The 286754-nt window shown below is 40.9% G+C and overlaps 16 protein-coding genes across 37 annotated transcripts; 8 read left to right on the top strand and 8 right to left on the bottom strand.

The window, feature by feature from the left end:
• Positions 1–104410: 104410 nt before the first annotated feature.
• Positions 104411–111762, bottom strand: cdca8 (cell division cycle associated 8). The gene is made up of 11 exons (XM_061664983.1): positions 111679–111762; positions 111309–111398; positions 111031–111159; positions 110604–110644; positions 110448–110514; positions 109515–109582; positions 109350–109432; positions 107005–107100; positions 106755–106884; positions 105369–105455; positions 104411–104639 (listed from the first exon to the last, which is right to left on the bottom strand). Exons 2-11 carry the CDS (start codon positions 111394–111396, stop codon positions 104604–104606), a joined length of 825 nt encoding a protein of 274 aa, XP_061520967.1. The 5' UTR covers positions 111397–111398; positions 111679–111762; the 3' UTR covers positions 104411–104603.
• Positions 111763–111912: 150 nt separating this feature from the next.
• Positions 111913–117056, top strand: airim (AFG2 interacting ribosome maturation factor). 2 transcript variants are annotated; one of them, XM_061664984.1, is made up of 5 exons: positions 111913–112336; positions 113537–113669; positions 113758–113897; positions 113974–114092; positions 114391–117056. In XM_061664984.1, exons 1-5 carry the CDS (start codon positions 112068–112070, stop codon positions 114429–114431), a joined length of 702 nt encoding a protein of 233 aa, XP_061520968.1. In that variant the 5' UTR covers positions 111913–112067; the 3' UTR covers positions 114432–117056. The 2 variants fall into 2 exon arrangements, with proteins under 2 accessions (XP_061520968.1, XP_061520969.1); XM_061664985.1 differs by lacking the exon at positions 113537–113669 and having other exon boundaries at positions 113718–113897.
• Positions 114997–115686, bottom strand: cldn35 (claudin 35). Its single transcript, XM_061664987.1, has one exon. It carries the CDS (start codon positions 115684–115686, stop codon positions 114997–114999), a length of 690 nt encoding a protein of 229 aa, XP_061520971.1.
• Positions 117057–118574: 1518 nt separating the features above from the next.
• Positions 118575–142399, bottom strand: ago4 (argonaute RISC component 4). 4 transcript variants are annotated; one of them, XM_061664251.1, is made up of 19 exons: positions 142210–142399; positions 135853–136027; positions 135590–135710; positions 133776–133957; positions 133367–133503; positions 132584–132718; positions 132197–132284; positions 131916–132063; positions 131687–131806; positions 130791–130952; positions 125420–125568; positions 125067–125251; positions 124769–124928; positions 123805–123976; positions 123415–123558; positions 122179–122313; positions 121966–122067; positions 121373–121572; positions 118575–121268 (listed from the first exon to the last, which is right to left on the bottom strand). In XM_061664251.1, the coding sequence occupies exons 1-19, from the start codon at positions 142226–142228 to the stop codon at positions 121160–121162; spliced, it is 2643 nt and encodes an 880-aa protein (XP_061520235.1). In that variant the 5' UTR covers positions 142229–142399; the 3' UTR covers positions 118575–121159. The 4 variants fall into 4 exon arrangements, with proteins under 4 accessions (XP_061520235.1, XP_061520237.1, XP_061520234.1 ...); XM_061664253.1 differs by having other exon boundaries at positions 125420–125553; XM_061664250.1 differs by lacking the exon at positions 142210–142399 and having other exon boundaries at positions 135590–135946.
• A 1962-nt stretch (positions 142400–144361) lies between these two features.
• Positions 144362–155675, top strand: LOC133395649 (claspin). Of its 3 annotated transcripts, none has more exons than XM_061664737.1 (24): positions 144362–144580; positions 145191–145308; positions 145563–145939; positions 146148–146291; positions 146385–146441; positions 146522–146594; positions 146675–146777; positions 146922–147493; positions 147601–147789; positions 148557–148711; positions 148785–148969; positions 149572–149621; positions 149716–149912; positions 150447–150993; positions 151116–151164; positions 151304–151367; positions 151463–151596; positions 151748–151909; positions 152722–152843; positions 152953–153083; positions 153444–153564; positions 153982–154052; positions 154450–154611; positions 155355–155675. In XM_061664737.1, the coding sequence occupies exons 1-24, from the start codon at positions 144548–144550 to the stop codon at positions 155478–155480; spliced, it is 3942 nt and encodes a 1313-aa protein (XP_061520721.1). In that variant the 5' UTR covers positions 144362–144547; the 3' UTR covers positions 155481–155675. The 3 variants fall into 3 exon arrangements, with proteins under 3 accessions (XP_061520721.1, XP_061520720.1, XP_061520719.1); XM_061664736.1 differs by having other exon boundaries at positions 149713–149912; positions 151307–151367; XM_061664735.1 differs by having other exon boundaries at positions 149713–149912.
• A 7335-nt stretch (positions 155676–163010) lies between these two features.
• LOC133395689 (UPF0500 protein C1orf216 homolog) lies at positions 163011–167700 on the top strand. 2 transcript variants are annotated; one of them, XM_061664813.1, is made up of 2 exons: positions 163011–163167; positions 164933–167700. In XM_061664813.1, exon 2 carries the CDS (start codon positions 164955–164957, stop codon positions 165966–165968), a length of 1014 nt encoding a protein of 337 aa, XP_061520797.1. In that variant the 5' UTR covers positions 163011–163167; positions 164933–164954; the 3' UTR covers positions 165969–167700. The 2 variants fall into 2 exon arrangements, with proteins under 2 accessions (XP_061520797.1, XP_061520796.1); XM_061664812.1 differs by lacking the exon at positions 163011–163167 and adding an exon at positions 163201–163316.
• Positions 167701–180445: 12745 nt separating this feature from the next.
• Positions 180446–182722, bottom strand: cdca5 (cell division cycle associated 5). The gene is made up of 2 exons (XM_061664554.1): positions 182091–182722; positions 180446–181128 (listed from the first exon to the last, which is right to left on the bottom strand). Exons 1-2 carry the CDS (start codon positions 182571–182573, stop codon positions 180874–180876), a joined length of 738 nt encoding a protein of 245 aa, XP_061520538.1. The 5' UTR covers positions 182574–182722; the 3' UTR covers positions 180446–180873.
• Positions 182723–182738: 16 nt separating this feature from the next.
• psmb2 (proteasome 20S subunit beta 2) lies at positions 182739–194353 on the top strand. The gene is made up of 6 exons (XM_061664555.1): positions 182739–182953; positions 183856–183978; positions 184059–184129; positions 193678–193840; positions 193954–194003; positions 194154–194353. The coding sequence occupies exons 1-6, from the start codon at positions 182863–182865 to the stop codon at positions 194250–194252; spliced, it is 597 nt and encodes a 198-aa protein (XP_061520539.1). The 5' UTR covers positions 182739–182862; the 3' UTR covers positions 194253–194353.
• A 3454-nt stretch (positions 194354–197807) lies between these two features.
• On the bottom strand, positions 197808–210405 carry tfap2e (transcription factor AP-2 epsilon). 2 transcript variants are annotated; one of them, XM_061665342.1, is made up of 7 exons: positions 210269–210405; positions 208318–208761; positions 205937–205991; positions 202786–203017; positions 200429–200547; positions 199867–200005; positions 197808–198871 (listed from the first exon to the last, which is right to left on the bottom strand). In XM_061665342.1, the coding sequence occupies exons 1-7, from the start codon at positions 210305–210307 to the stop codon at positions 198610–198612; spliced, it is 1290 nt and encodes a 429-aa protein (XP_061521326.1). In that variant the 5' UTR covers positions 210308–210405; the 3' UTR covers positions 197808–198609. The 2 variants fall into 2 exon arrangements, with proteins under 2 accessions (XP_061521326.1, XP_061521327.1); XM_061665343.1 differs by lacking the exon at positions 210269–210405 and adding an exon at positions 209597–209903 and having other exon boundaries at positions 197809–198871.
• A 1080-nt stretch (positions 210406–211485) lies between these two features.
• On the bottom strand, positions 211486–219074 carry ncdn (neurochondrin). 2 transcript variants are annotated; one of them, XM_061665487.1, is made up of 8 exons: positions 219035–219074; positions 218635–218851; positions 216774–217782; positions 215691–215860; positions 215322–215560; positions 215025–215240; positions 214598–214740; positions 211486–212101 (listed from the first exon to the last, which is right to left on the bottom strand). In XM_061665487.1, the coding sequence occupies exons 2-8, from the start codon at positions 218839–218841 to the stop codon at positions 211680–211682; spliced, it is 2406 nt and encodes an 801-aa protein (XP_061521471.1). In that variant the 5' UTR covers positions 218842–218851; positions 219035–219074; the 3' UTR covers positions 211486–211679. The 2 variants fall into 2 exon arrangements, with proteins under 2 accessions (XP_061521471.1, XP_061521470.1); XM_061665486.1 differs by having other exon boundaries at positions 218959–219071.
• A 132-nt stretch (positions 219075–219206) lies between these two features.
• kiaa0319l (KIAA0319-like ortholog) lies at positions 219207–238341 on the top strand. 4 transcript variants are annotated; one of them, XM_061665031.1, is made up of 25 exons: positions 219207–219304; positions 220819–221043; positions 221979–222162; positions 222382–222485; positions 224287–224555; positions 224890–224964; positions 226109–226331; positions 227643–227741; positions 227978–228075; positions 228441–228528; positions 228850–228942; positions 229049–229181; positions 229817–229922; positions 230198–230320; positions 230489–230612; positions 230722–230854; positions 231052–231200; positions 231377–231528; positions 232072–232210; positions 232467–232626; positions 232899–233041; positions 233225–233347; positions 233502–233592; positions 236160–236251; positions 236351–238341. In XM_061665031.1, exons 4-25 carry the CDS (start codon positions 222392–222394, stop codon positions 236545–236547), a joined length of 2904 nt encoding a protein of 967 aa, XP_061521015.1. In that variant the 5' UTR covers positions 219207–219304; positions 220819–221043; positions 221979–222162; positions 222382–222391; the 3' UTR covers positions 236548–238341. The 4 variants fall into 4 exon arrangements, with proteins under 4 accessions (XP_061521015.1, XP_061521014.1, XP_061521011.1 ...); XM_061665030.1 differs by lacking the exon at positions 219207–219304 and adding an exon at positions 219619–219741; XM_061665027.1 differs by lacking the exon at positions 219207–219304 and adding an exon at positions 219619–219876.
• A 2369-nt stretch (positions 238342–240710) lies between these two features.
• Positions 240711–252262, top strand: LOC133396006 (adenylyl cyclase-associated protein 1-like). Of its 3 annotated transcripts, XM_061665393.1 has the most exons (14): positions 240728–240821; positions 242077–242130; positions 245740–245844; positions 246983–247083; positions 247287–247364; positions 247575–247718; positions 247790–247875; positions 248377–248482; positions 248606–248798; positions 249556–249731; positions 249840–249963; positions 250734–250816; positions 250928–251071; positions 251186–252262. In XM_061665393.1, exons 3-14 carry the CDS (start codon positions 245742–245744, stop codon positions 251267–251269), a joined length of 1422 nt encoding a protein of 473 aa, XP_061521377.1. In that variant the 5' UTR covers positions 240728–240821; positions 242077–242130; positions 245740–245741; the 3' UTR covers positions 251270–252262. The 3 variants fall into 3 exon arrangements, with proteins under 3 accessions (XP_061521376.1, XP_061521375.1, XP_061521377.1); XM_061665392.1 differs by lacking the exon at positions 242077–242130 and having other exon boundaries at positions 240711–240817; XM_061665391.1 differs by lacking the exon at positions 242077–242130 and having other exon boundaries at positions 240713–240821.
• Position 252263: 1 nt separating this feature from the next.
• Positions 252264–256015, bottom strand: ppt1 (palmitoyl-protein thioesterase 1 (ceroid-lipofuscinosis, neuronal 1, infantile)). Its single transcript, XM_061665395.1, has 10 exons — positions 255496–256015; positions 254916–255038; positions 254446–254555; positions 253691–253818; positions 253539–253609; positions 253376–253478; positions 253204–253294; positions 253017–253115; positions 252859–252930; positions 252264–252785 (listed from the first exon to the last, which is right to left on the bottom strand). The coding sequence occupies exons 2-10, from the start codon at positions 255028–255030 to the stop codon at positions 252663–252665; spliced, it is 912 nt and encodes a 303-aa protein (XP_061521379.1). The 5' UTR covers positions 255031–255038; positions 255496–256015; the 3' UTR covers positions 252264–252662.
• Positions 255550–260357, top strand: LOC133396007 (ras-related GTP-binding protein C-like). Its single transcript, XM_061665394.1, has 7 exons — positions 255550–256064; positions 257082–257285; positions 257356–257555; positions 258715–258829; positions 258929–259071; positions 259141–259289; positions 259767–260357. Exons 1-7 carry the CDS (start codon positions 255885–255887, stop codon positions 259913–259915), a joined length of 1140 nt encoding a protein of 379 aa, XP_061521378.1. The 5' UTR covers positions 255550–255884; the 3' UTR covers positions 259916–260357.
• A 1333-nt stretch (positions 260358–261690) lies between these two features.
• LOC133396009 (four and a half LIM domains protein 3-like) lies at positions 261691–275819 on the top strand. Of its 2 annotated transcripts, XM_061665397.1 has the most exons (7): positions 261691–261822; positions 265121–265193; positions 269007–269179; positions 270712–270886; positions 272743–272912; positions 274110–274296; positions 274569–275819. In XM_061665397.1, exons 3-7 carry the CDS (start codon positions 269024–269026, stop codon positions 274718–274720), a joined length of 840 nt encoding a protein of 279 aa, XP_061521381.1. In that variant the 5' UTR covers positions 261691–261822; positions 265121–265193; positions 269007–269023; the 3' UTR covers positions 274721–275819. The 2 variants fall into 2 exon arrangements, with proteins under 2 accessions (XP_061521381.1, XP_061521380.1); XM_061665396.1 differs by lacking the exon at positions 265121–265193.
• Positions 275820–280651: 4832 nt separating this feature from the next.
• On the bottom strand, positions 280652–284365 carry meaf6 (MYST/Esa1-associated factor 6). Of its 7 annotated transcripts, none has more exons than XR_009767250.1 (8): positions 284268–284365; positions 283443–283558; positions 283252–283339; positions 283122–283167; positions 282859–283051; positions 281546–282244; positions 281084–281117; positions 280652–280989 (listed from the first exon to the last, which is right to left on the bottom strand). XR_009767250.1 is itself a non-coding variant. In XM_061664569.1 (8 exons), exons 1-8 carry the CDS (start codon positions 284355–284357, stop codon positions 280975–280977), a joined length of 612 nt encoding a protein of 203 aa, XP_061520553.1. In that variant the 5' UTR covers positions 284358–284365; the 3' UTR covers positions 280652–280974. The 7 variants fall into 7 exon arrangements, 2 of the variants coding, with proteins under 2 accessions (XP_061520553.1, XP_061520554.1); XR_009767251.1 differs by having other exon boundaries at positions 281652–282244; XM_061664569.1 differs by having other exon boundaries at positions 281546–281575.
• Between the last annotated feature and the right edge of the window lie 2389 nt (positions 284366–286754).

The raw sequence follows: 286754 nt of genomic DNA, 5'->3' as shown, positions 1-286754 counted from the left end.
TAACGTTATTCCTGTAAAATTATATATTTTGTTTAATATATTTTGACTTTACTCTCAAAAACTACTAATGTGCCATGTAATATATAACAACTTCTTTGTTTAACTTTTTTGGGTCTTGTCATGAAACTGATTTGTTCTCGTAATATTTCAACTTTAATCCTTTAAACATTGGGGTGTTGTTTTTTCCCATATCACAATTTTGTTGTATAGTTTGTTTTTTTTCCTCCATAATATTATGACTTTATTTTTTGTGTAATTTGAAATTATTTACGTAAAATTTTGACTATACTTTGAAAATTATGTATTTTACCTTGTAATATTACAACCTCTGTCACGTTTTTTTTTAGAACTATTTAGGCCTACTGCGCTCCTGTATTTAACGTCGGTCATTATAGTGGTACTTGGAGAGCCAATAATTTTTTGGGGTGGTACTTGGTGTAAAAAAAGTAAAAAGTTGGAGAACCACTGTTCTACATCAGAAGACTATGCAATTAGGTTGTTGGTAATTGTGAATATGATCAAATGATTACCATAGCTATATGTACAGTATAAAAAGTAATGGTAATTCAATTAAAAGATAAGGTAACAACAGGCAGACAAACTGGATACAGTACTTCCTTTTGATGGCCGATAAAAGACCAGCATACAACTATTAATTATGTTTTAATATAAACAACCAACAAATTCCAAATGAAAATGTCATTCAAGCTCACCTAATACATTTATTTTGTCTGCTTAACAGATAATGAATTTGTTGAGACTAAAACACATGGCAAATTAAAAGTTTAAAATAATTTGATTAATATCACAATATTGTCCACATATAGATCTCTGTTTAGTCTTATTTCAGACAGTGTTTGTTTAGTCTCGAATTGATGAGTATCCTCAAATATTCCATTACCCTTTACTTTGAGCCATAGGTTTTGCTATGGGAATTGTCTACAGACACATGAAGGTGTACTTGCCCGCTCTCGTTCACGTGGTGTGATTAGGCATTTCCCTTTGTTCCCATACATTCATATATCACACGGATAAGGACTTGGATAGAGCAGGAAACCAAGTATGCACACGCACTTGCGTGCCAAAAGGTGTACTTGTGTGAGAGTAGACCACTATGCCAGGCCACTGACTTCTAACTCTGGGGTCGTTTGCTGGTAATTAGTTTTGTTCTAATGGCAACCTGGCAAGGTCAAGAGATTCCTGTAAGCTCTCCTCTCTCAGTTCACCTCCTGCTCGACTCCTACTGCTAATCACTCTGACCCATCTCTCTCCTCACTGCTTCCCTTCACTCCCAACAACATTACTCCCTCAAGAAATCAACTGGCCTCACTTCTTATTTGGCCCAACCAGCCTTTCGTTCATGTTAAGCCCCTTGTAATGAATACACTACTTCTCGAGCTTTATCATTGTTTTTTTTCTTTGCCTCATTTCTCTAGTTTCCTCATCAAAACACGATACACAATACCTCCCACGCGTAATTGACACTATTTTTTTAGTACTTTATCTCATCACCTCCCACATTTGTCTTATACTGTACTTCTCTGCATAGCTCAATCCAACTGGGGAGACAAAACAAATTGTTTTTTAGAACATACTTTATGTTCTCTACACTGACCACCACAATATTTACAGTCAGTATATTTAATGGTTGATATCAAAGATACAAGATATAGATCACCTCTTTAATGCAAAAGTAAAGGTATTTTTTCAGATTTCAGCCAGTAACACCAACTTTCCTCTGAGTAGTTATTTGCATATTTCCCCATATACGTCAACTTTGGTGACCAAGTCCTAAATTTACAGTTTTGTTTTCTATTTTTTTTCCCTTTACATTGTAGAGCTGTTTCAAGAAAAAAAAAATTCAGAAGAGAGGAATTTAAAACAGGCTATATCAGTATTTTATTTTTTTTTAAAGGGAAAAAAATAAAAAAAAACTAACCCATTTATTTGATTACTTTTGAATATTCAGTGTGCCCTGCGATTGGCTGGCAACCAGTTCAGGGTGTACCCCGCCTCCTTCCCGATGATAGCTGGGATAGGCTCCAGCACGCCCGCGACCCTAGTGAGGAGAAGCGGCTCACAAAATGGATGGATGGATGAATATTCAGTGATTGCCAAAATAGTGTAAATATAGACGTTTTTCTTTTTGGCATAACGAGCTTCCCATCTGTCGACAATGCTCCACTCATATTGTAAAATTAATAAAAGTTAAAGTCATACATACATCGAACCATCTGTACACAGTGTATGCTGGTCCATAGTGATCTGTACGCAAGAGTGCTACATCTGATCTGTACACAAGAGTGCTACATTAGGTGTTTATGGAAAAAAAGCATTATAGTCACACCACTCTTTGTTGTAAATAATACAAGAGCGAAATTTGTGCTTGAAGAGAAACATTTTCCACCACTCCAGGAAACCATGAATAAAAAGCTAACATACTGTAAAGTTGCAAAATCAATCAAAGGAGTTCCTAAAGTTTCACTGCTGCAAAAGGGGCATTAAACAACATAATTAGTCAGCCCTAACAATGTGACCATGTTGCTACAGAAATGACTAATCAACAGGGTCTAAGCACCGATTGTCCTTAGCTGGTGAGTCCTCCTTTGGACCAGAAAAATAGGTCAAAAACTGAGTGATCACACAGCCTGTCCTCAAAGAACAGACTTCCACAGGAGTGCACTGTACAAATCCATTTGGGAGTTATTTCAAGGTGGCTAATTTTTGCCCGCCTCACCCGTGACTTCGTACCTGAGGGTTCGGCCTTGCACAAAATCCATTTTAATCCCTGCTTCCCATTCTTGACCCTTCCGTGACCCCTGACAGTTGTTGACCCTCTCTATTGCTTACACCGCCAGTATCTTCCCAGCCCTTGGCGCCCTTTTTAAAAATCCTGCAAGCAGGACACTGTGGCTTATGTGCACACACCTCATATTATGTTGCAGCGATAACAAAGAAGCAGCTCTACTATTTTCGACCATATGATGACGTAACCACACACCTCTGCAGATTGATTGATGCAGATTAATGGATATATATATATATATATATATATATATATATATTGTACTGGTACAGTTGTTGTTTAAAACGCAATTATATATTGAATACAAATCAACTCATTGTGTCACAATCTCAAGCATTTTTTTTGTGCTGTGTTTCTTCTATTTTTGGTCATCCTACCCTCCTGTGTCAGCCAATTACCGTATTTTCACGACCATAAGGCGCACTTAAAAGTCTTAAATTTTCTCCAAAATGGACGGGGCGCCTTATAATGCAGCACTCCTTATGTGTGCACAATGTTCCAACCTCTATGAATGTTGTTGTGTGATGAGCACTCCACTTGACTGAGGGCAATAACGCTTGCAGAAGAAATGAAAATTGAACATTTTCAAGGAATTGTCAAGGTTTTATGAAACGGCGCCATTTATCTATCTGGGCAAGGACTACCGTGGCGCAGCAACTTCCGGCGGATTACAAGGAAAAGCTGTCCATCTTCCGCTCCTTCTGCAATAAAAAGATTGCCAACCACATCACCAACATGGACCTGGTGCCGCTCACTTTCACTCACTTTCGACATCCCAGTGAACCACACTGTAGATAAGAAGGGGACCACCATGGTAGCGATACGCACAACGGGGCACGAGAAGTCGGCTTTTACTGTTGTGCTTGGTTGCCATGGTAATGGACAGAAACTGGTTATTGGTTATTTTTAAGAGGACAGACGGCGAACACATCTTTACTAAGACTAGGAGGCAACACCTAGCGAGTTACCCCATCATATGTGAATTGATTGTGGATGCTTGGGCTAAGGTATTTGCTTTGACTGTTGTCCGAGGTTTCGCGAAAGCCGGCATCATTGCTGAACAGCCCCCCTGCAACGAGACTGACTGCGACAATGACGAGAGGGAACTCGGCGTGTTTGTCGGAGAACTTGCCCAGCTGTTCATTACGAATACAGAAGGTGAGGACTTTGATGGATTTGTGGATGAGGATTGATCAAACAATAACGTGAGTACATTATTAAATACTTCAATAAAGTACAACTGAACTCAGTTTTGCTCCCGCTGCCTTTTAAAACATTGTTTTAGCGTGCATGCATGCTACCGTATGTTTTAAGATAGCGTATGTTTTACCATGCCTGCGCCCAATAATACGGTGTGCCTTATATATGTGTTAAATACAGAAATAGACCCCGTAACTGAGACTGCGCCTTGTAATGCGGTGCGCCCTATGGTCGTGAAAATACGCCAGCTCCTTCCCTCCTTTTGTGTCTTACCCAGCTGTCTCTTGCCATGTCATTATCGGAGTGTGTGTAGACTACTTGTTTTCATGTCAGATGTGTGGTACAGTAGGTTTCTTGTGCGCCAAGGTTTTTGTGTCTTTTCTTAATATGTCTTGTTCTACACCAGCTTTGCCTCCAGTGCTTTCCTTTGGGACTTTTGTTAATAACATATTTTTGTTTTGTTATTTGTATTCACTCCTGGCTGCTTCGATCTTCAGTTGGTCCACCTGCTGCCATTCCATTATTCTCTAACCATCTGACCTGTTGTGATGTGGAATATGTATTTTTTAATGGTACAACAGTGTTTACTGGTTAGCACATCTGTCTCACAGTTCTAAAGTTTAGGTTTGAATCCCGGACCCGCTGTGGCCTCTACATGTTCTCATCATGCTTGTATGGGTTTTAACTAGGTAGTCCAGTTCCACCCACATTCCAAAAAATATGCATGTTAGATTAGTTGAAGATTGGATTCATAGGTGTAAATGTGAGCGTGAATGGTTGTTTGCTACTAAATGTGCCTTGCAATTGGCTGGTGAAGAGTTTACCATTCCTGACCATTCCATAAAGTCAGCTTGGATGTGGTCCAGCTCACCCATGACCTTAATGAGGACAAGTAGTATAGTAATTGGATGGGGGACAAAAGCGAAAAGTGATTGACCACTAGCATTCTTTCCTTTGGGGAAAAAAGCCTTTCGCAGCATTTTCTTTTCGTGACAAACTCTTCTCTGGTTCTGATAAAAATGTCACATTGTAACAGATGCCATTCTTTCAGCATACAGCCACACCCATCGCTGCCACCCCTATCTACCGAAGGGATATACAGTAGATGTACAGCGTATGTAGTGTAGATCAGTCCTTTTCCAACTGGCATGCACGGACGGGTTTGGTCGAAAGCAGGGGTGTCAAACTCATTTTCATTACGGGCCACATTGTAGTTATGATTTCTCTTTGAGGGCTCTGTATGACTGTACAAACCATATACAGTAAATGTATTGCATATTATACTACATATCATCGCTGTTGGGCGGAATCTTTGCATTTCCAAAATGACTACTTTACAGGAAATCTAATTAGTTGCTATTCATATACCATTGCACAGTAACATTAATACACCACCAGCACAAAATCATGTTCAATAGCTAATTTAATATGTTAAAAAAAATTATAACAGTTAAAACGGTTTCGATTAAAATGGTAGAACACGTTGCCAGCACACAGCCAGTGCCAGCCATCTGCATCAAAGTCATGCGAAAAAATTAAAAAAGGCTTTAATACTTCACAAAATCAAACGACAGTACAACGTCATCTTCCCAAACTCTTTTTTGAAGATCTTGGAGCACAAGTGATGCAATAAATAAAACGATGAGCTGACTAACCCATGTTTAAGTGAACATTAATCTGCATGCAAACTTACCTCCATGTCTCACAGGTTTCCTTCTGCAACAAAGTATTACATCAATCGACTTTAAGACAACAGACCTACTCAAAATGTATTTAACCCACTTTCACTCAATGTCTAAAAAAAACCTCCAGACTTTCAATCTTATGGCAACAATTATGCCGCAGAGTGAGGGAAGACCTGGAGTTTTATAACTTTTGAGAGTTTAAGGGCGTTAAAAGTAGACTTTACACCAATTTGATAGTGCTGATTGGTATCGGCCGATATTTAGTATTTTATGCTGATTGGCTGAACGGCTTTAATGTCATAATTCGCCGATCTGATCAATAACGTCATTGATCGGCTTCGCAAAAGACATTAACTCTGTGTCGCCGCGTGCACAGTATATTTGAATCCAAAAGCTAGTTTATTTTTAGGCTTGTCGCATGTCTTTTGACGTAGTACTGTAAATATCTGACGGCCAATGAAGTTATTAAAAAAAAGAAAAGAAAAAAAAACACCAAAAAAAAACCACCAAAAAAAACCGTCAAAAAAATACCAATAAAATGTTATGTAGCCTAGCAAGCTAGTGGTAACACGAACGGTTGGACGTAAACATGCCGGCGTTCTGTCGAATCATGCTCTAAAGTTTCGGTTTGGGTGAAGTAATTTCATTACAGTAAGTTAGCACCCATTATTTATATCTTTTATGGTTTCCGCCCAACAGCGACGATATGCATTGTTATTACTTATATTGTTCACAACAAAATTAAAATCAGAAGTCATGGAAAATAGTGGCAAGCACATATTTAAGTATACAGTACAACTGTTGTTCAATGAATGGCAAGAAGGGATTTGGTGGGGGAAAAGATACTTGTAATATCTTCTTAAAAGTGATAAAGAAAAATTACAATTTTGGTCCAGATTTTCTACCAAAATGGGAAAAAAAATCTATTTAGAAAAAAACAAGTTGATCCACTTTATTGGCTCTAGTTGGCCACATAAATGAGGTGACCGGCTTGATCTAGCCCCCAGGCCTGAGTTTGACACCTGTGCTCTTCAACAGATGTTGATGGATAATTTACATAGTTACTACATTTTGCAAGTTTCAGGTCTTATAGCTTTAAACAAAAAAAACAAAAACTTTCAGTAATTATATATTGACGAACAACGTCATGCAGGACAATAGATCATTACAAATGACATTGAGAAAGAGCCAGTGTGTGAATAAATGAGACTCTGGTGTCTGGCACACCTGGTTCACTGAGCAGCTCATTTTGAGCCCAGGATTAGGCCTAATTACCGCCATAATTAGGGAGTCGCTGAGAGCCACGCCACGCCCCGCCGCTATCGCCAACGGCGCACAGCTTCGCCAGCTCGGGCGGCGGGGTAGGGAGATCAAACGAGATCTAATTGATGGCAGCTTAACATCATAAAAGCTGATGGCGGGAAGGCTGGTGCTCAGCTGAGTCACAGCACCGCACAAGAGAGGTGAAGAAAAGTCATTCATATTTAAGAGAAATTATAAAAGGCAAAACAAGAATGAATGAATGAATGCATGCTACTCATGGAAAGGGAAATTTTGTGTTTGTGTAATGGCGACAAATGCATAGTTGCAGACATGAACAATGTATCCCACTGGGCATTTTCCAATTGGTTCTGATACACTATACAGTATGTACCAAAAAAGGTTGATTACCAAAACAATGACATCATGACTAACTCTGTTACAATTACATACAACTTGAATGTGATCCAAATGTAAATGTGATGGCATCTGTGGTAGAAGAAACAGTAGCTCGACTCAACTCAACTTAACTCAATTTTATTTAGAGAGAACAATTGCAACAAAGTGCTGTACATAAATACAGCTCAAACATAAGACAATTTAATATGACATCATTTTGAATTCAAACCAAATCAGTTTAAAGTTTAAACAGTAAAATAAATAAAATAATATAAATAACTAAGACAGCAATGGCAAAATCTCAAGATGTGTTAAAAGCCAAGGAATAAAAATGGGTTTTGAGGCAGGTTTTAAAAATGGATAGAGAGGGTGCTTGTGTGATGGGCACTGTGAGGTTGTTCCATAGTTTCAGACCAGCAATAGAAAAGTTTCCAAGAAAGAAAAGACTTTGGGAGACGTCCAAGAGCAGCTGGTCATCTGACCTGAGGCACCGGGCATAGAGATGGAGCAGCTCAGCAAGATAAGGCAGGCCAAGACAATTTAGAACTTTGAAGCCAAAAAGCATAAATGAACTTTAGGTGCACAGGCAGCCAGTGGAGGGAAGCCAGAACAGGAGTTACAGTATGGGCTCCCTCTTACGTGTTTCAGTTAAGAGATGCGCAGGACCATTCTAGACTAACTGGAGACGTTTGAGGAAGGACTGGCTGACTCCAAAGTAAAGTGCATTACAGTAATCCAGCCAAGATTGACGACTATGAATCCAATGTTTCCTCTGGGTGCATAGATCTTGTACAGCAGTGGTGGGCAAAGCATGGCCCGTGAGTCATGTGCAGGTCTCTCCGTTCTTAAATCGGGCCCACCGAGCATTTACTGTACATTATCAAGAATTTTGTAAAATGTGTTGCATTAATTTAGCATTTTTTTCCGTAAACTTTTAAATTAAAATGTATTTATCTTTTATCTTTACTAAAAGCCTCTGTAAAGAGTTCCCAGAAGTGTTCCTCAGCCCAAGTGGGGATATCCTTTACACATTGATATCGGTTTTTGATGCAGTGGGATCGAAGGTCAAAGGCATTCAATGTTGGTTTTCGACCTTGCCACTTACATGCAGTGATTTCTCCAGATTCTCTGAACCTTTTGATGATATTATGGACCGCAGATGATGAAATCCCTAAATTCCTTACAATTGTACGTTGAGGAACATTGTCCTTAAACTGTGCGACTATTTTCTCACGCACTTGTTCAGAAAGAGGTGACCCTCGCCCCACCTTTGCTTGTGAATGACTGAGCAATTCAGGTAAACTATTTTTATACCCAACATGGCACCCACCTGTTCCCAATGAGCCTGTTCACCTGTGGGATGTTCCAAACAGGTGTTTGATGAGCATTCCTCAACTTTCTCAGTCTTTTTTGCCACCTGTCCCAGCTTTTTTGGAACGTGTTGCAACCAGAAAATTCTAAGTTAATGATTATTTACTAAAAACAATAAAGTTTATCAGTTTGAACATTAAATATCTTGTCTTTGTAGTGTATTCAATTAAATATAGGTTGAACATGATTTGCACATTGTTGTATTCTGTTTTTATTTATGTTTAACACAACGTCCCAACTTCATTGGAATTGGGGTTGTATATACTTGTGTACTGTATACCAAGTACTGTATCAATCCAGCCATCCATTTTCTGTTCCGCTTATCCTCACTGTGGTCGCGGGCGTGCTGGAGCCCATCCCAGCTCAAAATTATTCTCTAGCATTTTAGACAAAAGTGAAAACATCAATGACCTCTATTGGGTATTCAAGGTTTGGCCACTGACATAAGTTTAGGTCAAATCAACATTACAACATGACAGAAATAATGGGTGCTAACATACTGAAATAAAATTACTTTATTGCAATTAAATTACCTTAATAAATACTGTTAATGACATGCTTACTTTCTCACTGTCCCGGCTATATGGACGGGTGTTGTCCAGAGTCTCCGTACGTTTGGCTTTTCCTTTTTTTTTTTTCCGACGCTGCGTTGCTTGAACGCGGCATGCACCTCCTTGTGTACATTCTTCAGGTGCCCGATCAAATTTGTGTTGAAGCATTTAGATGACGTTCCCCACAACGTGCTTCAGTTGTGCACAGACTGCAAAATAGTCCCACACTGATGACGTGTTTTTCACCGACAAGATTGAAAAAAACTTTATTGGGCGTCAGATAGTTACAATACTGCGCCACAAGACATGTGACAAGGCTAAAAATAAATGGATTCATATGCAAAGGCAACGTGGAGTTAAATGTCTTGTGCGGATCTGATCGATGACGTCATTGATTGGATAATTATGACACGAAAGCCGATCAGCCGATCAGCATAAAATGCTAATTATCGGCCGATACCAATAACACCGATCAGATCGGTGTAAAGTCTAATAAGCCATAAATATACTACAGTATTGTGACATAACAATAACAATGTTGTTTTTCTAGGATATATTTAGAGCCTGAATGGATTTATACTGCCCAATCCCACTGTACACCTGCTAAATTACAATATCTGTACAAGATATATAGTGAATGCAGATTCATTTTAATTAAATTTTTATTTTGTTTGTCATTGGACTTCCGAATGGAGTTTTTGAGTAAATCCATAATGTTATTAAGTAATTGATTAGGAGGTCTAAGGAATCAATGTGTGATCTTCCAAGCAATCAATGGGTGCTCATGTAAAATCAATTCATTTGTTCAAGTTCACAGACACATTTACATCACTTATCATCCATCCATCCATTTTCTGAGCCACTTCTCCTCACTAGGGTTGCGCAATTATATGAATTATGTGCACTAACCACAAGATTGTCTTTGAGCCTTTAAATTACACACCAAACATTTTACACAATATTTATGCAGCATTTGACACTAATGGCTATGACGGTCTCAACCTGTGATTTACTGTAGATGGGTTCACATGGTTAAAATTGATTTGTAATATAATTAAACAATTTGAGATACTGCAGAAAAATGCTTTATTGAAGATTCATTGAAATTATTTTTAGTGTCTAAAGTACTGTACTGTATATACTCCATTTTATATTGTTTGGGGTACATTTGGAATAATTTACTGTATAGTGGGAGCCAGTTAATCAGATGAGGACCTCATATACCAAAATGAAAAAAGTCTGGCAAAGAAGGGTATGGTGATATGCCACTTCAATAGATCCCAAAAGTATCAAATAATACTCACCGCACGTTTAATCCATGGCCATGGTTGAGATGCTCTGGATTGGCGCATATGACAGTGTGTTCAAGTTCCTGTTCCTGCCAATATCCAGCAATTTCGCATAGCTATTCAGCCAAACCATTATTTTTAAACCTTTTTTAATTCAAATTCAAGTTAAGGCATTAGTACTTTATTTTATTTAACTTCTTCCGTGATTTTATGTTTTTGCTTCCATGTTAAATAATGAGATGTGTGAGGCACATTTGTGTGTTGAATTACCATCGCAATATTCCTTTTTCATTCATCAAAGTTCATGCTGTTGACGGTTTAATTTATTTTTCCACTTTCATGACTACAGATAAATGTTAAGATCTTACATTTAGGTTTTGTGACGACGGCAGTTTGACACTGGAATAGAATATTTCTATTTCCCACAAGGAAAGTTGTTTCATTATATGAAGAACTTTGAGTGTTGACCAGGATCCCAGAATGGAATGTTCCACTGTATATTGATCTGTGATTTATCTCTTCCACATAAAAATGTCATGGCCAAATTGTACATTCTTAACACAAAGAAAGAAATGAGCACCAAAAATATATTCAATATATTACCCAGTGGCCCTCTACAGGATTTCAACAGTCAATGAAGACTTTTGTTTACATCCCTTTTCATACATATTTCGACCGAGGGGTGAAAGGTTGCTGTAATTACAGTATGAAAACAGTAACTACCAAATCTTCGTGAAATATCATACACACGATAACACACACACACGCAAACACAAATGAGCAACCTTTAGGTCAAGGAAGTGGGCTTCCACAGACCACAAAGAATGACACTGAGGTTAAGGACACACAGAGCAGAGGGGAGGTCTATCTGTTTTGGTTCTCCAAGTAATTCTCTTCTTTTCCCTCCCACTTCCATCCTAAGCACCTGACCCTTTCTCCATCATTCCTCCCCTCCCTCTTGACCCCCTCTCACAGGCAAGGAATAAATGAGGAGGGGGGAAAGAGCCAGACATTAAAAAAAAAAAAAAACACACACACACCAGACAAGACTGCATATAAACAGGCTGGAGTGAGAAACCAGGGTTCGGTGAGTGGATGTAAAAGGCTCAGGGGGAGGACCAGGAGGAGTCAGGGAGAGTCAAGGTGGGAGTGAGATGGAAATCGTTGATCCTTCTCTCTCTCACTTGTCTCTTTTTGTTCAGGTGCGTCAGGAATAGATGGATGTAAAAAGTGCTGATTCGAGGCCTCATCAACAGATGACTATTATTTTGATGATATGTTGTGTTATTAATCTTAACCCCCGCTATATCACAGTTTATCTTGCCACGGGGTCTCTTTTTAGAGTTCATAATTGATCATCCGGCACACATTAAGGGGACAACTCATAGTTTGTAGTTTGGTTTTGAAATCTAGCTTTTGTGACACCAGTCCTGGAACATTTCTGACACACCTTGTGTGCCTGCCTGTGAGTAATGTTGAATGCCCTATTGTTTGTCTACGTGTGTTAAAGTAGCAGTTATTTGAATGTTTGAAGTAAACATTGATGCTAATTTCCATTAGCCCTATGGAATTTGACATTCCATATTAGCATTACGCTAAGGACTTTCGTTATTAAACAGTATGGTTTGGTTGAACATTTTAACAGGCACGAAGGAATCCTTTTAGAAAATTCTTAACATTTCTGCAGCAAACTATCTGTCCATTAAATAATTAGATTTTATTGTAGTTACATATTCTAGGATACACTTTTTGTCATTACTTGCACACTTCTGATGCCTTATCGTGAGGCATGCACCATCCAATTTGACCACACCTTTAAGTTAGCAATAGTTGCGCTAAAAAGTATGCTAGAGATGATTCTGGGTTGTCATGACAATGACAAATAGGATACAAATCGCTGTAGGGATAAAACGTTTTTAAAGCTGTGATTTTAGGATATGTAGTACATATGGTACTGTACTTATGCATTTTGGAAAGTTTTGGGGTTTACCCGATTTTGGAAAAGTTGTTTTTTACTTTTCTGAGCGATTCAGGCTTTGATCTACACGCAAATTGCAATTTTTGGGGTTAGGGTTATAGATGTTAATCACTTTAAGTGTCCACTGTTATGACCTATAAAGCACAACATGTTTGCAAACTCTTCTATATCTCGTTTCACAAGCTGATATTAATTTGTGTAAGTAGACATGACAGTTCTGGTTTTCAATAAATACAGGAGGACTTTTAGTACGTGTTTCTGAGAATATATCTTCACTATAACATGACTGAGGAACAAGAAGTCTAGCAATGCACAATAAACGTTACTTTTTTCAGCCTTCGGATTGGCAAACGCATTTTATGTACTGTATACATGGAATATCCTGTGCTGAACACTTGCATTAAAATGTCATCATTAAAAGGTAAATATATTACTGTAAAACAAAAAATGACCTAGCTTAGATATTTCCTCATTATTATTTTGTGTTGGTTTGCCCTTCATTTTGAAATAACACTGTTCTGTTGCCAGAGGAGAACATTGCAGGTGCCTGCCAAAACCAAGGAGACCTATTGCTTCAATGAGAGGTTCAAAGTAACACTAGAGAGCCGAAATCTGGCAGCTCAGTTGCATCACGGCTAAGGTTTCATCAGCATGGTTTAGATTCACTCAAATATTTTGATAGCAGAAAAACAACAAGAATCAAAATTGGTCAGTTAACCTGCCATTCTGCATGAACCACTAATAAATTGCATGTAGTTTTACAGATTGTTTACCTATTCGTGTTAGGGAGGAAAATCAAATCACGTCAAGCCTTTGTCTACATTTTATACCATTATAATCATGGTTTTGGTGAAACATTCAGACCGTATACAAGACGAGTACATCGTCACGCCTAAACAAATTAAGTGTGTTTGCGAGGAACGTTTGACAGTAGAACAGTCACCGATCACTACTTCTACGGGAGGAGGAGCCAACACTTGGCAGGTTTCTGCATCATAGCTCAAAATTCTTGCACAAAGTAAATCCATATCCCAAGCAACATGCCCTGTCTTCCAAAAACACTGCTTCGGGCTATTTGGGGCTTCTTGCACAAAAGGCCTAAACAGCTGGCGAGACAACTGTCAGCCATCCCAAAAAGGCCGCTCTATAATTCCCTTTCATTTTCTGATGGCGGTCTTTGAGCGGAAGATGATGTTGGAAGAAACAGGTGTCACATGCATAAGCAACAGAATTTAAGCTGATAAACACAGCTCCCCTCTGTGATCTAGCAGTGTTCTACTCACCTTGCACCACTTGTGTCAAGGCAAGATATTCCTACCCTTTTTTCCTAAATCAATGTCCATCTCCATATCAGTTCCCCTCTCGCCATCACCTTCTCCCTCACAAGGTGTAGAAAAATCAATGCTGAAAAAGAGATGAAATTGGAATCGAGCGGGGAACCCTCTCATTATGAACATCCCAGAGGAGAATGTGAAGGGTAAAATTAATTTTGTTGCGATAGAGGAGGGTGTGCTCAGAATCGATGCACAAATACAGCTCATTTCAAAAACATGATTAATTAATAAACTAATTGGTTTGTCTTAAACTTGGTGAGTGTGTGCTGGCTGTGATGTGGTGTAAAATTGATCCGAAGTACTTTATTTTCGAAGATACTGTTGCGATGAAAAAGGCATTGAGACACACCTTTAACTGACAATGAAAGGCTATCTTAACTACCGCAGGCAATATTCTATGAAAAGATGTCTGGTGTCTCTTGCAACTGATTTCACATAATACCAGGGCCATTAAGCTCTTCCATTAAGACAAGCCAAGTCATCGTTGCAAGGTCTATGTTTGTGTAATAATTGAAATTAGATTGCATTCAAATAAATGTTCACAGCAGAGACATAATTGAGGATGTTTCTCGTAATGCCTCGGAATGTACCTGATAGACAGACAGGTAACCAATGGGGATATCTGTAAAGTGTTTGGCTGAAAGTAGTCCAATGCATCTTGGCATAAATATAGTCTACTGTAGAATTCTACTGAACAATCTGTACAACCGTGCTAGAAATCAGTTGACAAAAGAAATTAACATCGCAAAGAGAAATCAGGCAGAAAAGATGTAAAAACAGTTTACTGACAACGACTAAGTCAGTCTGGGGAGAATTAAAATCGCTAACCAACTGCAAGCGACCACCCCCCAAGCGGAGAACAATAAAGGACTAGCTGACGACTTGAACACCTTCTACTGCAGATTTGAAATGGACACTTTCACACCCCACACCGCACCACCGACCACCATCGCACCTCTGACCTTGACCATTAATGAACAGGATGTGAGACGCAACTTCAAACTGCAAAAGCCAGACCTTGTGTCCCCATCCTGGCTCAAAATCTACGCGCACCAGCACACTCCAGTCTTCACACAGATCTTCAATAGCTCTCTGGAACTGTGTGAAGTACCATTCTGTTTCAAACGTTCCACCATCATCCCAGTCCCCAAGAAACCTGCAATCTCAGGTCTGAATGACTACAGGCCTGACGCCCTGACATCCGTGGTCATGAAATCTTTTGAACGCAACATGCTGGACCACCTCAAGAGCGTCTCAGGATCCTTGCTGGACCCCTGTAGTTTGCCTACTGAGCAAACAGGTCTGTGGATGATGCAGTCAACATGGGAATGCATTTAATCCTAGAACACCTCAACGGCACAGGGACTTACGCAAGGATCCTGTCCGTGGACATCAGCTCTGCGTTCAACATCATCACCCCGAACTCCTCTCATAATCAGAATCATCTTTATTTGCAAAGTATGCCAAAAACACAAGGAATTTGTCTCCGGTAGTTGGTGCCGCTCTAGTACGACAACAGTCAACTGACAGAGAATATTTTTGAGACATAAAGACATAAAAGAAACACAGTGTCTGAGCAATAAAAGGTTACCAGTAATGTGGTAATGCCGGTACAAGTTTCTTTGTGTGTGTGTGCAAAAAGATGAGTGTGGGTGCAAAAATATGCCGTCCTCTATCAGTTTGAAATGACTAATAGAACAGTCCGGTGCAATAACCATTGTGCAAAGGGCGCAGAGACTTCAAGAAATTGATGCAGTTTAAAGTGACTAGTAATCTGTGACAATGTCAATTGTGCAAATGGTGCAGATGCTACTCAGGCACATGAGTGGCCAGTATTGGTCAACAACAGATATGCTAATAGTGCAGAGTGGCGAGACTACTGAGTGCATGAGTTATGTATAATTGGCCCGACAGAGATGTGACCAAAATCTCAAGACAAAATTGGCAGTATGTTGCAATGGAATTGTAAGTTAACCGTTTAATACGTTAATGGCAAGAAGGAAGAAGCTGTTGGAATGTCTGGTTGTTTTAGTTTGTATTGTTTGGTAGTGCCTACCTGAGGGTGGAGTTGGTAAGGAGCTGGAAGAGGTGGTGACCAGGATTTGAAGGGTCCAAGAGGATTTTGCATGTTCTTGTCTTAGTTCTGGCAAGTCCTCAACGGTGCCTGCCACAGGAGCTGTTGAGGCAGTTCTCCACAGCAGTCATCAAATCAGTCCTGTGTGCATCCATCATAGTTTTGGTTTGGTGCTGCCACAAAAAAAGACAAACTCCAACTGTAACGGACAATCATGAGTGCTGAAAAAAAATTGTCGGTACCCCCCTACCAACCTTTGAGGACTTGCACGCTGCCAGAACTAAGACGAGCATGCAAAATCCCCTTGGAACCTCCACATCCTGGTCACCACCTCTTCCAGCTCCTTCCCTCAGGTAGTTGCTATCGATCAATGCAACCTAAAACAAGCAGACATTCCAACAGCTTCTTCCCTCTTGCCATTAAATTGCTAGAGGCTAAGTGACTCTCCGTAGTGTGTTTTGATGTTTTTATGTCTCAAAATGACTGTCAATTGTCGTACAAGAGCGGCTCCAACTACCGGAGACAAATTCCTTGTGTGTTTTTTGACATACAAATAAAGACGATTCTGATTGTTTAATTTGGAATCTGATTTCTTAATTCGGTAACAAAAATTATTCGAGTAATCAATATAATTTTCAATAATAGTGCTGGCAGTGGCCGGCACGGTGAATGACTGATTAGCACATCTGCCTCACAGTTCTGAGGACCGGGGTTCAAATCCCGGCCCCGCCTGTGTGGAGTTTGCACGTTCTCACCGTGCCTGCGTGTGTTTTCTCCGGGTACTCCGGTTTCCTCCAACATCCCAAAAACATGCATGGTAGGTTGAGTGAAGACTCTAAATTGCCCATAGGTGTGATTGTGAGTGTGAATGGTTGTTTGTTAATATGTGCTCTGCGATTGGCTGGCAACCAGTTCAGGGTGTACCACGCCTCTTGCCCGAAGATAGTTGGGATAGGCTCCAGCATGCCCGCGAACCTAGTGAGGATAAGCGGTACAAGAAAATGGATGGATGGAGTAGTGGCAGTAATGAGTGTGATTTAGATGTAATGAAGGTATGTGTATATAAGCTTTTTAACAACAGTAACCATCAATGAGCTTAGCATGAACTTATAAATGCATAGTTGTAGTCAACGACGGACAACTATCTACAGTAAACCAAACTCAACATTGAAAGATAGTGGACGGCTTCATAGCCTTTGGTGTGGAATTCCACCTTGCAATATGAAGCCTCTTAACATTCACTGATAGCAGGTGTCAGAATAGCAGAACCCTTTGCCTGTTTTGAATTATTGACTAACCATTGTAATTCAGTGGTTAAGCTACCGCTTAATACTGGCCCTCTGGCCAGGTATCTACCCAGGTCGAGTGAAGTTGCTGCACTGGGCCACGGTATTGTCTTTGATTGACTTATGGATTATTTATACCTTAATACCTGCAGCCAACCCTCACAACTGTCAGAATCCTACCTGTCAGTGTCACTGCCAGCTGGAGAGAGCTTCGTCTGACTTGACTTTTTGATACCTTTTCATAACGAGCCTCTTTCTCTCTCTGCATGGATGAGGGTGATGGTGCAGACAGAGGAGGAATAAGTACAATGGATAATATAATGATTAAAGTGGATAAGGAGAAAGAAACAGGGACAGCACCGACTGCAGAAAATAATCATAGTACATGTGTGACAGCAGGTGAAAGGGGAGATTGAGATGTGGCACAGAAAAGCAGAATGATGCGGGAGTGCGAAAAAGCCCAAAGATGGACTGATGAAGACTTGAAAGAGACAGGAAAGGATTTATATTCACCGCTCATTTTGCGCTCCGTTTGACTTTTGGAAGGGAAGCAGATGTGCTGTGGTGCACACGACAGTCTCTATAGTCGCAGAGTGATTCACAGGCTTGCAGATGAATATGGAACAAGCCAAGTCTGCGACATTAGCAGGCTCATTTCCCACAGAGAGACAGACATTCAGTCAATCCGTCACTTCTCCACCATACGAAGAGACAGAGTGTGGTGGGGGATCGGGGGTAGAGTTGAGAGTGACACCCTGAGAGGGACCCGAAGAGGAAGGGGGGACTGAAATGACAAATGAAATGAAGGTGGCTGAAAGACAGTGAGGACGGCAAGACAAGAAGTATGCAATGTCATTGGTGGACTTGTTCGCTGGTGCTGTTAAAGCTGGGTTAAATAACAGATACTGGACTTCATATGAGTCTCGTCAAGTGGTCACTGTCCTATACAAATCAAATTTGATCTTTCATACTTATGACTGACACCTCACGTAGTTCTATAAAGCTTTCCTTCTGCAAATAAACAATTAGTTCTACAAGCTACAAACCGGCAAGAACAAAACAGATGGTCAGCACTAAGTTTTAAAACTACAACCCCAATTCCAATGAAGTTGGGACATTGTGTTAAATATAAATAAAAACAGAATAAAATGATTTGCAAATCATGTTCAACCTATATTTAATTGAATACACTACAAAGACAAGATATTTATTGTTCAAACTGTTAAACTTTATTGTTTTTAGCAAATAGTCATTAACTTGGAATTGTATGGCTGCCACACATTCCAAAAAAGCTGGGACAGGGGGCAAAAAAGACAGAAAGTTGATGAATGCTCATCAAACACCTGTTTGGGACATCCCACAGGTGAACAGGCTAATTGGGAACAGGTGGGTGCCATGATTGGGTATAAAAGGAGCTTCCCTGAATTGCTCAGTCTTTCACAAGCAAAGAAGGGGCGAGGTTCACCTCTTTGTGAACAAGTGCGTGAGGAAATAGTCAAACAGTTTAAGGACAATGTTCCTCAACGTACAATTGCAAGGAATTTAGGGATTTCATTATCTACGGTCCATAATATCATCAAAAGCTTCAGAGAATCTGGAGAAATCACTGCATCTCAGCGGCAAAGCTGAAAACCAACATTGAATGCCCGTGACCTTCGATCCCTCAGCCGGCACTGCATCAACAACTGACATCAATGTGTAAAGGATATCACCACATGGGCTCAGGAACACTTCAGAAAACCAATGTCAGTAAATACAGTTCGGCGCTACATCCGAAAGTGCAACTTGAAACTCTACTATTCAAAGCACACGCCATTTATCAACAACACCCAGAAACGCCGCCGGCTTCTCTGGGCCCGAGCTCATCTAAGATGGACTGATGCAAAGTGGAAACGTGTTCTGTGGTCCGACGAATCCACATTTCGAATTGTTTTTGGAAATTGTGGACGTTGTGTCTTCTGGGCCAAAGCGGAAAAGAACCATCCAGACCGTTATGGACGCAAAGTTCAAAAGCCAGCATCTGTGATGGTATGGGGCTGTATTACTGCCAATGGCATGGGTAACTTGCATATCTGTGAAGGCACCATTAAAGCTGAAATGTACATACAGGTTTTGGAGAAACATATGCTGCCATCCAAGCAACGTCTTTTTCATGGACGCCCCTTCTTATTTCAGCAAGACAATGCCAAACCACATTCTGCTTGTGTTACAACAGCATGGCTTCGTAGTAAAAGAGTGCGGGTACTAGACTGGCTTCCCTGCAGTCCAGACCTGTCTCCCATTGAAAATGTGTGGCGCTTTATTAAGCGTAAAATACGACAATGGAGACCCTGGACTGTTGAACAGCTGAAGCTGTACATCAAGCAACAATGTGAAAGAATTCCGCCTACAAAACTTCAACGATTAGTGTCCTCAGTTCCCAAACGTTTCTTGAATGTTGTTAAAAGAAAATGTGAAGTAACACAGTGGTAAACATAACCCTGTCCCAGCTTTTTTGGAACCTGTTGCAGCCATAAAATTCTAAGTTAATGATTATTTGCTAAAAACAATAAAGTTGATCAGTTTGAACAATAAATATCTTGTCTTTGTAGTTTATTCAATTAAATACATGTTGAACATAATTTGCAAATCATAGTATTCTGTTTTTATATATTTTTAACACAACATCCCAACTTCATTGGAATTGGGGTTGTATACAACAAAGTATAACGTCGAGACAGCGGTTGTAATTCTTTTCTACTGATTGCATAAAAAAAACAAAAAAAAACATAGCAGGTAGACATGATTCAAAGTCAGTCATTCATGAGGCTGACTGTGGCTGAAAAGGATTCATGAAAAATAAAATACGAGGGACAGTCAAAACGTAATGAGCCCAATTAAATTTAACTGACTGATTATTTAAATTTTATTATTTATTTTTATTCACAGTTAAAATATTTATTTTAAGCTTTATTTATTGTATTTTTTTTTTTTTAAGTTTTGTTTTAGCCTGTCCTCTTCCAGTCAGCCATTTTCGAAATATCATCATTATTGGATGCCTATCAGAAGCAATGAGCTGTGACTGAATTCCTTGCTTCGGAAGGGAAACCACCACTAAGCATTTTCAAAAGGTTGTAAAATGCGTATGGTGAAGCTGCAATAGCTTACAGCACAGTCAAAAATGGGTGTCCAGGATCAAAGACGAAGAATAACAGCCTGCTTTGAGTGACTTCCGTGACAAGCAAAAGTGCAGTAGCCCATCTACAGCTTGTTCTTCGCTTTTGATCCTGGACACCCACTTTTTCACTGTGCTGTATGTAGCCTATTGCAGCTTCCTTATAACATTTTGCATCCTTCTGAAAGGTTTAGTGGTGGTACCTTTTCCAAAGCCAGAAATTAATTCACAGCTCTCTGCCTCTGACGTGCATCCAACAATAGCGTCAGTTCCAAAATGGCTGACAGGAAGAGGACGGGATTAATCAAAACATTTTAAATAAACCTTCGAACATGTATTTATACTACAAACCGTGAAAATATCTGGAAAAAAATAATTAGCATAATTAAATTGGTCTCATTACTTTTTGACTGCCCCTCGTAAAATACATTGTGGCCGACCCGGTGGAACGTGGCAAGCACATCTGCCCCACAATCAAGAGGTTCGAATCTCAGCTCTGGCCACCAAAAGTCACCAGGGAAAGGATCACCTGTAAGACTGAACAGGTTAAACGGAAGAAAATGGATGATGGGAAATTCAATAGTATCATTGTACTGATAGATCAAGTATTATCATGAACTCCCTTCTCCTGACGCCTTCGCCCGTCATTGCTCGTCACTGACGCTTGATATGGGCTCACTGTTAGCGGCCTGTTGCCTTCTCAGGTAGTAGTTGGCTCCTGCATTGGTTGGAGCCCCCATTATGAAACACTTTTGCATTTCACAAAACAAATTAACAAAATTCAAAACAATTTAACATTTCATGTAAATTTGAAAACTGTTTGAAAGCACACCTCACATTGTACATGAATGTGAGTATCAGTCACTACACCCGCTAGTTAACACTGTCTGCGCCTTCTATGACAACGTGAGCATCCACACAACAGCAAAGCCAAACATGCTGCACACTACCTCCCTCTTATCACCTTTTCAAAGGTTTTCACGCAGTAATAATGTAACATTGTAACATTTAAGCCAACATAGTAAATCCAAACCGGGAGCAGTATGCATTTGATAAACAGCGAAGGCATGGTCCGAAGCCAAAGAAGCCGAGCTAATGAAGTACTTTACGGCCTCTGCAACTTGACTGTTATTCTTTATGACAGTGTTTACAGCTCAAAAGTCATCAATAGGTTGCACTGTTTATGACATTCTCTCTCTTACAGACAGTATTTCACAAACTTCTAAGCCACAGTGCAGTCCTGCAAGAGAAAATCACCTGTGGAGACACAAAGGACTAAAATGGTATGTTAAAATGCTGTGCATCTCTTGACCCAGCTTATGTATGGGCTGATAACTGTTAATTCACCAAGGAAACAGTTTTTTCTTTGTTTGTTTGTTTTTCAAATAAACCTAGTCTGATATTTTAGTGTAGCACAAACTAATGCAACATAAATGGTCCTGTCTGGTCCATTGATATAGCAGCTCAAAGTGGGTGAGCTGGGTATTGACATTTTTTTTATTACAAGTCAATGAACGACCTAAATAAATTTTACAAGCATGGCCTGTTTAGAATGGCAAGTGCAGTCATCAGAATAAAGGCTTTGGCTTGCCAAGAGATGCAAACAACTGGTGAATCCCTTATGTTGCAGTCACATGGCTGCGAATTGAAAAGCAACCAAAAAAATAATAATTTTATAAAAGCCTTTCACCAGAGGCCAGCATATAACTTTCAATCATGTGATGCAACCATCAAAACATAGTACACATGATGCCGGCGTAGTGAGTGCAGATTTTGCAAACTTTGGGTCTGTTATCTACACAGTCTTTCCACTTATTTTCGTAGCAGCAACATCCAAATAAAACTAACCACACATCAAACTTAAAGTGAGCGGTTAATGATTCCTTAACGTGTAATTTTTAACTCCCAATATTTGCCAGTATCATGGACATTGTGAGTTGAGCATATTGCGTGCGTACTTTGTTGATCGACCATTTTTCAGTACTCTTTACTGTACAGCACTCAATTTTAAATGAATCGGATTATTAACTCTGTACAGCATACTCAGCAGTAATGGTCTCACCATATGGCAGCGCTGCACAGCCAAGTAAACGAATATGTCACAACCCCAAACATGTCACAGCTCTTCACCTCCTTGCACTTGTCTCTGTAGCTTACAGTTTGTTGCCCTGCAAATTATAAGAGACACACCAATCACACAGTATAATAACAGACATCAGATCTTGCCTCACCATATGGCATTGACACGAAGCTGAGGGAGGCTATGCTATAATGCCAACTCTGATATGCTGGACAGCTAACATAAGCAGAACATTTGTTTTTGTGTAAACGGGAGACGGTGGTGGCCAACAGTGTGGGCAGGCTTTGTTTCAAATGAAAAGAAAAATGGTAATTAGATAAGGAGGGCTACACTTCAACGTGGCATTGACTTGCACAGTGAATTTAAAATCCTTGATGCCCACACACTGCTTAATGAGACCTGGCTCAAAATTTCTTTTTATCTCACATTCACTACTCAGGGAAATTGAATGGACTGCAGATGGACAAACAAACAAACCAAACAAGCAAAACATAGCCTCACAAATGAAGGTAAATATCAAGCAACAATGCAAGCCACAAGCAGATCTATTGAGGGCTATGCGAGGCATGGGTTGGACTCAGCTAGCAGACATGTCAAGTAGAACAGTCTACAACTCCATCTGTAATACCGCTCGACACATACAAGTGTCTTCTTATTCACTGCAGGACTGCAGCACGCACTACCATGTGGAGGCTGCTAAACACTCAAAAAAAAGCAGTTCATGTGAGAGACTGGAAGAAAGATGCTGAAAGAGAAATACAGTACAGAAATTATTTAAGAGTAAGAAACTGAATGGGAACAATAGGGAGATGTAAGTGAGAGGATGAGGAAGAAAGGAGACACACAAAGGTTCAGCTCTCTTGCTCAGTTCTGCCTTAATGTGGATGTTTATCGGAACTGACAGTCCAAAACCTTCATTTCAGCATATATTAACCAATGAAAAAATCCAGAAAAAACAATGGTTATCATTCAAGAGGGAAAAGAATAAGGTTTTCAACGTATATGTAGTCAGTATACTGTATGTAGTGCATTTCCCTTTAGATTATCTAAATATTTTGGCAATTCTACACCACAGCTATAGACAAGTTAAAGAATAAATATCTTCTCAGTGGTACCGTGATACTCCAAATCTAGCCTGTAATGGACTGAATCTAGATCCAGATTTGCTTACTGCCAATTTAATTGAAAAATAATTACAATTATCGCAATAATGGTACTGGCAAAAAGAACACCAACAAAATAGTTTGCCTGGTGAATCTTTCTGAATTATAATTCTCTCTACTTAATTCCAGGGACATCTTGTGCATTTTATGGTTTTATCTCTATTTTGTGTAAGATATTGCATTACAATTGAGTAAGCATATGATTGAATAATTTGTTGCACAATGTAACAGCACCCTTCAGCTATTCATTCAAGAATCAGATTTGGATCCAAAATTTGTTCTAAATTGAGTCACCATGCCAAAAATGTGTCACACATCAAAGTTTGCCTAGATTCCCACCTTAAATGCGCTTTAGAAACAAACTCATCCTGTTAAAAAAAAAAAACGTGTACATTTGAGTTGTAAACTGGAATGGTTGTATGAACGCATGCAATCACTGCCAAATAACCACACTGAGTAAATGCAAAATGTCAAAATGTTAACACTTATGCCCTCCCCTTTGTATTATCATGTCATGTGTATTTGTTTGTGATGATCATATACTGAGCCTTCAGGCGTTGTCCAAACCGCATTTGTGGCTTGCTCAGAAACAATTTATATGGTAAATTCTGGTCAGAATCCCAAGGAGAAGTGCCTGAAACCATTCAACAAACAGAGATCTTCACTGGGGCTTCCAATCACAGCGGGCGTAATGTAAGACATGCTCACATTTAGATACACCTGCACTATTTGAAAAGGGTTATCAAATTGGTATTTAAAATGTTACTTTCACAAATATAATGGTCTGAGCTGAAATTAGTTATTTCTTATTGACATTTGTATTTGTTTTTTTAACTTTCATTTTACTCTTGCATTAGTTTACTTCATCAAGGTATACATAATATTGTGGCTGGCGAGTATATGTGTATTTGGCAGCGCTGGGCGGAATTGCTTGCGGTACCAAAGAAAATATATACAGAATAAATGTCCATCCATGTTCTATACTGCGTGTCCTCATTGGGGTTGCAGGTGAGCTGGAGGCTATCACAGCTGACTTTGGGTGAAATGAGGGGTATGACCTCTACTGGAAACCAGTCAATAAAATAAAAATCAATGTCAACTAAATGTGGGCAAATGACCACAAGAACTTCTGATATCTCATTTCATAATCCATACACTGAATTGGCTCTGAATTGTAACAGTAAGAACCAGAATATTGTAAAAGTCAACGTTTGTACCTTGAAGGCACACATCCACATAAAAGGTTGCTACTTTAAAAGGTGGGACTAAAAGAATAAAAGTATTTGACTCTCTTCCTGCTCAAATCTCATCTCAGTGGCTCCCATTAGGATCACCCCCTGCTCCTTAAAGAGGAAGTTGATGTGCCGTTAGCATAGCCTCCCATTCAAAACCAATTTTATAACTCTGCATGCTGCAGCACCTGCTGATCTGGTCAACCTCCCAACACTATGACCATTTCCTCCATGGGATCACCTAAATAAATATTTCACTTTGCTCTCACAGCCGTGCCATTACAATAGTGACACTTTACGGGTAAAAAGAAATAGATCCCACATGGCCATAATCTTTCAAGCCTGCAAAATGAGTGAGCGAATAGCTATGACATCAAATCTTAATAAGTGTCAATCCATCACAATATGTTTGAAACTTGACAAAGGAAAAAAAAAAAAAAAAAAAAAAACTAACAAACTATATTCAATTGATTATATAAATAGAATAGAACCAAGTGTAGTTTATTGTAATCCCCTGAATATTTAAGTATAGATATTCAACATTAGTATCAATACTTTAACACAACCTATGACAACAGCACATTTCACAACGCAGTGTAATAGCTAAAATGAGATGAACATATGTTGGCTTGTGTGTACCCTCGCCTCAGCTTCGTAAAAGGTTCTACATAGTACCAAATGGTTCTTTTGGGTACTTATGCAGCACCCATAAATAGTAACTTCGGTGCTAAATAATACCCAAAAGCAATTCCCCTATTTATACAAGCCAAAGAACCACCTTTAGGTACTATGTACAACCTTTATTTTATTTTTTTATTGTAGGCTCCAGTTCACCCAAAACTCGATGAGGAGAAGCAGTATAGAAAATGGATGGATGGTTTATAATTATTTTTCCATACAGTTACAAATGATTTATTAATATATACTGTACATTTTCACAGGATGTTGCATACAATCAAGACGAATGCCTATAAAAATACTACAGGATGTGTAACTGTATTTGGCTGGCAGGTGAAAACATTCCGGAAGACATTTCGTTTATATGCGATGCAAACTCTCACGTACACGTCATATTTTCATTGTTTTGTATCTTTCCATCCTTCATCCAAACTGCTCGACAGTTTAACATTGCTTGAATAAGACAACAATGGGGAGACAGGGCACCTGTGACAAGAAAATGAAGGGAAGTGGTAGAGGTAGGAATAATATGAGAGGGGAGTGAGAGGGGGAGGGAGGGAGAGAGAGAGAGAGAGAGAGAGAGAGAGAGAGAGAGTGAGAGAGAGAGAGAGAGAGAGAGAGAGAGAGAGAGAGAGAGAGAGAGAGAGAGAGAGAAATGACGGGGTTGCTGTGATCGGAAAGAGAGATGTTGATGAGAGTCCTGACAGCACTCGTCTCCATCGAGTTGCACCGTCCCGACAGCTGGACAGACTGCTTATGCAGCAATACCCTTCTGCGTCTACCGCTTTCTCCTCGATATACACACATACACACACAGTCTGCTCATTGTGGGCCCACACCTCATCCTCCTCTTTTCTATTCCCAACTTGTCTCCAGTTTGCCTTGTCTCGCTACCATGCCTCCCCCACTCCTGTGTCCCCATCCTCTCGGCGCTGTTGTTCTATTTTTTTCTTCACTCAGTCTCACCTTCAAGCATTTCAGATCCCCCCCCCCTTCTTGCTGAGATAACTGGGCACCCTCATTCCCTCACCGGCACCTCCCTTAACATGACCAACCCTACCACAACTACCCTCAAATCTCCCTCCCCTCACCATTTGTTTTAGTCTTTTTTTCATGTGCTCTGAAGGACCCACTGGACTATGATGGAAAGACAGTGGAAAACTGATTCACATACACGCTATGAATAAATTATATCATATGTTTTTTTGTTTTTTTTTTAAGATAGGATGAGATTGGATTATTTACTGTGACACACTTTGTAGTCAATTAATCAAGCAATCCAGTATTAGTTCACCCTGATGTTTGGATTTAAAACATCTTGGTCAATTATACGCAAAATCTATATTCCAAGCTCGTGGAAACAATTTAGGGAAGACCCAATTCAACACAATAAGATACGTAACGGCAGAGTTGGTGTAGAAGAACTTCCAATTCAATCCAATCCAGTTTATTTATATAGCACAATTTAAAGCAACACAAGGTTCCCAAAGTGCTGTACAATACAATGAAAACACAGTAAAAAATACAAAATAAGGATACAAAAATATATAAACTACATAAAATGAACTAGGTAAAATCAACAAAAATAAAATGCACTGCAAACACAACACATATATATCACATTGGACATGCTAAAAAGATGGGTTTTAAGCAAGGGTTTAAAATGAGACAAAGAGGAGGTTTTTGTCTGATGTGGAGTGGCAAAACATTCGACAGTTTTGTAACTGCAACAGCAAACGCTCGTTCACCTCTCAGTTTAAGCCTGGCTCTGGGCTCTGTCAGGAGCAGCTGGTCAGCTGACCTGAGAGAGCGGCTGGGAATCTAGGGGTGCAGCAGCTCAGAGAGGTACGATGTGGCAAGGCCATTCAAGACTTTAAAAGCAAAAAAAGAATTTTAAAATGAATCCTAAAACAAACAGGCAGCCAGTGGAGTGAAGCTAAAATAGGTGATATATGCTCATACTTTCTTGTGCCAGTTAAAAGACGAGCTGCAGCATTTTGAACCAGTTGCAGACGAGCAATGGAGGACCCATTAACCCCCACATACCCCCACAGCATCACACAACATGACGACATTAAAAAAAAATCAGCCCACGGGCCACAAGTTCCCCACCCTTGGTACAGTGTAGTTGATCAGTGTTTTTTTTTTTTGTTTTTTTTTTGCATTGCAATAATCCAGCCGAGTGGTCACAAAGGCATGGATTACTTTTTCAAAGTGCCGTTTCTGAAGGACCGGTTAGATTTTTGGTAGCTGCTTTAACTGGAAATAAAACTAGATTTAACCACGCCTTTAATTTGGGTGTAATGCAACGGACAAAAGAGCAACCAGATTGCTTGTGCGGCTCAGTGGTGAAGGTAACACCGTGTTGAGGTGCCTCCTTTGTTTTGTGCACTCAAACTTGTAAACAATGTCATTTGCACAGCTACAGAACATCCAGTCTAGTGTTAAACGGTGTCGCAGTGGATGAAAATTACTCGTTTAATGTTGCTTTTGTAACATCCACGGACGACATTGAGCTCAAAGTTTTTGCCACAAGGAAGAGACACCATTACACTTGTCCTTCAAATTACTGCTTTCACAGCACATGAATTCAATTTATGCTTCTCTTAAGCTTGACCTTGCCGGTTGTGTTAGACGTGTCTGAAAACTGATCAGCATCCTCTCAGGGGGAACTATTGTCAGAGGAACTATTGCCATTCAGAGGGTAAAATCCAAATCCAGTCAAGTTGCCTTTGGGCTGCTTCGTTCCTGAGAATGTCACTTCTGTAAGGGCAATCTGCATTTATTTCCCTGGTTGCCTTTATAGCAAGAAATACTCTACAGTTATAGTACTGGAAAAGGTACATGGTTTCACATCATTTCCTAATCTGAACTGATACTGTACTGTATGTTGCAGGCCTGAATGGAGGAACTGATATGTATTTATTAATAATTATTACATTATTGTATATATTTGTTTAAATAGCACTGCACTCATTTAAAATTGAGGTTTTTTTATTTATACCATACCAACTTTCCTGTAATATGGGGTGGCAGGATTTATTCAGGATTGAACTGTTAAGATTTTGCATTTCATATTCTTGATATTGTCCTTGGAATTTACAACAGTTTATCGTGATTCTGATCCTGATCCGGTGGTTTTGTACACTCAGCTAAAACTGCCGCCTTGAGATTCTAACATATTCCTCTTCCTGGGACCCTGTCAGATCTCGGGCTAGGAGATGACCTTGGGTTCATCATTGCAGAAGTGCTGACCAAGTATGGATGCTACAATAGCTTTTACTGGTGACTGGAGTACTGCTTCTCTGTGGTCCAACAACAGTATGTCGTCCTTCAGAAGTCTTGAGACTGCATTACAAACGACCAAAAGCAGAATGTGTTCTGACAATGTTGTGGTCATGGGTTGGGGGTGAAAATAATGCTATATTGGAGCCACACAGTTGTTTGAATAAACAGATGGATTTTTTTGTTTGTTTGTTTATTTAATTCATTGTGGTGATGATGATGACGATGATGATGGTTTGAACCCAAACTTCCTAAAATTGTGTTCAAACTATCATGTCATCAACCCGTAGTTCTGCTAATAAGTCCGCTACCGTTTTTTCGGGTCTGGTCACGGGAGCAGTTGTAATGTTAATTTTTGTTGACAGCACTGGGCGATATTTCCAAACATGGTGGCCCCCTGAGATGGATGAGAATTGATTAATTAATCTGTTTAATTCTTATTCTACGCACGCAATATTAACACAGATTACAGTGGATCCCCGCATACTCGCGGTTCACCTATCTGCAGATTTTATTTCTACCACTTCCCTTAATTATTTTTATTTTCTTGGATGGGGGGTTTCAATGCATTTTTAATGAGGGTCAATTATCTGCTGATTTTCGCGATTCACGGTCCAACCAGGTCCCTATCCCCGCAAATAGCGGGGGTCTACAGTACTGCATTTAGACTAATGGGGGCAGATACAGTACAATGTATTCTTGAGAGAAAAAAAGATTTTAGTTCCCTTTTAATTCAGCATACAGTACTTTATTTTCCCTGCAATTGACTGTTGATACTTCCAGGGTGTTCCCAGCCTATTACCCACTGTGCTCGAAACTCTGCTCGAAACCCACAACCCTATTGAGCACAAGCCATATACAAAATGGATGGGTATTTGCATGCCAGGGAAGTGGTATCAAGTACTGAATTGCTCGTGATAAAAACACAGATGGTCTTCATGTGAATTGTTCCAGTCACGCTAATCTTTATGGCCGTGTCATTGTCTTCTGCTATAGTTTGCAGTTTGCTGTACATGAGGCTATGCTGACATAAGTATGGGATGCATTATATTTTCACTGTGCATTGTCCAACTCTATTATGTAAATAGTTTACTCTTCTATTGGACACGTGTCTACGTGTGTGTGTGTGTGCGTGTGTGCGGGTGGCTGCAGGCCAGGTCGACATACACAACCCTTATTTACATTTCCTCTTGTCATTTTGGATTGTCATTAATCTACCTGCCAAATGTGTTGTCTCCGTGTTGCTGTGCGTGCGTTTTTGTACGAGTGTAACGGTTGAGTGCAAATGTAGCTTGCACACAAGGACATTTAGAGCGATTAAGGAAGACAAAGGACATCAACTGTGCCTCAAAGTATTGATGGCTCCCAGGAGAGACATACATGCCATATGCCATGCTTCCGTGCCTGCCTAACCACTTCTATGGATGATAAACAAATATTTTCTTCTCGTTCACATCTTGCGTGATTTGACGTGATGGATGTGTTAGGTAGGTTGAATTACTGGCACACACAAAAATCCAGCCATTGGTAAGAGTGCAGTTCTCTTTGTCTGATATTTGTCCCTCCTTTTATTTCACGTGTTTCCCTTCACTGCAGTGAAGACATCCACACATTTGTGGCATTTTTATATTTAGGTTTTTTTTTTTTTTTTTAATGAAGGTCGCTTCGGATAACACAATCTCACCCAGGGGACTGCTTGTTTGGGAATAATTATCTCTTCCAGATGGCAGAGAGAAGGAAAAAGAACAAGGAGGAGGAAAGAAAAAATGTTTGATATATAAATGTAGGTCTAGATTAATCTACACTTCAAAGTAGTGAAAGTACTCCATGTGTACGAAGGTTTGGGAGACCTGGCAATTACAATGGATATAGTTGATCTGGATTAATTTTTCATTCAGCCATTATGGACTGTGCCTAGTGCACTGGGAAACAGTCACACACAAGGTCTCGGTAAGAATTGGGAACAAGAAATGTCTGAAATGTCACAGCAAAATGAAAAGTTATGTCTTGTTGTGTAAGATGTCTCGTTAAACCCCTGATTGATGTATTTTGTATTGGTTGGTTGGTTGGTTGGTTCATTCATTCATTCAGACTGAGGTCCCAAAACTTTATTCTCTGACAGGTGAAGGTCAGAAACGGCAAACATAGCATACAACTTCGACATTCTTAATCCAAATTCTGGCATCTAATATTCATTATTTTGCACACTGCACTTCCACACACACATAAAACGGCAGTTAGAGTTTTATTGAAGCAGAGCATGATTAAATGAAACTATCAGAACACACAATGGAACAAACAGGACATAGGATTTTGGATTAAATCCAGTTGTGCATGTTTTTGCATGCTGGACGAGCAGTTGAATAGATTTTACTGTTGTGGAGCAGCTCTGTGTGTATATTCTATTTAACCCAGCTGACTGCAGTGTGTGTAAGAGCATGCTACATTGGTTTATCTATTGAGGCTGACCAAATACAAACCAAACCAAAGCAAACTGCATCAATCCCCTGCTGCTCATGTTGCTCCCCAATGTGCTCAAATGACGCACTCAAATGTAAATGACTGCTGATGCACACTGATGCAATGAAATGCCAATACTCTGACTGATCCAAACATTGCCTCTTGACATTTTATTTCCTTCTATCCCCCTCACACACACACACACACACACACACACACACACACACACACACACACACACACACCACCATGCCCAACCCAATTTTTCCCTCTTTAATTTAAGAACGCTGACAAAGCCAATAAAGAGGAATGGATCAAAGCTACGGATTCATCTTGAGGAAAGACGACTTGAAACCTAGAGCAGAGAAGAGGTCAGAGGAGAAAGAGGAAAAAAAATGAAGATGTAGGAAGCACGGTGGAAGGAGAAAGACTAGAGGAAGAGGAAACGATTGTAACAGATATTAAACCAGTTAGCGTTAACTGTCCAGAAGTGTCTGCTTCATTGTCCTATGCTCTCTGGTCAGACACAGCTCAAACAATACAACCCTGTGGACACCTGGGTTCATTGTCAAACAGAGGAAGAAAAAGGGACCAAGGATTTATTACCCCTGACATCATAAACTGCCATATTAAACAAGTATTGTACTCTCAACTGTGAACTGTCTTTTTTTTTTAACTGCCAGTTGCCCACAGTGAAAGGCAATAATGTAATAATTGAAGTAGTTGTTAAGGTAGTGTTTGCAATAATCGGTCATAAGCTAAATTGGAAATAAAGTCACCAGAGTTGGAGGCATAGTGATGGCTAGACGCTATCCATCCATCCATTTTCTGTACCGCCTCTCCTCAGTAGGGTCGCGGGCATGCTGGAGCCTATCCCAGCTACATTCGGGCATAGCTAGAAGCTATTGTTTGGTATAATTTGTGTCTTTTTTTTTTAGCCCAAATTTTAATCACAGATGATTTTGAAACACATGAAACACTGCGATGTAGTTTAGAAGGTTGTTAAATACTTTCCACGAGAGAAACCGAGCCACAAGCAAACAAACCTGCAAAACATAATACTCGCAGCCATAAATGCTATTGAACAAGGTTGTAGCAGAAATCAAACCATGAGTAAGTAATCCTTAAAATACTTATTTTCCTTTCCATGAAAGCCTGGATCTCCAATTTTATTTAATTTTGAGATGATTCTGATTTTCATCTGTGCGGCACGGTGGATGACTGGTTAGAGCGTCTGCCTCACAGTTCTGAGGACCTGTCCGTCTCTACATGTGCCCTGCAACTGACTGGCGACCAGTTCACGGTGTAGTCCGCCTTTCGCCCGAAGTCAGCTGGGATACGCTCCAGCACCCCGCAACCCTAACCAGGATAAGCGGTGTTGAACATGGATGGATGGATAGATGGGAAGAGAAATGGAGTCAGGGTTATTTTAAAAGAAGAGTTGGCTAAGAATGTCTTGGAGGTGAAAAGAGTATCAGATCGAGTGATGAGGCTGAAACTTAAAATTGAGGGTGTTATGTATAATGTGATTAGTGGCTATGCCCCAGCGGTAGGATGTGACCTAGAGGTGAAAGAGAAATTCTGGAAGGAGCTAGACGAAGTAGTTCTGAGCATCCCAGACAGTGAGAGCGTCGTGATTGGCGCAGATTGTAATGGACATGTTGGTGAAGGAAACAGGGGTGATGAAGAAGTGATGGGTAAGTACGGCATCCAGGAAAGGAACTTGGAGGGACAGATGGTGGTAGACTTTGCAAAAAGGATGGAAATGGCTGTAGTGAACACTTTTTTCCAGAAGAGGCACGAACATAGGGTGACCGACAAGAGCGGAGGTAGAAGCACGCAGGTGGATTACATCTTGTGCAGATGATGTAATCTGAAGGAGGTTACTGACTGTAAGGTAGTGGTAGGGGAGAGGAGGAAGGTATCAGGTGACAGAAGAGTCTCTGCTAGGATGAAGGGCAAAGTTTATAAAACAGTGTTAAGGCCAGCCATGATGTACGGATTGGAGACAGTGGCGCTGAAGAGACAACAGGAAGCAGAGCTTGAGGTGGCGGAAATGAAGATGTTGAGGTTCGCTCTCAGAGTGATCATGTTGGACAAATTAGAAATTAGCTCATCAGAAGGAAAGCTAAGGTTCGATGCTTTGGAGACAAAGTTAGAGAGAGCAGACTTCGATGGTTTTACACGTCCAGAGGAGAGTCAGTATATTGGTAGAAGGATGATGAGGATGGAGCTGCCAGGCAAGAGAGCTAAAGGAAGACCAAAGAGAAGGTTGATGGATGTCGTGAGGGAAGACATGAGGGCAGTTGGTATTCGAGAGGAGGATGCAGGAGATAGGCTTACATGGAAAAGGAGGATGCACTGTGGCGACCCCTAAAGGGACAAGCCGAAAGGAAAAGAAGAAGGGTAAGGATAAACGGTATTGAAAATGGATGGACATTAATGCAGCCTGTTTTAGTTGTCCATGTGGTAAATTATTAAATGTAATACATTGAAATGTTGTGATACCTGTATATGTCTTCTTCAACAGATATCCCCAGTATTTGCTTCTCTGTAAATTCACATTTTTCATTTGAACTGTGGAAAAAAAGGCAGTATACAAAGCAAAGCACATAGAGCTGAATTCAACAATCCACGCTCTGCCACTGGTGAACAGCCCAATGCAGGTGTGGGGACACATAACACAATAATCAATCAATCATTTTCCAGGGGGTGGTGGCACTGACTGTTGTATATACTTATGCGCCAAAAAATATACAAAATATATAAAATATGAAATAAAATTAGACCCTTACTGTTCATGTTGTCTGATGACTCATGAAAGATTTCAATGCTCACATTTGCATTTATGGAGACCCCTGAAGTGCACTGATTAGGAGGAATGTCTTAAACTGGAAAAACATTATATAGGGATAATGAGCATTAAAACCAGGGGCGGAAGAGAGGAAGTTGTGGTAAGAAAAGACAAAATAAGACATCAGGAGCAGTAGGCTCAAGATGAGATCCTGATAAACCACTAGTATGTGCAAGCATAGCTTGTTCGCCCACTCACTCTGTCTTTACTCATGACCAGCTGCTAATTTGTGTCATAAGAGCCCCACACCCTCACCCCCGCCAGCCCAGTGTCTGAGGGGCACACATAAATGTACCTCATCACTGATAAATACAAGGGCACATCAAGGACAATGATAACCAGTCATCCAGTAATCTCACATCTTGTTTTCCTTGTGGATGGAACACAAATGTATGCTGAATTGAGATTTTGCTGGTATTATTTCTGGTGTAAGCTTGTATATACATAAAACATAAGGGATAAGGCTGCTTTCTATGAAAAGGACATTTAATACTTAGCTTTCATTGCATGTCAATCACACGGCAGCTAATTGAACATCCCCTACAGAAAGTCAAAACGAGCCAAATAAAAGTGTTCCGAATTTATCAGTTAATTGCATAACTAGAGATTGTTGCAACAATATGTTATTTAGATACTATGGTTGTCAAAGTATTGCGAACATTTCTATAGTCACTTCTGACAGCACAATCCGCAGTAAGCTGGCACAGCATCAGAGGGACTTCATTGTTCAAAGGTAGACGTTTATAAAATAATTTCCAAGACATTAATGATACCATGGAACACAGTGGAGACAGTCATTATCAAGTGGAAAAATATGGCATAACAATGATATTACCAAGAACTGTTCATCCCTCCAAAATTGATTTAAAAAGATGAGAAGAAAACTGGTCAGGAAGGCTGCCAAGAGGCAGACAGCAACACTGAAGGATCTGCAGGAATATCTGGCAAGTAATGGCTGGTAAGTACATCTACATATTGGATGTGTGGGCTATGGTGTAGGGTGGCAAGACCTTACAAAGATTGTATGAGGAAACATTTTTGATGGTAATGTTTTGGGCTCCATTTGGAGTGTGTAGACTTTTTATATCCACAGTATAGTCGTTAATAACTCTGATAGTATTAATGCATTTGGATGGGCAGAATTACTTACTGTACATTTAGATGTTCTTCCTACTTCTTTGTGCAAATGATCACAATGTTGTGACAGCATATCTAATGTGTTGCATTTTTAAAAAGATAGACAAAAGACAAAATTGTCCTCAAAAATCTTTTTGATATGGTTTTATGGCCGTCTTTGGAACCTACCACAATATGCAATCCAATATGATTACATTTCCTGGTTCCAGCTCTCCCAATTGTCACCCTCATCTCACTTTTGCTCTGTGAGGAGGGGCACCGTCAGGAAAAGTAATTCTATGGGGCCATGTTCTTCACTTTGTAGCACTGATACGGTGGGGCCTCGAGTGATTTTTTTTTTTATTTTTCCCCCACAGGGTCCCACATCCCTGACTGTGAGTCAAACAGGTTCTGGCTCCTTATCACTGACTGCTGTTTATGCCAATTACAGAACAATGGGGGCCTTCAGAGCAATCACTGGATGAATGAAGAAAGCTTCAGTTCAGGCTAATTTCCAGGCTACTAAGAATTCTAATGAGGCTGTGGGATTCAACACATGACATAACTTGTAATGTCAGGTTTTTGAAGAATCTGAGAAGAGGAATAAAAACATTATAATATTGACATACTTGTCAGAGGCATCATGGTGCATGACAGAAAAGGAGAGCAATCAGAACAAAGAGGCAAAATAAAATAGATTATAGGAGTAGGAAAGGATCAGTTGGGCTGATAATCTTATTGGCCCCATTACCCCTCCCCCCTTAGTGCACTGCACTGCTGCAGGAAACAAAGACGAAACAAGTCCACTATAATCAAGCGCGCCGCAGCCCGTCACGCGACATTATTGATTCATCTATATGGTCGCGCTGCAATCATACAGTGTGAGCGCACATACACACCAGTCATTTACATTCGCTCCATGTGAGCATGGAACAGCGACACCAGAGGTACAGGCAAGAGTCATGCAATCAAAAAAAATGGCAAATAAAAATAGTATAAAACTCAGTAGCGCATAGCCCTCCATCGAGGCAGAAATGTTTTCATTGAAGAATCATGACATACGGTATTTCCCTTGGCCTGTACCTGGCCTAGTATGTATTATTTTAAGTGCAGAAAATCCAACCATTTTCCTGTAATCAAATGTGCACAATCAATCACATAGTACACGTGTCACTTGAGCTCCCCTTTCATCTTCATCCTTCTCTTTTTGCTCGTTCTTTCTCTCAAGAAGAAGCTGACTTAATTGACACCCTCTCTACTCCCACCCCAACTAATAAAAAATAAGCACTGTTGCTGAGTCTGGATTAGACTCGACAATCAACCCGCTTTTAGAAAAAAAGGCTCCTGAGAGAGGGGCTGCTGGTGGTTGGGGACATCCCATCTAATACAATTTCTTCGATGTTCCAGAGATAAGTGAATAAACTCCTCACGGCATGAAGCGTAATTAATTTAGAACGCTGAAGATGAAATCAAGAAGGGATCGTCGCCTACACAGAGGAGGTGCACTGATGCTTTTAAGATGACGGAGAAGAAAGATGAGTGTAGTGTTCTTTGTACACAAGGATCTGACGATATAAGGGTCACAGAGCATATGAGAAGGTGAGGTCTAATTATTGCCGCCGGAGAATAGCTGAAGGGGCTGGCTGTGATTGGCCAAGCTAAAAAAAGCAAAAATCACTAATGATACAATGAAGAGACATGAAAGTCAATGACTCTAAATAACTCTAGATTAGAATGATATAAAAGTGCCACGGTGTTTTTTGACACTTTAAAGAGAAAGCAAGTAAAACGCAACATCATTTTTCAGTTTATTTGATCACATTAGCCAATTTCTGAGTGAACTCTCATGTAGCAGTCACTGGAATAACGTTAGCATTAGATAGTAGCTGGCATCATTTGCAAGTCACAGGTATGTATAATTGTATTATTTATAAACAAAAAAGAGACAATCTTGAAATTAATGACAAAAGCAATGGTTGTAATGACAAAGTCAGCCTGAGGCAACATCACAGAAATCATACAGTATATGATTTTTTGGTGGGTGGGGGGGAACTTATCCTCACTTTTTCAACAAAAAACTCACCCGTTTGCTGTGTTTGTGCTCGGGCTGCCACAAACAATTATTTTGATAGCCGACTAGTCATCGATTCTTTTTGCGATTAGTCAACTAATCAGATCATATCGCTGGCGTCGGTCCAAAATCTCCTACAGCCAAATTTGGTCAATTCCATATTTTTTCAAGTGTTAAAAAATAACTCTCTTTTACAATGCAATGTTAATAGCTCAACATACAAACCCCAATGCCAATGAAGTTGGGACATTGTGTAAAATGTACATGAAGACAGAATACGATGATTTCCTTTTCAACCTATATTCAATTGAATACACTACATGACCTCGTCTATTGAACGCGTTTAAAATTTAAGATTGTCAGACCCTATTATCGGGAAAAATTCACTCGTAACACACCTCAAACCACAGGATAATCTTATAGGATAGTCATATCAAACACAAAATAATCTGGCGTTTGTCGACCTTGGTCGGGAAGGGACAATTCGTGACAAAAACAGCCCGATTATCTTCATGTATGTGCCAGGCCTAAATTGGCAACAATATGCACACCACTACTTGTGCTTATCATCTTGAAGTAAAAAAAAGTATGACGGAATACACAAAATAAAACAGAATTTAAAAAGTAAAGGCATTCATCTCACAGGTAAAGTCAGGTTCAGTTTCAACCCTTCGCTTATCACTCTGCCAACAGGTAGAATTGTGGCGCATTTACAATATATGATTTTAGTGCCTTTATGGGTGTACATGGGAACTCAGCCCCCATTGGCTCCCACATAACTCAAAGCCTGATAAAGACATCCTGTTCACTATTTCACAAGGCCGTCTCCTACTTGACAAAACACTTATCTTTATGTGTTTTACTTTGTGCAATAAAAGGCAGGTACACTGCACTTCCTGAGATTTAAAGATCGCATTTGACCTTGGCAACTGGCAGTACAGTGAAGATAAGCATTCAAGAGACTTACACTGCTTGTCTGGTTTGGAAAAAAGAAAGTGTAGACATGTTACCACAGTATATTTAGGTCATTAAAATGTTTCTTACATGTGGCCCTAACACCCACTGACTCATGTCTATGGATACAGTTTAGGGGGGAAAAATTATGGCAGATTTTTGCCTCATTTGTCCCAATTGTTGGCAGCATTAAACCTAAATCCCTTCTTGTGTCGAACGTGCTAATCCTATGACATCAGTAATGGTGGTTGTCAAGTTGTGGTTCCAGCTTTTATTGGTGATTTGATTTTTCACAGTCACATTTTTATTCCCCGAGTCGCACCCAGCTGGCAGCCGCAGAGCTGGAACTAAGCTCATTTTCACTTGCTAATTACAACGCTTCCTTAATAAATGCAATGAGCTTCACGGCCATGTTTTACTGTGTTTTGCTTTCATACAAGGGTGCATACGTCATGCAGCAAGTTTGATGATTTTCCATTTGATTTAGCACGGTTGATTGATGATGTAGCCCCCCCAAACAAGGAGAAAATGAAAAATGTGTTTGTGTTGTTCGACCACGGGCAAAAGAGGGACAAGCTCATCAGACAAACTCCCGGTCCAACATCGGCACACGCTCCTAGAAGCGCATTCACGTAAAATGTGACTCCCCCTTTTGCACCGTACACCTCCATGTTACTGCCTCCTTAATGGATGGAGTGAAAGGAGGGTCTCATTTGCCAATACGTCTGTGCTGGACTGATTGCGGCGGAGTGATGAATGGCTGATGGAGGCTCGGTTGGGGTGCAGAGGAAACAATTAGTGCCATGTTGATCTCGCCTTTTCTCCTCTGCCCTCCATCCATCGCTTATCATCCCCCTCCTCTTCCTGTGTTCTCCAAGTCAATCATTCTCTATCTGTGTTGTCATCTCATCAGCTAAAGCATCTCACTCGTTCTTTGTCTCCTCATCTCTCTCCCACCCCCAACAAATTCCCACCTCAGCACCATTAGTATTAATATTCAACGAGGCAAAAGAGGGAATGAATAAAGATGGAAATAGGAAACAGATGCATGGCGGCTGGCAAGAGGACAATGGAGTGTCTCCTTTTTGTAATGCCAATGTCATTAATGTTAGCTGTTTGTATGGCAGGGGGTGGGAAATAAATGAATAGGTAATATAGCACAGATGAGCAGGTTGCAGAGGAAGAGAAAGTGGAAGGATCTGGAATGGGGGCATCCCTGTCAAAAAATATTTGCTCCATCATCTCTTTAGTGTTGTTGTTTATCTTACAAGGTCACCTTCAAAGACCACCCTACGCTTACAGCAATTAAAGTCAAACGCTGCAGTGATTGCTTAGCAGACAAAATCTGACCTGCCTTTCACCTCCCAAGAACAAAAGATATTATTCTTATTTCTGGAGTTAGTTGCGGTTAGACTAAGAAGACACGAGACACTACTCGTTGCTGATAAATATGACATGCTCAAATTCATTGCACAATTACTTTAGAAAAATGAAACCACAATATAGTGGAACATCGACGGTCCAACACCCTTGATCCCATCAGTTCACATTATTTTACGAAACATACACAAACAGAAGGACGTGCCTCAACAATGGGGTGGAGAAGAAGAACATTAAAAGACGATACAATATTTTTCACATCAAAGTTATTTGGAGTGAAAGCAAGCCCACATATGTGTCACCACATATTATTACTTCAGTGATTCCTAACCAGGGTGCAGAACAATTAAGACCATCCCGCCATCCATTTTCTACCGCTTATCCGAGGTCGGGTCGCGGGGGCAGTAGCTTTAGCAGGGACGCCCAGACTTCCCAACAATTAAGATGATTTCCTAATTGTTTAAATACATATACTTGTACTTTTGTGACATTTTTGTGCCGTTAGATTTTTATTATGTAAAATGGGTGTCTTGGTTCTCGTTCTCTGTATTGGCAAATTTGTGGAGAAATCAGAACCAATTAGAGGGCAACTTAAAATATCATTAACTATCAGGTGTCCATTTAGGAAGTAGGTCATGTCAGTAAACCTGAATGTTACATTTCTAATATTTTGCTTACAAAGTTATTGTAGAAATTGTCATTCATATGATTGAGCATGTTCCCTCAGGAATTCAGTAGGGTTTTGTACTCCTGATGAAGGAACTAGCGAATACAGTAAAACTATACTTTAGTGCTCATTTTTTTTGTACAAGTTCCTCATTGTTTTCTCTAATAATGTGTGTTTGCAAAAAAGACAAAACAAAAAAAATAAATGTCTTTTAGGCCTCTGAAGCTTAAATGTCCCTGTGCGTATGATTCAAATAGGAATTGCATTGTAGATAGAAGAAATAGGAATAAGTAATTTCTCAGAATTTTTTATCATTTAAAAAGACCAAAAATAGCAACCCCATTCTGTCAGCCGTATTAGACACCAAATATTAGAAGGATTTACTTGGGGATAATGTTGTAGAAATGGCTTAATGTTTTTAAATCCTCCATTTTCACTGTTGTGATTTTGCTTTCCTACTTAATGTATTCTCTTTTGTTTGCGACCCAGTGTTGTCTTCCATTCTTCACCATTTCATTAGATTTTTTTGTTGGTGTTGTTGGCATCAATTTTTAAGTATTGAGTTTTGTGCCTCTGTCTTACCGGTTTGGTTGTTTTTCTAATCCATAATTGGTCTCGTTATCTGATATCTCATTTATCCGCCCATTTAATAAAAGCTATTTATTTATCCACAACTAAATAAACACGTGCAAGTAGGGCTTAATGGTTAAATTAGCTTCCTTAAAGTCAGGGTGACATAATATATTGTGCATCAACAAAACAGAAAATCTTTTTGGGAAAATCTTGCCTCATTCTCTGAGGCTTACAATCATTTCTGCATTTCAACCCTTGTCGCTAACATAGAGAGAGACATATTTAAAACCCTCACATGTAAAAACATAACATTTGAGCCTTTCAAACAGAGTGAATTGGGTATTCATTAATGAAACAGCTGCCAAAGTGTGTGCAGAAAAGCTCTCCAGGCTTTTGCAAGCCATTATGATGAGCCCTCCTGGAAATGAAGAGAGGGAAATGGTCTTCAATGGGCTGTTTTAAGAGAATACGTGTGGGAGTGTTGTTCTGGATTTGAGCCAAGGTAGTGGGTCGGCAGCCGGACATGTGATCACTGGCCACTTTATTAGGTAAACCTCCACAATCTCAGGAAAGCTAATCCAAGAGATTTATCAAAACCTCTGTTTATTAAAAAGGCAATTCTCACCAGTGTTTTACAGCTCTTGTACTGGATATCTAATTGTCAGCCATGTGTACAGATACACCATAAATGTTGGCCCTGGATGAAAAAGTAACCTTTTTGCTGCAATACTTCCGCTCACAAACAGTTTCGTGCAGCTGCATTCCTCATAAATACAAGAATACAAGCAACCACAGACAGAGGGAGTATTTCAAACTCCAAACAAAAACTGTTATAGCATAAGAAGGCATACAGATCCGTCATTCTGCACAAACATGCAGCTGAACAAGTCAGTTAAAAATAAATGTGACCAGAAAGCGTACATCTTCATTAATCGTACTTGGCTCCCACAGCATCCAACTTTGTCGCCACCATACATACTGTACAACTGCGTCCAAATGCATGTGCACATATGTGTTGCACCTACCCGCTGTGGGTCCTGGAATGTGGCTGACAGTGACAGAGAAGCAGGACAGCGGGTAATGGAGTTTATAGCAGTCGAAAGTGAATCACGCCGACAGATGCTAGTCCCCTGGGACACTGTGGGGGACGAAGCACTCATTCACTGGCGCTGGCACATCGTGGGAGGACATGGAGTACCCCTACGGACACACACGGGTGGAGACATTGATATGTTACACATTCACAGATGGTCATGGGAGGGAGGGAAGGGGCTTGTTGAACCTTGAACTGTACCAAGAGATGGACCAAGCCACTGGATCTGGATAATGAAGCCAAAGAATTAGCCAGCCAGTAAAGCAGGGGTGCGGAACCTTTTTCCTATGGTCAATTACCTGCCTGCTAAATTTAAGAAAAACAGAGTTTATTAGTATCTTTTATGAGAATGTGCGGGGTAACATTTTTTTGTACAAAATTCCAAAGTTTCAATTTCATAGTTTTTCAAACAGGTAAATATTATTTCTTTTGTGACCAAGCACATCTGCGGTCTTGGGGGGGAAGAAATGAATTAACTTAATGTTGCACTTTGTGTTTTTGGCTTTTCAGAAACGTCTCCTGTAAAATAATTGAATATCTTTCAAGTACCAATGAGTGGTTAAAAAAAGAATAAAATACATACACATACTTCACAGGAATAGTGTTTATTAGAACCAGGGGGCGCAGCATTCGCAGCACACAACTATAAAGTCCAGGGATTATGTCCAAAAATACATTAAGCATCATCCTCCACTTACTTGTCAAATAGCCCACTGTACACAAATAAACACATAGACTCAATATCACAAACACTATAATGAGAATATGCTGTGAGAGCTCTTTGTTGATGCCTACCTGCTGCGCTTTTTGGTAAAAAAAAAGACATCCTAGCACACTCCATGACAGCAAATCCATTTTCACATTTATACACACAAGTACGCATGAGGGCCCCAGAATTAGCCCGCAGATATGTTTGTTGCTGCGACAAACACTGGGATGCTCCTAAGTCATACTCAGAAATTAGCTTTAAAAGGGGAGTTTGGAGAGACTCATTTTACACTGCGCTTATTGGATAGACGTGTCTGCGTCTGAACTACAGTTCAGTTTTGACCACATCCTCTCAAGAGTGTCTATGTGGTGAAGTACAATTGCAGCGCTCCCACTTAACAAAACAAATGGGACCAAACCACAATCCTATTCAACTGCAATGAGGAGAAAACACCTTTGGTTCGACCCACTTTTCTTCATAAACACTTTTTCATACTCTATTATACCAATTACACAAGCTGCATTTTGTAAGCTTTACACACCTCACTTGACACTGGACAAAGAATTTTACTATTTGTGTGACAGTCTATAAAATAACTTCTTTTCATTTCCGCACATTTTTGTTCGCATTTTAGTTATCTCTCTAAATTATTCACTGAGCTGTAAAGCTATTTATTTCTACATAATGTAGCTGGCTCCCATCAAGACTTGCTCTTAAAGCTTTCAGCCAATTAAATGTTAATTAACATGCAAAGCCTAATACTGATGGATGACCTCACTTTTACCAAACTCACTTATTCTCCGTGTCTCGGAGAATAAGTTCTTCACTTGCTTTTTATATACTGATGTTCACCCTGGTTCAAGTGGACCTCCAGGTAACATAGTACACGGTGGATTTAAGAAATCCCATAGAACCATTCAAAGAAGTTTTCCATGAGCTCTTCAGATTATGTAAAGTTGCCATTGACACCCTGTGAGTCCAGGTTGAATGCAGCTTTTCCACACGTCAGCTGGCCGAGACCTACTTTTATCACCATTGGACAGAGACGCCGCAACAGGGGAAGCAGTGGCTGACATTGGCCCGTATCATTGGCAAAGTATTGCTTGAACACGGAAACGACACTGCGTCGTAGTCGGGAATCCTCCGCATAGGCCCCCCTACTAGCAGGCTTGTTAGAATACCTACAGTACAACAAAATGAAGCGAATTTATCACTCGAGGTATTTTTCCACTGGAAATGTGTTTTATGGTATTTTTATTCATGTTTTATCCAGTTAATTGTTGTTCTATATAAAATGTGTTTTATAAATAAATGGAGAAAAGATCAGAGAAAATTGCCATTAATATCATGTAATTTTAAGGAAAAATACTATATTGGGATATATATCATTAGCAGGATATAAAATTACCTAAAAAGGCATATAACATCACACAGTATTATGCAGCAAAATCTTTTGTTATAATAATAATAATAATATGTGTAATGATAACGACATCGATGACGTCATATATCATTTTTGTTATCGGTTGAGAATCACTAAGAGTATTGTATCTTTGTTAGATCTGTCCAAAAACATTTTTTTAAAAACATCTTCTCCATCTTAGCTGAAATTTGCATTTCGCTCGTGTGCTTTCATTCGCTCACATCCTGTGCTTCTCCTGTAGGCTAAGCTCCCCAGTCCATAAAACCCAGTGACGCCCCTGCTTTCCTCTATTAATTATTCTGGTGACTTGATTAAATTCCATACAATAAACACTCTCAAATTGCTGAGGGCGTGTGTGCGTGGCATTATAATCCAAAAACAATTATCATTTATATTATCTACTACCTGTCTTCATGTATGAGACAGGGAAAAATGCTACTCACACCAACACTTGAATGTATCGTGCCTGAAGCAAAACTTCACATATTACCATCAAATATTGGAGACAAAAGAGTTGAATGGGCAATTAGTTCTTGTATGACATAGTAGAACTCTACAAGCTATTTGTTTACAGCAGACCGTGCTAATGAGCATAGAGGTGGTTAATTGCAGAGCATAACTAGGAGGCTTTTGTTGAACCGTCCTTTAATTGTCACGAGAATTGCACATCTAGTGTTCCATTAACGTTTGGTCTCGCTTTAGATGAAGCCAATACCAGTGTGTTGTTTGACATTGAACACCCTTTGTGCATAAAATATGATGTCTGTCAAATATTAGGTCCTGGTAAGATATATATATATATATATATATATATATATATATATATATATATATATATATATATATATATATATATATATATATATATATAATACTTGTACTATTCAAGAACTTAGTAATACTCAAAACGCGGTAACAATCCATCTTTTCATTTTAAGTTTAGTTTTCCCTCTCTATGTTGCAGCATAAACTTTGCACCATATGCTTTTTTTGTGACTCATAACATTCTGCCTTTGCTACAGTATGTCCCATCTCATTCTCACAAAGTTACATTGACTTTTTCCAACTTCCACACAGGCCAGGATGCACCACCTGCTGTTTGCCATATAGAGTTGCTGGCTCAGTATTAAAAAAAAAAATTATTTCAGTAATTTGCATGCTCTCACTGGTCTCCTGTTTGACTGCACAGTAAGAGGTTCCACGGTAACTAGGCACTGCTGTTGGTGCAAGCATCTCCATACTGTGAGCGCGCAAACATGCCGAGGCATCTCCCTGAGGTATTGAATATTGAATACATAGACAGGGCTTAACATGTACAAGTCTATCTGTCTTTAAGAGACCATCCAGCCTCATGAAATGCTTTAATACTAAAAGTGTGGATGTGAGTACGAATGGTTGTTTGTTTATATGTCCCCTGCGGATGGCTGGCGACTAGTACAGGGTGTACCCCGCCTCCTGCCCGATGATAGGCATGCCCACGACCCTAGTGAGGAGAAGCGGCTCGGAAAATGGATGGATATAAATATATATATATATATATATATATATATATAAAATATATATATATATATATATAATATATAAATATATTTATATATATATATAATATATAAATATATTTATATATATATATTCTTATATATATTCTTCTTCTATATATATATATATATATATATATATATATATATAAATCAAAGAAAGGAGGTGTTGTGTTTGTCTCCCTTTGTGCAATTCCAGTACAAAATCCTTTATTGGCATGACATTGAAGTTCATCTTTGTGGCCATGGAAGAACTCTATAGCAAACTCAAAATAGCCTAGACACACACACACAAGCACAAACAGGCAGGCAGGAAGTGAAGCCCACCATAATGTAATTTTGTCTCGATTAAAATAGTGGGAATTGGATCTGAGGTAAAAGGCCATGTCAAGGGAGAACAAATGGGAGAAGCGGCATATGGCGGAAGATGAACGACTGTCCGGAAGATTGAGAGTCGGGACGGAGGGAGAGAGAAATGATAGTAGGGGGAGGAAAAAGGGGAGGGGGGGTGAAGTGGGGTGATATGGGTCTATATTAATCCGTTATGGAGAAGGCGCCTTGCCTCTCGACACGTGATGACCTCCTTGTGGGGAGGGGAGGTCATTAACTTTCCACATGATCATTTACCACCATTATGTGTTGTTCCTCTGCGGTGGACTCCAAATTTGCACCTGTACTTGTTTCATCCATTTCTCCTAGACATTTTTTATGTTTGTACATGGACAATTAGTACATGTTTGTTTGCAACAATAAAGGTGCAAGTGAAAGTTGACGATGTTTCAGGCTTTAATTTGTTTGTTTTTTTAACGACGAAAACGACAATATTCCGCAAACATGAAACCTGCAGGGGCTAGACACTAGTAGAAATTTATATTATTACTATTATAATATATACTGTATATTCGACTAAAGCACCGTCACTGTTCTACTCGTGTGCAGAAAAGACATACAGTAGTGGAAGGCAGGAGTGGGAAAAACATCCCGTTACATCCAGACATAAGATACAGTATATGTCAAATTTAGAATACATTATAGAGATATTTGTTCTTTTCTTTTCATAAAATGGAAAAAAAAATTAAAACAGTGAAAATGTTAATAATAAATTGTAAGATCAGTTGGTCTTTTAAAAAAAAAAAAAAAAAGCTTATTTTAATGACACGTTATTTGAGTCATTTAAGTGTGGATGCGCCTCACTCGTCTTATATTTTTAACATTTTTCAATTGTCACTCAAGTGCAAAAGAAAGTTAACCACTGTTACAAGTAAAATGTGCAAACAATAATAGACTAGCAAAAACTAGCGACAAAGAATAGCGCTCACTACTTTTTTTCATGGACAGAAACCTTCCAAGTGAGAAATCTGAGCGTCATTTGATGAAGGCCATACACATGGTAATGTGCACGTCCCCAAGGGTGATTCTAGGCAGTAAAAGTAATTTGTCATCTCTTACTTAATCTGCAACTTCCCTGAGGGACCCTGGTTTCGGCGGGTCCTTCTTTTCGGCTCAAAAAGTCAAAGACAAAGCAAAACAAACACTCATCGTTGATCCTTTAATGCTTGCTGAACTAAGGTTTTTGTGCAATATGTTGATGGCAGCAGTTTGAACACCCAAGGTTTGTCAGGATTCCAAATTGTGGTGATGTTTGACTTCAGTGATTCCACTGTATTTTGGTGAAAGTCAGAAAGTGCTGTCTTGAATGAAATTTCCTTTTCGAAATTATTGTTGAATATTGCTACCCATGTGAAAAAAAACTTTTTTTTTTTTTTTCCTCCCTCTCATTTCAGTTCCCCCTCGACTTATATTGGGAGCTTTCACGTGTGCAGCTTTGACCAGAGAGCCATTGATCACATCACATTGTGTACCTACCAACTACAAGATAAACAAGAGTATTGGCTTATGGGGTTCATTGTATTCTACACAACCCACTTTAACAGAGTGTGTCTACATCCAGACAGAACACGACAACACTGATTACACTGTCTTGCATCTGTGATGTTTACATACTGTGTGCTGACCCAGAGTCTATATGACAGTCTTGTCAGGATAAACACATGCAATATATGTGTAACTGACACACATCCAATATTGCATATTTATCAGTGAGGGAAAATGAACCCTTTCCTGCCACTAAGATCCACCAGACGTGACAGAGTGCATTACTCAGATATGTCAGATTTGCAGAAGATTATCAGGGATGATATCGTCACCTGGAGCATATTCTTGTTAAAATACAGAAGCTCAGTTTGGCTGACAGCAAGCTTAAAAAAAAAAAGGAACAAGGATTGGACCTCAGTACACATCAATCGGGTTTCTTTTCAGCAGTGTGGTGTAGCAACCAATGTTCTTCAAACTAGTACGTATAGATACTTTATTTATGACAATCCACAGTTCCACACTATTGAAGTAAAATTGAAACTTTCCAACACAAGCCATCACATTTCCATCAGCAAATTTATGGAAATTGCTGTCTCCATGTCAATGGAAAAGAACATTACTTTAAAATTTAGTAAAGCTATGAGCAACTCAAGCAGTACATTTATACAAAAAATAAATATAATTATTTAAGATTTCCACAAACCATTCAATTTCCTGAATGCTGTTCTTTTCTGTCAACGCAGCATCAGTGGAACAGTCCACCTTCCAGAAGCATCACGACCACAGCGGAGGTCTGCTCTCCCTTTGAGGAACATTCTAGAAATCCAACAAATGAATCCAATAAATATAATGGTGCACAGGACTTTTGCACAGTACTGAACATACAACAACAATCATCAAGTTACTCATAAAATGTTATATTGTGACCTAAGTGTTGTTAAAAGACAGTTGTTACTTTTCACTGTTAGTTTTCATTCCTACTGAGAAAACAGAGCATAATATCAGATGGCCAGATTGTCTGCGTTAATTTCAGCCAAAATGTTGCAGTCGCAGACAACGGGCTACAGCCTTAGAAACAGAAGTGCGGGCCTCGAGTCACATGAATTGAGACCGGTTTTAGAACTTGGGACTTGCTTGACTCAAATTTATGAAAGACTCGACACCTTAGACTTGAAATATGACAAGTGTTACCCGTTTACAGTTTAAAATCTGCATTTTCAAGTGTGCCGTTTGTTTTGTTTTTGAAAGAAAAGTATTGTTTGTGTCGTGTGTGCAAACCTTGCAACCCACCAGCTTGCTATGATGCGCAGTGCAGATGCCACCTCGTAAAGCATTAGTAGCTATGAGAAGTATTATGGAGGAAGCTCTAAAGATCGTTACATTTGGATTCAAGGATTATGTTTCTGATAAAATACTGAAAAAGAGAAACGGCAACTCAAAGATAAGAGACATAACGACTATAACATAGAACTTCATCCGTCACTATGAATCCGGCAAAGACAGACAAGCTATGTTAAACTCACAGTTTCATGATGTTTTTTTGTTGTTTTTGTTCAATTAAGAAGAAAGTGACAATTTAGAGACTGGTTGGGACCATTAAAAACTACCTGATTGTGAATGTGTTCATATAAACATGTACTGAATACATACATACGTCTTGAATAGTTTGACGTTACTGCGATACACCAGAAACATTTTTAGAAATATGCAGCCAACGGATTATTTACTTCTGTTTAATTCCCTCTTGATGGAGAGAGAGCGAGAGCCAACATTTGCACACAACCAATTACAGACTTACTTTGAACAGTAACCTGATTATCAATAGGAGCCATATATAACCAACCTGTAATGTAGACCATAAAATGATAGTTGCTTTAAAAAAAAATGCATTTTGCATTTGTTCCAAATTTATATCCATAGGCATTAGTTATTCTTTCATAGTTTCATGATTACTAGTAGACTCCGTTATCCATGAAAAAACTAATTTTCCATATAAATGCCACTAAAGAGTTGACGAATTAAAAATGCACAGAGTAGCAAATAAAAGAGATGATGGTAGCACAAACTGCGAAAAGTTTTAAGCGTATGTATTCCCACTGTACTGTGCCCATATAGACTGCATAATGGCTGGCAAACATTAAGGTGTGAATGCAAATGAGAAAAATACAGAGCATGAATTCAGCTGGACCACAAAGCAGATGATGAAATTGCAGCGGGCTTGAACACTGTTTTGAATGGAAGCAACTGTGTGATAGCATCCAGACGCACATGGCCGGGCGTCGTGCAATCGCATACAAAGGTGGCCGCCCTCAGCGCTGCTCATGGACCGTACACACCAAAAGAAAAGTACCCAATCTCACTTAGCTAGAGAGGGAAAATGAGAGGGATGGCTTGGAAAATTGAAGCGAATAGGAGGGAGTATGAAAAGAAAGTGACATCTAAAGAGAGGGTAAGATATGTTTATGAAGAGCAAATATGAAAGAAACCCGAAAAATGAAGGCAGGCAAGGACAAGTGGGTATAGAGAGTGAAATGGAGTGCAGTTTATTTAAATGGCTCTCAGATTTGACTGTCTTTCTCCTTGCGTCTGTTTGATGGAGCCCGTGCTTACTAATGTATCGATCTGGGACGGGGACACACTGAAAACATTTCGTGAGTCATTTAAAGTTTAGTCTGACTTACACTGGTCACTGTCAGAAGACAGTTAAACATGACAGCATAAAGTTTGTACTTCAGTCTCAAGAGTGCCTCTGCGGAACTCTTCACTTTTTCCGGGTATCATTTTTGTTTTTTTTACTCTCCTCTTTTCTCCTGTCCTCTTTTATTGCTGTTGTTGATATCAGCTCATCTAAGGTATGAGATCAACAATTCTGTTTTGGACTAAAAATGTCATCTAAAATTTAATGCTGCTGTCTACAGGCTTCATTTGTCACTCTGAGTGTCTGCTTACTCTACAGGTTATAACTCAGTGTTGTGCAATCATAAAACAAGATATTAAGAGTTGAGTATTTAGTATACCTTCTCTATGTAAACTGTTTTAAATTTTGAAATTGAGTTTTTCTTGCATTATGAGCATCATATGAGCAGTACACACGTAATATAAAAGTATTTCATGTAGGTGTAAGTTTGAAACCCTAAATATTAAGCTTTACGAGAGACTTCCAGTATGTGTCTAGTGGATAAAACAATTTATTCAAAGTACTGATTATCATTCGGTAGGTAAAGTAAGCATACCAAACTATCAACCTCTCACATACGCGGCAACGTGTTAGTTATACATGTAAACACCTCACATGATAGCAATCTGCAGTGTCAAGGCCAAAAAAAAAAAATGTAGTTTATTTTTTTTTTTCCCCCAAACAAATAGCAGAAGTTCTGAAGAAGAGTACATATTAGATATGGAACAGCAAATCTTTTTAAATATTTTTTTTTCAAAATCAAAAATTACTTTTTAGTATAAAACAAGTCAAAATATTCTTGAAAAATGCTGCAAAGGTATTGAAACTTAATTTGAGTCACTGTCAAACCCTTTGCACTCGGTCCCAATTTTGAACTTGTTCAAAATGTATTATTATTTTACATGAAATACTGTACGGCTAAAGATGGGTGAGGTTAGGTTACTGTGCGTGTTCCTTCTATGAGCTAAGTGAGTCGTAATTTCCTTATTTTAGAAACTATCTGCCTCATGATTTCAGAGATAGCTGATATTATATGTCAGAACTGTTGGTTCCATGTAGCACTCAATCGATCTTTTCAGACTTTCCAGGATTCATTTCTAATTTATTATTCTATGCCAGACAATATTGATTTAAATAAATATTCCACTCAAAAAGGCATAATAGCTCAGGCCCTATCTTTATACAGTATTTCCATTGAGCACAATATTTCAAAGGAAGAATATCTGATCCTTCAGAAACTGTAGCTGGAGTCAAAGGTAATGTCATGCCCCTTTTTCTGTCAGTGCTCTCTACCTGTTCAAACTTACTTTCCTCAGTTTTTTCCACTTAGACATACAACAAAGATTTACATTTCAGACTTTCAGGATTTCAGACTTCAATCTAACTACTTCTATCCATCCATCCATTTTCCATACAGCTTGTCCTCCTTTGGGTCCGGTGAGCTGGAACCCATCCCACCTGACTTTGGGCGAAAGGCAGAGTACACCATGAACAGGTCGCCAGCTAATCAAGGGAACATAAAGACAAACAATCATTTACACCGGGGGATGGGCAACTGACAATATGGAGCGATGGTGGGGGGGGGGCTCACAATTTTTTGTCAGCACTACCATGCGGCCACATAGGACCGCAACCTTCCTAGCCGAAGGACACAATATGCGCATGTCTGTTTTCTTTTAATTAAACCAATGTACATCACAGTGTCTTAATGTCTTTCAAGATCAAATGTATGTGTATGCATGCTATTCAACAACAAAGGATTTGAAGAAAACAACAAACTACAGTAACCACATACCGTACTGTGATCTCCCCCCAGTGCAAAGATGAATCAAAACAGCAAACCAAGATTAAGTGCAGGGACTCAGTTTGTCCATGTTTTTTCTCTCACAAAAATCAACTCACTCATGTCATGTCATGTCATTCAAAATCGGCAAATTAATAGGCAGACTCGCTTACCTGTATGATACAGTGCAGTATAGGGCCGGAAAGTTCACTCTGTTTTGTTCAAGGAACTCTAGCAAAGCATCGTGGGTCCGCCATCCGTAACAACAGCCTCTTGTCTAAGCCAACATACGCATTTGTAACACTATTACCAGCGTTAAATATCTCCATGTTTTTGGAAGACACACTCCTCATGCACTTCAAACAAAATGTCAACAGTTCTTGTGAAGAAAAAAAATCATTGTTGTTTGTCTACTTTTGTTGAGATCTGACGCTGTTTGGTTCCCAGCATGCATTGCAGCATGCAATGCTTAACTCTTTCTGTAAAAAGGACGTTAATCATTATTTTTTAACTGTTGTTTATGTTAGCGTAATTCAATGAATGTGTATCTTAATTACAAACAAAAGATCTAAAGTGAAGCACATGGCGGATGACATAGTCGCAGGTTACCAGATGGGTAGAGGAATCTGTTCAAGGGGCATTACAAGAACATTATAATGGACACTGTGACAAGGAATCATCATTGGGTGTTTTGATGATATCATGGTGAACAATGAAGTATCCCTCCCAGAAGGCTCTGTGGTGAGATAATAGGAGAAACTACAGGACTTGTGCTGATAGCGTCCCTCGAGGTTGTTGAAGACAAGTCTGTTTTTGGAGACATTTTCACACATCGTCACTCTCTCTCTCTCTCTCTCTCTCTCTTTCACTTGCTACACACATACACAAACACACACACACACACACACACACACAAACACAAACAAACAGAGACAGCATTCGGGGATACCGAGCTTCATCGATTCCTTAAAACATCAGTATTCTATCAAACAAAAAAAAGATAACTTGTGTCTGAAAGAAGCCCAAGGCACAGTGTGCTAAAGTATATTCATCATAACACTCAAACAAACACAACAAATAAACAGAAATGTACTGACTGGAATATACTTTGACCACCTTACACTCAGCATCTACAGGTACAATTTTATAAAGGGATTTGACTTGGATCTCCACTCCCTCTACTGTCTTAGGTTAAATGTCCTTTAAAATAAATGACATTTGTTCTTTTCTTCTTCTGTAATCCACACAGGGTCAAAATGCTACATACAAGTTCAAATATATAAGTTTACCAACCGTTTGTTAGGTGATGATGAAAGTTGTAGAGTGTCCTTACTTAATTTAGGCCAAGGCCTATCAACTTCTTCTTTGTGATCATGATTGTAGCCGAAAGGTTCTCTTTGTCAGCACAAATTCGTTTGATTTGTTTGACAGTAGTATGTTAACTTCTGACTACAACTGTTGCGGTCTATCTATGCTGAGCTAGAATTACTGGCTTTGGCAAAAGTCTGCACTCTACTGAGTGTAATTGTACGTCTCAAATGGGTTCTTGCTCTGACAAAGAGAAATGAAACTTTGAAGAACACTTGTAAATTGTGACTGGTTAAAACAAGACACCTCAATGGCGCCAAGGGTATAAAACATTAAAATAATGTGAACACTATCTTTCTTTCTCTTCCGTGTTTCATGCCAGTAGTTAATAAAGCGGACACTGCTGTGGGGTATGATGATATTTATGTAGCACACAGACATCATTTATTAGAAGAAAAATGACTTTTTACTGGCCATGTATGATCGCCTGATTTATTCTCTTCTTTTCAGCTGTAAAATCACCGGGATTCACGCTTGCTTTTCTCTCCTACTTACAAAATCTACAAATTTCACCTCCCTAACACTCACAGGCTCCATCTTCCCTCCTGCTCAGGGCTGATTAACTCAGAGGACAAATTACAGCCTTGTATCTATTAGCGCCATCCAGGTGCGAGAACCTACTGAGCAACCCTAACTTAAAAAGGTCCACAAAATACGCACTTTGATTTTGATCTGTTTGCAGCAGAAAAATCGCTTAAGAGACATCTATTTTTTTTTTATGCTTTTGCACCCGCTATCTGCTCTGTAGTCAACCCACATTATTCTAACTGACTGCCCTCGCTGTCCTTCTAAAATAAATATGATTGCACACAGGGGGTAGATTTAATTTGCGCAACACCAAGTCCCAAGTCAAATTATACCAAGTATTTACTGACAATACATGCAAAGCAGGTAACAAAGGTTGGGGTGTCAAATGAATGAAAAGTGGATACAGACTTGCACACCCTGCTGTGTGGATTTGCTGGAGAAAAATCATGCAATGATATTTTTTTACGCCAGCATATATGAAGAGCCCTCCAAGCTATAGCTTTAATATCTGTTGCAATTTGGGCATTTGCTCTCATTTTGTACCTCTTATCAAATTGGAATAGAAAAAAAAACATCTCTCTCTATGTGATTGTCGTTAGTGACATTGAATTTGTGACTTTTTATGTCATTTTAAGTAAGATCTAATGTGCGTAATCCTGTGTTGCCCCATGGATAGCAATGCTACTTAATTGTCTGAAGACCATTGATATGAAAGGGGATGCTTTCTGATTATTCAAAAGGAGCTGATTGAAAACTGGAAATGCATCGTTGATGCCCAAAATGTATCCGAGTGTATTACCTCATCCATTTCAATACAAAAGAGGAATAAGGCAGACTTGAAATGTAATTGCTCTACCTAGTGGGGTAAACAACCTTGAGTTTCAACCCTTTGCCCAAAAACACACACAGTAGAGCTGCACAATTAATCGAATTTTAATCGTGATCGCGATTTTGGCTGCCACGAATAAATGAGCCTGATTGTCTGTCATTTATTTACATTTAAAATGCAGGCACTGCTGCATATGAAAAGTGTTTCATTTGCAGCAGTGCCTGCAACCTACTAAGCCAGCCACCATGGCGCATACATATTGATAAGGCGCTCCGTGGGCAACTTCAAAATAAAAGCTTCAAATGGCATTCATGTCCATCCATCCATCCATCCATTTTCTGAGCCGCTTCTCCTCACTAGGGTCACGGGTGTGCTGGAGCCTATCCCAGCTGTCATCGGGCAGGAGGCGGGGTACAACCTGAACTGGTTGCCAGCCAATCGCAGGGCACATACAAATAAACAACCATTCGCACTCATATTCACACCTATGGGCAATTTAGAGTCTACAATTAATGCATGTTTTTGGGATGTGGGAGGAAACCGGAGTGCCCGGAGAAAACCCACGCAGGCACGGGGAGAACATGCAAACTCCACACAGGCGGGGACGGGGATTGAACCCCGCACCTCAGAACTGTGAGGCTGACGCTCTAACCAGTCGGCCACCGTGCCCATTCATGTCCAATGTAGTAATATATGAAGCTTTTATTTTGAAGTTGGCCCTTGCAGCACGTTGACAGAGAGGCAGCGTGTCACGGTAAACACTATTAGCAATCACTGTAGCGGCTGCCTTCACTTCTACTTTTCAGCTGGCCTGAATGCAGTAAAAAAAAAAAAAAAAAAAAAAACAATGACAGAAGTAAATAGAGATGGAAAGCACAGCTGTCGAGTTCTTTGCAGTTTGTGACCATGCACAACTCACCAATCAAGCAGAAAAATAGAGACATACACTTCCTTGACAATTCGCTATATTGAGGGGAATTTTCAAATGAAAAGTCCGTACTTACAGCCTAATATTGCCTTTTATGAATTACTGTAATTCCTCATGTATAATGCTCAGTTTTTTTTCCCCCAAAAAATCTTCAAAAGTCAAGTGTGCGTATTGTATGATAAAAGTTAAGAAATTCCTTCACAGTAAAATGAAATAAAATGAAGTGGATGAGTAGATACAACAACGATAGGCACGCTTCTGATAACGTATTTGTTGACATCATCATGGCGGCTTGCTGCCACAGGATGTCCCAGCGTGCCTAGCGCCATTGTGTAGTTGTTAAAATGCTGTTTTAAATCAATTAGTCCCCTAATCCCATAAATAGTTGTAATAATGTGAATGTTAATCCATCTTTTGTGGTTGTCCCCCCTCTGCAGTTTAAAAGTTAATTTTGCACAGAAAACTGGTACATATTTTTTGTTGAAAAGTAGTACAATAAGGATTTTTCCCAAACGAATAATCGTGGCTAATAATCGTGATTACAATATTGATCAAAATCATCGCACTTATTATTTTAGCCATAATCGTGCAGCCCTAACAAACACATTGATTGAAGGGGTGTCCAAAACAGCATACAGAAAATTGGTAGGCTTTAATTTATTAACAGAGGTCACTCAAAGAAGGCTTTTATTCGACACCTTTAAACCTGGACACCCACTTTTCGACTTTGCCATAGCCTATTGCAGCTGCCTCATATGCATTTTGCAAACTTTTCTTCAAATAAACCTTCAAATAAGTATTTAAACTACAAACTGAAAATTTCAGTGGGAAAAAAAACAAGTATTACGCAAAATTAAATTGGGCTCATTACTTTTTGACTGTCCCTCGTATTATGTTTACAAAGCAAACCATGACACAACAAACCCTTTTCGCTTCTGACACTGAATTATCTTGATTTACCAGGGCGCTATAAGGAGAAATATTATTGCTATTCTAGTCATAAATAGTGTCTGTGTCTTTGCATATCTAGAAAAGTTCCAAATAAAACCGATTTATTAGTAAAAGTTGTAGTTGTAGTAGTCAAGGGCGTTCCACCCATGGGGGATGTGGGTGTCTCAACGCCCACACTTTATTCACACCTCCACTTTACGTTTTTTATTTGTTATGGTGTTCCAGGCAGTGTCAAATGTAATTTTGAGTACAGTAAAAATACATTTTCTCTCTTCGAGAGCACCAAACATGCAATTGTGAGTTAACAGTGGCAGGAGCTAATCTTCATGTGAAACCCTAATTTGTGTTTCAATGTCTCGAAATAAACATTTTAGCACACCATGAGGTGTGTGGGCTGGTCCACCTGTATTGTAATGTAGGTGATGCAGGGTTGTCATGGCAACAACACATATTTTATTGGTCTTACAATGCAGTGTAGCATCCAACTGATTTCAAGCCTCTTATTTTAAATGAATTTGAAGTGGACTGTCAGAACTTTTGACGGTCAAATCACTCAGTATGTCCTAAAAATGTCAAGTCAAGCAAAATTCCAGAATCTAAACAAATAACTGAGCAAGGCTGACAAAACGATGAGGCATTAGTTGATATCGCTAAACTACTAGTCCATATTTTACTGTGTTTTTAGTCCAAACACAAGCAACTCTGCAGGTAAGGTTCAGTACACATTTACATCTTCTCCTAGCTACCATCTTTTTATCCTTAGAGTATAAGAAAATTATCTATGTTACATCCATCCATCCATCCATCCATCCATCCATTTTCTGAGCCGCTTCTCCTCACTAGGGTCGCGGGCGTGCTGGAGCCTATCCCAGCTATCATCGGGCAGGAGGGGGGATACACCCTGAACTGGTTGATCTATGCTACAATGTTACTGAAAACACTACTTGTTCTATACTTCAAACTTTTATGATGGCAAAGTTCAACCCATAGATACGTTCAATTACCATTATTTCTTTTGAAAATTCAACCAGTCAAGGGTCGAACAGCCTCTTGGAACAAAATGTGAGATCCATCCATCCATCCATCCATCCATCCATTTTCTTTACCGCTTAGCCTCACTAGTGTCGCGAGCGTGCTGGAGCCTATCCCAGCTATCTTCGGGCGGAAGGTGGGGTACACCCTGAACTGGTCGCCAGCCGATCGCAACAAAATGTGAGATGACCATTTTAATATTTCAACATGAAAGAGATTCTCTTGTATACACTTCGGATTCTTATATACTTCCATATGTTCTTCAAGTGAACTGCTCCAGCTACCTGTGGTTTTCAGGTAGTGAGTCATGGATGGCCTTGCATATTATTCACATCAAAAACATGACATTTACACAGGCACATCTCTCTCTCTCTCTCTCCGTCTCTCACTTGCCTGCGGTCACACAAACACGTGACCTGTCAGATCAACTATAGAGACCAAGTCATACACCTGAATATCATATGCTAATAGACACATCAAAGGCACTGGGCTGCCTTTTTTTTTTTTTTTTTTGAAATGCCAATCCAAAACATACTCTCGAATGTATGGGAGATGAGTACAACCTAACATTAACACAAAACACACATCCCAAAAGGCTCCGCAGCAGCTCTTTTATTACTTATTAATTATTTCAGACAACCTTCCTAACTGGCGAGCTATTTCAGGGGGCACAAAGCCCCAGTGAGTGTGAATGTGCCAGTGAGCCATTCTCTTCCTGCCCTCATCACTCATGCCAGACTCACCCTTTTTCCTGAGTGGGGGCATGGGTGGCGGACAACGGCCTTGGACAGACAGAGTGGAGAGTGTTTGCATGTAAGAGGGAAAGAGACAAATTGAGAGACCACAGTGCACCACAGGCTTTGAGATGTCAAATCAGGCAAGAGTATCACTGCGCAGTCACACAGCGCCCTCTATACGTCACTAACCAAACTGATATCTCGTGCAAAGGGTCAAAGAGGTTAAAGAAGGAACAAAAGAGATTTGGAAAATGACTGTACAATAAATCACATTCAGACCTTCAAAAGGTCTGGTCATTTGTCATATTTATGTCATTAATTGGGATATTCTTACATTTGTTCATGTTGGCAATAGTGTACATTCTTGCATTTGCCTGTACTACATCATTGTATATAGCTCAACATTTTCATCAGATTCCCTTGTGTTTAGCAGAGCTACATCAGAGTTGTGGGAGCCAAGCACTTATAAGTGCCCACTTAAAAATTACTGTAAAAATAAATGAACCCTCCTGAGGTGTAAATTAGGTATGATTCAGTGTAGTTACACTGCATCTAATTAGATGATGCCTGTATACTCTCCCCCAGTGATTCTCAAGGTGTGGTACAAGTACCACAAGTGGTACATGACAATCACTGAATTAAATGTTCAAATTGTGCATGATTGTGCATTAATCCAGTATAGTATATTTGTTAAGTACAGTTCAGTTGTATTTAACTTTTAACTACAATACATTTGCAGTTTTTAGAACTGTTACTTTACAACAAGGTTTTTAGGTTTTTTTTTTTTTTTTTTTTTTTTTACTTTTAATTGCATTAGATTTTAATTGAATCATTATTTAAGTTTTTATTTTCCTATATTTAAGCATAATGTTAATGTTGAAGATGTTCATTATGTTACAGTGCCTTACAATATTAAATACACTTTAAGGAATAAAACCTCTGCTCCGTTTTTGATAAACACTTGGGTCTATTGAACTACTGTATTTTAGTATTGGTCACAATGGTGGCACTTGGACTACTAAGTATTTTTCTCGGCAGTACTTGGTCTAAGAAGTTGGAGAACCACTGCTCTACCTATATTTGTAGCCAGTGAGACAGCGTAAGACAAACACAAAAGACAAATTCCCAAAAGCAGCTAGGTTACAGAGAAGACTAAAAAACTGCAAGTAAATAAACTCCAACTTTGTATGCTTTCGAACTGCTCAAAGTGCTAGAGGACTCTGCATCTTTTTGCACAATTGTCAAAAAAAAATAAAAATGTACCGGCATTACCAGATAACGAACTACCCTTTATTGCTCAGTGACTGTTTTTTGTCAATTGACTGTCTGTTGTCGTACTAGAGAGGCTCCAAATACTGGAGACAAATTCCTTGTGTGTTTCTTGGTCATACTTGGCAAATAAAGATGATTCTGATTCTGAAATATGTTTACAGGATACATAGAAGGTAAGAAAGGCCATTTAGAGTACTCAAACTTAAAAAGGTCTTTTTATCATACAATATCTCCGAAGATAAAAGGTCCAGCTTTTTTCAACACTGGAAAAAACAGTAGTCAAAACTACTTCTTCTTTGTTCGTGCGACTGTAACCCCGTGTGGTATAAAATAACAGTATGTACAGTGCTACCATTATGTACTAGTTGCGTGATATTCACTTTTTTGTTGTTTTGTTTGTGGAACTTCAGGATCTTACTTTGCACTAATATTTCCTCTGTGAGTCTTGTGTTCCAGAACTGCAGTGTGTTTGTGCGAGTGTGTGTGTGCTGTCACACGTCACCCACACGCTTTGCCTTTAGCTCCTGCCAGGGCTCCCTGCAGGTATCGCTGCACTCCCATTTCATTCCTCACAGCATCATGATTCCTACCTCTTTCACACACCAAGCACCCTTGCCTCATAACTGGTAAGCTGCTTTCCTCCCGAATCTTCTACGAGAAGCTCCTGTGGTGCAGCAAAAATGAACAAATAAAATAAAGTGTGTGATCCTATCTCAATGGTGCTTTGCAAACTCACTTTAACCCCACCCCACCCCTCCCCCTCCTTTGGTTTGTTTGGAGTTTATCCACGAAGTTCGTTGAGTATTGGGAAACAGCAATTAACAGTTCTTCCTGAATATTCATTCTCATTATTCAGCTTACAAAAAGATCTTAAGAACGATATGAAAAAAAATAATCAACACAGAAACAAATCTTCAAGCAAACAGGACAGCACAAAGAAATTATTTTGATACCCTTCACAACATCTGATAATTGAAACACAATTATGTGCTTTAAACTCTGTAAGAAGGCCTTTATCTGTTCTGGAGTGGAAGAACTTGTGAGTCGGGGCCTCTTCTCAGGTCTGATATTAGTGACCTATGACCTCACAAAGGCCCTTTATACGAATGGGCAACACTCCTACAGTCACACTCTGAAACCATAAGCAAAACTCATGATTGTCTTCCATTTTTACTCCTTGTAGGTCATGTAACAATGTGTACCAATACCTTTGGTTATATAGTGTAATTTTGATGAATTAAAGAAACTGTTTGCATCTTAAAAGAACACGTTTTGTCAAATATGTTAAAACTGTCTGCATGAACAGATAGTATAATATTATGAAAATGATCTTTTTAAAAATGTTCCCTGTCTGGCCCCATTTTATGCCTCTATTTTCATTATTATTCTAAAAATGGACACAGCACGTGAGACGGGTACCAGAATAGCGTGTCAATCATTGACACACGTACAGCCGTTCACAAATGCTTGGGGGGGGGGGGGGGTTGGGGACACTGCTGCCTCCCGCAAAGGAAACTATTAGTTTTCGGGCTAGATTATTGAACTCTGGTGAGCAACCAAAGTTAAAAAGGAGGAATTGGACGGCTCTCGAGAGACAAATCAAGAGTAAACATCATGGCTGCATGGGCATAGAAAAGCACCACGTACATCGCGTCACTGTGCTCACCGGGTGGCAAGAAGCTTTTTACTGAGAGGAAACATTGTAATGAGACACCATTGAAATATACTGCATATACTATGACGTTAAAGGCAGAGAAGTCTATACAGGTGAAAGGTGGAAGGGAAGCTATTGTGCAGCCCCATGCAAAAGCTCCCAAGTGTCTCAAACACCCAATACCAAAGCTCAAACCTTTCGTCGTCCTGCTTTTTGGCAGCTTGTTATGTTCGGTCCACTGCATAGAAAGGGAAAGGGCTGAGGTGACTATCACACTCTGACTCACTGGAAGTGGCAATTGCACTCCACAGTGAGGAAGAAATAGCTACAGTATCCGCTATCTCCCTGATTGCATGACTCCAAGCCAAGCTATAGCAGCAAGGCCAGCAGACAAGTTGATGACCTGCTAGTCACTTCTGAGATATGAGTCAAGACTCTGATGTGCAGGAAGGTCTGCGCTTACACCTACTCTGAAGGCTGCCTCATCATTCCGAGAGCTGCTTTTTCCTTGAGGAGAGCAGCATCAGAGATGATCATATTGCATAAACATATTTTCATGCCTCCGCACAGATGCCTCCGCACAGATTCAGGGTGAAATCCGTGAGAAAATCATTACAATATGGTGGACAATAAAACACCTTTTTCAGTAGAGGTTTTACAAGGGGAAAAATGGTGGTGTACCAATAAATTAAGTAGACCAGGGGTGTTCTGGCCTGCAGTAAGACCTGCAGGCCAGAACAGGACCATCAAGGAGTCCAATCTAGCCTGTGGGGATAGAATATATTAACAGAAATTTTTCAATAAAAGTAACTGCTGTTGCTAATTTTGTCCACTGGAGGGCACATTGACGACCACTTAAACTACCACTTACCACTTAAATGACATACTCGGGATTCAAACACTTCTAAAGGCTAGGATGCCATGTTTCAGGAGCAGAGTTAGTCTACATCACATAAAATGCTTTGCCACCTATGCACTGTGAAGAATACATCCATCCATCCATTTTCTTTACCGCTTATCCTCACAAGGGTCGCAGGCGTGCTGGAGCCTATACCAGCTATCTCCGGGCGGGAGGGGGGTACACTCGGAACCGGTCGCCAGACAATCGCAGGGCACATATAAACAAACAACCATTCGCACTCACATTCATACCTACAGGCAATTTAGAGTTGCCAATTGCCACCAAATTTCAAGCAAGTCGAGTCAAGCGAATTTTAAGCGAGTGGTAATTCAAGTCATACAATTTTGCACAGTCACAACAAAAGGAAATTTACCCCTCTAAAATTTTAATGACCACACAATAAATACATTTATACCTCTAAAAATTAAATGCACAAGAGTATGAAATAAATGTATTATTATTTTTTTATTTTTTCCATGTTTGCATGTTTACAGCTACTGTTACTGTGATGATAAATACTGAAATATACTGTATGTGGGAGTATACGTGGGTAATCATCAGATTTAAAAACTACATGTGTTGTTTTTGGTGCCAATCTGTTGCCCAAATATATATGTGTGAGTGTAAATGAGTGGAATGAACTTTGTAGGTTGTCACTTTATGAAGTTCAGTCCGTTTTACTTGCATTAGTTTACAGGCGGGCCTGCCACATCCAATATGGTGGGCACGCTGCGACGAGAAAAGCCGCTCAATGTATCTATTTATGCTCTATGTATACATGTCTATGCTAAAATTGCGATCTGCGTTGTTTAACAATATATGTTTTAAAATTCCGCTCACCGTATTTTCGATCACTTTTTTGTCTTCTCTTCTGACTTAAATGCATAATTTACGCGAAGTTTAGTTCATCTTTGATCAGCTGTTGGAGAGCTAATGTGAAGCTAACCTAGTTAGCTTACCTGCGTCAGACATGAAGGCACACCTCGTCAAAGTTGTGTTTTTGAAGCTTGAGCTGCAGGCCTTGAATCTTGCTCTTTTTCCCCGGTTTTAGCCAAAATGTAATCCTTGAATCCAAATGTAATCATTCTTGGAGTTTCCTCCGTGATCCTTGCTCAATGGGGCAGCCTCAGTCCTCCTCTGTGGCCGGGCCAATGGGGGTGGCACTACCTTTAAGTACCCGCCAGGTTGCGAGGTCGGTGGCACGCAAGACACAAATAACGACTTTTCTTTCAAAAACCAAACCATGTAGTTCAAGTCTAAGTCAAGCCAAGCCTCATGAATGCCAAGTCTAAAGTCAGCAACTGGAGTCGATTGGAGTCCATGACCTCTGAAAATTGGCATATGTTAATTACGCCAACTGGACTTTTTGAGTGGCAAAATAGAGCTGATGATGTTGTCAGACCAAAAGCAAGTCAAGGAAATTACTCCAAAAGCTATATTTTATCATAATACAAGCACTACCCAGTATTAAATATAAAATAGTGCAGAAATAGGGAGAAAGAAACATTGTCGTCGACACGGAACGTCAGAAACCTAAATTGAGAATATCGCATTTATGCCAAGATTACCACCAGTCAGACCGAACCTGAAAAAGATAAGGACAAGGTGTGAAAGCAAGTCAATTTTAGGACAGGTGCACACACTAAAAATTGCTCCATATTTTTTTATTCACATTATACCAAAGGACTATTTCATCATGATAATATTTGTTTAAAGTACAGTCATATTCCTATGCCCTCCTAATAGAACTAAAGCTCAACTTCACACTAACCCGTAATTGATGATAATTTTGACATTTTTTCTAATGAGTTGATGGCGCAAACATTACCTGGCCTGTAGCACACCAGGTTGACTCGAAGATGTTAGCAGGCTGCGGTTAGGGTACCAAACAGAATGTTAGGGTACGTAACTTAAATGTATACAGTTGGTATTTTATTTCCAGGAAACCGGAGTTAAAAGCTTTAAAGCACAGCAGAATTAAAATTGAACTGTTCAGGCTCTATCGAGTCACATCATATCACGCCAGATTACGTCGCATCTCAAATTGGAAAACATGTAATACAAAAATCCATGCCGCATAAAACGCATCAGTCTCAGTTGGAAAGGTATTATTGTGTTGCAGGGGAAAACAAAGCATTTCTCTCGAAAACACACGCACACACAAAGTCATGAATATGAAACAGGCATTAGGATAGAGACTTAGCGTTGCCAGATTGTCCTCTTTCTCAACATAGTTTTTGATGCATTTTAAATGTGTTTTTAAAAAATTTGTTTGATTTACAAATGTAATTTACAGCATATGTAATATGTATATTTGTTTAAATGACACTAGCAGCTCACTTTCCAGCCTTTGTTGGAGCATGTATTCTACCGAGTACTTTTCTATATACCTCCACCAATTGCGAAAACCTGACGGGGAGAGATATTTTTTTGATTGCTGTTCATTTGTGTGTGTGTTTAGCAGGATTATGCAAAAACAAAAACACTCTCCATGAACCTAAAATTTGGCCTGTTACTCGTATATGGCTAATCACGTTGACGTAGAGTGCCATCAGCTTGCATCATCCCTGTGATTTGCGTAATTCACTTCAGTTGGGCAGCTAGTTCTTTATGTTACATTTTAAAGTTACATTGGTGTCTTGAGATACAAGTTTCCTTGACAATGACCACTCATATCTCAAATCGTCTTTCCCCATTGAAATGAATGGAAATGCAATGAATCTGTTCCAGCCTACCCCAAAAAAACATCACATTTTTGGAATGTCTTTTTAATGAGAAATGTAGCACTCTATAATATTATACTTACAGTAATTACATAATTAAATACAATTAAAAAGACAAACCGTTTTTGTGACGTTTTTGTCACGCACCGAAAGATTAATTTTGCATGAGGGCCTTGCCTTTTTAACAGAAGAATGAGATGATAATAATAATAATAATGATAATAATTATACAAGTTGAAGAATGCAACTGTGGCTACTGCTAAAAACTCCGGGCGTCGGGCACGTCCCCCATTTGGCGTCACTACGCAGAATGCACTGCGACGAAAAAACAATGGTGGCCTATGTTGAAATTACGTTTTGTAAAAATATATAAATCTGGAAATGATTCTCGAAAGTTGTATCTTATTGTTATGTTACTCAAGTCAAAAGAGATCATATATACCAAACATGTCATTGCAATCGCAGTTCACTTTAAAGAGTAACAACAAAGTCACATAGATGCTAATTCTTAGCCTGTGTGCCTATGGAGTTTCTCATTGTATGTTTGCATTCAGGTACTGGAGGCTATGTGGTTGTTTTAAAAACACATTCTCTTTGTTTTATGTTTTGTTTGACAGTAACGCTGATTGGACAAACAAACGAGTACTTTTCTCGTTCAAAATTACTGGTTAAAAAAGTTCGAACCTGTGAAAAGGATTTCAAGGATGTGACAACTGAACTGCACCTCCACAAGTTTGCTCAGTACAATGAGACAGCAGGCGCTGCCAACCCCCTACATCCTCTTCTTCTTTGTGGCTTCCTCACTATCCAACCTGATTACCGGGAAATTGTTCATTTCAGCGATACATATTGCAGCCTGTGATTAGGCCTTCAAGACAGATAAGGGCAAAGCACACAGAGCACGCTATATGACATCAGTTGCTTCTGCGTGGCTGCCTTGGGCTCTTTTGAGAGAGGTTCAGTAGAATTACACCGATAGCTGCATGAGGGCAAGACTTCTGCGATGTAGCTTAGCTTGCTACAAGGTGTGTACACAGCCAGATCTAAAAGGACACTTCAGGGCAACAATAAAACAGCCACAGAGAGACAGAGGAGGGAAAAGCTGAGGTGAGGTGAGGGAAAAGCGGGCAAATGAGAAACAACACTGAAGTGCTCAAAAGACAGGGACAAAAAAGTTTCCCCCTGCAGCATCTTCCTAAGACATGACTAATACATCACTTTCAGTCCATCAGTCACAAGACTCAAACCATCGATCCACATGTCTTTATACCTTTGGAAAACAGAGTAGATGCAGTATTCCGCTCTTGTCATGTATCAGGGAAGAACACATACACACATTTTTGTCACTGATCCCTCCATCTATCATCTTTGTTTTATATTTAATACTGTAGAGATAGTTCTGGAGGAGTCACCTGATGAAGTGAATGGCAAAATATTTATTTGGAAATTACCCACAGTTACCGTCGTCAGTTTCCTGGGAAGACAGTAATTTCTACCTGAAGTGATTTTAAATGGAAATCTTCATTTCAGTGCAAGTAGGTAAAGGATTTTAATACTTTCTCGACCATTCAATCACTAAATAACCAGTAAACACAAATAAGAAATACGAATAAGTAATACATAAGCAATAAGATTACAAATGCTTTCAAACCAACACTCACATTAAGACACTGCGTCACACATGTCTCACTGTCAGAAATAAAAACAATGTGTCACACACGAACAGAAATTGCACACCCACACACTGCGTCAAAGACGAAAAGTGTTTTGCCCCTTGGAGCCAGGTTGCTTTTGGATACCTTTAGTATGGTCGATATAGCTCATTTGTAAAGTTCCTTCCTAAGAAAGGAAGGGAACTTTTTGAACCCTGAACTTTTGTTTCCCTCTGGACACCAAATAGAACATTCTCTGTGAAATTAAGTTACTCTTTGGTGCAATTCTCCCTGCAGCAATGGAGGGTAGAGGCATTAGAAGTTTTGTGCCTTTCCAAAATGCCTTCAACTCAGTTGAGGTAAATGTTTTGAAAAAAAAAAAAAAAAAAGCATAAAAGAACCTATATTTTCACACACAATTTCCAAAGCTCACAATTAAACTGCAGTCACATAAAAAATGAACTCGCGGGAGGGAGCTACGCAGTTGTCACATGCTGTGCGATCCACAACCATGCAGTGTAAAAACAAACACTTGTGACAGTTGGCATTGAGCTTCAGTGTAACGGCTGCAGCAAGCCAAATAAATGTGCATGTGTTTACGAGAGATAGGGAAATATACACATCAGTCTATCAATGTTTTTTTTTTTAATCTATGAGTATTTTACCATCCATCCATTCATTTTCCGTACCATTTATCCTCACTAGGGTCGCGGGCGTGCTGGAGCCTATCCCAGCTATCATTGGGCACACCCTGAACTGGTCGCCAGCCAACCGTAGGGCACATATAAACAAACAACCATTCGCACTCACGTTCACACCTACAGGCGATTTAAAGTCTTCAATCAACCTACCACGCATGTTTTTGGGATGTGGGAGGACACCGGAGTACCCGGAGAACATCCACACAGGTATGGGGAGAACGCGCAAACTCCACACAGGCGGGGCCGGGATTTGAACCCCCGTCCTCGTCGTCGTTCACCGTGCCGCCCGAGTATTCTACCACTTGAGCAAAATGTGTCTTCGGCCCAGTAACTGATTCAGTTCATCAATCTCCTTTTGGAGGGACAACGTGCGATGCCGTACACAGCACAGCCAGAGCTCAATTGCACTTAGTCACATGTTTGGACATCGGCAAATTCGTGAAAAATCAGGTCCCACACGGAGAGGCCACTACTGACCACCACTACTACTGGTGATAGATGGACGGATGGACGGATAGACAGACAGACAGACAGACCCTTCCAAGAATCTTCTCAATGTCGGTGATACTTTTCACATTTTTGGGCCCATGACAATTTTTATTAGGTTGACAACAGACTAGAATGCTTTAATTATTATTGTATTGATAATAAAGCCGGCTCACATTTTCTTGCAGAAGGGCTTCTCGTTTCATATTTGTTCCATTGAAATTGTTCATTAATTTATATGCACAGGTATATGTTCATTTTAAATGGTTGGATGTGTGGCATGCACTTGGCTTGCAACCAGTCCAGGGTGCACCCCGCTTCTCGGCCAGTCAGCTGGGCTAGTTTTCTGCTCAACTGTGACATTAGTGAGGACAAACACTTTCAAGAATGGATGGAGCGATGTTAATGTTATGGCAATGCACGATATGTTTTATAAGATTTGGTACTAGATGAACTACATTTGTTCGGGTAAAACCTTGCCATAAAAATGATTACATTTTGAGTTTGACATTTTTTTGAAAAACATGTGCATTTTGCAACAAATGTATCTGTTTTTCTGCCAAATCTCTTAAGGTTACAATTCATTGGGCTTTCATATTAGAATCATTGGCGAATGTCTGATCACTCTTTTTTTCTTTGTTTATTTGCTGGGAGCTTACATTCTCTCTCTAGAATTTAGACCGGTGATCATGACTTATATCGCAGATATAAATCAAAAAAACTTGGTTGGTGCTTGTGTGGGAAAGAGCTGTGCTGTGTTGAGCCTTTGGGGGTTGGGTATGCTGCTTCATATTCAATCACTGCTGTGAGAGGTGGATGACCTACTATATCAGGGATAGACTTCTCTGAAATGTATTCCTTAACTTCACTTGCTTTCCCCATCTCTTAATTAAATTCCCCCCTTTCTTCACCTTTTTTCCCTCATTCTTCTCATTCCTCTTTGTGTCTTTCACTCTAGCTCTCAATCTCTCTGCCCGCTGCGACTCCACGCCTGCCGCTGATTGATGACGAGACAAATCTCTCAAGGACAGGCACCCTGTTAAAGTCGGACCAACGTGTCCTGTCTCTGAGACCAAATGGAGATGGAAGGACTAAGTTAGGCTGATTACATTGGTGGAGCTGCCAGATACTATAACGAGTGTTGAAAAGAGATGGTAATTTCCTGAAAATCTATGGAAAGTTTCCAGAAAATTTCCATGAGAAGTTTAGCTTTTCAAAGATGAACAGAGTTTGGAATATTTGGCATCCACAGGAATTAATTGATCATTTGTGATAACAATACGTACAGTATGTACAAACAAATTAACATTTTGTTGGTGATAAAACAAAATTCATTCCATTCATCCATCCATTTTCTGAGCCGCTTCTCCTCACTAGGTTCGCGGGCGTGCTGGAGCCTATCCCAGCTGGTTGCCAGCCAATCGCAGGGCACATACAAACAAACAACCATTCGCACTCACATTCATACCTACAGGCAATTTAGAGTTGCCAATTAACCTACCATGCATGTTTTTGGGACGTGGGAGGAAACCAGAGTGCCCGGAGAAAACCCACGCAGGCACGGGGAGAACATGCAAACTCCACACAGGCGGGGCCGGGGATTGAATCCCGGTCCTCAGAACTGTGAGGCAGACGCTCTAACCAGTCGGCCACCGTGCCGCCTAAAACAGTCATGTCAAACTAAACTTGGACTTGGATTTGGGATCCAGTTTATTTGATTTATGAATAGTACTGTACTTATACTGTACCTATCTCTGGTGAGAGCCTCAGAATCAGGGGAAGCAGAAGCAGTGTGGTTTTCATCCTAGCCATTAGAACAGTGGACCAGCCCTACACTCTCGGCAGGTTCTTGGCGAGTGTGTGGGAGTTTTCCAACCAATCTACAGTGCATGTGCTTTGTAGACCGGGAAAGGGTGTTCAACTTTGTCCTGCGGGGGTAGTAGCTAGCAATGCGTCCAGGCCCTGAGGTAGAAAAGTAGTCGCAAATGGTGATATATTTCCACATAATAGTTTGCCAGTTCCACTGTGGAACATCTAGGTGCTCTTTTGCAAACTTCAAACCTGTAGCAATGTTTTGGAGACAACATTGGTTTCATTCATAGTGTCCTTCCATGGCATCCATTCATGTTTAATGTTTTACTTATCATAGATTTCTCAACAACAATGTTAGCGTGTGGCAGAGATTTCAGAGAGTCTTTAGCCAAAGGTCTAGGATTCCACTCTGTGCTTTTGCAGTCATCTTTACAGGACAGCCACTCTGAGGGAGAGCAGCAACAGCCCTATACATTTGTAGACCTGATAGATCTGTCTTGCCATGGACTGATGAACATGAAAGCTTTTTAAGTTGCTTTTGTGACTTCTCAGCTTCATGCAAGTACAAACTGTACACAATTCTTAATTGGAGGTCTTCTGAGAGCTTTTTTGTGCAAGGCATTGTTCACATCTCGTCAAGAATAGCAAACTCAAAACTGGTGTGCGTGTTTTTATATGGCAGGGAAGCTTTACCTATACCTATACTTATACCTCCAATCTTATAACATTAAAAGGACTCCAGGTTGACTGACATTATCTTATGGGTTCACACACTTTTTTAATGTACTTTTTTCACCCTGATTTGTGAATGTTTACATGCTGTATCCAATGAAAGCATGACAAAATGTGGCACTGTATTAGTTTAAGTTTGTCTATTTTTGAGATTTAGATGAAGATCAAATCAAATATTATGACATATTAATCCAGAAATCCAGGTAATTCCACATAATTTGTCTTGCAACTGTATGTTTACGTCACCATGATCTTGTTTTACACCCACACCAGGTAGCGCCACTACAAAGTCTGTTTTTAGCAGAGGGCCTGGAGGATGGGTGTGTCAACTGTCATGTGTAAAGAAGAGGGTGCAAAAATGAAGGAGGGATCTGCTGGATCTGTGGTACCCCCCAGGGGTATGGGCTGAGTCGTTTTGGATAGATAGCGACAAGCTGCGGTCTGATTAATGATAGGGAAGTCATTGTATTTATCACTATTTCACATCAGACCTGAGAGAAAGACTGGTTTGGGGCAAGAATTGAGAGTGTGAGTTTTGAATAATGGTAGATGAGACAGAGCGCATCTTATTATTAGATGAATAAGGAGAAAGAGGAAAAAGTAAAGTTCAAGTAGTCGTCCTCAAAAATTACTTGTTGCTGGTTTGTTCAGCAGACATCCTGAATTTCTTAGGTATACTCAGTTGTAAAAGTAGCATTGACAAGAGTAAAAACAAACAATAAAAAAAGTGTTTGAAATTAACAAGAAATTTGACCATGGCTGGTTCACATTCATTTCATTTCGAACACTACCAGCACTTTGATGCTTAGTCTGTCACCCGTGAATCAACCTCACGCCCTCATAGCCACACAAGCAGGACTTCACAAAGCAAATAATGCTTTATGTTTGTTATTTAATTTTAAAGGTACATATTTTGCAGCATTTTCATTTTATTTGTACCAGTATGTCAGCATCAGCTCTGCTTTATCCATCCATCCATTTTCTGAGCCGCTTATCCTCACAAGGGTCGCGGGAGTGCTGGAGCCTATCCCAGCTATCATCGGGCAGGAGGCGGGGTACACCCTGAACTGGTTGCCAGCCAATCGCAGGTCAGCTCTGCTTTAAACATTAGCATATAGAATAACTGTCTTGATCAGATTTGATAACTTAATTTTACACTTGACACATACATATGTTGTGATTAGAATAATTCAGACAAATCAATTCCATTCAGCTGTGACACTTCATCTGAAATTAAGACACTGGGAAAAGAGCATCTCCATTCTCCAAACACTTATTTCTCCTTGAGTGATCGCCTTGATTGAATCTCTCTTGTAAACAGAGGAGCGAGTACCAAGGAATTTGCCTAATGCACACCTGGGCGCAGCCACATGGCCTACCAGCTCTCTTTAGGCCAGTTGGCAAACCCACTTAAAGGTGCATTACCACCACTAACTGGACTATAATTCATATAATCTTATTCCTTCACGATGGGAACGTAGAAACTCTTCTTGTGGTGTTCCAGCTCACGTTTCCTTCTCGAGGATAAGATTTTTTTTTATTTATTCTGGAATTAAAAGTGTTCAGTGGGGACTTTCTTTCCACAAGTTGGCTCAAGTGGCAAATATATGGTTAGCATTGTGTCTCTTTTAACTTTTCTAATTTTGGCCTTTTTGTTTTGAGGATTCGCTGCTTTTCTTTGTTTTATGTTGGGGTAAACAGACCATAATTGAGCAGCCGGTCAAACAAATCGTCGTCGCATTTGTACATGAGGGAGAAAGGAGGGATGAACGATGGAGGCAAATTGGAGAGGCAATGAGATGCTACATCTGCATTTTCAAAACAAGACTCCTTGTCCAAACAGATGATTTCTTATCGCATTCCACTTGTGGGAGGAATAAAACAAGCACTCAGTCGCAGGCCATGAGTACCTGAACAAATTGTGATGAATTGGTGTCCTCCACAGTCGAATCAAGAAAGCTTGTTCTGAAATCAGCCAGCCACTCGCAAATGGAGATGAATGTAAATAGCTTTGATTTAATGCAACCTATTGAGCACTCTGTGAGTCTGATCATGACTAAAGGATGGTCATTCAAGGCCAGTTCCAACTTTGATTAACTTTCCCCTCCCCACAAGCCTCCACTCACAGCAGGATTCCGGCTAATTACTCCTCGGGATGGTCAGAATTATAAAGGCTTTGATTCCATAAGAGACTTCCTTTTATGCAAGTCTCATATGTACAAAACTGAGGCCAACATCATTAAATTGTCTTTTCGTCCCCATGGAACAGACAACACTTACAGCATCAGTGCAAACTCGACTCGTTTTTACACTGCGACTACCCAAACATGCAATCTTCTTCTCTGCATTCTCTATTAGTATTCAGTCCTCTTTTTCATCACTTCCTCTCCTTCCTTGCCTTTCCTCTCCTCCTCTCCCCAGGCCTTCCACCGACTCATTCAACATTTATGGCTGTCTGCAACATACGCTAGCATCAGAAAATCTGAAGGGCATACATTCTTATCCTAACACCAGCAACTAACATGGTTTATTTGGTATCTGACTAGGTCTGTTCTCTTTTCACGCCCAATATTACATCAATTCTCTGGTGGCATCTTGCAGTTGAACACTTTTACTGAAGCAAACACTGTCTGGAGCTCAAGACAAATCTCCCCCACAGGGGTGTCCTCCTAATCTTGTCAATTTCGCCTGTCATTTGAATGTAAATCACAAGAATACTTGTCTGCTTTGGATCACTAAGGCAGTGCAGGGTGCAGGATGGTGGCTGGCGCTGCGGCGGAGCACTGTGATAATCTCGGAAAACGTGCAATTGCTACACTAGAACAGATTATTGAACTTTTTTTAACAGGAGACCCACCTTTAGTCACATATTTCTCCCCTGAAATTTAATCATAGCAACTTCTCTTCCTATTTGCAGAGATTTGCACCCACAACCTCCCGGTTGCTACTGTTTTTCACTTGCATCTCTTAGCAGCAGCTGTGTTGTGTTGCTGTTGCATAAGTATGAGCTTTCCTCATTGTGAAATAAATCAATTAGTGCCTTGCCACAAGTTGAAAGAATAAGGATTAAATCCAGTGAGATAAGAGGAAGCCCAGTAGAAAAGCAGAGGGCCAGTGGTTGAAGGGTTAAGAGGGGGTTAGATAAAGCATTGAATTATTTATGTGCTCACTGGTCACAACATTAGGTACACTTAAACAGTTAAATGAGGTTACAAAAATAGAAGATAAAAGATTGTTTTTTCCTACTTTTACTCTCTTATTTCGTTGTGTGAGAGGTGTACATTGTACACCACTGCAAAGTGCAATCATAGCAGGATTTTGTTTATTTAGCTCCTATCCTTTAGAATTTTGATTTGGCACCTAATGACGTAGCCAGTGTTATATTGCTACTCTCCAATGAAAACCATGGATCTTCAAATTGTGTTTTTTCTTTTTATCTGAAATAGAATTTCATTTTTGTTCTGTTTGGGATTTAATATATATAGTGATACATTCTTTTCATTTGAGACTGGCATATGTAGATTTTGGAATGGTTAGGGCACTTCACTGTGTGCTGATAATAAGAACAAACATATAAAGCGCATCCTATGACAGCCAAATTCACGTAACTGGTGAGGAATACCAGCCATTTATTCTTGTCCAAGTGATATTTGATAGAATGAATAGTTCAGACCTCTGCAGTGCTACAATAAAGGAGAAATGCATTCGATTAGCATGCAATGGTGTACGAGTAGTCAATTTTGAAGAAAGAAGGAACACGATGGGCATCTTTTACAACCTCCACTTCAGTGAACTCTTTTTATGTGGTGCCCAGTCTTAATGGACAACCATTGACATGCTAAGCACATCTGTAGTGCAGAAATAGAGATTCAGTAGTTCATATCTCGGAGGTTCTTTGATTTCATGCCTTCAGCGCGGCCAATACATTCGATCATGTGTGTTAATAATGAAAAAGGTGGTTTTCTTTTGCTGCTAATTTTTCTTATTTGCTATTCAGTCACTTAGGGCAATTTCACTAGATCCTGTGTTTGAATACTTGGCCCAGTGGGTATTAAAATTAGATGAAATGGGATTATAATAATGTAAGAACCCTCAAAGGAGGCAATCCATGCGCAGTGCTTTTCTCTCAGGCACCACTGCAATCACGATGGGGGAATATTAATTACTGTCAAAGCACTATGAATGTTATTAGGATTTCTCATTATGCCTCTTTCAGTCGCTGGTATGAGTAAAAGCATAGGAGTAGGAGTCATTTCAAATCCTGAAAGCAAATGTAAAAAATCAAATGGATCCTTTTTTTTATAGACACTGGAATTTACAAAATTGAACGTAATCCATTCTGGGACAATAGTTGACCTCCAGTTTGTTCGGATTAAAAAAAAAAAAAAAAAAAACCTTAATCCATACGGAGTAATCAGAACGGTATCAATTAGTTCCAGTGTCACGCAGACTACAAATTTTTACATCCATAAATGTATTGGGTTACTGAAATAGTCGTTTTCTTCACTTTTACACAATTGTTCATAAAGTCCAGACATGTTAAATTCGACCCCCCAAAGGTAGCAATGATGCTGCTTTCAGCTCGTTTGTCAATGGCGTTGAACAATTCGTAACTTGTTGTTAGTAAAAGAGATAACATCACAGCTTTGTACAACTTGTACATGTAGTAATGTTTTCATTTTTGCACAAAGGACATCTGCCTTGCCTCGAGGTTATGGTGGCACTCAAAGGCAGAGAACAAAAAAGCTGAATGCTCCTGGATTAGCTAAATACATTTGGGAAGATCTTGTTTTTGAAACTAACTCAAGATGTCAAGTTGTATCATCCACCATGGAAAACAAATGGTTCCAATCAATCATTAAAAACCCCACATTAGTATGATATACCTCACTGCGATGTATTGATGATAACTTATCTCGAGTCTGCCATCGACACCGGGGCCGGCGGCAAAATGTGCGCCACAGATTGTAAACATGCAGACAATATGTCAAAGGTACATACATGTCGGCAACTTCCTTGGGCTGTAAGTCAGTAAACTAATGCTTCTTCTCGAGTCCTCGCGATCCACATATATGTTTGTGTTGGTAACTAACGTTTGTTTGTTAGGTACCAATGTTTGTGTTGGTACCTGACCCTAAAAAGAAACTTACAGGAGGACACACAGACAGGTATATCCCGAAGCTGACACAGCAATCACCAGTTGAACTAAGCTCATCATCAAAAAGTCAGTCAGCTCTCGGCAAGGAGCGGGGAAAAAAATGGCTACATGGCTCTATAAATATTGTTTGTGCAGAGTTTGTGCAGAGAAAATCTTCCAAATTAATTGTTGTATTGTTGTGGTCTATTTAAATAATTAATTTGATATTTTAAAAAAAATAATTGATAATTTTTTAAAGAGTGCCATAAAGCAACAATGCTCAGGGTTAAGTGGTCTTTTTCTGTACATGTTTGAAAATAAGGTTAGACAAGTCAAGGTACTTTATGATTAGCACATGAGCAAATGTTAACTATCACATTTTTTCTGCACTGAATCGGGAATCGTATCGCTCCCATACTGAATCTAATTGTATCAAATCGTTCCGCCTGAATCGGAATCGCTACCTGTGTATCTAGATATGTATCAAATCGGCCTCATGCATGAGATTCCCAACCCTAATTTTAAGCACTTGCTCTTTTCTGCTTTTTTGGCTTTTGTGTAACTTTCTTCTCCCTTCGTCAACCTCGGCCTTCCTCCTACTCTACCTGTCTCTCCCTTCCTCCCACAGGCAACGTGGATCAGAGCTTTGCAGGTGATAAATACCTTGGACCAAGGGCTCACCAGCCACCGATTCCTGCCACTTTACTGTGTCACATTGTGGCCGAGGCCTCATTAAAAAGGCATTAGCCTCCTCTTGGTCCCATGATGGCCATGTCTGGTTCAGTCCCTGCCGCAGGGATTTATTTAAAAGTGGCGGCTGGAATAGATAAGGACAGGAGAGTTAGTAGAAGAGAGAGAAACTGAGAAGGAGGGAGAGCGAGAGATGTAATGAAAGGAAATATTTGGTTGGAGAGAGAGAGAGAGAGACTGAGAGAGAGAGAGAGAGAGAGAGAGAGAGAGAGAGAGAGAGGATGGCATGGCATGTCTGATGATGAACCCAAACTTCTGGTCGTCCAGGGATGGAAAGGAGGCGGAAGCAGAGATAACTAAAGGAAGGTCCTCCCATGAGTTTGTGTGCTTTCCCACTCTAACTGATACCAGGCAATTAAAGTCATCCAGGTCTCACCTTGATGGGGTCAGGAGGAGGGACGTCATGGGTTGGGAAGAGGACGAAGGGGATGCTGGGGGTGAAGAGATGGGAGAGGTGAAAAGCTGAGGTGGAAGGAGTAGAATGAAAACACAAAGGTAAGCATTTGCTGCACATCATTAGTAAATAAGTAGTCTGAGGGGAGGCAGGAAGGAGAGGGGGGGTACAGGGTTGAGAGAGGAGAGGGAGGCTGTAGCCGGTGGAAGATGTAGGAAGTACACTAACTTCATCCAAATACTGTAATACAGAAACTGTGGAAGCCCATGAAACATTCAAATAGAAGCATTGAGCCAATCTTAGTATGATTAGTTATAGGAATGTGTGGTGTTCCAAGGACAATCTCACCAAACATAATTGGCTGTTCTAATAAGTATTGGCATTGAGTGAAACCTTATCCATGACTAAGATCACTTGTCTTCTATCCCAGCTGACTACTAGCAAGAGGCAGGGCACACCTGAACTGGTTACCAATCAATCCAAGAGCACATACAGAGAAAAACACTTGTCAGACTCTTATTCTCCCCTATGGACGATTTGGTCTTCAATTAACCTACTGCATGTTTTGAGAATGTGGGATAAAGCTCAAATATTCAGAGAAAGCAAGAAAGTGAAGAACATACCAACTCCACACAGTAGGACCCGAGCCAAGATTCAAACCCAGAACTTATGGACTGTGAGGCAGATGTGTCTGTTACACAATATCACCATGCTGCTTCAGTCTTAGCAGCAAAACCAGATCTACCACAAATAAATATACTGTAGTATGTTTATTATCTGTGATTGGCTGACAACCAACCCAGGGTGTACCCTGCCTCTCGCCCAAAGTCACTTGCGATAGGCTCCAGGTCACTCGGTTGTGTGGTACAGAAAAGGGACGGATGGTCTGTTTATTATTAAGAGTTATTTTGGGTGGCCGACTGGTTAGCTCATCTGCCTCACAGCTCTGAGGACCCGGGTTCAAATCAATGGAGTTTGCATGTTCTCCCCGCGCCTGCGTGGGTTTTCTCCGGGTACTCCGGTTTTCTCCCAAATCCCAAAAACATGCATGGTAAGTTAATTGAAGATTGCCTGTAGGCGTGAATGTGAGTGCGAATGGTTGTTTGTTTATATGTGCCCTGCGATTGGCTGGCGACCAGTTCAGGGTGTACCCCGCCTCTCGCCCACAGCCAGCTGGGACAGGCTCCAGCACGCCCGTGACCCTAGTGAGCATAAGCGGTACAGAAAATGGATGAATGGATGGAGTTATTTTGAACTGAATCATCCTGAGAGGTGTATGTAATTGTTTGCCCCTCTACTCTAGTTAAATAGAATGCCAATACACAGTGCAGGTGTTGATGTATACTAGTTTATTGTATGAAGCGAGGTTTCTATCAAAGCACACTCCTGTTGGAAGAGGCGGCCGCTAAATAAATGTGGCAGTAAAAGATGGGACGATAAAGTCAGAAAAACACGCAGATAGGTATTGCAGCAGACTTCGGGTGGGCCTGACAGAGAGATACAAGGCGACACAGGCTATTTATCTAAAGCTCTGATTCAAATGGCGCTGCCCTCTGCCCTCCTTCCTGTGATGGATGGAGGAAAAATAATTGCGTGGTTACCTGTCACCGCCGACGCATGTGTGTCCGTCCATCCGTTGACGGGCTGAGGAAATAAAGCACGGATGCATGCCTCTCAAACGCAGGACAGGGTCAGAGAGTTGAGCATTACTCAGGTGCTGAAGAGTCTGGTTTTGGTGGTAAAATAGCTACAGACAGACGGATCGGGCGTCAGTTGTCAGGCGCACCTCAATCTGCACACCGTTGGTGGTTCAGAGATCAGACAGGAGGCATTGAGGGAAACCTGTGTTCCAATGCAGATCAGAAAGACAAGGTCATGACGACACAGAGGTCTCAGGTGGAAGATCAGCTAGTTGTGTTTTTATTCTTTTCTTGTACAGTTGTATACAGACAATAAAACAGTTTGCAGGAAACATTCCAGACAAGTTTGACTTGACGGTGACCTTACTGTAGTTGAATTTAATGTGGTCTCACACAAATTTAGCTTAAAATAACGCAAATACGACCATACGCCATCGCTTGCCGCGTAAACCGTGAGAAAACGCGTACCAAACGCGCCGGAACGGGACAAAACTTGAACTCAGCATTACTGTGTCAATACTAGCGATTATTGTTTACTGGATAGTTTGGTTTCGTGCCAATTAATTACTCTCTTACAATTATCTCGAAGGTCTACATTTTGTAAGCTAGGTATGGGGCCTTGTAAAAACTTACAAGGCCATCGGATTGTTATGCCAACAGGATTGCTTGGACTAAATGAGCGTGTGAATTAGGGCACACATAAGTTTTTAATATGTATCACAGGCAGATCTATACAAGCAAGAGTTAAAATGTGTAATGCAAATTTGAGTTGTGTCACAGATGTTTCACTCATCTGACTTTTTAACACTAACTTTTAAAGTGAACTCTGTTGGCAATGACATGTTTGGTATATATGATCTCTTTCAACTTAACATGACAATAAGATACAACTTTCGATAATCATTTCCAGATTTATACATTTTTACAAATCATAATTTCTACATAGGCCGCCATTGTTTTTTCGTCGCAGTGCATTCTGGGTCGTGACGGCAAACGGGGACATGCCCGACTGTTTTTAGCAGTAGCCACAGCAGCAGCCCCTGGCAGCGATGAAGGCTGTTCAGCCGTTTCAGTTCGAGCCAGATGGTGATCAGGGAAATGAGGAGAGTGAGAAAGACACAAGAAATGAAGATGAAGATGACGGGTGTGAAGAAACTCGACTTGGTCATATTCAGTAGTGTATTTGTAGCTACTGCTAAAGTGGGCTGATCAAGGTACGTGGCCAGCGCCTCCTGTCTTTCGCGTGTTTTTGCTCGGCTTTCGCATGTCACACGCGGCCCTTTAGGCTCCTTGTGAGGAAAGAATAAAAGGAAAGAATCTGGGCTGAAGTGTCGACAGCACAGCCGCGGCTCTTTCGGCAGCTCACCGCTCACCGCATTCTTCAACTTGTATTATTATTATTATTAATATTATGATTATCTCATTCTTCTCTTAAAAAGGCAAAGCCCTCATGGAAAGTTAATCTTTTGGTGCTTGCTGAACTGAGCTTTTGTGCAATATAATATGCTGACATCTCACAACATGATCTTGGTTCAAACTTCAGGGTACCCTCTATAAACATGAATTGATTTTTAAAATATACTTAACAGTAAACCAACGTTAGATTAGAAGGTTTTGTACGTTTACAGTGCAAATGTGGGTGTAAATGGTTATATATGTGTCCTACGATAGTCTCGCAACGAGTACCCCGACTCTCACCCAAAGTCAGCTGCGATAGGCTCGCGCTCATCCACGACCCTAATGAGGACGAACACCATATGCAAGTGGTTGGATGGAGGTTTACATTGCATTATTTTGTACCAAATCCTACTAAATTCTTTAAATGAGAATGTGAAACATTTTGGCTCAACGCAGGCTGTTTTTGCTCATTTGTCCAATATTATTTATGGCATAATTTGGCTCAGTGCCAATCTCTTCTCTCTTACTATGGTCTCTAATTGGAGGCGGCATACTAATGGCTGGATGGATGCAATCATGGAGGATTTGTTCTTTATATGTGTACACAGCTGTTGCTCTGTTTCCAACTAAACTGTTGTTTACGTAGCAGCATCAGCACCGTGAGGCCATCAAGAAGTAGCAGAAGTAGACAATATTGCACATCCTGGGATAGGAAAGTTTTTCAGCAGACAATTAAAAACATTCAGAACATCAACGATACCCATTTAATAAACATTAGTGATGCCTGCTAAGAGCCCAAAGGGCGCTTCAAGAAAATATTGACTGCAACCACAGCACATTTAGCCAGCTGCTGTCTAACAGTACATTCAGTACATCTGTGCTGCCCAAACATCAGACCACAGAGCATTCCACTGCTTTGCAATATGAAGCAGTTTATTTTTAATACTTATTATTTATTAATCCATCCATATCATGTTTGCTGCACTGGGAGCATCATATAAAGGGGCTCCAAACTTAATCTCCTCCTCTCACTGTTATTTCTGTTTCCCAATGAGGATCCTACCTCGAGCCTGCAAACTTAATCTCCTCATGTAGACCTTTTGTCAAATTATTTTTAATTAATGAATCGGAAATGTGTCCCCTTTGTGAACTGCGTATCGATCGAGTCTCTGCGAGCCAACCAGTAAAATTTACTTTTAAAACTTTGAAAGACTGCTATAACTCAAGACACATATAATTTATACAAGATTTAACGAATAAAGCCATTGTTATTTGTGGTTGAGTTGCGCAACAACCAATATCTTTACCACTTGTAAGGGGAACTGTATTATTTAATATATTACTAGAAGTGATATAGAAAATGGGTGATGTGATGTTCTATTAATTGTATGATACTATTATATTCATTATTCTATCTGTCCTGTTCCAGCCTGGGGACTTACAAGGCCAAATACCCAGATGTCTGGTTGTTATGCCAACACAATCGCTTTGCCAAAATGAGCGCGTGAGTTAGGGAACACATAGCTTTTTTAATATGCATCAAATGGACACGTACCTTTGTTTTGAACACGTCACACTGACGCCTTGACATATGCAGTACATAACAACAATGTCAAATACAGCCAGGACCCTATTAAGTCTTAATATGTATTTTATTTTTGCAGCAATTTACTGCACATCTAAAGTAACTGTAGAACATGATTGACTTTTATAAGACAAATAAAATCGACAATTTAACAGACTAATTGAAAGATGACCTGTGTCTATTTTACTAGTGAGTCTCATTTTATATACTGTAAACGAATCCAAAACATTTTTTTGTGCTTGTCTTTCTGGTACGTTGTTTGCAGTTTTTTCCTTAAAATGATTTGACATCGTCAACATCATCAACATGATCATCATAATAATTTGGTTAAATCAGCTATTTTAAAGGATTTTCTTCAAAAATATGTAAACTTCAGTATATAAATGCCTGTTTGCAACTTGAGGCAGTTCCTTTAGACAGACTGCCTGATATTTTATTAATATGGATAAAGATTTCACCATACATATGAATATTTAACTCCGGATGTTTCTCACAGGAGACAAGTGTGTGTGTTTTAATCAGCAGTCTCACAGCCACTTCAAACTTACTTACAAATTCTTAACTTCTCCTTGTTTATATGCAACATCTTTTTAATAATCTCACACCGCATGGAGAACAGGATGGGGACGACGAGGATGTTGCTGAAAAAGCTGGACAGTAATGAGACGACAAGAGTGCGGACATTTTTGCTGACGCCTGTAGAATCCTGTGAAGTAATTAATGATAGGATTCCTTACATCCATCCATACACCTCACTATTCCTTATTATTTAATTCCTGCTCAGCAGGCATGACGTTCCCGTGAGTGCGTTCCCGTATCACCCTCCCAAAAAAGGTCAAACAAAGTTGAAAGGCAATCAGTCCCCAACCTTATTCCCTCACAGGTGATTTACTTCTTGGGTTTGCATGCAGGAAGTACCCTGGGGATTTGGGTGAGGAGAGGTGGGCCACTTCCATGACACTACGGTCAGAGCGCTTGTTTATTAGAATAAAAAATGGCTCGTGGTCGCTTGGAGAGACCCTAATATCGGGGTTAATGATATGAAACCTGAATGGAAAAATGTGTGCAGTAACAGAAAAACTGGAATTGATAGCCTCCCTGGATTACAATTCAAGTGGTACTTGTTGTCAAGTCTCAATAACATGGTGATTACTGATGTAAGTTACAAATGGGCAAGGCTCACCACAACGCAGCCTCTAAGCACTTTATGGTGCAACAAGGCTCCAGTTCTAACTAATTGAGCTGTTATCTTTATTTGCAGTGGTCACTGGGATATTACAAGCTGCACTGAATAAGCATTAAAATGGTAATTGAAAAGGTTTCATTAGTTGCAAGACTAATTAATTTGTTTATATGGCCACGCAATGATTGCATCCATCCAGTAATTTGTATTCAATTAGTTCAGCAATCAGTTTTGACATCAGCGCCACCATACGAGGGGCTGTATAGGCCCAAAATAACATGTACCTCTCAAATACCCCCCAAAACTCTCACATGCACCTTAAACGTCTCACATACGCAAAAGAAACTCTCACATACACTAAAAAATCTCATACAACCTCTCACTACTTTCACACACACGCAAACCAATCCTAAATACACCCACAAAATAAAAACTCACACACACACCAAAACAACTCATTCATACCAGAAAAACTCTCACACTCACCATGTTTAGCGTAACACACTGAACCCCATAGAATTAGATGATTTAAAAATACCTAGTGTAACTTACTTAGTATATCCCCACACAGATTTCTATCTTTAATGTGCTTGCAAGTGTGACATTGATCGCATTAAAACATTATTAATAACAAACAAAAGCCCAGGCGTGTCTTTATTCATGCAGGAAAACTAGGAAAACGCAGCGTTTGTGGTCGATGATTAGTTTGTAATGAGAGCTGTGCCCTTGTTCCTCCTTGGTCTATTAAAATGCAGGATTTCTTAAATTCATCCATGCAAACTCGAGACTGTTTACATCATTGTGTCTCTTATAACATCATGTCTGTCAGCTAATTCTATATTTATAAGGAATGCTGTTGCAACTTTGAAACTACAGTGTAAAATAAGTCACTTTAAGTGGTTATTGCATCCTGTCAGTCTTCAGAAACAACAAGTCAAAAGCTGAAAAGTACAGCCTCTTGTAAAACTGAGCAACCTACTCTAGTGACATTTACAACCACTCGAAAATATCACGAGGACACCCAGTGCCGATACTAAACTACAATTGCCAATAGCGGTAAATGTGCAAGCGCTCCTACATGGAAGTCGTGAGCTTTTAGAGGGATCGTTTAGACACACGTGAAGACAGGTTATGCAGCCAAGTGAGCTTTTACCTTGAGTCATTCAGTCAGCTGGATGAGGCCAAATGTTGCTGGTTTATAGCAGAATAACGTTTAACCCCTTCTCAAGCGACTGTGGAGAAATCCCACCACCACAAACCTGTAGTATACAGCCATACAAAATCAGAGGTATGATGGATTGAGATACAGTAGTTCTAATGCAGAGCCAATCCATTGACTTCAGTTTTAGTGGAGGCAGGTCAGACGGTGGCCTGACAGGGACTGATAACCTTGCTATCATCAGTCTGGATCAAAGCTATGGGGGTCTTGGCTCTGTCTGGGTGGTCAGGATGGAGGATGACGGTAGTATGAGTGAATATTATATGTCCTTTTTTTTCCACAATACATAAATCTAGAGCAGATGTTGTATATCACGTTTTCCTTTCAACTCTGCTCAAGCCTCTTTATTTTCTTCCTGTTCCCATGTAGTGTATGCCTGAATTTAGTGACAAGGAAGAAATTGACATAAATGCTTTGAAATCACGTCAAGCCACTTTCCTGAGAACAAAACCAAACATATTTACAGTGGCTTGGAATGCATATCACTCTAGTCAGGGGTGTCAAACTCATTTTTGTTAGAGGCCACGTTGTAGTTATGTGTTCCCTCAGAGGGCCATTATGACTGTGAAACCAGATAAATGGTTAATCGCCTCATATGATTGCATATCAACAATAAATTGATGGATAACCAAGTTTGAAATCAGAGGTCAAGGATAATAGGTTTTACAGTTACTGTTAAAAAAAAAAAAAAAAAAAAAGGTACTGCAATATTTTATGATCATTACACATGACAATTTGAAATGTTAGAATTGTGGCCCGCCACATCATTTTGTGGCCTGCTAAAGCAAATCATTTCCATCAGCTTCTATGATCCTTGCTAAAATCTGTACCAAAATTTAAATCATCATATTTAATAAAGAATATTTTTTTTTTTTTGTTATCAAACACCTTTTTACAGTATTTGGCTGATCACTGCCCCACGCGCCCCCAATGCAAGTGGACTGCAATGATGGAAAATGAAAATATATTCTTGTCTGCAACTTTATTTGGAATCTGACTAAAAGGTGTATTTGCTCTGCCTGGCTGTTTTCCACCTGCTACAGTATTTACTTCTTTTTCTAAATAGAGTGATAACGCGACCTAAAAGTGCACCAATGCCTTTCCTAAGTGAGTCGGCCGGCGACCAGTCCAGGTTGTGGCCAGCTTCTCCCCCAAGGTCATGTGGGATAGGCTCCAAGTCCTCGTGACCCGAAACAGGATAAGTGGTATCGTAAGTGGATGGGTGGATAGTTGAAGTTGTCAATTCCAAAAGTTGGATATTAGCCCTCTGCTGGCCAATAAAAGAACCTAAATCCCTCATGGATGATTTTTCCATCTTGCCACCATTTTTCCCAATCTATTTTCAATCTCTTGTTGCCAAAATGTAATCAACTCTAGATCTTGACAATATTGACCAGTCTGTTGAATTATGTCAAATTCTATCGACCTGCGCTTGGGCAATTATGTCCGCGCATACAAACTCATAGTGGTGAAAACAATGCGCGTGAGAAGGCTAATAACTTAGTATAATGTATTCCTCTGCCAGTTCAGTTAGATTGTCAATTATACAAACTCTCAACTGTGCCCGATATCGAACCACCGCAGAGAAAACACTTTCAAACTCTTACATTCCCCACCATTGAAAGTAATAACCCTTTTCATTAGCGTCTCGTCACTGAAAGTGCAGATTGTGAATAAACCACACAGATAATGTTAGTCCTTATAAACATGTCAGTGCATTTTATCCCGATGGACAATAAAATGGAACCTGTCGTAAAATGAATCAACCCGCAATCAATTGAACAATCTATTAAATACAGTGTATGATTTCTATGCCATGTCATTTGGTACCCTAAGCAACATGGTGAGTAATGAGTGGTTGATATGTGCTGACTGGGGAATAAAAAAGGTTATATCGGGTATTTTTGCTCTGCAATTTTGTTTTTTTTTACTTTCCATCCTCCTCCATGCTTGCACACCCTCGTTTTCTCCATCTTAGTTACACCCCACTCCACCCCCTTCTGTATAAAGCCTATAAATCATACGGTGATAGATTAGCCCCGCTGGGGATCTCCCCCAACCTCAGGCTCGTGCGGGGCTCGCTCACCAGATACGTTCCTTCTTTCTTCTGAACCCATGTCACGGGGGGGGGGGGGGGGGGTATTTACATGGAGACCACTGATCCCAGTCATCCTGGCTTGGAAAGGGAAAAGAATAGTTTATATTCACGGAAACACTCCAAGGACAATCAAAGACAACTATAACAGATATTTCCAAGGGACAAAATTCCAGGTTATATTCAGACTCGGAACTCTACTGGGATGAAATGCTACAATTGTCTCTATTTATATTAGAGCTAGGATGGAACATCAAACTAAAGTGTGTGTTTGAGTTCAAAGGGCGTAACAGCATGCCCAATTGGATGGAGATGCAGCGGAACTAAGAGAAAAGAAGAAGCTGAGATGGTGCCCTACTAAGCAGAGGAAATATACAGTATGCCTGTCAGTAATGTTGTACCGTATGGTTCGATTGGACATTTCGGTGTTTAAATATACAATGTTGAATTCGCTTTTGTTTTATGTCAGATTTACTGTCAACTGTGTGACAAATACGTAGCTTGAAGCATGCACGCTTACTCCAACAGTTGGGTTGAGCGTTAATCGATTGTTGATGCCTGGAGAGTGGGCCGCAAGGATGACTTAAGAAAAAAGTTGTTGTTTTATAATGCTGTTTGTGTGAGCTGAGGTCAGTAAAAGGAGTTGTATCAGTTGTTTTTTGCAGAGCATGAAAAATACAGTATATGAATATGACTGTGTGTGTGTGTGTGTGTGTGTGTGTGTGTGTGTTATATCCTCTGTCTGTATGTGGTGCCGCACCGTTAGCTGAGCTATGGTTTTTTCCTTTATGTGTTAGCATTAAACTAGTAAGACAGCTACTGTGGTTTGATTAAATACACAATGTGTAACTCTCTTTGTTTTGTGTTTATTTTACAGTAATCTTCAACTGGGAGTGGCGATAACTAGCTTGAAGCAAGCACACGTGGCCTTTTTCTTTTGAAGCACTGTTCGCTCTCTGCCACACTGCGCACGACACACTCAGGGAGGGCAAAATAGACATAATCCCCTTCTTCTCCATACTCACTGCCTTAGGACCCGTGGTTAGAAAAAAAGAAATTTGGCACACACAAAGGAGAATGCAAACACAAAACACAACTGTACCCTTACTTTACACACTTATTTTATTAGCTCGTTGGCTTCACCGAGCGCTGGAATGCCTGATGCTCACTCGGATGCTACATTTTTGCCCACAAGACAAAAATAAATAAAAAATGATCGCGCCACAGCTCGTAACTAGAAACACTCATAAGTTGGAACATTTGTGAGTCTAGGTACGATTGTAATTTAAAAAGTACTCCTCCAAGGAATACTTTAAAATGTGTGCTTTAAAACAAAAGTGTTTTAAATAAATGTTAAATAAATAATAACGTAAAAAAATAAAATAAATGTGTTTAAAGTGTGAGGGAGGGGTAAAACTATTAAAAATGTTTTATGTAATTATCATATCACTACTGTCAATAGCAGATGGGTCTGGAATGTATCCCTCGTGATGTATCACCACATTTTTTTTTTTTTGTCGCTAAGCTCCTTTTAGCTCATCCTTAACGCACTTCCGTACCACATGACCTTCATCCCGACACGCTGTCAGTTGCCAGCAGGTTGTCACGAAGTGAGGGGCCTCCCGCCATCCATCACATCTCACAGCAAACACACAGTTCCCTGCCCCACAATTCCAGCCACTAAAAAAAAATGTCCATCCTCATCTGAGGATGCCACAAGCAACAAGGTCACCCGCTAACATCATAATTTTTACAAAGAAGAAAAAAAACACATTCGTCACTCACTCTGAGTTTTAACTCCAGGCTACTCTCACAATAAGATTCAATATTTATGCAACTCAGTGGGCAGAGTTATCACCCTATTGTTAATGGTTCATGACAAACTTTATAATCTCCACTGGAAGGTGCTTATTGCCACCTTTCTCTTTATAGAGCACTCTTATTCTGCTGATGGTGAGTGCTGTCAATTTTGGCCTTCCATATTGTTCTGCTTATCTAGGTTCAGGTCTTGGGGGCATCAGCCCAGGCTTCCCTCTCCCCAGCCACTTCTTCAAGCCCTTTCAGGGATATCCGAAGCATCTCCCCAGTGTGTCCTAGTTCATCCCTCTTCCCTGTGGGACATGCCCAGAACACCTCACCGGGGACGCTTGCAGGAGGCATCCTAACCAGATGCCCAAGCCACCTTAACTGACTCCTCTCAATGCGGAGGATCAGCGGTTCTACTCTGAGCCCTACCCGGATGACCAAGCTTCTCACCCTATCTCTTGGGGCACCACAACCGAACACACCGGGCTGAATGCGACAGAACTGAACAACTGCAAGCAAATTACCGTCGGTGACTCACACCCGCATCGCTGGCTTGGCTGCTGACCCTTGCAAACATTCCAACTCGTTGCAACAGAAAGGCTGCAACCCCTGTTGTTGTTAACGGGGAAAAGCATTTTGAGGCTCCCCGTATAATGTATCGTCTTATTATTTATTCAACCACAAACAACATGGCATCATTTGAAGAAGAAGAAGATTCGGTGCCGTCGGCGCTATCGACATTCGGAAGTACTTGTGACGTCACGGTGAAAGTTTTTTTATGAGGGTAAAGTGTGTCGGAGAGTAAATTGGTTTCAAGTGCGAATCTGCATGTCATTGGTTAAGGTGTGTCGCGCAAGTGGGTGTGGCAAACCTGACAAAGGAAATCGTTACAAAGTGCATGCGGAGCTGTAAGGCTTGAGCAGAGTGCTGTGAATATCAATTTAAAGGAAATGAAGTTTCAAGTGAAGGCTATGGGTTTCCAGCAAGAAACAAACAAACCGTGTGACACCATCCCTGCACAAGGACATTTAAAAAAAAAACACACAAATATAAGACAAATAAGGTCTGAAGGTATCCTTGATAACCAGAATGAAGGATTCTGTTGTTCTATAAACCCTGTAATTGCATGCATTATTAAATGGTCAAAGGCAGAATGTTACTTTTAGTAACCTGGAGTTTCATTCTACCTTTTCGCCGTGCCTTTATTGCTTTAGTGTTAAGCAAGCGTGGGGAGGGGTGAGTTCGTCGAAGAGATCGCCCGCAATTATGTGCAATTCTCTGTGACAAGCTATAAGGCTTTTTAATAAATGAAAATAAGAGGAGGTTTCTGCCAGCAGACAGGAACCTGGAACCTTTTTGCTGCTTACCTGTTAAACGTGTCTCAGTCTGTATTATACTGTGGCGTTTTTCAGGGACTGCTCCAGATAAGAGTAAATAACACTTTTATTGCCTTGATTCCTCCAAAGATAGACCCGGCGGTGTAATATAGCCACCAGGATATCAGGGGATTGGTGAAAAATAAGGAGTAGAACAAGGTATGATGATTTCTCCAACCCCCACCCCTGCCCCCCCAGGATAAAATAGATGAAACTAAAAGCTTGCTGCAATATAGACTATGATTTCTTAATATACTGAGCACACATACATTGTAATTTGTTGTAAATTAACATTGGAATGATGTGTTTGTCTAATTAAAAAAACAACACTCAATCAACAAACCTCTTCTTCCTCTTGAGACAAGCTTTAATGGAACATGAAAATGCATTAAGCCTCGTGATGAACATACAGCCATGCATTTTCTCTGCAGATTGCCTACACATTAACACATGAACCGCCAAACTCCCCGCCAACACCACCGCCCCATTGTAATAAGGTCACATGTGACAACGAAGCATTCACTTCCATCTGCTAGCACACATACAGTACAGATGACACTTATCGATCCAGCATTTAAAACTGCTAAAGACCCAGCCTCTAATCAATACTTTTTCACCACTTCAAAAACTCCTTTTGTGAGAGATCAAGCTCTCCAGTGGTTTGATGAATTTCTGACAGCACAGCTGAATGCTTTGTGAAAATACTTTTCTTTTTTTTTTTAATTTGATGTCCTATTAGCATGATAATATGACAGCCACTTATTGCTTAACTTGACTTCATTCGCCCAGTATTTCTGACAAACAGCCATCGTTTTCAAGCCTCCCTGGATCCATTTTAGCATTTCCTGCTTAAGTAATAGCTTTCAGTCTGCAGTTGTGCTTTGAATTGACACAGATTATCATTTGCCACTTTGCATTGTCATCATGTATTTGACATTAAAGACACATTTAGGAACTGAAACCACTACATCATGAAAGGCAGAATTGTGTCTCGTTGTGGCTCAAAAAAGAATCAACAGTATCTTACTTCGTCCATCTATTATGTTTATTAGCCTTATTAGGTAAGGGAAACATATCTAAACTGGCATAATTAGCCTGAAAGACTCAAACACCTCAATACAATAGTAATTTTAAAAGATGTCATTGTTAGCTGCGTACATTACTAATACAAATCATTCATTCATTCATATGCATAATAGGGCCCCCAGGCCTCACTAAATGGGGCCACAGTACTACATTATGTCTAACGAAATATCTTGAAATATACCACTAAAGAAAGCTAGCCGGCTGCTTGTTTCACACATTGATGCAAAGAGTCAAAGATCGTGCAAGAAAACGACACATTTATGATTTAAATCTATGACGTTCACGTTCAGTCACAGAATATCAGGGGTCACGTTCCTGAGATAATGACATTAAGTGTCATGGGTGTGTGTTCCGGTTGTCTCGTACACACCTGCTCCTGAGAGCATCTCCCCCACCTGTGCCTCGTTTACCCTAATTGCCCCTCGCATTTAACCTCCTGTCTCTTTCTTTCTGGTCGCCAGTTCGTCGCACCTTGTTGTCACGTTCCGGCATCCCTCGTTTCCACGTCACCGACTCACAGTAAGACTAGACCCTGTTCTGATGATTGACCTCGCCTTTTTGCCTCGCGTTTTTTGGATACTGTTGCCTTTACGGATTGCCTGCCTGTCTCTCTCTTTTAGAAAACTGTCCATCTGAATTGGAGTCGTGCATTTTGGGCCCTGTCCTTTGGTCCGTTCATGACAATTAACACAAGAAGGCGCACATAGTTACCACCCTATTCATTGTTTTTTTATTTGAATGTTTTATATTCACGGCCTAGAAGTGCTTTTCTTACAAATATCTACTGTGGTGATAACTTTACTACTGCGTTAGCGCAGTTTCGTGATTAGACAATGGCAGTTTACCGATATTGGATTGTGATTTACAACAATTACGATCATAAGGTTAATCATCATGAGAACGATGATGAATATTTGCATAATAATTATCTTAGAGCCCTGAACTGCATTTCATTTGACTGTGGAGCAGTACCTAATTCAGCAGGGGAACAAACGTCCAGGGCCAATTAGCATCGTGGTGGATGTTTATTTCAATTAATTATCAATTCACAACTGAAATCAACACTTCCCACATAGAACAAGTATTTAAAAAGACGAGACCCTTCCCAGAGTGCTGGACTCTGATCCTAACAATTTCAGTGGAATTGTTTAATGCTCCCAGTGCGACGTGCCGCTTGACAAGGAAATGTTAATTACCCGTGTACATGATACGCATTCTCTTGTTGACTCTTGACTCCAATTTGCACATCAGTGGATTGTGATTTTGAAGCGCCGCAATCTTCTGAAGGCTTTTGGAGGGTTTAAGGAGGAGGGTGGGCGTGGGGGGGACAGCTTCCAAACTTGCTTCAACCCTGCCGCAGGCTGCGAGCCACTCAGTGTGGTACAAGCCAAGGAGGTTTGTTGTTTGTAGGCCCATGTTGATCTGCTTTATTATCGCTTCCCGCGCTCGTGAGAAAACGTCCCAGACATTTAGGTCGAACAAAGGGGGGAAAATAAAGGATATCTGTGAAGGAAAGAGCAGCAATCAAGCAGTCTTGTGTTTAGTCGGCAAGAACTAAGCCTTAGAAAAGATATCTAACGCGGATAAGAACTGCATGTGATTAGGAATGTGTGCAAAATGTTGCTTAAAAGGTGGTTTTTGTTCAATCCGTTGAGGGGACTCTCATATCAGTCCCATCGGTAGTGACCGTCCTTTTTGCTGCAGTGCACATTCATAAGCCACCACGCTTCTAGTGATGCCCCCCAGATTACAAAAGGAGGGAGGAGATCTGCAGTTCTGCGAATCAAATTAATAGCGTTGTTTTCATTTAAGAGTTGTTGTGTGTTGTTTCTGTAAAATCAAAGAAAAGACTTTGGGGTTTAGCGCAAAAAAAAACCACATTTGTGAAGGTCGAAAGCTCCGTGATACATGACAGCCAAACTGCCAGTTCAGCGTTTTATGCACACACTTCAGCTTCCATGAGCAGAGATAAACATCAGGAAAATGATGGCACCATCACCTTGACTCACACGTGTCTCTTAATCTTTCTGACATTAGATCTTATTAGCTCCAGTGTTTTCTTGTTTTGTTCTTTGAGTAACATTTGTAAGGATTTCCACTCCTCCACTAGTCACCAGTACATTCATTCATTCTAACAATTCATCCAGCAATCAATACTATGCAAGTTGCTCTGTGCCCCGAGCAATTTTGGGATTGTATAATCACTGTTTAATCCAACTAAATATCACTTTCTGGCAGAAATTTAAAGGGGATATGTAATGGAAAATTGACTATTCAATTGCTTACATACAAATATATATAGAATAGTTGTTCCCGCCATATCCATCCGGTGTGAAATTTCTTTGTATTTTGTGAGCTGCTGCCTTCTACAAATGTGTCTATAAGCAAGCCAAAATGGATTAAAATCATTTTTTTCTTCAAAATTCTACACATAACACCGTATAATGACAATGTGAACTGTGAAAGTTTTTTTCTGCAAATTTATTAAACATTTAAAAAATAGGTAATTACATATCAACAGTGTTGAGAAGTTACCAATTACATATAATGAGATTATGTAATTTAATGACTTGTTGTAATCCATTACAATGTTGGGAGAAAATATATAATTAAATTACAGTTTCTGTTGGAAATTTACATTTGAAAATAGCCACAAAAGCTCAGCTTTTTATTAAAAGAAATTTTCATCACTTCCTCCTTCTAAAGCCGATGCCTGTCATTGGCTCTCCCTGGTCATGTGTCATTGGCTCTCCCTGGTCTGCAGAAGTCTCAAAACGTCCAAAAAAAAAAAAAAAAACGAAGTCTCAAACGTCACATATTTTTCCAATATGACCTCAAAGCACCAAAGCTATTAGTTTGTCTTTGATTTTGAACTTTAGACTCATCGTTACACTAAACTGTACATTTGTCATTACGTCAACATGGTATGGTATGGTGGTTTTCCACATGCTGTACACATGGAATGCAACACACAATTTTTTTTATGTATTTACATTTCATCATGTTTTGTTATCAGTTTATTATTTTTATAAAGAACAAATATGTGGTTCATTCCAAAATAATGAGCTATGGTTTTAATCCACTTTTTTTAGTAGAAACATCCAAGGGTCCCGTTATGCATTCATTCAAAATTGAGAAAAGTAATCAAAGTTTTTCCATCTTTCCAACAACAAGGGCAACCATCTCTGCAGCAATCCACCAATCAGATGGATGGAACTCATTCCTTCGTCAAAGAAACATGGCAGCCAGCCAGGCGGTTGACCAAAGGCATCTGAAGGATTTTCTGCTCACCCATGTATCCTTCCATCACTTCATCGATTTGTCCAACAATTGACCCATCACACAACCGTGTAGTTTAGCTACAGTGTAGTTAAACTTTATTTAATGCAGAATAACGTGTATATTAGCTCACTAGGTTTTTCCAAGTAGCTTTTCCAACACTGGTTTGTGGTACCTGCAGAGTAAAATTAATCTTTAATTTAAAATAAATGGTAATGCTATAAAATTAATTATACAGATGACAAATGAGGCCCTGAGATCCAGCAGACCACACAACTGAACATTATCCCATTGTCGGGTATGTGTGTGTGTGTGTGTGTGTGTGTGTGTGCGTGTGCGTGCGTGCGTGCGTGCGTGTGTGTGTGTGTTATTGGAACTGGAGGGACCATTGAGTTGCAACTCTAGAAGCAGTACCCCCAAATCATATCAATCACCACTGCATCTAATAAAAAGAGGAGCTGGAAATGAAGATAAATCCATCCCCCAACTTATTTCATCAGAGGTCCGTTATCACGAATCCAAGAGACAGGTGTTTCTCAAGCGATCCAAGAGGCTGGCTGCGGGTTTTTGTGGGTCTCACAGCACCAATGCAAACATTACTAGCTGTTACATGACATATTCTGTGTCCAGGCTCATCCGGGAATAGGAGAGTCAACCATGCAGTTTTTTAAAGCAGGATATTATTTTTAATGTAGAGCAAAATAATATGGATGACACATGTTTATGGGTTGTGAGCCCATGCATCCAGATTGCACCTGAGGGATGTATTACAATACCCATAAAGCATTTGATTGACCACGTTGGAATACACAATAATAAAGATGCGTCATTGCTATAGGTCTCTAAGCGTCACTTTTGAGGGACAAACTTTAGATATGAGGAATGGCACCATCATTCGCTAAAAATCTAATTGTTTAATCCATATGCAATTAAATGCACCACTACCCTCTTGGTAATTAATAGTCTCGGGTTGCCTATGTAAGCAATATTTGAAAGTCTGCACTTTTTTTTTTTTTTTTTTTTTTTTTTATAAAATCCAAAGCCGTTAGACACCACTGAAAATCAGAACCACATTAATAAACATATTGTGAAAGAATAACTCTCTGGTACTATCAATAAAAACTCTATCTTTGCAAAGGCAGACATTTTGAATCGTTGTATCGTACCTAATGTGACAAAGAAGATAACGTTGCTGTACAGTCGCTACCAGAAAACCTGCAGTGCTACACACCACATCCCACAGATGATAAATACAATACACCTGCACAACCCAGCCTCCTACAAGGTGAACAGTAAGACATCTGAACTTTAAAAAAGGGACTGTTGTTGTTCAAGGTCAGAGTCGGACCCTTTGTCTCCTTCCCAGTCTCCTAATCAATTGGTTTTAGCCTGTTTTGGAGCAAATTATCCTTCCCTCCCCTCCTAATTTTCCAATTTGCTGTGTCAGTTATACCTAATTGAGGGCCGCACAGGACTGCATTACTCTCACAAATAGGGCGATATAGTTTATTGAAGCTCTGCTTTATACAGAGGAGCTGGTAAAGCAAACATCCATTGTAAGATCATATAGAAGATGGGGATTTTCCCAAGAGGCTCTTGCAAAGAGGCTTTAATTATTTCTCAAAGGCAATCCTCGGCTTTTGCAACTTGTTACCTACCAACTACACATTTTATGGCCTCACTGCTCCTTTTTCTGTAATGAAGATAATTAATGAGGGGAAAATTCTGTCGCCCTGCCTGGAATTTGCATCGCGTTTCGTTGAGCCAAATAAAAAAAAATAATAACAATAAAAAAAAGTTTTCAATCTGGCCGCCTACATTACCCATCATCACTTTTGATCGTAAAAGTGTTACCCTGCCCAGGAGAAGGCTAAAATATATCTTTTACAAATGATATTTTCTTTATGGGTAAAGGTTATTCGGCTTCAATGAATCTTTGCAGACACAATGAAAAAGACTTTACTATTAAAATCCCTTAGACCACTGACACAGCAAATGCTGCACAATTAATCAGTGATTTATTTGGGCAAAATATATCCTGTTGCAGGTACTCTAGCTTCTCAAATTCAGCTAACGCGGGATACAAGAAAGAATGCATGAGTATATACAGGTGGTACTATGAGGAAATGCATGAGACGATGTCCTCCTGTTTAGTTGCTTTTAGATCTTAAAAGCTATTTGCGGTGTTTTCACTTCTTACGGCTGTCAACCCGTGATTTAATTAAATTTCCACTGAACACACGCTGCGTTCTATAGTGCTTCAATTATAATCACTCTTCACCTGTTTTCTGCCGTCATGCAGGATGATATTGTCATGATACTGACATTCACTGAAATGAAATTTTAATTAAAAAGTTGTAAACAAGTTTATTAAAAGTGACCCTTCAACTACCTAAAGAGTGGAAATGTAACGTCTTCCACAATAAAAAATACAATGTTTATTTCTCCTCACACTTAATATATTTAAAATTAGTATATTTATATTAGTATACTGTTTTGTTTTTTTCTTACAGATAAACAAGGCAGGAAATATTTTCATTCACAGGAACCTTAATTAGGTACAATAAAGATCCAGTATCAAAGTCGCTCCCATCCATCCCTTTTCTGTACTATAAATATTCCATCTTCAACAGTAAATTAGGGTAAGTGATACGAGATCTTAGCGGTAAATTACAGCGATATCCAATCTAATTCACGCCCATACAGGCTGACGTACATTTTAGTCTGTGTACCAATCGCATTTGTGTATGCACACACACAAAATGTAAAGCCAGTTTGAGAGGGCAGGAAAAATTATAGAGGTCATAGCTGGCTACATGAGTGCTCCCCCATCCCTTCTCATGCAAGGGACTCTTCCATCTCGTTACTGCCCGTGGGCAGACTAGTTTCAGGAAGAGTGTAAGCAGAACAAAGTTACAAACCTTTTGGCTGGTTGTGAGGAAAATGAAACAGGGTTATCTCAGTGCAGCAGAGAAGAGGAGAAGACAAGAGGAAAACAAACTGTTTTATCAAATCTACCACAGGTATTTAACGTTTTTTCAGGTTGATTCAGAAAGGGCATAAATGACAACAGCAAGGACCTGGGGATCTTGCAGGTGGCAGTAGCACTGCTGTCAGTGTCAGCTGAGAAGGAAGCAGTGGAGAAGTGACCAGAGTGATGCCACTGAGCTTAAAGTGTCATCATTCAGCAGGTTGCAACCGATTCAGAGGGACTGGAAGAGTCACAGAAAGGTATAGAAGTGGAAATGTACATGCACAAAACACCTGCTGTGAATTTTGGTGTTCATCTCCTTGCTAGAGAACAGCAAGTTTTACAAAAAGAACCGAAAGATTGACTATTTGGACGTGTAGTGTTGTTACACTCGAGACTGGTCTTGGTCTTAACACTGGTCTTAAGACCATATTTGGAAGGTTTAAATGTAGTCGCTGACTCAAGTCTGATCTGCTATTCTTTAACTTCATTCATGTGATAATAAAGAGAAGTACTTTGTAAAACAACAAACACTTTCAACTCCCCACCACACCCGTAATGGCTGCCACCTTTGCAGTGTTGTGACTGAGGGTCAACGCCCCCGCGCATACAAGCGGAAGTGAAAGGTGCAAGACGCAAGTACGAAACTGAGCGAGGAGAACCCGGAGCCAGACATGTCTGCTAACTCAACGGTAATTACATTTGGCTAACCACAAAGGCATCGCATATAAAACAATGTGGAAAAGAAAACACTCTGTGGTATGAAAATTCTGCGGTCTTCAAACTACTCAAACGCAGAAAGACTGCAACAAGGTACGGTAAGTGTGCTGGACAGAGGCAGAGACGGGAACGCGAATTGCCCGATTAAATGCCATCTCCACGTAACATTAGGTTAGAAATAAGAGAAGTTGTTTACAACATCCGGCGAAATGTATTAGGGTAAAAAAACAAAAACAAAAATAGGATGCATCTACTTTGGGGAGAGGCACTGAGACGCACCCTGTAGTAAAGTAAACTGAGTTACAGCCTCGATTAGAATACAGGCCACTGTATAATGAACTACAGTATTTTACTTTTATCGCACACCTTACGCCCCCACACACATACACAACACACCCCTCCAGCCCCTGCCCTCATGAGTTTTATGTACACGTATGTTTTTTTATATTACACAACAGCAATCACTATCATGTCCTTTGCTAACAAATATCTTAGTTCTTAGTGTCGCCCAGGGATCCGAGGAAAAGCTCGTCCCTGCGCCATCAGCAAACCTCCAGCTTCGTTTCCTTCGGAGCCTAATTTCCACAGTATTTTCTCAATGGCAGCAGATGTTCTTTTCAATCCCACCTGTCTTCAGGGGCCGCCCATCAAAACACCATCAGGACTCCGCTGGCCACCCGACGAACACGTGTCGAGAATGCATCGTGTGTGGGCCGTTCAGTCCCATTTACCAGTCAGCCATCCAGTCTGTCGTTTCACTACATCATCACTTTCAAGTGACATTTTTATTTTATTTTTTTTGCTGACAAACATAGCAAAAGAAGAGTGTCAACCCCTGGTTGTTTCGCTATGGATTAAGTGAGAGACAGTGGCAGGCAGCAATGTAAGTACGTGAATAAATCGATTAGGGGAGCAATTGACGGATGGGATTTATAGGAGGCCCTGACGCGCCGGAGAATTCATTTCTCCGGGAGAACATGCCCCCGCCAGTTTCATCCGTCTTGCCAGGAAATTTGGCAGGTTCCCCAGGGTTGGAGCGCAATTAACCAAAGGGCCCTGGCAGTTAGAAGGTGGGGGAGAAAAGCTTTGTTGAGGAATACACACTTAATGGTTACAGGGAAAACCAATTGTGAGGATGCTAACTGGAAGACGATAAAGTATGGAACAAGTGGACAAAATACCCATCATAACATAACAACAACACACAGAGGCGCGTAAACGTCCGCCAAGCAAAAGAATCCATTCCAAAATGTCGCAGATACCAACATGCTGCATGCTCTGACTTTGGTCATTCATGCAATTATGCACTGCAGGGATGTCTCAATTTCATAATCAAACAAAATATGATTAGCACCAGTCAAATAACGAGTGCACTTCCAACCTCCCACCTAATGGTGGCGGCAGCAGAGTACACAATGTCCGGCAACCACCGATTCGCACTGATTTCCTCTGGGCAATACATTCGGTACGGTTTTGTTGTGTACTGACGTTTCTTGAGTATAGTATTTTTTTTTTCAAACCATGGGTCCTAAGAAAGTATTTCTCAGTGAAAAATGAACTCTTTACATTTAAATTGTTTACATTCTATTTTATTACATTATTGCTTGTCTTTCATAGAGTACAAAACTGCTGTGCAATTTTTCCAAGTGAAAAACTCTTTACATTTAAAGATGTTATATTGTTTACATTCCATTTTATTATGTTATTGCTGTCTTTCATACAGTATAATACTGTTGAATGCAATGGTTCTAAGCGAAAAACTAACTCTTTACATTTAAATATGTTATATTGTTTACATTCTATTTTATGATATGGCTGTGTTTTTTATTCAGTATAATACTGGTAAGTGCCCATTTTTACCTTAGTAAAATCACAAAAATATTCATGTTGGTGGGTTTTTTTTTGTTTGTTTGTTTTTTTTGTGTGTGGCTGGAATGGATTAATTGCACTTCCTTTCATTTCAATGGGGAAATATGTTTTGAGTCAAGAGCATGGTCACGGAATGAATTTAAGTCGTATCTCAAGGCACCACTATGCTGTACAGCTAAATATACAAATAAAGCTGGATTTATACAGGAACTTAAGTGGGTCTTCAAATTACCACCACTGCCTGATACTGTATATCTAATCACAAATAATGCCAAAAAAAGAAAGGAAAAAAAATAAGTTTATTGTAACAAAATAAAGTAAAGTTTACAAAGATGAAATAACTAAGGTTGAAATGTTGGTATTACAATTATGAAAATGAGTGCCTGAAAACAGTGGACCTCAATAGGTAGATCTGTCACCAGATCTATTCTTACCCAGACCTGTCATATTATTAGTTTCAATCGTTTATATTTGGGGGAAAAAATGTAAATGCAGTTTATCAAGAAAGTACAGAACCGCTAAAGATAAATGAAGGAGAAAAACAGGACAGGTAACTTAAAGGTCCCGTATTTTGGCGATCTAGACCTCCATAGAGTGACTCGCTAACATGGACTTAGTATAAAAGTGTCAATTTCATTACAAAAAAAAACACCTTGGTTTTGTCATACGTGTCCAGAAAAGACCCCTCTGAGAGCTACTTCTGTTTGACCCAGTTTTGTATCCGCTTTGTCCATATTTGGCTAGGACCACCCCATTTCCTCTGATTGGTTGCCTCTGTGTAGAAGACCCACTTGTGAGAGTTGGTTTGGCAAAATATGTGCCCTATAACAGTAAGCACCGCATATTTGCGATTCACTATTTTATTGATATCTAACACTGTACTCATAACTACTTGCTTTGACACTTGTATAACCAATCAAATATTTTTTTCATTTAATTCCTGCCACGCAGTATTGTTAGAACACTATACTGTACAATAGCTGTATATCTTATATTTTATTTGACAATCATTGAGTCAGTTGATTTTGACAAAATATTTGAGACCAATTTAAAATGCTGCTGTAGATTATGTTAAGGAACTTCAAGACATTTTACAGAACTGGACCTTTTTACATTTTTATTAAGGACAACTGCCCTAAAGGTTCAATTGAGCTTTAATGCAAGAATCTGTTTGAGTGCTTTAACCCATGGTTTTTAAGCATTGTTCTCATGGGAATTACCTTATGCGTGATGTACTCGAGTTGGGTTGAAGTATCTCGGTATGGTCTCCGTTCCACTCAGGGTCCAGTCCCTCATCCTGCACAACTCAGTGGATGATTTATGTGGAAGCGTTGCTACGTGACCTGAAAATCCACCCCATTCATACAGCACCTGTCACTGCACCACTGCCCACGTGCTTAGCCATCCGTGCAATGTGGCAATTTTCCAGAGAATTAAGAAAAAAAAGGATCCAACCCATTCAGATGCAAAACTGTGAACATTCCGCTATGTAGAGCAGGTTTGCAAAGATTTTGCTAACAAGGGAGTTGAACTGGATGCACTGCGGACCACAGCATCTGTCGTTTTTTGGGGACATGGAGGTGATTATTTTGTTTTATTATTTTGCACAGCAGTAGTTTGCACAGTGAATAATAGCAGATGATCAAGTGCTTAAGATGAGGGAAGGGCCAGGCTTACTCTCAGTTTGGGGCAGAGTTCCAGTCCCACTCCTTGCTAGCATATGATGCACGAGAATCAAGCGTTTGTGCGCTTGCCTGCGGAGACACAAGGTGAGGCCCGGCCTGACCCGCCGCCTCGTCCCAGGTGAAAACCCTGACGAGCTCTTTGAGCTTTATAACGAGCTTCTAATTGCCAATTCAGTTGTCCCTGAAGGTCAGAGTGCGTGTTCCTGTGCCAGCAGCGGGCGAGGCTGCCACTTTCTGCCAACAGCCGTGTTACGCCACTCACGAATATCCCTCTGTGCAAACAAAGTCATGAAAGGACAAGAGAACTTCTAGCATAGGCAAAAGCAAGAGTTTACTGATGATAAAGGGAAAATGCTAACAGGACAGACTTAAGAGGTGGGCATCGCAAGTAGTGGATAGCACATCTGCCTCGCAGTTCCTAGGTTCAGGGTCCAAATCCCAGCTCAGGGCTTCCTGTGTGGACTTTGGGTGTCTCGCTTCCTACCACATTCCAAAAAAATGTTGGGTTGATCAAAGACACAGAGGCCAAATCTAATTTCTTTATTTGCAACCACCTCCGTCCAGGCACCTCAATTTAGGTGTTCTGCTATCCACCAGAGATCTCACCGAACAGATGACAACAGAGCGGGGAGGGTTAAATGTTTGGGGGGGGGGGGGGGGGGGGGGGAAATATATATATATATTATGTCATTCAATGGAGAGCAATTAAAGATGAAGTCATTGTGGTGTGTCACAAATCAAGTCTCCTTGTATGAATTATTATCATTACACAAATCCACGTTATGCTTTATGTTCCAAGTGGATTTAAACTCCATTATGACACAACACTGTTACTGTTCACCAGTGTTCAGATTACTTTGTAAATGTTGGTTACAATTACAAGTTACACGAATGAAAATACAATCGTAGTGAAACCATTTCAACTCGTTTTTCCAAAGTAATATAACTAATTACATTTGATGACATCTTCATTACTTTTTTAAATTTGAATGAATGCATCAACAGGATCTTGAGATGTTTCCCATAAAAAAAGTGGCTCAAAACCACCATCATTATTTTGGAATTAACCACATATTTGTTGTTTACAGTAAAATGATAACAAAACATGATGAAATGTAAATAAATTTTAAAAATGGTTTGTTGCATTATATGTACAGCATGTCAAAAACATACCATGCTGACCTAATGACAAATCCACACAATTTAGACAACCTAGATAAGTGATGGCATCAATGTTCCATAATAACTCCAAAAATATGAAGATGAAACTGTTCTATTAGGTGTTCAAAAGATTATTTATTCATTATGAGTCTAACCTGGAGTAACCTTAGCACAAGGTGGCGCTTCGATGTCGTATTTGTAAAAATTGTCATGCTTGAGATTACGCCAACAGCACGAACAGAGAGACCCATTCAGAAGTGTCGGCTTTAGGAGGAGGACGTTGATAAATTTGAGATTTTGCGGCGATTTTTTCAAATCTAATTGTAATCATGAAAATTTCCAAAAGCAACTAATTGAATTACACATTTTCCCCCATTAATTTAATGGATTAATATTATATATTATGTAATTTGTTACTGCTCTTGACAGCTCCGATCGGGAGTGGGCTTCTCCAGCCCTTAGTTAGAGTAGTCTTTAATACTGAAATCACTGAATGACAAGTGGCTTATGATTACGACACAAATCTGTAATATTTAGGCTGTAATTTTGTCAAATGCATTTGTCCACATTAATAAAAATGCTTTGATGCTTCTACAGTTTTTTCAAATGAAGAAACGAGATGAAGACAGTCTTCTACTAACATAATCTGCATGTTTTTGGAATGTGGAAGAAAGCACGGGAGAATATGCAAACTCCACACGGAGAGGATGGAGCCTGGATTTGAAGCCCCAACCTCAGAATTCTAAGATGGATGTGCTAAGCACTTGTTCACCATACTGCTTGTTGTGAAATATAAATATATATAAACCTGAAACACCTTAATATGTGCCTGGTCCCCACTGCAGTTGAGTAAATAACCACCCCCTGCCACTATATGAGGAAATAGTGGGTAGAGCGGTAGAAACAGCAGATGTGGTCAAGTGCTTAGAAACCCGGCAATCAACCGGAAGAACATTGTGGGCAGCAAAAAAAGTGTTGCCAGACAGAGCTGGTGAGGATGCAGCAATCGCCCATCCACCCACAACAACCCCGGGACATGACAATAAAGATGATTCTTCGTCTAGCAATGGTGGTCAGTTTAGCATGTAAATAACAATGACCAATATAATTTAAGAGCACTAAATTACCCATTGGGGTGTGAGGTGCCCTGTAATCGGCTGGCTTCAGCTCACACCCAAGCCTAAAGAGGACAAGCGGGGTCGAATGGATTAACATGCTACCTTACTTCAAATATCAAAAAGGTAGGAGGCAGCTCATGAGGGTGAAAGAAAACATTTAAATTATTGAAATGTGCTGTCAAAAAAAAGGCACACATGAAAAATATTAAAAACGTTCACGAGGGCAAAACCCTACAGAAAACGTCATGAATGAATGCTGCCATCTAATGGCATCTATGCTGCAGTACAACGAATACATTTTAATCTAAAGCGCCCCCTCTAGCGACTAATATGAGATACTGCAAAGCTACGAAAATAACTGTGGCTCCTTGATATGCAGGCAAAATAAATACCCACATTTACTCAACCATTATTCCAATAATTGTCCTACATTCAATGTTTGTGTTCAACTCCTTACTCTATTATGTACATGATTAATGAAACTGCATCCAACCAACAAAGCATCAGTATAAAAGAACATCTGTGTCCATGTTACCGATACTGACGCATATGACAAAATCCAGGCTTTATCTAGACATTAAAAAGTGATAGAGTACAAAAACTAAAACACACGCATTTAGAAGTTGCATTTACACATGGGCAGTTGTCAAGTTAGTGGATCCCAGGGAATGTGTTGCATGTAATAGCAAAGCAAATTTATTTATATGGTGCATTTCTGACAAGAGAACTCTGCTTTACATTATTAAAAGCATATTAAAACAAAGGCAAAAATAGAACAGCTTAAAAACATTTGAAAACAAAGAAAAGTATAAAAATAAAGATAAGAAACGTACAGTGCAAGAAAGATCATTTAAAAGTGGAAATTCTCTAAAATAATCATAAGTATGAGGAAAAAAGGAAGTTTTTAACCTGAATTAAAAACAGACACTTGGGGCTGACTTGACTTCTGTCAACAACTTATTCCTCTTATGAGCAGCATACCAGCTAAAAAGCTGCTTCACCATGTTTACTTTGGACACCGTCCGCCACCATTTGACCTGAGTTATACAAGTTAACTATAAAAAGCCATTTTCTTTTGTACTAAACTGTGTAATTAGCATCCCCCCACCCCCTTACAAAAACATAGTATCTGGCTCGAAGGACTTCATCATCATTCCACCCAGGAGCAAAAAAAGGCATTGCGCTCCACTATTTGACCGGAGTCTTCAGATCTCTGAGTCCTACCGGGTTTTTATTACACTAGCATTTGTTTCATATATTCAGGACCTAAACCATTTAATGATTTATAGACCAGTAGCAGAACTTTGAAGTCTATCCTAAAGCCAACGGGGAGCTAGTGTAGAGACCTTAAAATTAGAGTAATATGTTCTGACCTCTTTGTTCTGGTCAGAACCCAAGCTGCAGCGTTGTAAATGACTTGCAGCCGTTTATAGCTCTTTTGGGGGATTCCAGTCAGAAGACCATTGCAATAGTCAAGTCTACTTGAGATAAAAGCATGGATGTGCTTCTCCTGCTCTGCTTGGCACATGCAAGCCTTAACTCTGGATATGTTCTTAAGCAAGTAGAAGGCTGTTTTAGTATCTGATTTAATATGACTACTGAAAGTCAGGTCTGAATCAATCACCACACAAAGGTTCGAGACTTGGTCTTTGTTTTCAAAGAAAAATGTAGAGTGTAACAACAGAAGAGCACACTCTACAACAAAACAGTACAAATAAAATATCCCATCAGATAAAGAAGGCAGATAAAAGGATGCAAAGCTGTGGAAAAAAAGACAAAAAAATATATATATATATACACGTTACAAATCAACAGGAGACTGCTGGGTCAGTTCAAGGAGTCACACAGTGATGTGAGCCGATTCTGTTGGAGAGAGGGGGAAAATATGTGTAAAAAAAATGAAATAAATAATGGCACACGTGTATTGTTTTAAATAAATAATGGGGAATATGGGATGCTCCACATGAAAATAATCTAAAGATAGATTAGCATTGTATGGCTCAAGTTACAATTGAAAATATTTAGCTCAACAATTCGGATATGACTCATGGCGATGAAAAAAAACTAAATAAAATAAATTAAAAAAACACCCAGATGGAATCCGAACTCTTCCGAATGTGGATATCTCATTGCGTATCAAATATCCGCCAATGTGAGTACGCTGTAAAGCACGCACTGGTCGGATGCACTCCATCCATCTGAGCTTGACAATAAACAAAATGCCATGCTGTAAGTTTAGGGTGTATTCACACCAGGAAAGTTTTTTTTTGTTTGGTGCTGTTCGCCTTCACATTGTACATTCTGCAAGCGAACGATAATTTGTAAACAAAGCTACGCGAGCGACGATTGTTCCCATTGGACAGAAATGACAAGGGGGCGACAAAGCACACAACCAGAAATGCGTGCTGCAAATTTGCGCTCTTATTAAAGTTCCAAAAATAAAGGATGGAGTAATCTGACATGCACTGTCTGTCTGTCTTTCGAGTGTTAAGCCTCCAATTAATACAATACAGGCAGCCTCACTAAAAAGACACGGCAGCTCATTAAACAAATTCTTGGTTCTGCAGAGTAAATGTGGTGGATATACAGTACCTGCAAATGGCGAACGCTCCTCAAAGTGGTTTCGTCCAGCAGGGACAGATCCAGTGAATTGATTTGACTGGCCAGCAGCTGAATACTCTGAAAACAATCATATTCCGTTCAAAAGTATGAATCATCCTTGTATAAACAGAGTATAGGAGGAAGTGAATATGAAACGTCCTGGTAAATCCAGTTGCCATACGATTCTGAACTGGGTCTTGGCCTGAGCAATCTTTTTGTTATCGGCTTCCCTCATTACCGCTGACGTGAACTTATAACTCTAATCACATGGCTGCGAACTGAAGAGCTAGTTTACAAACAGAGCATCAGGGTTGCCAACTTAATTTGCTCGCCAGACTCTTCCAACTCCTCCAGTGACTTTTTCAAATAAGCCACAAGTGTGTTTAATTCCCACCAACAGATATCAGCATAATCATTTTCACATTGTTTTCTGAATGACAAGAAGGCAATCACAAAGTCAATCGCACTAAACATTGCTTTATATATGGCGACCATTACTAAGTGGCAAAAATGATTTATCAACGTTGGAAACTTGTGACCCAAGGTATGTGCTTCCAAGCTGCAACTATTTCACCAAGGTCACCTTGGCTCACCGTATTACGGAGCTAGAAGGGGTGCAGTGTTACTGGAGATGTGGAACAGCCGAACCATGCATAAGAGTTCATTTGATTGTTGAAATCCTTGAACAGTTAAAATGTTAATTAAGGATAGTGTTTACATACATTTTTGACCCCCCCCCCCCAAAAAAAAAATACCCAACATTATCTGTGAATAAAAATATTTCTATAATTTCTGTAGACTATTAGTATTGAAATTAATGCTTGGAAAACCCCAGTTGCAAAGCTTGTTTGTATCAGAAAATTAAAAAAAATAAAAAAGCAAGTCCCAGGGGAGAAACTTTTTTAAAAATAAATAAAAATAAAAACTAACTTGTTCTGAATAATGCAATTGTCATTCGCTTTTTTCTTAAACTTCAAAGATAGCGCCTTTTAGACAATGTTTTCTCTTTGGACATTCCTCGTGCCCGCATACTTGAAGATTTTCATCTCTCTCATCTACTAACAGTTAAGGATTAGGTGGAAGAAGCTATGCTGTATTTTGATGGGAGATGAAAATTATGTCTGGTTATTATTATCATCATTATAAGAGCATGTATGAATGTATGTTTGATACCCATTTTTATGGTGTTTATTTGTGGTGTTTCTGGGACTGACCTCTTGAAAAGGAGTATGAAAAGCAGTATGTTCAGCAGTATGTTATACTGTAAAGTATGTTTCACATATATTGAAGGCTGACAATTAACTGATACCATACCATATGATAATATATATTTTAATGGTCATATTGTTTAGGTTATAAAGTGCACTTATGACTCACCTCTCCGTTGCCGATTGGCACATTTATGATAATTTCTTCATTGGTTGCTGCGATGGGTGAGCCATTGGTTGAAATACTGAAGACCCTCTCCTTGTGGCGAGGATTTCTCAAAGCCGGAGTATTGGGAAGCCTGTGGTGCAGAACGCTTGAAGGATGAGTTGTGTGTTTTTCCCTATGAGGCCAAACTATAACACCGCATTGATATTACAGAAACAAGCAGCATCAGATGCCTGCCACACATTGCGGTTACCTCGGGTCAAAGCGTGGTGTGATGAAGGGAGTTGGGGCCATCAAAGAGGAGTCCAGCAGAGTCCTGGCAGGAGTCACCATGGCATTCCTTGGTGATCTAAATCAAGATAACACAGTCTTAATAAAGACAACACTAGCTTGAATAAAATTGCAATAATGAAGATCAGTGAATAAAAGTTCAGGATGTCCCGATCCAACTTTTTCACTACCGATCCAATACAGATATTATAGCCTTGAGTTTTGGCTGATACCGATATCGGTGCGAGCCGATATCAGCAATAATGACACATACTTTACTTATTTTGGAGTATGGAATGTTAGAAAAGGCTTGATCAAGTGATATTAATCAAACAGAGAACAATAATAAGCAATAGTAGGTATGAGAAAAACTGACTCATTTACTATGAACCAATGAGTTATATAAAGTAACTTTAAACATAGGAATGTACTACAATTGAATAAAATTAAATTAACTTCAATAAAACCAATACTAAAAAGACAAAAATACCATATTTCCTCATCTTTATTTACTCAACGAGAGAGATTATGAAAATGGGCAAGGTTCAAGTGATACTGTAACTTGAGCTTTGTGGTGCTACATGACAAATTCCTCGTGTTTTTGACATACTTGGCAAATAAAGATGATTCTGATATGCCCACCTTGATGGTTTGGCAATGAAATGACTCCTAACGACTCCTATTGACAGACAGTGGCCTCTCAATAAGATTTCTTAACGACTGTCGTTTTGTATTCCAAAAGAATGATCCCATTCGAGGTTTGGGGCGTTCCTCCAACTTGGAGGATAAATAGTTGCGCCTCCACACCAAAAACCCAGGCTAGTTCTGTCCTAACTAACTAAGCCAAGCTGCACGAACTGATGAAGCCTGCTCAGATGAAAGGCAAAACATCTTCTAAGACAAAAAGAACAGTCCAGTTGCGATCAATTCAATGTCCTGAGAACACCTATAGAAACTGAGTGCAAGTGAAGGGACAGTCCATGAAGTTTGCAACGTCACAGTAATTAGAGAGTGGCCCCACCCCACTAAGCAACTAAGTCGGTTTGTGTTTGTCTCTCCAGAAACATGCAAACCTTATAAGCCCCTCCTCTCGGTTGACACATGCAATCAGATATGAATACATTTCCAGTTTTTGGACGTGTTCCATGTGTAGCTGTGTATTATGTTCGCTCTAGACACTTAGCAATTTGCCTTCTAATTTTCTGTTCATCGTTGGTTACCCTCCACTGTAACTCAGTTCAAGCCAGACTTCGTAGTCTGGCTTGAACTGAATAATGTAGTATGTCACCCAAGCACTTATTCCAGCATTTCAAGACTAGATTTCACGATAGCTTAGCATGGCTTCTCCATCTTCCGCTCATCACGTCTCATTCTCCGTTTGTGATAACGCTACTTTACTTGTCAGAAGTGTATCTTATTCTTTGCCACGGAGGTGATGACGAGTGACTGAGGAGTGGCTCCACACCATGTTTAGCCATGCTAGCAAGCCAACTGTGCTCTGCGATTGGTTGGCAACCAGTTCAGGGTGTACCCTGCCTCCTGCCCGAAGATAGCTGGGATATGCTCCAGCACGCCCGCGACCCTTGTGAGGATAAGCAGCTCAGAAAATGGATGGATGGATAGCTAGCCAACTGTAGCTGCGGAGCTGGAGGAACTGCCAGCGCTGTAGTCAGACTATTTAAGCTATTATTTTTCCTCTGAGACAGATGTGATGACATCATCAATAAATAAATATCGCAATCCAAATCTATACCTTTGGCAAAATTCATAACATCTACCAAAAATACTCAATATACTGCACACCGCTACTCTACAAGAATTGTGTTGATTTTATCGTATTTACTTGACACAGTGCCGTACTGGCCCCAGACCACTGTTAATGTTGTTATGAGTTTTTAATAAAGAAAAATGTTACTGTACTTGTATAAGAATAAAACAAATAACACTATGAAGAAATAAACCAGGTTTAAGACCCCCTGCAGATAAATGTATTTACTGTTGTTAATGGAAGCTAGCTGCACTTACTGGGGGCTTGGCTTCCACATAACAGGGACCCCGGCTAATGTTTTTACTAGGCATGAAACAAATGCATTTTTATAATCATAATAATGTTGATGAAAACTATGAAAGCTTTCTATTTAGCTGCTCACTCTCTCTCTCTCTCTCTGTCTTTCTACCATTAAACATTGTGCGATCATCATCAGCCATAGTAAAAAGAGTCACAGTTCTTTTCTTTACCCAGTGGAAAAGCAATTAATTGGAACACAAATTCTATTAGAGAAGGAGCCTTGTTTTAGGACAAAGTAAAACAACCCACTTGTGTCCTACCTTCTTACTGAAGCATTTTGCTGACTGACCGACAGAGCTTTTACACGTCTGGATGTAGTTGGGGGCTTCCTTGCAGTTTTCCCCTGAACGCAGAAGAAGTGGTTACATACAGACACTGTACAAAAATTACTTAAGATGCACGTCACTTAAAATGAGCCATTTTACCTTCCTCGAAGTTCTGGGCGTGTTTTCATCATTTGAAGTGGATTTGGTTGCGCCCTTCTTCTTTGACACTGTGTTTGAGACAAGAAATGCACTCATCATTGCAGATGCTTTTAAAAAGCATCAAGAAGCTGATTTAATATTGCATTTGCCAAACTTTTTATATATATCTATATATATATAGATATATATATATAGATATATATAAACAATTACCATCTGCCACATCAGTTTACACAGTTCTGCACAAAAGTGATTGAAAGGTGATGTATGGAAAATTTACTTTTTGTTCGCAAACAAATATTTTAGTTGGGTCTCTGGAGTGCTGCCCATCCATCACATGTGAAATCACACAACTAAGTAAATCTTTTGTTATCTAACCATTTCTGAAAATATCTCTGAGGGAGCCACTGTACTTCCACCCCCACTATGACACAAAAGGGTGTACAGTAAATGGTTAATGGTATATGTGGTCTTCACACAAGTTCCATTCATTTGCAGTCTGGACTTGGAGGGGGGAATATTTCTTGCTCTGGAGGGCATCTGAGTCTCAGATAACGCAACAGAAAAATAGCAAGATTTATCACTTGATGCCCTTTTTAAAGTTGCCAGAGGGGTAAAAAAAAAATAAAAATAAAAAAATTCACAACATTGGCAACATTCAGAAGCTGCTCACTTGGTCGCATGCCCTAGCTCTTCCCCAATGGCCCTGGTAACAAAAGACACTCAGCATTTGCATGTCATAGAAACACTCCAAAATATTATTTTAACTTGATTGTGGCAACTGTACAATAAGTGCGGTGTAGTTCTTGACCTAAGAATGACATGGAGCTTTTAATAAGACATGGGAAATGTTTTAAATTGTGAAAAAAAAAAAATGTATAACATCTCCTTTTCAAAGCATCTCAAAACATGGGGAAAAAACAGCTATCATACTTTTCTTGACTGATTTCATGAGAACGGCGTGGTCCTCAGCCACAACATGCGCTACAATTGCTGCCCTCTGTAAAGAGACAAGAGAAACAAGGCAACAGGAACATGAAGCTTGGAACACTCAATTGCAATAAATGACAGGAAAGGCCGTCAACTCACCTTCAAATCATCCACTTGCGGGGATTTGGGTTTCTCGGCTTCTGGTGATCGATGAAGAAAACATTCATTTGCTTTTCGTGTATGTGCAGGGAAAACCAGTGGCTCAAACAATCCAAAGAATCCCCATTATCAATATGAACATCGCAAAAGTACTCACACTCTGAACTTAAGTAGAACAGCAGAAGTACAAATACTTACAAAAAAAAAAAAAGTAGAAGCACTGATTCAACTCGACTTAGGTTTATAAAAAAAAAAAAAAACGTCAATTACATACAACACAGTGGTGCTTTAAGTACACACATCTGAAATTTTTACTTAAAATGAAATATTTGTACTTCGTATACTTCTCACCACTGAATATCAGAGGCGCCAGTCACGCTAACAAACCCTAACTAAAAGACAAGCATTAATGAGATACAGGACTTACTGAAATATTCCATCCAATTCATTTTTCTAACCATCGCATGTTGCTTAATGAGAGCCACATTACAGCTGTTGTCAAGCTCTCTTAACAGCACGTTCTTCTTCTCTTCAAGTTGTCCAACCCTTGTTTTGACTGTGAAAACAATCATTAATAAGTCAGTTCAAACAAAAAATGGACACAAACACCACGGAGCTGAAAGAAGACGTAAAATGACTTAAAAACAGTGGATGAGGACTATTATAAAGACTCATGTCTAACTTTTTAATAATTCACATTTTTACCTTCACTGTCGAAATCATCCAAAAACGCCTCGAGCTTGATCATTTTTGGGTTGTTTTTCTGTTGTTTCGTGTTTTTCCTGGGCGCCATGACTGAAGGTAGAAGACCAGCGAAAGCAAATTGACTTCATCATAACCGACAAAACACAATTCATCGAGGAAATAAGACTACCGCGAATGGCCTCCTAAAAGAAGTTATCGACACGCACAGTAGAGCCGTTTAATGCTAGCGTCATGTTCGTGTTAGCCTAGCATGGCCGTTACGGGGTGTTTTAGCAGCTATGACTTCAAACCATTTGCATTCCAACCGTCTTTTAATGGGAAAAACGGCATTTGCGAGACGTTTTGTGTAGGTTTTTAAAGAATGTATTACCTGATTTTTCTTCCTTGCGTAATCTCGCTTCACTTTTGAAATACGTTTTCAACTCCTTGTGCCCTACTTCTTCTTTGTGTAATGTCACTTACAAACTGTTTTCAAATCCGCGCCGGGGTGGGACTAATACCCAAAGTGCACCAATCAAGTTTCGTTTCTGTAACGTGACTTCCCGTAGAAACCAGGCCAATAAGGGTGTTTAACGTCATCTATTTACAGCACGTGGCCGGAAATTGTCGACAAGCAACATGTAAACGTGTGGAGCGTGACAAGGATGGGAATATTCATTTTAAAAGTTGTTGTTTTCAAAGAGAACCCGATGTAAATTATTTATGTCCAAGTGTACATCTCGATTCGAAGTCGGCTAACTGTTCAAATCAGCCACAAAGATGTCGAAATCTGCCCTACTAACCATCCATCAAGTTTTGAGGAGATGCTTCCATAGTCTGGAAAACAACCAAAAATTGTGGATGAGCGTGGTAGCAGAGTGTATCCCTCTGATGGCATCCCTGGAGAACTTGGCAGAGCAGTCGAGGGCGCTTTCCAACGTCCAGATCTCCAACACGCCGCTGAAGGACTTTCCACAAGTGGAGGAACTGCTGCGTTTCAAGCTCTCGCAAGCCATGGACACTGTGTTGTGCAAACTCCACCAAAATATGTAAGATATAAATTATCAATATTATGCGTCGCTAACAAAGCCCCTGTACATGAGAAACTCGACACGATCAAAGTCAATGGCTGTGTGAAAAATATCTGCCTTTACAAAGATAATGAATTCCTGTAATTTGATTGAAACTATAAAGGTTCACATTTAACATTAGCTTTATTATTATTATGGCCGCTGTTTGCAGTGGTGTAGCGAATTAAGATGGGACAAAAACAATTATAAACACCTCTGTTTGATGCACAGAGACCGAGTGTTTAGCATGTGTTTCTTAATGTTCTGAGGTTGAGGGTTCAAATCCCGGTTTCGCTTTTCCAGTTAGGAGTTTGCATGTTCTCCCAGTGTTTGCTGGACCAAATGGTTTTCCTCCCTTATTTTAAAAAAACATGTGTGTTGGGTTAATTGAAGACTCAAAATCAAGAGTTGTGGACCTCATTTTTGAAGGCCACACGTCATAGTTATGGTTTGTCCCCTCGAGTATGACACCTGTGCTCGAAATAAGTGATTCTCAACTGGTGGGTTGGGAGCCAAAAGTCAGTCGCAGACCCATCGTTGTTGGATCGCAAAGGGATAGTAAAAAGAATTAAACGGGGTCTTTAGTTTACCACTGTTATCAATATGACGTTTCGAGGTGAAGAAAACCGCACAATGAGCTAGTTTGCGTGGCGGCATAAGAATATGCGGTACAAAAAGTCATACTCAATTAACCCCACACTTACTTTTTTCATTTAATTTCTTATATTTACACCTCAAAAGTGTTTTTCGTAAAAAGATTACAATAAATACTGTATGCCACGCTCTGTGCTAAGTTCTCACATGGAACATATCGGCTAAGTGACTTTCCTAAAAATATCAGTGCCAAGGTATTAGGGAAATTTTGTGGTCCAATTTTGATATTTAATTCCACTACAGGTATATTCATGTATGTACATGCAGTCGCCATGTTCATCCTCAGTTTCTTAACAAGGTGCTCTTAAAAGTACTTTTAACATATAGCCACGTTTAGTTATGTTTTCAAAAGCTATTTTAAAAAAATACATATTCTTTGTTGTTCCTAACTTCTGTAAAAGTGGGTCGCTCGCGACTTACCGACAGTAGAAAAATGCAGGTCCTAGGATGACAACAGTTGAAAAGTACTTATCTAAATTGCTCTTAGGTGTGAGTGTGAATGGTTGTTTGTCTATATATGCCCAGTGATTCATTGGCGACCAGTCCCGGGTGTACGACGCCACTCGGCCAAAGTCAGCTGGGACTTCTGCTCACCCGCAACGCTAATGAGGACAAGTGGTGTAGCAAATGGATGGCTGTCTGTATGAAGTATGGTGTGGTAAAGTTTGACATTACTGTGATTATTTCTCTGCCTTTTTCCTCTCAGGGCTTCTCTTCAGTCACTAAAAGACTCTGTGACTAACCAGGTCTCGACTGCTGTCCAGTTGTATGAGCAGAACACAGATAGTCTGGATTTGGTCACTGTAACGGAGCGCTCTGCCACCGTCCCGTCAGTCATCGACATGATGGAGTGGCTCCATAATGCCGCGCGTCACTATCGACAACAGTATCCTCTTTGCTAACGCTTGACTTGGAATTGCATCACACTGTCTGTTTCGCCCTTCCTCAACTCATGTGTTCAGATTCACGAGGAGGAAGATTCTGCTCCACACACTCAGTTCATACAACCTCAACCTTTTGGTATCGGCTACTAAGAGATGGAAAGACTTGGACACCCCCAGTGCAGAGGATCAAATCACAGGTCAATATCCATTATGACTGAGAGTTCATTCTGTTCACATTAAAAGACGACGTGCTGCACCTCAACACACAGTGAACAATCTGTTTTGGGTGTGTCCTTGTAAATATCACATTGTAAAGGTTTATTACATCTCCATTGCTATATTACTTTGATAGTAATGTCATATGTTTTTGTGTGAACAAACAACCTACTTAAGATACACTCAACTCTATTCATAATGTCTGTAATATTTTGTTGGTTTCATGTTGTGTATGACTTGTCAGGCTAATGAATTTATCCCTTCTTTGTCCAATTTCAGATGCACTTTGCAAAGTTTCCTTCTTCATGGAGTCTGGCTAAGTGGAGAGAAAGCGACGAGTGCAATGCTTTCACTCTGACAGTCTTGTAATGGAATGACTGTGAGCTTCAAAGGAACAATACATAATTGGAGATTTATCTTCCATTCACCAGACAGATAGTGGTGACTGTTGACAGCAAAATTAATCGTTTTTGAAAAATAAAAACAGATTGATTGACACTATACCAAAACTAAATATTTGTTAATAATACAGCTCACAAAAGGATCAAAACAGAGCCATACTAACAAACTGTTTTTATTTCATAGTTCTGACTGATGAAAACTCAATCATGGGTTTTAGATGACAGGAAATAAGTATGTAGATAAATTATAAAACACAAAATAAGCTATTTTAGAAGCCTGGGGATTTTTTTATTTTTTTATTTGCTATGACAATAGCTTTTTCAGGCACTCGTTTTAAATACAAGGAATGTACAGAACACAAGTTTAAACAGAAATAAATACAGAAATTAAGCAAAATATTGATGTTATCAAGATATTTAAAGAGTAATTTAATACCTTTTTGTCATTTTGCTATTACTTCTTGACAGACATACTGTTTGCTCTCTACACATACTCCTTAAGTGGGAGACTGGTAGATGTGATGGTTTTGTGTAGATTTGGTGCAGAAGCAGGTGAATTAGCAAAGCTGCGGCCCATGTAGCCCCTGCGGTACCTGCCACCCCTCTCCACGAGGGGGCACGTACTGCTTAACACTGCTCCGCTGATCATCAGAATAACTGCAGATGCCCATCCCAGATAAATAGCCTGACCCAGCTCTCTTTTGTGCATCATGGGCACGTTGGGGTTGTAGAAATCCTGAATGACTGTGTTAGCAGTCCAGGAAACGGGAATGAGAACACATAGGCCCGTCAGGATGAAGAGAATCCCACCAGAGAGTGCGATGCCCGCCTTGGCTTGTCGATCGTCCCCGGCGCAGGTGGTGCACTTCATGCCGCAGCAGGACACGGTGCAGGAAAGCCAGCCCATGAAAATGGCCAAACACATGAGGGCGCGTGCGGCCTGGATGTCAGGAGGCAAGGCCAGCATGGAGTCGTATGTCTTGCATTGCATGTGACCAGTGGTCTGGTAGATGCAGCTCATCCAGATGCCCTCCCACTTGATTTCTGACGTCAGGATGTTGCTGCCGATAAAGGCCGATACCTTCCACTGGGGCAGGGCCGTAACCGCGATCGCCATGATCCAGCCGGTCACAGCGCAGGTGAAGCTGATCAGTTGCAAGCCGGTGTTCACCATGGCGACAAGTGATTCACGAGGAGTAAGATTCTTTGAAGGATGAAATCTCTCTCTTTCTCAGGATTAAAGTCTTCCAAAGTGTACTTTTTGGGTATCTATCTCCACCCAAGTCACTGCTGCTTCTCTCAGCATCTGCTCACAGGGTCCCCTTCCACCTAGCATCCAATTGCTGCATTAACCAGGAGTAATCACACCCACTTTCTCCTGGTGATAGACATCCGTCTGTTGAAAAGGATCACAGGGCCACACACTTTCTCCTCCCTCTCATTCCTGTGCTTGACTCAATGCATTATTGAGTATGCAGTAGCTGTGCAGCCACCTGTGGCAGCCTTCGGATGCAGGATTGATCTGTGTACAGTGGCATTGAAGTCCAGCTAGTCTTGAAATTTATCTTAGCCCTTTCTTACAGAGTATTTCAAGTTTAACAATGGCACTTTAGTACGTAGCTTCACCTTGCTAGCTAAGACTCATACCTTATATCAAGCAAGGTTAATTCTGCCGTTGGACTGTGTCAGGCCTTTTTTTGGAAGAAAATATCCACATCGTCTTGTATATAATTCCCATTAAAAAATATCTTAAATAATAAAGGAACCAACATATTTCTTTTCAAAAACATGGAAGCAAGAGGCCTCATCCAATGCTGTTTTAGCGGAGGTGTCGCTGTGCAGACAAAAAGCACTCTGGGATGCAAGCCTTTATGAAGCCACTTCAGACTCGGCTTTACCCTGCCCCCTCCTACCAACCGCCTCTGGTGCTAACAGGGCAGTCCAAAAGGGTCCAAACCAGTGTAGCAATATCAAGGCGAATGGCGCATCAGGTTATAACCAAGTCTGTCTTCAAATCTGGGGGAGCAACAGTCAACATGCCCCCAAATACATGGAAGCAGTGGGTGGGAGGAGAGTGTGTGTGTGTGTGTGTGTGTGTGTGTGGCAACAAAAGGGAGGTAGGAACGGATGGATGGTTGACACAAAAACAACATGGGGGAGCCTCTACAATGGGGATTACAGTTTCACCCTGTGCCACGCTCCTTTTAAAGGATATTTTACAAAACAGCTCTGAATTGCCTTTTTCGTTGACAACACAATGAAAGGATTAATAACTTTGAAAATGGTAAAAAGCCATACAACACAAAGGTCAGCGGTAACGTCAGCTATTGTACCTAAAAGTCTTTGTTTGACAGAATGATACACCCTTGGCTAATTTTTTATTTAATTTTTTAAATTGTGGCTGAATTGTTTTTGTTAAATATCAAATATGAATGAAGACATTTAGAACATCACTCTTGTTTTCTAAATCAATATGCGCTTCTTTGCTGCATTATGTATACTAAACCTTTATGTGCTAATGAATTAAATACGACAAGATCTCGGTTTCAGGTTTCCTTTCTTCTAACGCAGGTCACCAAGGAAACAGTGGTCATGACAACAAGTTGGGACACAGGAAGCAGGACGGGGGGGGGGGGGGGGGTGATAACGTGAATGGCAAAGGGATGGTTGCTCTCATCGTTTAAGTGAAATACATGTTGAATGCTCAATTTAAAATTAACACTGAATACTACCATGCTGGCTCAACTGGAGCAAACTATTGTACAGTATTTTCTATCTTCAACATCACTTTGAAGCCATTTGTCACACTGGACATCCAAAGTGTAGGCTGCTTCATAACTTGAAAGGCAACATAGATAAGGACCATGCATCTATTCATTTTCTGAACCGCTTATTTCGAGGTTATCTTATTTTCATTCATTGTATAATCTCAATAGCTATACCTTTTATATGTTACTTTAGAGCAACAGAATGAGGTATACTGTACTGTACTAATGTGAGTTTTTTATGGCCCAAAAAAAAAAAAATGCATGTAGACAAGAGGCATACTGTATCAATGTGAAAAGAGCAGAAGACAATCATTGCTACAGGCATAAAATACCAATTTATTACTTTGCACATTAACACAAAATTTCCCTGCAGGCTTAAAAAAAAAAAAAAAAAAAAAAAAAGAAATTAAAAACAAATTTCTTAATAGCAATACCGTGTGAATGGCGCAATACAGATGTTCTACAACATGCCCCACCTACTGGTCAGAAAGCGTTTGACAGCTCCATTCATTGAATTGAACCGATCCAATCCTTTGTATTGCTATTAGAGAACACTAGCTGACAAAAATTGTAGAGCAGAGCTAAAACGACCCCCTCCTTCCAAAATAAAAAATAAAAATACAGAAAGAACTTCATTAAGTGATATAACAAAGTGATAATGGGAATTTAACAGTTTTACATGCTCTCCCCTTTGGGATAGAAATAAATCATAGGTAAAAAGAGGTAACCCTTCTGTACTTTTATGAGGGGGGTGTTGCCATGGCAAAAGGACAGACACCCTAAAAAGAAGCTTGGCCACAGGTATAAACCAGGAAGGAGACAATATGGAGCCTCACTACCGTAACTAGGCAAAGAGGAGAGGGGTTTGCTCTTGAACGGGCCCATGTTTGAAGAAAGTACCTCGTTTGAACGCGACCCAAAGAGCAGACCCCCACATAGGTCTTCACCTTACAATAGACAAAATTGACATTGTGTGGGAATCTTAAGAAAACAAAAACATAAGCTCAAACAGATATTGGTAACCTAAAAAGTCAATGATAAACATTTACACCAAAAAAACATTTTTGCTTTATCATTATAAATATGATTCCAAAAGGTTTCTTTATTTTTTTATTTTTTTTAGTAGGAGAACAATGTGGCATGCAGGCGAGCAAAATCTAGTCAAAAGAAAATTGTCTAAACCCTACGTAACTACCACCAAATGCACATCCCCACTGATTGATACAAGCAAATGAAACGCATGGAAAAAATACAAGGACAACAGCCAACCAAAAACCACAATAAGAATTACAGCTTTGTTTTTCCACATTTTATATATTGCTTTGGGCGGTCATGTTACAAACAGCACATGATAATTCAGACTTAAGCGTCATTAAAAAAATAATAATAATAAAATTATTTGTAAGACCAGATGAACATTAAACCACAGCCCCTGATTTGCCTTGCAGTGCCTCCTTTCACACAATTCCAAAGTTATTGCATGTAATGTCTGGACAACCCTCACCTGGCACTTTCTACTCTCATCTAAAGGCCAACGCACACGCCTTCATCAGGTAAGTGCTCAAACTCATTCATAATAAACCTGCTGCTTTACGGGTGGTTTATTACAAAAGGTTTTTACCCTGAGCTGTACCCCCCTGATGAGGCGTGCACGGCGACTGCTTTCCCACGACTCCCCGCTATCCAGAAGCAACACTCAAGAGTGCAACTACAGAAGGCAGGTGATGGTTTAATGAGTGAAGGGGGGGGGCAGTGCTCATGCTAAAGTCAAATTCATTCAATCCAGTGTTAAAAATTCATGAGATTAAGAAGCTTACACTTGTATAGCAAAGACTAAGAGTAAAAGGGGTATACATCAAATATACAGACTAACTAAAACCATTTAAAAAAAAAAAAAAAAAAAAAAAAATCTCATTGCCTATCGCAAACCGTTTGAAAACAAATCCCCCAATATAGCTTGACTACAATTACAATCCCTGATTGTCTCCATCTATCTGGTCAAAACTGACAAGAGTGACACGACGAGGCATATGTGTTTTATCACTCTGGAGTGCTACACGGAAGCCCCAATTTACCACTAAGCTTCAAGTTGTCCTCAGACCAACAATGGAAGCATGAGTTTTTCCCTTCCAGGGTCCCCACGTCTTCTCGCCATTAGCAGAGATGCTACAAAAAAATTCCAACCAAACGCTCAACCAGCCTTGACCTGTAACCCCTGAACTACTTCACCCCAACTAACTTTAAAAATTCAATTACAACAATTACAACATTGACCACCACTATTAACAACATCAATGGTAGCACTAAATTCTAAACAACAGTTTTTAAGATAACCACAAAACATCCTTATATTAAAATTTTACAAATCTGCTTTGTTGATTCGTATGTATAAATGCATAAAGGTAATAGAGATTGAGAGTGCCCTCTGTTGCTTGCCTAGCGTCCCGGGTCAGTGCAATGAATTGGCCATCATTTGCAAATGAGACCTTTAGGAAAAAACAATTATAATAAAAATACTCTGGTTTCTGGCCCTAGAAATCACTACTAAAGATCTAAAACAAAACAACAACGTCCAGCAGTGTCATCATAAAATCTTTCAGCTCATCAGGTCCCAAGAAAAATCCTATTTGTCACTCACACAGAAAGAAGTGCTGATAAGACTGCTGTGCTGCGTTTAATGCCTTTAGCCAAATGACAGGTCCCAATGCAGAGCCTGTCACAGGCCAGACCTCAGATATCACAGCTTCCTCAGGCAACATGTCACTTACTACTGGAAAGTTGGAAGTTTGACACGCCAGCCTTGAACGAGCACGTGTGCAAATCCCACCCGTCAGTCAAAGTGTAACTTGATTTTAATCGCTAAGTGACCCTGGACTGCTAGAAACCCACAAAGCCTCCATGAGGCAAGTCATTTCTCTCAAAGCTGCTCTAGATGTAAATATATGTTTATATGTACTGTATGTGAGAATATAAAAACAACAAATCTGAGGTATTTACAGCAGTTAACTCCTCAATTTCCCTTTACAATTCAGTGGCCTGCCATGAAAGCATGTGCACACAAAAACACACACAATCAAACAAAATGACATGTATATACAGAGACGCACACAAACGCACGCACGCGTACACCGGCTACTCTTTCGCAAAGATTGGAGAAAAGTAGCAATGGGTATGGACACCCAGGTCACCTCGTTTGTAAAAGACTGAAGGAGGAAAACGTTTGAACACTCAAAAAGGAAAAACAATTTTTATATATATATATATATATATATATATATATATATATTCATTCTCAAAAGGTCACCCACCCCCCATCCGCCACTCCATCTCTTCATGTAGAGTTCCCTCCCGACCACCCAATAAAACCCAAGACCTTGTGACAGATTTTGCCCTGGTGGGCTTTGAGGTAAAAGTAGATGAGAGTCCTGCTTAGCTGGGAGAGCGAAAGAGCTTCGTCGACACAAGTGGTGCCAAAACACTCCATTGCTCAGTATATCTCAAAAACACGAGTGCAGACATTCAGATAGGAAAAAACAAAAGACAAAATAATGGCTCAATTAGTAGTATGTGTGTGTGGGTTTTTGTTTGTTTGTTATTTTTCTGTCATTTTCTTCTGTGCAATGGAAACCCCTGGGGTTTGCAGTGCTTAATTGCTGGTAAGAAGGGAGACTCGACTGGGAATACTGGATTTAGCGTGTTTCAATAAAAAGCTACTGGACACAGAATCCCATCAAAGTGTCACTTTGGTGCACATTTAAGAAAATTAAAAGCGACTATAATGAGGTAAAAACAAGACGACAAAGAAAGACTAGCTCATAATGAATAAAACTACAGACGGGATGGATGTCCACGTGTGGACGGGCAGATAGGCTCGTTAGTTTAGGCGAAGTACATGGTGTGTTGGGTGTCATAGTGGATCTGCACCGCCTTGGCCAAAGCCTGGGGGTCACGGCCATTACTCTGGCCTGACACATGGCTCCCCTCAGCACTGCAAGACAAAAACAAGGTTTAGAAAGGCAAATGTTAGTCTGGTGATGCAAAATAACAATTTCGGACAGAGGACAGAACTGGGTCGACATTTTACGACCTCACCTGTCATGGTCTTTATCCACCAGATGGTATCGGGCACGGAAAGCCACCAGCCTGGCGTAGTAGGCGGGTGCCGGGATGGAGACGGAGCGTGTGCAGCGGACATAGGTGTGGCACAGTTGGTAGGTGAGAAGCTGCAGTTCATCGGCCGTGAAACAGTTATCATCCCACAGGACGTGGTAGTGAGATGGACGACTGGTACCCTGAAGAAATGCAGGTCAAGGACATTGTTATTGTAGGACTAAATCAAATGTGTACACAGTGGTACCTTGACATGCGTTTAATTCATTCCATGACCAAGCTGTACAATTACGCAACGTACTGTAGTATTCGTGTGTTTGATGCGTGCCTAGCGAGTGATGTCAGGAGCTGGGCCCGGTTAGTTCATTGTGATCGTCTGGGTAGATGTTTGGGCCAACAGCAGCTCTTTGCCAGTGTTTTCATTTTATATTTGACCGTTTGTCCAGTTCAATAAACGGCAGAAAGTGTATTGCCAGTTGTGGCTCTGCTTGCTCAAGGGTGAGGGCATTACAGTACCTTAATTGGTTCATTTTACCCCCCCCCTCATATACAATGTGCGTGATCCTGTGCCTCACCTGAATTCCAGCGTGGCTGCACAAATAGAAATCAAACTCGGACGGATGTGTAATGGTGCTGTCCACAGTGGTACCAGCTGGTACATTACCACTCTTCCCAACCTGAAAGTGACAGACAGAAAGCAAGAATACAAGTTTTATAATTAAGTTGTATATAAGAAACCATCTATAACTACAGTATAAACTAAAATACAAACATTTTGCCATACATACCCTCTCAGCTTTGTCAGAGCAGAAAAGACGAGTGTGATGGCGTTTCTGGACTACAATGTAGGTAATGCCAGGCCGATAGTCCTCCTCCAGACTGATGCACGCTTTCCTGATGGCAATCAACTCCGGCCACGCTACCTGCAAATGTTTCACAATTTTTTTTTAAAAGGGCCATTCATAAAAAGATTTAACACACTGAAAGGGCTTCTCTACAATCTGCTACATCTTCAGAAATGAAAAATGACTAATGTGCTTATTAACATGCATTGTTTATCATCAAACTGAGCTAAACAAAAAGTGTTCCAAATTATTAGCCATGCAAGATTTCCTAATTACTCTGTGCTTACACTGATAGAAAATTTTAACCATGAAGAATTACATTAGGTAGGAGTTTTTTCTCCTTTTTTTTCCCCCAACCAACTAGTAATGATGACAACAGCAACATTGTGGCTATCCAATCACAATCCAGAACTCCATCCATCTAGAAAGTAGCGTGGCATTCATTGATTAGTGAATACAAATGTTTGAAAATTAGTTGTCATGTATTTCTGAGCCCACTGCAAACATTTCCAGGTCAGGGGTGGCCTCATGCATGACAGGAAGCCTTTAGACGAGCCCGCGTCTAGAGACACCATTAGCTTCAAATACTCTCATCTCATCAGTGGCTTTTTAGCAGCTTCTCTTTTAATGATACATTTGCCTGACAGAAACCTCCTTATCTGAACAAACCCATTTGCTTTCCCACACACCACTTTTAACACTACAATCTCCTTTACATTTTCTTGAAATGTTCAGTGTAGCAGTAGAAAATACTACTTTTACCCTATACTACATGAAAACTGTGACTTAATTATGTGGAACAAGCTCCTTATGTAATTTTCCTAAACAAACCCGTCATTTGCCTGACAGAAACCTCCTTATCTGAACAAACCCATTTGCTTTCCCACACACCACTTTTAACACTACAATCTCCTTTACATTTTCTTGAAATGTTCAGTGTAGCAGTAGAAAATACTACTTTTACCCTATACTACATGAAAACTGTGACTTAATTATGTGGAACAAGCTCCTTATGTAATTTTCCTAAACAAACCCGTTTGCGATTTATATCAGGGATCTCAACAGACAGAGGAAGCCATACATGCAAAACCATCCTCAGAAAAGCTAAAACTCAAATGTTTATGTAATCCTACATGCATAATCATTTGGAAGACATAGTAGATACATGTAATATGGCACCTGTTTCATCTGGCCTTCAGACACACCACCACGATAATAGATGATGCGGGTGGGCTTGAAGCGTGTGGATTTGTAAAACTGGATCAGTAGCTCCCGCACCATGTTGGTAAGATCTTGAATGACCTCCTGACTGAAGAGCTGCTCCTATAAAAGCCCATAAACATATGTCCATTTAGAAAAGAAGAATGGTATTTCTTTTAAAGAAATTGTTTTTTTTAAAAAGGGAAAGGCTTTTTAAGAAAGTCAAACTGCACAAAAAGAAGAAATACAATTTACCCACCTCCAAGTTTCACATCTGGACTAATTCTCTCTTGTAACGGAATACTCTTACTAATATTGGAAGATTTTGACTCTCCTCTATGATACTGCAAATTAAAAGCATTTAAAAACCTGTGACATGTCTTGCCGGGACGTCTGGACTCGTACTGTAGCGCAGTAACGGCTGGGGTGGCCATCCATGCTGCCCACCACTGCCGCTATAGATGGCTTCTTCCCATCACCTGCTGGAGGATGAGTGACATCTGCACCCAGGAAGATGACGGGCTGCTGGAACACTGACGGCCTGAACAAGACAAACACAAAAACTTAATCACAAGTCCCAAAATTATGGAGCTTCAATAAGTCATAAAACTCACCTAAACCAAGACGTCTATGGAACAAAAGACCTGTTTGTTTTTTTTGTTTTTTTAAAAGTGCTCCATATATAAAGGGTGAGTTGAGTTGACCCACTCTGATCATGTGATCGGAAATTGGATGCCAATTAAGCAATTTTCAGCTGATTTGTGCGTTTTGTTTTTAATAATTTTGAAAGCCCACAAAGCCACAAAATAATCCCGAGGTGCCAAACGGAACAGTACTATCTTAGTTTCATGTTATACAACGTAAGGTTTACAGTTTGTGAGCCGGAGTCACAAAGAAAATGTCCACACGACTGCTGATTTTTTCACAAAAATATTCGTCATTTATTCAAGCTGCAATTTATGACCAGTTGTACAGCATTAACCTATTCATATATGAACTAAAAAAGGATGAGTTGATTGACAAAAGAACCATGGTGGCAACCAAAACAAAGGCGCTCCCCAATGTCGCTTCTCAGCGACACAGTAAGATAAGTACTGTACATGGCCTACTGTAACTAGTGGATAGCGTAAATGTCAAGCTGGTGTATCAGGACATGCATAAAGTCTGCAGTTAGCCACCATTTTCATTTGGAAAGCGCCAATAATGCAACAGTGACTTTGAATGACTCTAAATTGAGCAGCTCGCACAATAGTTGTTGCATAAGCTGATCAACAATTCTATTTGTATTAACATTCAACCAAACGGGGACATTAAAAATGAATAGGCTCCAGACCTCTGGTGCGGCACTAGGACGTTGTTGATGCCTCCCAGCTTGGCATTGATCTTGAGGCAGAGGTTGGAGAGAGTTTGTGGGGACGTCTTTACTACATTCTTCACCTGAACACACTGGGTGGCCATGCCGAGGAGGGTGTCTCCCACCCGCTTCACCTCAGCTGTGGAGAAGAATACAGAGGTAACCAATTGGCAAAAAAAACAATTACTGTAACAATGTTTTTATGCCTCATCCATAAAGCATTTAGCTTTACCTCATGCACTGTGACATAAAATTAGAAACAACACAGCGCGCTTACCATAGACTGGCGTTTTGCCAGGCAGGATGACAACAATGAGCTGCAGACCCACATAAGACATCTTGAGGTGCTTGAACATGGGCTCCACACTGTCCGCTCCTTGTGCATATTTACAGAAACATGGCTGGCCCTGAATGGGCATCCCAGCATCCTTTGAGATCTTACGCAATTGGTCAGTGAAGCTCCTACCAAAATTAAGCCAAGCTCATTAGCGATCAGCAATAAGCAGAAGATATCCAAGGCACTCCCATCAAGCACAAACAATGTAGCCTGTAGCAAGCAGGCTTTAAAGAGGACTAAAAGCTTTGCAAGCAATGTTTGAATGTTTGTGATTCATTCATTCTGGCACTCACTTGAGCAAGTCCTCTCTGCATTGTTTCTGTGGTGCGAAGCAGGCCACAGCCCAGACCTTGATCTCGATGCCAGCATAGAACTGCTTCCCCCTCATGTCCCACACGCCCTGATTGGGCGTGGCTACCGTTTTATTCTGTGGAGAGAGTCCCTACCTTCTTAGTCAACCCCCCGGTTGGATGAGCCGATACACAAGGTTTACTACATACCGTATTTTCACGACCATAAGGCGCACTTAAAAAAAGTCTTAAATTTTCTCCAAAATGGGAATTGAGCAGTCGCGAGAGAATTCAAGATCAATTAATCCATGGTTCGCAAGTGGAGGAAGCAGGAAAACGATCTTCGCCAAGTCAAGAAGACGAAGCTGAGTTTCCACAGAAACAAGATTTGGAAGACCAACTCAAGCAATGGATTAATGCTCAAAGAACAGCCGGGAGAAGCGTCTCTACAGTCACCATTCCACTGAGGGCAATAACTCGGAGCTTGCCATCATTCCTGGAGGCTTGACGAAGGAACTCCAACCGCTGGACATCGGTGTAAAAAGGGTGTTCAAAGTGAACTTGCGAGCGGGGTGGGAGCGATGGATGACAGATGGCAAACACAGCTTTACTAAGACTAGGGGGCAGCGCCGGGCGAGTTACACCACAATTTGTGAATGGATTGTGGATGCTTGGGCTAACGTGTCTGCTTGCACTGAGCTTTCGTAAAAGCCGGCATCATTTCTGAGAAGCTGCACGGCAACGAGACTGACTCCGACAATAACGAGAGGGAAGCTGCCGTGTTTGATGGAGAACTTGCCCAGCTGTTCATTTCAGATACAGAAAACGAAGACTTTGATGGATTTGTGGATGAGGATTGATAAAAAAAAAAATAACGTGAGTACATTGTTAAATACTTCAATAAAGTACAATCGAACTCAGTTTTGCTCCCGCTGCCTTTTTAAAAACATTGTTTTAGCATGGGTGCATGCATGCTCCCGTATGTTTTACCATGTCTGTGCCCAATAATACAGTGCGCCTTATGTATGTGTTAAATACAGAAATAGACCCCGTAACTGAGACTGCGCCTTTTAATATGGTGCGCCCTATGGTCGTGAAAATGCGCTAATTTAACAGGCAAACAGATATAGCCACATTCAACGCTTTTACTGTTTCCCAAATCATCATATTGCCAGTTGTCACGGAAATTTTGCAGGACTTCATATAAAAACTGATGCAGGGTAATGTGTACAACTACAACATTTAGACTTTCATGTTACTTTAACAGGCAACCTTTTAATTTAATTAAACTAAGATAAATAGTGTATGTCTCAAAAAATGTTTGTAGTCTGTCACTGTGTGTAGAGCTGTTAAATATAAAATGCTTAATATTTTTGTATGACTTCCTACTAAATTCCTGCGAGCTTCATGGCATGACTTGTAAACAGAATCTCTTGCTCCTAATTCAGTGTGGTTGTAAATACAAATACAAAAGGGCAGAAGCTTTCTACTTGGTTAACAGGCTGTATTAAAGTTTTATGGACATAAATGTTAGTCAAGGAATAAGTCAGTAACAGAAACTAAATCATAGCGTTTGTTACAGATGAGGAAGAGTAAAGGCTTTCCCATCTCATGTGTATCTAGCAACTTCAGGGAGTGTTTCTTGTAGTTTTTGAAAAAACCTGGCCTTATAAGCACACAAACATCAGATCAGCATGCAGTTTGAAAATGCAATGTATACCATTCATTCCAAGCAATGAGAGAAGGCTGGAAGCCAATTAGATTTGCTGTCCCAGGTGGCAAATGGCCAACTGTTCAATTGAGAGTGGAAGAAAGACTGCTGTGTTGAGCTTTAAAAATCAAACAATGTGAACACCTGCAAACCGAGCGCAGAACAAAATGGGAAATCTCTCCCAACATTAAGAGAGAGAGAGATCAGGATTTTATCGCTCGTCAGCAGAATTGCAGGGCGTTTTATTGCCTGTAAGAATGCCAAATTGCCACTCCATTTACTTGAAAAAGATTTTACTGCTGGACACTCATTGCTTGGTGACAAGTCTCATTGACATCCTGGTGGCAACGCATTCACATCACCCCCTCTTACTCACAATCCTTGAATCCCTATCCAGCCTTTCGACCAAGGATGAGGATACTGGTGTAAGTTAACATCTTTAAATATGAATCAGGCCATAGTGTTCAAATGTGGATGTATATATCTCGGCATTACAATTTCCACATTGATGAGCATAAAAACATTTAAAGTCTACATCAATCATCCAATTTTCCTGGCTCTCTCCAGATGCGGACCAGATGGCTGAATTGAGATTCAGTGGGTGAAGCAGCAGTCTTTCGTGATTAGAGCTCCTAATTCTCTCCTTCCCCCACATACCCCATATGCAAGCAAATTAAACATGTCCTGACCCCTTCCAAAAAATGTGAATATCATGGAAAAGTTTATTTATTTCCATAACTCCATTCAAAAAGTTAAACTTTCATAGATTCACGGCCCCCCAATTTATTTGTATGTTTATGATACATAATTTGGGCTTCCAGCTCATAAAACCCACAAAATCAGGAATTCAAAAAAATTACAATACTGTGACGAAATCACCATTTACTTCTCATTTTTTTTGTAGAAAAATAAATAAATCAGGGTCACATTAAATCAATTAAAATATGGTACTTTCCAAACGATAGGTTAATCTTCAATACTTGGTCGGGAATCCCTTTGCTTCAATCACTGCTTCGATGCGCCGTGGCATTGCCTGGGAGTTACGGAAGCCCAGATTTCCTTGATGCTTGCTGTCAGTTCTTTTGTTTTTTGGTCTGGTGCCCTTCATTTTCCTCTTGATAATACCCCATAGATTCTCAATGGGGTTTAGTTCCGGTGAGTTGGCTTGCCAGTCAAGCACTGTGATGGCATGGGCATCGAACCAGGTTTTGGTGCTTCTGGTGGTATGGGCAGGAGCCAGGTCCTGCTGGAAGATGAAATCTGCATCTCCATACAGATCCTTAGCAGGAGGAATCATTAAGGCCTCTCAAACATTCTGGTAGACAGTTGCGGTGACCTTGGATTTAAGAAAGCAGAGTTTACCAACACCTGCACTGGACATTGCACCCCAAATCATGACTGACTGTGGATATTTCACACTGGAGCTCAAGCAGCTTGGGTTATGTTCTTTACCAGTCTTCCTCCAAACCCTTGGACCTTGATTCCCGAATGAAAGCCAGCCTCTTAGCTATGAACTTTTGTGGCTTACCCATCCTATGGGGGGTATCAATGATGGTCTTCTGGCCGGTTGTCAAGTCTGCAGTCTTCCCCATATTAAACCCAAATGAGACAACTAAACCAAACTGAAGCAATTTAATGACACCTGGTGAAAACTGTGCATGTGCTTTGAGTTTAGTCGATGAGTGTGTGACACTCAGTTTAAAACATTTATGGCCTGATTTCTTCACAGTATTCAAATTTTTGAATTCCTGATATTCTGGGTTTTATGAGCTGGAAGCCCAAATTATGTAAAAATAAACACATACAACGGGTACTGAAAGTATTCAGACCCCCTTACATTTTTCACTCTGTTATATTGTAGCCATTTGCTAAAATCATTTAAGCCCCCCCCTCTGGCTGGGCTATTCAAGAACAGTCGTGGAGTTGTTCTGAAGCCACTCCTTTATTTAAGCTGTGTGCTTAGGGTCATCGTCTTGTTGGAAAGTGAACCTTCGGCCCAGTCTGAGGTCCTGAGCACTCTGGAAAAGGCTTTCGTCCAGGATATCCCTGAAATTGGCTGCATTCAGCTTTCCTTTGATTGCAACCAGTCGTCCTGTCCCTGCAGCTGAAAAACACCCCCACAGCATGATGCTGCCACCAGCATGCTTCACTGTTGGGACTGGATTGGAGTGGTGATGAGCAGTGCCTGGTTTTCACCACACACACACCGCTTAGAATTAAGGCCAAGAAGTTCTATCTTGGTCTCATCAGACCAAAGAATCTTATTTCTCACCATCTTGGAGTCCTTCAGGTGTTTTTTTTTAGCAAACTCCATGCGGGCCATCCGTCAGGCCACTCTGCTATAAAGCCCCGACTGGTGGAGAGATGCAGTAATGGTAGACTTTCTAGAACTTTCTCCCATCTCCCGACTGCATCTCTGGAGCTCAGGCTCAGTGACCTTTGGGTTCTTCTTTACCTCTCTCACCAAGGCTCTTCTCCCCCGGACGGACGGAAGGTGGGGTTCTGGTCGTCCCAAACGTCTTCCATTTCAGGATTATGGAGGCCACTGTGTTTACCGCTTAGAATTAAGGCCAAAAAGTTCTATCTTGGTCTCATCAGACCAGAGAATCTTATTTCTCACCATCTTGGAGTCCTTCGGTGTTTTTTGTTTGTTTGTTTTTTGTTTTTAAGCAAACTCCATGCGGACTTTCATGTGTCTTGCACTGAGGAGAGGCTGCAGTCGAGCCACTCTGCCATAAAGCCCCGACTGGTGGAGGGCTGCAGTGATTGTTGACTTTCTAGAACCTTCTCCCATCTCCCAACTGAATCTTTGGAGCTCAGCCACAGTGATCTTTGGGTTCTTCTTTACCACTCTCACCAAGGCTCTTCTCAGATTGCTCAGTTTGGCCGGACAGGCAGCTCTAGGAAAGGTTCTGATCGTCCCAAACGTCTTCCATTTCAGGATTATGGAGGCCACTGTGCTCTTAGGAACCTTACGTACAGCAGAATTTTTTGTTTGTAACTGCTAATTTTTCCCAATGTGGGGAAATTATCTTCATTTCCTAAGAACATATCTACACAAATAGGAGCTTATTAAACTAATTTAATGCATTATATAATTTTTTTTTAAAGCTGTCCTGTTCAGCTGCATGGTCATGCAGAACGGTGGATCTGTATGCCTTTTGTGCTGGAACAGTTCAATAAATTAAATTAATATGGAATACAATTGAGCCCTTTGGCATGGCCCACATCAATTGTCCGACTTTCTCATGCCCCCTTTGGAAAATTAATTGCCCACCCCTGGCTTAGAGGATCTGCACACTGAGACTGCTTGAACTTCACCACAGGATTTCTCCACACAGAGCTAGTTCCAGGTCTTACAGGTCTAGTTAATTTAATTGCAGCACTAGTTAGTTTGTAAGGAATTGCATTCCGTTTGCATGCTGTTAGGGCCTTGATATATCAATCCCACTACTGTTATGTGCTTGTCTGGTGTTCATTTTTAGTAATTACCAACTAGTGACAATTTCAGAAAATGTGAGCATTAATGTATACACAATAAGACTACTCCTGCAAACCTGGAAAGAAAAGCCCGATGTTCCAACATTCACTCAGATGCCCCCCACCCAATGCCTTTTTCATTAGGCTGGTAACCCAAGAGTATAACCCCTTCCCGGTACTCACCCTGCCACAGTCCCTCCCTGTGTCTGTACTCACCCGGCCCCCATACTGTAGCATGGGCGCTGGGAGCACACGTCCTGTCACCTCAGTCATGTCATTATGCACCACAATGCCAAATTCCTTCAGATACGGGTCAGGACCCCCAACCATGCTGTTGCTTTTGACCTGGGCAAGGTGAGGAGGAGATTAGAACAAAAGAAGCAAAGGAAAATAGGGACAGTGTTTCCCCAACCGTGACACATATTTGACATTACAAAAATCTTACAGCTTAAAACCAAATAATAAAGTCACAAAAATAATACATACTGAAATAACGATGATCTGGTCTCAATTTATTCACACATTTACTTAGTGTGAAATCTGGGCTTGTTTAGTTGAACAAAGCTATTATTCTGTTGTATGAAATTCAACAGGTACATACATGGGTTAATTTTACCTTTTGCCATCTGGTGGATGAACATTTAATTGTTCTGCCTCTAACTATATGTCAATGGCATAGATAGATGAACAGAGAAACAATTGTAGTCAATAAATACTGATGTAATACACTATTGTGCCACGGCACAGTGGTTGGGAATAACTGCCATAAATGACCACTTTTAGGCTTTGCCCACTTGTTTATGATAATGTATGTAGCATAGGTGTTCAACTAAATTATGTTCCAGTTGGAAGGAAAAGTTGTCTTTTGAACAACAGTGAAGTTAAGATTTTTGAAATTTACTGTTTGTTACATACTGCCCTGTAGTCTGTGCACACACAAAAATCTGCAGTGGTAAAAAAGAATTCTCACAGCTCCAATACCACTTCACAGAAGGGCAAAATTCATATTAGCAGAACCAATAGTGTGCTTAGTAAAGGCCAAAGAGCAACATCAAGAGGCAACATAGATATTCACTCACCAGTCTGCTGATCTCTTCTTGTCGGTCAGGGGCGGAGCGAGCGGTAGCTTTGATCATGGTGGATGTCTGGTTGTCTGTCAGTTTTTTTATACAGCGTTGGCCAGCTACTATGTTACAGACCTACATTGCACGTGCACGCACAAAAAGGGAGCGGTCATTTAGGAGGAGTTTTGGTGGAACACTGAAATTTCTTTATGATGTTTAAGTGTAAAAACGGTCTCTTTCTCACCTCCAATGGTAGATAAGTGTGCTTCTGTTCCTGTCCTACTTGCAGACAGGGTAAATGTGGATACTTGAGCTGCAGATTGTACTTCTGCTTGAAATACTGAGCAACTGTGCATTCCATTGCCTGGCCATTCTCAAGCTGTAAGGGGAACCTGTCATGAAAACAGTAATGTGGATAAAATGAAACGAAACACATACCAGTCAAATTATTGTTAATACAAATGTGCAGAACACAAAAAGCTTGAAAGTAGTGGTTCAAAATGACAATAGCTGGAAGTGAATTACGTTTGGTGACTGGCTGGTCGGCGCGTAACATTGCACACACGATACTTCCTCTTCATCTGACCACAGTGTGTGACCTCCACCTTCAAGCCTGTTAAAACATAAGAAAAATGGGCTAAAGTGTAATGCAAAAGGAGTGCAATTCAATTTCCACAAACTTTCAGCCAGCTAGTTGGAAGAACAATGATCTTGACCAGCACTAAAGCAATGTCAAACATTCCTATAGCAGTTTCATTTCTGCAGTTTGCAAATGTTCTTTTAAAGATATAATTTATAATACTTTTAGACCTTTGTTTATAAATGTAGTACACCAAATACTGTGGGGGTGACTTAATACAGAGCCATCTCATAATAAAGCCTTTAAAATGACAATATTTAGCTAACACTCACCTCTTATTTCCTTAGTAAATTTGACACGCTGCGAGTCAGTCAGGGGTTTGGTCTGTTCATTGATGTTCTGTATATCTAAAACTTCGCACATGAACTCAATCACTGGCTGAGCACGGTAGAAAGCAGTGGCCGACACTGGGAGGGTAAGAGAGATACCACATTATTCATTGGTCCCCATTAATTAGCTACTATGACCAGAACAATTTCATGCATGAAATATCACAGGCTGAGCATGGGCTCAAGTGGAACGGGCAAGAAGGAATGCAGCACCAATATGTACAGATGTTTTTAGGAGGCTTAAAACGGCTTGCCATCAGGCTGAAGGTCCTATTTCAAGAATGATAATTTGGTCTAAATAGTGCATCTGAGTTTGCAGAATGGAACCACCACAATCCTCTGCACTTATCAGGCCTCATTAATAATAACAATATAGCAATAGCAAAAAGGTTCCATAGAGCATGAGTTACTTAGGAGGTTACTGGAGCACAATGACCAAACTTTCACGTTTGATAATTGATAAGTTGCAAACATTGTTCACAAAAAGTGACCATGTCTATAAATTAGTTTAAGCTACTCTTAGGACAAAATAATAATAAAAATGTTAAATCATCAATCAAAAACATGACAAAACAAGGTCATGCACAGTCTAAGCATAATGAAAGGTAGCTTGTATAACAGGGGGGCAAAATGAAAAACCCAAATAACAAATTAAAAATGTATTTTCCATAGTAATGGTCCAGTGAAATCTTTTACGTCACCCAAAGAGTTCCGGCACAGCCTTACCATCGATGTTGAGCATCATGTTCCACATGGCAGGACGGACGGACTGATGGAAACCAAACCAAACTTCTCTGCCTCCACCCAGAGGATGGTAGTAGCCCTCGGGAGGAGAAAAGAATGACCGTCCCACTGGAGTGTATCTGTGGACATTAAAAACAAAAATCTAATAACTGCAGACAAAAGAGAGTGATAGTGTAGAGTTAAACTGTCAAATGATTTTGTATTGGTATTATATACAGTAATATTGTAGCAGTCAGGTTTGATTTCTATAGGTTTAAAGTTTTATGTCTATAGGTTTAAAGGCTAGAAATTGTGTGTGACAATTTAAAATCAGGATGCAAGATAGCATTGAAAGCAATAAGCCTATCACATATATTGAAAAAGGTACTGCAATAGACAGATAAATGAAGACCTCATGGAAGGGAGGTGCCGCGTGATGACATCCAGAGCCTGAACGGAGTCCTCCGGGACTTCGTTCAGGTGACCGGACAACGCTTCAAGAAGCATCTGAAGACTGACCACAGACACCCACTGCAACGACACTTTGAAAGTTTGATCTTTCCCTTCCCCAGGTAGGGTCACCTCTAGATCCACCTAAGCATGAAAGACAAATAAAACAAAGCAATGAGAAAGCAATAAAATAAAAGCAATGAGATGGAGGAAAATTTATCGTATGAATGATGAGCAAGACAAGTAATAAACACCAAAAGGACCAAGATTTTGTGAATCAGTTGACAAACGACAAGGTAATTCTTTTCAACACACACCTCCAATTACAGTATGTGAATGTCAAAAAGAAGCACAACCCTTAAAATGAAAAAATTGAAGGGGAGATCTTCTATAACCATAGATTTAATGTGGCACAAAAGGAGGGAGAGTAAAAGAACCAGAACACAACACTTTCCATGAAGAAACATACAGAGGTACCTTGGATTTACGACAACCCCATTTTACGAGTCTTTCGAGTTACTAGCCAACGCTTGATCAATTTTTTGCTTTGTGCTGCCAGCCAAAATTTAAGGTACAAACAAGCTCCAGTTAAGCTTTCACTTGAGTGATGTTGGGGGGGAAAGGTAATTAAGGTGGAACCTCATTTCACTATCAAATCAGAGTACAAAACAAATTTGGGTTGATGAACTGCTCATCTTGGCATCCACCCAGACAGCTCAGTTTTGCTCTCGCTCTTTCACCCAGTATAAACATCATTCCCCTTGCTTAAAATTAGCCCTCATTATGGCTGCCAAGAAAGAGAGATTCTGCCTTTAGGAAACTCTGGAAAGTGACGGGGTTGCTGCGGCATCTGGTGAGCTCTCGCTGGCGGGGCTGGCCATGTGCCGACACATACCTGTATTGCATGTTTTTATTCAATTATTTATTTATATTTCTTGACGAGCGGGAAATGCTCTGCTTCACAGTACAGGGGGATGGCGCTCCAGTTCTACAGCATGTAACAGCGTGCCGCAGTATGGTAAAGCGGCTTTTTTGGAACGCAACCACCGCCAAAGAAAGATGTCTCTCCCGGCCGCCGGACCTGCATGCGTCAGCAAGAGGTTCCCAGCTCAGTGTGCCAACAGTGGGTTTCGGGGGCTGGAACAGATTAATGGCATTTCGATTCTTTTCAATTGGTTTGCTCACGGATGAAATTAAACTCAAGGTAAGTCAATCAGTGAACATTGAAACCCAGTTCATACACATTTGAATGCTAGAGTCATTCACAACTTCCAGTTTTGGAGAGGTTAAGCACCACAGCCAAAACAGCATGTTTATAAACTAGTTCAGGTCAAAGTTAAAGCTATATAATGAGACAACTGTATTATTTATTAATGTAGGTAAATTTAAGAACAAGCATAATCAGCATGTATTATGATACTTTTCATTCGAAGCACAATGCGGTTTAGACTACCGTACATTTTGTCAGATGAACTTCAATTCTTCATTTCTATTATTGGACACGTTTGATCGTCTTGACTTCTGTGCCCATTTCAAATGTGTGAATAACTGCTCAATTAATGTTTTTATCATTGCCTAGATACAGGACATACCTGTGAATCAACTGCACATCACAGTTGTCAGTCAATACTTCCAAAAGGAACAAGCAGAGTTTTAAGTAAAAGGATAATAACAGGTTATTTCAAGTAGGAGCCAGGTTTGCCTTGCCTTCAAGAAATGGCCGGCGATGCAACTATACTGAAAAAAAAAAGGGGAGCTCATGTGTGGGATACCAACCCTGTCCCTCCCTATTGGCAGTGGATGCGCTGTGTACATATTCCTCTTCCCATCATAACCAGGCTGTCGGTCTCCAAAGATCTGCATCTTGAAATGCCGCACCATTGTGTCCACCACCTCTCTGGAAAGCAAGCAAATGGGTGCTGAGACGCAACAGTCACAATTGTACCAAAAAATAAATAAATCATTATTCAACGCAATGCCATTGTTGGGGAGGAATGCATCAAAGTTTATTACAGTGCATTTTGGCAAAGCAAAGCTACCTGTTGACCCTCCGCGGCCGTTTCTCAGGCTTGATGTCAATATCATAGTGATAGACATCAATCTTGGGAATCTGCACTTGGAAGTGGTTGGCCAAGAGACGGATAGGTTTCCCCACCGTACCGAGGCCGGGACGCCGCGGAGGCTGGAACAGAGAGGGAGGGGCAGCAGGCGGACCTGGAGACAGGAAGGAAGAGTGATCATTCTTCAGTAAGTCAAATAATGATTATCCTTTGGAAAATTCAGTCACTGCACATAAAAGAATGATAGGAATTCAGTGAATCAACTATTGAAGCAGCTTTGGGGGGGGGGGGGGGGGGGGAAACTATGAACGTCATGATCAATATATAATTTGAATGTCAAATTTCAATTAAGTGTGTCTCAATGCCTGGCTTAACCATTTTAGTGTCACCTGCATGAATGCACTGAAGATCGGCACACGCACGTACACACAAACGTGCTGTGATTTCTCCAGAACTCTGCCCCCTGACCCACTAGGGTCAAAGAGGGGCCAGCGAAACAATGCCCTCCAATTACCATTCAGCCCACCCCCAGCTCCACCCAGACATACGAAAGCACCCACCCCAAACATTGAGACAAAGCCCAAGCTTCACTCAGACAGACAGCAGCAACACCATATGGAGGGGTGGCGCGCCGAGTCTGGGATTACCGTTAACACTTGGTACATAAAGCGCAGATATCTCCATATATGTGTGTATGTGTGTATATATATCATCATCTTCATCATCAGCCATTATCTATCCACTGCAGGATGAAGGCCTCTTCTTCACATTTCCAACTACTACGACATTTTGCAATTTGTTGCCACTGTATTCCGGTGTGTTTAATGATTTCATCTATCCACCTACTTTTTGGTCTTCGCCGTGGTCGCTTTGTGTCCAGTGGTATCCAATTGATAGTTTGTGTGTGTGTGTGTGTGTGTATATGTATACACACAGTCAATGTATCCTACCTACCGGTAAATACAGCGTTGCAGTGATGAGTTTTTGAAGCACACACTTGTCCCTTTCTTGCCTTTAGTAGGGCCCCTCATTCTGTCATCAAGCCAGAACTACCAAAAAAAAAAATGACCCAAAAAAAAAAAAGATGACTGCCCCATATTGTGTGATCTTCGACAGTATGTCCCCAGTTTTTGAATTGAGTCAAATTAGAGTATAACAATTTTTATAAAAAAGAATCTAATGATGTGAATCTTGCTGCCTTAACATAGCTCCCTCCTCCAGATACTGACTAATCCCTCTCATCAATATGGAATTACATCCAAATGGGAAGACGAATCCGTTTTGATAGTAGTTGTGTCTAAATATGATAACTATGTTTCGATGAATTTCGAATTCATTGGACATGCATGACCACATAGACATTCAGCATCATCAGCTTTGTGGTACTGAAGGAGGGTGGCGTAGGGTGGTGAGGGGGGGGTCTGCTTAATGCTTTTGTCAACTGACAGCTAAAGGACTGTGGGGGTCCTGCTGAACTCCATGCAGCCACACGCTCCAGTTAGCAAGTGAGGCACGAGAGCACAGACAATCAAGACCCCATTGCTCCACCACAACCCATTTGCCTGCATGCCCCGATCAAGAGTGGGCCCCAAATGACCTCCCCTTCGCCCAGCTAAAGACTTTTCCATTATAGTAGCAGTAGTTTGATAGCTGCCTTGCTATTGTTAGCTTTGTATGACTGTCTGCCTGTGACTCACCCTTCCTGACAATGTGTGGTTCCTTTATTCTCAAGTGTTCTCTTTATAAAGTACTACCTGTACAATATGTGGTAGTCTTGTTGCACACTTTTGTCTTAACCTGCAAGCTTAAGTTTACCACTCAACTACAAATGTGCTGCACCGCAGTGTAAATTCAAGCTTCTGTGTGGAGTTTGCATGTTCTCCCCGTGCCTGCGTGGGTTTTCTCCAGGCACTCCGGTTTCCTCCCACATCCCAAAAACATGCATGCTAGGTTAATTGACAATAGGCTCCAGCGCGCCCGCGACCCTAGTGAGGAGAAGCGGCTCAAAAAAATGGATGGATGGATGAATAATACAGCCATTGGATAATGTTTTAACATGTTTCTGTACATCAAAGAGGGTAAGAAAATCTCAAGCCTATTGTAACTAAAAATGAATTATGGTAGATAACCACAGTGTTGATGATGCTCCATCCATCCATTTTCTGAGCCGCTTCGCCTCACAAGGGTCGCGGGTGTGCTGGAGCCTGTGCCAGCTATTGTCGGGCAGGAGGCGGGGTACACCTGAACTGGTTGCCAGCCAATCGCAGGGCACATACAAAAAAACCCACCATTCACACTCACATTCACACCTACGGGCATTTTAGAGTTGTCAATTAACCTACCATTCATGTTTTTGGGATGTGGGAGGAAACCGGAGTGCCCAGAGAAAACCCACGCAGGCCCGGGAGAACATGCAAACTCCACACAGCCGGGGCTGGGGATTGATCCTCAGAACTGTGAGGCAGACGCTCTAACCAGTCGTCCACCGTGCCGCCTTTATGATAGTCTACGTATTATAAATGTTACTCAACAAAATGAGGTTGCAATAATAGGCTCCAAATAAAACTGCCTCCTCTGTTGTGGACAAATCTTTGGCAGACAACTAGGAATATGACTACAGTATGTCTTTAAGATCTCAGATGCCAACTTGACACACCCAAAAAATTTGCAGCGGACTGAATTGAAGGACAGCGTTTCCTGCTTTCACCCAGTCAAACTCTAATCCCCTATTTAGAGTTGGGCACATAAATTTACATGCCCAGGAAGAGTTTGTGAAATATTGGCAATTCTTTGGAAAATATGACTGAACAGTGATCATCTCATTATTTTCTCTTTTTTGCTGTTTTGCTTAATGATTGTGTGAAATACCTTGAAGTTTAATTTGAATCTCATTGAAAATAAAATGAAACTGTATTGTGTTGTTCCTGATCACCACACATCTTACAAATTCAGCCAAGGTATGTCAACTTAAGCACAAGTCATTAGGCAAAACGTTTGACATCCTCTTCTTCCATTAAGAAGAAAAAAAAGAGCTTACACCTATGTATCGCCTCCTCAGCTGCCATGCTGCTACTTGGAAAAGTCCAGGAATGGCTCATCACAAAATATGATCCCAATAAGCAACAATAACAATACAATTATTTTTTGTGTACATACTCCAACCTAAGCGTTCACCTGCTTTGTGCTAGAATGAAAGTGAAAACGGCTTTTCCCTACACGTTAAATTCCACAATCTTTCTGCTGATTATGTAGTCAGTGCACATCATTCAGCTTGCATTTAAATGGCCACCTAATGTCCAACGACCACCACAGATAAGGCTAGTTTACCGGTAAGTGGTACAGTTCAGCTCTGACTCTGGGTTGCATTTCTATCATGGGGAGTGTAGGCGGAATGCAAAGAGAGCCCATGTCAATAGGGTGATATTCTATAATCTGCTAATGGATGCAACAAATAAGAACGGAGTAAAAAAAGGACAGCATTGAGAACATAATACATTTTGTGTGGTGTTGTTTTTCTACAGTCTCTTTATATACAGGTTTCCGCGCAGTTATCTTTGTACCGTTCGCGGTTTTCCAATTGCATGCCGCTGACCTGACCCAAACTGTACTGTTAGGTGCAAATTGGCATGCGGGTTGATGAACACTTGGTTTCTACCACACTTCTAGGTGCAGTGATGCAGTGTAAAGGTAAAAATTTATTATGTTAATGTTGACGTGTCCCTGGTAACCACAGTGTGATCAAGCAGTTGGACAGCTGGGTTTGTACTGAGCATGAGGATGATGGTCAGGCCTGGTGATGAGTCAGAGACTGAACAGAACTGACGCCCACACCTGCAAATACCTGGATTAAGGAATGCCATTGGACTGTGAAAAAAAGCTTCATTTGGTTGCTTCAATGGTTTTGGAACACATTTGTGCACACTCATGACCATTAACTTACCTTCCTTTTTTTTTTTTTTTTTTAAACTTTTATTTGCCTCAGTTATCACCCTAACCACACCCGTGGTCTAATTTCCTCATTATATGGTATATTACTCAAGTAGTATGTAATTTTACCAATAAACTATTTGAAGAAGCCCCAACTTGATCAGAAAAAGTTTATTTGCAATTTTGCATCTTCTAATTTCCTCATGAATCTACAAAATTACCCAATGGATCTATTTGTCACAATATGAGATCAAACACAAGAGCAGCACTAAATTCTGCCTTTACAATGATAAGATGCTAAAAATGTAAATATGAGCAACCGAGCAAACATTATTTATGGTGAGCATTTTATTGTGGATTAAATGTTTTGGGGCTTTCTTTAGAACAGTTCCTCTGAGGTTTTGTTTGATTTTAGAATTGTACAAAAGATCAGATCAAATGACCACTGATCTTAGGCACGCTTGCACAGCAAGCGATGCGGCTGGAGTGTCCGTACACTCTGCAGTGATCGGAAACCAGTTTTTGTGAGTGACTGACACAGTCAGCCACTAGTGTTTCTATGATTCAATATTTTAATGACATCACAGCATGCAGGTGTAACAGCCAATCAAAAATATACATGAGCTTTCAGCCTTTCATAAAAAAAATACACTTTCATGTACTAAGCATTACAACCAGACCCAGCTGGCCGCTTCACCAATTCAGTGTACGTACACATTGTCTTTTACAAAAAAACTATATTTATGATTGCATTTATACCTACCTAGAGTCTGTTGCTGAAATGCTCGTGTGCAGTCTGTGAAGGGGTGATCAATCATTGCTTGCACTGCCCATCAAAATATTTAGTCTTATCTTCTCCTATCTTTGCGGCAATCTGCTTCTTGACAAGCATGCCATGTTTTTGTGGTTCAATAAAAAGTAAAATAGAAAAGCATACTGTATGTGGCGCCTCAAAACCGAATACAGGGTTGAAGCTCTTCCACTGCAGTTCGTCAGTAGATATGTGGTACTCAAATAGCTTTGTGTCTTAGGGAGAAGCCAACTTATTTTTTCACGATGGTCAACTTGAGCTGCGCGCTGCCGTGTCGCTTGGTGTGCGGCAGACCTAAGGCTAGTTTGCTGAAATTGCCAAAATGCATACCTCGTTTGATTAAAATTTGGTGAAAATCTGCATAATAGTCGAGGTAAACAACTAGCACTTCTTTATAAAAAATAAAAATTAAAAAAATTTAAAAAAACTTAAAAGCTCCCATGGTGTGCCGACACACACACACACACACACACACACACCTGTGGATACTTGCACAATTGCAATTGATTTTTTTTTTTTTTTTTTCATTCACTTGCACCTTCCACATAACCATTTGTTACTTTATTTCCACTGCAAAAAAAAAAAAGCACAGATGCATTACTGTAATGACCCCCCTCTCTTCTTCGCTTGTGGGTGATCTAACAATGGTTTAGAAAATGTTGATATGCTCTCCACAAAGCGTCCAATTGCTCGCTTAGACCAAAGGCAGTCCGTCACAAACAAGAGGAAGGGTGTGTTTATAAAATAAATAAATAAATAAACGCGCTGCTCGTAATTGTTATCGCCTAGTGTTGAGGCTTCCTTCAGACAACTGCACAGCCGGGAAGTGGCTTTGTTATCATATAGCAGATGAGTAATGTGGAGCATGCCTATAGCCGTGTGATGGTTAAAAGCGCCATCCAACCATTCCCGCTGTGCTCTCACACGCGCATGGCTACTGGCCAGCCAGGAGCCAGGCGCAACAACACGACCACTAAACTCTCTTATCGAATCGCCACCGACTCGTTAGAATATCTTCATTTTCTGTTTCAAACCTTCCCTTTCCCCTTCCCCCCCCCGCCGCCCCCGACGGAGGCAGTCCGGAGAGCAAGCACACTGTCCTGATGGCGATCGCTCAAAATTCAAACGGCTCGAGAATATTGGCGTGAAAATATGTGCCACAATTTGCTTAACATCGACCAAATCGCCTGGTGTCACTGTACAAAAATGTCGTTTTTGCTCGAAATAAAGAAACGTGTAAACATCAACGTGAAGATACTACGACGCGGAAGGAAGGAATGAGGTCCTAGTTAAATCCCCACTCACACAATACCAGCTCCGTCACGACGAGCCGTGCGTGCCTCACATAAACACAAGCACACGGGCATGTCTGCAGAACACATTAAATACACACGCGCACACAGTCGACGTAGGAGAAAAGAATTTCATTCCACGTCAATAACGTCACGCTGAGCGACACATGGGGTGGGCCTCCGTTTGTTTTCCGTCGAGGCCTCAGTGCAGCCGCGGCCCCCAGTGAAGCCGCACACCTGAGCACAAGAGTCACATGCGGGGCTCTTTCTGCTTAACGCCCGCCTCTCAGTTGTCTAATATCTTACCGGGTCCGAGCGCTTCCATTGCCGAGGCCTCTCTCTCCGACTCTGTCCCGGCCTGGCGGCTCCGTACCGACGCTGAAATTGGGGGCGGTATCGCGAAGCTTAAAGTGGCTAATTTAAGAAAAATGGAATAAAAGACAGCGAGGTGTGCTGTTGACTGGGCTGGCTGACCCGAGCTACTGATACAGCCGCTTGTGGCGCTGGGGATTTGTAACTGCGCATGCGTGAGTGGGAAGCGGTCTGTCGCGATGTGCGCATGCGCGATCAAATCAAGGCGCTCAAAAAACTTTGTGACGCCAGTAAACACTAACTCCAAATCTATGAATATAAATATGAACGTCGTAATTTGAGGGTAGATTTATCTTCATAAGTCAATATATGAAGTGAAGATATTGAGCTGATTCAGAATCATATTTATAAGCCAAGTATGTTAAAACAACGATTTTGGGTTGGAGTCACTCTTGCACTTTTCACAATAAAGACACTATAACCAAATACTGAATACATTTAGGACCAGTGGTGGGTAGTAATGAGCAACATTTACTCCGCTACATCTATTCTAGTAACCATTTAGATTACTTGTCACAGTAGTTTTAATGCAACATACTAATACTGATACTAATACTGATAATAATTATTTAAAATGGATGGATGGACTGCAAAAAAAAAACAGCAATGTCATGCGCTCTCATTTGTGTCTGCCAAAAATATTGTCATTTCAGCCTACAAGAACTCCACTTGGTTATTTTAAGTTATTTTTATATCATTTATTTTGGCTAAATATGCTCTGTTCATGTTATTCCATAAAAACAAATATTTCTTTTTTGATATTGTTGAGAGATATTTGAATTTTCATATTCCTTGTTCATATTTGAATCTGTTTGACATTCATGGGCTCTTTAAAAAAAAAAAATTCTGAAGTTACTCACCAGTTACTCAGTATGTGAGTAGTTCTTTTGACTGAATACTTACTGTACTTACTCAAGCAATCATTTGGAGGACTACGTTTTACATTTACTTAAGTCGTATTATTCGAAAGTAACTTGAGTAAGATTTTTGGCTACTCCACACGCCTTTGTTCAGGACATGTTCAAAAAATTACATTCAACCATTAGCAATATAAAGTGCAGTATATTGAAGTGAGTGACAGAACTACAATGATGAATACAGTACAGTAAGAATGACACAACAGTGCTACTAGTACTACTAGTGACGTTATCAAATTCTACCAGTTGACATTTAGCGCTTCACTATGGCAGATGTCAACAAGTGCACAGTTTTGTCATAGTAGCATGTACTCTACTAGTGTGCAGAAATGTCATTCAGCTTTTGTAAACTGGCTCCTCTGTCTGAGTGGAATAAGCGCGTGTCAGTGTGGCTCTCCTTTCCCACATGCGAGGGTATTACAGTATCTAGGTTTACTGCAAAAACTCATAAAAAACAATCGCTGTAAACTGTATATATCCCCAGTACAGTGGGCACTTCCGCTGCAAACACAGATAGACACATTCCACACAAAAACCGGGAATGATGAACAGCGATATGTAGTGATGTGGAATACTGTGCACAACAAATTAATGGCTGGCTAGTTTTAAAATCAGAAGGAGACTAGTGTGTTAAACTACTGCGCAATTAATTTTTTTAAATGGCTTTGTTAAAAAAAAATGCTTGCAACATTTCAACGATTCTAACAAGGAAACATAAAATAAACGCATATGATTTGCTATACTGGGTCACATTAAATGGTGTGGCAAGGGGCCAGATCTGGTCCTCGGGCCTTGAGTTTGACACATTTGTTTATTTTTACTGCTGTATTCTAAGCACACAAATTTAAGCACTGTTAGACATGCTGATGTATTATTCTATAATATATTATTAACGGACCTTTAAAGTGTTGTATTTAATATTGTGTCTCGTTATTTAAAAAAAAAAAAAAAAACTCCCATGAATAATAACGCGCCTCGCGTCCGCCCGCCGGAAAGGTTTCGTAATCTAAATCACGCGTACACCAGTGTCGTTAAAATGTAGGCGGGACATATGTGTCTTACAAACCAATAGAAATGCGATACGTAATCGATTGACACCTCGGTGACGAAAACTGCGGGCCAGCTGTCACGGCGCGCGAAAGATCCAAATTTCTCCTCTGCGGATCAGGCGGGAGGACCAGAGGGCAGCGAGCTAAACGCTATCTCATTGCACCTTCAATGACTGAATTAGACGTTGCCGTTCAGGCATTAACTTTTTGGACGCCTTCTGTGATTGCCACCAGTTGACGAGACTTTCTATTTAGCACCGTTGGTTTCTTTGTTAACCAAGCGTCGAGTACTAAGCGGGCAACGATATGAGCCTGGTCCTTTCTCAACAACAGGTGACCGTGAGTAAATACTTTTTAACTCGAATACATTTGAGCCTATTGTGTAATAAAGCAGAATGTATTCACTCCTGTGGTATAAAGTTCGACTGTCATGATCAGGATTTCTTTACTATTGTTAGCTTTAGCCAGTTAGCGAGTCGGGTATCACTAGCTTGATTGCATCAGCCTGTTCTTTCATTAAGAGCCTCGAAATTGAGCAATGTTGCAGAGCGCTCGTGATGAAATTCCCTGTTTATTTATTGTTCTGAGTCCCCCGTCCCCAAATCTGGTTTTCAGGTTTCAGGTTTTCTTTCAACTTTGTGAAACCATCTCCAGCTAACGTATGTGCTCATTGTTTGGCTTGCTGCAAGGCGCCACTAGTGTCCTAAAAAAAGTGCTAGAAAGGCTTGCATGCCAAATGCCTGTATAAGTCAAGCTGTAGCTGAACGTATTTCTTAAATTCATTTTAGTGACCTTTTTACTACTAGTTGTTTAGGTCCCGACGAATGAGATCGACTTACTAATTAGATTTTCATAATGCTTCCTTCACCTCTAGATACCCTGAACAGTTCATTTGCAATGCATTTTTGCCTGTGAATGGTCTTTGATTGCAATGTGTGGTTCTACCCAGGCTGAAGGTCTCCTGGCCCTGGCTCCCACAGTAACTCAGAGCGATTCGGACAGTGGAATGGGCTCTCCAGCAGAGAAGAGAGTGCAGGAGACGGCAAACAATAGAGAGGAGCATCCAGGTGAAGTTGCGTGACAATAGTGGTTGATTGAGCCAAAGACGGGACAAAGTGGTATACGTTTGTGTGAATTAGGGCCGTGAATGTCTCGAATAAGAGCCATTGTGTCACATTTACAGTTTTGTGGATTTATTGGGTGTTTGTTGCATAACACTATTCGGCAAGAGTGAATGTCGTTTGCGTAATACTAACTATGCTTATTTACACTCTTTATTATGTAGTATTTTTGGGCTGAGCCTTTTGTTTTTTTCTTTCAGATTCTGACGAGGAAGAAGACATTAAAATTCGCAGAAAGCCTCGCCGTAATGCAATCAGAGACAGTGACAGCGAAGAGGAGGAGGCGACCGTGGAAGAAGCATTCGTATTGGCTGCTTCTAGTGGAGAGGAGATAGAAACGGATAAGAAACAAGAGGTTCAAAAGATTAGGAGACGGATTTCTGCTCTCACTGATGACGAAGACAGCGAACCTGAGCAAGAGGACAATGAGCAGCAACAGGACACGAACAAGGGTCCAAAAACAACAAAAGACCAGAAAAAGAGGGAGAAGAGCCAGAGGCACCGAGACAAAAAGGAGAAGTGTAGTAAAACAGTACAAAAATTGAAGCAGAAAGATAGATTCTCAGACCTGAATGAAGTGAGTGATTTTGGAATCCAATGTAGTTACTCTTACATCTGTAATGCACATGGCTCTCACATCCCCCCCTTTAGGTTTCCTTCAATCAGCTTTTGCAAAATCCTGCTGACAAAATTGAACAAACTTCCCCAATTATCTGTACAGAGAGGAAATACTGCTTTAGTTGTTAGTACATCACGTGGATAACGACAAACTGCTTTGTGTCCAGGGTACACCTCTCCCCGGTACTATGAATGACAGCGGCTGCCTTTTGGGTGATACCGATCTCTTTGACGCTGGTATCGATGAGGAGGAGGAGGAGTCACTGGATTCCATTCGCGCAGCTGTCAAACAAAAGATGAAAAAGCACAAGGTACATACTGTAGAGTCAAGCATTGCTGTCATATTTAAAGTAATTCTTAACATATCTAGGCCTTAATGTGATCATTTTCAAATATTGATGCAGGAACCTTTTTTGGATGACGAAGAGGAAGGTGATCAAGCACAAAAGCCCAAGCGTGTAGTAAGCATTGCTAATCACTTGGAAATGTAAGCACAATTAACCAACATGTGAGTTTGACTTGCTGTTATGTGTGCTTTCAGGAGAGAAAAGCTGCTCGAGCAAGTAAAGAGGCGATGAAGCAGCTCCACAGTGAGTCTCAGAGGCTGGTCAGAGGTCAGTTTATATACACACACACACACACACACACACACACACACTATGTCATTAATCAGTGTGAGGTCTGTCTAATGTAGAGTCCGATCTTGGCCTGCCATACCACATCCCGGAGCCAAAGACCATCAGCCAGTTCTTTAAGAAGAGAGCCAGGCCCGAGGGCCCTGCCATGTCGCTCTTAAAGTAAATACAAACTTATGCATATGTCAGGTTAGCTTGTTTAGTGTATTGATGGCCAGCTACCACCTCAGCATGACCAGTTGCATTTTCTTTTTCACATTTTCTGTTGTAATAACTTAACAAAAAAACTCAATCTTTGCCTTTTAGATCTAGACAGTATTCTGCAGTAATGTTGGATACACCGACGCCACCACTACCTCCAGCCAACCCCATCAGTGAAGCCCAGCAGCCGCCCGCAGAGCAAGCCTCTGCTCCCACTATACACGATACACTCTCTCAATTTAAACCGTTACCTGAGCCTGCCGCCACATCGTCGCCGCAGCAGGAGAGCCTGAGTCAGGCACGAGAGGCCGCTGCTGAGAGCTTAGAACCCGACCGGGATTCTGCACCTATGCTTTATCTCTCAGAGAGTTTGCAGGAGTCGATTACAGCAGATTCTTCAGTGACACCTATATTTGAAGAAGAGGCTGTTACCAAACAAACTGAAGCTCTATGTAATGTCCAGCAAGCAGAGGATGGACCCACAGCTAAGTTTGAACCTCCAGCTACGTCTTGTATTGATCCTGTGTCTGCCGAGCCTACCGCTCAGACGGCCACCAAGCCCAAAAAGGACAAATTAGCCCGATTGAAGGAGCTTGGACTGGAGCCCCCACCTGTTGCTAAATTGTGCGCCAGTGCAGGAGCTTTTGTACTGCTTGAACCAGCATCACACAATAAAGGTCCATCATGCGTTTAAAACCTTTCCATAAGATTACATAACTGTGTCAGCTGTCGCTACTCTTACATTGTGTGTGTGTGTGTGTTTCTCTCTCTCTCGTTCAACTAGGTGTTGAGGCTCTGAAGGAGCGGTACCTTCGTCACATCCATGCTCCGGTCCGACCGCAAGGAGAGCGTGCGCTGCAGATCAACATCGTCCGTAAAGACACCACCCCCTCTGGCAAGGAGGAGTTGCATGCCGAGTCTTTTACTGTCATTGTTAAAGACGGACAAGAGGAGCCCGTGCCAACCAAACCTGGTATGACACCAAACTTGGACATCATGCACATCTTAAAGTGGACGGTCATTGCGGGGGATACGTTCCAGACGCACCCGCGATGTGTGAAAATCCTCTTATTAATTTTTTAAAAAGTATTTCTTAGCACCTGTTCTCACTCTTCCTCTGTCAAGAAATGGGGGGCTATTGTGTAACATCAGTTGAAGGAAAAGATTAAAGACTCACTTGCACAGTTCTCCAAATCTGAGGCAAAGCGTGCTTGCTTCAAGCTGTTTACACAGTATGTCACTCCCAGTTGACGTTCATTTAAAACTGGCACATAAGACAAAAAAGAACGAAGCGTATATTTAAAATTCATCATTCAACCAAACCATATCATTTCAAAACCTTCAGACGGCCTGTACTTTAACACACACAGAATAGCAACACATACAAACTGAGCATACAACACTACTCACAGGCATATATTCTCTCTGCTCTGTGGGAACGACTGTCACTGTTGAGTACTACAGTATTAGTTGGTGACCTTCCCTGCCTCTTCTTCTTGCTATTAATTTTTTCATTATTAATTCCAGTAGACCTCAGTGGCTGCCTGGCATGTTGCGACACAACTCTAAAGCCGAACTTAATTTGTATACTAAAGAAACACACACTAAATCAACCGGTTAAAAATCTGCAAAATGGCGTGGCCACGAACGATGACCCAGGATAGAGCGAGGGTTCACACTTTCATTATTTTTGGAGCCAGCGTGGTCCTTTTTAAAAAAAATAGTTGCCTGTTTTCACAGGAGAGAAACTGTTGACCCTGAAGCAGCGACTGCAGCTCGCCATGGCACAGCGGAGACAGGAGGAGCGGGTGCGCAAGGCCGAGTTGAATCGCCTCGATAATGAAGACTGCGACGAGGAAGAGGAGGAGGAAGAAATGACAGATGAGGACGAAGAGGTAGGAGGTTTTCTTGTTACCCTGGCTAAAATGTGTTTTCCCCGCTAATATATATTTTTGTAATATATCACAGGGTGTTGATGACTTATTGGGAGGCAACGACGAAGATGATGCTGAAGAAGAGGAGGATGGCAGCGTAGTCCAGAGTATCCGAAGTCTTTCTCCTGTGGCACTGAATTGCCCGTCAGTAACACCGGACCTAATTAACACTGATGGAACACTAATACTGTTCCCTGGCAACTCCTGCTCTCGCACTGGGTAAGTTGGTTTTACATTTGTAATTCACATGCGCAGTAACTTCACACTGTATGAGTAGTGTATATACCGGGGGTCCTCGGTTTACGATAATCTCGATTTCCAGGTTATGAAGTAGTTTGCACAGTGGCATAATAATACATCGATAGATGGAACAAAAAGATACATTCAGTTAACTGTCGTACTTGCTGTTTTTCATTTGATTACTTTATACTTATGGCCTACAACAGTTTTTCATACAACTATTTGCTGTCCTTATGACTCTACTAGTGTGTCAGAGTAAGTTAATGACACATAAACACTGCAGCGCAGCATGAGAATACATTGTCACGTGGCACAAGAACACGTGCTCAGTTACCACCGTGCTAGCTGTTTGATATTTATTTATTTTTTATTTCAAATGGAGACATTTTTCATAAAAATATTTGTACTGTAATTATGACTTTACTACTACTTTAGCGATAGACTGGCGCGCTCCAGTATACGTCACCACAGAACTCTGTCTTAAGCCGAGGATCCTCTGTTTACACTTTACAGTATTTCCATATTTGTTGAATGTACTGGTCTCTGTTTACACCTTCAAATGCTTTGTTTGTCTTTTTAAGTGATGGTGGAAGAAGATCTGGTGCAGGACAGTACGGTGCTAGTAAACTGGGTAAGCTTATCGAATTTCAAAACTTATTATTAATACATTTCTTTCTCCTAATGTCTGAGGTTTAACCCAAATGTTCATGCGTTGTCTCCAGAAGAGGATGACTCTCTGTCCCTAATGAAGGACAACAGCCACAACAGCAGCTTTGAGCTGGCCGGATCCATGATCACTTCTTACCAACCGGTCAGCCATCAGCGTACAGGAAGAGGCGCTTCCAACTCCAACTCCAACTCCCTGTTCCGCTCACCTTCTCCGTGCCTCTTCAGGCCCAGTATCCTCAGCTCTGCTTCCAAGGTGGGACGCAAAAATGAAATTCAGCCCCATTTATGTCTGCCAGTTATACAGGTTGTTGCTAAATGTTTTACATCGTTTGAAATATGAATATCTGAATAACTGTAGGTCCCATTATTAAATTAAGTAGGCTTTGTGTTTAAATCAATCAATCAATCAATATTCAAACAGATATGGGTTTTATAAGAAATTCCACAAAACTTCACAATTCCTGTGACAGTGATGCTTATTTTCTTTATCCCCTTCCTCTGTCCAAATCTGCTTTTCAGTTGGTGTATTTTTATTATTATTACCTTCAATGCACACTGCACAATCTTGTTTAACTATGGTGGAACATTTTCTAACAGTGTACCAGCGTTTATTGAGCCAAAACACACATTTTACATTAGGACAAAAAAACATAAAAATCTCACGACACATCACCAAATAAATGTTACAAAAATTGACCTTTGCCAGCCAAAACGCACCTACTGTAATTCTGATTTGTGTCATAAACAATTTGCGCTTATCTGAATTAATTGCGTCTCTTTCTGACAGAGCTCTGGTAAACTGTCCGAGCCCTCGCTCTCGCTGTGCCTACCGGTTGAGGACTCCCAAGATTTGTATGCCCCTCCCTCCCCAGTGGACTCTGAGCCCTTAGGTGAAGTAGTTACTGGGCCAAGCGCCCTGGGCGGAGACTCTCAAGGTCGCTTCTCTCTAGAAGACTATGCTCACTCCCAGTTACTTGACGCGGATGGCTTCCTCAATGTGGGTCCGCGACCCGGTGCCGTCCACTCCCACAAGAGAAAGTTGATCCTAGACAGTCTGGACGAAAATGCAATGGACGCCAACATGGGGGAGCTTTTAGGGTTGTGCTCTGGTGTTTTCGGGATGGCGCAGAGCGGCTGCAGAGGCGAAGCGGCACCAGCCGCTGGTGAAACGCAGGCAGAGGAACTTCTCGGACTATGCTCAGGAGCGTTTCCAGCAACACAAGCCGCAGAGCAATCGCAGACCGATGAGAGTAAGGAGCAAGAGCAGGATGAAGACACTGGAAACACCATGGATCCACTACTTGGCCTGTGTTCTGGCAAATTTCCAAGCTCAGGTACCCTCCTTTTATATAATATAAAAGTATTCCTGCCCTCACATCATTATCATTGTGGTAATATGATGTGCTGAGCACTTGTTAATTGTATCACTGATAAGGTTGCTGTTTTGTGTTTTTAGGTTCTTCCCACATGGGTTCACCAGCACAAGATGTGTCAGCACAAGAGAGGTTATTATTTCTTGCCTTATTTTTAGACTGTAAAAATGTGTCTTTAATTATTCAATCCTTAAGGAAGCTGTAGCGGATAAAATAAATCATGTAAGAATATTGACTGCTGTTCTGGGATTTTCATGGTGACTTCTCTCAGTAGTAAAAAGACACCACAGGATGATGATGAAGAGGACTGTGAGTTTCGGCTTCTGTCTGACGTGGTATGTTACAGCGAGCTCCAAAAAAGAGAGCGAAAAATGAAATATTGGTTGAGATTCCATTCAAATAACAGAACAAATATGGATTTGGATTATAGGAAGACGAAGACGGCGATGAGGAGGATGACGAAGCCGATAGTGGTGAAGAAGACGAAGAAGAGAATGATGAGGTCGAAAAGGAGGAGATGAATGCAGTGTTTGCACAAAATCTTGTTCGGAAGAAAAAGAAGATGTAAGTGAAGAATCAAGCTGAGGTTCCATGCATATTTAAATAAACATCCCTCCACTTGTGACTATTTATTATTATTATTTTACATGAATATACATTTTGAGCGAAGACTCCCAACATTCCTGGTGCTTCCCTGCATCCTTTCCTTTCGCAGACGGCTTACCGACTACGTGGACTCCGAAGCGGAACTGTCAGGCAGTGACGAGGGCAGTGGCGATGAAGACGACGAAGGAGGGAGCGAGTATGAGGAAGAGGAGCTTCTGGAGGATCTTCCCTCTGATGAAGAGCTACATGACCAGGTCAACAAGATCCACATGTGAGTAAAATGCACAAATCCGTCGATGTAGTGAGTGTCAGTGGATGTGCTGCTGTAAGGGGAAACATTTAGTGCCCTCTACAGTTTTGATGCATAATCTACTTCTAAACCACTGTGGTGAATAGAAGTCGAAAATGTTTAACTTTTTTTAAACCCCTTTTATTATATTGTGCGTCAAATTAACTCATTTAAAAAAATCAAAAAGAAAAAATAACATTTTATTTTGAACATAAGGGGGACAAAACACTTAACAATAGACAATCAAAAACTCCCGCTAGCCTTTTTTTTTTTTTTTATAGTTTATTTGTATGGAAAATGTATGGATGGAAGGAAATTAGTAATTAGTTTGTTAGTTAAAATCATAATATACCATGTGCTTGCAAATTAACATTTTTATTCTGTATAATTTGATATGTTGTATATTATATTTTATATACGATAATAAAAGAAGAATAGAATAAAATGAGGCCAGCAGAAGAAGTTATGTCCCACAATGATGACATTAAAAAAAGAAATCTTGATTTTTTTTTTCTGACTAAATGGGTCAATTTGACCCGGAACCTAACCAGAGGGTTAAGGGATAAATGGATTGTAAACCTAAAGACACTAAGCCCATGAATGTCATTGACAAGCACTGCAGACAGCTCATAGCACTACTAGTACTGTCCATTAGAAGTGATCTGTGGCAAGGTTGCAATTACAGGGTTGCTTGTCTCCTTATTACAAGCTGGTGTACTATCCAAATTTCAAAGCTGCAATTGGAAGGTAAAATTAGTACATGTTGTTGCTTTAAAGTCCATTTGTCCTTACAGGAAGCAGATAATGGACGACGATAAACGACGTCTGAGGCTGTACCAGGAACGTTACCTCGCGGATGGCGATTTACATTCTGACGGTCCTGGAAGAGCTCGCCGCTTCCGCTGGAAAAATATAGGTTTGTTACAGGAAGGGTTCTTTTTTTTTTTTTTTTTTTTTTCTTCTAACATTTAGTCAGACCTTAAATGAATTTATGAAAACGTTCACATGGTGGTCATCCTTTCCAGATGATAACTTCAACACAGACAGGAGTGGAGCTGAGGGGGACGAGGAGCATGAGGATGACGATGACATAGATCAGATTGAGATCCAGAAAAGGAAGGATAGACTGGAGAGGGAACAGTGGCTCAGAGAACAGGTAGGCTTTAAAATGCTGTTAATAGGTGCTCCTCTGTTGACGACAGGGTAATATCGGAATGTGCCCTAGTTTATCATAAACCCACATTAATGCACTGGTAAAGTCATACTTACAGCAAATATTTGTGAAAGGAAAACATTTCTAGGCCACAAATCTAAAACAATCAAATGGAATAACAGTTAGTACGGTGGCTGAAGTTGTGAGCGGGCTTTCTTGTGCCGTACGACCACATTCTAACCCCCACCCCACCCGCTTGTAACCTTTAAATGTTGGGACTATCGTAAACTGCTGTCCCCTTTTATTGCACTTATTTTGTAAAACCCTCTACTTTGTGTTCATATTATTGCTCTATTTCTTCAGTCCCAACAGAGAGCCAAGAAAGTGGCGGATTTGGATGAGGAGGATGAGAATATTGGGGAGGAAGATAGTCAGTTTATGAAGTTGGCCAAGAAGTTGACTGCTAAGACTCTACAGAAGAAAGGTTAGTTTGTTACCAAAGCTCATTACAGTGGTACCTTGACTTACAAGACCCTAATTACTAGTTGGTTCAATTTCTTTGCTTTGCGTTATACATTTGCAAAATGAACATTTGCATGGAGCATTTTTCTTCATTAAATGTATTGTATTTTTCTTTATTATATTCCAACAACCTATTAATTGGCCGATAAATTAAAAAAATGTATGATCAATAAAGTAATTTATTCTTTTGGTCCTTTCACGCTTACAACAAATTAAAGTTTTAAGTCTAAGTACCACTGTATTTTAACTAATCTTGTCATTCTCTAACAGACAGAATTGGATGGCCTTTGAATCTGATGTTTAAATATACTGTACAGAAGTTTGGCAAGACTAATGTAGTTTTTGATGAGTTACTAATATCTGCCGATTTACAAACTAGAGCTTCCTGTAGCGCCGCCGCCGCCACAAAAGACATCATCAACCCTCAATCCCTTCCTGCGACCCTCACAGGTATGTCAGTGTAAATAGAAAGAGAAAGTAGCAGTTATATATTGAACTCCATTTTATTTCCTAATTTCCTTGACTGCCTGTCACCCAATGTGACCAGTGAGTTTGTGTGTTGAACTTAATGGGCTTTTTGCCATGGTGGACGTTTGCACTTCAAACCGTTGCAGGGCAGATACAGTATGGACAACAAGCATTCACACTAACATGCATGTTTTTGGAATGTGGGAGGAAGCCCTACAATACCCACGCAAGCATTGGGAGAAGTTGCTTAGAACCCAGGGCTGTGAGGCAGTTGTGCCAACCATTACTGTCCAAATGCAATTTTAGTTGCACTGCATATTTTTGGGGATGTGTATGTGTTCACTGTCAGATAATAAGAGTCTTTTGTGTGTCCGTGTAGGTTAAAAGAGGTTCCCTGCTGAGTCAACCTCAGTCTGTCCTTACCAAATTGGCGTCCATATCTGAGGGAAACCCGCTGGCACCCAGAAACAGTCGAGGATTCCTCTTTCAGACGTTATCTCCAGAGAAGGGCGGCTCAACTAGGGATGCCTCCCAGAATCACGTGAGGAAACGCAAAGGCTCTCAACAAAATTTCATGTCTTATTGTTTGCCATAGAGGCACAGACAGGGAAACTGGAGATTTGTTTTGACGATTAAAAAGAGCCAAACAGTCCCGAGTGTGCATGTGTACTGTATAATATCAACTATGTGAAGAGGTTTTTATTTATAAGACACTGTTCAATCAATGTGACGCGCAAAATCACATCTTAAACGTGGTGACTTACTATTTTGGAGCATCACATGACTCATGCTACACACACAGCTTTTCAGTGCCCACTCCATTCCTTAAGCCAGACCCACCGAGCATTTACATTATTGTACAATGTATACTGTCATATTTGTTGCAATAACTTATTTGTTTGGTTGGTAAAAATGTTTTTCGCAAAATCTCAATTTGCTAATTGAACAGTTGTAAATAATTTAAAAAAGTAAAATATACAATGTTTACATGTACAATGTGTGTGTGTGTGTGTATATATATATATATATATATATATATATATATATATATATATATATATATAAAGGCGCAGATATAATTCCATAGCATGTTAAAACCTCATGATAGAAAATTGGAAATTGATTTTGTTCTTTTTCAAGCAATAATTTGAGCTTGATTAGTAAACTCAAGCAATCTAACATTCTGCTGCTGGATGGCGCCAAAGCCCGCATGAATGTGCACATTTGCTGTGTAACAGAGGTTAGCGTTTTCTCCAAATTAAAGACTTGTGTTTTGATCGACAGACGGCGAAGAGGAGGAGGAACACGGGAGCAGTAACCCCAGCAGCCAAGAGAGTCTGCAGGCAGGACACGACTGCGGGACATGCTAAGGGACCCCAGAGAAGCATTTTTAGCTTCTTGGAGCACTGAATTGGGAACATAGTGCTGATGAGTATTAACAGTGTCCATGAGGCAACTTGTCGTTTGTTGAGCCGTTTTCTACAGCTCGTGTTTGAATTTTAAAATCCGTGTTGCGTTAGACTGGTAGCCAGCTAATTGTACAATTGACTTTTGTTTTCTTTTTTTAGGCTGGTTGTTGCCTGTCCATTCAGTTTTATTATGTAAATAGAGATGATTAGTTTTTTTTAAGTCTAAATTGTTGGATTTTGTATAATGTATTTTACATGTAAATAAAATTATATTTTAAGACATTTCGGGAATGGCCCTTTGTCTTTGACCTTCACATCGTTTTAATCTCAAAAGTACTCTTCAGCATTTGCACACAACCCAGTACAAAATACCAATTGTGTCAAACATGATCTGACTGGTCGTGAATTTGGGTACGCCATGGACTGGTCACCAACAAAGCACATAGACAAACAACCGTTAACGTGACCCACATTCACACCTAAAGATAATTTAGTTTTAATAGATAATTTTAAAGTCAAATGTGTCTACTTTGAATGTTTTTATTTAGGCTCATTTACAATATTACAGAATCTTCTAGACAGCTGACTTTTTCTTCTTGCTCTTTGAATCTTTAATTGCAGTTTGGAAGGCTAATGTTTTAAGTCGCTAATAATAGGTAGACATTATAACAAGGCCCTTTCATCTCACCACCTCATTAGTTTCCATGGTGATTAGGAGACACGTGTCCTGGGGTTAGGATGCCACGCAGGGGGGACTCATTTTGCATCATTAGGGGGCATTGCTAAGGGGATCTTGTTTTTATTTTATTTTATTTTTTTAAATAAATGTTTATATATTATTATTGTTTTTATTCACTGGTAATGTTTTTCCAGACAGGAATTATCAGTATATTGAAATATGAAAAGGGACAGTCCAGATATATCATTATTTAGCCATTACTGTGCAATTAATGTACATAGGGATTATTCCAAATCCTAGGGGCCTTTTTTGTGGGGTCAAGCAAGCCAATCTAATTAGATTTTAATAGGATCTTGAGACTTGTATTCCTTAAATCATGTTCATGCTTTGCCTTTTTGATTCACTCCAACATGGATTTTCACAACTTTCTACCCCCCAAGAGGGTAAACTGTGAGGTCAAAGGCCGCAAAACTTAATACAAAACCTCCTTGAACTCTCATTTCACACAAGAGCGCGAAGGTTACGCGTTTTGGCATGGAGGTCCGAGCTTCTAAATATCTAGAGGACATGGATCCGCTTCTATTCTGATTATGAGGATAAGAGAGGACAGAGGGTGGAATAATTGAAGAGAAACAAAAGCCGCGGCACCCAAGGGTGTTTTTGCTGTGTGCCATGCAGCATCCACTTTAAGCATGTGAGATAAAAGTATAATTATAGTGCAAAACAAGCCATGCTGAATTTCACTTTAGCACGTCCAGGCTCATTTGGCTCATTTTGGAACAGTGCTGGCGTGCTCTCTTTCAGTGTGTGTGTGTGTGGTGTTTTACACTCTCTTTGTGCATCTCTTCTCCACACTGGCGATCTGACAGTGTGGCCCATGGGTGCTGGCCGCCCTCGGCCGCTGTCACAGCCCGAGACCGCTGCTAGAGCAGATGTGGAGCTGAAGTGGGTCACGGTGCTGCAGGCTGCGGGTACATTCAAAAACAAGGTCTTATTATACACAAGGTAAGTCATGCTCTTTTTTTTTTTTTTTTTTTTTTTTTTTCCTTCTTTTTCTTTTTTAGCATGAATGTGTGTTGAAAGTGTTGGTGTGAACATTATGGTAACAGGCCTCTCTATTCCACTTATAGCGCTCTCTCCATCGCGTCTCTGTTTTGTAACTTCTTTTAAAAGACTAAGATGGAGAGAGTGATGATTTTGCGTGTGACGAGGCCTCGGGCGCGTGGCTTGTGTTTGATGTATTTTTTATGGGCTTAGGCTACTGGTGAACGATGAAGAGGGGAGGGAGAGACGGAGGATGCCTGGAGCTGGTATATTTGAATGTGGATGTTGTTGAAGGAGAAAAGGGGAAGGGAGAGGCAAGAAGGGATGGAAGCGCGCGTGTGTGTATGCGCGAGCGAGCGTTCGTGTGTGTGTGTGTGTGTGTGTGTGTGTGTGTCTGTGTCTGTGTGTGTCTGTGTGTTCGTGCAAGCAGGGAGAAGAGGGGATGAGTTTGTCCGCCGCCAGCGATGACATGTCAGGGAGACGAGAGCGGAGAGGAGGGAGACACTGAACACTTGTTAAGTCTGTCTGATGTAGCCTCTCGATACCACGCACACACACACACACACGCACAAACAATTGCATGCGCACAAGCTCTCTCACTCACACACACAAAATCTATTTTCTCAAATCTGAGGTTGGCAATCAGTTTCAAGAAGAATTGCACAGCACCTCCTGCAAGTGATTTCAGAGATCACAGTTGCATTATCCATCCATCCATTTTCAACACCGCTTATCCTGGTTAGGGTCGCAGGGCGCTGAAGCCTATCCCAGCTGACTTCGGGCGAGAGGCGGACTACACCCTGAACTGGTCGCCAGTCAGTCGCAGGCACATATAGACACAGACAACCATTCGCACTCACATTCACACCGTCACTGAGTGGGAACTGAACCCAACGCACGCTGCCTGCACCAAAGTCAGGCGAGTGTACCACTACATCATCAGACTCAGTTGCATTATGGGTAACATCAAAATCTTCTACCAGGTGTGAGCAAAGTACAGCCCGCGGGTCACATATGGCCCACGCAGCTGTTTAATCAGGGTCACTGAGTATTTACATAATCAGCCTGTTACAGCTATTGCCTTCATTTAGCTGTTTTTCGTCATAGGATTGGTTAATTAAAATGTTAATAGAGTACTATTCATTTTTAATTGCTTTATTGTGAATAATAATACAAAACAAGAAACAATTGTTGGAGCCACATATGCTGCCATCCAAGCAATGTTTTATTCAGGGATGTCCCTGCTTACAGTATTTCAGCAGGACAATGCCAAGCCACGTTCTCCGTGCGTTACAACAAGCAAAGCTTCATAGTAAGAGTGCAAGTATTAGAGTGGCCTGCCAGTAGTCAAGACCTGTCTCCTATTGAAAAGCATTATGAAGTGCAAAATACGACAATGGAAACCCTGAACTGTTGAGCAACTGAAGTTGGACATCAAGCAAGAATGAGAAAGAATTCCACCCACAAAGCTTCAACAATGAGTGTGCTCAGTTCCCAAATTGAGTTTTGTTAAAAGGAAAGGTGACACAGTGGTAAACATGATCCCCATCCCAGCTTTTTTGGAACGTGTTGCAGGCATAACATTTAAAATGAGTGAATATTTGCAACAAGCACACAATAAAGTTTGAGTTGGAATGTTAAATATCTTGTCTTTGTAGTTTATTCGGTTGAATATAGGTTTAACGGTATTTGCAAATCATTGTATTAAGTTTTTATTTACATTTTACACAATGCTTCAACTTCATTGGAATTGGGGTTTGTAATTTGATGGACAAGAAACCCTCGCGCCCAAGGAAAAACAACCAATGAGAGACAGAAGGCATGAGTTACGAGGTGTCAATGATTTGTCGCGCATTCGCAGGCACACTCATCACAGGCAGGACCCCGTGGTCTCGCGCTGACCTATTTCCTTGTTACCACAGAAAAGCACCTTATTCGTAATGGGGTGTTAGTTAAAGTCTTATTTTTTGCTGGCGTCTGCCTGCGGCGAGCGTGCCCACGAGTGCATGACAAAGGATTGACTATGAGGGGCCGTTAGGGACATTATTCAGGATTAGCTCTCACACTTACTATTCAGATGCTTTCACACACACACAAACTACTGAAAGACTCTTGACTAGTGTAAATGAGAGCATTTGAGCAGTGTAAATGAGAGCCAGACTCGTATGTATGAGAGTGTTGGAGTAGTCCTTGTGAGAGCCTATCAGTAGTTTGTGTGTGTGTGTGTGAAAGCATTTGAATAGTAAGTGTGAGAGCTAATCCTGAATAATGTCCCTAACGGCCCCTCATAATTGACACCTCCTTAGTCACGCCTTGTGTTTTGACTGGTTGTTAGTCCTCGGGTGCAGTGGTTTCTTGTGTGTCAAATTAGAAGCACAAGATGGGGGCAGAGACGGCTGATTTTTTTTCCCTGTAGATTATATTTATGATGTACTATTCTTAAATCACAATGACAGTTTAAACAAATATGACAAAAAGTCTTTTTTTTTTTTTTTTTTTTTTTAAATGGAAAATTGTGACCCCCTACCAAATATCCATTATGTACACGAATAAGTTCTGCTCAAGCAGATAAAAATGGAAATAGCATGTAGCTGAAAGCATAATGGCAAATGGCCAGAATGCATGTAAATGACCAGAAATAGTTTCCAGTTCCCTCTCAATTACATGTCTGAAAGTCATCTTCAAATGGTGAATAGTTTTCCTTCTTTTACCTCTTCTTACACTTCTATGACCCTTGGGAGTGTTTAAATATTAATTTATTATTACTATTAGTGGCGGCACGGTTAGAGCGTCAGCCTCACAGTTCTGAGGACCCGGGTTCAATCCCCGGCCCCCGCCTGTGTGGAGGTTGCATGTTCTCCCCGTGCCTGCGTGGGTTTTCTCCGGGCACTCCGGTTTCCTCCCACATCCCAAAAACATGCATGAATTGGAGACTCTAAATTGCCCGTAGGCATGACTGTGAGTGCGAATGGTTGTTTGTTTGTATGTATGTGCCCTGCGATTGGCTGGCAACCCGTTCAGGGTGTACCCCGCCTCCTGCCCGATGACAGCTGGGATTGGCTCCAGCACGCCCGCGACCCGAGTGAGGAGAAGCGGCTCAGAAAATGGATGGATGGATGGATTACTATTACTTTAAAACACTGCCTGTACAAGTTTAGCACTGGAGTGAGTTAATTCACTTTACATTATTTCCTATGAGGTAAAACATTTTTGTTTGATTTTTTTGAAACGACAACAACTTGGAAGTCAAGCAAGCTTCTCAGAATGGATTGTCAACTTTGAACGTATATTGATAATGAATTCATTAATCAATCAGTTAATAGATAATACAAGAGGGAAACTATCCCATGTGTAAAGAGTTTTAGTTTGTTGATGTGCCAAGTTATCAAAATGGGCTTTGCCTGCAATTGTCAGTTAAAAAAAAGAAAAGTTTTACTTTTGCAGCTAAGTAACTTTCAGAGGCTATACTTTCTTTCGTTTGATTTACCGTAAGTACATGAGTTGAATCAGTACTTTTGCTAAAGTATAAATTTCACAAGTATCTGTGCTTCTACTCAAGTAAAGAGTCTGCGTACTTTTGCCACAGCTGGTGGTTTTGTTCTAATTTCATTGTTCAAGTGTTTGCCTATAATTAGGAATCATCAGACCAGAGATGACTTAACTCGAGATTCACACTGTGCTTTTTCAGTCCTATTTTTGATTTCCTGGGGACATAGACGAACTTGAAGCTCTTGATGTGATTGTATAACCCATCATGTGGCTATTGAAGTGGACAAGCAATAAAGAGAGGGAAAAAAATATGAATTTGTAAGTTTGCTCACTTATGAAAAACAATAAATCTGTAATATTCATGGTTGTTTTTAAATGTTGTGCTTTTTATTGAGTGAAGTAATTATCTGATGTCCAAGCAAAATATAATTTAGTTCGTACTTCGCCGTGCCTCACCAGGTTTGTACACTACTCAGAAGGAATTTTGGTCCGCTCCTCTTTACTGAAACTCTCATCCTCATTCCACGAGGCCGCTTTTGAGTCTTGCCCATTGTGGTACAGAGATTGAAGGGTAAGAAAATTGATTCCTGGAACACGGACTTCACATGACACAGCAATGTCGAGTGCAGCACGTTGTAATTGTGGCTAGTATGTCAGCTTCACAGGTCTGAGGTTCTGGGTTGGAATCTTAGCACCAGCCATCCTGTGCTGAGTTTTCTGCAGGTCCTCCAGCCATCCAGCCATCCATCCATCTACCGCTTATCTGAGGTCAGGTCGCGGGGGCAGTAGCTTTAGCAGGGACCCCCAGACTTCCCTCTCCCCAGCCACTTCATCCAGCTCTTCCGGGGGGGATCCCGAGGCGTTCCCAGGCCAGCCGAAGGATGTAGTCTCTCCAGCGTGTCCTGGGTCGTCCCCGGGGTCTCCTCCCGGTGGGACGTGCCCGGAACACCTCACCAGGGAGGCGACCGGGAGGCATCCGAATCAGGTGCCCCAGCCACCTCATCTGGCTCCTCTTGATGTGGAGGAGCAGCGGCTCTACTCAGAGCCCCTCCCAGATGACCGAGCTTCTCTCTAAGGAAGAGCCCGGACACCCTGCGGAGAAAACTCATTTCGGCCGCTCGTATCCGGGATCTCGTTCTTTCGTTCATGACCCACAGCTCGTGACCATAGGTGAGGGTAGGAACGTAGATCGACTGGTAAATCGAAAGCTTCACCTTCCGGCTTAGCTCCTTCTTTACCCCAACGGATCGATACAAAGTCCGCATCACTGCAGACGCTGCACCGATCCGTGTTAAACAGGACAGCCCTACAACATCCAGAGCCTTGAGGAACTCCGGGCGAATCTCATCCACCCCCGGGGCCTTGCCACCGAGGAGCTTTTTAACCACCTCGGTGACCTCAACCCTAGAGATAGGAAAGCCCGCCTCGGAGAACCCGGACTCTGCTCCCTCATGGGAAGGCGTGTCGGTGGAATTGAGGAGGTCTTCGAAGTATTCTCCCCACCGGCTCACAACGTCCCGAGTCGAGGTCAGCGTTCCCACTATACAACGTGTTGATGGCGCACCGCTTCCCCCTCCTGAGACGCCGGATGGTGTACCAGAAGCCGTCCGGAAGTCTTTCTCCGTGGCCTCACCGAACTCCTCCCATACCCGAGTTTTTGCTTCAGCGACCACCAAAGCTGCATTCCGCTTGGCCAGCCGGTCCCCATCAGCTGCCTCAGGAGTCCCACAGGCCAAAAAGGCCCGATAGGACTCCTTCTTCAGCTTGACGGCATCCCTCAGTGTTGGTGTCCACCAACGGGTTCGGGGATTGCCGCCACGACAGGCACCGACCACCTTACGGCCACAGCTCCGGTCGGCCGCCTCAATAATGGAGGCGCGGAACATGGTCCACTCGGACTCGATGCTCCCCGTCTCCCCCCCCCGGAGCATGAACTTCACAGTTTAAATGAAGACTCAAATAGACTCAATCTGTGGGAGCCAGAAATCTGTCTGAGTTGCAAGGGATCAAATCAGTGGCGTTGCTAGGTCTCTTTTAGCGGGGCTGAGACCCCCCGCCTCACCCCCCACCCCCATAAATGTTCTTAAGCATCCCCAAAAGGATTTGGTTATATGTGGTTAGGCCCACGTTTTAGTGTCTTAGACAACCTAAAACCAATCTTAAATATGTTTTTTTTTAAAAACATTGTTTAGTTTACTTTTCTCCCCAACTGTAGGCTATAAGGCATCATCGATATAAAAACACGTCAAACGTACTTTCACACTTTTTTATTCTTCTTTCGTTTCCTGCCCTCCCAGCCCAGACGTCCACATCCCCCCCCCGGAACCACATGAGTCAGGGGATGGGAAGAGGAAGAGGACGAGGAAGAGGGGAGGGCAGAGGAGGATCAACATCACCGCGTCGGAGGAGGGGGAAAACGTTGGGAAAGACGCAGCGCCGGTCCAGCCTCTCCACCGAGCAGCGAACCCGCACAAAGGTAAGAAATAAACCACAAGCGCATGCAAATGAGGCTGAAATGCCAGTCAAGTGGCTTAAGCGAGCAACAAATAGGAAGACGAAGGGAGGATGAGTTGTTTTTATTGAGGAAGGGAAAGAGAGGAAGAGACGAGAGAGCACTGAGATGGGGTGAGTGTTACATAACGCGCATGGCGAGACGCATTAGGTTACCTTTTCGTCATTTCACGGCGACTACGCTAAATATTCAGGAATTCCTCGTTTCTGGTGAATTTTAATACCACCACTTTTCATCAAATATGCAGCCCGTGGGCGCCATTAGTCGGCGTTTTTCTGTTTTCTATAACCAATTAACCAAATCTACGGAACCCCTGTTAAAGAACCGGAACGTCCATCTTGCATCGACTCTATTTGGGTATTCTCCTTGTTATTATTTTAACGCTTGTTTTAATTGGACTGATTTTGTGTGCGTTTTGGTCCGCGCGTGCTCAGAGCCGAGCTGCCCTTCAGCACCGCGTGAACGCGCATGCACACAGAGGGGAGGGGGCAACGGGGGGTTGACAACAGCCCCAAGTCAGGATTAGAGAAATTTCCATTCTGGGGTTGACATGTAAATGTGTGATCCTAATAGAAGTGGAGTGCAGCACAAGCCGCCTGTAGTTACGATAAACAAGAAATTCTTTTTTCGGGTGGCCTACGAAGGGTGATTGAGGGGTGAGGGGGTATACAGGGGGTCTTTTCATCATAAACAATGCAGATAAAGGGTGATAGTTACATTATTACAGTGTTTCCTTACTGTGAATTTTCATGATTACTAGTTGCTGCCAACACAATGTATTAGTGCCTGATCAATGTTACTGAAAGCCTGACATAACTGCGCTTGTGTGTGGGTCAGGATGGGTAGGTCGCACGTAAGTGGGTAGGAGGGTGGGGTCAGATAGATACAGGCTAAGATTTATAGACTTTGACAAACCCCAACTATTTGAATGGTTTCAAAGTTTTGTGACCATTCCTCATTCGAGTACGAGGTTCCACTGTACGTGGTGCCGAGAAGAGCAGACAAAGATGTTGTTCGCATGCAGGAGGTGGAAATACGCACAGCGAATACAATTGTAAATTCACGTTCATTTGGACCAGTATAATGACATTATAACAAATACACATATCGCTGGCGTCCGGCAGAATCCAATACCATCAGTTTTGAGCAAAGCCCCCTAAAAAATAAAAACATTTGATGAGACATTAACATTGGTTCGCCAAAGAGAGCCAGCCGTTTTCATCACTTAAGACTGGTCAGTAATTTATAAAACTAACAGACCCGCGAACGGACTGACGGAAAGTATAGAATATTGAAAAAATAGGAAATTTACCAAATTTGGACATATGAGATTTTATATTGTGTAAAATTGCAAATAAATGCAGGATATGTTCACCTTGGTGATGTGTGATATAAATGTATCAAGAATTACATGAAAGATGTCTTCAAACGTTGGTAATGGCAGTGATTCCCAACCGGTGTGCTGTGTGAGATCATCAGTTGTGCTGCAGGAAATGATCAAGTTTATTATAAAAATGGTATCTTTGTTCGACTATCTATGCCAGTGACGTATAGTGAACAATTAATTGCTCTTCCACGAGATGGCAAGAAGTACATAATTAATAGTACATAATTAATTGATGGGTTTTCTTCTGTAAAATATGTGCCCTGGCTCACTAAAGATTAGGAAACACTCGAATACAGTGTAACGTGAATGTTAATTTATTCCACTTATCCTGTGTCATTACAGTGAGAACCAGTCCAGACCAGGAATGCTTCATCAGGATCAACCTCTGGCCTTCAGAGGTCAAGACACCAATCATCGCTCCTCTTCCTCATTGGCAAGCAGGAAGTATGACCAAGATGGCAACTATAACATCCTGACAAGCAATGGAAGAGGAAGAGAAGATGAAAATCAAAACCGACAGCGCCCTTGTAAACAGGATCCTTTGAGTGCTGACCTGAAAAACTCGTCCTCCCACAACACCTCCGGGGTCCTGTCACCTCGTTCCCGCATGCCCTGCTGGAGCACGCTGGAGCCCCTTCCCGAAATCGAATATGGGGATGACTGCTATGGCAGAGTGCCTCCCGATGGAGCTGAGGAACGGAGGATGGAGGAAGAGGAGGGACAGATGATGGCCAAGCACCGGGAGAAGACGGATCTTCAGAGGAGGAAAAGCAGCAACCCAGGCAGGGATGATATGGAGGAGATGATGAAGCTTGAAAATGACGACGAGTGGGGAGACAGCGACTCCGAATCCGACTCCGGCGGGAGCTTGTCCTCCGTCCGGTTGGAGAGCGGAGGCAACTGGTTGTCTACGGGAGGCTGGGAACGCATGGCGGTCGGACAACAAAAGATGAGCCGACAGGACTTTGAGCCGACCAGAAGCAACTATAGAGAATCGCCAGGAAAACGGAGAAGCTTCAACCGCAGTTCCATGTCGGGAAGTCACCTAGAAGATCTGATGGAGGAAGGAGCGGAGAAGAGGCGCGACCAGTCGTCAGATTCCGACGGCGAACTTCCTGAGCTGATGGACACCGTGTGGACGCTGCGGGACCGCGAGAGGTTCAAGGCCCAGGAGATGGAGAAGCACCAGGTGCAGCTGACCATGTACCGGCGTCTGGCTCTGATCCGCTGGCTCCGCACTCTGCAGGGCCGCGTGGAGGAGCAGCAGAACCGCCTGCAGTCCAGTTTTGACGTCATTCTCACGCACAGGAAGGAACTGCTTCGCATGGGGGCCGCAGTGGTCAACGCTGCGCCCCCTGCCGCTGTGGGCCAGTCGTAGGAACAGAAACAAGAAACAATGGAAGCTATATTTAGTTCTTCTGCGATAAAAACAACATATCTGTCAACATGGAAACATACCTTCATAGCTAACCAACAGGAAGTGCTATAACCTATAAAGAGAAGGTCATTTATCCAATCAGAGCACAGAAGAAAGTCCATCCATGCATTTTCTATAGTGCTTGTCCTCACTGGTTGCAGAGACTTTGGACAAAAGGTGTGAGACTTGTTGTCAGCCAATCACAGGCCACATATAGAGTAACAACCATTCACCCTCACACCAACGGGCAATTTAAGAGTCTTCAATTAACCTAACATTAATGCTTTGCGAATGTGGAAGGAAGGCGAAGAAAATCCCGTTAGCCACTCCACACACACATAATCCGAGATCCAAACCTGGTACCTCTCGACTGTCTTGCAGATGTGCAACTCCACTCTCTGGCACCTGAAGAAAGACGTTTGTAGAAAAGGCCCAAGAAATTACAGTTATCACTGGGACAAATGGTGGAGGGAAGTTACTCTGTACCACTTGAATACAAATGATAAACTAGGGCCCAACCGATACGGATTTTTTTAATGCCGATTCCGATATTTGTCAGAATAACGTTCGGATAACTGACTAATTGGATGATTAATTCCCTTATTGTTTACAACAATACATATATTAATTACAGGCAGAATATGTGACTGTTTTACAATACTTTGGCCTTTACTATTTGTTTAACTTTACAATAGAGAGAAAGATCGGTAGAAATCGTCTGAATTTTTTTGGGGGGCAAATTTTTCCCGGCAATGTTTGTTTGAATGTAATTGTCTGATCTTGTAATGTGTAAAAAAAAAAAAAAAAAAAAAAATACTGAAAAGGGCTAATGTCTACCATTAATTGGTTGGGCCCTATATAAACAAAGCGTAAAATCAGCTAATATAAGTTACTAATTTTGCACACTGTGATGTCATATCAAGGTGACATGCTCCCCAAAATGTTTTCCCCTTGTACTTGCACTTTGAAAATGAAGTTGTTGTTGACATAATCTGTAGAAAAACATGCTTGTTTAAAAAAAAATAATAATAATAAAATACCCGTGTTTGTGTGGACATGACCCAGAAATCGAGACAATCTCAAGTCTTTCTGTTTAATGTTTTTTGACAGGTTTTGTGATTGTAATGATCCTTTTTGACTTTCTGACTGACTGGAGTCTGTGTATCTACCAAAATAAATCCTAACACTAGTAAAAAGAATGATGTAAAAGAAAAATGAAAACACCTTATTGTGGGATTCATGTTGTCAGTCAATGTGTTCTCCTTGATTGTCAAAACATCCAATAAGAATGTCTTGATTTTGTGTATGGAGAAGATTCTAAAAAATGTCAATAAATACAGAATAATATTAAAATAGTTCCCGTGTTTTTAGATTCTTCGCAGTATCAAAAATGAAGGGGTTTGTTTGTCGTTATAGTTCCACTGAACGTCTGTTCTGAAGGAGAGTAAATTTAGCACACAGCCTTCATTTTATTCTAATCGGCATGTTTATCGATGTTCTGCTCTATCTGCTATGCACACTGTAATCCACCCTCGGGCCAAATGTCCTTTTAGCTAACAATTGCCTCTTTGTCCCATGAATAAAAGTTGGTTTGTATGGGCCCATCACACGGCTCGGGGAGTGTGTGTTCTGCAGAGAGTGTGATTGTCGTGTGAAGCTGTTGCCCCCCGGCACCGAGATCATCTCACCTCTGTGTGCGTGTGTGTGTGTGTGTGTGAGTGTGTGTTTTCACATAGATACCAGCATCTTTGCCACCCTTTAATCTTCAGTGAATTTGTTGGGGCCCTCACCCATGCAGAAAGTCCTTAGGGGATCATGTCAGTCTGTACCCCGGGGCCCTGCACCCTCAAAGAAGGGTTCCCCCCCCCGGTAAACAGACGTCAGGTACAGGAGAGAGGCCAAAGCCTTGGGCAACCTGAGAGAAAATCCCTGGCTATAAGCCCCTCTAACCTTCCCCTATGTTCTTCTTCTTCTCTTATCGCCTCTCTGTGGTGCAATCATTGCAGTTAGTGGAGCGAATTTCCATATTGATCGCCAGTTTGCTGGCTGGGTGTTTGCGAGACATCAAAGCAAGAGGGATAACATGTTTACAGCAGTTACAATGGTTTTTCTGTCATGTGCACGCAACTACTTCTAAAACAGGACACTGGGAGAACAAACGTTGCTTTTGATGGGGATTTGTAAAACACTAAACACAATTTCAAGGTGGGCTAACTGGATACAAGCAGCTGAATAGAAAGGCAACCAATGTCTGTGTTATGATTATATAACTCATACTGAAAACTGCAATTATATTCGACGAACATGGAATCCCAGTTTAGGTATGAATACATTGCATTTGTATTTATACACTTTGTCCACATTATTCGCCACTCTCTATCGAGAAGAAATGTACCACAAATTCTGCATTTACAAAAGCGATGACGCCCAGTTATTCAGTGGGGTAATACTGTGTTTTAATAATACTTTTTGTTCATTATTGTGTTGTCGGTCGCTGATGGTGTAGTGAATGTGAGTAGTTGTCGTTCTCTATTTGTGCCCTATGAGTGTTGATAGTGATGTTTATGCGACATGTCATCTAACCCTTTACCTAGTAGATCTATCTGAGCTGTGACAGAATTACAACTGCATCTTCTGTCAGAAGGAGTAGAAATTAAAACAAGAATTGCAAGATGAGGTTGAAGTGTTTTGTTAAATGTGAAATACCCTGCGACTCACAAGTGGGTTTTGTGTGCCTCAGCCTCATTGTTCCAGTGAAGGAAGAAGGCCGTTACACGTTTTGTTACACATTCTACATTGGAAAGGTTTTTTTCTTCCATAACTGCTTATCACAACTCATTTCAGCACGAGGAGGAGGGGGGGGGGGGCGCTGCAATACAAAGCAGGATATATATTAAATGACCTGATACATTTTACATGATCAAAAATGTGCAATAGCTAAAGTGAAATAAAAAATGTGCATGTGCAAAAAGTGCCTTAATTCCCACCTTAACTTTCAATTTCATTCTGTCAAGAACAATTAATTCTTGAGTGATCCTAAACCCAACATTTTTTTTTGTGTGTGTTCACGTTTGAGGCAACAACATCCACTAGGGGGCGAACCTAGCTCACAGTCCCACTAGTATTAGGCTGCCATTGACTGCAGTTACATGAGTGGACGCTAAGGGGAAGCGTTGTGAGTTAAATGTGCTGTACGCACACACCGAAACAGTAATTACAGATTGCAGTTAATGTGTTCTAAAATTTAGAGGTGACTTTTAGAGGGATTTAAGAAAGAAAAAAATGAGACAAATATTTATACATCCATATAAAATAATTGTTCTTATATATTGGGGGGGGGATTTTGTATCGATAACACCTAACCTACTGACTCAGTAAAAACTCCCATGTCTGACAGTGAGTTCAAGTTTCCCCAACTACACTTTTTTTCGCAGCACCTTTCTGATTAAAGGTTCAAAAAAATGACTTTAAGTGCACAAAACACTTCCGAATTTCCCCAACACTAACATGTTTAGCAAGTCTTGGATCATCTCATCCAGAATAGTCAAGTTTTGCAGCTCGGTATGTCTTAATAATCACAAGGCCACGAACAGTTCTTCTTCTTGCCAGCTTATTTTTGCTATTTTGTATTACTGTAGTCCACACTGATGGGGGGGGGGGGGGGGGGGGATGTTTAAAGTGGTATTCGCCTCTTTCTTTTGGACAATATTCATCATATTACACTCCCGCTGTGGCCAAGTCTTCAGCTGGTGTGTATGGGTCTTTTTGAACATAGACATGCATATAGAAGCTATCATAGTCTCCCTCGCCCCTTCTTTCCTCTGCCTGATGTAGTGTGACAGTGTGTTAGCCTGCAGCACTCTGCTGGCTTGGAAACAATCAGCTTTGACAGAAAGGGGGTGGAGGAGGTGGTGCTGGTGGTGGTGGAGGGAATGCGGTGGGGTGGGGGAGCTCGGGGGAGCAAGGAGGGGTGAGGAAGGGTGAGTGAGGGTGCGGGGAAGTTGCGGCCGGAGGCCTGGGTATGATGAACTGGATGAAAAGAGTTGTCGACTGAGGCAAAGGCTGGATGGACGGATGCGTGGAAGGATGGATGGACAAAGTGTGTTTGACAGAAATGAGAATTGCAATACTTTGCTTCACTGTTGGGTACCAGCGAGAAAACATGTTAAGCCCACAGGAACGGAAAAATAACTCATACCATGTTCCTGTCCTGACTGCTCAGTACAACTCAGCTAAAGTGACAACTACATTAAAACGAGAGAAGAAGAACAGAAGGAACACGACCTATCACAAACACAGAGTTAAGGAAGAGTACACAATAATGCAGGAAGGCTTTCATCTGAAGTCTTTATGGACGATACATTTGAGCGTTAAAATATTGCATCCAACAGATTATTTGTATTTCCAATATTTTCTTTCTGATTGTTATATATCGAAATGCGCTCAGTCGAAGACATTCCACAGCATGTTGGTTGCAGGGGCGGACTTGACATTAGGCAAACATGACAATTGCCTGGGACCCCGAGATTTCCAGGGACCCCCAAAGGGCTCATAAAACCTAATTAATTAAGATTTATTTGATTTAAGGCAATTATTATTGTTTTAGTCTTAATTCACATGCTTAAAAAGACATCAAAATGTTTAATTTATCATGATCTTTTCAAGTGCTCCACCTCCCTTCTCATGCTACGGACTATTCCGTTTTCCTACTGCGCATATGCAAACTTGATTTAGAAAGACAGCAGCAAAACAAAGTTACAAACTTGTTGGCACGTCATGAGAAACATTTTGATGAGATATGGAGAGAGGAAAACAATCAGTTTTGGTCAAAGCTAGTAAATGTTTGAACCGTTTTCACTGTGACAACGAATGGGCGTAACTGAAAGAAAGAGCCAGACACTCTCGCCAGTTGAAGTAGCACTGCTGTCAGTGTCCAGATGGCCTATATTTCACTAACAAGTGCTCTGCATGTATTTTTGTTTTTGCTGAAGAAAATGAAACTGGCAGTCATTTCCAATACTATTATTCCCTGGGAACACCCCTTTTTGTCTTGGGGTTAACGTCAACGACGGAACTAAGGACCAAATTCGTTGCATAGCCGGTACGGACAGAGGACTGTACTATCGTATGAGGTGGCAGTATTTACTCATATTTTACGTATCACCGCGGTTGGGCGAAATCCCCCACCTCCAAAATGACAACTTGGTAGGAAATGAAAAGAAATTTTCCTTGAGTTTCCAAACACCGCTTTGTTCAAGTTGGTATTATACCAAATATTACTATCGTATACGGTTGCACACTCACATCACAACAGCACCCCAAAATTATGTTCAATTGCTAATATAAAATGTTACACACATCACAAATGTATTCGGTTGTTTCTTTCATTGACTAAAATGGTATGAACGCAGCGCCAGCCAGCCATGCCCATCAAAGTCCGCTGCAGTTACACAATGCCACCGATCGTACAAAACGCCCTTAACTTCACAAAAGCAAAGGCCTGCGTTACATCCTCTTCCCGAACTTTTTCAAAGATGAGTGACACAATCAACACACATTATATACGTAGGTGGAAATGAATTTGCACGCACTTACCTCATGCTGCTGCCTTCCTTCTGCAACAAAGCATTACAGCGATCGATTTTAACAAAACAAGCCAACTCAAATGTATCTAAACGCACTATTTTCACTCTTTATTGTCTAAAAAAAAAAAAACATCCAGACTTTCAATATAAGTGATAAATACGCCGTAGAACAGGTACTAGTTTCATAAGGAAATGTGCTCATCTTCCATTGCTGATGTCTGCAGGCTCATGCAGGTTTTCAACCTAACTGTGGACGGGCCAAAATCTGGCTGAGAGTCATATATGTCATCAGAAAACAAGCCTAAAATTACTACAGAGTCTATTTTAGGAAGATTTTTTTTTAATTTCCTGCAGACAACGTTTTTAAGTCCAGAACTATGGAATAAGTGACAAGGTTCACAGCATTAGAAAGGTCCTTTAAAGCAGTCGAAATACTTAACTATATTAAGTTGATGATTGTTCCTATCAACAACAAGGTTGCCACTTAACCACTTGACTCTCTCCATTAATTTAGTTAGTAAAGCAACTGAGACGATTATAAAAGCCCCTCTCAAGGTGCAGCCACTTGTCACTCTCTGATTCACTATGTGTGTGCGTGCGTGCGTGTGGGGGCGTGAGGGTGTCGTTGACGGCTCAGCTGCCTCGCCTGCTTTAACCAGCTAATAAATATGAAAACAGCAGGTTTAAAGTTTTATGTCTGAAAGGATTATAGTCTTCTATAGAGTCCTATGAAAAATCCCCCAAACCTCATAATGCTCAATGTTGTCCTATAAAGCCGTGTTGGACAAAAGAGGGAGAAGGGGAGCTTTTTCACGCATAAGGGGTTTTCTCAAGAGCACATTGAGTGGAGTCGGGCCCTGGACCCGCCCATAGATTATGTGGCTGTCAAGTGAAAGCACGGCTGGGAGCGGCAGGTGCGTGTGCCAGGCACCAGGGGAGGGGGTCACAGGGGCCTGGTGACCACGCAGGGTGGAGGTGTGTGTGTGTCTACAGAGAATGCTACGCAGCTGCCGGCAGGAATGTTTGCACATTGTCACTTCCATTTAACTTGCTCTTTTTTCTTTTGTCTCCTCCCCTCCCACATCAACGTAGACCCCCGTGGCTGACCGGGGGTCCACCATGCCTCTTCCCTGGCGCAGAGATGGAGCTAAACGCTGACACTTTGTCCATAAAGACTGCATGGGGTGCAGGTCATGCCCACCTCAGTGCTGTGAAATGGAGGATTAAACTGATAAGAGTGCTAGATAGCACACTGCTTGGAGAGTTTTACAGAAGCAAACAAACTCATCATCAACACACACTTTGGCTTGTCACAATTTAATCCCCGGAGGCCTCTTTTATGCAAGTTCCCTGATTCAGATTTTTCAAGCTACAATGTCAACATATGGTGGCCTGTAGACGAAGCTGTTTAATTAAGCACCTCATGAATTTATCCGCGCAACTTTGCCAAAAATCAATCAAATAGCACACACAATGAAAATCGGGCTCCACGCTAAATTCACAAAGTAATCTCATGTCATGTGGCTTTTCATGGAGTCTTATCTTTTATTCTCATGCATTTGCAATAAGGTTAGTGCATTGTTATCAGACTACCGCTACCAATAGAAGGCCGTTTGCCAGGCTGACCCATGCGTGCTGCATCTTCGCCCCCCAAAACTGACTGTTTGCACCGTACGTCGGTGGCTAATCTCTGCCGTCCCATTCCAAACTGTGGCCTAAGGCTATGTGTGGGTCCTCACTTAATCCCCCCACAACCAAGTCCCCATATATTCCGCTGGGATTTGGCAAAACTGTTACATGTCGAAGCTCCCCAACGCCGCTTTTTCACACCATCTTCCAGCAAAAAGGGATTAATGGCTCCACCATTATGTGCAATGAGAATGAATAACAAACAGCCGTCTGTTTATCCTGCAGAGAAAAGTGTGTCCTTGTGCTCTTTTAACAAATCGTCTTTGAGGAGGGGTTGCAGAGGTGACACGCCAGCAAAAGCATGGTCTGAAATCAGCGTGTTAAGTTACCATCTGATGCTTTTAGTCTCCCCATAGCGGATTCCAGTTTGCGTATGCATACTGTATGTAGTATGCAAAGGATGGTTCAAGAAGAGTTATTGAATGAGTATCCGCTTTAGCGAGAACAACGCCACGATGATCTGTATCTGAATTTGACTTAACAAAATTTCTGTGACTACTGTTAAATAAAAAATGTTAACCGCTAAATATATGCCGCTCATTTGAATGGCCGACTATTTTAATCCAAGAAAACTGTAGTAAGACGTTTTACTCCAACAACCACAGCTTGAAATGAACTTCTTTAGTCACCATCCACTGTGGCTGTGGTTTGCCATAGTTGCTTGCCACGCATTTTCACTAGCTACAATTTTGGTTTTGGCTAATAGGGACAGAAAACCAATCGTCTGGCGTTCCTTCGTCTCATCAGGTTTCCTCTTGTTTGTTTTCTTTCGACGTGAGCAAAAGGCTTCACTAATGGAGCAATGAGCAAATACTGTGTGAAGGCAGCGCTCATGGGAGTTGTAGTTTTGTATCATAACATTCCAATTGGTATGATATCCAGAATTGAGAAAACCACAATTAAAAAATAAAAATTCACCCTGCCAAAGTGTCCAATGGGAGTGGTGGTGTTACCCACAACTGCAGAAATTCACCCTCATTCGGCGACTGTTAATGTCAAACCCTGAAAACAGCCTTGGAAATGTGCAATCATTATCATTAAATAAGTTATATGTATACATTTTATAAATTAATACAACAATATATATCTTTTCAATTATACAATTTTCATGACTATCATGGCCTTTCTTCATTGACTGGTGGAGAGAAATGACATTTCTGATACTTTGTAGTGAGGCGTGTAGGTTCCATAATTTTAACCTGCCAAATATGGTTTCAAAACGATCCAGTCATTAGTAGACTTTCACTGAATGACAATCGTTCCTTTTTTTTTTTTTTTTTTTTTTTTTCTCTTTTGCAAATGTTATAATTTTGAGCAGCAGGGCCACTAAACTTGGTATGCTTAGATGAAGGCACAATATACACAAGGGTTTAGGACCTATTAAGCGTGATAGTTCAAGAACAGTGGAGGATCTCACGATAATTAATCTTGAAATTTAGTGTGTATTGTGCCGGAGCAAAGGTCAACATATTACTGTCAGACTGTATTGTATTGCCGTAACTGAAGAAAAATATCAGACTGACCTATTAAGAATAAAGAAGTAAAAAATGAAAGACAAATCCAGTTGAGCAAAATCTTCCACTTCTGCGTTATTTCTCCTCATTGCACTATTTTTTTCCCGCCTTTTGCCCCGTAACTGCCAAGACAGACTATATGCGGCTGGCACGGAACATAGGAAAATGAAATATGAAACAGTGTGTGTGATAAACTGGTAGATAATCATCTTTTCATTAAAACTTTCATCCCGAGTGACTTAAATATTCAAGGGGCCAATTACGGCGCTGTGTATCTCTTTCTCTCATACTCTGGCTGTCCTTAACAAGAGCAGTCAGCGCGCGAGGGAAGGGTGCGTGGCTTAAGGGGTTGGGTGAGAACATCATTATGGAGTGGTCCGGTGGAGGGAGGGAAGGAGTTATAGAGGGGGTGACCCGCCGTCCCTCAATGGGGGAGACGGGGCGCAGCAGGCCTAATGTGAGGCTGTCCAAATGGTGGCATAAGGAGAGGAGAAACAGGAGGTGGACAAACATGTCGTGCAGGTGCAATGGGTGGATGGTGGATGGAGGGATGCTGGGGGGAAAAGAACAGACAGACGAGCCGAGCCGAGTATAGATTTCCCATGCAGATAGTGGGAAGATGTGCGCATCCTGACGAGCGCCGCAAATAGGGTGCACGATTGTCTTGGATGCCTGTGTGGTGTGGGTGTGCGTGCAAGTGTGCGAGTGTATTAGCAGTCGGAGCACTGAAGCCCACAGGCGATTCCTGTGTGAGCCTGCGATAAAGTGGGGGTACAATGGGGGGTGTGGAGGAGGAAGTTAGTTGGTTGGGTGGGAGGCAGGAGGGGGGTGGAGGAGAGTGGAGCGCTTCCTCTGTGCTTTCAAAAAAGCCTCTGGATCATGTCCCCGATGGTCCTTCACTTTCCACACACACACACAGAATTCCTCTTCTCCCCCCCAAACGTCCCACCCTCCCGCTCTCGAAAAGAGTGTCTTGGCAGGGTAATTAAGAATGGCCTCTAAACACAGGCGTAAGGCAGCCACGCTCCAGATGAAAGTAAATGATTAAAATGATTACAGGCTGCGAGATGACGAGCCGGAGTGTGGGGTGGCCGCCGGACATTTGTCAGTAATTAGATAATTAATCTGAATGCAAATGATGAGCCCTAACGAAGCAGTCAAGCTGAACCGGCGACAACTGCCGTGAGTGAAATGGGAAGGAGGGGGAGGAGGGAGGGGGGGGGGGGGGATGAAAAAGGCATGGGAAGGAAAGGGGGAAAACACATCTATATTGAGAGTGTAACACATCCAAAAATCTGCATCAAGACACTCCCAAGCAAAAGGCAGCATTTTTGATTTGGCTTTCTGCTAGTTGACAGCTTCTGTCTCACTCTGTTTGTAGCTTTCGGTGACAGTGACAAGCACACTAAAAATAAAAATATACCAAAAGGCCTCGCGTGAAGCTCTACATGCTCCTCTCCCATGCAGGCAGCTGAAATGTCAAATGAAGGGTACCGACACAATGTGGCACCCGAGGATGGCGCATCCTTAAACGTAAGAGCAAATTGTGGATTTACTCCCTGCATGGCTGCAAACACTCATTATTTTTTCTGCGTTCCACACGTTCATACCTGCTGTCAACTGGTATGAACATCTTACGTGATACTCAGATTTGTTGTATGAAGTGAAGAGGAAGTGATCCATCTCAAACGAGAGATGTGTTGTGTCATTCTGACGACTTTAACATTGACGATAACGATGTTACTGCTACATGTTTGAAATGTCAATGACATAGTGGTGTTTGTCAATTACAATTCCTAAGAGGAAGCCTTAGAAAGGGTAATAAAGTATTCATAAGTTGTTAGTAGCAATGTCATAAACCATTTGTGTTTGTCCTGTATTGTGGATGACTTATTTATTCTTATTCTTATTATCATTATCATGATATGCCACATGCAATCTACAAGGGTCAGTGAACAAGTAATGAGCCCAATTAAATTTAACTTACTAATAATTTACATTTTTCAGTAATGTTTACGGTTTGTAGTTTCAATACTAGTTTGAAGTTTTTTTGTTTTTTTTTAAGTTTTGTTGAAGCTTGTGCTCTTCCTGCGAGCCATTTTGGAAATGACGTCATTGTTGGAGGTCCGTCAGAAGCAGAGAGCTGGGTGCTTCATCCCACATTCCCAAAATCGCTTCATTCAAGACAAAATTGCACAACTCTCAGCCAAAGAAAATTGAGATATAGGCTCCGGTAACCCTAATGAGGGCAAGCAGCCTAGAAAATGGATGGATAATTAAAAATTCACCTCACACTCTGCTGTATTTGTACTTTTTTGATGCACACGACACAGAGGACCAGATCGCACATAAGAATGCAAGGAGAGATGTCAGATTGAAAGGCCGGTGCAAACAAGTTTAAAGCAGATTATTAAATCATTACAAAGTCTTACGAATGATCAATTTATGCACCCAAGCCCACAAGGACACGCTTATTGCACAGTGGTTCACTTCCCTCATATGAAGCACTAATAAACATTCACTGGCCACATCATTAAAATACGCCTGCTCAATCCAATGAGCTCCATTGGAAGTATTGTATCAGATATTCTGCCTTTTAAAAAATATAATAATACTCACTATTTATTGATACTGTCAGAAGGGTACAGTAAAAATGTAACATGTTTCTAGATTTGTTTAAAGTGAGGGGTGTTTCTAACATTTTGACCCTCGCACTGAGGTCAATAATATAACACCATTTAAAAAATCAAAACATTGATCATTTTTGATACAGGTCTCAGATTGAATGTGCAAGTATATCAAATGAAGCGTCCAGTGCGTGCTAAAGATTACACGTTGTTACCTGCTGTGTTTTCTTAATTAAGATTTCCATGTGTTAAAATATAGCCCTCTCCTTGAGCCCGTCCCCTTATTGTGGTGGAGGGGTTTGTGTGTCCCAATGATCCTAGGAGCTAAGTTGTCTGGGGATTCACGCCCCTGGTAGGGTCACCCATGGCAAACAGGTCCTAGGTGAGGGACCAGACAAAGCACGGCTCCAAAAACCCCTATGGCGAACAAAATATATGGATCTAGGTTTCCCTTGCCCGGATGCGGGTCACCGGGGCCCCCCTCTGGAGCCGGGCCCGGAGCACCATGTTCAAGCATAAGGGTGTCCACAAGGACACCCTAGGTCGCCGTTCGATGATCGACTTTGTGGTCGTGTCATCGGACCTGCGGCCGCATGTCTTGGACACTCGGGTGAAGAGAGGGGCGGAGCTGTCAACTGATCATGGAACGGGTAACAGGTGGATCGGTGCAGCGTCTGCAGGGATGCGGATTTTGTATCGATCTGTTGTGGTGAAGAAGGAGCTAAGCCGAATGGTGAAGCTATCAATTTACCGGTCAAATCTACATTCCTACCCTCACCTATGGTCACGAGCTGTGGGCTCACGCCTGAAAGAACAAGATCCCGGATACAAGCGGCCGAAATGAGTTTCCTCCGCAGGGTGTCCGGGCTCTCCCTTAGAGATAAGGTGAGAAGCTCGGTGATCCGGGAGGGGCTCCGAGTAGAGCCGGTGCTCCTCCGCATTGAGAGGAGCCAGATGAGGTGGCTTGGGCATCTGTTTCGGATGCCTCCCGGACGCCGCCCCGGTGAGGTGTTCCGGGCACGTTCCACCGGGAGGAGACCCCGGGGACGACCCAGGAACCGCTGGAGAGATTACGTCTTTCGGCTGGCCTGGGAACGCCTCGGGATCCCCCCGGAAGAGCTGGATGAAGTGGCTGGGGAGACGGAAGTCTGGGCTTCCCTGCTGAGGCTGCTGCCCCCGCGACCCGACCTCAGATAAGCGGAAGACAATGGATGGATGGATGGATGGATAAAATATAGCATTTATCGATGATTGAATGGGCGATAAACAGCTAACGGAAACTACCAAGAATCACATAAAATGACAAGATGGTGTAATTATTATGCATTGTGGACACATTTCCAATTTGTCCTTGAGAAACTATTGATTTAGTGAAGAGGAACTGTCAAATGTCCAATATGCATACGTTCACCACCAGTGATCTAACTGGCTTATCAACTGACAATCATTGTGTTGGCTGAAAAGCAATAGAACTCTCTCATAACACATCTACAGAGAAGAGCTTGGATAAAAAGACTTATATGACAGCGAACCACTCCCCCAGTTAGATCAAATTAAATAACACGTCCGTTTAGCTGCTGAAAGCCTCGAGAGGCAATGTTTTACCTGCCCACTTGTCGTTAAATGAGGACTGATGGCTCACTCATTCAGCGTGACATCATCACTGGAGACCACTGCAGCATGAAGAAATGTAGTATATTTGTCTAACAAGTTGTCTAACAAGTTTCGGCTGTCATTTTCCCACAAGGGACATATATGCGCATTCATTTTATTATAGTATTGAAAGCTGGAACTCCAAAGTTGACCACAAGCTGATTTGTGCCGCCGGTAGGTCTCATTCCAAAACATTATGAATCAGCTGAAATAATCAGTTCCAGTATTGAACTGCTGCCAGCATAAAACCTTCATTAACTGGACATTCATGCGATGCATTCAGCAGTGGTTCTCTACTGTTGTATTGCATTTTCCATTGTCCCGACCCACCTTTATATAAATTAAGAACTACCTGTATAGGTAAGGAATATATATTGTTCAAAAATAGCCTTTGAAAACATTTTGATATCAATTTTTTTAAACATAATATTATATGGTTACATTATTAAGAACCTGAGGATGAACATGGCAACTCAAAAATGAATATAGTCAAATTAAATGTCAAAATTTCACAACATACAGCCATAAAATGTCACTTATATCTCGGCACTGATCCCTTTGTTTTAAGAAATTACAAAATGGTTTATTTTCTTTTAAGGAATAATCAATGTACACAAGTGCAACAGTAACACTTGAACAGACTGAATTACTATGTTGCATACTGTACATGTTAGATAGTACGTTTTTCACAGTTAAAAGGTTCCCAAGTTTTACTACAGTGTGTGTGACATAATGTCATCAAAAATACTCCAACAATCAAGAATTATAGAACACTACACATCTTATTTCTTGTCTCACGGAAGCGAAAGATTGGCTACTCCACCCCATATTCCGGTGGGCCAATTGTGAGCCCGGCCTTCGTTACCATGACACCTTATGACGAGAGTGGCTTCTACTTCAACACTGTGTGTACAGTATGTGGCACGTGGACACATCTGCAAACACACCACGCTCACACAGACTACGACATGCAATCAAGTATCTGCTTCTTGTTGAAAGCTAACACCAATCTGCATCCAACAAAACTTCATTCTGCTCTGGTTACCTTTTGATTTGACAAAGCAGGGCAGCCGCACCTGTGGGGGAGGTGGGCGTTTCTGTATGATAGTGCTCTATGTTCCAAAATACCGAAGCTGCACTAAATTTCAACAATGGCAGAATGGAATGAAACATTTCTTTTCAGTGCAGCATGTCATGTTTTAGTATCTATTTTGTGGCAGGACATGTTTTTGAGTGTGTTGGTCAAGGATTTTTCACACTCAATATTGTTGTAAAATATGGTATTCCACTTGCTACATAATCAAGTGTTGTTGTTGTTTTTATTATATCAAGTCTCCTAGTTGTTATGAAAGAAGCCCGAATAACGTGAACCAGGAATATTTATTTCGGAATAGAACAAATACAACTAATATATTGAGATAATGGCCATATGACATTATGAACAGGTGCTTAAAAGATGTCTGAAGAATTTAACTCTCCGGTCACAGTTTACATGTGACTTTCAACAGATATTATGTAACGTGACTACTGAGCGAAATTACAATTGGGAACCAAAAGTGAAAAAAGACAACAACAAAAAATGTGTACATAACTATTTAGAGAGAAATTATTCCGGAATAACATATTTAACCCTGAGTCACATATCATAATATGATAAACCCTTATGTCAGAATTTACATGACCAGGAACAGAAAAAAGGTAGAACATATGAAAAAACACAATACTCAGTAGCCTATCTTTAAACACAACAAGCTAAGAGATTTCTTCTGTTCAGTGTTTGTCAGTCTCCATGTTTATTTCACTCGACGACCAACTCAAACTGTTCAGCCTCCTGGAACTCGGCGTTCATCTTGGCCGAAAGCACGTCCAGCTCCGTGACGTCAATCTGCTGCAACTTCCTCCGGCTCTTCTTCTTCTTCTCCTTCACCAATGCCACCCCGGGGATGTTGAGATCCGGAACGCAGTCTTCGGTGTCCAAAATGAATGAGCTGGGGCCCGATGCGATACTTGAAACCTCCAGAGCCACCTTGCCTCGCCCGCCTCTTCGCCTCACCTAGAGATGTCAAAATGGATTAATCGTAATTGATCATCAAATTAATCGACAACTATTTTGAGAATTGATTAACCTTTTTGAGTCACCGTTCAACTTAAAATTCTCAAAATCCTCTTATTTCAGCCTCTGAACAGTATATATTGTAGGATTTCTGTAGTCCTCCATAAAAGCAGACTGATTACCTTTTGTGTTTAATCAATATGAGACATTTGCAAACATCCGCTTTAACTTTGGAAAACAGTGGTCAACATTTCCTCCCATTTTTCTGAAATGTTATGGACCAAAACTGAATTATCAATTAAAAAAATAAATATTAAAAAATAAAAATTGAAAAATTAGGGCCGTTCGATACCACTTTTTTTTCAAGCCGATACCTGAACAAGTATTCACTCTTCAGTACTCACCGATACCGAGTACTAATACCACTAGTACTGTGGATACATTAAATTATTAACACAATGACAGATTATTGTGAACAAAGACCTCTGACACACATGATTGACTGACATGTCAAACCAATGTACTGTAGTGCCAACTCATGGCGATTTTACTCGATATCAGATTTTTTTTTTTTGCCTTAAGTATCAGTGGCTGGTATTGGCGGCCTTCACAAGTGCCGGATAACTTGAAATAAGACTGATAGCCTTTTACTGATACCTGGTATCAGTAAATGCCTATCCGAGAAAAAATAAATCAGTTTAATCTATTATGAAAACATTTATTGCAGTCGTTGCAAGAATAACCTGTAATTGGCATGTACAAAATATCTCCCTCTTGTGTGATATCGCTTAATTGTTGCCTATTTGCTTTTGTTCAATAATTAAACAACACCAAATAAACAACAATAATCCCTTATTAAACAGTAATAGGAAAAAAAAATATTTTGCAACTAAGTTTAATGCAAATATTTTTTTCCGATTATTCGATTCAATACTCTTCAATACTGAAAGCCCCAGGCCCACCTCGGGAGTCTGCAGCATCTCAAAACCGAAAAGAGTCTCTCGGGAGTCGGGGCTGTTGAAGGATTTATCGCTGATTCTGGTGTAGGAGCGACGCACTTTTTGCGACCACACCGCGTCGCTCAGGTCCTCTGCTGGCTGCTGTGGACGACGCTGGCCCGGCGTTGGTGGTGACAGGATCGGTGAGGGCACGGCGACCTTCTTCTTTGCACTGGAGGACCGCCGGCTCACCCGGACAGGACCAGGAGTGGAAATCTTTTGCCTTTTCTGTTGGCCTTCGTCTGGCCGCTTTGGCGTGTTTTCTTTATTGTGCTCAGATGCAGGAGTTGTTTTCCTGGGCGCTATCTTCCTGACAGTAATGGACCGCTTGACGGGAACATTACTGTCATGCGCCATGTTGTTGTTTTCAGCATTTACCAAGGAAGGAGTCAGCCGTGGGGACCGCCTTCGCTGCGAAGAGTCGTTTAGTTTATTAGAATCCGCCATCGTCTTCTGGCTCGGGGGTGTTCGGTCGATCAACAGATCACCTAAAAGAAGTTATTCACTTTTTAGAGTAGAACAAGGCGAAAAGTGTACAGTATGGTGATACACTGCAAGAAAAGTCCGCTCTAAATGCCCGCCTTAGTCGAGTGCAAAATACGTCATCCGTGTTTCCGGTGACGAGTGAACCCTGCGCCTTCTATTTGCAACTTTTGCTGTGTAATCTGACCAAGCGAGGCTAGAACGCGTCTTTTCTATTTAATACTCGCTATTAATCTAGCTCTTCTAATACAGAATGGAATATTTAATCGGTATACAGGGACCGGATTATGTCGTCGTCGCTGCCGACAATGTCGCAGTCAACAGCATCGTTCAATTGAAACAAGGTATATGCCAGTGTGTTAGCTTAGCATTGCCACCCGGCTAAAATTGTCTTCTTAACATGCTAAAAGATTAGAAAAAGTTAATGTATTAAACCAAGCTACTGTGCGTCTAGCATGAAATGTATTTTTGAGTGTTTGACGTTAGCTTCTGTTTGCGATGAAAGTGCTCTGAAAGCTAAAAATGTCCCTCTTATGAATGACTGTTTAGTTCCTTTTTTGCCGTCTTCCATGTGGCTTTTACAATTTATAGATGTATGTATGTGATATAATAAAACAATACATAATCTCTTATCTGAATAGTGTCGTTCGACACATTTGTGCAAAAATATGAACGAAAGTGAAAGTATTTCTATAAACCGGGGGTGTCAAACTTGTTTTCATTACGGGTCACGTATGATATACAGTCATGGATAAATAAATATTAGACCACCATCGTTTCTTCAATTTCGGGTTCCTTGTAATGGCCGGAGTCACTAAAAGGTGCATTACCTTAAGAATTGAATGAGCATGACAAAAATGTAGCTGATTCTATAATTCTTTATGTACTATTTGACATCCTTTAACTTAATGCCAAACTTCAACAGCTTACTTTTTTTCTGTCCTCTTTTAAGAGATGTATGATGTACATCTTCTACAAAAAGAAATAAAAGACGTACATTGTGTTTGCACTGCCCAGTTCTTTTCCCCCGTGTTACACAGACTGTCACATTTGTGTGATTGCATTTCCAATGAAATAACAAGTTAGACATTCTTCCCAAAGCATATCGCTAGCCATCATTATTTTATGACGGATCACTAGTTTTCAACTGTCAAGTCAAGAAGAAAGCGTGACAAGTGATAATTATGAAAAATGTTAATGAGATGGACTTAGTTTATTGTAGTTAATTGCTCTCCTCATGTTTCAGACGATGACAAAATGTTCAAACTAAGCGAGAAGATCTTGCTGCTGTGTGTGGGAGAGGCAGGAGACACGGTACAGTTTGCAGAGTACATCCAGAAGAATGTTCAGCTCTACAAAATGAGAAACGGTAAACTCTTAAAATTGGATTATAAGTATACTTGAAGAAGGTCTTGGTTGAAGTTCATTTTGAAATGTTCGGTTTTGCAGGCTATGAACTCAGCCCAGCAGCCGCAGCAAACTTCACGAGAAAGAACCTCGCAGAGTACCTTCGAAGCAGGGTAAACATACACAGCAATCTCAAGATACATATTTTTGTGTAAAAGAAATGCAAGGCTTCCAGATCATTGTATTCTGTTTTTATTTATGTTTAACACAACGTCCCAACTTCATTGGAATTTGGGTTGTACATTGAACAATTATGATTTTATAATTGAGTCAAAGTATTGAGGGTTTGAAATGAGGTGTTTAAATATGCTGGGAATTCCACATTAAATTGCCATGTCACACTTTTACGATTTGTTGTCACTGTTAGGTTTCAGCCGGCATGACTGATTAGCACATCTGCCTCACAGTTCTGGGGACTGGGGTTCAAATCCCGGCCCCGCCTGTGTGGAGTTTGCATGTACTCCCCGTGCCTGGGTGGGTTTTCTCTGGTTTCCTCCCACATCCCAAAAACATGCGTGGTAGGTTGATTGAAGACTCTAAATTGCCCGTAGGTGCGAGTGTGAGTGCGAATGGTTGTTTGTTTCTGTGTGCCCTGCGATTGGCTGGCGACCGGTTCAGAGGTGTGCCCCGCCTCCTGCCCGAGGATAGCTGGTATTGGCTCCAACGGCCCGCGACCCTGGTGAGGATGAGCGGTGTGGAAAATGGATGTTAGGTTTCAAAACAATAAGTCTGAAATTAGTTTTACAGATTGTTAGTTTGACATTCAAGGTCATTGGATATACCTGTAGTGTACAAAGAGTATTTTATTGATCATCTTAAAAGATCACTGTACTTTGTACAGTGTCTCTAAAGTATAACTGGAAACGATGTTGAAAGAAAGTTTCTGTTGTAAAGCACCACATTTGTAATTTACCAGTCTTGGCTCCAACCGTTGTGTGACAGCAGCAGCCCCCAATTTTTTTGCTCCACAGATTGGTTTTGCCTAAACCATTATTTTGATTGACCGGCATAAAAAATAAAATAGATATTAAAAATCCAACTCTTTCTTACTCCGAATGTACAGTCCCCCCCCAAAAAAAGTATTGGAACATCAAGGTCAATTCCTTTGTTTTTGTTGTACACTGAATACATTTGGGTTTCAGATCAAAAGATGAATATGAGACAAAAGTTCAGAATTCCAGCTTTTATTTCATGGTATTTACATCTAGCTGAATTAAACAACTCAGGACAGAGTATCTTTTGTTTGAAGCCACCCACCTTTCAAGTGAGCAAAAGTATTGGAACACACATTATTAAATGAACTTAAAGTGAATAACATTTAATATTTGGTGGCATAGCCCTTATTTGCAATAACTGCATCAAGCCTGCGACCGAATGACTTCACCAGACTTGCATTCTTCATTTGAAATGCTTTTCCAGGCCTTTACTGTAGCCTCTTTCAGTTGTTGTTTGTTTCTGGGGTTTCGCCCGTCAATCTCCTCTTCAGGAGGTAAAATGCATGCTTTATTTGGTTCAGGTCCAGTGATTTGACTTGGCCAGTCTAAGACCTTCCACTTTCTACCCCCGATGAAGTCCTTTGTTGTGTTGGCAGTGTGTTTTGGGTCATTGTCTTGTTGCATGATGAAGCTTCTTCCGATTAGTTTGGATGCATTTTTCTGTAAATTGCCACACAAAGTGGTTTTGTAGACTTCAGAACTCATTCTTCTACTACCATCATGAGTTACATCATCAATAAAGACTAGTGACCCCGTTTCAGAAACAGCCATGCAAGTTCAAGCCATGACAATACCTCCACCGTGCTTCACAGATGAGCTTGTGTGTTTTGGATCATAAGCAGATCCTTTCTCCATAATTTGGCCTTTCCATCACTTTGGAAGAGGTTAATCTTGGTCTCATCAGTCCATAAAACTTTTGTTCCAAAGCTTTTGTGGCTCATCTCGGTACTACTTTGCAAAATCCAATCTGGCGTTCCGATTCTTCTTGCTGATGAGTGGTTTGAATCTTGTGATATGGCCTGTATATTGCTTCTCTCGAAGTCGTCTTCGAACAGTGGATTGTGATACCGTCACCCCTGCCCTGTGGAGGTTGGCAGTGATGTCATTGACTGTTGTCTTTGGGTGTTTCTTCACAGCTCTCACAATGTTTCTGTCATCAACTGCTGTTGATACCCTTGGCTGACCTGTTCGATGTCTGTTGCTCAGTACACCAGTACTTTCTTTCTTTTTCAGGACATTTCAAATAGTTGTATTGGCTACGCCCAATGTTTATCCAATAGCTCTGATCCATTTTCCCTCTTCTCTCAGCTTCAAAATGGTTTGTTTTACTCCCATAGACAGCTCTCTGGTCTTCATGTTTGCTTAACAGCAAATGCAGTTTTCACAGGTGAAACCCAAAGCAAAAAAACAAGCACTATCTAATGTTTAAGCAATATATCTAAAAGGCAACACCTGAGCAACTAGAAACACCCATCAGTTGCATGTTCCAGTACATTTGCTCACTTGGAAAAGTGTGTGGGTTCAAACAAAAGGCGCTCTGTCCTGAGTTGTTTAACACATCCAGATGTAAATCCCATGAAATATAAGATGGAATTCTGAACGTTTGTCTCATATTCATCTTTTGATCCGAAACTGTGTAATGTGTTCATTATCAGTATTCAGTTGGTAGTCATATGGATAATGAGTGGTTCTCTGCCTCCTTCAAATTCCATATATGTGATGCTTTTGGTCAGTGCTTTATGGAAGTGTTCTATTGAGATAAACACACTAATACAGGTGATACAAAATGTGTTCAAGTCATGAATAATGGGTAAAATATTTCGTTTATATTGGGTCTGTATGTGCATGTATAATTACCAATTAGTCTAATTCTTTGTTTTAATTAAATTTCTCAACGCACACCAAATTATGCAACCAAAGATAAATAAACAAAACATTTTAGCTCATTTTGATGATGAAGTTTGACATACGTCGGTTGCAGACATTTCTCCCTTTGAGACCTCGTGCAAATACCTGAGCCCGCCCTGAGTCATTTTTGGTTCTGAATTTAACATAACAGATAGTTGTAACACAAGACCAGGTCTAGTGCCTGAGGTTAAGTCAATGTATAGCAAATGTTCAAATTGTTGAAGTTGGTTCACGTTTCTGTTTGAAATAAATTTTCTTACTCAATTTAAATTTAAATAGTAAATATTTAAAAAACACAGAGGCTGGTCATTTGCAGATGTCGTGACTCTTGTGCTAATTTGTTAAGAGTTGTGCAGCTGCTTCCTTTCACAATAGCAGAAGGGTGAAAATAATTACAAAAAACAATTAGTGTGGTCGGGAAGGGAATGTGGGACACATCGAGCCAGGGATAGGGGTGGGGTAGCGCAAGGAGGGGAGTGGAGGGAGGCTGTTGGTGTCCCAGGGGAGACAACGTATACTCAGTAGACCCACGCTCTACAGACTGGCGTGTGAGAACCAGTAGGAGTCAATGTACGCATGACTTAAAATTCTCCAGTACAGCTGGGCATTACTGTATCACTGTAAATGGTGTCATATTGCTTGTCTAAATAATGGTAAATAGATAGATAAGATAAATGATCCTTGTATCTAATAATTAAAATATCATTCAATATAATGTCGAGTTTAAATGTTACATTACATATCCTTGGGTAACTATGTCAATTGCAGCAAACAATGAAACATCGGTGGAGGACCACATACTTGGCTATCACAAGTTAGACTCGCTCCTGGGACAGTTTTTTAAATTAACCTTTGTATTGCATCGATCTCAGCCTCTCTCATAATGGCTTCTTATTTTAGTTACAAGTTAAAGGTGCAAATCAGTTGTTGCCTTGCTTTGTTTTTATTTGTATAATACAGCTGTGGTGTGAGATCTAATCACCATTTAATGCCATGTGTGAAAATGTAATTGTATCAGTTGGGGCGCAGTAGTGTTGAGAAGGTTAACATTGGATGAACTTCTTGAAAAGTAGCTATATAATGAAATTCAACTCAATCAACAACTTTGAAAATTGGAGCCTATAATTTAAAATCATTTTCATGAAGGATCTATACATACCCAAGCTGAATTTTGTTTTTTAGTTCTCCAAGCTAGACGTATACTCATAAACCATACTAAAATATTCTTATAAACTGCAGTATATTTACGGCCATTTTTGTGGTTGAAGGCCTTCAGCACAGTGCAAAATCGTACCGTACCAGCGAGACTGTGTAATATGCCAACTATTTAATCAAATAAATAAACACTTCATGGAAGAGTGCAGTGTCATGGCAGTACCTGTAAACAAGAACCTTTTTTTATTATTCTGTTTTTGGTTCTCTTCACATTCAATTGGTTCTTTTGTAACCTGGATGGAAGCTGACCAGTCTCTCTGACGTAGTGTGTCAAGCTCCACCCTCCACAAACTTACTGACGCATACTGAACATACTACAACTGGCTCCCCAACAAACAAGGAAATAAAAGTTGTTATTATGGAACTCTATACAATCAAAATGAAATTGTATAAAATGCATACTGTACAAAACTACTCAGTGGAAACAAGGCTATAGCCAAACAAAAATCATTCTCAAATAGTTTGCACATGCAAAGGGGGCTTCAGGATCATTTGTATTCAGTCAAGGTTAGAAAATGTTGAGCAGAAGAGCATTTTTATTCATGTCTTGTCATCCGCTGCAAGGGAATCTTTATTTTTGTGCCTCTTGGTTACGACTTTGGCTTTGTGAGCACAGGATTTATCAATGCTGCGTTCTCAGGAGTGCTGAGAAACCAAATCCAAAGCATTTTTTTTTCCCAACCAGCATCCCACACCTTCCTCCAGCTATGTTTCCTCACACATTCAACAACCTCCAGAGTATCCGGACATTTGCAAATTATGTTGGATAAACAGTTTTTTCAGTTTTTTCCCCGCAGTCCGTCTTCAGTATAAGGTCTTTAAGATGTAGAACATCAATATTTCATGATCAGGTTTTTATTTTTAATTTTTATTTTTTTAGTAGTATTGGAAATGATAACCACATTTTAAAAAAAGTAGCTGTAAATTGTTACAACTCCTCCTTCTTTTTAGTCTACATCTGCCTAAATCTGCATCATGAACTACACTAATGAAGTCTTGAGTTTAAGATGGTTGCTGGAACAAAACATCATTAAGTATCGATTTATTTGAAGCTGCCTGTATTCCTAACCTTTTGTTCAGTTGATGTCTGGGCAACTGTCCCAGATATTTTAGAATTGGTTTTAATTAATTTGATTAAATCACAGCAGATTAATATCTAGCCAGAGCAAAAAGAGGATTTATCAAGATAATGATTTGTTTTGTATCCCAATTGTTTTCTCCTTGATCCTCAAGTCATCTTTTGAGTGCACCCCCTCCCCCACCCCCAAATGATCACAGCACTGCCAGCGTATCCGAACCCCTAGGTTAAAAACTACTGGCTGATAAATTAATCAGTGCTATATTGTTAATTCGTATGGCCTTATTCCCGCAGGATACATTCCAGATGAGTTCTATAGACTGAAAGATGTCATACTCCAGTGGCTGGCGACCACCGGGAGGTGTAGTTAACGCTCGTCAGCAGAGCACGTCTGAATGGAGGAAGCCAAACTTGGTTCACATAGAACAGTGCTTACCAACCTGCCGTCCAGGAAAACAACTTTGCGGCGTTATTAACCTCTGGAGAACTGCATTTACTCCAGCTTCAGCGAGCAGGGATATTGAGAGAGGAGCGAAACAAGGAAAAAATTGGCGGTAAACATAATCACCGGAGGCCTTGAGAAGTCTGCATCAGTAATGAGGCCCAGAATTCAACACAGAGCCAAAGAAGAAGTTCAAAGCGGATGGGCCGTCAAATCTCATCTTCTGTTGCGTTTTGGAGCTTTGTCGTTGTATTGAATAGACAAGTACAGAATTATAGCGCACTCAGAGGCACCTGTCCTTTACTTGGCTGTAATGGTCGCCATCCTCTGTGGGTCAATATTAAATCCTCTGTCTGAAACTTCAACATTTTGTTTTGTTTTTTTGCCAAGTGTTACCTATCCACAAAGGTGTTTGAAAGCTGTTTGAAATCAGTATTTTGCTTTTATTCTGCATGTAACTAGAAAGGTACTGAGCAGAGGAAATGTGTTGTTCTTGTAGAAATTAGTAGTTTTTGCGTGAGTCGACTATCCATCCATCCATTTTCTGAGCCGCTTCTCCTCACTAGGGTCACGGCGTGCTGGAGCCTATCCCAGCTATCATCGGGCAGGAGGCGGGGTACACCCTGAACTGGTTGCCAGCCAATTGCAGGGCACATACAAACAAACAACCATTCGCACTCACATTCACACCTACGGGAAATTTAGAGTCTCCAATTAATGCATGTTTTTGGGATGTGGGAGGAAACCGGAGTGCCCGGAGAAAACCCACGCAGGCACGGGGAGAACATGCAAACTCCACACAGGCGGGGCCGGGAATTGAACTCCGGTCCTCAGAACTGTGAGGCTGACGCTCTAACCAGTCGGCCACTGTGAGTCTACTAACTAACCGTAAAACAAACTCACAAATGGCGATCCAAGCCACCTTGTTCGCTGCGATTAGCAGAGCAGATTGTTGTTTTGAATTGACAGTGATTAACAGCAGTTGTAGCAATTAAACATGATATTCGAATACTTAGGGGAACTGTTGGATTTTAGGTCACCCCCAACAGTGATCAAAGATTACACTTTCGTTATTAGATTGCTGCAGTAACCTGTTCTGTAAGGTCACAGCAACAGTTAGCCTCTGCGCGGCGACGTTCTACAGCTGGGCCCATGTGTGTTGGTGATAAATTTCTAACACGGCCACACAATGGGTACAAATAATTACTGGCACCATATTGCACACAGCTCGCTGGCTCCTGCACAGATGAACAATTAATACAGCAGATTGAGGAGAAATGCCAATAAAGAGAACATGCCCGGGGGCAGGGTGCAAAAACAGGGGGAGAGAGGAGCAGTCGACAGGAAGGGAGGAAGGAAGAGCTGGAACTTGGAAGAAGATTTTGATCACTGGCGCATTGTTTCATTCCTATCTGATTTTTCCAAAATATAATTAGTTGAGGTTTGGAAGGTGAAAGGTGGCAGCTATCATAAACTACTAGTGCCAGGAACCAGGTTGGGCAAATGTATCTTTCCTAACCCTATCTCTTCCAACCTACTGGGGCTGGGGGAAATGTACCAAGGAAGCATAGCACACATTCAGCCGTTTGTCTTGTTTGTATGTGCATTCATACGCGTGTGTGTGTGTGGGGGGGGGGATGACGATCAGATGATGCATATTGTTTTGTTAATGTGAATCTAGGTGTGAGTTCAGGTGGCGGGGTTAACAAGGTGCCTTTGAGGTGACATGGGAAGGTTATTTTGATGCCAGGTCCGTATTATTGTGACATTGTAACCAGTGAGGCAGGTGTCAGGTGGGTGGGGGTGATGCCACTGGGGGCGTTCAGAGGCTCACAGAGGAGTAAAAGCGCATATACAAAGACAGATGCATGCACGTTATTCAGCCGTACCTGTTGTGTATATACACACACACACACACACAGAGTTCTGCTTTCGAGTGAGTGAATGTGTGTGTTTGTGCGGGGGCATCGTTAACACTCTCACTAAAGCCCACTCCTCAGGGGATATAACAATCATCCCCCTCGTGGCAAATATAACGCCAACACAAGTCACAGAAATAAGCAGGTCAAATGTGAGCTAAATTGAAATGACAGGGCAGGTGTTTAGATTGTATGTGTATGAATCACCTCGCTGCAAGAGAGCGTAATATTGTTTTGTTTTTCTATTTGGTGCTAATCAAAAACTCTCTTTGTCTGTCAAGCATTTAGGCTTCAAGATGTTTTGAAGCCCTCCAAATTGTGTTTTGCTTTAATTGAGGAAAGAAATTAGTGTACTGGAGGGAGAGAAGAAGCCGGAAGCGTGGAAGATGTAATTTCTAAAGATGGAGAGGGGGTGCAAGAGAAACGACTAGAAGTTTTTAATGAGCCCTGGCGTGACTCGGGGGCTCGGGGTGAAGGCAGTGGGAGAGGGTAGGCGAGGAGGGGGCGAGCGAAGAAATGAAGGAGGGTGGGTGCGATGGAGAGGGCAACAGGGGTGCTGACTTCAAGCAGATGTCACACTGCAAGTGACTAACCCCCCCCCAACAAACACACACACACACTTGCACAGGCACACTTTTGCCCCATGTCCCTCTGTCACCCCCTCATCCGCCTTCTTTAGGAGTGGCTTACCTTTGAACATTTTGAACTGAAACCAGATAACGGTCATGTGGGCATTTTGGAGCCTGAAAACTGGAATTGAAAGTTTTTGAAAATAACAAACTGTTGCCCCTGAGATTGGGTGTAGCCCACATTTCACCCAAAGTCAGCTGGGATAAGATCCAGTTCACACTAATTAGGTCCAAACACTGTAGAAAATGTATGGAAATCCTCGTAAGCCATCTAAAACGTTGAAGTTTACTTTGTCAATATAGAACAAGCCAGCATACCCTAAGAAAGAATAATCGGAGGGATTCAGGGCTGCTGATGATAATGTCACTTCTGGGCGGAATCCTCACATCAACAAAATCAATACTTTTCAGGAAATCTTGATTGACTTACCAAACACAGCATCATTCAATTTGGTATTATATTGCTGTCATATACTGTTGCACACGAACACAACACCACCCCAAAATCATGTTTAATCACTAATTTAATCTGATTTTAAAAAATCGCTAATTTATTACGCTGACCCCCCCCCCGACCAGATAAAAATACTTTAATACTTCACAAACGCAAACGTCTGTGCTTACATCATCTTCCCGAACTCTTTTTCAAAAGTCTTGAAACCATGAATGATAAATAAAACGATGAGCTGGCTAAATAGTGAATAATGAATCTGCATGCAACTTTGTGGCAGACCACTTCCTTTTGCACTGAAACATTACAGTGATCAATTTTAAAACAGGCTCACCCAAATGTATCAAACCTAACTATTTTCAGTTGTTCTTTTCAACAACAGCAACAAAACAAATCCAGACTTTAAATCTTGTGGAAACAAAATGCCACACGGCTCCCACAGAATGAAGAGGCGGAGTTTTACAACACTTCTTAGAGATCTGAGCGTTCAAGAGAGTTAATAGATTTGTTGTCAAGCTATTTTCAACACTAAATTGGTTAATAATTTGTAAAAATCACAGACGATGTGCCCAACGGTGAAGATTTGTTTTTTGAAAGACTGGAACTTATCTTAAGCACATTTAAGTTCAAGAAGAGGCACCACAAGTAAGGTTTTCTTTGATGGACTGTCTGTAGTTGTTTCCAATAGCTGACTTACTTTAATACAGATAGCAGGACCATAGATGGATAGACAGGCATACTGACTCAAGTTGAATGCGTTTCTGTTGGTCTCCAAGAAAGTGACCACTTTGGCCTTGATGCACTGAAAATGCAATTACGATATTCTCTTTAAGAAACAGTTTGTTGCATTTCTCCACAATTGATTCTTTATGGATGAACTTCACGTCTTTTCATGGTTATTTAAAGCTGTAGTCGTTTATCGCAGCTGAGCAGAAATACTCAAGGCTGCAGTCAAATATTTCGACACGGGATCTCCAATTTGTAAGGCGAACGCTGACTCTCCTTCATGCTCTCCATTCTTCAGACACCATATCAAGTCAACTTGTTGCTGGCGGGCTTCGACGACGCAGACGGCCCAGGTCTCTACTACATGGACTACCTGTCCTCGCTGGCCAAGGCCCCGTTCGCCGCCCACGGCTATGGAGCCTTCCTCACTCTGTCCATCCTTGACCGCTACTACAGACCCGGTGTGTGTTAGAGTCACTCTTTCTCACTGCTAAACACAAAAGCTAATATTTTTTTATTATAATATTATTATTTCCACAATTCATCAACTTGTCCTTGATTTTCTTTCTTTTAGATCTGACCAGAGATGAAGCAGTGGATATCTTGAAGAAGTGCATTGAAGAAGTAAGTTGTTGTTATACATTTCGCTCAGCTTTCGATATCATAACTTTAGGAAAAAATAGTAGATAATTGCAATTTCTCAATTGATTAGGTTTCACATTACATGTTCACTTGATTTGTTCTGATCTCACTGTTGTTTCTCCCTGCCCCTAGCTGAACAAGCGTTTCATCCTGAACCTTCCCTCCTTCACTGTCCGTTTGATTGACAAGGATGGCATCCATGACCTGGAGAAGCTTTCTCCCACCAAGTGACCGTTCCCTGCTTAGCTACCAGCAATCACAACCTTTTTTTTCTACCACTGACCTCCTTGTTCTTTCTGTTCAAATAAAAAGTGACGCGCAGTTGAGATATACGCTCTTTGTCCCTGTGGTGCTTTTCTGTATGCTCTCTAGTTTACTCATCTGCAACATGGAACGAGAACACGCTCCTGGCTGTGTACTTTTGCACTTGAATTCAGTTATTGTGCAATGGACACTTGCTCATGGTTGTGCAGATGGAAAAAAACAAAAACAAAAAAACATGTAAATAGAGGGCAGAAAGGCAAAGTGACCAAAAGCATTTTAGAAATAAAACTGCTTAAGCTTTTATGTTGATTTATGATGGATAGGTGTATCACATGAACCTTAGGAACATGGGCATGAATGTAGTTGTTTACATTACTGGCATATGATTTGGATAGTCTACTGGAGTGCTTTAGGTGTATTTGAAGGAAATATTTATTCTGAGGTGATGAAACCATAAATGCATGTTTGAAAACACAATGGGGTCAATAACCTTGAATTTAATTCCCTTCAGTAGACCTTAGACCTCCACCAGTACTGTGCCATCCCGTTTTAAATTGTACATTATTGATCACCATTTGTGCTTAATAAGATTTATGCAATAAATTACAGATGAATAAAGTTTTAATGGGTTCACTTAAACAACCTCCAAAACAGGAGCACAGGTGGAGCTTTATCCTGAACACAGCCACATCCCCGGTTATAAGATGGTGTATACACTTGTGCAACCACTATCTCAATGGTTTTTGTTTTTTGATTCCCCTCTCTACAATATTTTTTTTCCAGTTGAGTTGTACAGGTTATTGGTCAAACCAATGGAGGATTTATTCTTAATGATTTATCTGGGTCTGAATTTGTTTATATCACACAAAAACCAGGCATTTGAGAAGGAGTGTGTGTAGACCTTTTAAATAAAATGTATAATCACACCATATTATTACATATCCACAATTGGCATTGCATTTGATTGTTGTTAAATAAATACATTTTTAACAAATTGATTTTGTAATAAAAAATCATGGAAAATAGTGGCAAGCAAATAATTCAGCTCGGTTAAAGTGAAGAAAATTTGCATTTTTTGAATTCTTTGAACAAATCCATTGAGCAAGAAACATGAAGCAGACACACTTTATTTTCTTTACTGGGCCACAAAATGATGTGACTGGCCCAATTTGGCCCCTGGGCCTTGGATTTGACCTCTTGTGATTTAGAATGTGCTTTTGAGATATTTCTTTCCTTAATTCTTAGAGACTATGTGTTGCTGTAAATGTAAAACCAGGACAGGCTGGTAACGTCACTGAATAGACGTGTGTGTGTGTGTGTGTGTGTGTGGATGCATGTGAGTGTGTGGCTCCATCGCTGTCTCGCCTCCCCATTCCACAGACAGGTGATTAATAAACATTAAACAATCCCTCCTCTCTCAAACACACCGGAATCTTCTTGACGGGAAGAGCAGCATATGTTTGCCTGCAGGCACACACACGGAGATGGAGAGCGGCCCTGCGGAGTGTAGGATAGAAAGGGGGGTGCATGGGGGGAGAAGAGCGGAGGTTAGGTTACTGAGAGGAGTAATGAGATGGGAGGAGAGAGAGGGAGATAAGGATGTGTGCACCTCCTGGAAAGCTGGAAGTGTTTGCTGAACCAGGAGAGGTGGTCCATGGGAAAAAGTTGACTCAGAAACAGATGGTTTGAGGGATGAATCTGAGTTGAATGGCTTATTGGACACAAGGGGGTCACACCTCTGCCTGTGCCCACCTAAGTATTGTGATCAAGGCTGCAGATGGAGCGGAGAACCCCTTGAGTCACTTTTGGGGCCCCCTCAGTTTTAGAATGTTTACTATTTTTACTAAGCTTTTTAATGTTCGAAAAGTTAGATCACTGAGGTTACCACAGTTTGATGCTGACGGAAGCACGAACATGTCAACGATCCATCCGAGGCTTTTCTTTTAGATGTTGAGCTGCGGGGCATCGCGTTAAGGAGAAGTCATGAAAGCATTAGAGTGTGTCCTCTGGAGACCTTGATGGTCTTTGGGAACAATCTGTCTCGTAAAGAGAGATGTTTTAAGGTTAGAGGAGACTTAACCTGCAATAGAGGGAGAGGAAGTCACTGAATCCTTCATCCTACTGTTGATGAGTACATTATTTGCAGTAGGAGACTGATTTGTGGCATCACAAATTATTTTTAGTGTATTTTTATTTCTGGTTAATCCACTACATTATATATTTTTGTATGTTATAAAAATATTATACAATGTATAAATTATAAAAACATTATGGCATTTATCCAACATTTTATCTGCAAAATAAATGATTAATTGAATACAAATATTGATTTAAAGCACTGGTTGTGACCTTGCCGGCTTTGCCCAGAGAGAACAATAATAATTAAAAAAAATGTCATTACTGTGACAGACAGAGATACATTCCCTCCAAAGCAATTAATTTGTTTGTTGTTGACATCAAAAGGTGAATATGAGACAAGAGATCCATATTTTAGCTTTTATTTTCATGCACAAGATAGTTGTTTTGTTGCAGGTGTCTTGTATTGCTATAATATTGAAAAAAATAATTGGTGCTGAATGTCTATGTTCAGAAGACTATTTAGAGATCAGGTGGTAAAAACAAGAAATTGTGAGGCTCAGGGAAGATGGGTAATCAATTAGACATATATTAGCCAGTCAATACTTGTACAGCCATTTTGAATGTCCCAAAGAGGAAAAGAAACACTGATGTACAAATGTCCGACAGATAGTAAAATAGCAGTTTATGAAAAACTGTCCACCCAAAAATACCTTTTTGTGACATCAGGAACAATCTCCAGTGGGTACAATGAAGGCTTCAGAATTTTGTTTGCAGAAGACTTCATGAATAAAAGTGTAGGAAGTACGTCAGAAGATGCAAACCACTCATTGGCAAAAAGAACAGGCAGGCCCATCTGAATTTGCTGAAAAGTAGAGACAAGCATCAAAAATGTTGGACTGATTTAAAGATTGAAGTTTGGAAAGTAAGAATCTGCTCATTATCTAAAACATACAAGCTCATGAGTGAAACTTGCATAGCTTCTTTTGGGACAAGCTAATGAATCTTTATTGAGCAAAATTAACTGAAACGATTTTTTCGCCCCTCCCAATTGAATGAAAATATTGCCAAACTACTGGTAATTTGGAGGTCCTTCATCATGCAAGAGAACAAAAAGTTGGAAAGTTCTAGACTGGCCAAGTCAATCTCCAGACTTAAACCCTGTAGAGGATGTTCTTAAGAGGAGACTGAAGGGAGTAACTCCCCAAAACAAACAACTAAAATATTCTTCAGTGAAAGCCTGGAAAAAACATCACAAAAGGACAATGCCAAAATTTGGTGCTGTCAGTTGCCTGTTCTAATAATTTAGCCCACATAAAAATGTTGTGTTCTGTTACAAATATTCCTATCTTCCAAGTTGTGTATCAGATCTAGATGTAGATGTACCGGGAAATAAAATCTGAAATGTTAGTCTCTCATGTTATGTTTATTTTTGGATGCCAAACGCAGATGTTTTCAGTCTGCAGCAAAGACAAAGGGATTGGCCTCACAGTACCAACGCTTCTGGAGGGCAGTGTATAAGTGAAGGTATTTACATTATAAGTATTACCTTTACTTCAGTTAAGTCCCTAAAGTGTTATTTTTTTTTTAGGTTGATTTACCTGATCAAAACATTAAAAACATCCATAAAACAGGTCCATTCTTATTTTTTTAATAATATATTACATTTATGTCGTAATACAATAATAACAACAGTAATAACATTAATAATAAACATACACACAAAGTACAAAATGATTTTGCTCTTAACTTATATACACGACACGCAGAACTTCCAAATAAAAGCCAACCCTCGCCTTTAGCTGCACTTTCAATCGTCCTTGTCCACTGAAGACAAAGCATATGCGACTCCATTTCCCACGAGCACCCTGCTAAGAACTACAAACCGAAGCCGAGCATGAAGTCTGTGAGCAAAAGAGCAAGTTGTTGCCTCAGATATGGCTTATATATGACACGTCCCGCATGAGTCCAAAATGTTTGAAAGTTCCGCTTCCACGAACACGTCATTTAAAAAAAAAAGAGGAAAGAGGTGTGAAATAAAACAATACTGCCATATCTAGGCGTTCATCCTGATGTGGATGCTGCTGAGAAGAGAGGTCCATTTGAATTGAGGTTTATGGACAAACATTACAGTACATTACAGTACACCTCCTTATGCCTGAGGGTCCAGGGTGGTCTCTCTCTTTGTCCCAAAGGTTGGCACAGAGGGGATTTGGCCTCTTTTTTTTTTTTTTTGCCTCATCACCATCTATTTACGGTGCTTCATCTCCTTGTCGTGGTGGCCCTTCCCTCCGCCATCTCCTTTGTCCAGCATTTTGATCGCCTCCATCAGGTAGCTCTGGAAAGCGGAGAGCGCGGCGCAGATGGCGGGCGTGCCGAAGCCGTGGGTGAGCAGGCTGAAGTGGGTGAGGCTCCCCTGGAGGCTGGGCTCCAGGCAGGGGGTGGGTCTGCTGCCCCCGAGCGGGGAGCGATCCTGGGACATGAGGTCCACAAACTCTTTACAGATCTCCCTTTAATAAAGGAAAAGGAGGTGAGCGGCTATATTTGGACATTTTCTCTTGGAAACATACACTCGTGGGTCACAACATTAGGTACACCTGCATGATCAGAAGACATCCAATCGTGATCAAAATGAGTAATTCTGTCTCGAGAATGATAACAATGCTAATGTTTATCAGGTCACACTTTTAAAAAGGGTTTCTAAATTGCTTAAAATTATTTTGCATGTTTCTAAATTTGTAAGCACAACCTACTTCTGCACCAGCACAGTCAATTATGTTAAATATATGATCCAGCAGTCACCAAAAGTGGTTTATAAGTGGCAAAAGGCAGCATTACGGTGAGGTGACACAGCATTAATATTATATCAATTTATTCTTGTCTCAAATTGTGAGTGGAGCGCGGAATGCCGGGAGGATGTTGCGGCGGCGCCGCCATACCGCTGATGAGTCACCTTGAAAAGGACCAAATGTTACTAATGAAAATGAAAATGTTAAGTCATAAAATATTTCAAAATATATATCATCTATTTTTAGATGACAAGGATAAATAGCATACAGTTAATGATGAGTAAAATTCATCCATTTGTCCCTGTCGTCTCATTTTGTGATGCAACTTCCGGTTTTGGGCGCCAGATTCTTTACCATAGATTCTTGTTAAAAGTGTGACATGTGCAGTATCTTCACTTTATTGCAAAAGATTAAGCAAAGAAAGGGCGTTGATTTTCAGCGGCCATTACCCCGCCCACCCTCCATATCAGCTGACCTCACCCCTGGAGAAAACTCCACCGGCCACCGCTGTTCGTATTCTATTGTTTCGTATTTTACTGTTACACAAACAGCTCCCCAGCAGTATCCATCAAAGCTCTTGTATTGAATCTAATTAGATTTTGTACCTAATGAGATGTCCAGGGAATGATTTTGGTTCATATCGACTCTTATTGCAGGCGTACCCAATGTCAGAGTTCACCCTAAGTGCTCAGAATCGTACTGGCAGTCCCACTCACTTGGTGGCGAGCAGCATGCTGCGGCGCGTCGGGAGCTGGTCGGGCTCGCTCTGCCTGCACAGATACTCGGCGGCGGCTCTGGCGGGGAACTCGGTCTCGCACACGTACCCGAAATCCCTCGCCAGATGGATGGCCTCACCTAGGAAGGGAGGAGGAGGAGAAGGAGGACGGTGAGGACAGAGGCAGCGTGAGTCTATTAAAGGATTAAATTTAGCACAGTGAAAACACGGCGGTTATTGTGACATCTGGATGGGTTTCCTTTTTGGGAGCCATGAAAATGCTTTAAAGTGCTGCACAATCTGCTACTTTGTCAAGTCAAGTCAGGGGAAACGTTGTGCACCCGTTTTCTCACTTGCACTACTTACGCAGTTCACTGGTCTTTGGCTTCCATTTTGTAAACGTCACGCTGGACGCGCGTGTGTGTGTGTGTACGCCACCAATGGCTGATTTAATATTCACATCAGCTGGTGGAAACATATTTTGCCGTGTCTCGATCTGTTAGGATATGGGCAGGTCAGTGTGTGTGTGTGTGTGTGTGTGTGTGTGTGTCCGTGCGTCTTACCCTCCACCAGAGATGTTAGCAGAGTGACGTTGGCTGCCTTGCGTCGCCCGGCGGGCAGGTTGAGGCCAATCTTTTCCAGACGCTCTCTCAGACAGCGGCCACCATTCTTGGACTTCGCCCTGAGGGGAGATAGAGACAGAGAGCAGTTTTTAGTATATGGTCCGATCTGTGTGTGTGTGTGTGTGCGTGTTAACCCACTGAAAGCCCCTTATGATCGCTGTCAACACTCAAATGTGTCTTGTATGTTCTATTTCCTGCCTAGTTTTCTCCCCTTTAAGGGTCTGTTGATCCGTATTTATTTATGCACACTTTTTTTTGTCAAGCCATGACAGACAGCGACAGATCGTCATCAAGCTGGAGGACGCCTGTCTCCGCAGAGGAGGAAAAAAAAACTTTTACTTCCCTTTAGATCCTTTAATGAGCCCCATCCATGAGTTTGCTCTCTCGCCCCAAGGCCCGGGTTCATTAAACCGTTGCCTGCTCTTGTGATTTAGTCCCATGACCCATTTTGGGTCCTCAAGCTCTGACCTCACAGTTACTTTGTATCAGTGCTTTTACTCGGAAGACATCCTCAAAGAGGTTCAGATAGACTGAGAAGACTGCTATGGACGTGGGATCTCAAATCCTTCTCAGGATTTTGCATCAGTTCCATGACCTACCTCAGTCCGGTCATTGAGAACACACACCCGTCATTGGGTCAATATTAGGGTCCGGACAATTTAACTCGCCGATATTAGCCCTTTTCAAATCGTCAAAACGCTGGCGTTTTTCTTTTGGTCGATTTTTGCTGATTGTTTTTTCTTTTTAACACATTATTTCATTATAACATAAGACAAAGATAATTACATTTACACAAACAACAATACCAAGTTATTGGTAAGTTTTAGCATTTATGTCAAAATATATGTATTTTTGTATTTATCGGCTGATTAATCGGTTATTAGAATTTTATTCTAAGGTTTCAGCATTGACCTGTTTCAGCTTTGCTTCAACTAACGTCCTTTTCGAACAGCTATTGTTACATATTATGTTGTGATGGTTTGACAAGTTTCTAATGCCGCTGAAAATGTATAGTACATTACAATTACATTACACATTCTGCCAAATATCGGAATCAGCATTGTCAATTTTTTAAAAAGTGCCTTTGGTTTATTACTCATCACAGTCACTCAGTCATCATGACAATGCAGCAGAATAATGAAACTGTGAGTTCTTATACGTAAAGCCACGGATGGGGAATTTATTGCTTCTCTGAATTTGGTGTTATTGTCATTAAAGGGGACATATTTTGCCAAACCAACTTTCTCTAGTATTCGGGATGTAACATGGTCTCCACGGTGCCTCAATAAACGTGAAAGATTACATTAAATCATCCACGCATTCCTGAGTTCTCGACGCTTTTCTGCCTTATCTACGTCACTCGCGAAAATCTCCGCCTACATCTCCGCTCCCAAGCCAGCGCTGTCGACATAACAAACACGTGTGCTTTTACAAGTGGGTCTTCTACACGGAGGCAACCAATCAGAGGAAAGGGGGCGGTCTTGGCCAAATATGGACAAAGCAGATACAATACTGGGTCAAACAGAAGTAGTTGTCAAAGGGGCCTTTCCTTGACACTCGTATGGCAAAACCGAGGTGAGCAAGAGGTCCAGCAGATGGAGCTGTGATTTTAAAAATAGTTCAGTGTGTGTACACCCACTTTGTAAGAGAAAGGCAATATATACACATAGAAATAAAGCCCCAAAAGTGGGTATTTTATCGCTACTTTACAATATAATCTCTCCTTTACTCAACAGCCACTGTCCATCGATGAGCAGGGGTATGTATGCAATCTTTTGAAAATTCACTACGCTGCACTTCTAGTTTTTTGCAGCTTTCTTAATTTGTTTGTCATCAGAGATGTGCTGACCCCCTAATCCTTCTTTTAAAGGTCCACAAAGGTGATAATCTATCGGTGTCAGATCCGGTGAGTATGTGGGATGGGTTATGGTTGTCCAGCCAAAGGAACTGATGACTTCACATGCTCCTTTACTTGTCACGGAGGTCACTCAAAGCAGGCCCATGTTCTTCACCTTTGATCCTGGACACTCACTTTTTGATTGAGCTATAGCCTATTGCAGAAAATGTTTAGTGGTGGTTCTCCTTCCCAAGCAAGAAATTCAATCACAGACCTCCAACAATGACGCCATTTACAAAATGGCTCACAGGAAGAGGACAAGCTTGGACAATGTTTTTTATTTATTTATTATTATTTAAAAAAAACTTCAAACAAGTATTCAAAATTTCTGAAAAAGGTTTGATTAAATTGGGTTTCTTTACTTTTTAAGTCTGACATTGGAGCTCGCTCTTCCTCTTACCTGCGAAGGACTCCGCCTAGCAGAGAGGCGTTGAGGCACTCTGGCGGGGAGAGCCGCCGCTGCACCTCCCCGACGGTGACCTTGTACTTGGAGGTGGAACTGAGCAGCGAGAGGCGGCCTGGCACCGAGCAGAAAACCTCGGCCGGGTTGGACACGGCGCCCATGCCGAGGCCGTCCTTGCCGAGAGAAAAGGCGGACAGGGCCGAACCGTTCAGCTTGGATGGGATAGGAACTGGACAGAAAAGGAAGAAAGAGGGATATACGGAGCTCTGACTGAAGTCCTGCTTGGCTATTTATGATGCGGTTAGTTCAATGTACGTGTCTTCTAAATGCTCCTTGCAAATGTCTTTATTTTGTATATGTGTGTTTGACTGGTTGTCTCATTCAATAAACGTCTTAAAGTACATTGGCGACTGGCACCCTCCTTCCCCCCCCCCCCCCCCCCCCCCCCCACTTGTACTAAAGGACTAAAGTAATGGGACGCTTGTCATTGCAGTATAAGGTGCTGTGGCCCCCTTGCAGCTATAACCGCTTCCACACTTGTGGGAAGACTTTCAACGAGATTTTGGAGTGCGTCTGTGGGAATTGTAGGACCCGAGAGAGGATCTGATTCAAAATAACGGCTAAAGTTTATCCTGAAAGTGAAATTAAAACTGCAGTACAACTAGAGCATTTATGTAAACCCCCTCCTGTCCGATCTATTCAGTGTCATGTCTCCCCAGTGGTGACAGCTCGAATTGTGGAGCCTTGCTTGTTGATTCTGTTGTTGAGGTTGTTTTTCAAGTGGTTAAGGTTTATGTGTGTGTGTTCTTAAATTACTTTATTTCACACCGTAAGGCCATTCATATACACTCACAACTTTTTAATCTATCCATTAGTATAAGATGTGGTCATATGGTTATTCCCAAATCCACATACTACACAGTATGAATTGAAGGACCGGTACTCAGAATTTGGAGGTTTAAACTGAATCAGCCTTTAAAGGTACAGTGAAGCCCTGCTCAAGCCTTACTCGAGGTGAGCTTTTCAGTGGGTAACAAAAGATTGATTGCTAAGAAAATGTGCCAATTTGCAAACGGCGAACCAAATAAGCGGCCGTTTACTGCGCTGAAAGATCCGACCGTGCAGCCATCCATTTTTTATACCACGTCCTCATTCCTGTCATACGATGAGCTGTAGCCTATCCCAACGTACTTTTGGCGAGCGGTGGGGTACACCCTGAACTAGTCGCCAACCAATCACTGGGCACAAATGGCCACTCACACTGATGTTCACACCTCTGGACAATTTAGAGTAGCCGGTGAAAAGCCACGCAAAAACCCCCGGAGGGACATGCAAACGCCACACAGTAAGGCCAGAGCCAGGATTCGAACCCCAAACTTCTGAACTCCAAGGCAGCGGACTCAAAAATAAATGGCGTAATCTATATATATATATATTTTTTTTTTTTTACAGTTTTGTTTTTAACAATCCTGGGATGTCCCAATGTCATCCGATCCAACAGAAGAGAAGGTTTGGTGTCCTTTCCCCCTGGGTAGGACTCATGTTTGTGTCTATCAGAGTTGTGACGCCACCCCAAATTGCAGGAGAAATAAAATAATGTTAAATGACAACATCCAGCATGTGCAATAACAACGGGACCGTCCGCGTTGTTGCTGTCAGGAAGAATTATTATTTTTTTTTATGCTTCTCGGCACCCCTTACAGTTAGAAATGTACTTTTAAGCCGCCGTGGTAAATATTTAAAGCGATATCATTATGAACGGTAACGCAAACGCAACACGAGAGGTGTCCAGGCTGGTCGGAAGTAGGTGATCCAGTGTTGTCGCGGCAATCAAAGTGACACTGTACTACGTATTACATGCCAAAGTACCATCACAGGGATTTTTAGGCAATTATTCTGCAGTAAACGTATTACATATGGTACTGTCGCCTTGAAATAAAAATGAACCTATAGTGCTGTAGTACTGAAGTGACACCTTTTATCGCTAACTAGTTTGACAGACAAATGGTGATACGACCAGAAGAGCATGTTCATATTAAAGACTGTTACAATTCAGTGTCTTTTGGGAGCCGCGCAATATAATCAACGTATTAAAAAAATCATAATAATTAGTATGAGTTCCTGAATGTTAGAATAACCCAATTTGTAGTACACTGACATGTTTTGGGGTGCTACAGTAAAAGTTGTTTTGTTTAATAAATGTTATGGAAATGATTCTATTTTAGTGTGGCAATGTTTAATCAATGTAACTTCATTCATTCCTTTTCTATACCATTTTATCAGCTATGTCGTTGTGCTGAATATTTTGTCTCATTTCCTACATTTGCTCCATGTTTTCTTTTTGGGGAGTGGGGGGAGTTGCACTGAAGAATCCCTAATTTTGTCATATCTGCATCATACGATGATAATATAGGCTTTCCTTTCTACATCCTACTGTAGTTTGCAATTCACCAACAAAACATAAGTGTTTAACAAGCGTTTCATTATATTCTTCATATTTTTTTTATTTTCTGGAGAACATTTCTTTTTTGCTCCGCACCCTTATCATAGAATCATCGAACATCACCCCCCCCCCCCCCCCCCCCCCCCCCCCACCTTCTATCAGACTCCACTGGCTTCTAATCCTACTTGAGTTTTCTAACCGTGCAGCTGTGTCTTCTGAAAGGGCCACAAAGAAATTGACACTCAATATCTTTAATATTAGCACAACAGTACAGCAAATTTCCCCACAACTCCACTTTTATCATCTCCTTTTTTTCCCCTTGCTCCACTTCTCTTTCCTGTCCATTTTAATCTCTCTCTCTCTCTCATATGACCATGAACAGTTCATTAAGAATTTGTGCCTTTGGGGAGAAAAGTCTGCAGCTGAGTATTAGAGGACTTCTTGACTTCAAATGAAATAGCAAAACAGAATTATTTATAGTGTGCGTGTGTGAGTGTCTGTGTGTGTGTGTGTGTGCGTGCCCGTGTGTATTTCAGCAAGGCAAGACTAGTGTTGGAGCGCCATTACTGAACACAAAAACCCCTTCAGCATGTATAGCACAATTATATAGGTGCACACTTTGGACACAAGCGCACTCTCTCTTCACATATAGAAACACACACACACACACACACACACACACACACACACACACCGGGAGCTTACCTTTTTTAATGACAGAGTGGTCCAGGATGCCCAAGGCTGATCCTTCCTCCATTCCCTGTGTCAGACAGACAGTCACTATCATTTATCCACTGGCCTTATAGCCTACACACACCCAGAAAGACACACACACACACACACACACATGGCTTTTCTCTTTAAAAGCCACGTAACGCACACGCTACAAACTAAAGGTGCTTCAGAAGTTTTATACAGCACACCTGGTACCATTTTGCATCATGGTACACCACTGGGGTTCTTACTGGCTCTTTACAGAGGTGATAGTTCTGTTGCACCCATGATTCCATTTAGCACCATGGAGTTATTTAGATAATATACGAGGATAAATATTCAAGAACTTTTTGGTTATCGTTTGGTGCTATAGAACCGTAAAGGTTGGTTCCATATAAAATCACTAGAAATGGGTGCTATCGTACCCCAAAACAGTTTCCCAATGTATACAAGCCAAATAATCGTATTTGGGTACTATATGTAGAACCTATATTTATTGAGTGATTTTTTTTTTTCAAGAGTGCATTTCATTCTTTGTGTGTTGTGAAATTGAAAGCACATCGCTGCGGTAAATAATCAAATCAAGTTGCATGAAGTTTAAATGCAAGTTGGGGTTTTTTTGGTGAAAAATCAAATGTATGCAGAAATGTGAACGTATGTGGCATTTGATTCACATTTCTACCATTATAAGTTATATCATTTTATGATTGTGTTTGGAGAATATTATTTAAGACTTATTTTATTTTTTTGCACAATGAGCTCTAGCGGAACATTCACAAGTCTAGCGTATAATTCAAATGCACTCCCTCAACTACAACAAATAAAAGAAACGGTGACTTTGTTCCTATTTTTCAGTTCTATACGAGTGTATTATATGAACAAAAGTTCCTACCGGGTCTGAATTGGACTAACAAAATGCAATTGAGTCGCCATAAAAAAAAAAATATATAAAAAAAAATGAGTCCGCTTGGTGTTAGTTTGACTTAATTAAATCAGTTGAATTCTTTTGCTGCATTCATTCAAGCGGCAATAAAAGGACAAGGCGAGCTCCTTTGTGCTAAATTCATAGTCGGCTTTAAAGGTGCAGGATGTCGTCCATTAATCAAAGAAAGACGCTATCGAGCAGGCCTCCGTTTAGCAGCGACATGGCCGTCTTGACTCAGTTCTTGTGGCTGCGCCTCCCCGACGTCGCTTTTTCTTAATAATGAGCGTGCACATCAATTGGTCGCGGTGTGTTTGTGCTGCACGCAGAGCAACAAACAGCGTCTGCAGCTGCACCTGCTGCGGAGATGCTGACTGCTCAATAAACCTTACAAACTATTCTTCTGGGCTGGGGAAAAAAAAAAAAAAAAAAAAGAGAGAGAGAAAGAGGGGGCTCGCGCGCCACGCGTTAAAAAAAAAAGACACGCACTGACCCATTGAGCTGTCCATTTATACATGCATGCTGCATAAGTAACAAAACACAATTGAATGCTATCATCCGTTTTAATCAACTACAATTAGGGAACATCTCTGCACACAATGTTGGGGGGGGGGGGGGGATGGCACTAAAAAAAATTACAGATTTATGTCTATTTTGTGGTACAAATACGTTTTAAAATGTGCTATTAATACTATTTTTATTTCCCATTTATAAATTATGAAATATTTTTTCTCAAGTAATGAAGTGGAATTGAAAATTATTTTGCAATTGCATGTTTTATTGGGGCAATGCCTGAATATCATTTTAATGGTGCATTTGAGGGCAAAAGAAATATGAAATGAGATATATTTTTTTTACGATTAATATTATAACATTTATGTCCCCCCCTCCCCATAATTGATAGAGGTATTTTCACACTATCCTGATAACAGTAGACTATAAATCGTATTTTAATTTACAAATGTCAACTAAATATTTGTGACTGGATATAATTTTAAAGGTGTATTTGGAGGGGGGGGGGGGGAATCATAATATTGAAATAATAATGTTTAGGCCTATATCATAATATTCCACTCCCTCAGTTTTCTGGACTTTTTAAAAAACAGGTATTGCAATTTAGAAATGTTAATTAGAGTTCTATTTTTGGCTTCACATAAAAAAATATGTATACAAGTGCACAGAAAAACAATTCGATCATTTACATCGGTTGCACATGATAAAAATGTCCTAAACTGTTATTTCCCCTTTCCTTTAAAAAAAAAAAATAATAAACTAATGTATGTTAATGTAACACATTTTGATGACGGGCAACCGACGTATTCGAATGAATTCAAGGGATTTTTTGGTGTTTTTTTTTTTTTTTTGCACGGTTTTTTTGCACGTCGGCTGCTGCTCGCGCATCTCCAACGTGCCAACAAGATGGGTGTGGGGGGGGGGGTAGCGAGATCACCTGAAGCTCATCCAGGCCGTGATGTCCTAGGTGCATCCCGAGGGGTCCGTCCCCGAGAGCCGCGGCCCCTTCCCCGAGACCGTGGAGCAGGCGCGGGACAGCCGCGTACTCCCTGCGGGGGTCGAGCCCGAGAGCCCGGTGCGTTTGCGACAGGAGCCCCCCGTCGTCGGAGCGCGACCTCTGGGAGTGCCATGCGGCTTGCTGGTGCTGATGGATGGAGTTAATAGAGGTGTAAGGGTCCGACAGGTGGGAGTAGGCCGAGTCCTGGCTCTGGGAGTAGGACAGGGAGGACTGCGGGTACGGGGGAGGGAAGTACGGAGGCTGGAAGTCGGAGGCCGGAGTGTGGCAGAGGGGGGGCGCCGAGGAGTAAGCGGCCTGGTTGAGGGAGGACAACTGGGAGAGGCGCCCGCTCGGTGACGAGCTGCTCAGTCCGTCTGCGCGCTCCTGCACCGAACGAAAACACACATTCCAAACTTTTATTATTCAAGTCGAAGCAAAAATGTACATCAATATCACTTGGTCGCAGCCATCAAGAAATAGACTCCAAAATGATCATACAAATATTTGAGTGCTCATTGAACGCGCACATTGCCCACGTTGCCCCTTGGCCTGTGTCACAAAAGGTCGCAGCCACCAAAATGCAAAGAATATGCAATGCGCATTTGATGACTCCCAAATGATGCCTCTTTTGGTCATGCGCAACGCAAACGCTGTGCGTATATTAGTCCAAATCACGCCGATGTTCTTTAAGGAATTGTCTGTCAAAAAGTTGTTGATCCACTCTAGCCTCCATTCAGGCTCACACGCATCCTGACATCATTGGATTTAAAAAAAAAAAAAAATTTAAGAGCTGGGTCAGCCGGATCAATGTGGCTCCATTATTTGACACAGAAATGCCCTCCTCCTCCTGTACACCACTTTATGTCATGCGACATTTAAAAACGTACAAAACTGTTTGGTTTTTTTAAAGAATATTTTATGGTTAAAAGATGACTTTTTAAAGTCATTTTTTTGGACTGCAAAATGCAAGTGGAAAGTACAAAAGCTTCCAAATGCAAAACCGGTGGGGGGGTTGGGGGGGGGGGGGGTTTGGGGGGACGACGACGACGACATTCGAGACTTAAGTCAGTCATAACGCAGATAATAAAACAATCTATAGAGGGTTCAAAATGATGTCGCTGGGAAATTTGTCTATCATTAAGTCACATTCGTTCGGCTGTCAAGCGTTAAAGTGATCCCCCCCCACCCCAAAAAAATGCGTAAAAAGCACCACACTCACCATAGCCGAATAGGTGTGGATTAACATCTGGAACCCCTCTGAAGACCCTCAACGATCAAAAAAATGAATAATAATAATAATAATATAATGAAAAATGAAATCAACAGGATGCTCAACCCTCCAAGTGATCGCCCAAATTCTCCCAAATGTAATCCAGCTTCTTTTCACGGGTCCATGAATGAACTCGATGTGTTATTTACTTTTTCTCGTGGGCTCGATGTCTTTACGCGCAAAGAAGGCTGCACAGACACACACACACACACACGCGCGCGAGCGCGCACACACACACCATCACGCGCACACACACATCGACGGAGGCGTGGATGCGCCCCATGAAGGCACTACTTATAGGTTTGGTGCAGCTGCGAGAATAAGGGGAGGGGTCAACGGGGTCCACTTTTCTTAAAGAGATATATTCAGCCCATTTGCACATTCCCACACACTTCGAAAGACATTAAACGCACCATTTCAAACTTAGAATAGAGCTGCATCTTCTATCTGAATTGTAAATTGTTTTTTTTTTTTTTTTTTACTCACAGATATCCACATCATTCTTATGTGCTGTGCATAAATATTTCCAATAAAATGATTCCCCCCCCCCCCTCGGTTTCAAGACGCACCCACCCAACTTTTACGCACAATCCAACAAAACAGTATAAAAATGGAATATACCTGCATGCCATCAGTCTTGCTCCGGGCCTTCCACAGCATGCCTTCGCCCGTGCAGCCCGTCAGGAAGAATTGCAGGTTAAAAAATTATAATTGATTTTTTTTTTTTAAGGTTAGAAAAGAATACGTGGTTGGGTGGAGAGGTGAGAGAGAAGTGAGTGAGTGTGTCACACCACGCAGGAGTTCGCGTGAGTGAGGAGTCGAGAGGACAGAGGGCATATTTCAAAAGAAAGAGGGGGGGGGGGGGTAAGTATAATAAGGGACCCCCCTCCCTAAATAAAATTGAAACTTTTTCTTTCACGTTTTTGAAGAACAGGGATTCTCAAGTGTGGTATGGGTACAACTAGTATACGCTGACTCCCTCTTGTGGTTCATAAAAGAATCCCTGCTGAAGTACAGTTCAGTTATATTTAACTTTTATGTGCAATGCATTTGAACTGAATGATTATTTAAGAGCAATTTTTCATTGTCCTATATTCAAGTGCCGTGTTAATGTTCAAACAGTGCATACATTTCAAATACGAAATCTATTTTTTAGGGATAAAACGACTTCATTTTAATGTTGGTCATGATGGTGTTTTTTGGGCAGTTAAGATTTGTTTTGGGTGTAAAAACTTTAAGAAACACTTTTCGAGTATGGATTGCTTTCGATGTGCACAAATGGATGAATAAGCAACGCTGAGACGAATTCTCACCATCCATTTAAGCCCTTTAAGGTTACAGTAAAAATATGAATTCAAGTAAAATTCTTAAAATGTGTCATGTATTTTTGTATCATTTATCAATTATGAATTTGAACAATGCATCTTTATGTATTCCTTATTTTATTTGTAGATGATGTTAAACTGCTATGCATCATGATTTGAGCGGTTTCTAATATTTTACCCTTCTCTTGTAACTAAATTAAGATGACCAAAGTATCAAATTAATGCCTATCAGTTTGACACTTTAAATAACATAAACCCTAATTTTAGATACGGATTTTCTGTTGTATCCATTGTTTCCAGTTGGGATAATCATTCAAAGTTGATTAACACACTGTTTTGAATCTACCAATTTCTGATGTCGAACATTAAATCAAATGACTTAAATCCAGAACAGAATAAAGAGGTGCCGAAGAGAAACCAAATAAGTGTCGCGACACCCCCTTGTGGCAAAAGAGAGGAAATACTCTCCTCAACTACTCTGAAGAGCAACAAGTGAAACAAGGGCAACAAGGATTACCGTTCTGTAAGAAAATATTTCTTTATTAAATTCTCCAACATTTTGACCTATGTATTTTCAGTGAAAACAATAGAACTTAGAGCTCATTTGTCATTACCCGAAACATATGCATATTGGATTCAGTCATTCTCTGATTCAATGACAACCATCAGTAAGTGTGTATTAATAGCTTCGTCCCCCATTCGTTCATTCATTTGACTCCTATCGCTTTCTTCAGGTTGTTCATGCAGCTCAAAGCTCCTTTATCGTCCCTCTTCATTGCATCCCCAATGTCCTGTTTGGAGAGAGGGCACTGGTCGGCCAAGGCACACAGAGCCTCCTCTAGCGCCTCCTGCGAGTGCCGGTCGGGTAGGGCGCTACAGCGACCCAGCGTGCCGAGCGTGTTCCTCAGCCATCCTTCCTCTCTGACCAGCGCGGTGATCCAGGGCTGAGAGCAGACGCAGCCCCCCAGAGCCTGCAGAGCCAACCTCCAGAGCTCGGCGACCTCGTCCCAGCTGTCCTCCCAGCCGGGGCTCACCTTGACCGGCCCCGGGCTGAGCTCCGAATTCAGAGCGCTGTGGAGAAAACGGAGAGCCGTGGAAAAGAAGCGCCTCTGACCGGCTTCGGCCGAACCTGGAGAGAAGAAGAAGACCGTTGTGTTTTACGACAACAACTTCTGTTCAAGAAAAAAGATTCTGGATCGAGATCAAATTCTATATTTGGCCTTCAGACCATCATAATTAGACATAGACTATCAGTCAAAAGTTGCGAAATGAGAATTGAGGACGCGGGTTCAAATCCGGTCTCGCCTGGTGGAGTTTGCATGTTCTCCCCCGTGCCGGCGTGGGTTTTCTCCGGGTACTCCGATTTCCTCCCACGTCCCAAAAACATGCAGGGTAGGTTAATTGAAGACTCTAAATTGCCCGTCGGTGTCAATGTGGGTGCGAATGGTTGTTTGTTTATATGTGCCCTGCGATTGGCTGGTGACCAGCTCGAGGTGTACCCCGCCTCTCACCCGGAGATAGCTGGGATAGGCTCCAGCACGCCCGCGACCCTAGTGAGGATATGCGCAACAGAAGATGAATGAATGAATAAGGATTGAGTTTACTGTACATATGTTTTGACAAAAGTGACCTTTTCCATGAGGAAGCACTTATTTTCACATGATCTGTAAATGAAAAATAAAAAGTATTTAAATGATCTCAGTGGATGGATGCTTTCAAAAAAAATAAAAAATACTAGTATAAAACATAGTATCAAAGCTTGTTTGGTATCAGGAGAAGCTCTGCTTCCTGTTGTCTCTTCAGTGCCACTGTCTCCAATCCGTACATTATGGCTGGTTTCCCCACTGTCTTTTAAACTTTGCCCTTCATCTTCTGTCACATAACACACCTGACACCTTCCTCCACCCGTTCCATCCTGCTTGGACCAGTTTCCTGACTACACTCACCATTCCTCTGGAATGTTGATCCCAATTATTTAAAGTTCTCCACCCTTGCTATCTCTTCTCCCTGTAGCCTCACTTTTCCTCCTCCACCCCTCTCATTTATGCACATATATTCCATCTTACTTCTGCTCATCTTCATTCCTGCTTTCCAGTCCATGCCTCCCTCTTTCTAACTGTTCCTCCACCTGCTCCTTGCTTTCACTGCAGATCACAATGGTATCTACGAACATCATGGTCCACGGGGATTCCAGTCTAACCTCATCTGTCAGCCGATCCATCACCACGACAAACAGGAAAGGGCTCTGGGCTAATCCCTGATGCAGTCCCACCTCCACCTTAAACTCCTCTGTCACACATACAGTACACCGGCTGCCCTCATACATGTCCTGCACTATTTTAACATACATCTCTGCCACTCCAGGCTTCCGCATGCAATACCACCGTTCCTCTCTGGGTACTCTGTCATAGGCTTTCTCTAGATCTACAAAGACACAATGTAGCTCCTTCTGACATTCTCTGTACTTCTCCATCAACACCCTCAAGCCAAATAATGCATCAGTGGTACTCTTTTGTGGGGATGAAACCATACTGTTGCTCGCAAATACTCACTTCTGTCCTGAGTCTAGCCTCCACTACTCTTTCCCATAACTTCATTGTGTGGCTCATCAAGTTTATTCCTCTATAGTTCCCACAGCTCTGCACATCACCCTTGTTCTTAAAAATGGGCACCAGCACACTTTTCAACAAGTTGGTCAAAAACTCCACAGCAACCTCTCCTAGATGCTTCCATACCTCCACAGGTATGTCAGCAGGCCCAACTTCCTTTCCATTTTTCATCCTCTTTCGTGCCTTTCTAACATCCCCCTTACTAATCATCGCTACTTCCACATTTGCCTCTTCTACTCTCCCTTCTCTCATTTATCAACTCCTCAAAGTATTCTTTCCATCTTTCCAGCACACTACTGGCACCAGTCAACATATTTCCATCTCTATCCTTAATCACCCTAACCTGCTGCACATCCTTCTCATCTCGAGCCCTCTGTCTGCCCAACCTGTATAGATCCTTTTCTCCTTCTTTAGTGTCCAACCTGGCATACATATCTTTATACGCCTCTTGTTTAGCTTTTGCCACCTCTACCTTTGCCCTACGTCGCATCTCCATGTATTCCTTTCTTTTCTCCTACGTCCTCTCAGTGTCCCACTTCTTCTTAGCTAACCTCTTTCCTTGTATGATTTCCTGTACTTTGAGGATCCACCACCAAGTCTCCTCCTCCACTTTCCTACCAGAAAATCCACCAAGTACTCTCCAGCCTGTCTCTCTGATCACCTTAGCTGGTGTAGTCATAAGTTAAACAAAAATTGTACCTTGATAAAGGTTTAACAACACACTTCTTAAAGATTAAAGTACAACTGAACTGTACTTATTCTTTCACGTACCACGTATCTTTCATTTATTCCACATTTATTCACGTACGGCATGTATTCTTTAACACACCTCTAGAGGGAGCCTATGTACCACTAGTGGTATGAGTGCCACACTTTGAGAATCAATGTTCAAATCCATTAAAAACTGAAATTGGACTTTTGTGGGGGGGGGGGGGGATCTTGAGATTTTATTTTAAGGCCAGATCGCCAAGTTCTATTTTTTTTAATTAAATAAATACTAACTAAAACAACATTACCTGTTGGAGCTGCCTTCAGTCTGCCAATCATCAGACCCAAAGTGCAGTAATTAGCTGTGAGGACAAGGAGGCTAGATTTGTTCACTAAAACAGGAAGTGCTTCACTCAGGTGCTTCTCCAATGTTCTGAAGCACTGATCCTTCCTGGAAAACATAACATTGCAGTATAAATGGCATCCTAAAGCAGTGTTTCCCATCATTGCTATGAGCCAAGGCACATATTTTACATAAGAAAAAAATCATACAGCACACCACCAAACAAAAATACCATTAAAAGCAGATACACTGGTTAATTATGTGCCTTCTGCCATCTAGCGGAAAATAATATAATTGTTTCTGTCAATGGGGATCACTGTGCTAAAGGGTACTAAATAAAACAATTGACACTTGGCATTGACAGACAGGTATGCAATGAGGACGGCTGCTACCTGACACTTTCAGGCTCTGTGACGGAGAAGTTGAGGAGGGCCGAGCAGGCTGTCTCCATGCTGGGGTCCCTCAATAAGGACGCTCCGCTTTTACCCTTCAAGCAAGTAAAGCTGTTCGACAGGTAGGACACCAGCAAGGCTGGCGTGTCAAGGGTGAGCAGCACCTTCCTGGGACTTTCCTCAGCAGACAGGTGACACAAAGCTGGCAGGAGATACCTGAAGAGAGCAGACAAGTCCTAAAATAGTCACGTAATACTAAACCAATTCACAAATGCGTCAAAAGCCTTGTCACTGTACCTAAGCGGCTCCTTGCCCGTCCAGGTCCCGCTCTCATCGGCGACAGCCATCTTATCCATCCAGTCAGAGAGTCCCCGCTCGGAGTTCTCGGCCAGCAGGTGGCTCCGTGAGTAGCTGATGAGAATTGGCAGCAGCGCGCTCACTTCCTCCTTCAGGCAGGAAGTCTCCTCGGCCAGCCATGTGCACAGGCAGCGGAATGTGGCAAAAACAAAAGGCTCGCCATAGCGACTCTGGTCAACCTTGGAAAACAGGAAAAGATGATTAACACACACACACACTAACTCTAACATACACAAAATGTGCTTTTTTCTCTCGCTAATGTTAACGGCTAATGACAAAAGTGGAAGCTTTTCCAAGTCATCTCCTCACCTGTTGCAGGTGGTACATCAGAGCCGAGAAGGCCTCCTCCAGTACGCCGAGGACCTGCCTGCTCTGCTGCAGACTTAGGGAGGAGACGGAGCTCTGAGCGGGTGGGACAGTGGGCATAACTGCCGGGCTGCAGGCCTGCTCTATGGCCGCCTCCATGATCCGGTAGCAACCTGGACAATGACGAGATGGAAGTTCACAGTGTTTGAGTTTCACAGCGCTACCCCGTTTATGACCCAATTTTAGTGTTATCATTATTTATTGCACGACATGTATGGGCCTTAACATTTAACCATAATGTTTCAATTTAAAGTGCCCCCCCGTTCAATCAAACACTTCTTCCAAAGTCGAATTAGACTACTTCCAGATTAATAAGGAATTATGCTACAAACAAGATATGGGTTTGACAATAGCAGCGATAGAAGAATTTAAAGTAGGCCTGCAGCTAACAATTATTTTAAAACTCAATCTGTCGATTGTTTTACTGATTAATCAATGAATTGGACAAAAATAAATACATTTACATCACTACAGTGCAGAAAATGCACAAAAATAAATTTTGATTATGTCTCAGTTAATGGTTTTTGTCCATAATATGTCAGAGAAACAGGCAAAAATTTGACTTTGTCGAATGTTGTTTTCCAAAGTAAAAGATGTTTGCCAATGCCTTAGATTATCAGTCTGCTTTAATAGAGTCATACAGAGATCTGAGAATATTTATTGTTGAGAGGCTGAAATTCAGAGGATTTGGACAATTTTAAATGAAACAAGGTCTCTAAACGATTACTGTTACTGAAATAGTAAATTTATTTTATACTCGATTAGTTGTCGATTTGATTCGATTAATTGTTGCACCTCTAAAGGTAAGAAGAATGTGTTACTCATTCAGTTATTTGTTTCTATTTACTTTAACAATTGTGATGTCACCCGTTACTTTTTTCCCAAGAGGGAGAAAGCTTTCGAGATTTATTTGTTCAAGTAGATGACCGAGCAACTACTTGAGGCACGGCCTATTTGAAGATTGATAAAAGTATATTAAAAATACATTAAAACATTTTCAAGAAGATAGCATTTACAAAGCTGTACCTGTGAGTATGTTCTGCAGCTCTCGGCTCAGATCAGTTCCAGGCGGTTCTTCCAATCCCATCCGGACCTCCACACAAGCTCGATTCACCAGTAAGCAGCAGAACTTTGGCGGTCCAGCCAGTTCCCACCCGTACAAATCAAGCAGACATGCGCTGAGGACCAAAACTGGCCCAATCTGTCTCTGTGTCAACTTAGCCTGCACCATGGGTCGCAGTGCCCCCCACACTCGGCTCACGACATCCCTCAGCACCTCCCTCTCAACAGTGACTCCCCCTGGAGGTAGAACATTGACCAAGTGGGAGCACATATCCAGACTGGTCTGGTCAGTGGATTTGCAGAAGTCTTTGGACATCTTCACCAGCAAGGTCAGTAACTCGGCTGAGTGTTTGCGCCACGCTTTGTCTTTGGTTTTACCCGAGAGGAGGCAAACGAGCAGGGGAAGCCCCATCTTTTGGCTCATGGTCTGGTTCTGTTCTAAAGCCTGACACAGAGCGGGAACAGCTCCTCGGTTAAGCAGATGGTCAGGACCCCTGGGCTGGGTACACACGGCAGTCAGAACCTGGTAGCAGTCTGCGGCCATGGCCTCATCAAGCTTTACAGGCGGTGATTTTGGGTGAGCCGCACCATTATCACCATCCTCGCCCTTTTGCTTGCTGATCTCAGTTTCTCTTTCTAGCTTAGCCTCATCGCTCATACTTTCGGGAATCTGCTCAGTCTCTCCATTTCGGGCCCCTGTCTGGTTTTGGTTTGTTGGATTGCATGCTAAAATTTCCAGCAGTAGCGGAATGGTGGCGAGGAGCTGAGGCTGAGAGGCCATGTCTGGATCTGTGCTCAGGGCAGACAACAGAGCTGTACCCAATGAAAGGAGCTCATGAGGGGGCAAGCTAGGGTCGCCGTTCCCCTTTGTTGCAGTCACCAACAGCCGAGCTGGAAAGTTGAGACCCACAGCCTCAAAGATGCGCGTCAAGGTGGGTTTGTCCAGTTGGCAAGCAGGGCACAAACGTGTGATCTGAGAATGAAAAGTAGAAAATTGAAAATCACATTTCATCACTCTTTCAGGCATATGTGAAAGGAGATATCAGATAGAAATGAATAAATTCTACTATAAAAAATATTTAAGTGATGTACCTCCAGATGACATGAACTTGAATTCATATTATTGCAATAATAAACATGCAAATGGCCTCTTTTGAGTAGCTGTGTTTATTACGATTCTTCCGAAGCTTTTTTTTTTTTTTTGGGGGGGGGGGCAGCATTGGCTAGTAACAATTCTGCGAGCGTGTGTATCCCGGTAAAAATAAAATTATTCTAAAAGGGTCCCCAATATGAGCCCTCTATCACTCTGCAGCACTCAACTCCGCTACCTCCAGTTCCGTCTCCTGGTCATTGTTACCATCTCCAAATCATACAACATGGCTGGTCTCACTTCCATCCTGTGAACCTTTCCTTTCACTTTAGCTTGTGCTATTCTGTCACAGATCACCCTGACATGGTCCTCTACCGTCTCCGTCCTGCCTGTACTCTCTTCTTCCCCTGTCTTCCACTCTCCCCATTGCTCTCCACAGTAGTCCATCACTTTAATGTCAATTGTTATTGCTGACAATCAACACTTAGAGTACGATCGTTGGAAATGGATGTTTTGGTTTTTGATCACACATTATGGAGATGTGCTTAAAAGTGTCCAAAGACAAACAGTAATTTCATATCAGCAACCGTTTACCTTTTTTTTTTGTTGTTGTTTTTTTTTTTTTTTACATAACATACTGATGCTTATATTAAAATACAAGTTTAAAAGCTTATATTAAAACACAAGTTTAAAAGGTATCATGTGTCTTATCATTGGAGCCAGGATGAAACGTACCAAAAGAAGTGCAGCCAAAGTATGGCTATCGTTCTTAGCATGTTTGAGAGCGTGGAGGCATCTCTCCAACACTTCTCTCTTGGCATCCGTCAAACCACCTCCCGCATCCTTCTCCGGATCTCCTCCTCCACCTTCTTCTCTTTCTGGTTGCTCCTCTCCTCCGGAGAACTGACCGCTCACGTCAATTGTTGTAGGACTGTCAGCCATCGTGGCCTCACTACGTGTCAACAACGTGTCATTGACAAAGTCATTTAAAATGGTTGGAAATTAATCATTAGCGGCTAGCAACGCACTGCTATCAGGAATCAAGCATAACCCACTTACGGGTGTTTTAGCTGCTGGTCTGGGTTACTCTAATGAGGCATGAGGAAAGATGTATTGTTTATTTAAAATATCTTACTTGGCCGAAAGACCCAGTACGTTTCCCGTGAGCTCCCGCCGGATATGGACCGTCAAAGTAAAACAATCAGTCGCCAATGAAAACGCTCCAACAAGATCAGTTGACCAATCGTAGCGACGGTTGTTGGAAGGTGCCGTCGCCATTTTGGTCCATATTGCTACGTTGGTGAGGCAAAGTCGCTCACAATTATCGAAAAATATCGCCCCACGCCATTTGTTGTCTTTATCGAATTGTCTGATACAATTCAGAGTTGCGCAAGAAATTAAAAAGGTGAGTGTTACTGTTTCGCATTTCGCCTTTGATAGTGGTTAGCAGGTGGCGCAGACCGGAAGCAGTAGGATTAGTAATTTGTCCTTTATTAACCACTGGAGCGTTAACGGTTTTACTGATACAGCTATATGCATTCTATAGCATGCAGTCTTAGGTTCCTAACGGCATCAGTTCGACTTTTTTTTTTTTAAGAATGAATTTGTATCATTGTGTCTTCATCTCATTAAACGTGCAGATTTTTTGCTAAAGAGTTACCGTATTTTGAAATCGCCACCGGATATGCTTGTATGTCGTAGAAGTGGCTTGATGGTGATTATAGGGGCACATCAGCTAAGCGAGAGCGACGCAATTTACTGCATTTATGGGGGGACAGCGAGGATTCAACACGCCACGGCGATCGCACGAAGTAGAGGACGAATGAGTACGACTACAAAACGGTGTGGTGGGAGCAAATTTTTTTTTTTTTAAAACAAACAAAAACGCGCTGAACCCGTGGCTACAGCATGTAAATAAAACCGAGATGCCAGCAGCTGTTAGGCTGAAGGTGCCTTAAAGGAGCCTGGATTAAACAGGTACACTACTCTCGGTGTCAATATGCAATGCGTTAAAGTGATCCACTAGATTGCCGCAGATTCCTGATCCAATCGTTTGTCATGGCGAGTTAACGCAACGAATCAAGCTCTGCCGATCGGCCTCATATGACTACAGCATGATTGCATCCAAGCTTTTCTGAAAGCTGTTATTATTAGCTTGCTACAATATACAGACTGTGAACTCACTATTTAGAATCCATGCTGTTTTTCCAATATATGACATACCAATTCATTCCTCCTCCTATACGTGGTCACTTCTGTTTACATCATGGTTTAATCAGTAAGTTATTACTATTGTGAGTTTGTGACTGTCAAAATTCTATTACAAAGATAAACGCATTTTGTTTGACGCTCAGAGAGTCATTATTAAACAGGGGGATGTAGTTTCACACCTCTTATCAAAGTAACCACAATCATTACCATAGTGTATTTTTTAAAGATGAGCGTCTCTGGGATTTTCAGGCAAAACCAAGCTTTATTATCTTTCCATCAGCAGTTCTTGTATGTGATCTCATTACATTGTGCAGCTGTACAAGTCCATACAACCAGAAAAGTATATACATTTACTCTGATGAACCAAACATACGTAATAATGTGGTTGTGATTTAGGAGATCCATCCTGTTGTAATTTGCAGCTCAACAATACCTGCTGGGTAATGAGTAAAAAAAAAAAAAAAAAAAATTAACTACAGCGTTTGATTGCATATGGCTACTTGTGAGTTAATTTTCAACATGCTCTTGAGCCACTGCAAATGGAAGTAAAATGCATAAAATGGCTGTTATTCCTAAATGGTACATGTCATATTTTTGTTAAACCTCTTATTTAAAGTCCACACTACAGTCCACCCTGATTTATTCATTTTCCAAAAATGTGCCCCTTCAAGTCGGAGTTCATTTAAAATGCATTTCTTCTTTTAACAGCCTGAAGAAATTGTGCGTGGGCTTTGGCGTTCAGGAGAGGCCCACCTGCCAGGAAGCAAACAGGGCTGACAAGTGTGCTGCTCTTCAGCTGAGAACAACAACGAGGAGACTGAAACAAAGCTGACACCTGCGCCTCTTGGTCACAGAGATCATTGTTCTGACGGAGATTCTCTGGAGAAAAAGCGCCTTTTGGACAGAACCGTCTCCAAGCTGTCATCAGTCCAGGTGACCAAGCTGGCTTCTTGTTGACGGTCTCACCCAGCCTTGAGGCAGTAAAGAAGGCATCTGTAACATGGTGGAACAAATGTGACTGAATCGCTATTTTCCAAACATATTTTGCTCTGGATTATTTTTAACTGGAGTACTTGTTTTTGCCTCAAATGCTTGGAGGCTGCCGGAGGGGGATGATGGCAAACCGTGTAATCAGGTTTGTGTCAGCTTGTTGGTTTGACAAGCCAAAAGGCTTTCAGAGTGCTGCTATAACTGGTAAACATGATTTGCTGATATGGAAGGTTTGTTTTGCTTGCGCAAACCTTCTACACAGCAGATGCATGTGAAAACTGCTTGATTTATTTTCTGATTAGCTCGTAATTGTCTCGTAATGTGACGTCTTGACAACTCAGCTGACAAACTGAAAATATTCAGTCATTTATCTGCTTTCTCACTTGCTGGGGAAAAAAGACATAAAATCTTGGAGTGATTTGTGTTAAACGAGTGTTTATTTTACAAAGAATAGTTACACAAGGAGTTCTCATTATTACTGTGTTTGAATTTAGTAGGTTCAGGGGGCTTACATGTCTAATATTTTGAGCCCTGTTGCTAAATCAGGAAGTAAAATATTACAAACACTTTCACAATAGAATGAGAACATTTTTAAATCAATTAGTCGCTAATACAGTTTTATTTAAAAACTAACTAATTAATTAATTTGGTGGATAGTTCTTGCACAGTTTGGATCCTCTTGGTAGCTTGACATACTTAGGGATGATTTAATAAAGGCTGTGGAACTCTTTTGTGTACACTAGCCTGAAGTGTAAAAAGTACTCCTGTTTGTTAGTCATAAATAATAGGTTGGGGAGAAAAATCACATCATAAATGTGAGCTATACTATCGTATTCGACACGTTGTTTGATATTCTCTCTCAACTGTTACATCTCCAGGTTTGAGTTTGAGCATCTTATCCCAGGAGGGCCTCACTGACGGCCATGCTGGATATCCTCCGCACATTGTTGGTCTTATTCCTCCTTTCCCAATCATCTCACTGCAGCTTGCTGCCAACGTAGCTCCACACGGGCCCTGACTTCCCTCAGCTCCACCCTGCACTTTCTGGCTGCCCGGCGAAAGGTAAATGTCGGTACCTTTGCCAGGCTTCAGTTGTTAAACAGGTGTAACATTTCTGTTGGCATCTCTTTGAGAAATATATGCCCTACCCTTGCCTGCTTCTTGGGTGCGTCCAGGCATGTAGTAATTAAAATTGTAATTTTGTCATTTACTTGAGCTCAGCTTTCCAGCTAACGAAAAGTGCTTCACACTAACATACAGTACCTCCTTCTCCCTTTTAAGGTATTTTAAAATGTCTTCTACATATCAGCATCTACTCACTTGGAGTTTGCCACACCTCCTCCTGCTATCGTTGACCCCCCTCTGGCTTTTGCCCCTGCCCACAGGTAAAAAACAAAACACAACAAAAACTCAATTAAAACACTGACGACTGATAACCAATTGACATCCACAGCTGTTAAACAATTTTTGATCTGCAACACAGTCACTGTGGTGTGTCCTCATCATCTTTGGAATCCTTGGCTGCTTTTGGGTTGGTTGTTGTCTTTAGTCTACATCTGATCCAATCAGAGCCATCAGAATAGTAGACTAAATTGTGTGTGTGTCTGTGCATGTGTGTTGGAGGGGGATGGGAGATACCAGGTTTACATTGTGAAACAGAACAATAAGTGCTCTGTGTGAGTGGGTGCTTTGCGTGTGGGTGTGTGTGTGTGTGTGAGTTGAGGGTGGGTGACAGAAAAGTGGACAAGAGGTGGAGTAACTAAACAGAGGGCAAAGTTTTTTTTTTTTTTTTTTTTTTTTTAAATCAAACTATCTTGTGGTTTTTGTGAGAGCAAGTCATGTGCTTTCTTTCCAGAATGAAGTTGAATAACGTTTAATCAGATCTTGCATGCATGTCGCTGCAGATGGTTCGCATGTTGCTTTCTCTTTGAATTCATTCTACGAATCTTTTATCACACGATATCAGCGGGCATCCCATAATCTTACCTCCCTAAATTACACCAGTGATTTGTCCTTTTCTTAAACACATTTACAAGCTTTTATTAACAAAACATCTATTGAAGGTACCGATATTAAATGTCAGAATCCTCCGTACAGTCTTCCTGTTTCTGCTCTTTAGTTGAACATTCAGGACCAAAGTAATCATACTGGCTGGTATTCACTACAAGGTCAAGCTAGATTTTTGCCATGCTTGGAAAATAGAAACTCTAAATGATCACTATTGTTCGATTTACCTTACTGCATGTTGTATCTCAGGCCGCATTAACATTTGTAAAGTGCTGTAATGGCATCAACGAGGAACAGACTGCAGCAGATCACTGCACTGACAGATGACTGCTGGTACGTGTCGGCTCAGACTATGTTGGAGTTTTGTGTTCATTGCATAATGTGCTTTGGGCTCTAATCAGCCAGCGTCTTGGTTTGTCAGGCAAAAAGGCAATTTCCTCTCTCTTCAGTGCTGCTGACAGCGCAGATTGCTCAAGCTGTGGTTGTATGTTTGCTTTTCTGAGAAATGTTCAGTGAAAGCGTCCCCCTTGACGTGGGACGACAATTCGGTGGGGCTCACATTTGACCACCCGCCTTCAATGATACTAAGGGGCTCCAACAATAGCTTGACTCAAGTGAAATCCCCAAAAGGCCGGCCTATCAAGTGACAGTTGAGCCAATGCCAGATTTTCAGAACATTTTGGCCAAACTAACCACAGTTAACTGCACTATTTATTGGATTATTATTTATTTATTATTATTATTATTTTTTAACAATGATTGTGACTCAGGGAGTCTGAGTGGCGTTCTTGTAATCATCTTTTGACACCTGACTTCCTGTTGAAAGGTGCTTGAGCAGGATGAGCTGGTTGGCACATCACATGACAACATTTGTCATCAGTGTATGATGGTGAGATTGAAGGTGATACTTTATGGTTTATATAGTGCCAGTTATTATATGTGCCATGTCATTACTTACACAGTGGTACCTCGACTTACGTGTGACCTGACTCAGTTTGTTGAGATACTAGCAGTTTCTTGGCTGATATTAAACAAAGAAAATTACACTTATATTTAATCAAACCACATAATCTTGCCTTACGCTACTTTGAGCCCCTGTTGTCACAAGCCCAACTTGAGCCCCCCTCCCCCACTAAATGGCCATTTACAAGCTAATAGACTTCCTCTGACTCCCACTAGGTGTATCAGCAGATGTCTGCCGTGTTACTGGCGGGGTGCTTGGGCTCCACTGGACAAGCGTCATCAGCCTGGGTTGGTACCCTCTAGCAGACGGCAGAGGTGGGCCAACATGCTGGGAGACCTGCTGCTTGAGGCCAAGTTGCAACGCTGTGTGGAGCCTCGGCGGCCGATGTGTGCTTCTCAGTTGCTCCCTGAAGGGGGGCTGCCCCATCTTGTTTCTGCCACAACCTGATCGAGATTCTCTCGGGCTCCTTCAGATTCTAACCAAGGTATGACTGATGGTTAATCATCATGAGTTTATGTGATGCTAAGCATCAATTGTTAAATTACATTTAAATGAAGGAATATGCAGGAAATACTTCTTTAATTGAGATGATGGGATAGAATTGATTTCAGTAACATTCACACAGGAAGTAGTACATTTGCACCACTGAGTTCTGATCTGTCATCAATATCATCACAGTGTAACTTTGAATGAATTAGCTGAGTATTAGAATTAGCATTACATAATTCAAGCAAGTATCAAAGTTGTGGGTGGAGGAGTCATTTTGCATTGAATATGCGTTATTATTTTTCAAACTTTATTTGTGGTCTTTTATTAAGAGTTCTACCACAAAAAGAGGGAGGAGCGTCCGTCTTGCAGAACATGAAGGGCAAACAGAACAACAGCCTAGCACGGTAAATACTGGTTCATTTTTTTAAGTATATACTGATCTGTACTTTAAGATTTGTTGCACAGTTTTACCATACATTTCTTTATTCTTACCTTTTTAACTCATTCATAGCACTGTTTGCAGTTTTAACTAGAACCAGGACATTGCTCAATACATTTATTACACTTTGCATAATAGATTTGAATGTGCTGCTATACTTCTATTAGTCTAATTATCTGAAGTTATCAGTCTAAGAATTAAATCATACACAATTTAGACTTCTTTGTTAAAATATGTAAGTTGTTACCGTAATTTCCCATGTATAATCTGCATTTCTTCCCCCCAAATTGTCAAAAGTCAATAGTGCACATTATACATAGGTATAGAGGCAAATGGAAAAACCGTTCACCTTTTATAAATGAATGCTGCCCTCTAGTGGCTATGAAAAAGCTGTACACTTTCATTCAAAAATGCCACCGCCACCTAGAGGTTATGAGAGAGGTGTACACTTTCATTCTAATATGACAGGGGGTACGTATGACGGCATATATGTACAGATGTGCTCATAGGTTTACATACCTACATACCTGTCATACCGTGGCAGAATTTGTAAAAAAAAAAAATTTAATATGTTTGATGACTGAACAACGACCATCATTAATTTCTTTATGGTAATATTTTGTTTAATGATTGTGCTTTTCTGAAATGCTTGACCGTTTAATTTGAATTCCATTAAAATAAAATTAAATGCATTTCCCCTGGCCCTTCATGTTTTCTTTAAAGAACTGTACCCATTTTACAAATTCTGCCTGGGTAATCAAACATGAGCACAAAATGTGTGTATTCTCATTTAATATATAAAAGTAGGGCTGTGAATTTCAAAATAAGAGCAAGTAAATTTGAAAAAAGTATTACGCGTTCTAAGAGTGCTTATCTTCAGAATAATTATTTGAAATAAACTAACAAAATACAGATAATACTTTGTTTTGATCATATGGGTAGAAGCAAAATCATGCATTGTAAAAATACATTATACATATGTAGAAGGGTTTTCCAGAATTTTTAGGTCAACTTTGGGGGTGCGCATTATACATGGGTGCGCATTATACATGAGAAATTACGGTAGTTTGCCACAGCTTTACCCTTTGAAACCCTTTCTTTTTTTTCAGGAAAACTCCAAACTGGATCCAGTGCAACCCACACTGTTGGTGCCCAACCCCAGTCTGGTTCCACAAGCGGACCAAAAGAACATTAGTTACATCACCAACAGAAGTAGTGAACACGCCCCACAGCAGAACTCCTCCATTGTACTAGACACTACTGCGTCTTCCAATAACAGTGATGTCAGCACGTCCACAGCAACTACCATCAGTACAGTGCCAACACTGGCCGGTAATAAATGCAAGATTATGCAATTATTCTATAGTGTCACTTGCTTCATGTTGTTTATAGTCTCTCCTGGAAAATATATGTGGAAAAAACTCGACTGTAACTGTAATGTTAAGAATGTGCTAATTCAGTGTCTAAACTGCATGTAGGCGCTATTACAGTATAATATCGGTTTAGAATACTATATTTGATATACAGGTACTTAATATAAATGTATTTAATCATTGCACTGCCCAATATTATTTTGAATTGGTGAGGTTACGTGGATATGCGTAGGAATGTGCTGAGACAGGCGATTTAAACTACCAAGAAGCGCTTGTGTGGTTGGTTATACCTATTGATATGTCTTCACAACTGAAAACTTTTACCTGCAATTAGAATGCATGTCATAGCAGATGAAAGTATGTATGTATGTATGGATGTAGCATGCATTTGTAGCGGATAGCACAGCATAGAAATAGCAACTGTTGTATACACCGTGACAAAGGAGATATTGTCTAAAGGTTTATCTCTGGTTTGAAATAAGCTTAAGTGATTGACACACTATGCAGACTCTCAGCCATCTGTAACTGTCAACAAGTTTTACTACTGGCTTACTAGGACGTTTCAGTTGTCAACCTTTATCCCATTGGCAGTCAGCCTTTATTGGCAAACATTGTTTGTTCAGTGTTTCTTTGCCTTTGGGAAACAGAATTTTTTTCTGTGTGATCTCACAAATGTGATCAGTTTGATTGGTGGTGGAAGTTCTCCTTTAGGGGAAGAGGGAGCTTTTCCAAGTCTTCCGAAGTACTGCAACTCTGATTACATCAATGGTTCCATAAACAAACAGAATGCATTTCTATACAGTGAATTCAATTTAGTCTTCTTGCACACAACTTTAATTTCATTCTTCAACCACCGTAGGAGACTACTTCCTGTTAATGCACACACAAGTTCATTGTGCACCACCTGATCCGAGCAGTACCGCATACAGACGGTTTTAAGCGTCGTCTTTGTAATCAGACGTAGATTTTCCGAGACAGACAACTGTAGGCAACAGAGAAATTATATGGAAGAATATAGTGTTCTCCTGCCCCTGAGATCTAATAGGTTTCTGCAGAATACTAAAGTTAGTATTGTCTTACTCCAATCACGTAAACATTTATTGTGGTTTGACATTTAGCCTCTCATAACGAGTTCAAGCAAACATTTCGTAAATACCTTATTTGTTCCAATAAAATCCCTGCATGAGGACATTAACCCTGAGCAGTGCCAACTTTATTGTTGTCATGTGTTCCTGTTGGCAACATCTCATTTGTTGTGTGTCCATTCCAGTGAGGGAGCTGGTGGTGTCAGCAGGGGAAAGTGTTGCGGTCACCCTACCACGCAGCTCGGTCGAGCTTAACGCCTTTGTGGTGCCACCACTTCCGCCAGGTAAGCCAGAAAACATGAATAAAGAAGTTCAACAACCGTCCAACAATATACAGTGAACAAATCATCGTTTATTTTTTTTTTTTTATCCCATTTCACCTTCTTGACATGCTTGAATGAAACAAAATGAAAAGGCGTCATTTAAAAAATAATTCTAAATAAAAATAATAATTCTGAGTTAATTCAATACATGAGCAGTTTCTTACTTACTGTCTTTTTATGGCACTGCTTCCAAACAGATGCAAACTATGCATTTGACTGGCGTCTGATAACGCATCCCAAAGATTACAGCGGGGAGATGGAAGGGAAGCACAGCAAAACCCTGAAACTCAGCAAGGTACAGCCTTCATAGACGTGTTCAAAGTGTATCAATTTTGTTGCATCTAAAATGGAAGCTTTGAGTCAGTGCATTTGCATGCACTAAAGAAAACGGAACTATTCCATTGAATAGATTGGAACCACACTTTTAAAATGAAGGGTAACATGTTAATCTGAGACTCAACTTTTTTTAAATTGGATTTACATACCCACAATAATGTACTGAAAACTAAATAAGGTGGATGTAAACTGGGACTTTCACAGAGAATTGTGATAAGTAGAAAGAGCAAACTGTTTCAGAAACTCTTATTTTGTGGATATAAATATGTAGTCAGTAAGATCACTTCGTCTTTCACATTGTTTGACTTGCATTTGTTTTCTCAGCTCACAGTTGGTCTGTATGAGTTTGAAGTGACGGTGGATGGGGGAGGAGCCCATGGAGAAGGTTACGTCAATGTCACTGTCAAACCAGGTAAGGGAAAACAAGAGTAGACATAGTCCTATTTATGTAAACAGTAAATATTTTATAAAGTGTATAGTATATGTATGATCTAAAGTTGATTGTTGTACTGTATAATAAGTATGATTTGTCTTCTACACAGCATGTCAGTGCTAATAAAGATAGGTGCTCACATTCAGTAATGCAAGTCAGTCTCCATCTCCAGTATGCAAACCCCCTATAGATCAAGTTTTATTCTGTGATTTGTACGCAAACATTAGTTTTGTGCCTCAGCCACAAACAAGCACTTTACAGCTCACTAAGCATGTTAAGTTCTTATTTTCCACCTGACAGAGCCGCGGGTAAACAAGCCTCCTGTTGCTGTAGTTTCCCCAAAGTTCCAAGAGATCTCCTTGCCAACAAGCTCCACAGTAATAGATGGCAGCCGTGAGTTTTGGAATTAACACACGCATGCAAACATCATTGGGTTACATCTGCTAAAACTGTCCTCTGAAGTGGCCCTTTCTTTTAAAACGTCTTTCTGTTTTTTCAGAGAGCACAGATGATGACAAAGTAGTGGTGTGGCACTGGGAAGAGGTCAAAGGTCCCCTCCGGGAGGAAAAGGTGTCAGCCAACACGGCCGTCCTCACCCTCACCAACTTGGTTCCAGGGAACTACACATTCAAGTACACATTTCATGCTGCTTGCCATCTAAAATATTATGCATCTATCTGAAAAATCTCCATACAGTGAACCCTCGCTATTCATGGGGGTTAGGGACCAAGCCCCGAAAAATGGACGCCCCGCCCCCCTACTCCCCAAAAATAAATAAATAAATAACATTATTATTGCCAATATTAGTTTAAACTGTAAATATACCACAAACACTAGGATTTCAAACTCAGAGTAGAACATTACCATTACAAATAAATGACCTGCGGATTGTTTGATTTAGAAACAAATGCATCCAAAGTGTGAGGATGCTGGCGTGCGTGTATGTTGCCACTTTGCAACCTGGAAAAGTAGAAATTACGACTTTACTATTTTATATTTTACTGTTTTTACCATTTTACTGATACATAGATATACTCATTTTAAATACACATATCACAAACCATCTTTAGTTCACCACTTACTGTACCTTAAGTTGACCAGCTAGCTTTTTCCGCAAATAGTTCAGCAGAAAAATTTGCAAGCACCTGCATTTACAAATTGGCAGGGAGTCACTGTACAGTATTTTGTTTGCTTATTTCATTAAGCAGATGTCTGTATGTAATCAGATCTTTATATATATATATATTTTTTTGTTTTTTTTTTGCAGTTTGATTGTCACAGACTCAGATGGCGCCAAAGACTCAACTCAGGCCACCCTGTCTGTCAACAAAGCCAAGGATTACAAGCCTGTGGCCAACGCTGGCCCGAACCAGGTCAACATTTTTACACATTACCCTTTTATTTGTATCACATTGCCAATTTATTTATATTATTTTATTATCAGGTTTTCTTTCTGGCTATGTTTGTTTTTATGTTAGCAGCAAAAATTAACTGACTCCCAGAGAACTTTGTAGAGATGTATGGCATGGATCAAGGAAGTAACCATTAAATTATGGATCACTGATATGGGAATTTTATAATTTTTCTTGTAACATTTGAGCAACAACATTTTTGACTGAATCCTTTTGGGTTATTTTTTGTAACGCAGGTCATCACTTTGCCACGTAATTCCATCACTCTGTATGGCAACCAGAGCACAGACGACCATGACTCCCTTGCTTATGAATGGTCCCTGAGTCCTGAGAGCAAAGACAAGGTGGTGGAGATGCAAGTGAGTCTTATAGGGATATTTTTCTTTGGTTGATTTTTTTTTTTTTTTTTTTTTTTTTTTTTTTGTTGCTGATTGAGACACAATTCTATATTATTCTTTTTTTTTGGGTGAAAAGAGCTACACATCTAGTCAGTGTCCAAGATGGGGTCCTGTGTTTGTATTGTTCAGGGCGTACGCACACACATCTTGCAGCTGTCGGCCATGCAGGAGGGAGATTACACCTTCCAGTTAACTGTGACCGACTCTGCTGGACAGCAAGACACAGCCCAGGTCACAGTTATTGTGCAGCCAGGTAAATGCCTTCAAGTCACATTACATCATCACCTGCTTAATTATCGTGTCAGGTGGATTTCTATCCACTCATTCACTACCTCATATTTCTCTCTCTCCTCATCCTCTAGAAAACAATAAACCACCAGAGGCAGATGCAGGACCGGAAAAAGAACTGACACTACCGGTCGATCGAACTATGCTGGATGGCAGTAAGAGCAGCGATGACCAGAAGATAGTCACCTACCACTGGAAACAGACCAAGTCAGTAGCATTCACTGACAGTTGATGCAGAATTGCGTAGTTATGATTAGTTAAGAGTGCTAGGAATTCTTTCCAATATCTTCAACAACATCAAAAATAAAAGTACATTTGAAATTTGCACATCTTTATTGTTCACTGTTATTGAACATAATACTTTCTTCCTGCCTTAAATTCTCTCTCTGCTCTGTCTCTGCCAGAGGTCCTGATGGTGTGAAGATTGAGAACGCAGACAGTGCTGTTGCCACAGTGACCGGTCTGGAAGTTGGCACTTACGAGTTCACCTTGACAGTGACCGATGAGAGAAAGCTGCATAGTAGCGACACTGTCACGGTTGTCGTCAGAGAAGGTGGGGGTCTTCTCCCTTTAAAAAAAAAAATGGACATGCTTCTACTAGGCCTATACATTTTTGATTTGTACGGTTAACCAGTGACAAGCGCTTACTGCACTTAATACACGACGTGAAAGTAAAAACAATTATTATTTCATGTTTAGTCATCAACACTTTAACAAATTCTAAACCAGAACTGGACCAGCCACCTGTGGCTCGTGTGGTTTCCAGTCCACCCGTGTCTCTGCCTGTGCGGACGGCCACCCTGGACGGATCACACTCCACTGATGATAAAGGCGGCATCAGCTATCTGTGGACAAGAGATGACAGCAGCCCCGCGGCCGGGGTGAGACAACATTAGAACTTAGTTGACAACTTGACAGCTAAAAATGTTCAGTTACGAGAGAGGTTATGGTAATCATTTTTTCATTTATTGAAATACACGACTTCTGTTTCCTTGTCTTGACAATTTCATTCTGAAGAGAACAAAACAGTTGAGATGAACTTTTTTCCATACTTGTCTCTGCAAAACTATTTTGTGTGAGGCTTTTCTTCTGGCTATTTATACTCGACATACAACTGTTTTCTAAGGCTTTTCTCCTGGTTGTTTATACACGACTGTTTTCTAACTGAAGTCCTGTTTGCATGTCTTTCCAGTTGGATAACCCTCTTGTGTATTGTGAGACTTACCGGTATACTGTATCAACTCGCTGTCATTCATCTGCAAAGTTGCACTTTTAGAGTACATGGCTTCAATTCATCAAGAGGAAAGAGGCAATTTAAAGGCATCTTGCCAGAGAGGAAATTGAAGTTCAAAATTGTATTGTTACCTCACTGCACAACCAAAAAGGAGCTAAACCCAAATGTGTATTTCTCACTTGTTTCACAGGATGTGCTGAACAATTCTGATCACCAAGCTATCTTGTTTCTGGGAAACCTGGTGCAGGGCAAGTATAGTTTCACCCTGTCTGTCACTGACAGCAAAGGTCAAATCAGCACAGACAGCGGCGCATTGGAAGTCAAACCAGGTACACACAAATCATAAAATCCATAAACACTTGACAGACTGCTCATACTTGTAGAACCACTGGAGTCTAACTGTTTTGTAGACTAGTCGTTGCCTTTTTTGCCTCTATATACTGTGGGAATAAGCTATTGAATTAAACATGTTGGCACCTCCACTTAAAACAGTGATAGTATTCAATGTTTCCTTTATGTGCAAGCATTAAAAAAAGCTGCTCAGCACCGCTTAACTTTTGTTTGTCTTAACTCTCTCTCGGTCAGACCCATGGGAGAGTGACCAGGTGGAGTTGGTCTTAGAGGTGCCCATAACACAGGTTTCCCACCGCCAACGCGACATGCTTCTGCGCCAGGTCGGAGTGTTGCTTGGCGTCCTCGATAGCGACATCATTGTTCGAGAGATTGGTGCATTTAATGAGCACAGGTGAGTAGTTCTATACCTTTTGAACTATAAATTAGTTTGCTCGCTACTATTATTATATGATTACAGTGGTACCTTGCCTTACGAGTACCTCAAATTACAAGTTTTTCAGGTTTTGAGACGGGCTGACCGGTTAATGGTATTTCAATTGTTTCGATGGGAAAAATTGACATATGGTCACAGAACAAAATAAACTAATTGACAAAGTACTATTGTGTTATATTTTAGATTATGTTTATTCAAAGTGCTACTTTTACTCCATGTTCTGGTCTTAGTACTCGATTGGTCTTCCTGGTGTCAGGCGGTCCAGGGCGCCCTCCTGTGTCCGGTCACAGTGTTGCACTCACCCTACGCAACAAACTGCGCAAACAGAAGAACGACTTTCTCATTTACAAGGCCCGGCGGGTGGACACCGTCAGTGAGTACTGTACTGCACTTTTTACACACTTCAAAGTAATTCTGGAATGATGATTGGGTTCATCGGGCAAACTCAAAGTTGTTGATATGTAAAGTTCTCTTGTACCAAATAGTTTCATCACTAATTCACAGATGTTCTGTAAAATGGTGCCGGTGTCCACTAATATCCGCTGTCCCCCCTCAGTCTGCCAGCTGAACTGCTCCAGTCATGGCGAGTGTGACTCATTCACACGTCGATGTGTCTGCCACCCTTTTTGGATGGAGAACTTCATCAGAGCGCAGCTCGGCGATGCAGAAAGCAACTGCGGTAAGATGAGACGGATCCGCCCCCGATGACTTAGTCAGGAGTAAAGCGCTAAAAAGCAGTTCAAATGACCCCGCTGATATTGACAAATTAGAATTATACCTTTTCAAATAAATCATGTCGTTCTGCATCTAATGATGAATATATTTGCTTTCAGAGTGGAGCGTGCTCTATGTGACCATAGCGTCCTTTATGATTGTAGTTGCTGTGGCGACAGTTGTTTGGGGGTGTGTGTGTTGCTGTGACAGGTGAGCTCAATCTAATACAGTAGTGCCTTGATTTACGAGTGACCCGGCTTAGGAGTTTTGGGAGATATGAGCCATCGCTCAGCCAAGTTTTCGGTTTTACTTGCGAGCAGAGATTTGAGATACGAGCGCTAGATGGTGGCAGCTGAATAAAACTCACCTCACTTCACAACAAGCAGCAGTTTGGCAGATAGTGAAAAAAATCTTCAAAGGGGAAAAGCCTTAGGAAATTGCATTAGCTTAATGCTAACAGAATACAAAATAACATAGTCTCACAAATTAAATCAGTGTCACGGTTTTATAACCCTTCAAGAAATGGATACTTGAATGCAAACAATGGAGTAACACATGTAAGAGAAACAATAGAACAATACTGACAGGCATATATTCTTTATCCTCTGCGAAAAAACTCCATTACTGCAGTTTACTGTCACGTGTATGTACAGTGGGTACGGAAAGTATTCAGACCCCTTTAAATTTTTCACTCTCTTATATTGCAGCCATTGCTAAAATAATTTCAGTTCATTTTTTTTCACATTTAATGTACGCACAGCACCCTATAGTGACCAAAAAAAAAACAGAATTGTTGAAATTTTTACAGATTTATTAAAAATGAAAAACTGAAATATCACACAGCCATAAGTATTCAGACCCTTTGCTCAGTATTTAGTAGAAGCCCCTTGTGAGCTAATACAGCCATGAGCCAATACTCTTTTTGGGAATGATGCAGCAGGTTTTTCACACCTGGATTTAGGGATCCTCTCCAGTTCTGTCAAGTTGGATGGTGAACGTTAGTGGGCAGCCATTTGCAGGTCTTTCCAGAGATGCTCAATTGGGTTTTAGTCAGGGCTCTGCCTGGGCTATTCAAAAACAGTCACAAAGTTGTTCTGAAGCCCCTCCTTCGGTATTATAGCTATGTGCTTAGGCTCATTGTCTTTTTTAAAGGTGAACCTTCGCCCCAGTCTGAGGTCCTGAGCACTCTGGAGAAGGATATCACTGTACTTGGCCGCATTCATCTTTCCTTCGATTGCAACCGATCGTCCTGTCCCTGCAGCTGTAAAACACCCCCACAGCATGATGCTGCCACCACCATGCTTCACTGTTGGGACTGTATTGGACAGGTGATGAGCAGTGCCTGGTTTTCTCCACATATGCCACTTAGAATTAAGGCCAACAATTTCTATCTTGGTCTCATCAGACCAGAGAATCTTATTTCTCACCATCTTGGAGTCCTTCAGGTGTTTTTTTTAGCAAACTCCTGCGGGCTTTCATGTGTCTTGCACTGAGGAGAGGCTTCCGTCGGGCCACTCTGCCATAAAGCCCCGACTGGTGGAGGGCGGCAGTGATGGTTGACTTTCTAGAACCTTCTCCCATCTCCCGACTGCATCTCTGGAGCTCAGCCACAGTGATGTTTGGGTTCTTCTTTTCCTCTCTCACCAAGGCTCTTCTCCCCCGATTGCTCAGTTTGGCCGGACGGCCAGCTCTAGGAAGGGTTCTGATCGTCCCAAACGTCTTCATTTTCAGGATTATGGAGGCCACTGTGCTCTTAGGAACCTTAAGTGCAGCAGAATTTTTGTTGTAACCTTGGCCACATCTGTGCCTTGCTACAATTTTGTCTCTAAGCTCTTCAGGCAGTTCCTTTGACCTCATGATTCTCATTTGCTCTGACATCCACTGTGAGCTGTAAGGTCTTATATAGACAGGGGTGTGGCGTGCCTAATCAAGTCCAATCAGTATAATCAAACACAGCTGGACTCCAATGAAGGTGTAGAACCATTTCAAGGATGATGAGAAGAAATGGACAGCACACGAGTTAAATATAAGTGTCACAGCAAAGGGTCTGAATACTTATGGATGTGTGATATTTCAGTTTTTCTATTTTAATAAATCAGCAGAAATTTCAACAATTACGTTTTTTTGTCAATATGGGGTGCTGTGTGTACATTTCATGAGGAAAAAATGAACTTAAATGACTTTAACAAATGGCTGCAATATAACAAAGTGAAAAATTTAAGAGGGTCTGAAAACGTACCGTACCCACTGTATATCCCTGTCTGTATTATACTGCCCCCTGGTGGCCAAGGCACACACCTGAAAGAGCCACACAATTAAAAGATTATGATGCACAAACAACAGTTTACATTCTAATTAATTGTTTATAACTGTATGCTTTTACAAAGTACAATACTTCAAAGTGCTATTTTAAAATGTTAGTTGTTTTTTTTTTTAAAGGCTAGAACAGACTGATGGCATTTTCATACATTTCAATGGGGAAAGATGATTTGAGAAATGTTTTGAGTTCGGAGCATAGTCACGAAATGAATTAAACTCATAAATCAAGGACCCACTTCTTTATTACGGCCTAATGCTTATGAATATAAGTTAAAACAATATGGTTGCTGTTAGTCATGTGAGTAGTCCGAGTGGCAACGTGTCATCAGGAAGATTACTATATTTAGAGCGTAAACTAATTCAGTGATCATACATGCATTTTTGTTATGTGCGGTAGCATGTGATTCTACCACCTGATTAATGCTGTTGTGCATTTGCTTTCTCCATTTTGCTCCAAGACGTAAGAGCAAACCGCGCAGAACTAAAAGCCGTTATAAAATGCTGGAAGCTGATGAGCAAGACGCTCTGGAGCTGCAACCACCCAGAGCTGGTAAGAATTACACATGGAACATCCAAACTGTCCATTATAATTCTGGGTGTGCCAGTAATGTGCAGAGTGAGTAACACTGCTCTGGTGCCACCTGCCCAGGCCGCATCAAGCCAGTACCCGCCCCCACCTCCTCTGCCCTCATGCACTCCGACTCCGACCTGGACAGCGACGACGGGCAGGTCGGATTTTCATGGACTGAGCAGGAGCGCGGTCATCTTCTTCGACCGCAAAACGGCTCCTTGAGGAACGGCCAGGGTCCTATGAGAGGAAAGAAGCACAGAGAAGAGCTGCTATAACAAAACGAGGTGAAGCTCACCTCTTCCTGAAACACACACGGATCCGTCCTTTATGCTTCTTAATTTCACCCCCCTAGACACCTGAAACTTGAAAGCATGTCACACTGTTACACTGAAAAACTGAGCCATGACAAAGGAAAAAGCCTACCAGTTTTGGTTGTGACACAATAGAGAATTATGATAAGGACTTGATTATTTAAACTGAGACATTACCGCAGGAGAGAAGACTTACCAAGGTGACTCACAAATTAAAACCAGCAAGCCCACTTCATACTTCCCCAACCTTGCTTCTCGTCGACCTGCATGAATGCACACAAACTGTCTTCACACTGTTACAGGTTAGCTTGAAGCTACCAAACACTGCCCATAAATCCAGACGTCGGCACAGCTGACATTGGTCACTTAACGGAAGGAAAACGGCATTGGATCACTAACAGAAAAAAAAGTCCATGACTCCTTGGATTTCCAGTCCAGTTCACCACCTGCATGTTCGTATGTTTGGACGTATGACTGTATGTGTGTGCCTGACAAGATTTATTTTTTTTTTTCCTGGCTGATGTGCCAAAACATGTTTCTTTAGAGTGTTCTGTGTGGGTGTTTGTTGTTCACCTGCATCATGATGCTTGGTTACTCAATTGTCAGACAAATGCGTAGAGCCAAAATGCTGCTTTTATTCTGAAGGTTTGGCGCTGCACAAATGAAGTCACTGGATTATACAATATGAATGAAGACCACTTTTTAACAATTTGTCTGCTGTGATCCAATGTTTGATGCACTTTTATTTTGTGTTGGGAGTCTCGCTTTTATCTGCTTGGTTCAGTAACTTCTTTCTTGAGAATCAGATGAATCATTTTAATCAGCATTTTATAGGTTCAACAACCACTGTAGAGCAAGTCGACAGCATGTTAATCCTTGATTGCGTTGTTGGCTTTCTTTATTTGAAACACAATTGTATAGCTCACCTGCCATGACAATAATAAGACAGTTTTCAGTTGCTTTGTGTGAAGGACAGACTAAAAACCAAATGATTTATTTTCATAAACAAGTTTTGTTTTTCTTAAAATAATAGATTTTCATAGCTGCCCCACTGACCACACACAGTGAGAATTCTAAACAAAGACTTGATTTATATTTGTGTGTGGCTATTGTCCAAGCGTCTTTGTAGAGGCACTTTAACCAAATGTCTTTCCACTTTGTGATCACTTTGCATGCAGAATGTGAAACACATCAGCTTGAAAGTGGAGTTCCACACTTTGTCACTCTTACAGCGTTGAATGTTGAAAGGGGTTGCATCACTGTCACATCTCAGTCTGTATTTAATGTGAAGAAATCATTTAAGTGTTTTGCAGATAAATGTGTACTGTCAAATCATCTCATGATGAGGTCAACTCTGCTGCACTGCTTTTTACTCTCCAGTGCACAGGACTGTGTTTGTCATTTTTCATTTGAACTGTAGACAAAGTAAAATTAAGCACACCCAAGTGCCAAGTAACTAAAATATCTTTTCAAACAGTGACAAATATTATCCTCCCATCTTCTTTGCAACTATCCACATCTGGAAACAGTCTAAAAGCCAATTCAAGGAAAACAAAAATTGCCATGAATTGACCATGGCACTGCTGGAGTCCACTGTGAAGGCAGAATCAAAGAACAGGGAGCTATGATGGAAAGTCATTTAAAATGTTTTAAATGAGGTTGAGATGGAAGGATTACGCTTGTGTTCTATGTGACCTGATACAACTGGATAATCTTGGAATTAGAATAAAGACTTCATTTTGTTCTTGCTTTTATGAAGGAAGGTTGCTTATGTGTTCCTTACTGCAAACACTTTGTCAGAACATTTTCGGTCATAATTGTCTGTTTGTTTATGTTCTGGTACAAAGATGTTAACACTGAATTTCATGTTATGAAAGCTATCAATTCAAAGTTTCATAATTCAAATTACCGTAACCATTAACAGACATAAAAGGTTCCATGCACACTAGGACGACTGAGCGCATGTACTCATAGGAAAGATTTGTTTGTGTAAGGATGTAATTTTGGACAATTGATAAAAATGAACAATATATGAATGGTCACACTATACAACAGCAAAATGATAATTCCTTGTCGTATTGGAAACCCGATTGGAATAGATCATGTGATCACCATCTGTCGCTGACTTTTATTAACCTATTAACTCCAATGGTTGTCCTTTGCCACTCCATTACAACTCAACAGAGACAATGGAGCCATAACAATTTATTATGGACATCTGCCCTTGCATTTATTATCATCATGCATCCTGAGCAAATTATTTTCTCATCAAATAAAGGCCAGGCCCAACGCCTTAAGTTATTTGTGACCTTTCCTAACAGTCAAAATTTCAACTTAAAAACAGCTTTCGTGTACTGTGCACCCTGCATGTTTTACTTGTCAGGTTCCAATTTTTTTTGTTTTTGTTTTAATCTTGTGGAACAGCGTTGCCAAATTGAGAGATTACAAATAGATTAAAAAGAAGAGACTGTTTTTTGTGACAGTTTGAAAAGATGTCTATTACAACTAGCTGCAATGATACATTATGGGAAATGTGTGGTTTATATATGTATTTTTAAAGCTTTAGTCCTAACATTTGAATGATGTAATAAGTTTTTTTTAACTTCAGGTAACTTCAACAACTTTAACCATTCAATGTGATGTGACAATATTGAGCTGGTCCTTTTATGTCAAGTGGATTCTTAGGATAAATTTGGCCACTGGAATGAATATGTGACATTATGGGCTCAGGGTAACCACATGTCTGTAGGATTCTTAAATTCACAATAGAAAAATACAAGCTCATTCATTGAAATGCATTTATTTTTCAAAATTTGAAAACTCTTCAATGTCATCTATACATAAAAGGTGTAAGAAAGGTTCCAGGACTGGTCTCACAAAGGATACATTTCAAACAAGAGTTTTACCCTTCAATATGGGCCAGACGATTCTCCAGGATGTCTACGAAGAGATCCTGTGACGTTTGCTTCGATCAGTGCACGATAAGTAGCAAGAGTTGTGGCAGGGCACTGCCCTGAGCATCTGACACTTCCTGGTCGAGAAAAGAACATCGTCGTACTTCAGCGAACTCCCTACTCACCTGAACTGGCTCCGTGTCATTTTTTCCCAAGCTCAAGGAGTCATCAAGGGGACCTGTTTTGAAGATGTTGATAACATCTAGATAGATGGCTGTGACGACAGAGCTGCGGAGGACCCTGGAATAATCCTTCCAGTAGTGCATGAAGGTGTGGCAGAGACAGTTTAGAAAATCCTGGAACGTTTCGGACACACTTTGTACACACATGCAAATGGAATTTGAGTGCACAATAAGAAAATGAGACTTTTTTTTTTTAAATGAAAAATAAAATGCACAAAATAAATACGGCCAAAGAATTAGATATCTCAATACATTCCTGCATCGCGAACATGACAGCCACATGTGCCGTGGAAAGAATGAAACAACACACACGTTTTTTAAAAAAAAAAAAAAGTGATTTTCAAAGTGTGCTACGATCGAGTACAACTACTGACGTGGGCTCCCGCTAAAGGTGTATGCGAAAGAATCAGTGAATTAAGTGTTCAAACTGCATCGTGTTAAAGAGACGAAAACCCTTTTTTTTTTTTTTAATCCAGTAGAGTTACACGCGTTACGTACAGTTCAGTTGTATTTAACTTTTAAGTACAATATCTTTTGCCGAACTGTTTCTTTTTAAACACTTTCCCCGCCCAAACTGCTTAGTGTTACAGTGGATTATAATGACATTAAATAGAACTTTTAAGAATACAATCTCTGCCCTGTTTGAGCACTTGGGCCTTGCACGCTACTGTACATGGAGAGCTAAGTATTTTTGAGGAACACTGTACGAGCCTATCCAGAACGGGTCTACGGTCCACTTTGGGCTCTCGACCCACCAGTTAAAAATCACCTCAGAGTAAGAATTAAGCTAATCCTACATTGTGAACAAGGCGTGTGTTGTAACAGAAGGCACAGTCATGAAGTACGAAGAGAAACATGGGTTATTTTCCGCGTTTCTCCTCATTTCTCTTTCCGTGTGTGGCTCACGCGCCTTATATGGCCAAGGAACGGGTCGCGCGGACAAGGGCGGAAACGCGGCGCGGTGACAGCTGGGTAACTTCATCCAGGAAATAAAAAAAAAAAAGAAAAAAAAAAAAAGACCCAAGCTTGGTCTGCTTCGCTCAGGCTACACAACCCGGCGTCCAAATCAACGACCGAGTCACCGCTTTACCCGTTTTAGTAGGTAAGCTCACAATTATTGCACTCGTAGTGTCGTTTCGGTTGTATTTTTAAAGCTTTTTCTGCATCTACCGTAAAACACAACGGAGCGCCGCCTCATCATTCGGAAATCATTGCAGTCAGTGGGACGCTCGCTAAAACAACCGGTTAGCTCATGTTGCTAACATGACCACAGCACTCTTTTCGGACATCTATTTCAGTTTAGCTCAACCAGTCGCGTATTTTAGTTGAGCAAACAAAATGTAGTTAATTTTTTTGACACCTTACATATCATAAGCAAAAGACACATTGGCGTAATCGTGCTAACAGCGAGGGCGTGTTGGCGGCGAGAACCAGGAAATGCCGAAATCAGGCGAAAGCTACAAAGACGGAAGGAATAACTAGCCAGACGCATAATGGAGGCGTTTTACGGTACCGAATTTGCAAGTGAGCCTGGACTGTTTTTCAAACGCCGGTTACTGGTTTGCGGTGGGCTAGTGCAACATTTCCTATCGCAAAAGGACCTTTCCCATATCGACAGTCACTTACATTTTGTAACAGTTAAATGTTCGGCGAGTCATTGTACTTTACGAAGAGGTTCTTGTAGCCTTGGAGAGGTAACGTTTGCGAGGTGTGCCTGAACTTGCCAGAGACGCCGAGTCCGCAAACCCACTGGCAGTCGGCCACTTTTGCGAGCCGTGATGTCCCGTCGCCCACCATCATTTCACGCATTAAAAGTGCTTCGTTGAGTGGTTTAGTTTCCAAGAGGTGAGCCGTTGCCGGCACGTTCGGTATACCTCGACGTTATTCGTCTCATGCTTTCAACAAACACACGCGTTGCTATCAAATACATAAAATAAAATCTGACGTGCTGCTAACGTCGTGCACTTACTTGAAAGAGTTTTGAACGAGTTTGTTGTTCGTAAAACAGACAAAGAACTCCGGCCCTGCTTGGAGCTGACAAATTTTGGTACGTTTCCTTAGGAACATATTTCACCAGAGCAGTGCTAGTTCAGTGAGCGATAGCAGTTGGTAGTTATATCGGATTAGTCTTGTCGAAAACGTTACAGCAGCATATTGGCATTAGAAGTCAGGTGGTACTTTATAACATACCATCCCCCCCAAAAATGCTGAAATTGTATTTTAATAAAGCTTCCATGTTCGTGCGAAGCTTAGCCACTTTGAAAGGTGAGCTTAGATTTTTGTAACCTGGAATTTCCGATGGTAGCTGTAACGCACCACCTAACCTGAACGTCTCACTGCCCCTGAACCTCTCACAGGCTTTCTTCCCGCTGCATGGTGGTGCTCTTTGACAACAAACTTCTCCCACAGATGTACGTAGGTCTCCAATGTACTAGAAGACTATCTAGGTGTGAATGTTTTATAGATTTGTGACAGGATGCTAATTTCGCTTGTAGTAAATCAGACCATTGGACAGTGTACTAAATCAGCGTAATCTTAGTAGTGGCAAAACCTGGACAAGTTTGTTTGTGAATCATTGCAAAACACTTTTAAAATGAAATTTATTGTACAGTGTCACCTTAAGATATGAGTGAGCCATTTAAAAAAAAAAAAAAAAAAATCATTTTGTTGCTTTGATTTGCAAGCAAAATTTGAGATTAGACATGCAGGCAGGTGGGAGTGAACTCAACTCACTTCACAACAAGCAGTAGTTTGCTACATGGTGAAACAATTCTTTGAAAAAAAATAGGCTTCAACCTGTTTATTGCCACTCCCAGTTGAAGCTTGCTGTCAAACTAAATGTAACATAAAGAGAATTACACTTTGGGTATTTAAAACTCAAATAGTTTTGCCTTGAGTTAGGAAAGTCTGTTGAGCCTAATGCTAACAAACAATGCAAAACACAATAGGTGGGCTGACGAATAGCATCGGTGTCGCTGCATTATAACCCTTTAAGCAATTGATATTGAAGACAGACGGTGAGGCAACATATCTAGGTAACTAATATAACTGCTCACATACATATATTCTTTATCTGCTAAAAATACAATTATTACTGGAGCTTATTGTGGCATGACTGTCTCCATTTATATCAGTCAATTATTCTGCCAAGGCAAGAATAACAGAAGGAGCATCACAATGGCTATAGAATTGAAGCAAAAATGGGGATTTTAATTTTTTCTTACATTCCATACAATTGTCTTTACTGTATGTTTTTATAAAGTTCAGTGCAACATTATAGTGCTTTTTTCATATTAAACATTTTTTGGGTGAGGGTGGAACAGATTAATGGCATTTTTATTCATTTATATGGGGAAAGATGATTTAAGATAAGTGATTTGAGTGATGAGCGTGGTCACCGAACAAATTAAACTTGTATCTCAAGTTATCACTGTATGTTGCTTCAGGGACCACTTCCTTCAGTGACTGCTGCTTACACCAGAAAATGTAAAAGTTCAACTTCCTTCAGGTGCAAATGCTTTTATTGGCAGTACAAGGCAATTAGGTCATGGGTGTTAGTGGTGAGTGCCCTTCCTTAATCTAATTATATCTTCAAGCCTGGCTCAGAAATGAATTTGCTGCTCCTTCTCAATAAGTGGTGCTGTAAAAGGGGTGAAGGTGAGGTGTTGTGAAATGATTCCAGCCCTTTTTTCTCAATTCTCTGCATTTACTCTAGTTCTAGTTTGTCCTCACCCATATGTCCCAAAAGATATTCTTTTTGAAAGAGAGAGGTGCTGCAGCACATTTAAATTGTTGATGACATTACCATGTCATCTGGTCAGGTGGAGGCACCTGAGACTGTTGTCGGGTTCCAGTAGTCTTGCGTAATCTTGATCTTTCTCACTGGCTGTCAGTACATAACAAACTGGTCGAGCATGCTTTCATAATTAAAGCCAACAAGAATAAATCACAATCCCTGTACAGATGTCTTTGTGTTTGCCTTTCAAACCAAGAGTGTGGTAGCTACATAACTTTTTGCAAGTCCTGACCTGCTTCCCATTTCTTACATTCTTCAGTTTTCTTACCTGAGCATGCAAAGGTTGAAGTATTTCAGAGACAACTCATCTTGCAGATAACCTTTACCGAGAATATAATAACATGGATTGCAGGGTTTACTGAACTGTAGTCATAAATGTTGACAGGACATAAAGCCAAGATAACCATGCACATGTATTCTAATCATGTCTGTTAGCAGATGCAGTAATTGGCTTCATTCTTTTTTTAAGCGGTCAATCATTCGTTCATTCATTATCTGTACCGCTTATCCTCACTAGAGTGTGTGTGTGCTGGAGCCTATCTCAGCTGACTCTGGGCGAGAGGTGGGCTACACTGAACTGGTCCCCAGACAATCACAGGGGGCACATAAACAAACAACCTTTCACACTCACATTCACACCTATGGGCAATTTAGAGTCTTCAATAAACCTACCATGCGTGTTTTTGGGAGGAAACCCGGATTACCTGGAGAAAACCCACGCAGGCATGGGGAGAACATGCAAACTCCACACAGGTGAGGCTGGATTTTGAACCAGGTCCTCAGAACTGTGAGGCACATTTGCTAACCAGTCATTTACCGTGCCACCAACTGTCAATCAGTTTCCACTTAAAATAATGAGGTGTAGTTGTTAGCAATGATTAACTAATAATGATGCTATTGGTTCTTGTACGACCGGTGTCAGAGTTTGGGCCGCATTGCCGGCAGTAAGTCAGACTCGTTTTTGGTGAGGGTTGGACTCCGCCAAGGCTGCCCTTTGTCACCGATTTCTGTTCATAACTTTCATGGACAGAATTTCTAGGTGCAACCGTGGCATAGATGGGGGTCCGGTTTGCTAGGCCCCAGTATCGCATCTCTACCTTTTGCAGATGTGGTTCTGTTGGCGTCATCAAGCCGTGATCTCCAACTCTCACTGGAGCGGTTCGCAGCTGAGTGTGAAGCGGCTGGGATGAGAATCAGCACATCCACATCTGAGACCATGGTCTTCAGTCGGAAAAGGGTGTCATGCCCTCTCTAGGTCGGGGATGAGATCCTGCCCCAAGTGGAGGAGTTCAAGTATCTTTGGGTCTCGTTCACAAGTGAGGGAAGAATGGAACGGGAGATCGACAGGCGGATCGGTGCAGCGTCTGCAGTTATGCAGACTTTGTATTGGTCCGTTGTGGTAAAGAAGGAGCTAAGCCGAAAGGCGAAGCTCTCGATTTACCGGTCGATCTACGTTCCTACCCTCACCCATGGTCTCGAGCTGTGGGTTGTGACCGAAACAACAAGATCCTGGATACAACCGGCCAAAATAAGTTTCCTCTGCAGGTTGTCTGGGCTCTCCCTTAGCGATAGGGTGAGAAGCTCGGTCATCCGGGAGGATCTCAGAGTAGAGCCGCTACTCCTCCACATCGAGAGGAGCCAGATGAGGTGGCTGAGGCATCTGATTCGGACGCCTCCCTGGTGAGGTGTTTCGGGCACGTCCCACCGGGAGGAGACCCCGGGGATGACCCACAACACGCTGGAGAGACTACGTCTTTCAGCTGGCCTGCGAACGCCTTGGGATCCCCCAGAAGAGCTGGATGAAGTGGCTGGGGAGAGGGAAGTCTGGGTGTCCCTGCTAAAGCTACTGTCCCCGTGACCTGACCTCTGATAAGCGGTAGAGAATGGATGGACGGCTAATGCTATTGAAACACAAATCCAGATGTTTGTCCTTAAAGAATCTCATCCAATGTAAGACCTGCCCATGTTGGCTTATGTTATTGTTTACATGTGGTTTAGAAGATGCTGCTATTCATAATCTCTGGACTGAGGAATTCACTAGGAGCCTCTTTTGTTCTCTCTCTTTTTAAATTTATTATTATTATTATTATTTTTTAATTCTTTCTTCGTCCCCCTACCAATGGGGGTGTTGAAAAGATCGAGGTTGGGGTAATAAGCATAACTCCATATTGGCGTCACCTCGTCCTGATTTAGGAGACTTTCCTAATCGCTTCTAATCCCACAGGTATGGCCGAGCTGGCGAATCTGGTGACGAGGCTGGAGTTGGCCGTAGGCCGTCTGGAGGCAATGTCGGGTCCCGGTGGCAGCAACGAAGGATCTGCTAGTGGAGGTAATATAAAGAGACTTAGAACCCATATGAGTACGATTTAGTTTTCTGGAGAAAAAAAACACAGCACAGCAGAATACTTGAATGGTATGGTACATACTGCTTTGCTAAATGTGAACAGAGTGGTAGGGTTGCTTCTGTTTTTTTTAAAGAAATGATAAAGCTTCAGCTTTGTAGTTACATCCTGCATCTAGGTGTAATGAGAAAATTAATTCTGTAGAGAACAGACCTCAACAGCAGTTTGAACAATTGTAATAATGTACGCCTCACTTGTTTAAAAAAATAAAAAAATAATCTTATGCCTTGCGATACTGCTTCACTCCAGTGCTGTAGGTGGCACCACTTCTGCACTTTTGTGTAATGAAGTTAACTACCATAAAATGTCAAAATTGGACCCTTTTCTCATGCTTGGTGGCGGCGATATAATGATGTAATGGTTAAGAACGTCGCAAAGTGTTTAGACTTGGATTGTGTTCTTTTTTTATTAAAATATTTTTTGGTGGGGGAGGGGTCAATGACTATCAGCCGGGGCGTTGGGTGGGGCTTGGGGGTGAGGTAGCTGTGGGGGGGCATTGGGACTGGGACTCTTTCACTGGCGGTGGGGCCACTCACTTATTGCGACAAATAACTCGTGTATATGGGAATTGTTTGGGTATCACCTCACTCACGCTCTCGTCCTAGAGATTTATAATTTACATAGTCACTCCCACCACACTTCAGTTGCATAGCTGGGTTCACAACACTTGTCCTGCATGCTTCTTCTCCTGTCCATGTCCTGTCCTTCCCTCACAGGGTGTAGCACTGCAGTCCCATAAAACACTCATATCTGTTTCATTTTAGATATGTAATGATTTACTTTTCTCATCCTAATTTTTACAATTAGTGCTTTGTCTTTTGTCTTTGTTTCTCTCTTCTCCCCTGGAAACTTTCTTCTGATTCTCAATAAACATCAATTATAATACTAAGAAACCACAGCGACAGCTTAAAAACTCCTGTGACACAGTAAAACTGTTCCGGCATAAAAAGGGTACAGATCCTCCATTCTGCTTGACCTAACAGCCGAACAGGACCAAAAATAAAATATCCAATTGTCAAATTGTTTTGTAGTGTTCTGAGATCTTTTTTTTTTTTTTTGTTACAGCTGTGTCTGCATTCGTTGAGGCCTTTGACAAGATAATCAGCGGTCCTGTGACTCAATATTACACCCTCAGCCAGCAGATAGGGGGCGATGTCCTGAAACATGTATGTAACTGTTCATACATAAGTTACTTAAATCCCAATGTTCCATATACCCAACTACACACCTTCCATCATTCACAGTAATTTTACTGCCAGTTTACTTGACAAATGTTAATGTGATAGCATTGAAATGCCTGTCTAAGAAAGTGTTGTAATTACTTCTGCCTTGGAGTTAACGTTCTCATCCATTCTTGTCCTCCTCGCAGGCAGAAATGATGAAACAGGCATTCTCCAGTCAGCGACACGTCATTGTAACATCCTCTGCTGCCCAGAAGCCCTCTGATGTATGGCATTCATGTTTTAATTTGACACAAGTTGAAAACACAAACTTTGATCACTTTCAAGTGTCACGATTGTAAAGGTGTCACTTGTGCCTTATCATTCAAATTAAAACCATTCTGTTGTCTATTTAGGTGCTGAACATATGGTCACCTGATTTATTAAAAAAAAAAAAAAAAAACAGCCCATTTCATGCCATTTTTCTGTTTGTCAAGACTGTTTTGAACACCCTCCTGCAACCGATGTCCCAAGTCATCCAGCAGGTGCAGGCATTCCGCGAGCAGAACCGCACATCCACACATTTCAACCACCTCTCAGCCATTAGCGAGAGCGTACCTGCCCTTGGATGGGTCGCCGTGGTGAGCGTTTGTGTTAGTGTGGTTATCTTAAAATATATCTGGGGTTATTGACAAGGTTCTTTCTGTCCTAGGCCCCAAAACCAGGCCCATATGTTAAAGAGATGCAGGATGCCGCCATGTTCTACACCAACCGTGTGCTCAAGGAGTACAAGGAAAAGTAACAAAAAAAAAACCGTTTTTGTTCTCCTAACCACTGACTCTAATTTTGCTAAGATGATTTTCAAGTTACCACATAATGTTTCATAAATTTGGTAATATCTGTAAAGTAAAACAAGTAAGGACCATATTTCCTTTCCTTCCTCTGGGCTCTTTTTAAGGCAAGAGTTACTGAATCAGCGTAAACTCAAGCAGACGTGTTGGACTTCCTGTTTCAAAAGCTGACTTGTATGTTTTACAAGTTAAAGAAAAATGGAAAACTTGACACTTAAATGTCCACTGACGTCATACTGATCAGGATTTGAAAGAAGATTAAATGGGCTATGATAACACAACTGCATGTTTTAATGTCAACATGCTTCCTGAGTGATCAGATCATAAGTGAATATAAATGTTTTCATCACACCTCTGTGTTCACATCACTCAGAAGAAAATCTGTAGCTTCCTAACTGTAATGGGTGAAATGCAGTGATTCTTACCATACTTCTTGTCACGTTCAAAGGGACAAGACACACATGGACTGGGTGCGGTCCTATTTGGTAATCTGGACCGAGTTGCAGAATTACATAAAGCAATACCACACCACCGGTCTGTCCTGGAGCAAGACTGTAAGTACCTGACATCTGAAACGCAACTGTTATTGCCCCAAGGGGTTTGTTTTGAGTGAAATCGTTGCTAAAGCAGAGTATTATTTCAATGGGCTCGTGCCAAAACAACGATTTACTCTCCAGGGCCCAGTGGCTTCAGCTTCTACAGCCTCTGCGGCCCCCCCAAGCGCACCTGGCGGTTGCCCTCCCCCGCCCCCTCCAGGGCCGCCGCCTCCTCCCATGAACCTTAGCGGCACCTCTGGACATGGTGACAGCGATGCCCTCAATCGGAATGCCTTGTTTGAGTCCATCAACAAGGGGGCCGACATCACTAATTGTAAGTCTGCAAAGTGACCAGCGCGCATGACAATAGCTTATCCGTCAGGACTTGGGCTTTAAAACTATAGAATCACATTTTGAGTTCCACTACCGGCAAATTAAATCTCTAGTTGTTGCTAGTATGCATTCTGACTAATGTTGGGGTGCGCTTGAGCGAGTGAGGTGATCGCATAGTCTGTTGGCAGGCATCACACGACTATTACGAACATTTCAACATGTCATCTGCTCGGTTAGTTTTAGTTAAGGTTGAAGTTTAGTTTTGAGTGGCTTTCTAATACTCATGATCACCCAAGGGGTAAATTTAAATTTTACACCGTGCTGTACACTACTAAAAAATTAGGGATATTCAGCGTCTGGCTGAAATTTTCGAATGAACCCAAAATGCGCTCTAACTTGTATGGGTAAATTGAATTTGGCCTTCTCTAAACCTGTGAATGGACAAGTCCAACTGGTCACGGTTGCAGTACTTTCAAAACTTGCTGTTCTCTAAGAAGGAGCTGGATGGCAAAATTCACAACAGTAATTTAATCCATGAATTGACGAATGAATTGACAAATTCACCTTAGATTAGGCAAAATTCAAACCATGGGTTTAATCCATGAAACGACCAATAAATTAACAAATTCATTTGACATTTTCTTTTAGAAAAAAATGTTTTGAAATTAAAGCACTTTAAAAGTCAGTCATGAACTGAATTTGTTCTACGTTGAAGGTTTCCACTGTAAAATATTGCCAATATGTGTTTGCTTTTCCAGCCCTCAAGCATGTTGGCGAAGATGAAAAGACCCACAAGAATCCCAGCCTCAGAGCTCAAAGTGCTCCTATGCGTGCCGGACCAAAGCCCTTCACTTCCTCCCGAGCCACTGCATGTGCCACCCCGACACGCGCAGCTCCTCCCGTTTTGGAGCTGGAAGGCAAGAAGTGGAAAGTGGTATGTTACTCGGCCCTCCACATAGTTGGCTGCAAGACTTACACAAAGCTTCAACCCATTTGAGTGTTATGTGCGGACCGGTCCTGATTCTGTGTGCGCACTCTGCAGGAGAACCAAGAAGGTGCACAGGACCTGGTGATCAGTGACACTGAGCTCAAACAAGTGGTTTATGCTTACAAGTGTAACAGCAGCACTCTGCAGGTCAAAGGCAAACTCAACTCCATCACTATCGGTAAGAATCAGTGTTTGTTTTACACTCCAGTGGAATGATCATGTGGGGGCAATTTCTGAACTACAGTGGTACCTTGATTTACGAGTTGCCCATTATGAGCTGTCAATTTTGGTTTTGCTTTTGTGTTGCGAGACACAATTTGAGTTATTAGCATACTTGGTTTACAAAAGTCCCCCCCCCCCCCAGTGCTGCCGTATTTTATTACGGAACTCACTGAACGTTATGGCCGTAACACTGGTCGTTCCAGATATTTGAGAGAGAAAAAAAAACAGCATCTGACATTACCGGCACATCCACCTTGAACACCTGCTTGGTCCATGCTATTTTATTACTGCCCCCCCTTGCTCTCTCTCTGCTTCATGTGTCAACACGTTGTAAGTCACTGAACATTGCCTTCATTGTAGCAAAGAAGTTTCACTTCTTACGATGTGCGTCTTACAAAAGTGTCACAAAGGGAAGACGAGGAGTGGATAGGCGAAGACAATGTCAAAGCCATGCGAATTGTTAAGCAATTGTTACAAGCAGTCGCAAAACATCACAATAAGTGATTTGGTGAAACAATACACTTGTCACATAGGTCTAGCTGGAACTGCCTTTTCGTGGAGAGTAACCAACTTTGAACAACAAAATAACAGGCCAACTAATACGTGTTTTAAGTTATAAATATAAAATAATACACATCTACACAGGACTAAACTCATTAAAGTCAAGGCACCACTGTTTTTGACTTAACAAGTGGGACCCATGTGTTGCTTTGATTTCCCCATTAGATAACTGTAAGAAAATGGGCCTGGTGTTTGATGATGTCGTTGGCATTGTTGACATCATAAACTGCAGGGATGTCAAAGTCCAGGTGTGTACAACATGCAATGTCTTAGTGAAGCATTTGATCAAATTCGATTTTAATCTGCATAAAGTACGTCATAGACTCATTAGAAATGAGAAACCGGGCTTTCAAATGCAGGTTATAGGTCGGGTTCCCACCATCTCCATCAACAAGACCGATGGCTGCCACGTGTTCCTGAGCAAAGACTCTCTGAACTGTGAGATCATCAGCGCCAAGAGCTCAGAGATGAACATCCTGGTGCCCCGCAAGGATTGCGAATTTGTGAGTATCTCATCTGGAGTTTAACACCAAATGCTAATTTGTTGGAACGTGCAGAGCACTTCTTGGATCAGTGCCGTTTGAAGATATGCAATGACTTGTCGTTGCCTTCCACAGTCGGAGTTCCCGGTTCCTGAGCAGTTCAAGACTGTCTGGGATGGCGAAAAGCTCGTTACCACGTCAACAGAGATTGCGGGATAGAGGTGCAGCATGCAGTGCGGCCGGCTTTTTTCGACGCCTCACACGCCCCTCCCCCCCATTTCGCCAAGTCCACCTGACTAATGACCCGCACTCACCAGCTAACCCACACGCTGTAGAGTTGAACGTCATGCGTTTTCTCACACCCCTTCTCCCTGGCCAATCACAGCTTTAGCTGTTTCTTCCCATAGCCAATGAGGACTGCTCACTTTTATCTGAAACATTCCTCCAGCCAATCAGCAGGGAGTACTTTGCCAATAGCATCTGTATATCATTGAGCCGGATAATGTTGTACTAAATTAGCCATCATAGTTAAGTGAATATAGTCTCTGCAGCCACAATTATCAAGATGCTTCATGCGCTAATGATCTCTTAATGGCTCGGATGGCTTCCCCACCCCCAGGTTATGGTGTGGGTGTGGTAGGTTTCTATTTCTTAATATGCAATTCAGTGAAGCACTTAACAAATCTTTTCCATGGCCTCCACATTGCACATTGAAAATAACAGTTGTTGTGTATATTAAAAAACATGCAACACATAGATTAGGAGTAAAATCAGGTTGAGTATGTGCTGACATCTAATTTTATGCACGTTTTCATTTGTGATCTGTCTTTGATCATTTCAATACAACTAGATCACAATCATGTGTCCTTGTATACACATTCCCAAGTATTAGACATTCCATGGGAAAAAAAAAAAGTTGCAATGTGTAATTGAACCTGACTAGTTGTGGTGGGCTCCTGCTGTTGATTTCTAAATGGAAAAGTGGCCGCCAAAAAGTAATGACATGTGGCCTCTAAAATAATATATACACTGTACACCTGTGTAGATGTTAATATTGGCTCCACCAACAACTTGACTTGCTCCAAGACCACGTCAGCATCATTTGGTTCCTCAGTGCTTTGAAGCTGTGGATTGTCTTTCTTTGACCTTTTTTGTGGGGAGAGAGTTGGGTCCACAATCAGTACTGGAGACTTCATTAAAATGTTGCAATAATGTTCTTGTTTTTATTGAGATGTGTATGCATGGAAATGAACTTTAATAGCAACTATTCTTAAAAAAAAAAAAAAAAGTTAACATTCAAAAAAATAATTTTCACCCAATTATAATCTTTTATCAAGAAAGTAAAAACAACCGATCAAGTAAGAAGTAATAAGAGCAGTAGACATAAATTAGCTTTACCATTAACCTCAACTCCTCAGCATGCTACAGATTAGTGCAACAGGAGGGGAATGCTGTGCTTTCTACAGCCCCATGTCGAAGTAGTTAGGATGACCCTCACCCACAGTTTGTTTTCTTAGCGTAAGTAGGGCAGCAGGTTTGCATTCAACCATTCTCTGGTAAACTGAAGGTGGTCCCCTTCTGGCGCAAGAAACACCGGCAGGAATTTGTGTTCTTAGCGTAAGTAGGGCAGCAGGTTTGCATTAAACCATTCTCTGGTAAACTGAAGGTGGTCTCCTTCTGTGGTAAGAAAGACCAGCTTTCCTGCCTTGTCCATGACAGCCAGGCCCAAGCGATCCTACGTTAGGACCAAAAAAACAGTCATTCTATCTGTAAAAACTGTTCAGTTTCACACAGAGGAACTCTCATACCTCTTTGTAGAGAACACTCTCCTGTAGAGTTTCAGTCTCTTTGGCTTGACCTGTTTTCAGGAAGCCAAACCACTATGAAGAAGAAATAGTTCAGGATTGTTAGAACAAAACTAAATGACATTGACTGCACATCAAAAGTGAATTGGTTGGTACTTTACCTCAGAATCAACAGGATCCACCACAGAATCTTGTAGAAACTTAACCATGACAAATTTGTCCAGCATCTGAAGATTTTTCTTATAAGTCTCGTTTACGACCTTTGGAGCAGGATTGGAGTCAAACGCATATTTCAAAACCTTTGCTCTATTTACCGTATTTCACAACCTACATGCAATACATACTGACCCTCTCCTGGTTGATATCAGCAAGGAAGAGACTGTGTTTCTTGTAAAGGTCATCATTTAAAGGGTCATGCCAGTACTGGGCCTGCACCAGGCTGTAAAAAAAAAAGGCAACAGGTCAAGCTGCTGAGCATGTGGATGTGAGCGGGTCAAAATGGGGAACTAAGACATCTTACTGTTTTTGAACCAGGTCACTGTAGGCTTCAGTGTTGAGGGCCTTTCGGATCATGTCACAGAGGTGGGATGCCTCTCCGGGACACCTTGGCAGCCCGTACACACCTAAGGATTGTGCATTATTTTGTGAACATTATTCAATCTAGCTGTGGTGGATTTTGAAACCTTGGTGCTGGCCACCGACAGAGATGAGCGTCTTCATTGGTGGAGAAGGACATCGCTGTGCCACGGCTCTCCTGCGAAGAGATGAAGTGGTTTGTAATGTCAAATGCAAACTCTTTGTGTGCATAAAGTGTCAAAATAAAGTAGTTGCATACAGAAATTGCGCCCCCTGCGAGAATCCCATAGCGTTGTATCCTCCCTTTAACTGGGGATCCTGAGCCAGCTGACTGCACACCATGGACACCTGCTCATTCACATCCATGAAGAATCCACTTTCTGTGTCCTGCCCACAGAAAGGCATGAGGGAAATAGACATTCAGAGGATCTTGCAAGCAAATCAATACTGAAACTTGCATTATAAAGGAGACATCGAAAATTGACTTTTACATTGTTTGTATAAAATTGGATGAAGTCTGTGAAGTGCCTGCCTAGCCAATGTATGAAATTAAACAACCAAGTAAATGTTTTAGTTAGCTTCTAATTTCTGACATTAAATTTGCGCAAGTGTGACATGGACATCAATAATACCACCCAAAAGCCACTTGATTGTTGCTCAAAATAGTCGCTAAAGAGGTCGGAAAGGGAGTAATTTTTTGGATGTAGCATACTTGCATTGCCGATAAAGGAATTATTAATGCAAGTCAGTTAAATGTGGTTTCTGACACTTCAAACCTGAGCAAAATGTTATGCAAAAATGTATTTTTCATTCACCAACCTTTATTTAATACTAAAACACAAATAGGCCTACCTACTTGTTGATTTTCCACTCTGTACTGTTTACTTCATTCACTAGGCTTGATTATTTATTCAATTGTTTCCCTAATCGAAATTTTACTTTGGCGTCATTATTTCATCAGCATCTATACCATTTTTGGACTACTTTCAAAGGTTCGGATGTTCAGAATGGTACCTGCACAAAATTCTTGCCAATCATCAATGACAGAACGTAAATGCCCGGAATATCCTGCTGGATCATTTTCTTTATCGCCCCCAAGCTGAGCGGGTTGCAGCAACTGTCACCTGGTTACATGAGGAGTTACTTTAAAATGAAGTGCAGAACTGCAGATAACATATGTATACAATGCTTTCAAACTACATTGCATGATGAGATTATTGAGATGCAGTGCAATTGGTACAACTCTTTTTAGGGCCCATTCAATTATACAGGATAGTTTTTACTTTGTTACATGAGAGGTATGTAAGAGTCAACGAGTACTGACAGTACATTAAAAAAAAAAAAACCTTCCAATATCTACTCCCCACTTCCAAAGAACTGTCTTTACTTACGCACACTATTGCATTTTGTTGTTGTCGACACATCGATTTAGCTCTAAATCCAACTCATCAAACTACATGAATGCAAAGTTGTACTGTACTCACCCATCCCATGCCACATAACCAGAGGTACTGTCCCATTGGTGGAGTCTTGCGCCGGCCTGCTTGCAACCAGCACCACCGGAACCACCAGGAGCAACCACTGGACAACCACTGTCATCCTGGAACCTTGACTCATAAATGCATGAATTACATCGTCAGTGACTGCAAACCACTATTAACCGATCTCACATACTTGGTTTAAAAATGATGTATTTACAACAAATATTGTATCTATGCCTGCGACGTATAGATGGCAGAAGGTGTTTTCCACATGTGGCCATTCACACAACCGCACTACCCTTGTGTTCAACTGAACAAGCTACTGTATGTACTTTTACAGATATGTTTGCGATTCGCTTAATCTGTGGTTTAAAATGGAGACTTTGTGGTTATTCTATGTTGTCACAGTGCGTTGTACTTATTTGCTCTTCCCACATTATATTACACAAGCTAGCGAACTGAGCAAGAAGCGCGTTTTTTTGTGTGTGTGTACAACGATAAAGCCAACAGTTATCATGAGTGCAACACGATAGAATACACGTTAAGACTGTAGCTAAAAAAGACGTTTGTAACCATTACTCACCGTTGTTGAAGTCTTCCGGTATCTGACACAATCACATGACGGCGGGTGGGCAGACCAGCCAATCAGAAGGAAGCGGAGGCACCCGTAGGAAAAGTGCCACTGGTTTTGTACCCCCGAACTTTAGACCATATTGATCAGACTTTTTATGATATAATGACACTTTAATGCATCGGTAAAAAAATTTTTTTACTCGCACAACACGACGATGTGATTCGGTTTAATGTGAAGTTTACACGTTTTTCACCGGACATAGTGTAGCCTGCTAAGTTAGCTTGCCATGCTAGCTCGCGTAAACGTAATCGACAACATTCCTCGTCGGATCATTCGGCCACTTGATTAACAGCTCAGACTCGAAAGCGGAGCTTTCGGCTCATTCGGCGCCGTGCGCGATGTCTATACAGTTCGAGGAGCCGGCGTTGACTGCGGGTTACGATATCGTAGGCTCGTTTCCCAAAAGTTTCGGTTACGGGCTGGAGGAAGGCGACATGGTGGAGAGCGGCGTGTCAGCTGACAAGCCCAGGATCCTGCTGATGGGGCGGAGGCGCAGCGGAAAGTCGTCCATTCAGAAGGTTCACTTTAGACATTTTTGATTTTATCCTCAAAAAAAACAAAACAAAAACAAAAAACTATTATTACTGGTTAAATGAAGGACATGATGCACCGTACAATTTTACAGCTTCATTTTGTCAAGTATAAGGGACATGCATGTACTCTACACAGGTTTTGGAAATCATATTAACAAGGGCTAGGTGTTTCAAAGTGTATTTATTAAACAGATTTCTTTTTTTCCACATTATTATTTAAACATTTTATAAGCGGTACGGAAAATGGATGGATATTATTACGTATTTCGTATTATCACACATGCAAAAATGTGTTTCAAAGTGTACTTGTCACACATATCGTTTACATTATTTATCGACATATTTTATTGTAGAGGTGCAACAATTAATGATTGAATTAATGGACAAATCGTTTAGAGACCTTGTTTAACTTAAAATTGTCCAAAGCCTTAGAATTTCTGTAGTCCTCTTTGTTGTCTTTGTTACTCATCCCCCCCAAAAAAGACATTTGCAAACATCTGCTTTTACTTCGGAACACAATGATCAACATTTTTGCCCGTTTTCTGACATGACGCAGACCAAACCAGTAACTGAATGATAATGATGTTTTTATATTTTCTTCACCGTCAATTTGAAATGTCCTATTTTTTTTGTTAACAAATGGATGGAATTGTACAAACGTTTTTTAAATGAATATAATTTTACATTAACAGTATATTAAGCAGTATTTGTATTTTTGTATCATTATATACACGTGTGAATGTTTCAAAATGTATTGATTAGTGTATAACAAAGCAGTATATTCTGTATACGGTCTCTCTACTTAGTCTTTCTGTCTTGTGTATGTACAAATATACGTATAAATATGTAAACCATGTGACAATTATACTGTGGTGCAGTTTTGCAAAGTGCTTTATATTCTAATGTAAGTGTACGGACGCAAAGCGCATTTTCAGCTGCGTGAGGGGTAACCTTTGACTGAAGTGATCAGTCAATAATGTTTGCTGTTTTTTTTTCGCTCAGGTTGTTTTTCACAAAATGTCACCCAATGAGACTCTGTTTCTGGAGAGCACCAACAAAATCTACAAGGATGACATCTCCAGCAGCTCCTTCATCAACTTCCAGATCTGGGACTTCCCTGGCCAAGTGGACTTCTGCGACCCGACATTCGACAGCGAGATGATCTTCAACGGAACAGGCGCTTTAATCTTTGTCATTGACGCCCAGGTGGGATGAGATTAAATCTTGAGTAATGAGGCCTAAATGAAACGTCTTTCCCTGTGTATCCCGTTCCCAGGATGATTACATGGAGGCTCTTGAAAAGTTGCAGGTGACTGTGTCAAGAGCGTACAAAGTAAATCCTGATATCAACTTTGAGGTTTTCATCCATAAAGTTGATGGTCTCTCTGACGACCACAAAATAGAAACACAAAGAGACATTCATCAGAGGGCCAACGATGATCTAGCAGACGCTAGCCTGGAGAAAGTTCACCTCAGGTAAGTGACCGATGATGAGACGGCGCTGCTTTAGGTCAAAACTCATTCCTGGCTTGGGACGGGGAATCCTTTATAAGAACCAGGTCTAAGTAGTTTGATTCCTTGAGATTGTTTATTTGCTTGTCTGACGCTCACACCTTTCTCGGTTTTGCCTCTGCGGAGGCCCCCGACTCTCTCTGGGGGTTTCTAAAAAGTGTCTCTCTCTAGTTGTGCAAAACGCATTTTGCAAAACTATGTCAAATATGCTCTTTTTTTTTACGCAACAATTGTCTATGTCCGAATTAATTTTTAGCCAGCGTGTCATGTATTGGGAAACGTTTCCTGCAAAATAACAGCTAACCCTGGTGCAGTAAGAGCGAGCCTGGCAGGTACGCAAAACCTGCATCAGATATTTGGTCTCTTGACATACTTTGAGAAGTAAGTCACTTACGTTTTTCCTAAAGATAAATTACAGATTGCATGACATGCAGTTGTAAAAGGTCAATTATATATATTAAAAAAACACATTTAAAAATGTCTTTGTTGACATGACCGAAGTGTCAAGTTAAAGAAGTTAACCACCTATAACCTATCTTCAAATTAAAAATAAAAATGTACGGTTACTGTGCGTGCTTGGGAAGTTAGTGTCGCACATTAAGAATTAACGTTTAGTGGTGTACATTCTGTGTCAAATCTTTGATCTCTGGGCTAAATGTTGCAATCAGAAAAGCTTCCTCCAGGTGTGATCCAGATTGCACATTTTGCAGAAATATACATTTAAGACAGAAAGTTTGCTCACATTTTCAGACACATACCTGTATAACCTTGTCAGATCTTTGCTCCTCGATTGTCGCTACTCCATGGAACTTAGTCTGATGCCTCGTTTCATGACTTAATTTCACACACGAAGAAAGAAAAAAAAAAAAACAAGAGTTTGTGATCATTGAATATTGTTTTCCACTTTGTAAAAGATGATTCACCACTACCTTTCTATGGTACAATGTCTTTGAAAGCGCTGAAGCAAATTTCACTACTATGTTAATTGTATTCACAAGGGGGGTACTGATGAAGTCACCAAGACTCTCTATCAAGAGATCCCTAATTATCACGTAGCTAAAATTTATATCCAGTATAGGCAGCCTTGTTTGGTGTCCTAAATGTCAACTTGTTCCCTCCCTAGCTTCTATTTGACCAGCATCTACGACCACTCCATATTCGAGGCCTTCAGCAAAGTAGTCCAGAAGCTGATCCCCCAGTTGCCTACTTTGGAGAACCTCCTGAACATCTTCATATCTGTATGCTGCTTTATTTTCATCTTGTTGGTCTTGGGTTAAAAAACAAAAAACCCCACCAAATGATATCCTCTCTTGAACCCGTGATTCTTGTGTTGGCAGCATTCTGGGATCGAGAAGGCCTTCCTGTTCGACGTGGTCAGCAAGATTTACGTGGCCACGGACAGCTCTCCTGTGGACATGCAGTCCTACGAGCTCTGCTGCGACATGATCGATGTCGTCATTGACGTCTCCTGCATTTACGGGTGAGCTGTTATAAATTCGACGAGACCTTTATTGTCTCGATGCATTGCAAGTTTATTCTCCCTCGGCAGTCTGCTGGATGATGGCAGCGGCTGTGCCTATGACAAGGAGTCCTTGGCCATTATCAAGCTTAACAACACCACCGTGCTTTATTTGAAAGAGGTCACGAAGTTTTTGGCTCTTGTTTGCATCCTCAGAGAGGAGAGTTTCGAGAGGAAAGGTGAGGTTTTTCTTGTTGTTGTTTTTAGCTCAAGTTTCACACTGAAGCCTTAAACGTTCAGCTGTTACCATGTACCGCTAACATTGGTGCAGGTGCTGTATTGCAATGGCAGTAATGATCATTTGTGCTTGATTTGATTATCAGCTATTGATTAAAATGATGTAACATACTGAAAGGGTGTTCCTAAGGGTTTGGTATTTAGTTTTATGAAGGGGTACAATTCTAAATAAAAAATATATAATTGAAATGCAACCACAGTAATAAAGTGAGCGTCGATACCTTTGTACGTAAAATCCCAATTTATGATGCAGATCTTGTATTGTTGCTCAGTAGCTTGTGAAAGTGTACCTAATCTTGTGAGTTTACCGTATAATTGATTATGTCAGAGCAACATTTTCCTACCAGTATTTGTGTGTCACGCGAATTGCTTTCCCACCTTTTCACGCAAATTACGAGCCGTAAACTCTTTCTCCACAGGTTTAATCGAGTACAACTTCCACTGTTTCCGAAAAGCCATCTATGAGGTGTTTGAAGTCGCTGCCTCCACCCAAAGTGCTGTCCTGAAGAGTTCCAACTCGTCGAGCAGCAGCCTAAAATATGCTGCACTGAATGGGAACGGCGTCTAAACGTAATCGCAAAATGCTGTGACCTCCCCCGCGGCTTGTCGCCTTGTTTAGTGTCGCTGGCAGGTTTGTCAAAATTCTGCGGGATGCGTACATGGCCTATTTAGTCTCCCAAATTGTGCGTAATCCTTGCTGTGAAGATGCTGTCAGCTTTGTGTACTTACTCAGCCAGTTTGTTGTGCATCGCAACATATTTGTGGCACAGCTGAGGTTTCTTTCCATCACACTCATCTTTGTCTCTGCTCGTCTCTCTTTGAAATGTTTAACCACAATGGGCCTCACACACCCTGTGTTTCTCTCAGTGTGCAGTTCCCTAATGTTACAGGGGCTTTACATTTAAGTTTTATAAGGCCCAAAAATGAAATTCCAAAGGCTGTGATGATTTATTTTTTACTGTACATATTTTCTATTAATAAAATGTTTCTATTTTGATGATTGAAGCTCATCTGCTGAATTCACTTTCCATTTTATTTTATGGTGGTGTCTTTATTATTAGTAAGCATGATAAAATAATGTCATGGCAGTGGTCATTGCAAAAATAATTTCAAACCAAAATTGTACATATATTAAATGATGTAAAAACTTTTGATAATTTTCTGAGACCATTGCCTCAAATTCTCCAGGCAACTTTGCAACTTGCATGTTAAAATGGCTAAGAAGCTTAAAATTAAATGTTTTATAAACCTGCAATATACAAACCCCAATTTCAATGACATTTGGACATTTTATAAAATGTAAATAAAAACAATGCAATGATTTGCAAATCCTTTTCAACCTGTATCCAATTGAATACAAAGACAAGATTTAATGATCAAACTGATGTTTGTTTATTTTGTTTTGCAAATATTGACTCATTTTGAATGTGATGCCTGCAGCATGTTTGAAAAACAGCTGGGACATGGCCATACATACACACACATACCACTGTCAGTGGAATTGGGGTTTGTACTAAACAGTACAGTATACACTGTACTGTTTACACAAATACATTATCAACACAAATGAAAATAACTTTTAATATAGAAATTAGGCAGGAATTTGGGGGCAAAAAATTCCCAAGCTTTTGATTCATCTACATAATGTATGAGTACTAAAATGTATGAACTTTTCTACCATATTGTAATTTACTGAGACGTACCTATTATATATGAACGTATCTGTACTGTTTAGAGAATGTTAAGTCAATTGCAGGTGTGGCCAGAAGGTGGCAGCATAGTTCAACGTGTACACCTGAACGCTCAAATGAAATCCCAAGTTTGTTTGCAGCAGTCCACCTGTTGTCCTTGTAAAGAAATCCCAAGATGCCTTGTGCGTCTCCACGTGCTCATTTAATGAACGAGAAAGAATAATCGGCTCCATCCATTAACCGACATAAGCCCACAATCGTGTATCTTTTAAAAACAAATAGAAAAATTAAAATTAAAAAAAATAAAATCAAAAGCTTCAACCGATATGACTGTAAGCAGAGGGACTTAAGCTTGGGTAATTATTATGGAATGCTACCACAACTCCCATTTGGCATGATTATAGTAAACAAGCACTTAAGTGGCAGTTGGGTGGGAGCCAGCTGCTTTTCACGAGCCTTTACTCTCTGTACGTCTAATTATCTAAATACACACTCACTGCCACAGATAGACTGCCTTCTAGTAGTGGGAACTTCCGTCAAAGTCCCCCCTCCCCCCCAAAAAAGAGTGCAAGAAGTCGCCCAGAGGGAGGAAAGGGGCGGGGCTTTGAGAGAATGCTTTGCGTTTTCACGCATCAGATGCGCCCGTTTCAAGTCAGTGTGCAAAACCTGCGCCAGTGAGCCCACACGCTGCATCGTCGTTATTTGGCATTTTTGCAACGCGTGGACAAAGTGGAGAAGATCCCGGCTGAGAGACGATCTGCACCCTTCTGATGCGCACAGAAAGGTAAGTCCAACACGTTTACTCATTTATTTATTGATCATACTTAAGAAACATTTGTGTGGCCACACGCTTACATTGTATTAGCAGCGTGTATGAATTCTTAAACACTCACGCTGACCAGGAAGGACACTCTGGTAAAATACTTTATTTATTTTTTAATCTCAATGAGGTTTTCCTGGCAAAATAAAGCTTACATGAAAAAAAAAAAAGAAAAGTTATTCAATCACGGGTCACTACTTAAAATGAATGAATATACATTTTCCCAATTTAAATTCGAATAAACTGACTGGAATTCTAAATCTTTACATAACTTGCTTTTAAACTGGTAAAGAGGTATTGTATATTACATACCTAAAGGTTACAGTGCAAGTGAGTGAGTAGGGGGCATTTGGGTGTTTTTATTTTTTATTTTTTTAACACCATTATTCCTAATTGTGTGTTCAATAATATTTTTTCTCTTTCCGAAATCTCTATAATCCATTTGCAGCAAATAGATCAAAGCCAATCACCCCCCCCCCCCCCTCCAGTGAATTTATAAGTCAAATATGTAACTCTTCCAATCCACGATGTACCCGAGAGGATGTTCTTTCTTTAGAATACAAAAATGGTCTGAGGGGGTTGAAGGGCTAAATGGGCGAAAATGTACGACAAATAAGTGCTTTTTTTTTTTTTTTCCCTATAAGATTAAAGAGAATCTTGATGGGGAGACTCAAGAGGAAATAATCATCTGCTTTATCTTGCTCACTTTCACAAGATAAACGTCATTTATTTCTCTATTTTGAAACTGGCCTGCTACATGTTGAGCGCTCATTCATACTTGTGAGTTAAAGTGATGTCATGTCTCTTACACTAGATGCCCCCTCCCCTTCCCTTAAGAAAACCCTCCATCGAGCTCATCATTTCCATCAGCAGCACACCAGGATCTTGTTGCTGTGCCATTTGGGTGAAACTCCTGCACACAATCCAAATCTCTCTCTGAAGAGTTTTTTTGGGGGGGGTTGCATGGGGTGCGTGGGGCTTTTGTTATTTGTTTCGCACAGTTTCTCTTTACATAAAGCAGAGGATGGAATAGAAGAAAATGTTGTTTTTTTTCCCCCTCTCGCTTCCCAGAACCGCACAATTTTGCCACGTTTTGACCACAGTCACGTTCCTCTGAAATTCTTACATTGTGCGAAAGTTGAGACTGTGCACATGCATATTCAGTGGAGAGGAGCCATCACTATCCTGTCCAGGTCATAGGAGCAGTTTTAATGCTAATAGAGTATTTCTTTTCTTGCTGACGGTGAAATATGAAATATGGCAGAAACAGATTTGCTTAGTGCAGCAAGTGGAAACAGCCATGAAAATGGAGGCCGGCATCATTCACTTAATAGAGTATTACTCACTTGTCAGTCACTTTACTATATTTCCCATAGGAAAGAATGAGAATTCAATCAATCGCTTTTCAAGTCAAACTGTTGTGACTCGCTATCATAAATCCTTTCTTCTCTGTACAGGCATTGGTTGAAGTGGCCTTTTTAAGCATTTGTAGCTCTCTTACAAGTGTAAATATTAAACTAGAAACAACAAAACCCTCAAATTTAACTTTGACAACAAGTCACGACCCAGACAAAACTACTGTGACATTAAACCTGTACTCTTTTTGTGTGAGTACATTCGTCTCCTTCGTTCCTCCCTTCTCAGGTTCTCTAAAAGCACCTTGCAAGTTGTATCATAGAAAGCCACAAAGGCCAATAAAAAGCAAATCACACATACTAAATCCTGAGCTTATGAGATATCTTACTTGTACAACTTTGGAGGCATAATTGTCATGAAAATTACAAATTGGACGTTAAGGATATTGGGATTTTCGGCTGTAGGTAATTGTTGGCCGTTAGGGAAAATCCTTTTTATTGCCCTCGACTTTGCTTGATGTAGATTACAGGAACGAGACAGGTGACCTCATAGCTCAAGTTCGAGTGATTAAAGGTATAAATGCTCTCCTTCAACTCTCTGGAACAAAATGAAAAAAAAAATGGTACTCCCCAAACTGTAAAAACATATTCGTAATGCATCTTACATAACCTCCCTCTTGTGCAGGTTTGACGTTTTGCCTTTTGCCATAACCATTTATAGACGAAAGACCTCTTGACTCAGAACGCTCTGCAACGCAAAACTGAGCTCCAGATGAAAGACAAACGAATCAAGCAGCCAACTGCTACGCCAGGCAACGTCATCCTGATAACAAACACTTGTTACAACTAACACCCAAGACTTAAAGTACACTGTCAGAGGACAGTAGATGGGAAACGTGTTTATTTTTATTTGTCTTCAGTCAGCATTTCAATTTGTATTGTTTGCATAATTCCACATAAAACGAGCAGATGATGACTTCTGAATGATTCACCAGAACATCCCTTCACGCTTACCACTTCGCCATCACTTCATTAGGTACACAATCTTTGTAAAAGCACCTATTGTATTGGATCTGATTAGTGTACCTAATGTTGTGACCTGTGAGTGTTGGCACGCTAATCTTCAGGGTTCCCTATATAACCAAATATCTTCTCAATCTTAAAAAGCACTTTTTATGACAGATTATTAATATCCAGTCACAAAGATTCACAACTCATGCCACTGCTGTGACTTTCAACACTATCTGTTAAATTACAATTGTGGCGCAGTCATCTGACGGCTGTAACAGGGCAGCTTTGTTGCTCTGCTTTTACCGTTAACGCTATGCAAAGCCGAGGGTGCCGCTTTTCCTCCAGAGCTGCAGGCATCGTTCCTCTCCGGGTCGCCACCATTGTGTGCGCTCCTCCATCCATATTCTCTTTCACCCCCCCAAAAGTCAAGGGTGTGGAAGTCGGGAGCCAAACAATACTTGAACTCCGCTGAGCAGGAGAAAGCCGTTAAAACCCCCCAAATCTATTCCAGTGGGAATAAACGGTTTAAAGGTGGGGAGGTAATTATAAACCCACTTTGTCACTGACTGTACCGCGCTGGGTCATTTGGCGGGCGTTACATTAAAAAAAGAAAGCGCTGATTGTTACCATAGACAAGAAAAGAGCTCTGTGTTTCTGTCCACGTTTTGTTCTCGTACCACTCTTCCAAGCATATCATAATAATGTGCAGCCAAGTTGGAAAATGTTCTGAGATTTGCTGCTGATATTTTCCACGAAAAGAACTGTACAACAATAATGTGGTCATATACCAGCACCATGCAGATGCAAATAATTACAACTGAATATAAAATGCACCATTTACACCCAAATGGGTCCAGCTTGTGAGGTACTAATTTAAGTTTTGTTTCAACATTCAGGGTTAAGGATCTTTCTGGAGGTCACTGGTGGTGTAGTGCTTCATTCGCCTGACAGAAAGTCACATATACAAATGTGAGTGTGAATGGTTGTCTGTCTCTATGTGCTCCCTGTGATCACCTGGCAACCAGTCCAGGGTTTAGGTAGTCTGCCTTTTGCCCTGAGCTAGCTAGGACAGGCTCCAGCTCCCTGCAACCCAGAACCGGCTAAGCGGTTGTAGAAAATGGATGTTGAATGGAAGTCTGTTATCAAGATTTTGCATGCTCCTACTACCAGACAAACTAACCAACAAAGTGACTTTCCACTTTATTATGCGAGACAGCATTGTCTGAATTCCTCCAATGGGAAACTAAACAGTCGCCCCAGCAGAGCATGCGGGGCTCGTGGAGTTCCTGGCTGCGCTCGTAACGAAGCTGTCACCGTGCTGTCAGGCGAAACGACAGCGGCAAGCCATGAAGGGACATTAGGCAGGATTCTCAGTGGCTGGTCCTGGGAGATTGTTGCCATTTGGCTCTTGCTACAAAGCACGAGGAGCCAAACAGACTCTTAATGTTAAATCTCACAGTGCATCAAGGTGAAGTGCAAGGCTTAAATAGTCACGGCAGGCATCCACGAGAGAGATGGATGACAAGTATTTGTCCGGGAGACCTGAGAAGTGCACACTTCTGTTTCTAGAACAAGAAGTCACACCTCTATATATAGAAGGGGTGTGACAATTCCAGCCATGTTTGTGTCAGTCATGCAACAAACTTCTTGGAAAGTGATTCATCAATCTGGCATTAATAGAAAGAAAAAAGAAGAGACACATTTAGGACCAAAAAGACTTCAGTATTGGAACTGGGGGTTGATTTCTGAAGGTTGGTTTGTCAGAATTCTGTCAATTGTGTGCAAGTGATTGTTGATTCATCATGAAGCAATTCTGAAGCCAAATGGTGTGCACTACTTAGCTGGGGCAAGTCCCAGCTAGTTTGCTGGCAAAAGGACTTCAGCTCAGGGAAGTTGAGACAAATCACTGTGGCGACTCCTCCGAGCGGCACAGATTGGCTCAACGTAACGATGGTATCACAGCAAACGTTCAGAACATTCATAGAGATTCGACCATCCCTTTGTTCTATCTTCCCATCCACATTCAACCCGTGAGCATCATGCTGATACCACATCATTGACTCACAAAAGGATTATGTGACATCATAGAAAGGGGTTGGTATATAGACAAAATGAAAAATATAGCATCAATCTCATAAGAACTGTTTGGGATGGACAACGGGGGGAAAAATGAAAGACAACAGCTGCAGCCCGCACAATATGTTTGCATCTGTTGTGGCTTAGGACACGAAACATGACGGGGGGGGGGGGGGGTCGACTGTCAGGAAGGAAAGCCATTGTTATGTTGTGGCATCGATCCCAGCCACCAAGCATCTACGTGAATACAAAATGGACATTTTTAGACATTTTCAGAGGGAAGTCGGACTGGTTTTCTCCCCCACAAAGCTGCGTGACACAAAACAGACATAGGATGGGATGTTTTGACTTGACTACTTGGGTTTTCCTAAGAATGTTTTTTGAACCAGCAAGAGGAAGAAGCATTGTTGTTATTAGCGGGGAGGGACGTCTTAACTCCCAGTGCTAACATGCCAAAAGGTTAAGGAAGTGTCTTCTCGACTGATCCAGCCTGGTTCCAGCATCTTCTGAAGACAGGCCCACGATGAAACTGTGTTTATCTTTTTGTGTCTGTTTATCCAAAATAGTTGCATCATTCCTTACTGGATTTGATGGCTGTGCAGACACGCGGAATGTAAACTAGATGTAAAAGATGAGTTCTTTCCATAGCAGAAAGGTCAGCATTCTGGAGCAGGAAACGTTTTCATGAATGATCATAATTTCTGACAGCCCTCATCACAAGCCACAAAATGTATTTATAGAAAAATACAAGAGGCCTTTGGTAGTTCGTGCGCTCTGGGTCACGTCATTGTTTCGACGCAAGTCCTGCACTGAGGCAATAAGGGGTGTCTCGGTTCATTCCTTGTTCCCCGAGGGACATTTCAGAGCCTTTTGGTTTTTCAGCTGCTCTTTGTTGAGGCCACCTCCTCTTTTATGTTGTTACAGAAAGACGACCAAGCCCAAATTAGGATATTTGTAACATTTTGGAGAAAAGTGAAAGAAGATTAAAAAAAAAACGGCGGCAGGTGTCCGAATACAGTAACTGATGTAACACTGTCTATTACACAAACATATGAACTCATTTAAAATGACCACCCTAAATCATCAGTAATTGGCTGATTGAAAGCCAATAAAAGCCCAAACTATTGAAGTTGTGAATAGAGCAGAGACTGCTCAATGAGGTCAAAAGTCAGCCGGCGGGTGGATAAACTATTGCTCCAGGGCAGGGGTGTCAAACTTTTCTTTGGCGCGGGCCATATCGTCGTTATTGGTTTCCCGCCGGGGGCCGTTATGACTGTTACTGTAACCATATACTGTAAATTTATAATATTACAAGTATAAAACAAATTGATGGATCACTAGTTTTGTAGTCAGAAGCTAATGAAAACTATTCAACTATTATTCAGTTGAGTCTAAAAGGGAAACTGGTAACGAAAAAAAACTTCCAATTGTCAATATTATTAAAGGTGAAAAGAATGAGCAATTTTGGTATTTTATCAGCGGCACGGTGGCCGACTGGTTAGAGCGTCAGCCTCACAGTTCTGAGGACCCGGGTTCAATCCCCGGCCCCGCCTGTGTGGAGTTTGCATGTTCTCCCCGTGCCTGCGTGGGTTTTCTCCGGGCACTCCGGTTTCCTCCCACATCCCAAAAACATGCATTAATTGGAGACTCTAAATTGCCCGTAGGTGTGAATGTGAGTGCGAATGGTTGTTTGTTTCTATGTGCCCTGCGATTGGCTGGCAACCCGTTCAGGGTGTGCCCCGCCTCCTGCCCGATGACAGCTGGGATAGGCTCCAGCACGCCCGCGACCCTCGTGAGGAGAAGCGGCTCAGAAAATGGATGGATGGATGGTATTTTATCAAGAACCATGATTTGATTTCGCGGGCCACATTAAATGATGCGGCCGGCTGGATTTGGCCCCCGGGCCTTGAGGTTGACCCCTGTGCTATAGCATAGCCTACATATAGCAGCGCAAGCAGATGTTAAACCAACATTCGCGATGTTAGCGGTTGAGGCTAAAAGGCTGCTGTCTGGCTAAAGGGGGCTAACAATGTTAATATCTATCTACAAACTATTAGACTTCCAGAACATAATGCATTAACGCTATTAACATGTGAAACTACTTTGGAATTAAAAATAAATAAGTATATATATATATATATATATATATATATATATATAACAATATTGTGTTGGCTGGATTTGGTATTACTCTTTAAACATAGCCTAACAACAACATGTCCTAAATAATTTTAAAACATAGAGAACAATGTTTCATTTCAGCTTCTGATAATGAATATTGTTTGGTTGCTGTGTGTCAATGCCAAGACGCCCCAGGAGGTTTTCACAAGAATGAGAGGGAGGGATAGTGATAGGTTAGGTAATGGACCAAAGTACTGATTCACAGGGAATCAGCCTATTCGGAATTCCTTTATGGCTTACCATACGTGCTTTCGTGGGTTGGGTGTGATATTGAACAATATTTAACCATAAATGCGTCCTGTGTTAAACTTTAATTTCACTGAGAAATGTTGCTTCTACAGTATCTCTCCCAGCCTTTGTTGATAAATTCACATCCACGTATCTGAAAACTTCAGCTGTTTCCCTTCCCTTCCCTTCCTTTGCTTTGCTTTCCTTCTGTCTCTCAGTGTTTGACCAACTCCCTCGTCCTCCTTTTGCCTTTTGTTACCGACCGTGTTTGCTAAACTGTGAATTCTTTGTTCGCAGGAGGTCAGCTTGACATCATGAGCGATCGGTTCGACTGCAAGAACTGCTGCGAGTCCCTGTATGGACGCAAGTACATCCAGGTGGACGACAACCCCCACTGCGTCCCGTGCTATGACCGCTTGTATGCCAATACCTGCCAGGAATGTAAAGAAATAATCACTCACAATGCTAAAGTAAGCCTACTTTTTATATTGTCAACGCTGTTCGTGTCTTACCGGGATTATGCAAAGACATACAGCGGTGTCTCGATTTCACGGACTAATACGGGCAGAAGGTCGTACGTTCAAGCCAATTGTCTGTTAAATTGAAGCGCTTTTTTTTTTCGTGGCCTAAAAACACCCAGTACAGTGCAAAATTCTTGTAAATACAAGTGTACACTTTACGTGTTCCTTCCAACCGCTTGCCAGCATCTCCTCTTGGTTCCATATAAAAAGAAACCTCAAGTCTTGAAGAAAACACCCACAGATGTCACGAAGGCCACGAGTATCCTGTGAATCATGAGCTCCCTGTGAGGGGAGCAACAGTAAATGTCGCCGCTGCTTATTTTGGCCCTCTAGACTGCTCACAAGACGTAGCAGCGACCATCCCTCACCCCTCTCTAGTTGTTTTTGTGAAAGCCCACGCCTGTAAAACACGTTTTTTTTTTTTTTTTTTGTCCGCTGTTCAATGCGCCCATTTATCACAAGGCCAATATGAACTGCTGTTGAACTGGAGCACGAGCAGCTGTTCAAGAACAAAACAGAGAAACATCCATCCATTTTCTTGACCGCTTGTCCTCATTTGGGTTGTGGTGTATCCCAGCTGACTTTGGGAAAGAGGCAGGATTCATTCTGGACTGGTCACCAGTTAATCACACGGCACATACAGGGGAACAGCCATTCACACCTGTAGGCAATTTAGAGCCACCTAATTCACCTAATAAGCATGCTTTTGGAATGTGGAAGGAAACCGGTATACCTGGAGAAAACCCACACATGCGCAGGCGGAAAATATAAACTCCACATTGAGATGCTGCAACAGAGATTTGAACAGGGGTCTTCTGCCTGTGAGGCCGATGGGTTAACCACTAGATCACCATGCTGCCAAAAAAAAAAAAGAGGAAACCTAATCCCGTGGGTGACAACGATGAGGAAAGAGGCAGCACATTAAGAAGAAAACATACTGTGCTCGTATTAAGTCCCAGTTGAGCGCAGATGGTTTGAGTGCCAGCATCAGTCAATGCAAGTGAGTAATATGTTATGACTGAGGGTGACTTTCATCATGATGATATCATTTACAAAACGGTCTCGTTTGAATCAGTCACATCCTAACCCAACATTACAGGGACACTGAGGTGTGTGTTAACCATTGATTTACTATATGCACGGTGCCATTTTAAGGCTATAGCTGGAATCAATAAAACCTTTTTCGTGTTTAATCAATAACCAGTGATCATGCTATAATTTGTTTACAGTTAAAGAAAAGGGCAAACAACAGACAAAGACAGCAAAGTGCACCATGCACAAGAAAGGAGGATTTGTCACATGCTGCTTCACCAAATCTAAACACAAATACATTATTATCTGATCACGTCTGTTTTTGTAAATGTCCATTACAGCATATCAATTTAGTGATTTTATATATGCATAAATCGATAGTTGTGAACGTTTTACCACACAAAACTGGTCAGCCTGTCCCTTCCGTCTTCCTCGTCTTCCTCCTCCAGGAGCTCTTCTATAACAGCAGATACTACCACGATCACTGCTTCCGCTGCATGCGCTGCGACCGCTCTCTGGCCGACGAGCCCTTCACCAGTCAGGAAGACGCTCTAGTGTGCAGCGAGTGTTACAGCAATGAATTCTCCTCCAAGTGCGTGGTGTGCGACAAGAAAGTTATGCCTGGTGAGATGGATTTCTTTATTTTGCCCTACTACTCCTCTATCACTGAGCTCACACACCAACCTTGGAACTGAGCCACCAAGTTGCACTTATGGGGGGGGGGGGGAAACAAAAAAAAAAAAAAAAAAGGGTCTCAGAGATATAGGGGCTAAGTCTTCATTCAAGGGTTGATAGGTTAGATGTGACAAAATGATTGCAGCGGTGGTTTCATGCTGTTGCTGTTGCGGTGGTGTCGGATTACTGGAAAGTTTTCCTATCTTGTGGTGTGTGTGAAGAACATTCTAACTTTGTAACTTAAATAAGTGGTTTCTATTCAGCCTGGAATCTCCTTCAAAGCTGCTGACCTTTTTAATGTTAAAAAACTCAGCTTTGGACTGTAATTCAGGTCCCGCAAATTGCTAAAGATAATGGCCAGTAAGGGAGACGAAGCAAAGATATTATACACAAGACACATACGAGGGTCAGTCAGACAATTTAAATTAACCAACTGATAATTTTATTTTTTCTGAATGTTTCACGGTTTGCAGTTTAAATACTTGTTTGAAGGTTTAGTTTTTAAAAAAAAGTTTAACACTGTCCTCTTCCTGCCATTTTGAAAATGACGGATGCCCATCAGAAGCAGAGAGCTGTGACTGAACAACCACCAAACATTTTCAAAAGGTTGCAAAATGTGCATGGGGAAGCTGCAATAGCCGACAGCACAGTCAAAGAGTGGGTGTCCAGGATCAAAGGTGAAAAACTGTTTAGAGTGTCTTCCACTGCAAGCAAAGCAGCTCGTGAAGTCATCAGTTCCTTTGACTGGACAACCATAACCCGTCCCTCGTATTCACGTGATTTGGCACCATCAGATTACCTCCTCTTTGGACCTTTAAAAGATGAGTTAGGGTTCAGTACTTCTCGGATGACAAACAAGTTAATTAAGCAAGCTGTAAAAAAAAAAAAAAAAAAAAAAAAAAAAAAAAACTGGTTAATTTAACGAGGCTGGACATACATGTCCTTGTTCATTGATGGACACTTGGTGTTGATCAGTTGAGTTCTTCAAAGGCTGTTAGCTACTTGAATGTTATGAGAGCACAGCTCCTTGGCTAAATATACTCTTTTCTTCAATACCCATTCATCCAAATACTTGTACAATGTTAAGCTGCAATAACTTAACGATACTGAAACGTAGCGATGAAATCTCCACTTTTTGGGTTTATATATATATATATATATATATATATATATATATGACTCATTGGTTTTTGACTGCCCCTCGCATTTCAAAACGAGATAAATCACACCACCAAACAACAAATGTCAGAAAGCGTATGTAAACTGAAATGTTGATTCTCTTCTCTCAATTTACTCACAAATTCACTTAACCTGTTCAATTGAACACATAGCTGATGTACTAAGCCGGGACTTCTTCTGTTCTATAAATGGCAACAGGTGGTTACACAGGTTAATTGTACCTTCTGCCATCTAAGTAGAAGAGCATTTAATTGTTCTGCCTGTCACTATATGTCACTGGAATAGATAGATGAACAAGAATACTTTATTTGTATTAAATGAATAATAATTTTCGGAACAATGAAGTGAAATTGGCGAATTTCCTGCGCCAGACCCGATGGGCAGCTGGTTGGGAATCACTGCTCGAACATTCTATTGTTAAATACTTATCAGGAAGTGTAAATTGTTGTCAGACAATCACGGTGGAAATGCAGAGCTGGTTCAACCATCATGTTGAACAATCGCAAATTTCAACGCCTCATATGAGCTGCAGGTGATAACAATCATCAGTAACAATCGCAAACATTTCCTACCGTCATCTCTTCTACTCTTTCACACTTTTCTACATCTTTGTTTCTCTTTGCCAGGATCAAAGATCTTGGAGTATGACGGCTCCACGTGGCACGAGGACTGTTTTGTGTGCCACGGCTGCGAAAAGCCCATCGGCGGCGAGGCCTTCATCCCAGACAAAAACAATTACTACTGTGTGCCGTGCTATGAGGGCAGGCTCGCTCCTCGGTGCAGCCACTGCAACAAGGTGAACGTGGCCTCACATGCAGTGCTTGTCATGACACACTACCGTCCGCACTATGATGTTACGCATTTTCCGGTAGCTGCAAAGTAACATCATTTTTGGACTCATCCATCCATATTCTACAGCAATTGTTTTTTTATTCGGGCCCCAGTTAAGCGGGAACCTATCCCAGCTGACTTTGGGTGAAAGGCAAGGTACACCTTGGAGTGCCCACCAGTCAATCACATATAGACAAACAACCATTCACACTTGCACAGGGAGAATATGCAAACTCCACTGAGATTTGAACACTGTTCCCCGAACTGTGAGGCAGATGTGCTAAACACGATTCCTTCTTGCATTCAATGCAGCCTTTCTCTCCAAAATCACATTTTACTCGAAGAATGGCAACTGATTGGAGCTAAGCGTCTTTAGATTTCAATTTTCATTTTCACAAAACTTCCTCATTGGCTAAATGACAGAATAGATTGCTTGCCGAACATTCCCATGACATATGCGAACCACCTACAAGTTACGTCATCATAATTTATTTTGCGATCTAGTATAAGAGCTGCAGCGCCAAGAACAAACACAATTAAATTAGAAATTGCTGGATAAATGTCACCAAATTTAATAAAAGGAGATGCAGAGAAAAAAAACAAACACACTACGACATGACATATGTAAATATTAGGGCCTGACCGATTAATCGGCCAGCCAATTTAATTGTCCAATATTAGCAGTTTTAAAATTATATATATATATATATATATATATACTGTCGATAGATAGATAGATAGATAGATAGATAGATAATGACATTCAAACAAACAAACAAAATCTGCACAAATCAGTCTATTTTTCTTTGTTGTAATGTTAAACAAATACTAAAGGACACTTTAGTACTAGTAAATATGCGTGAGTTAGTTGACAATCTCGACTAAAAAAAGATTATGGTTTGGTAGTCTTGTTAGTTTAATGGCACACAAAGTTGGAAAGGTAAACTAAAAGCAACATCTCTGATGTTACATTTTTTTTGAGTGAAATTAATATTAGTCCTTTTTTTTGCGTGGCATCCAATATTTTCCCCTTGTGGGGTTACATTGAGCATAATAATAAAGGGAAAAAAAATCATAAATCCCTCATTTGAACTGGGTCAACTTCAGAAATTCATCAGGTCACTTGATGTATTGAAATGTGTTTTTGTTCTTCGACCTGCAGCCTCTGACTAAAGGAGGAGTGACCTACAGGGACGAGGTGTGGCACAAAGAGTGCTTCCTCTGCACGGGCTGCAAAACACCTCTGGCTGGCCAACCTTTCACCTCGGAGGGGGAGAAACCTTACTGTGTCAAGTGCTTCAGCAGCCTCTATGCCAAAAAATGTGCCGGCTGCAACACGGCCATCACAGGTCAGTAAAGATCTCGCAAATACTCATGCTGATTGCTAGGGATTTTGTTTGTTGGCTGAATGTCACATATCCTTTACTTTTGTATTTTGTAGTTATCATAAGATAAGAATAAGAATGTAATATATTCTGATAAGAATATGAGAACAGTGTCTTTCCAAACACCCTGTATATTAGCATTGGTAAACATTTACTGTACTGTAGCTCACATGCAAGAGATGAGCCACCCCCAATGAAATCTGAATCATCCGTCAAGCTATGCATATGTGTCCCAGGGTTCGGAGATGGCAAATACGTTTCTTTCGAGGAGCGACAGTGGCACCAGCCCTGCTTCAAGTGCTCCCGATGCTCCGTGTCATTGGTCGGCTCCGGGTTCTTCCCGGACCGGGACCAGATTCTGTGTACGGACTGCAACAACGACGACTGACTGAGCCACAAAACTTTCAAAACCTCAGCAGTGCACACGAACACTGCAAATGCACCAGTTCACTCCAAGCTTATCCAACTCCTGTAGCCACAATGGGGTTATTGTTTTGTATAAAATCAGCAAAAATAATCCTGTTGGACTATGATTTTTTTTTTTTTCTAATAATTTGCACACCATGTTTCATGGATAAAATATGCATTAGGTATATGTAAACCTTTAAATTAAAGTGTTTAGTCATCTTGAATAACATCCGGTAGTGTGTTCACATGAGAATTTAGTTGTAGTCTTCAAAAAGCGATTCACTGTAATAGTACAGTTTTCGAGGTGGAGAAAAAGCTTTAAAAAAATCTAAAGCATAGCATGTCTGTCATAATTGTGATTTTATTTGGCTTGTTTGTTCTTTGTGTGTGTCACGTGAAGCTGGAAATAGTCTAAATATACCATACGTTTTTGTAAAAATGTCAGACTAACTTCTCATGAGAGCATATTGCTGCTCGACAGACCAAATTCGTTGTATTGCAATGTTTTCATGCCTCATTGACAAATGTATTTGGCAGCTTTGGAATACAATAATAGTATCTTAGAAGATTTGCATGTTCATATTTTAAAGAGAGTAGATTAGCTATAGAAGCCACGCAGAGGGACACCTTCCTCTTATTTGCAGCAATATAACTTTTTAGGATTTACTAGTCACATTTGTTTGTAAAAAGCCACAAATAACTACCCATCTTTTTATTAAAATAATGTATTAGAAAAGCTGTTGGCTTCAATTGTTTATTGAAAGTGTCATTCTAAAGAAGTTCATGTATTGAACTATATAGTTTAACCTCCATATTTGTCATACAGTTGACTGAGCTCCTCCCACTTTGCGTCCCTAAAATAGCGCTCCCATGCCAACTGACTCTTACAATTACCTCAGTGAAGCGTATAAACATTTACAGTTCAGCACCCCTGTTCCAATCGTGCTTTTATAATCATGATGTCATGATGTCAATGTACCATGATCATGTGTAAAATCCACCGGTTCATCTTGAAAAGATTATTTGCAAAGAGTAAAAGCCATCCAAATGATTAAAAAAAAAAAAAAAAAGGTTTCAAGTGGTGCAAATGTGAACACATGACCTCCCCTTAGGTCTGTGTTATTTCTTCATTATCTCAAATGTGTGGTTGTCATGTGGTGACATGAACATCCTGCCACTTCCTGCTTGATCACCATTTATGACCTTCACTGCAACAAGCCCCGTCGGCATGATACTTGCGCTCGAGTCCTTATCGAGTCCAGATGAAAAATAAATGAATAGAAGCACCATAAAGTACTGTGTTTTGTCGGACCGGTTTCCCAGGCCTCGTCCTGGAATATATTTGACCTTGTTTGAGGCAGTGAATGAGAACAGGACTTGTTTGCTCCCAAGAGGAGGAGGAGGAGGAGGAGGAAGGACATGGTGGAAGCCCCACGGCAAATATTCACAGTGTCGTGTCATCCTGCTCGGCCTCTGTGGACTCCGACTCAAGTGGCGGAGGCTGTTTAAGTCATGCGACATCACTGACTGACACAAACACAAAGGGAAGGCAACACTTTGTTCACTGCATTTTTACACTGTCATCTAACAAAAGTATTGATGGTTTCTGGAATTGCGACGTGATACCGGTGGCATTAAAAGGTGGATAAAGTTGGATATGTCCCCACTGCAAGCCCATTGCACAGCCCAGCCACGGCTAAATATAGTAGTAACGATAATAAAACATTTGAAAAGATAATACTACCTTCAGTTTATCACACGAAACCGTAGCTATTTTCAGCACTATGTTTCAGCCTGTATGCTTGTTTTAAAAAGTACAACATGTCATGCCGATTCCAGGACCAGCTTGTAAAATATAGAAAACAAAGCAGGTCACTCAAAACCAACAATTTTCTATCCCACCAAGCACAAACACTTTGAGGCCACAGAATACCGTTTCCTCTCTGCACTCAAGAGGAAAACAAAAATAAATGTCCCATTCAGTCACTCTCTTGATAATTGCTGTGTAGCTACCGTCCAAACACAACGCTTGACTCATCTAGTTCCATCTTCGGAATCCTGCTCAGCACCGCAAGCTGCAATTAAAAACATTGTTGAATTTCCTGACGTGACAGGAAGCGCTGCTAACACATACAGTAGGCATTTGCCTCGTTAGTCAAACACGACAGCGAGCGCAACAAGTGCAAGGTGGCGTAATGTGATCGTAAACGTTTCCGGGCAGGTCTAGTTACGTAGACCGTGCTGAGTGGTACTGTACGGTCTGTACCGGTACTGAGTCATGAAACCTGTTCCCGCTCTGTCTCCTCAACTGCAACCTTAAGGGGAATGGAGAACATGACACACACAATCTGGGGTGTCAAACTCATTTTCATCATGAGCCACATTGTAGTTATGGTTTCCCTCACAGGGCTATGACTGTGAAAATCATAAAAATGTATAATCATCTCATCATATAATTACATATACACATTTGTATTGTTATACTGTATATCCCCACTGAAATGAATGGATATATTATTAATCCATTCCAGCCTCCCCCCATAAAACAACACATTTCGAACTGTGTTTCTTAATAAGGAAGATATCACTCTGAAATATTGTACGTTATAAAAATGTATGGTAATAACACAATTAAATAGAATGTAAAGAATTAAAAAGTTTGTGCGTCATGACTAATTCATTGGGACTCCTGGTGTGTGCAACTTGGCCACAGTAACACAATCATGCAAACACGAGCGAAGAAGTAAGCTGCAGTAATAGTTGTTTTTCCACATAGGATAAAGAATATATGCCCGTGAATATTGTTAAGTGTTCGTTCGTTCGTGTACGTTCGCGTCGAGCGAAGCAAACTTAAGGCGAAGCTACGTTGTTGTTTTAAATACAGAATGTGTAATTGTCTTTGTTTTGTGTTTAGTTTAACAGTAAAATTCAACTGGGCGTGGCATTGAACAGCTTGAAGCTTCTTGTATGAAGAACTGTTCACTATCAGCCAAACTGCGGCTTGTTTGTGGAGTAAGTGGAGCTCATTGCCACCATATAGCGCTCCTATCTCAAATTTTTACCCACAAGTCAAAGCAAAAATCGGAAAAATGAATAGTGAACAAAGCCCAATTTTTGTCTAAATGAAATTCAGAAACTCATTTAAAAATAGTTCCTTGACACAAAGATGCCACCAAATCGTGGCAAAGCCCTATTTATGTCTAAATGAAACTACTCAACTCACTTCAAGATAGTTCACTTGACACCAAGATCCCACAAGATGGCGCCAAGTGTTTTTCAGGGAATAATGGAGGATAGGTGAATTTGGGAATCCTGATCCACTAGTATGCAGTGGCTCACTTCTGCATAAAAGGGAAGAAAAATTCCGATTTTGGGACAGCTTTTCTGCCGAAAAAAAGAAATAAAATCCATTTAGGGAGAAACATGAAGTAGAATACCCCAGGCCTTGAGTTTGACACCTCTGCATTAGATGAACAGAAGTACTGGGACCCGGTACCTTAACAGAAAGTAACAATAAATGAAAATGTGCAGTAAGAATGTGAGTTACAACTATAACAGCTTCTTAGCTTACCGGTAAGAATTTCGGTGGTGTTTGGTGGGGTTTAGGTCAGGGGCTTTCACTGTGCTTTTTCCACACCGAACTAATGTACTAAAGTGTCCCCTATAAGTATCGTAAAGCCCCAACATACACTGGTCATTTCCAGATTTTAAAAAAATATATATCTAAATTCAACTTTACCAAAAAAATATGAAATGTCTATTGGACATTATTGGACCCCGGTTAGGCCGTAGCTTTATTATCATAGATTTAATTTGCATATTCATGACTTACTGCCTTCTCTCCTAATAAAGATTCAGCGGCAACTCAGGTGTCTCACTGAAAACAGGCATCATGTATCCGAGTCACGGTAGGCCAAAATACATTTGTCACAATAAAATCCTCACTCATCAAGTTACTGCTTTGATAATCTGGTTTAATAAAATGTGAAACAGTATAAATGCTGGCCTTAGCATCTAATTATCTGATCTGGTGCGTCCAAACCAGACATATTGAAGAGCTCAAACTGTCGTAGCATAAAAATTGCCCGCCTTCTTTAACAAAATTTCGGAACTTGCCCTTTTTTAAAATTTTTTTTTTTTTTTACCTCAGCTGTGTTGTGCTTGTGTTACACAACAAGCTATGTATAACTGACAGAATCTGTACACAGACAAGCCATAATCATAGTGTGCAAGAAGTGGCTCCAGTACATTTGGGAATGATCCCGCACAACAGTAAAGATTTTCACACTGTCTCTCCGCCACATGTTAGCTAATCATCTCAATAATTTAACCATCGGTATAAAGTTTCTGACCCTAAAATTAAAAGTTTGAAGGCCTCGCTGCTCCCGTGTAGGAAAACTACTTATGAAACTCGTGAGCCATATGAAACGTGACTCTATGATGGAAAGGCGGTGGCGCTGCATGAAACCGGGGAATGTATTTTGGAGACTTCACAGTTTATCCATCACCGTGTCTGCCAGCGTAGTATTAAGTTCTCTCTTCCATTTTCCAGCTTCTTTGTCATGCATATGTGCTACCTTTTTCTCACGTGAAAGATTAGGGGCATATTTGGAATATTAATACTACGCTAAAGCAGGGTGCACACCACTGCTAAGTCTTCTCTGCCGTCCTAAACAGTGGCAGTGACCGCTATTTACGACCCAAATTCAAATATTATTTGCCATGGAAGTTAGTCTTAATTTGCCCAGGGCCTTCAGAATCACTACTGCTGGCCAATGTAAATGAAAGTATATTAAGAGTTCAAGTTTGTTTAAACAGTCAAGATTTCAAATTGGCAAATGATGTACACGAAGCATTTTTCCATCGTCTTGTTGGCTAAGCAGAGCAAAACTCGTTGAGCCAACTTCGACTGGCAAAACAGTAACGATCTACTCGCCTCTCTGGTGAATATTAATGTATTTTATTACATTTGTTGTTGTCATGTTATTAGCTCCAGATTGTCACGGTTGCGTGCTTTTATGATGCATTTTCGTCACAGTACGTTTGAGAGTTTGCACTTTGCACCCGTGGTGTAGTTAGCATGTTAGCTGTTAGCCTTGCTTCTTCTTTTACTACATCTTCCCTTCTGGCTGTCCAGTGGCACAATGCTGCCTCTCACAGATTACTGTTGGTACTACAACAGACTCGTGGTCTTAGAATTTATAAGACACATTTTTTTTACAAGATTACAGTTGTATTTTTCTGAGGATAAATGTCATGTTACGAGAATAAAATCGTAATATAAACAAATGTTGTCTAAATTACACAAACACGCAACGGTCTAAAACTAGAATGAGTCGGGTAATAGAATTTAAACATTTGTCAAAAACACTGGTCAAATAATTGAACAAAGCCAACATGTCCCATTAAACTGCTCCTTGTGATGGTGTTGTGTGAAAACAGTACGAACTCACATTCCCACTGTATATTTTACAAAAATGTAACAACGATACCCAGCAGTTCTCAGGTTAAATCAGGTACAATGTATGTTCCTGGTCACAATATTTTAACTTCATCCATTTTCTATACTGCTTGTAATTTTAAATTCATATTCATTACACCAGTACCAGGACTTAAAATCTCATATCAGGACTAACATTAGGGCTTCATTCCTGAAGAATGACATTAAAATTGATCGAATAAAATTCACCTTTATTCTAGTGAACCTGAGGCTTTATTCGAGGAACACTAAAAAAACCTTTATTCTCATAGAATTACAATTGTATTTAAATACAATTACAACTGCTCTCAAATTACAATAAAAAAACTTATAAAATAGTAGTTTATTCTAAAAAATTAAAATAATACAGCGTGTAAGCATATCTTTCTTTTTAGTCTGATCCCATTACCCTTTGCCAATAAACTTGACACATTTTAATTAAAAAAATACCCACATATGGTATTTTATTTTCTTGAAAAACACCACAAAATAAAAATACAGATGATTGAAGGGGATTCACAATAACATGGAGTTCACAAAAAAATAAAAAAAGGAAAATATGTTGCTTGCCTACAAAATAAATAGTCTTTTTTAAACACTTTACAAAATGTTACTGGCTGGTGTGGAGTAACATGCAGGACGCCAGGAAGCTGGGGAATGTTTTGAGCAGAACACGCATCACAGCAGCAATATGACAACTGGGGGGGGGAAGCCATATGACGTTCACAAAGTCTCTCATCCACATCTTGTCTTTTTCAGGTGGAGTATTCCTGCACGAGGAGAACAAATTAAAAAGATACAATTAAAACAGGAAGCAATCGCTGAGCATTTCTGTTAGATGACTGAGTGACAACGCAGACTTACAGCTCTCGGTTTTTTGTTCACTTTCATGTCGAACCTGCATGGGCAACAAAGAGAGGCTGGGTTTAGATATGAGGAGTGGTGAACGTCTAAGAGCAATGACAAAAAGCGGTGCCACTACTGTACCATGAGGGAGCCTAACAACCAAACCATAGCAAAAACGCTAAACTTTGAGATTGTTTTTTTCTTTTTTTTCTGCAGACAAACTTGAAGCCAGCCAGCCCATCATCTTACAAGAACAGCACTGCTTTTGACAAGAGCACACTGCATGAGTTATCAGAAAAGACGTGACGCCGGCCCAGTAGCAAGCAATGAGGGGTGATGGATGCTGAGAAGCAGTCGAAGACATGCAAGCATGACTCAAAAACTAGCAGACTTCAACTCGACAGAGAGGAGACGAGTACGGGATGCGGTTAGAAGCAGACAGGTTGTGCAGACCAGCAGGAAGTAAAATTCAGAACTTACTCAAAGTCATAATCAAACATGGCAGAAGGGCTGGGGGGGAAGGGGGAGGAGTCAGCATTACAACAGGGGAAGGAAATGATCAGCAGCTGTTAGTGAGTTCACCAACCAAAGTCTGAACCCCAACAGTAGTCCAGAGTGACACACACGCGTCGCCTCAGTGCGTTAGCAGGAGAGCCTGCTGGGTTAATATGTAGTGAGAGGAGGAATGCCCGAAAATATGAAAAATTAAAAAAAAATTACACCCTGTATAACTGTGCTGACCTCGTAGTTACAACTAGCTTGGGTAAAAATCCTGTACCTCCACAGGGCCAATGTTATTTTTTTTATATTGTATGCATATGACATACAGTGAACCTCAAATATCATGGGGGATACATTCCAGACCCACCTGCAAAAGGTGAAAAATCCACAATGAACAGTCTAATTTCTTTCACTTTTGGGCATTTTTAGATTTACCTATTAAAACAGACTTTAAACACATTGTTAAAAATTTGTATTATTATTTTTTTTAAATCCGTGAATAAGTGAATTTGCAAGGAACGAACAGTGAATAACCAAGGGAACATTGGTTACCAGAAAAGCGAACAATTAGCCTAACTTGTATTCCTACTCTTTCTTCTTTGCATTTTCTGGCAGCATTGATGCCTCCGTGGCACCGTGTCGCCTCTCACACATCAGTCTTGGTACTCCACCAGACATCTGGTTTGCGGGAGAAGACTCATTATCATCAGAGATAATATTTGTGTGGTGTGCTTTGGTGGTCATCTTGATTACATTGCACACGATAAGAGCAATAAACAGATGCATGCCCATTTTTTCCTCGTAATGTGGGGTCTTTGACATTTAAAAAAAAATATATATATATTTTGAAATGTTTAAAATTGGCACGTTTACTTTGCACCCATTTTAATAAGGTACTCAAACTATTAGAAATCTCTCAGTATGTTGCAACGCAGTTCTACACTACTGACGGACTCAGGGCACGTTCATAATTCACTCTCATTCTAAATGTGCTTTAACTGGGCCTTATATTTTATAATTTCAAAAGGTAATATATTTATCTGTATTAACAACTGCCAAAACTAAAATGAATGAACGCCAGACTGGATATTTTGAAATTTCCAGCAGTCTTGAATGCAGCACAAGAACGAAGGTTGGAGCAAAGTAGCTAAAGCTAACTAGAAAAAGAGAAGTCCTGCATTTTTCATTTGGTTATCATACCTGGAGCATTGTTTATGCTTCGTTTATGATCTTCACTATTGTATAGAAAAGGGTTGACAACAATATATATAAATGCAATAATTTTTGTCTACCTGTGCCTATTTTTGTTCTTCCTCTTCTTATGGCTTCCGTGATGGCTGCCAGATGAAGAGGAGGAGGCAGCTTTTTGGGGTTTCAAGTCCTGGAGGCTGGAGTCGACATCCTCTGTGTCCTCCTGGCTGGGTTCGTTCTCTTGGTTCTGGAGGTCCGGAGAGGCGTCGCTTTCTGTGCCGCTGCCCGCCTCACCTGACAAGAGAACAAGGGTCTAAGCATGTGCAAGGCATCACAGTTTTTGGGCGCACGTCCCTTCACTTGCGTTTTTCGTTCATGTGATCTGGTATCCCGCCAAGTGCACACACTGCCTGTTGATCAAAAGACAGAAATAGTCAAATGCAAGTTCTTTTATAAAGTACAGAAATAGGTCAAACAAAGCAACATGGACTTACTGCTACTGATGTGACTGATGACTTGCTGAATAGACGCTCTGCCTCCTTGAATTTTCGATTTCTTCTATCAGTCTTACTATTAGAGTTCCTGTGAGAATCATAATCCAGATTAGTAATATCATACTAACAAGAAACAAGAAACAGGAAAAAGCAATACATATAGATCGTATGTACTTGCATTTACAACTTACTTTTGGTTGGTAAGGTATCTGTCCCATCCTCTGATGATGTTGCCATACATTTGAGTGTCTTCTAGGTAACTGCCTTCAAAGGCGTATATTTGTCGTTCCAAATTCACAAGCGTCTCCTGCAACACCATTGAAAAATGACAAAGTTTTGCTTTATAATCTTGAGAAGCATATAACAATAATACAAATAATTTCAAGTTTTTTTTTTTAGTTGTTAGTTAATATATTTAGTTGTATAGAACAGTGAAAATGTATAATTGCTACTTTATCCTCTACAGTATTTGTTTTTACTTTATGGCTTTAGTTTTTTTGTTTTGGTGTATTATTAATAGATGTGTAAATGTTCTATTTAATTTCCCCTCACAGGATGAATAACGTATCTGTGTACCATCGTATTTCTTACTGTTTCAAGTCGAAAGGTTTGTTTTTAAAAACAGCTTGGGTGGTTGGGTGTTTGTCACGCTTTGATGACGTCAGGTATTGAAATCACGCGAGCACTTGACGCTCAGGCGGACCTCAGTATACATGTAGCTGCTATCTGGTGTAGACAAATGGAACGTATTCAAGCGTCTTGTAATGTGCGTGGTTTTAAAACGACAATGTGCAACATAATATATATAACACATGGTTTAACTGTCAATATAGGCACTGTTAGCCCAAGAAACGGAGCATTGCACGTAGCCTTTATTAGCCTAGCATTAAGAAAGGCCTAAGCTAGCAGTGAATACCCTGGTTCAAATGTTATGATTAACATTTGAGTTTTGCGTTAGGCGGGACTCCGCGCATTAACACAATTAAAGCCTTTTTTGCGTCGTAGCATAAACATACTGCAAGCTCTTGTTTCCTCTTCACCAGTTCGGCAAGCTCCCGGCGGGTGTCCGGGATCTGCGGCGGAGTAGCCTTAGCGTGCATCGCCATGATGGATCGTGGAGAAACAAAAAAGGTGGCGGGATTGCTGCGTGCGGCGACCAATTGTATCTGTCACCGTCGCCGACAGATGGCGCTAAAAGACCACGGAAACAGGTAGTGATCAACTCCTTTGCCACCATATCACCTTTAGTTTCAAACTTTCCGCAAGTCTTACAGGGAATTTTTGGTCATGCACAGCAGATCCAGTGAAAATGAGCCATCACACTGTGTGAACTTAGGTTATTATTATATTTTTTTTAAAATTAGATCGAGCCAAAGAATGCATTTTTCACATGTATTTTCAAAAGACACCAACGTGTGGTGAAGGGCTTTTCACCCCAAGCAATGAGGTTCTCATCACAAGTCTGCTTTTTTTCGATATCTATCAACAAGACTCTACACACACACACACACACACACACACTTTTTGTGTGTTGTGCATATTTATCACACTTTCTGTCTGTCTGGGCCAAAGATAAATAAAATCATTCCAAAACTCCAAAACTATTTTATATTTATTTGATGGTCTTTGTGAGATCTTAACATGTGTTTGATGAGCTGGAAAATGTAGGGTGTGATAAATATGCTCAAAAAAGAAGAAATCTATAATTATTTTTTTATTATTATTATTTTTGCAGCACACTATGTCAATTTCTTTGTCAGAATAGCCACAGCCTCTCACAGAGACCCACTTAAACACCATGAAAGAGTATATAAACAGGAAAATGGATGGATGAATCCTTCCTTCCCTAAGAAAGGCACTAACAGGTTTTGTTGCATCCAAGGACAGGTCAGTACATTTTCTTACATAGTCAAATCGGTGTTTATCATATGGTTCTGTGCCTACTGTGTTGTTACTTCCTACTCCTGTGCAGGTCAGTAATAGAGAAGATTCACAAGGGCTGGGGCGTCCCCTTTTCGGTCAAAAACGGGCCCAAAGTCTTTCTGTCCCAGTGAAGACGGGCCATCACCTTGTAATTAGCTTCATTTTCTTTTTACAGTGGTTATTTCTATAGTCAGCCTCTCATAATCCAACCCCACATCCACGCTGCAAGAGGTGGAAACTGCTTAAGTACGGGATTTCCAGTAAGGGTAACCATGAAGGCCTGCCCAGATCTACCTAGAAACATTGCTGGCCAATGAGGCTCGGTGAGACAGTCATCCATTTGGTGGAAATATGATGATTACAGAAACACTCATGAAAAATATCCCAAGGATGTCTCTCCTAAGGCATGCATGATTCTGGACAACTGAAGCTGAAAGACATCCAGCTGACTCCCCTTCTTACAACCAAACGCATCATAAAGGTAGGAGTCTGGAATATCCGCACAATACACTAAGCAGGTAAAGCATCCCAGATAGCTGTGATAACTGAAATGAAACTTTACATTGATGCGTGAAACATTGTGTGTGCTTCAAGGAAAAGACATCATTTGACACTAATAACATCCCGTCAGAGCATTCCCAAGTTACGAGGCCCTGGACACTATAACCTTAAGATTGCTCACGGTCACCATTAGCATGTCACACAATGCTGCTGCAGCTAAAACCAAGAGGGTGCAAGACTCACAAGACATTCCTGTCAAACATATACGGATAATGCAATGTTAATGAAAATGCCTATCATGTTTTAAGATGGAGAAGATGGTTACTGTGGCACAATAGTTTCCCCCTGGAGTCACACTAACTTTCCATGCTTAAAATATATAAATTGCTGACTTCAGTTATATGGAAATGATGTTGCCTAGGGAAAAGAGGGTACACATTAAGTTTAAATGGCAGCCTTTTCATCCATAATAACTTCAAGAGCATTTGAAGATGTATTTTTCGTTACAACCCCCTCCTGCTGCTTAAAGGAGACTACAATATTAACAATATTAAAACAAAAAGTACAGGGGTTTAAATAAGTCTAAATATAAAGATCCCTTAATAAAATTGCAAAAAAACTACAAAATATTTTTTATTTACACTTTACAATGACTTTAAGTTAAGGTTTAAATTGAGACATTTGCGGGCCATAGTTACCATAAACACAATTTCACTACTACTATTACTATTAGTACTATTACTATGGTAGTTTTTCCATTATCCTGTCAGTTACACAACATTATGTGAATATATTCAGAATTGTAATTTAACTTATAGGAGATAAATATATGGCCATTAAGAAACACTGCCAACATTTTAAAAGATTCATTAAAGTAACCCAAAATACATTTTGAGAATATTGTTGCTATTTCCCTTTGTATATATATTTTATCAATGTCATGGATGGTCAACCAAGACAATTATAAATACAGGACAGTGAAATACTTCGAATTGATTCAGAATACAGAGATTAATATCATTTAATAGGCCATCTAAATTAGATTAGTTTATTCTTATGGTTATAAAGTAGGTGATTAA

This window comes from Phycodurus eques, chromosome 20 (genome assembly GCF_024500275.1).
Source record: "Phycodurus eques isolate BA_2022a chromosome 20, UOR_Pequ_1.1, whole genome shotgun sequence".
Classification (NCBI taxonomy): domain Eukaryota; kingdom Metazoa; phylum Chordata; class Actinopteri; order Syngnathiformes; family Syngnathidae; genus Phycodurus; species Phycodurus eques.
Note: the sequence above shows the minus strand (reverse complement) of the source record. Positions and strands in the feature narration are given on the sequence as shown.

What these genes read in the sequence shown, in the direction of transcription:
- meaf6 (XM_061664569.1), bottom strand. Translation starts at nt 284,357, where the DNA reads ATGGCGATGCACGCTAAGGCTACTCCGCCGCAGATCCCGGACACCCGC. An exon ending in AGAGGAAACAAGAGCTTGCA is followed by an intron (nt 283,559 to 284,267) that starts GTATGTTTATGC and finishes ATGGTGTTGCAG; the next exon opens with GAGACGCTTGTGAATTTGGA. An exon ending in AAGAACAAAAATAGGCACAG is followed by an intron (nt 281,576 to 282,858) that starts GTAGACAAAAAT and finishes CTTCCCCCCCAG; the next exon opens with CCCTTCTGCCATGTTTGATT.
- LOC133396009 (XM_061665396.1), top strand. Translation starts at nt 269,024, where the DNA reads ATGAGCGATCGGTTCGACTGCAAGAACTGCTGCGAGTCCCTGTATGGA. An exon ending in CGACAAGAAAGTTATGCCTG is followed by an intron (nt 270,887 to 272,742) that starts GTGAGATGGATT and finishes TCTCTTTGCCAG; the next exon opens with GATCAAAGATCTTGGAGTAT. An exon ending in GGTGCAGCCACTGCAACAAG is followed by an intron (nt 272,913 to 274,109) that starts GTGAACGTGGCC and finishes TTCGACCTGCAG; the next exon opens with CCTCTGACTAAAGGAGGAGT.
- LOC133395649 (XM_061664735.1), top strand. Translation starts at nt 144,548, where the DNA reads ATGAGCCTGGTCCTTTCTCAACAACAGGTGACC. An exon ending in AAAAGATGAAAAAGCACAAG is followed by an intron (nt 146,292 to 146,384) that starts GTACATACTGTA and finishes ATATTGATGCAG; the next exon opens with GAACCTTTTTTGGATGACGA. An exon ending in GCCCGTGCCAACCAAACCTG is followed by an intron (nt 147,790 to 148,556) that starts GTATGACACCAA and finishes CTGTTTTCACAG; the next exon opens with GAGAGAAACTGTTGACCCTG.
- cdca5 (XM_061664554.1), bottom strand. Translation starts at nt 182,573, where the DNA reads ATGGCGGATTCTAATAAACTAAACGACTCTTCGCAGCGAAGGCGGTCC. An exon ending in AGATGCTGCAGACTCCCGAG is followed by an intron (nt 181,129 to 182,090) that starts GTGGGCCTGGGG and finishes TGACATCTCTAG; the next exon opens with GTGAGGCGAAGAGGCGGGCG.
- LOC133396006 (XM_061665392.1), top strand. Translation starts at nt 245,742, where the DNA reads ATGGCCGAGCTGGCGAATCTGGTGACGAGGCTGGAGTTGGCCGTAGGC. An exon ending in AAGGCAAGAAGTGGAAAGTG is followed by an intron (nt 249,732 to 249,839) that starts GTATGTTACTCG and finishes CGCACTCTGCAG; the next exon opens with GAGAACCAAGAAGGTGCACA. An exon ending in ACTCAACTCCATCACTATCG is followed by an intron (nt 249,964 to 250,733) that starts GTAAGAATCAGT and finishes TTTCCCCATTAG; the next exon opens with ATAACTGTAAGAAAATGGGC.
- cldn35 (XM_061664987.1), bottom strand. Translation starts at nt 115,686, where the DNA reads ATGGTGAACACCGGCTTGCAACTGATCAGCTTCACCTGCGCTGTGACC.
- cdca8 (XM_061664983.1), bottom strand. Translation starts at nt 111,396, where the DNA reads ATGGCGCCCAGGAAAAACACGAAACAACAGAAAAACAACCCAAAAATG. An exon ending in CGCAAGTGGATGATTTGAAG is followed by an intron (nt 110,515 to 110,603) that starts GTGAGTTGACGG and finishes GTCTCTTTACAG; the next exon opens with AGGGCAGCAATTGTAGCGCA. An exon ending in TGCCAATCGGCAACGGAGAG is followed by an intron (nt 105,456 to 106,754) that starts GTGAGTCATAAG and finishes GATTGTTTTCAG; the next exon opens with AGTATTCAGCTGCTGGCCAG.
- kiaa0319l (XM_061665031.1), top strand. Translation starts at nt 222,392, where the DNA reads ATGTCTTCTACATATCAGCATCTACTCACTTGGAGTTTGCCACACCTC. An exon ending in CAGAACAACAGCCTAGCACG is followed by an intron (nt 224,965 to 226,108) that starts GTAAATACTGGT and finishes CTTTTTTTTCAG; the next exon opens with GAAAACTCCAAACTGGATCC. An exon ending in ACAAGGTGGTGGAGATGCAA is followed by an intron (nt 230,321 to 230,488) that starts GTGAGTCTTATA and finishes TGTATTGTTCAG; the next exon opens with GGCGTACGCACACACATCTT.
- ago4 (XM_061664250.1), bottom strand. Translation starts at nt 135,910, where the DNA reads ATGTCTATCACTATGATATTGACATCAAGCCTGAGAAACGGCCGCGGA. An exon ending in CAGGGAGGGACTGTGGCAGG is followed by an intron (nt 125,569 to 130,790) that starts GTGAGTACCGGG and finishes CTAAGAAGGTAG; the next exon opens with GGACTCTCTCCACAGAATAA. An exon ending in CTGAAGGCCAGATGAAACAG is followed by an intron (nt 122,314 to 123,414) that starts GTGCCATATTAC and finishes AAACATTTGCAG; the next exon opens with GTAGCGTGGCCGGAGTTGAT.
- LOC133396007 (XM_061665394.1), top strand. Translation starts at nt 255,885, where the DNA reads ATGTCTATACAGTTCGAGGAGCCGGCGTTGACTGCGGGTTACGATATC. An exon ending in GAAAGTCGTCCATTCAGAAG is followed by an intron (nt 256,065 to 257,081) that starts GTTCACTTTAGA and finishes TTTTTCGCTCAG; the next exon opens with GTTGTTTTTCACAAAATGTC. An exon ending in GGAGAGTTTCGAGAGGAAAG is followed by an intron (nt 259,290 to 259,766) that starts GTGAGGTTTTTC and finishes CTTTCTCCACAG; the next exon opens with GTTTAATCGAGTACAACTTC.
- ncdn (XM_061665487.1), bottom strand. Translation starts at nt 218,841, where the DNA reads ATGGCTGACAGTCCTACAACAATTGACGTGAGCGGTCAGTTCTCCGGA. An exon ending in TGATGTACCACCTGCAACAG is followed by an intron (nt 215,561 to 215,690) that starts GTGAGGAGATGA and finishes CTGTTTTCCAAG; the next exon opens with GTTGACCAGAGTCGCTATGG. An exon ending in ACGGGCAAGGAGCCGCTTAG is followed by an intron (nt 215,241 to 215,321) that starts GTACAGTGACAA and finishes TGCTCTCTTCAG; the next exon opens with GTATCTCCTGCCAGCTTTGT.
- tfap2e (XM_061665342.1), bottom strand. Translation starts at nt 210,307, where the DNA reads ATGCTGTGGAAGGCCCGGAGCAAGACTGATGGCATGCAG. An exon ending in GCAAGACTGATGGCATGCAG is followed by an intron (nt 208,762 to 210,268) that starts GTATATTCCATT and finishes CGTTCGGTGCAG; the next exon opens with GAGCGCGCAGACGGACTGAG. An exon ending in GCTAACATCTCTGGTGGAGG is followed by an intron (nt 200,006 to 200,428) that starts GTAAGACGCACG and finishes CTCCCTTCCTAG; the next exon opens with GTGAGGCCATCCATCTGGCG.
- ppt1 (XM_061665395.1), bottom strand. Translation starts at nt 255,030, where the DNA reads ATGACAGTGGTTGTCCAGTGGTTGCTCCTGGTGGTTCCGGTGGTGCTG. An exon ending in GGTTATGTGGCATGGGATGG is followed by an intron (nt 254,556 to 254,915) that starts GTGAGTACAGTA and finishes TCATGTAACCAG; the next exon opens with GTGACAGTTGCTGCAACCCG. An exon ending in TTGGCAAGAATTTTGTGCAG is followed by an intron (nt 253,819 to 254,445) that starts GTACCATTCTGA and finishes TTCTGTGGGCAG; the next exon opens with GACACAGAAAGTGGATTCTT.
- airim (XM_061664984.1), top strand. Translation starts at nt 112,068, where the DNA reads ATGTCGAAATCTGCCCTACTAACCATCCATCAAGTTTTGAGGAGATGC. An exon ending in TCTGTATGAAGTATGGTGTG is followed by an intron (nt 113,670 to 113,757) that starts GTAAAGTTTGAC and finishes GTGACTAACCAG; the next exon opens with GTCTCGACTGCTGTCCAGTT. An exon ending in TGCAGAGGATCAAATCACAG is followed by an intron (nt 114,093 to 114,390) that starts GTCAATATCCAT and finishes GTCCAATTTCAG; the next exon opens with ATGCACTTTGCAAAGTTTCC.
- psmb2 (XM_061664555.1), top strand. Translation starts at nt 182,863, where the DNA reads ATGGAATATTTAATCGGTATACAGGGACCGGATTATGTCGTCGTCGCT. An exon ending in GCTCTACAAAATGAGAAACG is followed by an intron (nt 183,979 to 184,058) that starts GTAAACTCTTAA and finishes TCGGTTTTGCAG; the next exon opens with GCTATGAACTCAGCCCAGCA. An exon ending in TGAAGAAGTGCATTGAAGAA is followed by an intron (nt 194,004 to 194,153) that starts GTAAGTTGTTGT and finishes CCCTGCCCCTAG; the next exon opens with CTGAACAAGCGTTTCATCCT.